Consider the following 288,358-nt stretch of genomic DNA (forward strand, 5'->3'; position numbering starts at 1 on the left):
GATACCATCTCCAGCTCCGTTCTCAGGGGAGAGAGAGAAACTTTTGGCTTCATGCAAGGAAAGCAGCAGAAGTCTTTCTTTCTCCCCACTCCACCAGAAATGAGTCTTTGCCGGTGCAGCCTCTTGGAGCAGGATGCCTTGCAGGTTCCCAAAGACTCATTTCTGGTGGAGTTTGCGGGAGAGAAAGACTTTGCTGCTTTCCTGCGTGCAGCCAAAAGCAGAAGAAGAGGAAAGATGCAGCCCGGCGGCCAGGCCAGGCGCATGGGGTGAGTGGAGCAAGTTCCCTCCCTTTGCCCCTTCCCTCCCCCTCACTACCTCATGTTGTTCGTGTAATGCGATGCAAGCCTTGTGTTCCCATGGGCCATGTGGATGGCACAGCCTTGTGTTCCCACGCAGCCTGGATTAATTACTTTGAGGGGTGCTTTGGGGTGCTATTTCTCTGTCGACCACCAACAATTTCTCATGGACCACCAGTGGTCCCCGACCCATGGTTGGCGACCACTGCTTTAAATGGTTCCTTTCAGTTCTATGATTAAATGCACACCTCTTTCTTATTTATATAGACAAGAGTCTCCCTATTGTTCAGGATCTAAAAATTGAGATCTTAAAGAGAGAATCTATTCTGGAAGCTTTTACTCACTGAGCCACACCAGTCATAATTCATGCTCCCTTATGAAATCCTCTTGGCAGAGAAGTCTTTTTAGGGCCTATTTTATTTTTGGATTTAGGGCAAGTTATTTTTGTATTCTCGAGCTCTTAGTCTGGGAGAACAAAGTAGACGAGAACATATGCATAAACACTTGTACTTCTGTTATATTTTTAGACTTCTTGTGATTCATGCTATAAGCTTGATTACTTTTAGTTTGTTCCTGATTTCATTTTGTTGTTCTAAAATTGGACTTCCACTGGTTTTTACAATTTTGTTATGCATCACATTAAGCACAGGAGAAAAACAAATCAGTATAAAATCTGATAAACTAATATACCCATCAAGGTTGAAAGAGTTTTTAAATGCCTGTTAATTTTTAAATAGTTATCTGGACTAAACGTAGGAAATGGCCCATAAAAAGTTTATTCAACACTTTTCTTGAAAAGCACCTCTCAAAACTATCTACTCACTTGATACCAAATAGATCAATTTAGTGAGATTGGCTTGTTGGCCAGCTGTGATCTCAATTCTTTCCCTTTTATCGCCCCCCACCCCCTCCGACCCTAACCAGAAGGCACTGAATTCTAGTCTTGCCTTAGACACAAAGCGGATGACTTTGGGCCAGTCACTTTCTCTCACCCCTAGGAAGCAGGCAATGACAAACCACTTAACAAAACAAAGAAAACTGAAGAAACTACTTGGATAAGCAGTGAAACATTTCAAAAGAAAAAAAGTCCAATTGCCATGACTCAACTCCCATGTGCTTTGGAAAATCTTACAGAGAACCTGCAGGGCAGTGGTGGAATTCAATTTTTTTTTTTTACTACTGGTTCTGTGTGCGTGGCTTGGTGGGTGTGGCTTGGTGGGCATGGCAGGGAAGGTTACTGCAAAATCCCATTCCCTCCCCACTCCACTAACCTGCTTTCCAGCTCCGTTCTCCTGTCCAGGGCAACAAAGAAGACCCAGCCAATCAGCTGGGACTCAGGAGGCAGAGAATAGATGGGGGCGGGGCCAGTCAGAAGTGGTATTTCCGTTTCTCTGAACTACTCAAAATTTCTGCTACCAGTTCTCCAGAACAGGGCAGAACCTGCTGAATACCACCTCTGCTGCAGGGGTTAATTTAGGCCAGAGTTCCCCAACCTTTCTGGCTTGGCGACCCAGAGGGAGGGAGGGGCAGGTGCCATTATGCATGCATGCACATGCACGAATGGGGCTGCGCATGTGACACAAATGGGACGAGCACACTCGTGATGCAAACCTAGGTTGCGGCGTGTGTGCCACTCTGGGGCGATGCTAGTGTCCACACAATGTTGGCAGCAAAACTAGAGCGAGTGGGCATATGTGCATGTGTACAAATGCATGGGTACTGGCCAGTCACTCATGTGGCCCGGTGGCCAATAGGCCAAGGCCGGTAATGGGCTGCAGCCCACAGGTTGGGGACCCCTGGTTTAGGCAGTCCACCAATGATGTTGACTGAAAGGCGTGCACACATACACAAAAGAAGGCAGAAACAACTACTGAGGTTTTACATTGTAACATTATGTATGCTGCATTTTTGTAAGCAGCCTAATATTTCTGTCAAGAGAATCTAGCATTTTCCAGGTGAAAACAGAGTGGTTTTACTGCCTAGTCTTGAAAACCATGACGGAACACTTTTTTATAGCTCTTATCATGGATGTTTTAAGCTTTTCTGGGCATCTGCTTCCATGTTTGGGCAAGAGATTATAAGCAAAACTCATCCTTCATTCCACTTAGTTGCCTTAACATTTATTGATTATGGATTAACCTAACTTTGAAATTAACACTGCTTAGCAATGTGTAGCATGACTTTGTAACAAAGCTTACAGGTGATGAAGTATTTTTAAGAGACAGAAAATTTCTGGCTAAGCTGCAATTTCTACCAGCACTTACTATTTAGATAGGCTGTTGAGAATTATGCGCCAACAATATCTGAATATTTCTATGAACCAAAAGGTTTATATCTGATAAGTCATTTGCATTATTTCTCTAAGATTAACCGCCTCTCTGGAGAAAAAGCTAAGGTGATGTTGTCAAAACATATCTATGTTGTGATTTGGACTGTCATATTCTGCCTTCTATAATGAGAAATTAGCTTCTGTGCTTCACAATCAAAAACAAAAAAAAAGAAAGAGAAGAACAAGAGGAAAAGGTCAAACACTCATTTATAAATAGCATAGAGGAGAATGAGAAACCCTCACAATGTTTTGATCTGGGAGAAAATCCTCAAGGACGTAAAATTGTTTTTTATGGGTTAATAATTTAGAAGAAGAAAAATATTATGCAAATGATATGACAAACGGAGTGTGAAAAATATGACTAATTATGTGTATAAAATGGGAAATAATATTGCAGTTACTGAAGCTGGCACTTGTATAGTAGGAATGTTGCCCAAATAGTAAACACTGTTGTCTGATTTTGTACTCAGTTTTATTAATATTAGGGAAAGAAACACAAAAAGCATAAGGCAATGTCATTATTAGTGACATCTCAAATGTCTATGAAGATTCTCAGTCATTTAAAGGTGCTTTTCAAAAGGCAACAGGACTTTTTGGGTGAAAAATGAAATATTTTCAAGGAAAAAACCCAAGAAAGCGTAGTTACCTTTGGAAAAGCACCTCTGAGGTAACATCTTAAATGCCATATAGTTGCATATGCTTTTAAGAATCCCAAAACTTGTGACATCTTCTTCGAATGTTTAACTATACAAATAATCATCACTAGGCAGTGGTAGCACTAGCAAAATTCCCATTTGTATTAGTCTTGCAAGAATTTTCAAAAGCTTTGTGGAAACAAACACAAGGTGGCAGTACTGTTTTTCTCTTTATTGGTGCTCTTCAAATGTATAGTTCAGCTCTCATCATCCTCAGTTAGCATGGCCATGTTGTATTGGAAGACATTATGGAAACAGCCTGCATTGTCTTTTTGGCCAAAAAGAGGTGATGAATTAATTCATCTGGAAACTTAACGCTATTGAGGAGTAACTGAAGAAGTACTGCCGGCCATGGATTTCGGGTACAGTATTAATTTGGACCAATGGCAAACAACATGGGAAAGAAATAAAAAGGTTACCATGGCCACTGCATATAAGGAAAATTTGCTCAAAATGTTTTATCGATGGCATCTTCCACCAGCCAGATTGGCCAAGATGTATAAAAGCCAGACCTCAAATTGTTGGAAATTCTTAATAGAATGGGGAATGTATTACCATGCATGGTGGTGCTGCAAAAAAGTGCAGAAGGGGGAAGTGGCTGGAGGAAATGTTGGGTTTTAAATTAGATCATCTACCAGAATGCTTTCTATTAGGAATTATGTCAAAAAACCCCCACAAAGATGAGCTTTATTTGATTATACACATTATTACTGCAGCAAAGATAGCATTTGCCCAAAACTGGAAAGAGACAGACATACCAAGTGAAGAAGTAATAAACAAAATCTTGATATGTGCTGAAATGGACAAGCTAACTTTAGAAATGAAAAACAAAGATGAGTCGGCATATTACACAATTTGGGATAGATTCTATCACTGGTGGGAGCAGAGAGGAAGGTCTTAAGTTGGGAAAGGAGTTGCTGAGAGGATAAATGATTGGATGAGATGAAAAGAGGACGAATAATGTTGGAAATAATGTTGGAAATGTAATATGTGATCCCATACATACGAGCCCAGAAAACAAATGTATATATGTATATATTTGAATAATTGTATATAGGAAAATTTATATACCGGTATATGCGATACTGACCAAAAGTTATGTCAAACCAACTTCACTATGCTCAATGTTTTTAATTGTTTTGTTCAATAAAATATTTTTTTAAAAAAAAGAAGTACTGCCAAATTAAACAGAATCAGTTTTTGAAAAACTCAGTTTCAACTGCCCTTCGGTCCTGACAAAAATTGAGCAGTGCTAATCCAAGATTAAGATGACCTGGTTATGTTAGCAATCCATAGCTGGATATGTAGTACTACTGTAATATTAATGCAGTAAAAATAGTTGTTGGGAGGTGGGGAAGAAAGGACTGGAATTTTATGCACTTTCTCACTCTTCCTCTGTATGACAATATTTACAATACTTTTCAAATGCATTGTGTTACTTTTAATATTCAGGGATTTCTTTACAGGTTTGGTTGTTGTTTTGCATTTTGACTTTCTCCTTTCTGACTCACCTGAATGTCCTTTGATATACTCATTTAGCTACTTACATTGAAAAAAAGAAAATAACATGCTTGTGACATTTAGTAATTTCAACAGCTTTGTCAAATTGTCCTTTCTGATCTCTGGCCTACCCTTTCCAAATGAAGTATTAGATGTCTCTCTCTGATCCTGCTTGACCACTGAGTTCTCAACTGCAGATTCCTTCTCCAACTATACCTGGATTCACAAAGACAACCCCCTCCCATAGTACAAATACAACTCTAGCAATGTCTAACAATCAACCAACACTTCCTTCATTATGCAGAAGCTCTGAAGTTCTCTAGAAGAAATCTTGAAAGTTCATACATTCACTTGTGCATTCTTGTCTGTCCTAATCAAGGCCTTAAAGATCAATGGTGTGTGTTTACTTTTCACTGAATTACTTTGGGTGTTCCAATTTCTCGGACGGAGGGGAGAGGATGGGACAATCCTCTAGACTCCAATGCTCAGGAAAATAGTCTCTTTTGCAGCATTGATGAAACACTGTATCAACTCTCACTTGTCAAAGCCTTTGGTCTTTGGTGGAAGTAGGGCTTTTTCATTAAGGCCTTGGGGAATTCTGAGGAAACTTTTTATTCAGAGGAGAATGTAACATTAAAATACCTTCATCAGAATGTCTCATCTCTACTTAAGATTGCTTAATTTTTTTACCAAGAACTTTGCATTCAACAAGGGAATATTCTATCTCTTATTTTTCATCCAACTTCTAACAAATTATGAGTCCTACACTTCGCAAATACTAGCCTCCAAAAGAGTTCATAAGTCACAATTACATGTTCACTGTTTGCAATTCTTTTGATCCAAAATCTTAAAAAAAGTTGTGCTGAGTTGCATAAAGCTGAATCACATACTAGACTGCAAGATGAATTATTCAATTAGTTTTATTTCAACATACAAGGTTTCAGAATGTTACAAAACACTGTTAGCTCTTTTTTTGTAGAAACTGCAGAATTAAGGTGATAATTTAAAACAATCAGCAATATAAGAACTCTTAGATCAACAAGAGCTATATCACGAAAGATGAACAAGCTAGAATAAAGACTGCAAAAGTGTGATGGTGGCTCATCACTCCACAAACGTTCTTGGACATTTTGTTCATGAATCATCTTCAGGATTAGGACCTATTAAATTAATCTCACATTTTGACAACAGGATAGGGAAATGTCTCAAGTGGCATCTGTAACAAATCTAGACAAAAATCGAATAGGTTGATGTAATCCTGGCCTCTATCTTTCTACTCACAATTTTGAAAATTCCTACTAAAGTAAATTGATAGAAAATGCTTACAAGATACCAACTGTGGCTATGTACTCAGATGCAGCCTAATTATTCAGATTAAGCAGAACCTAGTTGAAATAAGCAGTTCCTCACTTCTAAAAGGACATCAAGCAATCATTTTTATGATGAGTACTTACTCAAAGTAGATGCCCTTTAAAATCCAAGTTTAGCTACCTTTTTTAATGATCTCCTCTTCAAAACTATGTTGGTTTGTTTTTGAAGCTGTTTCGTTATTGAAAAGAGCACTATTTCCTAAAACAAAAGCTTCTATAAGAAGAAAGCAACAGGTGGCAAAAAGCAGGGCATGCTCGAAATCATAAAATTTTCTATTTCAGAAATAGTACGCGGTGTGTGTGATCCAATTGGAAGACTCTTCCTTAGAGCGTTTGGCCGAGCTGTGGGAAGTAAAAATAGACTTGTACGCTTCTGATTTCTCCCCACTGGCTACAGAGGACCTCTTCACAGGTTCTGTTGCACCTTTGATGCTTTTTTCAGAGAAAGATGGTGCTTTTTCACTGACTGCCATAGAACAGAGGACAAAGAAAATAAGGAACATGGGTTCTCTATTGATAAAGTAGCATGTACATACAAATAAACAATATATTCCTTACTAAACAGTCATACCCCAAATTTTAGGTTGCTTGAAAGTATTAGTTTCCCTAATTTTTAACTTTTGTATCTAAATATTATTTTAAGAACAGAATAACTTTTTATCCAAAAGATTTGATAAAGATACATAATAATCATCATCTGTATAATTATCTAAATGTGGATACAATATACTTTTCACATAAATATTTACATCTCAAAAGTTTAGTCCTCTGAGGCATAACAGGGAATCTTTCAGGTATTGCTAACTTAAAGACAACACAGCAGTCAATTAGATCTGCCAAGAACAAAATTCAAGCAAGCTGCTTAGCATAGTTGCATATTTCACTTTCAATTTTTACTTAAGATGGAAGCCTGGTTAGTTTCCGTAAGTTTAAAACTCAACACTTAACCGTGATTAACAGCAATAGGGAAAGTACTCTCAATAAGAAAGGAACTTAATTCTGTAAACTCTGATCTTTCAGTTTATGGAAGTGAAGAGGACACTTGGCTGCAACAGCTTCACCTAGTACTACTGAATGGAGGATTTATAAATTAGGTTTGAAAATGTTACACAAACCTGTACTCTTGCAGAAGGCAATGCTTCTCTTTTCTCCAGTTTGCGTAATATCTTTTGCAGTATTTACTTGAGATGGACTCTGTGAATCTGTATAATGGTAAAAAAGGTAAAACGGTGCAGCATGGATTAGTTCTATTATTGAAACTCTTTTTTTCAATTATATTACTTTGTGACTGACACAGGAAGACAAGTCTCCATCAGGCTATTCTTGAGAAGCAACAACTGACTGAATTTTGAAAGAAAAGAGGAAAAAGTAGGAGGACTGTCAATGTTTGCCTACTTTTTTTTTTTTTTTTTCAGAATGAGGACATTTGTGTTAAGTTTTAACGGCATAAACTTTGTACCTACTTTTTTCCAATCTCATCACTTGGTGTTCAACTATCATGTTTTACCAAGTACATTACACCTAGCACTAATAAATCGGAAAAAATGGGAAATCTAAAGACATAAATGTTTGTGCAACTTGATAATCTTTGTGGTAACCTTGGTTAAACTTCTTTGGCATAACCATGTGTAACAACCTTCTGATTAATTTATGATTCAACGTACTCTGAAAAGCCAAAAAAAACCAGTTAATTCAATAAGAAGATTCTGCAGACTCACTCAATATATAGTTTTCATACAATAAAAGAGCTCACAATCCTTGCAATAAACAACAGAATAAAAATATACATTTTATTTATTTTGATTTATAAGACCTTTAATCTTTTTTCTGCATTAATAACCGAACCCAACGTAAACAACTCACCTTCAGCGGCTTCCGATTTCACAATGGTCTCTACTGCTTTAGATTTCTTAGACTTCTGAAACAAAAGAAACAAAGCAGAAACGATTTAAGAAGCTCAGCGACTAGCAAAATCCAAAGATACATATGATAACTACGAATATTCTTGACTGGGATGTGCTTTACACATTCATTCATCCTTGCTTTTGACTTCCAAAACTACACAATCTACTCATCTAAAGGCAAGGCTATATATTTCTAAGTCCATTTTTATTTTATAATGTTGAAAGGCAAGTATATAAGTATGTACTGGGAAAAAATTATGAAGCAAACGTGCTTGTCCTAAGAGAAAATTTGTATTCTGAATCCAGATGTATTGTCAATATGCACTTCTGGCAGATATTCCAGTAAGGCCGAGGTGCCAAAATGGCCTGCGGGATGCTTAGATCTGGCCCTGGAAACAGCGAAGGACCAGCCCACGGTGTCTCTGCCAGAGAAAATGGAACTTGGACCTCAGCGTGCCCTCTCAAGCTCTGTTTTTGCTGGCAGAGGATTGCAGGAGGCTGTCGCAGCTGGAAATGGAACTTGGGAGCCCGTTTTTGCTGGCAGAGGGTTCATGTCACCATAGGTGCCCTCAACATGAGTGACACCAAGCTGGCCAAGCCCACCCTGGCCTCCCAAGGTCAAACACAACCCTGATGTAGCCCTCAATGAAATTGATTTGACACCCCAGTAAGTAAGGCGTTCATAGGTCTAATGAGCAAAGCCAGCATGAAAACTATGCAGTCGACTTCGTTTTCTGGACCAAAGAAGGGAAGTTGCTATATTTGAGTTTGGAAATCAATTGTCTCTTATATGAGGTTTAGGTTGTCGGAGTTTTCAAAAAAGAAGACAACTACTAAAAAAAACCAAGTGTACCATAGCAATGCATCGAAAGTACACACAGAAATATGTCAAGCAAATTTAATTTCAAGAGATGGATGTTTGTATAATCTGTCATCCACTAGATGGCATACTATCGTTTCATTCTAGAGAAATAAATTAAGAGAAGATGGCTTTTGGTTTTTTAAAACCCTTTTCTCACTCCTGAGTAGGTCGATAATTGACCTTAAAAGGTATTATTGATTGAACTCAGTGTGATCACTAAGCACCTTAGAGCATCTTGAAACCTTAACAAGATTCTATAACAGATATAACAGATAATCAAAGTTGGAAGGGACCTTGTAACAAGGTAATCTAGTCCAACCCCCCGCCCAAGTGGGAGACCCTACACCATTTCTGACAAATGGCAGTCCAATCTCTTCTTGAAGGGTTCAAGTGATGGCGCTCCCACAACTTCCGAGGGCAAGCAGTTCCATTGGTTGATTGTTCTCACTGTCAGAAAGTTTCTCCTTATTTCCAGGTTAAATTTCTCCTTGTTCAGCTTCCATCCATTATTCCTTGTCTGGCCTACAGGTGCTTTAGAAAATAGCTTGACCCCTTCCTCTCTGTGGCAGCTCCTCAAATATTGGAACACTGCTATCACTGTCTCCCCTGGTCCTTCTCTTCACTAACTAGATTCTAAACAAATTTGTATTTTGAAATAAGACAAAACAATTATTTGGTGGAGTGGGTCAACTGCAAAATCTACTGGAAGACTAGTCTTACCAGTCCATTCCCAAAATTCAACATCTATTTTTCTTTTAAGTTTGGACATTCATATTTTTGTTTCCTCTCCTTGATGGTCTTCAAACTTAGGGTAATGAAACATAATGCCTATCTAATGACCTACAGGTCGTTACATAAGTAGTGTGCTGAAGTTTTGAGTGTTTTTTTTTTTAAGAGGTGTGTGTTTTTTTGAGATGCGTGAAAAGACCCGTAGTAGAGTGAGTCAGTATTATAGTGAATGAACTGCCTGCAATTTGGCAGTTCAAATCTCACCAGGCTCACGGTTAACTTAGCCTTCCATCCTCCAAGGTGGGTAAAATGGGCGTTGGTTCTTACCTGATACGCCCCTTCTCGGCGAGCCGCGAGGAGCATCCAGAGACTGGGATGTGCTTCTGAGTCCTCTTCTTGCAGGCTGAGCTTTAGATGAGGAAACGCTCCGCCCCTCACGTGGTATCGCGCAGCGTCTCCCCAGTTTTTGCGATAACGAGAAGAGGAGGTTATTAATTCTTTCTAATCTACTATTGGCTCCTTGGCTGAAGCAAGAGTCCCCACCAGACGGAGAAATTAGGGTGGGGCTGGATGCTCCTCGCGGCTCGCCGAGAAGGGGCGTATCAGGTAGAACCAACGCCCATTCTCCCTCGAGCCGCTCGGAGCATCCAGAGACTGGGACATACCAAAGCTGGGCTGTCCTACGGGTGGGACTCCGTCTGGCCCGAAGGCCCCTCCGGATCACTGATGATCCTCTGTAAGACCCGTCGGCCAAAAGAGGCCTCCGCTGAGGCGTACGTATCTATTTTATAATGTCTGATAAACGGGGACGGAGAGGTCCAGGTGGCTGCCCGACAAATGTCAGCGATGGGGGCTTGCGTGGCCCAGGCCGCCGAGGTGGCTGCACTTCTGGTGGAATGGGCGGTTATTCCACCCGGAGCGGGCAGGGAATGGGAAAAGTAGTACCTCGCAATGGTGGCCCTGATGCAGCGACTGATGGTTGAAGGAGAAACCCTAAGCCCCAGTGACCTGGGTTGAAAGGATAGGAAGAGGGATTCCGACTTTCTCATGGATTGAGTGCGCTTAATATATATACGCAAGGCCCTTCTAACATCTAGGGAGTGCCAGAGGACCCCCTGCCCCTGGAGGGCCTAGGGCAAAAGTTTGGTAGAACCAGATCCTGTGACCTATGGAAGGGAGAGTTGACTTTTGGTAGGAAGGTGGGGCCGGGACGAAGGACCACTCGGTCTGCATGGAACACGCATAGATCGCTCCTGACTGACAGAGCTGCTAATTCCGAAACTCGACGAGCAGAAGTAATAGCTACTAGAAAAACTACCATAAAGGTGAGAAACTGAAGGGATGAATCCCTCAAAGACTCGAGCGGGGAGCGAGTAAGATAAACGAGGACCTTGATGAGGTCCCATGTGGGGAACCTGTGAACAGTGGGAGGGCACAGGTTGGTGGCGCCCTAAGGAAAGATCTAATTCGGGGGTGATGAGAAAGGGAACCGTAGTTATCACAGGAGACCACGGTCGAGAGGGCAGAAAATTGTAGTCTCAGGGTGTTAGGTGCGAGCCCTTGCGAAGGCCTTCCTGAAGAATTCTAGGATCTGAGCCACAGAAAGAGAGAGGGGATCAATCTGAGACCCGCTACACCACTGCAGAACCCCTTCCAAGTGGCATCATAAATTCGTGTAGTGGAAGGTCGCCTGGCGTAAAATAGTGTCGATGACTTGACTGAGGGCTTCTCACTAGTCAGGCGGATCCGCTCAACCTCCAGACGGCTAACTGGAGCCATGAGGCTCCGGATGCAGAAGGGCCCCTGAGAGAGGGGACCCAATCCGGGGATCCTCCATGGGGCGTTACCGATAAAAAGCGGAGGTCCGCAAACCACGGACGCCTGGGCCAATAGGGAGCCACCAGGAGAAGGTCTGCCCTCTCCTGAATGAGTTTCTGTGTTACTCTGGGAACTAACGGGAGCGGAGGGGAGGCATATAGGAGCCCTGGGGGCCATGGGCAACGCATGGCGTTGTGATTCTCCGACCGGTGAGACGGATACCGGGAGAAGAACCGTGGAAGCTGAGTGTTGGACGGAGAGCGAAAGGGTCCACCACCGGAAGGCCGAATATTCTGGACGCTTCCTCGAATAGGGATGGATGGAGACGCCATTCTGCCTGGACCACCGTGGCCCTGCTCAGCCAGTCCGCCTGAGTATTGTCTACTCCGGAGATGTGTTCGGCTTTTAGAGATAGGAGGTTGGATTCTGTCCAGCGGCAAAGGCGCTCGGCTTCCCTCATTAGCTGGATGGACTGGGTGCCCCCTTGCCTGTTGATATGGGCATTGGCCGTGGCGTTGTCCGTGAGCGAGAACGTGATGTTTGCGGATCTGAGGAAAAACTGCACAGGGCCAGATGGACAGCGTGAAGCTCTAGCCAATTGATACTGCACCTCTGCTCGGTCGGCGACCATTTGCCCTGTGCCGAGAGCGAGTCGAGATGAGCGCCTCAACCGGACAGGCTTGCGTCCGTAGTGACGGAGAGTCATTGAGGTACCGCGAAGAGGTGGCCTCTGTTGATGGCGGGATTGGTCCACCAGAGAAGAAACGAGAGGACCCTTGGAGGGACCCTGATTCTGGCCTTGAGTTGCTTCTTCCGGATCGTTGGAGCAGGAGCAGGAGCCACTGGAGGATCTACTGAGTAGACGGGCCCAGGGAATAATAGAGATGGGTGACACCATTTTGCCCAACAATTCAGAGAAGTCCAGCAAGGCCACCCTCCTTGAGCGGCTGCTCTGTTTGACCAGGGCTTGAATGCTAAGGAACCTCTCCGGAGAGAGGAAAACTCTTTGAGAAACGGAATAAATTATGGCACCCAAGAGGTTGATTCGGGTGGAAGGGGTAAGTTGGCTCTTTGCCAATTGACTAGAAACCCGTGTGCCCATAAGGCGAGAGGGTGACCCTGGTATCCCTGACTGCCTGGGATTTGGACGGGGATAGAATAAGGATAACGTCCAAGTAGCAGTGGAGCGGACGGGAGCGCTCCTGAGATGAGCCGCCAGGGCCGCCGGGACCTTGGTGAAGGTCCGGGGGCCAATGCCAGTCCAAAGGGTAGGGCCACGTATTGATAGTGAAGGCTATTATGACAGAACCTGGGGAATTTGAATGGGAGGGCCCTGATTGGAATATGGAGGAATGCCTCCGAAAGATCTATGGAAGATAACCAGTCTCCCCGCCTGGAGCCTAAAAGAATAGATTGCAAGGAGTGCATATTGAACCTACGCTGGATAAGGTGACGGTTGAGCCATTTCAAGTCCAGGATGACTCTCCAACCCCAGAGTGCTTGGGCACCCCAAAGAGATGGGAGTAAAAGCCCTTTTCTCTCTGATTCGGAGGGACAGGTTGCATGGCCTGGATGTCAAGAAGATGATGGATGGCTGCATCCATTGGTGCACGTTGGAGGGATCCCTTGAGGAGGGGGATGGGATGAAGTAATCAGGGGGCGGACCTGAACTCCAGGCGAGACCAAACCTGATTGTGTCCCTAACCCATGCATCGGATGTGGATATGTCCCATTGGGCAGCGAAGTGGCTGAGCGGCCGCCAATGGGGAGGGAGGAAGAAGCTCCACCTTCTGCGGTAGGGCCTTCCTCCCGATCCCGAAAAAGAGTCTCTTGTAGCTGCCACCGCGTCTGGTCCTGTCGCCCGGGACCGGCGGTCCTGGGATCGGAAGGAAGGGGGTCTAGGGTATCTGGGCGGGAAGGGGGTATCTTACTGCTGTCCTGGTGTGCTCTGAGATTGGAAGCGGGGACGTGTTCCTTGAGCTGACGTAGCCAGCGGATAGAGGACCTTGTGAAAAAGGAGCGGCCATAGCTGATTTAATGGCCCAGGCGTCATTATAGGTGGGCCCTGCGCAGCACCAACTCCGCCCGCATGTCATCAGGTTTCAAGGCCTCTAGGGCCTCACAAGGGGTAGAGGAGAAAACCAGACCCACAATGGGGTCATCAAGTTCCGGAATGTTCAGAAGGCTAGATAGTGCCGAATCGAGATTAAGGAATCTCTTGTCTTGGCTAGAGGGTGTAGGAGGGGTCCCTGTGGAGGTGAGTTGCTTCGCTACCGGATCCACGAAGATGGAAGGGGAAGGGATGACCTCAGCTTCCACCACTGGTTGGGTGAAAATGGAGTCCTCCGGGCCCTCTGGGACGGGGGGAAGGTTTGCAGGGGACTGGGGAAGAAGGCCAGAGACATACTTGGCCTTAAGGAGGAGGGACTTGAACATGTGCGGCTTGAACAGCCCCCAAAAGTGGGTTGGTCGGGGAAGTGCCCTCGTCCTCCGACATCTCCCCTTCATGATGTCAGCCTCTAAGAGGGTTTCACTGTAGCGGGAGGATCCCATCTGGGAGTCCTCTTCCTCTTCCCTGAAATCCCCAAAGTCCCCTTCCTCCTCCACCTGGGCCCCAACCGGAGGAGGGCTGTCCCTCTGAGAGAGTACCTGATCAACCGGGGGACCGGTTGTGGAAGGAGATCTGATGGATAAAGAGTCGTGCTCGGAGGCTCATGGAGAGAAGACTGATCTGGTCATGTGTTGTAGTCCTCTGCAATGCTCTGGCGGATGGCTGATTCCATCCAAGCCCTGATGTGAGGCGGAACCTCGGAGGTAGAGGTTCGTCCTGGCGCAGACCAGCAGCAGTGGGTGTAAAAGTGGTTGGAGGAGGAAGTAATGACGGCTCCGGGCGGGACTCCTGAACGCCTGTCAGACTCTTTTTCCAACGCTTTGTGGCGCCTTGAGGCGTCACGTTGGGAGGCCTTGGAAGGTTCCTTGTCCTGTCTAGAGCCCTTAGGTTCCTTGTCCTGCCTGCGCAAGTAGTGGGACTTTGCCTTAGCCTTCAAGGAAGGACGTTTAGAGGGATTGTCGTCTGCCATGTTAGATAATAAATACTAGCAAGGGCGGTTGGCTCGCCCAGATCAGGCCTGGATGAGGCCGGGTGACGATGAAGCTGGCCCGCTCCCCTTTTGGAATTTGTTATGTACGGAGATAACAGAAATATATATACTCTAATTTGTAATTTTTCTTCTCCCTTTATTTATTTTTATGTTTTATACCAGGTGAATATACAGGTTCTACGTATACCTCTATATATCTATGAGAAATATTGGTGTACAAAAAGAATTTTTTTTTTTTTTTTGTATTTGTATTTCACATTAGGTGACAATATGCAATACATTAGCTTCAGGAGCTAAACAGCCCCTGGTTTTAAAAATATCATATATATTATTATTATTATTATTATTATTATTATTATTATTATTATTATTATTATTATTATTATTATTATTATTATTATTTTTTTCAATGTCATTGTAACTTTGAACAGTCACTAAACAAGCTGCTGCAAATCAAGGATAATATGCATTGTAGCCACAGATTTTTCAATGGGATTAAAACCCTCTGTCAGGAATTGAACTCTTGGTGTTTTTTTTTTTTTTGAAATCTATAGAAACAGTAACCGTAACAGGAGAACTGTATCTCAGTACAGGCCAATCAGTCAAATAAACGCCTGAGGCCTAGAGTTGAAGAGGGGCCTCTGGCAGCAGGCCTCCAGACAAGAAAAATAAAACCGGAGGGGGCTGCAACTTCGCCCCGAAGCGGGCTGCGGGAGGCCAACAAGTAATAAAGGAGCGGGCCAGGTGGAAGAGATGGGCAGCTAAGCTTTAACCCAAGGCCTGGAGCTCCAATTCACCGCAGCTAAAGTATTTAAAAATGGCGCCCGACCACGATGCGGAGCCAAAATGGCGGCCGCAAGCTGAACCGTCGGGACGCCGGGACGGAAAAGGAGGGCTTGCTGGTCAGCTCAGCTCCTAGGGCCCTAGGGCGATGACCCTCCCGATCGGCGTTTAGGGTGGGGGGAATCCAGCAATAAAAGAAATGCGTGCCACGAGGCAACGCGGAGAGCAGCGACGCGATCTGATAAGGGTGGGGGGTCGCGCTATCGCGCTGCGAAGCCCACAGCTTCGCCCCAGGGACGGGGAAATTTTTCCCTTAAGTCCAGACCCTTTGCGCAGGAGGAGGAAGGAAAGGCAAACCTTATGAAGACGAAGTTGGAATAGGCAAGAAATAGGCAAGAAATGTACGATCAGCCAAGGAGCTCTCTGAAAACACAGCCTGACTCTTCGAGGCTGAGCAAAGACTGGGGAGACGCTGCGCGATACCACGTGAGGGGCGGAGCGTTTCCTCATCTAAAGCTCAGCCTGCAAGAAGAGGACTCAGAAGCACATCCCAGTCTCTGGATGCTCCGAGCGGCTCGAGGGAGAATGAGGACCCAAATTGTTGGGGGCAAGATGCTGACATTGTAAACCACTTAAGAGAGGGCTGTAAAACACTATAAAGCAGTATATAAGTCTAAGTGCTATTCCTATTGCTAAACAATGCCTCCATCAACACTTTTAGGCTTCAAAACCAGGATATTACATACAGATATACATAATCCATATATGGCTAGGATGTTTTGTTTGGCTGCATAATCCAAGACTTTATGAATTATTACAAGACAAGAGATTAATTCAATGTTTTTTTCATATTTAATATTGAAAATCAATGTGAAACTTCTCCTTTTTTTGATCAATGATAGAATGGACTGAAAACAACAGAAGGGCCTCATAGGGTTAAAAGTTGGCCTAATCAGATGGGGTTATGGACCTTCTGAAAAGAATAGAGCTGGCTACAGACATGGCTTAACTCCATCCATATTCCCCCGCTTTCTCTCCCCACTTTTCATACTATTTGGTCTTATTACATTTTTGGGGGGAAATTCAGAAGCTGGCGACACACAGCTTACTAAAGGTTCTGCCTCTAGATAGAGGTCAAAAATTTTTTTTTTTATGATAATCAACAGCTGTTACATTCTTTACGGACCAAACGTTGGTGAAAATGTAGTCAAGGATCTAACAGGCTGTGAACCTCTATTGGCTGAAATCCAATGAACCGTGTTAAGTGTCTTGAACGGAAGCCGATGTTTTTGGCATGTAAAATTGCTTATTCAAAGGCTATTGAGAAGCCATTTAGACTACGCTTTGGTGTTCTGTGATGAGTTCCACTGGGCACAGCAATGTTATTGGGGAGCAGAAATTATCTGAGTAACGTTTATTATCGTAAAAAACTGAAGTTCCAGGCGGTGATGGGTTTCAAAGTAGGTTACCACCGGTTCAGTGGGCGTGGCTTGGTGGGCACGCTTATCGCAGGCACACACTTTGCGTGCACATACGTGCATGCCAAACACACGCACGTGCTCACACTTTGTATGCACGTGCGTGTGCGCCAAATGTGCACTTTGCGCACGCGCAGAGGCTTTCCGACTCACCTCCTGCAATCCTGCACTCTCCCTGTCGCTTCAAGCAGCTGCCATGAGGGCCATCTGCTGTGCCACGCAAAGCAGCTGCGCTTCAAAAGCAGGGAATAAAGGCGAGTATGGGAGCCTGGGCAGGCGGTCGGGCCCAACTGCAGCTCCTCAGAGAGAACCAGTCTGTTCTTCGCTGAACTTTGGTGCTACCGGTACGCCAAAACCGGTAGAATAACACCACTGGTTCCATTCCCCCCCCCAATTCCTCCAGAACCAAGAACTTCCATGCCAACCCTGTCCTTATTTTATCCCTGTATCTGCATATAACTCCAGAAAATGTATTTAGACCTTACCTTCCCTAATTTACTTTTCAGCTTTCGCTCCTCCATTCTTTTCTTTAGCATCTCTACGTCCTCTTTACTGCCATTAAGGACAATCACATCGTCATCTTGAAAGGGGACCCCACACTTTAATAAGAAAAAAAAAGAAAAAGAGAAAGTGGCTGTTTATGATACAGTACAGTTCCAAACAGAAGCTAAAAAGTAAAAGACATGTTATTCATACTGCAAATATTTTATTAACCCCCCCAAAACCACAAAACCACCTAGATTTAAATGTGTACTTTTATCACAGATCTGTAATTCAGGTGTCTGTTTTCTCTGCCATGATTAATTCGTCAGGCAAGCCACGTAACTTTTTAATCATTTTCATTCATTCAGCAAGGATATTTAACAGGAAATGCCTGTATTCTCCGCCCCTCAAACTTTATTAAAATAAAGCTTTACACATAAAATAAACATAGCGAACATAATTCATCGAACAAAGTCATTGGGGAAAACTGGATCCGCTTAACGACCATGTGATTCACTTAAGTAAGATAAAGGTGCGTTCCTATCAGACTTCTCCCAAAGAACTTTGGCAGACTTCCATGGGACTATTTATAACTGGTTGAGACTCATTACGGGCTGTGAATGATGATAATTCACAGCCATTGAACTAAAATAAAAGGGTTTTAGATTTAACGTGTGTTTGTTGGTGTGTCAGGAAGTCTTGGTCAGAACAATAAACTCAACATTCAGGAGGGTTTGGCTGATTTGAACATTATGCCCTATCCAACAAAATGTAATTCAGTGGTGAGAAAATAAGATCCTACATATAGGCAAGAAAAACCAAATGCAGAAATATACTGTAGAATGGTTCAATAGTAGCAACTGTGAGAGGGATCTAGGTGTCCTAGTAGGCCACCACTTAAGTACAAGCCAGCGGTGTGCTGCAGCTGCCCAAACAACTAATGCATCAACAGAGGGATAGTTTCAAGATCACATGAAGTATACTGGACCCTAGAAAGAATGCAGAGAAGAGCAACACAGTTGATAACGGGTCCTGAGACTAAACCTACAATGAACGAAGGAAGTCAAATATACACGTCTCAGGATAATGTTACAGGATCCAATCTGAGCTGGTCACCAGGACCAGGGGTTTAATCTTCTGAACTTTCGGACTCGAGCTGAAGCCCAAACTCATTCTCTCTACCAGAATGTGTATTAGTATTCATTAAACAGCACATTCAGAGCTGTGGCTTGTGGCCTTCCATTACTTGATTTACTGTGTCCTTAAATTCTGTTTTTCCTGTTACAGCATATCCGTCTTGCTATACAATTGTGGTTGTGGTCTATGTGCAGCAAACTGTTACAGTAAATTTAAGGTTTTTATATCAGAATACGGGAAGCAAAGTGCTGGAGATACGCTGAAGGACAAAAGTACTGATGAGTTTCTGGTATAATCTTCATCTGAAAAGAAGAAACACCAAATATAAAACAATCCCTCCAACCAGCAACCAACCCACAAAAAGAGATCTGGGAAGAATAAACAGACAAATAAACTGCTTCCATTACTGTAACTTCATCAGATTTAATAGAATTGTCCCATCTTAAAAGTCTTGGGAAAAATATCTGGTCTTTGTTTTGAGGAATATACAGTAGTAAAAATACTGATATCGATGGAAGCGATATCAAGAAACACTGAGGTTCATGCAAAGAAGAGCTATGGCTTCCGTCTACAAGTAAACATAACTCACTCAGTGTCAGACCTGCCTCAACTTGAGTCTCTAAGAAAGAACAATCCTCAACTCCATTTATTGAGAAAAGATATCGTATATTAGGGGTCAAATGAAGCACAATTAAGACAAAGCCAAAACTGAAATCCCCAAGTGTAACTTTCCCCATTTCTTCCTCATAGGTTCTTCCCCTTGCTTGCCCCCATTGTCCAGTCAAATTCAAAGAACATGTTTTTGGAAAGGTCACTAGATTTGGTATGCAGCCATGTTCCGTTCTCAGCCATTTGACCCTGAAGCCTTTCGTTTCCCTTGAAGCCTCCTCCCTTTTATCTAGCCTCCCATGAGTTCATGGTAGCCGATACTGAATGACTGGAAAGTGCAAGCATGAGGTGGAAGCTGACGCTTAGGTTCGGTATCTAAATTATATTTGGAATGTCAAAAAAATAGAGAGAGTAAGAGCCAAAAGGCTTTAACCAAAGACAACCCCATTAAGAAAATAAAAGCCAACAGCTCCTTTGCTATTTTCACCTGTTTTGTTCTCACTAGGAACTGGTTTCTATTTCATCCATGGGCAACATTTTGGAAATACTTGAATGCCTGCAGTAGCTGAAAGACTGAGAACTAGTGTACTTCTGTGGAGAGCCAAGGAAAAGACAATGATGGAGGAGATCAAATAACCCATTATGGAGTTTGTGCTCATCTTTCTGAGCTTACTTTTACAATATCCCTTTTTGATTGCCTATGCAGTGAGTATTCTTCCAGTGTAACATGGTCTGATGTAACAGGAAGCTAGTGCAAGAGAACTTTGAAGTCCGGTAAGCTTATTTCCTCTTATTGTTAATGACGGTCTTGGGGTAACTTTTTCTCAGCGAGATTCCTAGTGAAATTATCTCTATGTTGTTATGGAGTAAGCATGCTGCTTCATTTGTTTTATCACAGAGCAATAGTTGGGACGGAGGACAGAGCTCACACAGAATCCCACTAGAAGACCTTTTATTTATTTGATATCCGTAAAATGTGTTTTTCTGGGCCCGGATGAGGGATACGATACCAATGGTAGAATCCTAGAACAGGCAGTAGATACCAGTGGCACAGAACAGACAAAAACCTGGGGGAAACATGGATGCATATTGGCCCTTAAGAAACATAGTTTCTCCCATGGGAGACTTATTCAGATTCAGTGCATCTTGCACATATTTCGGTTGTACAATTTGTTCCCCTTGAGGATTTTGCTTGGTGACATTACGAGGTGCTGAGAAAAGAGAAGGATGCAGGGACTGAGTGATTTATACAGATCTGCAGAGCAACCATAATGGGAAGTAGATAAGCTTGCCAAGTGCTGTGCATTCGCCACTGAGAGTAACAAGTGCATGGCTATTGGGTAGAGGCTGTATATCTTTTTGTTTATTGTTTTCAGTTTACTAGGTGGTGTATCTTAAAAAGCTGTTGCTAGCTAGGGAGAACAGTAGAAGAAACACCCTTCAGTCTCTGCATTTGAAAGCTTTGTACATCTATCTCCACTGGTCATTTTGAAGGATTCTAGGATTAAATGATCAACTGGACTGATCAGGTAAGGCTCAAAATGTCGTGTTTGGGATTGAGCTGTAAAGATATGGTATGTCAAAATGAGGCAGGAAACAAATATGCCAACTCTGTAAACTGTTTAGAGGCGGCTGAAGGGCACTATGAAGCAGCATAAAAGTCTAAGTGCTATTGCTATTCAGTTTTTCTCATTCATTTAAACATGCACAGTTTTACATTAATTGTTACTCTATGTCAGTGTCATTTTCTCAAGCTCATTGCTATATGGATACCATTAGTGTAGCACTTTACCCAGCTGGGAATGCAAAACTAGATTATTCTTTCAATAAAACCCTGTGTTTAACAATAATCTTAGATCATCAAGTCCTGATGCCACTAAACCTGAATAGGTCTTTGTTCTTGAATGTACATTCTCACTTAGGCAGCTTATCAAATAGGAACCAGCTAACAAAATACTTTGATAACATCTAATCTTCTTTAAAGAAAATGGTGATATCTTGGCTTGTAACAAGAAAACGAACTGAAAAACTGTTGAGCTACTATTCAGGTTTAGTGGCATCAGGACTTAATGATCTAAGATTATTGTTAAACACAGGGTTTTATTGAGAGAATAATCTAGTTTTGCATTCCCAGCTGGGTAAAGTGCTACACTAATGGTATCCGTATAGCAATGAGCTTGAGAAAATGACACTGACATAGAGTAACAACTAATGTAAAACTGTGCATGTTTAAAGGTTAGAAAACTACTACTGCCAGGCAGGTTTCTTCAAATCTTTTTGAACTGCTTCACATGAATTACAATCTGCTTCTCTCTTCTGAAAATCTACAATTTTCAAGACTTCTTTTTCAGATTCTGATTATTTAAAAAATGTACATAAATGTTTTCTCTTAAATATGCATGATTTTTAAAATATTTTATATACATACAGACATTACCCTAAATCACATCATCAAGCCTATGAAAGGAATCTAAATAAATTCCTAACTAAAGCCACAACATTTTTCCTTATGATGGATGGATGGAAGGAAGGAAGGAAGAGAGGAAGGAAGGGAGGGAGGGAGGTAAAGGAGAAAGAAAAAAAGAAAACAAAAAAGAAAGATGGAGAGAGCGAGAACAGGAAGAAAGTCAGAGCCTCTCACTCATACTGTAGAAATAACAGTTCAACGGATTATGTATCATGAAGTTGTGCTTGACTGGTAGTAACCACAGATGTTCTTTTATGATAATTTGTCCCAAATCTGGTCTTTCAGATCTTCCAATGGTGCACACTCGCCACCTCTGAAACTAAGTCCACTCACCTTTCTGCTTTTTTGTCTTGTTCTTCTCTCTCTTTTCATCTTTCCCAGCATTTATTTGCTTTCTTGACAGTCCACATTCTCCAACACAAAAGTTCATCAATATTCTTCCCATCCTAATTTTTCAAAGTCCAACTTTGAATTCCAAAGACTAACACAGGGAATACCACAATTTGCATGATTCTGCTCTTTGTAGACCTCCATGGAAATATACCTAAAATTCCTAAATATTATCCTGTTACAATTGCCAGTGCAAATCACCAGAATGTCAGTAAATGGAATTTGCTTTAAAAAGTTTGGGAATCCAGGAAGAGCATATTATCAGAAGCATACTTCAGAAATTCTACTCAAGTATTTTAATTTATCTTTTTCTGGAGTGAAAAACAAAACAAAACAATTTTTATGAGTCAGGTTTCCTTTCCTTTTTGATTTTTTATAATCAGAACTGGAGCTTCATAGATTGGTGGTTGTTTTGAAATAAAACTAAAATATGTTGCAATAATGCTACACAAATCAGATCTCTTATTACTCTGCCTACAAGAAATCAAACGAAAACATAACGGTTTTAGATAAGAGTTGGCCAACATTCATTTGTACTTTGCATAAGAGGGAGGAGGGAGCTTACTTTCCAATTCTCTGTTCTGAAATATACCAGGTTTTGTAATCTCACAGTTACTGAAACTTTCTAAAAAGGAATAAGGCCATGTCAGAAAGAAGACAGAAACATTTTGAAAAATGGGTGAAGTTAATGATCAGTTGTGATAGTTCTCTATCAAATCTAATGATGTTATTCACATTATTCATATCTATTATATACTGTACTTAATACATAAATATACTGTATTAAGTACAGTATAATTACAATTGAAACTTGTAAAAGTTTCATTACTTATTATCCCTGGTAAGCCAAGCACTTAGCAGTGCATAATTGTTCTTGGTTTTATGTTTGCCATTCTGTGCTGTTATTATTGTTATACAAATTACGCAATTGTTGATACTTTTATATTGAAAAATGAAAGATTGTTTAATGCGATGGCCAATTATTTTGCCAAGCAAAATCCTTTTCATTTTGGCTGAAGTTCATTCATCAGCTTTGAAAGGCAGTCTCTATGTGACTCCTTATCAACAAAGGTTCATCGTGTTTGCAAGCTGCAGACAATTCCATCAAAAATGCTGCCAGAGTGTCCTTAAATGGAAGCTTATCTGTAGTTTGCTCCAATACAAGTAGTTTTTGACTTATAACTGGTTGTTTAACAACTAACAGCTGCGGTGGCGCAGTGGTTACAATGCAGCATTGTAGGACAACTCACTGCCGACTGCCAGCAGTTCGATCCTGATCTGCTCAAAATTGACTCAGCCTTCCACCCTTCTGAGGATGGTAAAATGAGGAGCCAGATTGTTGGAGGCAATATGCTGACTCTGTAAACCACTTAGGAGAGGGCTGTAAAGTACTATGAAGTGATATATAAGTCTAAGTGCTTGGCTTCACTGGTTGCCAAGTGCCTCACAGTTTCGTGATTGCCATTTTCAATCTTCTCTGCTCCTCAGAAAGTTAATGAGGAAGCTGGCAGGGAAGGTTGCAAGCTGCTGCTGCTGCCTGCCAAAAAGGACTCCCTCTCTGGGGCCTATCTGAAAGAGGAAAGGGAAAATGGACAGGGTGCAGAAACAGAGCAGAGTTTGCAAAGATTCGGGCACCATACCCACTGCCTGATGGAGAAGTTTCCTTCCACAGAAGGACGGATCAGGCAAGAAGGAAGTGATTTGCTGTGTCCAGGACTTCCATTTAGGAATCACCATAATATGTTCCATGGGAAGTCTATCGGGCTGGGGAAGGATTGGGAAACTGGCTTTTGGGGAAACCTGGTTTTCCAGGTTTAAAAATGTCTTTGCCATCAAAGAAATGTCTAAAAAAGCAATTTTCGAACTCAAATAGTCCAAAGGTACTTTTCCAAGAGGCTGAAGCTTCTTGGATGAGAAGCGAAGCATCTTTGAAGAAAAATCAGAAAGTCCAGTTGCCTCTTGAACAAAGCACCTTTGGCACAACCATGACCTGGGTGACGGAGAATCTCCATAGGCATTTGGAACTCAAATGTTACCTAATGTGACAGCAAGATGCAGGAGCAATCCAACCAAATTAATTCATTAAAAAAATGCATTGAAACCAGGTTGCCTCCGACAAAAGCTACAAGTTGTAAAATAGTTTGGATTGTGTAAAACTAGTATATTAAAATTGCATGTAGCACACAGGCAGTTAACTGCCCATTTTCAGCAAAACAAAACAGCATTTCATGAATGAAGGCAAATTATATGTGTCCCAGGATAATGTTGCAATCTGGGTCAGTCATCGGGACCTGAGATTAATTCAACGTTCTTCCACATTTACTACTGTAAATTACCATGAAACTTGTCCTTCTTTTGACCAGTTATAGAATGTAGGATCCAATCTGGGTTGGTTACCAGGACCAGAGGTTTTAGTCTTCTGAGCTTTTGGACTCATGCTGGACATCATCCTCAGGGAACTTCTCTCACCAGAATGTGAGAAAGAAGTTACCAGAGGATAGGAGCCATCATTTAGTCAAAGGTAAAATAATCTTCTTATTTGGGGATATAATGCTTCTTCTTTTACTTCTCGAGGGATGCCAGCATTTTCCAAAATGGCACACAAGCGAAGTTCAATGGGGAAACCAGATTCTCTTGGCAACTAATGTTACTAATTTAACAACTGCAATGATTCACTTAACACATGTGGCAAGAAAAGTCGTAATATGGGACAAACTCACTTAACAAATGTTTCACTGAGCAACATGAACTTTCAGGCTCAGTTGTGATCATTAAGTGATAGCAATTCTGGCACTCTCAGCTGCCCCTGATAAATGAGGACCTCGTGTGGCTGCAACGTCTGACTTCCTCTCAGGTTCCGCCTCTTGACTTTGCTATTGACCTCACCCCTTTCCTAAGAGGTCTGTAGGGGACGTGCATAAGCGCACCAACGTGCCTACCGTCCCTGTCCTATTGTTTCTCTTATTCTTTTATTTTTCTTATATGTACCCATTTCATGTATTCACAACTATGTATACACTTATACTTATTATCTTGTAAACAATTGGCAAATCAAATAAATAAAATAAAATAAATAAAGCTGGCATAGAATCATGATTTAGGGCTCGCTGCAAGCCAGATGCTGAGCGCCTGGATTGCAATCGTTGGGATGTTGCAATGGCCAGACTTCTGAGGACTGGTTAGAACTCATTCAGTGCCATTGTAAGCTTGAACTGTTGCTGAACAAGTGATTGAGGACAGTCTGTAAATGATTCAGAGGGCAGAGTCTGTAATCAAAAAGACAAATGTCCTGGTTCCTGAAAGATGGCATTCTTTAATTGACAGGACTCCCTTTACTAGATCTAATAAGATGAGTAGGGCTTTATAGATCAATGGTGCTCAAAAAATTGGGTGCCGGTTTCGTGGAGAGGTTTTTCCGTGGACCAGAGGGGGCGTGGTTTCATCTGTAGCCTGCATCCCACGGATGGGGCTTCCCTTGTTTGCACGACCCGTTTCTGGCATGCGGGGCTGTGGGTTGAGGAACCTTGTAATAAATGACAACCTTAAATTGCACTTGGAAATCTGCTAGGAAGCAGAGCAGCTTGTAAAATAAAGGTATAACATGGGCAAATCGGGAATTGGTCATAATTATACGAATTTTTTCGCAGCTAAAAAGTGAAAAGATAATACAAGACTATTTCCCTGCACAATGTCTCCTATTCGCTACTAAAAGCCTAAAGACTGAAATAAGCCTATTTATAATCAACAGCACAGTACTATCTACAAATCTTGTTTTCCCAAAGCTGGTTTGCTTCCTTAAAAGGTCATCAGAATGACAGTGCAGGAAAAAAATCCAGGAAAAAAAAATCAGGTTTTAATATTATTATTTGAATTGTTATTTTTGCTGGATGTCCACACAAGGAACCTAAGTGGTTAAAGAAATTCATCACAAAATACTCACATTTCATGTTAACAATTAACTTCTTTCATGTGACTGAAACCACTTTATAAAATGGACAAGCTTAAAGGCTGAACTTGCCTGAAGGGCAATGGATCCTAAGAACACATTTCTTAAGTTTGGCTCCAAACCATCTCTCTTTCCAATACTGGGTGAGTGTAAACTTTCTGAATTTTTAAGAATTCTTTTAAAATTTGAACCAGCTGTAACATTACTAGAAGTTATACGGTATGGTCATTTACTTTGGCAATAAGCCCCACTGAACTCAAAAGAACTTACGGCTGATAATTGCACTCAAAACCGGTATATATTCAGATTCAATCATTCTCTACTTAATTGTAGTCCAAAACATTTTGCTGAGTATAAGTGCTTTCAAAGTGTTCCTACTTAGAAAAAATATATTAAATAGAAGAAATGTGTTCAACCAAATTATAATTTTACTGTCTACAATCTATATCTTTGAGAAGAACGGCTGGTCTGTAAATTCCTCTCCTTTTAAGCTCTTCAAAATAAGGAACTCCTCTAAGTTGATAGATCAAATGTTTTAAATACAATTTTTATGATAATTTATATTGAGAGTGATTGAAAGTGTGTGGACCCTTCCCAACAACTAAATGGTTAACCTTCCTAAAGGTCTTGGCTCCTAATTTCAATTTTTATGACAGGGAGATTTAAATAATAAGCAAACGTATATTATATTGGTGGTCATCACTTCTGTTGAAGAACTTGGCAATTCTTATATATCTTTTGTATCAAATAATTTTCTTTACACCAATGATTTCTTTTAAACAATATAAACATTTTCATTTGCTCCAGAATTCACTAATTCAGCTCAACAATTATAGAACAGTGAAAGTATTGTTGCTTGTAACACCGGTCTCACAATCAAATTCTGTTTGGAAAATTGTTCACTGTACACAAAGAAGCTCCTTGACTCTCAACTGGGCCATCTTTTTGTATGTTCTACAATATGTGTTAAATCTCAATTTACATATTTTATACAAAGTATTATGCATATATAATGGTAATACTCAATCCAAAACTGATTATGTACCTTATAAGGAAACTATAAATATATAGTTATGATGATTTTTTTCCTATTAAGTTATTATCAATTCATGGACTTGCTCTGTATTGCATTTTCAGATTTTTTTTTATTTAATCCAGTACTGTTTGTCCTGATTAGCAAAAGCTTTCCAAAATCCTCCTGAAAAATTATGTAACAGTATTGTTTATCTGATACCCTAAGAAGCGGTGGATGCAGTCTGTGATTTTCTGCATAAATCCATGCTTCACCATTGACCTTTTAAAAGTATTTTTTTAAAAAATATTTATTTGCATCCCACTTTTATTATTTTTACAAATCACTCAAGGCAACATACAGATCTAACACCTTCCACCTCGTATTTTCCTACAATAGCAGTCCTGTAAGGTAGGTTGGGCTGAGAGAGTGACTGGCCCAAAGTCACCCAGCTGGCTTTTATGGCTAAGGTAGGACTTTTTCTCCTTAGATGCAATTCCTTAATGCAATCCCTGATAGTTAAGACTGAAGGAAATTAGCACTTTGTTGGATTAAATAAAAGGTTGCTTCTCTGAGAAATCCTGTCAGCTGTTGGACTGTGCCGATTTAATGCAAAATTATGGCAGGCAATTTGTTTGGATGAAGCTTTTAAAATGCTCAGTTCTTTATCCATTGTCCACATATCAATTTGTCCATATGAATAGATGCAGGAAACATATCTCATTCTGGCATATATTGAAGGATGCCTTAGTTGACATCCTTCCTAAAGGATGGGCTTTAAACTCAACCATCATCCCAGTCAAGGCCACGTTGGCTGTGAATAATGAATATTTAGGACCAATACAGCTGGAAAACACTAGCTATTCAAACACAATTAGATCTTCTAGCACATCTTTCTGCAAAAGAATTAATCTTTTTGTTTTTAAAACACCTCTCACCCCCCCACCACACACACAGTGGCTTATTATCAACAATTGTTGGGCAGAAAAGAGGTTATGAAACTAAATAGTAAGCAGAGAAATCCCAGGATTAACCACTAGAATCAGACAAAACTAGTTGGGCCTTCATCAAATTAAAAAAAAAAAAAAGACTCAGCAAGTGCTCCTCTATTACATACAACGTTGGCATTCCATACATTGCAGGGATATCTGAAAAGCCCAGGAGGATTTTCAACCAACACAGCATACAACGTGTCCACTTCAAACCCAAGAATGCACTAAGGCAGAAGTTTGTCTATCCCAAGGATATAACACCCAGACAAAAACCGAGCAGTGTGATACAGGCAATACAATGCAGTGAGAAGACATGTGCAGATCTGGTCATTGGCGAAACAAAACTACTTCTATTTCACAAGCATGTGGCACAATATAGGAGATCAAACCCATCAGGACAAGATTCAGCGGTCCATCTCCATTTGAAAGACAAAGGTCACCCTTTTGAAGGCAGCAAAGTCCACATTTTGGATAGAGAGGACCATTGGTTTGAAAGGGAGGCAAAAGAATCCATCTATGTTAGGATTGAGCAACCCTCCCTCAACCGAGGGAAAGGAATAAGACACCATCTATCTCCAGTCTACAACAAAGCCCTTGCAGCAATTCCAAGAAGATTCCACAACCAGCTGCATTCTGATTCAGGTGACCCTGAGGGTACGGATAAAACCGCAACTGGGCTCAGTAGCTCTCAGAGAGAGTGCTAATGACCAGATGACTGCAAAGAAATACAATCCTTCCATCTCTCCTGCCCCACCATCCAGTCTCAACTGTCAGTACCTATCCTTCCATTTCCACACCATCAGAACTGCTGAAGCTTCTTGGATAAGAAGCAAAATGTTTTCTTTCTTCTTCCTCAAGGGAAAAAAATACTCCAGGTGCCTTTTTTGGGGGGTGGGATGGGGGGAGCACCTTTGAGACAACTATGAGCTGGATGACTGAGAATCTCCAAAGACATTGGTTGGGCAGTTAAGACTACTGAATTATTGTTATGACGAAAATCCCTAAAAACAGAGCTCCATTGCTATTACAGTTTATTATAATTGAACCCCACTCTTATATTATTGGATAGACAAGATATCCTATGTAGTTATTAAGTTTTGACCAATCATTTTCCTCCTTCTCTGTTTGAATATTGTATAAAAGGCTAAGTTGACAAGCAGTGAACGTACATCTTTATTGCTGCAGTAACAAACAAGTTGGCTTGGATTTCTCTTGTCCTGCATGTAATTTGGAGCCCCTCATGATGGATCCTCCTAGTTATACTAGTTTTATGGCCAACACATAAAACTTCAAGAATATTATTTATTTTATTTATTAAATTTGTTTGTCACCCATGTCACCAAGAGGTGACTCTGCCTTAACGTAACATTGCCTTAAAAACTAGGCAAACCTTCTGCAATTTACTTTTGGGGCTATTACTAATGGAATACTAATAAAGGTGTTCTCATTTCCACTTCTAAAATGGTGAAGACTGTCCAGTATTATTGATTGGCAAAACTCCAGGGATGTAATTCATTTAACAACCGCAGTGATCGCTAAATAGCACACCCCAAAAAAGTAATAAAACCACCACCTTAACAATCATCCTGCTTAGGTGCAAAAAATGATGGCCGTAAATTGAGGATTACCTATAAATGTTTTCCTTGGCCTTAAGCCATTTGTCAGGGATGGTGTAGGGTCTCCTGCTTGGGCGGAGGGTTGAGCTGGACTAGATGACCTACAAGGTCCCTTCCAACTCTGTTAATCTATCTATCTAGTCTGTGCCCCACCAAACTGTGTCCTTAATTGCATTGATTATTCTCTCTCTCTACATTACCTGCTTTATTTTCTATTTTTAGCTTTTCATTAAAAAAAAAACACCTGTCCCCTTTAAGCTACCAAACTGATGAAGGGTTGGTAGTCATACAGAGGATTTACAAAGGCATGTGGGGGGAAAAAATAAGACATTAATTCACATTTCTGAGTTGTACAGATTCCTTAATGATGAAAGTGCACAGTACATATTCAAGAGGTTCCACATAGCTTGGAGGATATTCGCTCAGGAGCTGTGACACATCTTAATAGAAGCCTGGCACTCTGACAAATCAGCCATCAACAGACACATAGACATTAGCAACATCTACAGACGATGCAAGAGAGACTATCACCTAGCCCAAAAAGTAACAAAAAGACCCAAACACCTCTCCACCAGCAATCAGCACCCAGATCAGCATAGATGAACTCCAAGGTTAACATCAGACCAACAACCAAGTAAACAAAACTGCCAAAGAAGCCAACAGCGAACAACCCAACCAAAGAATCTCCAAGACCGTCCCCACCAACACTGACAGGCAAGAGACCGGAATATAAACCAACAGCAAACTGCACTCCTTACTAGCACTGATGATGTTACCTTGTTAGGGTAATGAAACGTCTGCAAAAAAGCAAGCAAGCTCAGAGAGAACCAAAGACCCTTCATGTCAACCCTGAACTACAAATATTCTCCTTTACTGGTACATCTTAACAATTCAAACTGTTTCTCTTCACTCTTTAAAACTAAAGATTATAAATGGGCGTGAAGCACAGCATTTGCTGTCCCTTTCATGCTCTTATCTCCCCAGTGACAGGCAATGACATCAACTGGCAATGAGGTGGATTGCAGTCCTCCTACAGAGATATTTTTTTAAATTATTCGCTGTCACAGAGCCATTTCCAGTAATTCTTCCTCACCCCCCACTCTCCCACCCCCCTTTCAGTTCCTAACCCTCATTACAGTGTAAACAACGTCCATTATATTAATCTATTCTTGGCTGTGTTAGTCATTTTGCACCAGGCGGCATTTCAAGAGTGTGATTCTGCTTTCCTGAGAAATGTCTGCATTCACCTTCCAAATGTTGCGTCCTCCCCCACCCCCCCTTTTTTTCCGTCTTCACATGACCGAAAGGCTGGTGAGAGAGCAGAGCGTTTGCTGATTCAATGGATACTTACAGCTTGTCCTATTAAGAAGATGCTGTGTTGATGTTTACATACTAAGCCTAACTCCTATGAGCCTCCAGGCAAGCATAATTCTATTGGGAACTGATTTTCCTGATGTTTTTTCTTCGACCTACAGAAGCAGCAACGCCAAAGAACGCCGTGGCTGAATAAAAAAAAAAATGGGATCAGGCTAAGCAGCAGAATGAGTGCAACCTTCATCTAGCCCTCCAGCACTGCGAACTCGGGAACAGGAAATTTTTCCGACTTGAAAGCCCAGGTCTTAGCAGTAAGGACAATGAACCACATTCTGTATATTACTGTAGTATTAATATTATTATTTTTATTACTGTACTTGTCAAATGGGAGCATGTTGTTCTTGACATGCAAGGTTGAAAAAGGTGATTTTGACTACAATGAAGCTTTGAGATTTAGGAGCGTGTGGGGTGGGCAGGCAGACACATCAATGCATGCACAAAATCATTAAGACAGGTAGATTATAAGATGTTTTTGCTACTATATGTCACATCATGAGATTAAAAAAAATCATTCCAGTTAAGAAGATAAGGACATGCATATAATGATTTAGACATCATATGCGAGCATAATCAACAGGGCGGTTGAATGTTTGTTATAGCAGGAAAAATCAATACAAGATAATTGTTGGTTTGAATCTCAGTATTTCAACAAGCTGTCCCTTTCCTTGCCTCTTTTTCCCTTCCTAGGGTTGCATATACTTAGCATCTAAGAATTCAAGGATGAAGACTTTATTCCTGAACGCTAAAGAAACATACTGCTATACTGAGGCACTTCTAATATTTCAACAAAGCCACACTTGTGGAAAAACATATTCAGAAAGGTAAAAATATGCAACCGTATTCCTCCACCCCCTAAAACTGTTCAGAAAGCCTCTTTAAACAGCAGTGCAAGGCAACGCAGTGTTGCTAAGGTCGCAATTCCTTCCAAGCAGAATAAATATGAACTGCATTCAAGACCACTTCCTATTTTATACGATGCGCTTGAAAACAAAACTAATTCAGGCAATTCAAGGAAAAACAAAACAACTTATGGTTTAGATTTCATTATAATGATGATGGTAAAAACTTCAGTCTTTTCTGATGTCTCCCCATAAAATCAACAGTAAAAAACATACTAGATCCAATTCTGGTTATGCTTCAAATATATTTTTGAAATCCATAACAAGGTTTCTATCTAATCCAAAAGATTATCAACTAGCTGTATGAAAGATCAGTTTATCTCTATTCATGTCAGTGAAAGAGAGAACGATCCCATGATCAAAACCACAAGAGGTAAAAGCAGATTAACTGTTAAAGCAGAGTTAAGCCAGTCTTCAAGAACACCTGCATTTGTAATATGAAACCTTTAATACCAATGAAGTATTTTTTTTTCTTTCAAATTGAATGAAGCATCACTGAACTTCATTTAAATTAAATGATTAAAATGCTGTTTCCCCCCCTAACCTTTCCTAGGTAGAACAGTTTCAGGGAACTGTGGCCAGAAGAAAACTCCAGAGAACATTTGGAGCTCCAGAAAACACCTGGAAAGCCAAAGATGAACCTACTTGAGATAGCAAAATCAGGGTTTCTAGTTTGCATTGTGGTTTGCATTTTCATCTTTGGTGTTTTCTATCTACGGAATACAATCTTCAAGGCAGATAAGGAAAAACTCATCCCAAAAGATTGTGGCTTTTATCCAGATGAACTCTGCTCAGCCCTTTTTGATGGGAAAGAAGTTGCTTTTCAAATTGGCCAGCTGTGCCAGGAGGCTTTAGGGGGAAAAGAAATGTCTACCTGCATACAAATACAGTGCAACTGTTCTACGCTGCAGAAGAAACTCCACTTCATCACAAGGCCACTGTCAGAAGAAGAAAGGAACTTTTCTTTGGCATACATCGTCACCATTCACAAGGAACTGGACATGTTTATAAAATTACTTAGAGCCATTTACATGCCTCAGAATGTTTACTGTATACATATTGATGAGAAATCATCAAAGGATTTTAAGCAAGCTGTCCAAACCTTGGTCAACTGCTTTGAAAACATTTTTATTGCTTCAAAGAGGGAAAAAGTTGTCTATGCAGGATTTTCCAGGTTGCAAGCAGATATCAACTGCATGAAGGACTTGATCCATTTAAATAATCAATGGAATTATGTTATTAATCTCTGCGGTCAGGATTATCCCATCAAAACAAACAAGGAACTTATACACTATATTAAAAGTAAATGGAATGGTAAAAATATCACCCCGGGAATTGTTCAACCCCCTCATATAAAACACAGAACTGATTTTAGTTATCAAGAATGTGTACTTTCAGGAAAATCATATGTCTATCAAACCAAAAATGTGAAAAGTGAACCACCCCACAATTTGACTATATATTTTGGGACTGCGTACTATGTACTCACAAGAAAATTTGTAGAGTTTACACTGACTGATGAACGTGCAAAAGATTTGCTTGAATGGTCAAGGGACACCTACAGTCCAGACGAACATTACTGGGTCACCCTGAATCATATACCAGGTAAGCAGAATTATAGAATTGTCTACTGTGCATTGTTCAACAAAGATTGCATATCAGACAAGCCATAATTCTTTGCATCCCCCTTTCAGAAATATTTCTTTACCAGATTCTCAAGGCCTTCAACAATGATACTCTAATGTACTCCCTTCACTGGAAAACTGGGATATATTCAGATGTGCATTTGCTGAAAAACTAGACCATGCACTATATAGCAACGTTCATCATCAGCAGAGAAAATGTTTTATGGCATTTTTGTATTTATTACATTACAGATGAACAGAGTTGGAAGGGACTTTGTAGGTCATCTAGTTCAACCCTCACCCAAGTAGCAGACCCTACACTAGTGGTTCCCAAAGTAGGTGGTACTGCCCCCTAGGGGGCGGTGGGATGCCTTGGGGGGCGCTAAGAGGCAAGGGGGCCAGCAGGGGGGGCGCTAAGAGGAAGCAGGGGGCGCTGGAGGTGGGCCCTTCACAGGGCACAATTCAGGGGTGAGAAAAAATCCCCCTGCCGCCACATTCGAGGCGAGGTTCCACAGGATCACACCACTGACTTGCATGCTCTGGTGCAAAGGGCTCAATGGAGTAAGCCTGCGGGGCCTGCCACCTCCATGTTCGGGGCGAGGTCCCGCAGGTCCACCCCATTGAGCCCCTTGCACCAGAGGTACCTGCCCAAGCAAGTCCGAATGGAGCGGTGCACGAAGTCAACGGGATGAGCCTGAGAGAGGGAAACAGAGAGGAAAGAGAGAGAGAGAGAAGAGAGAGAGAAGGAAGAAGAAAAGAGAAAAGGGAAAGAAAAGGGGGGGATGGAAGGAAGGGACAGAAAGAAAAAGAAATAAAGAAGGAGGGAGGGAGGGAGGAGAAAGATAATGAAATATCTATTCTAGTCCAATGACCTGCTGCAGCAGAGTTAGAAGGGAGTGTGTGTTCTCCTTGTAATTTACCAATACATTTTGGTTTTACCTTCTTCAGAATTGGCACTGTAATACATTGGGGAAAAGTAATTTTTTAGGGTGGAAGTCTGGTCCAGTGGATCCTGTTTAAACCCTCAACAAAATGTGAGAGCTTCCTGATAGTCTTGGCCATGTTTCGTCCACAAAACCTTTAATTAATAGAAGCCAAAGATGTTTCAATGTGTTGGCAAAGATGCTGGCAAAGATGTTTCAGTGTGGAAAAGGGCCTCTAAACTAGGCCTCATTTCAATCTAATGCATCTGGTCTCTGTCTCTCTCTCTCCCTCTCTCCCCCTCCATCCCTCCCTCTTTCTTTGTCCCTTTTTCTTTCTTTCCCTTTTCTCTTTCTTTTCTTCCTTCTCTCTTTCTCTCTTTTCTCTCTCTTTCCCTCTCCCAGGCTCACCCCATTGATTTGGTGCACTGCTCCACTCAGACTTGCTTGGGCAGGTCCCTCCAGTGCAGCGGGCTCAATGGGGTGGACCTGCGGGGCTGGCACCTAGAACGCAGCAGTTCCGGCATGTTTGAAAAGTAGAGCAAAGCCAGAGGTCGGTAATTTTTGCTGCAAAGAATCTCAAAAGCTTCTGGGCTGTGCACAAGAAGGGACACACATGTCAGTGCAATTCAGCAACATAAAATAAAGAAATACAAATAAAACAAATCAACAAGAATTGGCAAAGCATCGTTGATAACTATTCACTACTAGAATCTAATCAGAGATGCTTTGCCGATTCTAGTCCAATGACCTGCTCCAGCAGGGTAGGAAAGGAGTGTGTGTATATGTGCGTGCATGGCTATCAAAACTCCAAAAACAGGTCAAGTAGTTCTGGGGAGGCCAGTCATAAATTAGAACACTTGCTAAGCAACAGGCCATTAAGTGAGGACCATTTGTATTTGGTTTGCCAGTCACCAAACCATGCCCACCCAGTCACGTAACCAGCAAGCCAGTCGCGTGACCAGCAAGCCACACCCACCCAGTCATGTTACCAGCAAACCACACCCTCAAATTAGACCACGCCCACAGAAATTTGAATCCCGCCCCTGAGTGACAGACATTGAGTTGATTGTTCTCACTGTCAGAAAGTTTCTCCTTATTTCCAGGTTAAATCTCTCCTTGTTCAGTTTCTATCCATTGTTCCTTGTCTGGCCTACAGGCGCTTTAGAAAATAGCTTGACCCCTTCCTCTCTGTGGCAGCCCCTCAATTTATGTCATATACATTTTAATACTTTTTATGTCGTAATTTTTTAAAATAAAATTTGCCAAATTTTGATTCTAACGGGAGTCATGGGTCTCAGATTTTGGACCAATTCTATAAGTTAGCCCATTTGAGGTACTTTAATTCAAAATTGTTGCCCTATGATGCATTGTTTTGCCCACTCAAAGATTACAGGAATGAGAGGTTTTAGTAATATATTGATAGATGTAATCTAAGGAGACTCTTTTGGAAACCATTAACCAAATTCCAAAATCTATTTTCAGTCTGCCTTTTAGACTTATAAAATAACAAATTCACATTACATCATGAATTGGAGGGCTTTTCCTTGACCTGTGAGCTAAGAGGAGCGGGGGGTAAAGAAAAAAAACAACAATAAAACAAATTAAAATAAAAAAGAAAGTGAGATTTCACATTGTTTCAATCCCAATGGTTTAAATTATATAATCGTTTAAAAAATCAGAAGACACTAACAGCTTTCTTTCTTTAATTACCTATCCATGTAGTTCAATTTGTATGGCTACCCATCTTATCAAAGCTATTCTACATGCCTCACAAGAAACAAATGCATAAGTAAAATGATGTTAAAACACGAGAAGAAATCCTGTAAGAACAGCAGAGATAAAAAATAAAGTTCACAACCACCTGGGCTGCATCTTACTTCCTGACTCCTAGTCCTAGGAAAGTTTTTCAGTCTTTGAAGGTGAAATACAACCCATTTGGTTATTGATATACTTGCTATCAACCATGACGTTATATGTTCCAGACTTTTCTTGGCAAATAATACATTCCCACCGAGTTTCACCCACATTTGGCAGTTTGAGAAACATATGATCTGTCACCCAAATATCATGTTGACATATCTAAAAATTAAACAGGTTCTGCAGTGGTGAGATTCAAAATTTTTACTACCAGTTCTGTGGGCGTGGCTTGGTGGCTGTGGCTTGGCTTGGTGGCCGTGGTAGGGGAAAGTTACTGCAAAATCCCCATTCCCTCCTCACCCCGCTAACCTGCTTTCCAGCTCTGTTCTCCTGTGCAGGGCAACAAAAGAAGACCCAGCCATTCAGCTGGGACTTGGGAGGCAAAAAATAGATGGAGGCGGGGCCAGTCAGAAGTGGTATTTGCCAGTTCTCCAAACTACTCAAAATTTCTGCGACCGCTTCAGAACCTGCTGAATACCACCTCTGAGGTTTTGACCAGGTTCTGACCAGTTGTGACTCAGAAGCATACAGTAAGCAGTACTTGTTTTAGAATGAGAGAACTTGCTCCAGGTGTGGTTCTGTAGACTGAGTTTGGGAAAGTGGGATGGAAATCCTCCCGTATCTGCAGTTAGGTCTAGGATTTTTCATCTCCTACCCTTGGCCGTGCCTGCTTCTCCGCCAGCGTTCCTCCTTGGGCGATTCTCCTCTGACTTTTGTCCTCAGCTGACACGCCCCTACCCATTTGCGAGCAGTGGGTTTCCAAAAAAATTTCCTACCAGTTCGGTGTGAGCGCACGCTTTGAGAGTAGTTGCAGCTCTTAAGTGAGTCAAACAGTCGCTAAGTGGATCTGGCTTCCCCGAATCTCCATTGCACAGCGAAACAGCTGTTCAGTGAGTTTTCACCCACTTTACGACGAGTAGTAGTGGGTGAAAGTAGTGGGTGAAACGGAGACTCGGGGAAGACAGATCCACTTAGCGACTGTGTGACTCAATTAAAAGAGCTGCAACTACTTACTTAACAACGGTGGCAAGACTGGTCATAAAATGGGTGAAAGTTCACTCAACAGCTGTCTCGCTTTGCAACGGAGATTTGGGAAGCCAGATCCACTTAGCGACTGTGTGATTGACTTAGCGACCGTTCAAGTTACAACAGCACTGGCAAAAGGACTTATGACTGTTTTTCACATTTAATGACCATTGCAGCATCCCCGTGGTCAGATGACCCAAATTCAGACGCTCGGCAACTGACTCATTCTTATGACAGCCTGTTTCCCAGAGTCATGCGATCCCCCTTTGTGACCTGACCAACGAAGTCCATGGGGAAGCCGGATTCACTTAACAACCATGTGACTTACTTAAGAGATGCAACTACTCACTTAACAATGCTCTTGCTTAGCAACCAAAATTTTGGGTTCAATTGTGGTCGTAAGTTGAGGACTATCTTTGCCTTCCTCTGCATGGCAGCCTTGCCTAGTAAACTCCTTCCCTTTTCTGGGAATTTTTCCTCTTGTGTTAGAGGCACTAAAATAACCAAGATGATATAAGGTCTCCTGCTGCAGCAGGGGGTTGTACTAGATGACCTCCGAGGTTCCTTCCAGCCCTGGATTGCTGTGCTGTTTCAAAGCATCCTCTGAAGCTGTGTCTAGTGCCAGGGTTTGTGGTCCTTCCTCCCTCTCCTTTTTCTCTCCCTCCCTCCCTTAGTCCGTCCGTCCGTCCGTCCATCTATATCTCATTCACTTTCCCTACCCTTCCCTCTTCCTCCCTTCCCTCTCTTTCGTTTTCTTTCTTTCTCCCTTCCCACCCTCTTTCTTTTTTCTTTCTCTTTCTTTCTTGTCTCCCTTCCCTCTCTTCCTTCCTTTCTCTCTTCCCACCCTCTTTCTTTCTTTTTTCTTTCTTTCTTTCTTGTCTCCCTTCCCTCTCTTCTTTCCTTTCTCCTTCCCACCCTTTTCTTTTTCTTTCTCTTTCCCTCCATTCCCTCCTTCCTTTCTCCCTTCCCACCCTTTCTTCTTTCTTTCTTTCTTTTTTCTTTCTTTCTTTCTTTCTTTCTTTCTTTCTTCTTTCTTTCTTTCTTTCTTTCTTTTCCTTTCTTTCTTTCTTTCTTTCTTTCTTTTTCTTTCTTTTCTTTCTTTCTTTCTTTTCTTCTTGTCTCCCTTCCTCTCTTCCTTCCTTCCTTTCTCCCTTTCCACCTTCTTTCGTTCTTTTTCTTTCTCTCTTCTTTATTTTCTTTCTTGTTTCCCTTCCCCCCCCTCTCTCTTTTTCTCTCTTTCTGCCCCTTCCCTTTGGATGAAGGCTGGCATACTTACCGCCCCTCCTGCTCTTCCCTCCCTGTTCTTTATCAGGGAGGCACAATCAGGTACAGGGGAGCTTCCACCCCCTCCTGTTCCTTCTCCTAACAAGCATTTGGTTTTCCTAAAGCCATTTGGCTGCAGCCCTTCCCCCAAACCCCAATTGGCAGCTAGCCAATTGGTTGGCAGCTAACTGTTCTAAGGCGTGGAAAAACCCAGGATGAACCCTCCCTCTGAGAATTGGCTATGCCGAAGCTCGTGGGAGACAGGAGCTGTGGCCCTTTGCCCAGGGTGAATGGGTGAGGGCATGTCAGCCGAGGAGAAAAATCAGAGGAGAATCACGGGAGGAGGAATGCTGGTGGAGAAGCAGGCACGGCCAAGGGCAGGAGATGAAAAGCCCCATTCAGTCTGCAATCTCTGAAATTCTCAATGATTGGCTTACTATCCAGACTGAAGAAATTACACAGCTAGCAGTACTCATCTGCACTGCGTGTCGAGTTCCTTCTTTTTTTCTTCCAAAGAACACCCCCTAGAAAGTAATTAGTTTATTTATTTATTTGTTTATTTATTTATTTATTTTTGTCAATTGCTTACAAGATAATAGGTATAAGTAAAAACATAGTTATGAATACATGGATACATATAAGAAAAATAAAAAATATATAAAAGAAACAATAGGACAGGGACGGTAGGCACGTTGGTGCACTTATGCACGCCCCCTACAGACCTCTTAGGAAAGGGGTGAGGTCAATAGTAGACAGTCTAAGGTTAAAGTTTTTGGGGTTTGGGGAAAAAACCACAGAGTCAGGTAGAGTATTCCAGACATTGACCACTCTATTGCTGAAGTCGTATTTCCTGAAATTAAGTTTACTGAGATTAACCTTGAGTTTGTATCTATTGTTTGCTCTTGTGTTGTTATGGTTGAAGCTGAAGTATTCATTGACAGGTAGGACGTTGCAATGTATGATTTTGTATACTATACTTAGATTGGACCGAAGGCGGCGTAGTTCTAGGTTGTCTAGGTCTAGAATTTCGAGTCTGGTGGCATAAGGTATTCTGCAACGAGTAGAGGAGTGGAGAACTCTTCTTATGAAATATTTCTGGACTTTCTCAACTGTGTTAATATCAGATACGTAATGTGGGTTCCAGACTGATGAGCTGTATTCGAGTATTGGTCTAGCAAATGTTTTGTATGCTCTAGTTATTAGTGTAATACCAGAGAAAAAGCTACGTAAGATTAGGTTAACAACTCTTAATGCCTTTTTGGCTATGTAGTTATAGTGGGCTCTAAAACCTAGGTCATTAAAGATGAGTACTCCAAGATCCTTGACAGAGTTTGGATTATCAACAAGGTCTTGACTATTCAGCCTGTATTTTATTTCCTGATTTTTTTTGCCAATATGTAGGACAGAGCATTTATTTGTTGAGATTTGAAGTTGCCATTTGTTTGACCATTCTGATACACAGTCAAGGTCTTTTTGAAGGGTAGCAGTATTGTCTGTGGTGTTGAATAGTTTTATATCATCAGCGAAGAGAACGCAGTTGTTTTTGATATGATCACAGAGGTCATTTATGTAGAGTATGAAGAGAGTTGATCCTAGAACACTGCCTTGGGGTACACCACTTTTGACAGGTACAGAATTTGATAGGATGCTCCCAATTTTGATCATTTGTTGTCTGTTTGACAGGAATGCTTCTATCCAGTTATGCAGGTGTCCAGAGATACCGTAAGATTTTAGTTTTGGGAGTAGTTTGCCGTGTACCACTGAATCAAAGGCTTTACAGAAGTCTATGTAGATTGTGTCTATTGCTTTGCCCTGATTGACTTGTGTAGTCCATATGTTTTTGCAGTGTAAGAGTTGCAGATTACATGATAGTTTTTTCCTGAAACCAAATTGTTTATTAGAGAGTAGGTTGTTTGTCTCTAAGTGGAGGATGATGGATTGGTTAATAATTGATTCCATGACTTTACAGGTGATGCAGCATAAGGAGATTGGTCTGTAATTGGTCTGTCTCCCTTTTTGAAGATGAGGATGACCGTGGCTAGTGACCATAATTTTGGCAAGGAGCTGGTCTTGAAAGATTTTTCAAAGATTATGCTTAGAGGTTTGACTATGGCAATGGATAGCTTTTTTAAGAAGTAGGCACATATTCCATCCCGACCAATAGATAGAGATGGTTTTAGGTTGCGTAGTGTTTTTATAATATAAGGCATTAGCTCTGCCCTGAAGCAGTTTCCCCAAAGGCAGGTATCATCAAATCCTTGCGGATTGAATCTCTAATGAGAATTTACACATGTATTCTTATTTTAAAATAGAAAGTGTACTTTTATTCCAAATCAAGGGTTATACCAGCTTTGATTGATGTGCCAAGGACTTCCAAAATGTAGAGGGGACCAGAGCAATTTAAATTTCACTGATATTGATTTTGTGCTAAAGGATAAGAAAAAATGCAATTTTGTAGTAACTTTTGATGGGGACTTCACTCAAAATTTTTTAGAGGCTTCAAGCAATACTAGAAGAGTATTTCATACATCCAAAGCATAAATCTGTTTTTCAAAATGCAAAACGTGTATAACAAACCTTTCCAAGGTTGGTATTTCTAAATTTCATACCTAAATGAATCATGATTAACTTGTCCCACTTACTCCAATAAATGTATCTAAATCCATATCTAAATTCCCTTGGTTGTACAGATGCTCCTGGTGCTACACTAAACACAACTTGGCAAGGAAATATACGAGCAATCAAGTGGAAAGATCAAGAAGGACAAGTGCACAATGGCTGCAAAGGTAATGACTGAACATGACACAATCCTAGTTCATGAACCACTGAGAAGTCATCACTTGTCAGGTGCTCAAATATGCATAACGTTCTGGTCACAAAATCCTACTGAAGCAATGCTAAGAAAACTACTGTGTTAGACTACACTAGATGACTCAACAAACTGCAATACAGAATAATCCTAATTGTGAATTTAATTACGATGTGGGGCACAAAGAATTGGCACCTAGAGACATATCCAATACATATAATTGGTTGAGTTTTATCCAATTAGTAAAATTTTGTGGCTTCCTTTAAAAAAAAACCCCAGCTTTATTCTTCCCAACTTCTTTCAAAGGAAACAAAAATGTAGATCTTTCCTTCTTATTTCCCCATTTCATACACATATGCATGTGTGTCCATGTCACATGTGGACTTATCTGTGATCAAAAGCAAAATTAGGGTAAAAAGTAACTAATCTTTTTAGGTTATTATGTTCAAGGGCCGTTCTTTTCCCTTCTCCTTCCCCTAATTCTCCATCTATAATTCCTACAGCATATTTCATTTGCTGAATAATATCCAGCCTGGCATTATCAATTTACAGTGCAATTCTCTTTTGTAGGACATTATGTCAGAGGTATTTGCATCTATGGACTTGGAGACTTGGAGTGGATTATTAAGTCTCCTAATTTATTTGCCAACAAATTTGAGCCAGCAACATACCCACTAGTCATGGATTGTCTAGAAAGGCATTACAGAACAAAGTTGCTCCAGGAAGCTGAAGTTCCTGTGGAAGCACACTGGCGTTTGGAAGAATAAGACTGCTCTCTGCACATCTGGACTAACGGTGATCTCTATGGAGGGCAAAGCAGAACCAAAGACATGCTACATTTCAAAATGTATGTTCCAAAGGGGGATACTACATCATAAGTATTTAGCATCTTGGACCTAAGAACAGAAAGGAAAATTCTGAACATGAAGATTCAATATGCACAGCTCTAGTGTCTTTACAAACATTAACTTCTCTGGACCTGTTTTTTTTCCTCTTTCTCCTAAACAATTGCTCTGAAACATATAATTGGTGCATATTGTCTTACATACTTAAGACAATAGTTTTCAGTCCCTGTTTAACAACTGCTGGCAGTTATGAAGATGATGTAAAAATAATTTTATGACCAATTCTTGCATTTACAACTTTGGCAAGTTTGTAAAGCGAAGAAAAACTGCAGTAAAATGATAATCACAATGACAATTTATTTAATGACTGCTGCTTTGATTAACAACTGAGTTGTGGTCAACAAAAAAGGACTAAGAAATACCTGTATTCTCTTTTGCGTACATCTCTTTCTAACAGAATGCTTGCTCCTTTAAATGGACTGTTTAAAAGTAGCCTCCTGACTTAAGTCTAGACCACACCTTCTGAAGTTAAAGGTACCTAAATGAATCATGATTAACTTGTCCCACTTACTCCAATAAGTGTATCTAAATCCATATCTAAATATAATTCATACATTATTTATCCTTCTTTAACATTTTTCTACATGAAGCTTTATGTAAAATTTAACTAATATATTGCTGAATAAAGTCATAAAATTAATCAAAAATTTCTGTCATTTGATAATACTGTTCTTCCATCCAATCCAAACTAATAAACTTTATGTAAAACCAAAGAAAAACCTAGCATGCACACACACATACACATGTGTGTGCGCGTGTATGAAAAAATAAATATAATTCAGGATCCCATATATCTTAATTCAGTTAGAAAAGAAAATTAAGTAAAATAAATTAAGAAGACAAAAATAAAAGTCTATGTGGCACTGAGCTAAATCTGTATGTCCTAAATTGAAAATTCATACACAGAACAGTATTAATGAAAATGTGCTGAATATTATTAATTTACCATTTGAGTTCCTCTACAGGAGACTGAAATAAAATGTCTGAAAATATTTATGACCTTATGTCCAGAAACTGTTCAAACTTATGATGATACTGAATGAGGGCACTTAGGACCTGTGCCCAATGTTATTGCAAGCCCCCATGGACACAGGACCAAAGTTTGCTTGCTTGGCAGCCTGCCAGCACTTACGATTGGCCACAGAGATGTTGCAACTCCTCCCAACTGCCTATCTCTATCCCTCCCAGCTCCATCCTTAAATGTCAGGCAAGTCCCAATAGCACAGCACAAAACAGCCACACTGCCCAGGAGACTTCAGTGGTGCAAATCAATCATTTTCACTCACGAAACTCCAAAGGCCTTGGAAGCTCCAGCCTAGCCGCTTTCACTGCCCTGTCCTGCAGTCATCAAGTTGAGTCAGTCACCTGGTGAGCTGCTTAATGAGTGCAATGACCTATGACGAAAATCTCAGGCTCAATTGTGGTTAAGTTAATGACTACCCATACCCCAAAGTTAGATAGCTACTAGCTTAACCAACAACAAACAATCTACCAACATATTCCATATTCCAACACATAACTGTTTCATTCCAAAAGATGATGGGAATATGAAAAAACACTCCGTATCATGGTTTACATTTGCTTCTGTGTCAGTACTTTTTACAAATTTGATCTTTTTTAGAAAAGAGGCCCTATAGAAAGCCCATAAGTCAAATAAAACTCACACAAAAAAATAATTTATTCTCAATGAAGGCGTGGCATTTTCCCTACACTTGTAAAGGAAAATTCTTTGCAGATTTTTTAAGTAGATGAGCTCAACCTTTAATGCTGTCTGTCTCTGATTTGTCTCACAAAGACTCAGCCATTTAGATATACACAGGTTTTGTTAAGTAAGGCGCCACTGGGCTGGTTTGTATCTTAACAGTGAAGGGCAAAATATTTCTCTTTTCCCAGGAAGGCAGAAGATGGATGTAACAGCTCTAATGTGATTTGGTTACATCGGTAAAATGGAACCCATAAAACTTTGTCACTATAACATTTTGGAAATTAGGAGCACTAAAGTCAGAGAGCAATCTGATTTGCACTTTAAAAACTCTGTAGTTGTACTTGAGCCCAACTTGTCTTTTGTTCATTTCCAAGCACAATAAAACTTGTGGGGTTGGATTCATAGCAATAGCAATAGCAATAGTACTTAGACTTATATACGGCTTTACAATGCTTTACAGCCCTCATTTTACCCACCTCAGAAGGATGGAAGGCTGAGTCAACCTTGAGCTGGTGAGATTTGAACTGCCAAATTGCAGGCGGCCAGCAGTCAGCAGAAGTAGCCTGTGGTACTGCTTTCTAACCACTGTGCCACTGTGGCTCTAACTAATCTAAAGTGTCCAGATAGGATACCCGAAAGTCTGCTTCCTTCTCTACAGGTACTTATTGCAATTTCTGAAAAGAGGCTTTATTTTAATTCTAGAAAAGTTGGGTTTGGCTCCTCTCCACTGAATTATTTAAGGGAGGAAAAAAATGCAAAAGTTTCACAAAGATTGTAATGGCTTCAGATGGATTTGATCCATATACACAATCATCTCACTATTCCCTTCCAAAATATGTAATGTTATGGAAAGCAAGAAAAAAAAAAGACTAAGGGGTGTTTTGCAAAGGGAATTAAAGGCATTGACTGGAGTTAAGAAAAGAAAATCTAATAGTATACACCAACACCATTCACTATACTCCATAGCAATAGCAATAGCACTTAAGACTTATATACTGCTTCACAGTGCTTTGCTGCTAAGTGGTTTACAGAGTCAGAGTATTGCCCCCAACTATCTGGGTCCTCATTTTACCGACCTCGTAAGGATGGAGGGCTGAGTCAACCCTGAGTCGGTCAGGATCAAACTTCTGGCAGTGGGCAGAATTAGCTTGCAATACTGCATTTTAACCATGGCACCACCACAGCTCTATAACTTTTTATCTTTGCAAACCATTCCATCTTCTATCTATACAGTATTTCATACATTGCCTTTAAACTTTGAACTTCTCACTCTAAAGTTCTCATTAACTCCTTACAGTCATGCCTTTCTGCTTCTTTTCAGCCTATTTCTCCTCCTTTCCCAAGGGAAAGAAGAGAATGAGCCAACATGATGAAATAGTCTATGTACTATGATTGGCAGAACCCAGGTTCTGGTCTTCTTCTGCTACAGCTGCTCAGTGGACAGTCAATTTCTTACTCCAAACTACCTCACAGATGTATTCTTGTAGCAAAAAAACAAAAACCAAACCCACTATGGAACTTCTTTGTACTTCTGAAGAAAGGGAGAATAAATACAAGTTGAAAGGATACTAGGTATATGCATTGCCTTGGGTTGCTTATAAAGTAATACAGGTGGGATAAAAATAAAATAAACTAATTAACTAAATAATATTTACTTTATCGTTCAACCCTCATTCATTCCCTCTGTATGAGTAAATACATCAGTATGTTTATTTATATTGGCCACTGATTTTAATAATCACTCCACATTTATTCTTGAAGTCACAGAAAATAAACCACTGATATTGATGATGATAAAGATGATGATTAGTGTATGATGTTGTTACAGTAGCCAGGAGACCACAATGCTATTGCAGAGCAGTAGTTTGGCTTGCCAAGGTACCACCCCTGTTATAGGAAACGTTTGCACCCTTCCCAAAGTGTGCCACAGAAGGGCAAGCTGGCTTTGCACCAGACTGAAACACCCAGTGATTCTTCCTGCAGCATCACCCAAGGACCCCTCCCTTCCCAGAGCTGCCCCGCAAGTGGGCACCGCAACCGGGAAAGTCCAGAGATGTCAAGAATCTGACTGCCTGGGGACTTCCGGTTTGTCGGCCGCGAGCGGCAGGGAATTGCGAGCTGCGCGATCCCTGCCGCGCTAGCCGTTTTGGGGCTCCGACCCAGCCGGGTGGGAGCTAGGCTGCCCTGCAGGGGCAGCTGAAGGTAGGGGATCCGGAGAAGGGACTGGGGTGTTGCAGACCCCTCCCTGGCCGGCAGAACCCCCTTTTCCCAGGACGGTGCAGCGGCGGTCCGTAATGGCCGCCACAAAGCTGGCAGCCGGGTAAGAATGCGCAGGAGGAAGTGGAGAAAGTGATTGAGAGGAGAAAGTTTTTCTTGGCTCCTAGGACTCTAAGACATATTTAATAAAATTCCTGAAAAGTATGACTTTCTGAATAATACCTGCCAGAAGAGGAAAAAGCGGCTGCTTGAAGGTGCTGAAAGGATAGCTTTCCCTCTTTTCCTACGGAATAAATAACTGGATATTAAGAAACCTATTTTTTAGGTGGAAATTGGTTTTAAGCGATGAGTGGGAAGAGAGAGGATTAAAAGAAAATATTTGTATGCTAAGATTTTGTTGGAGCAGATGCCTTAAGGATTTGAAGACTAGAATATATTGTAATAAGATTTTAAACAGATTTGGACTTTCTTTCTCTTTGATTGATATTACCCCAGAAGGAGAAAGTGAGAACTCTGCCTTGGTTTGGACTGATTGATAATTTTGGGACTGTTTTATCTTTTTTATTTTCTTTTGAATATTCTGGTTGTTGTAAGAAGAAAGAAGGAGAAAAGAAAAGAAAAGATTTATAATGGCTCTTTCTGTTGAGGAACTAAGAAAAGAATATGAACAAGCAAAAAAAATGGTAAAGATGGTGTGGAAGAAGCTTTCCTTTTCTTAGAAATGGCGCTTACTAATTATCAACAAAAATTACAACAGATGAAGACAGCAGAGGAACAAGAAAGAAAGGAAGGAGCCATCTTTAATGAATCTCAGAATTTGATCCAGAAAAAGGAAGAGAGAAAGAAAAGAAAAGAAGAGAAAAGAAGAAAACTAAAGGACTTAAGGACTTAAGATCTAAAAAAACATTTAAGAAAGGGAAAAATAAAGTGCAAAACCAATATGATGATTGTAAACAAAGGGAAAAGAAATACGACAGAGAAGGGAAGCCGGTAAGGCAGAGGCTAGAAGAAGGGGGGTAGAAAGGTTTGTTGGGAGAAGAAAGAAAGGGAAAAGGTGGAGAAAAGCTACAATGTTTTGAAATTAAATGGAAAAAGGAATTTTTATGGATAATGGATAAAGTATAATTTTTTTTTTAAAAAAGATTTTGCAAGGTACATAAGATGAGATGGTAGTATTGCAATGGTTTAAGAGTTGATAAGAGATTAAAATGTTAAAATGTTTAAAAATGATTGGCTTTAAAACTTAATAATAGGAGAGGTTTAGAATATTGTTTTAATTAAAGAGTTTAATAAAATTATGGTATTGATGTTATTATAAAATTTTTATTATAGTATTTTTTTTAATATTTGGATTTATTGTCTAATTATGCACTTAATTGTGTTGGATGTATTAGTTAGATAGAATGTACCAAGCAAAATCTGATTGGGTATTAGATATTATTTTAAATATTAATTTGATTAACTTAGGGGGAGATAGAAAGGCATCATACTCTGATTAATGATTTCAGGAGAAACTGATTTTCTTTTTTTCATAAGGGATGAGACAAAGGGATGATAAAAAATGGACAAAAGATACAAATATAATGAGTTAAACTAAGATGATTAATTAAGGTAGAATTAAGAAGTGTGAAATATGTGGAGAAGTTAATATAGAAGGTTTAGAATGGTAAATAAAATAAGTAATGATATGTAAGATGAGCATGAATATAATTGAAGTCCAGGAAGAGAGAGACACCTGGGTCCAAGTTACTTTCCCAAAAGATTTTTTTTTATGTTTTGTGTGTTGTGTGTATATGTCTTTTAGGGGGAGAATTGGTAAAAACTTGTAGAAATATAGAATGAGAATAATGGTAACTAAGTCAGAAAGAATCAGATGAAATAATAATAATGATATTGAATAAGAGTAAAGAGAAGTAAAGGGAAATTGAATAAGAGGTTTTGGTATATTATATGGAAATGGTTTAAAACAGAATCATAATTTATCTGACTTGTTAAATTTACAATGGAAAAAGGTTTAAACATGTAATGAATAATGATAATTTGTGTGTTTTAAAAATTAATAAAACTTGTTTTAAAAAAAAAAAAAAAAAGAATCTGACTGCCTGTACGGAGCACCAGCTTGTCACTCCATTGAAGTGGTACTTATTTTATCTACTTGCATACAATATGCTTTCTAACTGTAAAGCAGGCTGAAGCTGAGATGAGTGATGGGAACTCATTCACCACACAACGCCATGGCTCGAACCGCCAGAGCTGAGACCATCTGAGCACACAATAGACACAAACTCAAAGTTAAGCGCACCAAAATTGAATGTAGGAAATAAGACTTCAGCAACAGAGTGGTCAATGTCTGGAATACTCTACCTGACTCTGTGGTTTCTTCCCCAAATCCCAAAACTTTAACCTTAGACTGTCTACTGTTGACCTCACCCCATTCCTAAGAGATCTGTTAGGGGCGTGCATAAGCGCACCAACATGCCTACCATCCCTGTCCTAATGTTCCCCTTTATTCATATCTCCCTTATCATTAAGCCACTGAGATACTATTGCCCATCCCAGATTTAGACCAATTCTTAATCAAAGCAATACAGCTATTAAAGCAGTATCAACCAGATGAAGAAAGGAAAATGTGGCCTGTTTTTTACACTCAGGCTGAAATGGATGGAGAGGCGTTCAATTGAATCAAATTCTTCTTTCTTTCCTTCCTTTATTTATGTTGAAGGAAGGATGTCATTTTGTAATTCAACAGATGTTTCTTCTTGCCAAGCATTGAAGAATTGTCCTTTATTCTTCATACTTGCCACATTGTGTACCGGTAATGAGGCGTATCCTACTTTTATAGCTGGACATAGCATTATATATTTTCAATGAAATTCATTCACTGCTTGAAAATATCTCGTTACAAGAAAGATGTGGAGGGCCTTGCCAGCAAAAGAGTTCATCGAGAAGTTGATGAAACCTTCCATTTCAGTTACCTCTGGCTTAAGTCAAAAGGCCATTAATTATTAAACATTTTCCTACAGCTATGAGTATTTTCTTCAGCAGCTGTGCTTATTTTAAATAATCTCTAACCTTCTATTGGTCATTTGTTCCATTATTTATGTGAGAAACTAAGCCCAAAAAAAAACCTTAAAAGGAAAGTAGTTATTGTTTTTCAAGCATAAACCATCTATTTCCTCCCACCCTGGAATTGTAGACATAATTTAGAAGGATTTCCTTCCTTGAAAAACAATGGATGGCAATGATTTATCCACTAGGTTTATGTTACACAAACTGGCTGAAAGCTGATATTGCAATGGAGAACTCTTCTGAAGTATAACAGTAATTTTGAAGTCATTTTCATATAAATATACCATAAAATATCAGCAATGCTTTTGACATCACTGTAGTTTTCAAGAAAATACAAATGATACACATGACTCCTCTTGAGAGGGATCATGAAAAAGAATAGATAAGGGACTTCCGGTTTGAGCCTCTTTGTGGACAACCGAAACCGTGATCGTGCGCAGTTTCAATCTGTGCTCGCCGCTGGAGCGCCCCGAGCCGGCTGGTTTCGGGGCTAAGCTACCCCGTAGAGGTGGTGAAGAGGGGGGAGACTGCCAGCAGGGTTGAGGAGAGAGCCGCATCTCTCCTCTTCAGCTGGCCATTACTCCCTTTCCCGAAGGCGGTTGCAGTGGTGGTCAGAAATGGCCATCTCAAAGAAGAACTCGACCGGAAAAGAATGTGCAGGAGGAAGATAAGAAGAGAAAGTTTTGGTTGACCAGGTTAAACTGCAAAAGCAACAACTAAGGTACCCTGGAATTTAAACTAAAAAAAAAGTAACATTGTTCCCAAAGAAGACTTTGAAGCAGCGAAGGAGAGAGAAAAGGGAAAGGATTTGGTTTTTCTTCTTCTCTCCCTTTCCCTATACTGACAGCTAAGAGATTTATATAAGAAATTGGAAAAAAATCCACTTTGACATCAATAGGCATTTAAGCTGAAAATAAAATGTCAAAGAGATAATAAAGATTTCTGGATACTTAAAAGCTTTTAAAAGCAGGAAAGGAGAGAAAAAGAATAAAAGGGCAGAAAAAAGGGAGGAGACTGGAAAAAAGGGAGGAGACTGCCTGGAATTAAAAGGAATCTAAAGTAAAACCTCAACAAGACTTCTAAAAGATACATTTTAACTGAAACTTGGCAACAAAGTAGTAGAACCCCAGGAAGAGAAAGTGAAAAAAAGAAGCATGAAGAAACAGCTTGGGAGTATTTGGATTATTTGTTGATCTCTGGATTTTTGGTTATTGCATTTGAATGACTAAAATCAATCGGGTGGTTGTTTAAAAGTGTTTAAAATGGCACTACTTTTAGATGAACTGAAAATGGAACTTAAAAAGTACAAAGAAGATGCACAAGAAGGGAGAGGTTATTTTGGCTTCGTATTTCAATTCTTAGAAATGGAGATCTGGAACTATGAGAAGCAACAAGAAATGCCTGCAGAACAAGAAGACTGGGACAAAGAAGAAGCCACCTTTAATGAACAAGTAATTTTATGTGGGGGGAAGGAAAGGGGGAAAGAGAATGAAAAGTTTAAGATTTGAAAAAAGAACCAAGAAAAGGAAGAATAGTTTGAAAAATAAGTATAATATTAGAAAGCAACAGAAGATGGGAACACAGAAGAGAGAATTAGAAGTAGAGAGACAAGGGGGTAAAAAGGGGAGGGAGAAGAAGAGAGGGAAGAAGGAAAGGAAAAGAAGTTATAAAGGACAGAAACAAGATATGGAGAAACAAGGCCTATTTAGAGATAATGGGTGAAAATTTAATTGAAAAAGGGATTCTGCAAAAGTACATAAGATAGTATTGTTACATTAGAAATAGAAATAATTTTAGAAAATATGAAACAATGTATGATTAAAATGATGGATAAAATAGTTATTGTAATCTAGTGAAATGTTTGTTAATAAATAAATGAAATAAAATGAATGAGAGAATTGAAGTAGGAAAGGATGGAAACATTTTAATTATTTAATGCTTTATAAAATATAAGGGAAGAGAAATGGGGGAAAAAAATTAATTACGGAAAACTTATAAGTGTTCCCAAGGAAGTATGATATTTAATTGAAAAGAAATGTTAAAGATGTTAAGACTTTAATGAATATTAATGATAGAACTGAATTGGAATGGAATGAGTGTTTTAATTACATATATTTATAATCACTTTTTAAGAATATAGTGTGTATTTTAAGAATGTACCAAGTAGAATTCGATTGGAAGTTATGTATTATATTGACTGTTATAACCTCAAGGTATATATTGAAGCTTAAATAAGAGTTGAATGGATAAAATTAAAAGATATAAAGGTGTCATACTCCAATTAGTAACTACAGGAGAAAATTTGTTTCATGAGAAAAGAAATTATGAAATTGAAACAGGACAGACAAAAGTATAAATATAATGATTTGAATTGAGATAATTAAAATAAAATTGAGAAAATTAAGAGAGGCAAAAAACTATGTAGAAAATGTAAAACAGTAATAAGATATGGAATAGAACATAAAAGTGAGCATGAAATTGAGTTTGTGTCTGTATGAAGAAGTGTAACCCGGGACCATGCTATTTTCAAAAAAGATGTTTTATTTGTATTATGTTTTTTGTGTGTGTGTGAAAACCAAAATAAAATTTTCAAAAAAAAAAAGAAAAGAAAAGAAAAAGGATAAGGAAATAAAACAAACAGAACCCTTAGAGGAACAGAGAAATATTATCAGGATGAGGGGCACTGTTTATTTTCCTTTTCCAAAGCAAATGGTTGTGCTTTTAAATTAGCAATTTCTAAGGGCAAAGTGTATTTTAAAAATCATTAGTACCTTTCGGTATGCCTAATAACTTCTCTGGGTAAAGTTCAACAATTAAGTTAGAGATGTTGAGTTACTTTCAAACTAACAATGGTTTCCAAGATAAACCCTGATTACCAATTCTCCTCCCACTGCCTAAATTGGAATTCAGTAACTATATTTATCCTTAAATTACTAGGGGAGAGGAATGGTAGACGATACAATTAATCCCCAGGACTTTTCGTATATAACATTTACTCTACTATTTACTCAAATCAAAGTAAGTTGATTGCATAAATTAGAGTTCAACAACTATATTTATCCTTAGGAAAGGAATGAGCAGATGATACAATTAATTCTCAGGATATATTGCATACAATAATACAGTTTTCTAAAATTTTCTCAAATCAAAGTAAGTTGATTTAGGTTAAAAATTGTGAAGAACAATAATGTAGCTTGTTTTATTTGATTTACTTATCAAATTTATATTGTTCCTTTGACAGAAAAGAATTTGCACCAATTAATATTTGATATGTTGTATATCAACATTACTATTATCTACCAATAGACAGTTTGGTGTTACAATGGGCGCATTGACCACAGTGGACTGAAATTTAATGGAAATTTACCTCCAAAATATACATAGAGCATTGGGTTGCCTATTCCTGCTACACAGGCATTTGCTTCTGATCAAATAGAAACCAGTCATGTTTACAGAACATCACTGACATAAATAGAATATTTAGAACATTTCCGTTTGTATTCTCTGTATAAGAAACATGGCAAAGAACTTCTACTTGCAAAGCAAAGCTGAGTTGATTTAGGGCTCCTTGCCCTCAGTAAACCCAGCTGGACAGACTATAATTTTGCCTTTGCTAAACAAGCACCCAGTTCATACGAAGAAGTAAAATTCAGAATGAAGATTTTTGAATATTTGAAATGTGTACACACCATTCTGCACAGAAGTCTAGAGGTGAAACTCTATTTTAGGGGGAAAAAACTTCTGTACTGTATCAGAACTTATTAGCTGTACAGGAATGAATCTTTGCTGCCTGTAATACAGTAATATTAATCTATCATTCTACTATTAAAAGTGGCACGTCACAGTCACCATGCCTGAAATTTTTCATATGTCAACACTCCTCATTTAAAGTTTGACGAAGATTCTTGTTTGTTCTGTTGGAAGGGCTGTAGAATAGCATCTCAAATACTTTTTGATAAAATGTTTTATATAGAATGTAGAATGAACAGAGGCAATACATGGACCATATGAAGAGTAAGTAAGGAACAAACTAATATCAATTACGAGAAGATGTTATTTATAAATGTTTATGAACAGACAGCTCAGTTATTTATATTCATTTATGAAAGACATTTCTGTAAGACATGTCATTGCTTCCCCTAAGATATAAGATGAGACTGGACAACATTTGTCTGAAATGGTATAGGGTCTCATATTTGAGCAGGGGGTTGGATTAGAAGACCTCCAAGGTCCCTTCCAATTCTGTTATTGTGTTAAGAAAACTCAACACAAACCATCACAAGATTAATATTATGCAATTCATTAGAACCTCTCTAAATCATGCAGGTTTTTAACAAGGAAAACAATTTACTGGATATTTTAAGTCTAGATTTTTTTTAAGGTTAATAATAAAACTGGAAGCTGGCACAGTTGTTTTAGCAGATGTATTTTAAAATGCAGAGGCCTGGATCCTGCTCAGCAACCTGGTTGTTGCATTTTGTACCCAAACAAACAAAAACATTGCCCCAAATATCACATGAAACATGCATCCAACATAAACATCATAAAATACAACATATAAAATTCAAACAAAAATTGGGAAATAGAAAAGAAATGAAAACACAAAGCAAGATAGCATCACATATAAACTTAAGAAAAAGTCCTCTAAAATAATACAGTGTTTAATATTTTCCGGAAAGCTAACAGGGCAGGGGCACATGATGGTCCAAAACAGCAGCATTCTCACTTAAAAGCTATACTTTTTCACTTCAGGACCCTCAAACTTCTTACAATATGGTTATATTAGTTGCTTTTTTAAATAGGTTATGCTGATGCTAATTGAGGCAAATGGCCCTGAAGATATCCTACTACTTACCGTGTTTCTCACAAAATAAGGCCGGGCCTTATATTTTTTTTGACCCCCCCAAAAACGGCTAGGCTGTCTTTTCGGGGGGGGGGACTTAATTTCCTCCCCCACCTAGGGAGGCCCATACGCACGTACCTCGCCATGAGGCCGCTTCTATCGGCCGACGAAAGCTCCTCGAAGGCAGAGTCTCCAGCCGCTTCAGGGCGAGGCGTGGCTGCCCGTGTCCCCTCGCCATTAGGCAGTCTCTTTCGGACGATGGAAGCTCCCCAAGTGCAGTCACCAGCCACTTCGATAGGCCGGCAGAAGCGGCCTCGGGGTGAGTGCACACATTTTGGGGGCGGGGCTTAATTTCACCTCATGCCTAGAAATCATGCTGGGCCTTCCTATTGGTGGAGGCCATATTGTTGGAGAAACACGGTATCTTTGGACAGTTGCAGCCAGGCCTCTCACACCCCAACACCTGCCTTGCCAGCTCTCTTCTTCTGCGGCCACTTGCCATTGCTTGCCTGTGTCATCCCCGGCCTCCGTTTCGCTGTCACAGGCCCTTCAAGAAAGGCCTCTGCCACCGAGAAACAAGGTCCAGATTGACGTGTGCATCAACCCTGGCCTCCGTTTCGCCATCAGAGGCTCTTCAGGAAAGGCCTCTGACAGCGAAATAGAGGCCGGGGCGACACACACATCAATCCAGACCTCATTTCTGGATTGCAGAGGCCTTTCCTGAAGACGTCTGATAGCGAAACAAGGCGGGGGGTGATGCGCACGTCAACCCGAAGCCTGTTTCTCGGCTGCAGAAGCCTTTCCTGAAGGCCTCTGGCAGCAAAATGGAGGGTAGGGACAATGCGTGTAAGTGGTGACAAGCGGCCACAGAATAAGTGGGCTGGCAACGGGGTCCTGCTGGGTGGGGTTGTCGATGCCGCCGCCGCAAGGTGAGTCAGTGGAAGACATCCCCTGAAAATAAGACCTACTACCTTTTCTGGTGGCAAATATGTGTGTGTGTGTGTGTATGTGTGCGTGTATGTATGTGTGTGTGTATGTATGTATGTAAGTAATTAGGATTGGAATCAAAGTAGGGCAGCACCTCCAACCTCCAGCTCACAGAGACAACTCAAGGGGCATTGTTGATGGTATGAAAGATTCCAAAATATCTCACAGGATCAACATTGTGCTTTCTTTCTTTCTTTCTTTCTTTCTTTCTTTCTTTCTTTCTTTCTTTCTTTCTTTCTTTCTTTCTTTCTTTCTTTCTCTTTCTTTCTTTCTTTCTTTCTTTCTTTCTTTCTTTCTTTCTTTCTTTCTTTCTTTCTTTCTTTCTTTCTTTCTTCCTTCCTTCCTTCCTTCCTTCCTTCCTTCCTTCCTTCCTTTCCTTTCCTTCCTTTCCTTTCCTTTCCTTTCCTTTCCTTTCCTTTGCTTTTTTCTTTCTCCTTTACCTCCCTCCCTTCCTCCCTTCCTTTCTTTATGCGGGATAACAGCCATGAAGCAACCAAGACTGATATATTCCCCAAATCGTCAGGCTGGAAAACTCCTGCTTGATGCCTCACTTGGCATCAATTAAGGAACATTTGTATGATTAGGCTGGAGAGGCGGGGGCCCATGGAACAATGATATGATTCAGATTCAATAGAGATGATGATAAAAAAAATACAATGGAGATCCAAGGCAAACAATACAAGCTGAGTGGAACAACTTAATATGAATGTGTCAGAACAGTGCTAAATTGTGTGAGCCCGAGGTTCTTTAGTCCACATCCTTAGTGTAACTAGAGGTGATAAATAAATCAAGAGCACTTAATGATCCTCAAATAATCTCAAGTGCCGGATTTTTTCAATGCAGCTTTCAACTAGTGTCAGTAAGTAAAGTCAACGTCTAACTAAAATCTAAAGGATGCATGATTTTAAAATAAAATAAAATAAAACTTAACCTTGAGACTAAAGAGATTGGAGATACAGCCTATAAATACTGGTAGCCCTCAACTTACGACCACAATTGGGTTCAAAGGTACTTTTTTCAAGAGGCAACTGGACTTTCTGGTTTTTCTTTTCTTGGATGCTTCTCATCCAAGAAGCTTCTTCAACTCTGACTGGATGGTGGGGAATGGAAGGACAATTGTTACTGGGACAATTGGGCCCCAAATTTCTGATGTTAAGTGAGATATTTGTTAAGTGAATTTTGGCCCGCTTTATGACCTTTCTTGTCACGCTTAAGTGAATCGCTGCAGTAGCTACATTAGTAACATGGTTGTAAAGTGAATCTTAACTTCTCCTCTTGACTTTGCTCCTCAGAAGATCGCGAAAGGTGAGCACATGACCCCAGGACACTGCAATAGTTCTAAATATGTGTTCTGACCCAAATCCTTTTCCAACAAGACAAACAATAACCAAAGGGAACATAAACCTTTTAATGAGTCTTACGAATCCCCAGTTAAAAGGCTGCTGCAAACTAATTAGGTTTGGCACAAACCTTGCCAAAACTGTACAAGACTGCCAAGAATCACAGATAAGAAATATTTCACAACACAAGAATCTTCAAATACCAACTTAAAATACTGTAATGTCCAGGAGGTTGAGTTTCAAAACGTCTTTGCTTCCTGCAAAGAACATTCGCTTCACAGCTGGCTTTTATCTTCTTGAAGGAGGGGCTATTACCTTGCAGCCTTACTCCCGAGTCGCCTGTGCTGTTGCAGCTGCTCTTTCCTGCGAGCAATCCTACGAGCACGCGCACTTGGCACAGGCTCCTCAGGAACTTCCTCATCACTGCTGCCAGCCCCCACTCCCTAATGGTCCTGGCCCCTCATCTGAGTCTTCGCTCTCCTCAGTTGTCCGCACCTGCTGCCGGCTAACCACAACAATATGAGTCGAATGCCAAGCATCTGAATTCTGATCAACGTGACTACGGGGATTCCACAATGGTAGGAAATATGAGAAATGGTCCTAAGTCACATTTTTCAGTATCGTTGTAACTTTGGTCATTAAATGAACTGTTGTAAGTCGAGGACTACTTGTATTATATATCATACCTAAGAAATGAAGTATATCTAAAGTGCGTGTACCTCACTGTGGTGTGGCTTTTTTTTCTTTTCTTAACAAGTTCAGATTGGGCTGAGTAAATGTCTTTAAAGATTTCAAAGAGAGAGCACACTTGGGGAATAGTGCTAATTGCTAATAAAAACAAACAAACAAACATTAACTACCAGAAACATAGCAACCAACTCCTATAGGACACATTTGTCTCACAAATGTGTCAGCAGTCTTACTTTTGTAGATAACTAGTGGTTTGTTTTCATTTTAACAGAGCAAAAAAAAAAATCCCTCATGAAATTACAAAATTATTATTTTGATTTATTAATGAGTGTATTTGACACCTTTGTTTGCATTCCTCTGAATCAAAGAAAGCCTGTTCTTTGCCAGGCCAACCAGGAAACATTCTCTCTACCTAAATACAGGATCAAATCAAAGAATCAGAGGCCTAGAAGGGACCTTGGAGGTCTTCTAGTCCAAATTCCTCCCTTTCTGAGGCAGGCTCAAGTTCAAAAAATTCCATGAAATTCTAAAAAACTGAGGATACTCAACTTGGGCTTTGTCTAATTGCAAACGTGTGTCTGTCCTGCATGGTGTAAACCATTGGGTAATGAGAAACCCACTTTTGTTACTTATTCAATAACCCATTTTGAAATATACATGGTTTACTGTGATGTGTAAATCAGGATTTTTGTTTCAGTTAACTAAGTTCTGAGCTTTTTGAAAAGAGTTTTTGGGATAACTGTATTGAACTACACAACTGTTGTTGTTTTTTAAGTTATCTACTGGCAAGAGAAAATAAATTAAAATAATTAAATTAAGCGGGCCCACCTCAGAATTTCTATCTGAAGCCCACAATTACATTATGAATTATTAATAATAGGCTGTTTTAAGTCTGAAAGAAGAGCATATGTTTGTTAATTTGAAATTTTCATTTTAAAACAATTTACAATAAATCTACTGCCAATTGAATATACTGTAGTTGACTTGCTTAGGATAAGACTGGTTTCAACTTACGCCTTCTTCATAAGGTAGTTGTAAATAGCATGGCCTTGAAAATACTTTGGCTCAAAGGTGTGCAAATGCCCGATAATGTGAAGGTATATATTAAAGCACACAGTGAATGTCATGTAAAGTATGGCTTCAGAAATGTATATTTCCCCAGGCTCAACTGATCACATCCCAGTACACTGCAGAATGTATTAATCTTTAACACTGTTATCTCTGTGGCACATTATCTTCAGCTTCTTTGCTTTTGCTTATCAACTTTTGACTTTGAGATGTTGGATTCAAAGAAACAGGGAGATAGGGAAACTTTTGTTTGCTCTATCTTATCTCATCCTCCCTTCCTCACATCCAGTAGGCAAGCCTACATTACAGGGCCTTGGGGTGAAAGTGATATAGTCACAGTGCCTTCAAATGAACCAATATTTATTTACATGCTGCTGTATTAGTCAGGCAGTATCTCAATTAAGGGAAAACTTTAGTTTGGAGAGTTAGGAACGAATCAACTCATATTTATTCACAATGACACAACTGGTTTGCCAGCATCCATCCTTCCGAGGTGGGTAAAATGAGGACACAGATTGTTGGGGACAATATGCTGACTCTGTAAACCACTTAGAGAGGGCTGTAAAGTGATAAATAAGTCTTATTGCTATATCTTAATGACTAAACTACTAAACAATTTAAAATCTGCTTTAAGAGATTTTTATATGTCCTTGTCTGACCATAAGGCTTCATAAAATTTTAAATATCTAGGTTTTTTTTTCCCCCTCAATAAAGTCAAGCTGGTGCACATAATTCTCATTTTAACCTTAAACACTGTAAAATGAGAATATTAATTCTGCTTTTTAGGCTGCTTTTACTGTCTATTCCTTCAGTTTGTTTTGAAATAGATTTTTATGTGAAAATTATCATTTGAAATGAATAATCTGTGAGGATGTTTCAGTACCAAACATTACTGCAAGATTTCATAAAATGAGATGAAATACATGAAAATGTAAACAAACACTAGGAAGTTTACAGCAGAAGACAGCATGTCCTGCATATTTGTTGGAATTCAGAAATGTTTGGACATTTTTCCCACACTTAGTGAAAACACAGATATATCTAAAAGAAGACAAGACTCCCAATGTAACTTAGTATGCATTCTGTTTAACGAAATCCAGAAAGATGAATTAGCTAATCAGTCCTCTGCCTATTGAGGACATACCTAATTTCCAGAGGGACACCTAAACCCTAGATCAGGGGTGTCAAATTCAGGGCCTGTGGGCCGGATGTGTCACATGCTGGCCACGCCCACCTGCATTTTAGCGAAGGGAGGAAAAAATCACGATACGTCTGTGAATTTGACAGGCCTGCCCTAGATGAACCGGTACAGAAGGGGAAAAAAGTTCCTATGAACTTTTTTAGATACAGTTTTGTTTTTGAGAAGAGAAGCTGCCAAGTTGCCAAAATGTTGTAGTACCATAGCAAATTTCCTTAGTTCTCAACAGACCCTGCTGCCAAGCAAGAAGAAGCTGAAGGGAAAGGCCTGGAAAGATCAAGAGTGAGGTTACGAAAAAAAAAGAAGAAACCTACAGTTAATAGATACCTGACAGAACAGCGGTAGTGATGGAGGCAATTTATTAATACTAATAAGGGCTGCTAATTAATTAATTAGCACTATCAGGGCTGCTTTGGTAGCCTTTTACATACTAATCTTTGACTTACAACCAGTCATTTAGCGACTGCTCAAAGTTACGATGGACCTCTCTGGGAATACTTAAAAGCCTGATTCCAAAGTTCTTCCCCCCGTGGTCATGTGATCACACATTGGGTGCTAAGCACCTGGCTAACATTTATGGGCATTTGCAACATCCCATGTTACATTTTAGAATTTTGCCAAAAACTGGCATTTACTTCCGGTTTTCAGCAAAAGTAGACTATAGAAAATCCATTGATACGCTTAATGACCATAGCACTTGCTTAATGCCGCCCGCCCCCCAATAATCTGGGTCCTCATTTTACCAACCTCAGAAGGATGGAAAGCTGAGTCGACCTCGAGCCCCATTAGCATCGAACTCCAGACTGTGGGCCGAGTTAGCTGCAATACTGCATACTAACCTGTTCTGTCTCACCTTTCTTCTTTCCAAAAAGATGAAAGAGAACAAACTCATACAAACACAGGCAGGCAGGCTGGCTTGGACTTCACAGAGTTAATTCTTTGGAACTGATAATGTCCTTGGCATTCCAACATGCTCTAAGTCCGAACTGATAACAAGTAAAAAGCTACTTACAGAAAATTACAAGGCAGACCACAAAACTCATTCACAAAGAAAACCTGAAGTAAGATCAAACAGGCATGATATTCCCCTCTGAAAAAAAATCGGGGCCGGCCAAAAGAGACCCCGCGCCATGAGCCAAGAAATTGCACACACAACACCAACGCTACACACCCTTCCTTTCCAGCCGGTCACGTGTGGATCAGCTCCAGAGCTGGGCAGCCGCTTCCTGGGGGCGGGGCCGAGGCCGCCGCCCGGGAGCGCCCGCTGCTTTCCTCGCCAGGGCCGGGCGGTGGCGTGTTGCACGGAGAGACGGATGGTCCGTGGCTGCCCAGCTCCCTTTCCTGCCGCTCAGCGGCTTCCGCTTGCACCGCCCAGGCTCCGCTCAGGTGTCCGGCTGGGGCTGTCAGGAGTTGCTACCGCCGGCGCGGCTCACAGCGACTCCAGTCCCGCATTGCCTTGGGAAGGGAAAGGCAAAACCGGAGCTGCTGCGCCTGGAGCCTCCGGTGCCGCTGCTGCTGTTGCAAAGCGCCGCTGCGGCTCTTCCTTTTTGCCTTTCCCTTCCCGAGGCAACGCGGGACTGGAGCCGCGCCGGTGGTAGAAACTCCTGACTCAGGGGGCCTCCAAGGGGAGGGGAAGGAGGAGAAGAAGGGGGGGGCATTTCCAAAAAAATCGGAATTCCGATTTTAATCGGAAGAATATCATGTCTGATCAAACTTTGTCCCGTACAAAGTTCCAGCCGACAACACACCCACTTTTATCCCCTGTGGGGTGTGGCTCAATGACTCAGCTCATACTCTGACCCTCCCACTCACATTTCTCCCTACGACGCTGCTTAGGATCAAGCCAACATTCATCCTCTTGACTCCCTGTCAGGGGCTGCTCCGATATGCCTTCCTCCTGATTAATCTCAGGCTGTTCCTCTCGGTTGTCTGATGAAACCTGAGGCATTATCAGGGAGAAAGGCATTGCCAGAGAGGAAGGTCCTGGGGAGGAAGGCATTCCCAGTTCCTCCTCCTCGTCTTCCAAGTCCCCTTCCTCTAACAGCACAGGCTCGGGAATCGGAGCCACAACACTAACCATTGCACCTCCAGGGTCCTTGATAGTTGTTTTTATATTACATTTCATAAATTCTTATGCAAGATCGTTTCGTAAGCTGCGTTGAGAGCCTCAAGGGCTATAAAATAGATATCAACTTTTTAATTTAAAAAATCTATTGCCCTAATAAAGTTTCTCTGTCACAATATTTCTTCTCTGAAATGAAGTTTCGACTGGGATCGACAATCGGTTGATTAAGAAATCAAAGGTAACACAAGCTGTAAAAATTCAGAAATACTAGTACTAAAAACAAAGAGTTCTACCAATATCCAGATGTTTCAAATTTGGTCCCTCCCCAGCAACCCTAATCTAAAACAGCAACCACACACACTATATTTAATCTTTTTTTTCTACCCCGCGGGAGACGCAATCAAATAATTTGTTAAACCTTTTCTCTTCCAAACAGGATAGTAACAAGCTTGAGCAGACCATCCCTTCTGCACATACCCCCTTGCATAAATCCAAGGCAAGTGATTAAAGATAAGGTTCTTTCAATGGTTCAAGGGAGCTTGTTATTAGGGCACCAAGATAATTGTGGGGGGAATGGGGAAAGAACAGAGAGAGAAAATATTTGCCTTTACTCCATATGTACAATATACAGATTAACTTTAAGATCAACTTCAGACCAACAATCAAGTAAGAAATACTCCAATCAAGAAACTGCCAAAGAGCCATCAGTAAATAGGCCAACCAAAGAATCTCCAAGACCGATCCCCACCCACACAGACAGGCAAGTCACCAGAATGTAAACTGACAGCAAACAGTACTACTTACTAGCACTGATGATGTTATCTAGTTAGGGTAATGAAAGGTCTGCAAGAAAACAAACAAGCTCAGAGAGCACCAAGGACTCCTCCTTTCAACCCTGAGCTATAAACATCCTCCTTTATTGGTACACTATACTTACTCTGTATCTGCAATCATCAACATACAGTACAAGAATGATGTGTATCCAAATGCTACAGTGAAGGTGCAAAAATATAGCCTAGGGCTATTTATAGCTTGACAACATCCTTTTGATGGCTCCAAGAGTTTCTTCTGCAGAATGTGTAAGTCTGATGTTTTCAGTCTTTTTCTCTTTTTCAGTTACGGTGGAAAATGAGTGCCAAAGGCTAGGGAAATGCTTAATGTGAGCATTTCATCCCTACAATACCCCAACAAAACAACACCAAACCTGCCTTTACTCACTTTTGAAGTACCAATTTGGTACTTTGTTATGTCACACAAAGTGTCAAAGTTACAGGAGTGCTACATCCCTTTGCTGCAGGGTCAGCTGTTCCTATTAAGTATTGCATCTAGCCATGCATCCATCACTGTCTTCCTTCTCGTTTTTTCCCCAGGGAAAACAACTGTCCAAAAGCTCTACAAGACATGTCCATCAGCATGCCCACCAAAGCATGGCCTTACTATGAAGAAGCTGTCTACTCATGTATTAGAACAAATCTCAAAAGGGAAAGCCACAGTTTCATGGAAAGCCTTTCTATTTTAGCTATTTGCCTCATCTCAGGATAACAGAATATTGAAAAAAGCCCTCTCTAAATTACTTAATCAAGGGCAGGGAAGCACTAGACTGATAACATTGCATAAGAGGAAACTAAAGAAATTGCAGAGCTCGGTAATTTTATACATATATACTCTATACACATTTATTTTTAGCAATTCTTTCACTAGAATTTGAGTCTGGATATTGATGTCTGACAAGCCACTCTCTTCTTTCAGATCTAATTTTCTTTTAAAATGTAGGCATTGATCAGAATTTGAAAAGAAAGTCAACCTTCTGCAACACACAAAATGATCACTGCAAATGCAATTAATGATACAAAGAACACTCATAATCTCTATTTCCAAGAAATATTTTAAGATGATAATACAGTAATTAATACAACAATGTCTGTCACTTTGATTTCTTTCTCTCAATCATCTACCAATCAAATGGCCTCAGCGAAGAGTTCAACTGCAAGGATGTTTAAACTTGTTTTGTGAAGGATCAGGAGAAATAAAGATGAGAACTGCTATAGCTAAAGCAACCATGTCAAAACCCTGCATTTGTTGTAAGCCCCCCCCCCCCCCCCCCCCCCCCCCCCCCCCCCCCCCCCCCCCCCCCCCCCCCCCCCCCCCCCCCCCCCCCCCCCCCCCCCCCCCCCCCCCCCCCCCCCCCCCCCCCCTATGTAATGATTTGTTTGTTGTTGTTTTAATAAAACTTGTTTTTAAAAACTTTTAAAAAAACCCTGCATTTGTTGCAGTAGTAAAAAGAAAACAAATTTAGAAACCACACTATTGGGTGCTCTGTTCATTTTAAATGTGGTCAACCACAGAATTTATGTTACTATGAATAACTAGAACCATGAAAAGCCAAAGATGTCCATATTGCAAAGTTATTTAGTGGGTTGGTTATGGAATACAAAAGTGGTTTACAGCATAGACTTTATTGTCAGGTGCAAGCAACCAGATCCACACATGCAAAGTTTAAGCTGATACTTCAATAGTTCAAAACATTCTCAAAGATCCCTCTCATTCCGGCACCCTTTTTTTGAACTATTACCATCTGGCAGATGGTACAGGATAATAAAAACAAGGACAAATAGGCTGAAAAACAGCTTCTATCCCAGGTCAGTAACTCTATAGAATTCTACTGTATACTGCAATTTTAATGCAATATCAGGGGTTTTCAATTCAATGTATAGAATGTGAAGGATGTGTGTTTGTGTTTATTTTCAGTCATAATGTACACTGAAGATGGTATTTGATTTCATTGTACGAGGTGCAATGACAATAAAGTAAACTAAACTAAACTAAACTACTTCACTATATGTCTGTTACACAGAAATATCTCCAGTCTGCTTGCTTTTTCTTGGGAATAAACTGATAAAGACTCTTTGGAGCTGGAGATGGGAGTGGTTAGTCCTGGACCTCTTGTGGTTGCACAATGATTTAAGGCTAACCTTTCATTTGAGTCCTCCTGCCTGCTTACCTGGACATTTCCTGAAACACGAAAGAACTAAAACTTCAAAGACCTGTGGAATCAAAGTGGCACTAGATCTATAGCAACCATTCATATTACCAAAAAAAAAAAAACTGGATTTGGGGGAATTCTGAGAACTTCAGAATGAAGAACAGAGTAATTTTGTCAGCAGAGTTCCTGAAAGAATAGGGCTGCATAAACAAAACTGAAAAAAACAAAACAAGAAAACAAAATCCTAGTTCTAGAGACAGATGTCAATTTGGCTAAAAGTAAAAAGCTTTGGCTTGAATGAATTTTTATTGGCTGCCAAGACAAAAAAAACAAAGATTCCCACTGAATAAACAACCAATATTCTTTTTTCAATAACTAGATGCATCCAAAATCAAAGCAAGGTGGTGAGGATAAGTATTTCCTTAATTCACAACTGCAATCTAGTTAGCTAATATAACTTTGAGAGCCTTATTAAAATCCACAGGATTTAAGATAAAGGAATGCAGGACAAAGTTATCCTAGAAGAATGTGTGTGTGTGTGTGTGTGTGTGAGAGAGAGAGAGAGAGAGAGAGAGTGCAATTGGGGTCAGGGCAAGGAGGTAACGTACCTTGTGACAAGTTTCCGTTTTAATTTCCTTGAGAGCACGTTCAGAAAATACACACCCACAGTTACGTAGGAAGCAAAAGCTGAGAAAAAACAAAGGAAAAGAGATTTAAGTAAACTGAACACATAGCTCTTGGTCCAGCTAAAGCAACTCTGATTAGAACAGCAATCCTATATAGATCGTCCTTGACTTATGACCATAATTGAGTCCAAAATTTCTGTTCATAAGCAAGACATTTGTTAAAAGTGAGTTTTGCTCCATTTTACAACCTTGCTTGCCAGTTGTTTAGTGAATCACTGCAGCTGTTAAGTTAGCAACACGGCTGTTAAGTCAATCTGGCTTCCCCATTGACTTTGCTTGTCAGAAGGTTGCAAAAGGCAATAATCACTTGACCCTGAGACATGGCAACCGCCCTGAGTCAGTTGCCAAGCATCTGAATTTTGATCACGTGACCGTGGGGAAGTTCATAAGTAAATTTTTTCAGTCCCATTGTAATTTTGAATGGTCATTAAATGAACCGTTGTAAGTCGAGGACTATCTATATATTTTAAGCTAGTAATGAGACCTACAGAATTCATGTATACTTATTTCTGTGAAACCATATATAGGATCCTGCTGTAATCAATATACTATTCGTTTCAAAGATATCCTAGTTGCACTGTTTGCACACTCGTTAGGAATTAAATCTCTTTGCAAGGCCAGATTTTCTGGCTAGCAACAATTTGCAGATGGAGCAGGGAAGTCGCATCCTGTTGCAGCAAAAAAAATTTCCAGAGCTTACTGAAAAGACAAAACAAGGGAATATTACTCCCACGCTCCATTTGAGATTTTAACTTGGTGCAGACATAATGTAAGTAATGCTAATATTCTTACCAGATAAAGTTTCTGGGAAATCAAATACACAGCACTATTTTAAAAAATATTTTCAACTAGCTTAATCAACTAATTGTTTTTGAAATATATGGCTTTTGATGCATGATCAGCTCGGGAACTTCTACTTTCCATTTGTCTTCAGCAAAATAGTATTTTATATGTTTGTGGCAAAACTGCCAATTGATCATTCTTTATTTCCTGGAACACCTGTGTAGTTAACATTGAATATGTGGTAATATGAACATTTTAAGAAAAAAACATTGCAAGACTATAATATTTGCTATTACATTTCAGTAAACTAATAAACTAATATTTCCATCAACATGGATGTTTCTTAGTTTTAACATTTTCTTCGCCAATTGTTAAAATATTGGGATATAGATAGATCAACATTTCAGACCTAAAACTGTAAGTCATCCTTGGATGAGATTCACAAGCATTCATCATTAAGTTTGACTTCTTCAATAATACAAAAGTAAGAATTTTGGTAATCAATGCATATGTATTTTCAAAAAAAAATATCCTATTGAATATATTGAGAGCTAATTGTAATGCAACAAGTTTCAAGGCTGCTGTAAACATCCTACGGTAAATACTAATGACTGCATAATCATATGTTATCCTTGGCTTATGTTGAAGGGAAAAGTGGGGTTAACAAGGATCTGAATGAAATAAGGGAGAACCAAGAATTTTCCAGGATCTAACAGTAAAACCAGTGAGAATTGTACTTACTGCCGCACATTTTTATTTCTGAAACAGTGTATTCAAAAGAAATTGGGAATCTGGCAGTTTCTTAGGTTTGTGAAAACAGAAAAGATGCAGGAAGGGGGGGGAAATGTAAGATCACCTTCAGTGTGTATTTTCTGTCTTGTTTGGAGTTTCTGTTTTGTATCTACATTACTTTTTCATTTTAACACACAACTGTATGACTGTGGATAATCAATTTCATAATTTATACTATTGATAATAAATTACTTGCATTTGCCTGGAAGCCATTTGATGTTACATTACAGAGTTTTTTTTTAAAAAACAACGCTCCAGGGAGTTCAAAAGAGACTAAAGACAAAAGATGAATAGAAGAAGAGAGTTCACTCAAGTACAGCCAATTTTCCAGTTTGAATAGAGTTTTGTTCCTTCACTAGCAGTTCCAAAAATGTTTTTTTAATATAAATTCTTAATTAAAAAATAATCCAATAAAAACTTGAAACTCCTGTCACGGGATACTGCAAATATGGTCTTCATTGCTGTGACATACTGAGTAATAAATCTGCCTGAGTAAATATGCTTGTATGTGGGTTTCAGACTGGCTGATGTGCTGCTTCTCCAACCCTCCAATCACAGCACAAATAATTCTAACCTGTTCAAAACTATTTTAAAAAATCACATGCTAAATAAGAGCATGAACAAACCCATTAGCTCAGGGGTGGGCAAACTATGGCCCGCGGGCCACATCTGGCCCGTTGGTCTGTCCAATCCGGCCCGCCCCTGAAAAAAAATCGCTGGGCGTGGCGTATTGCCCTGTGCTGCGTGGCCCCCAAAGCTGCAAAACAGTACGGAGCGCTCTCGGGGTAGGAAAGAAAAGAACTTTGCAAAGGCCTCGGCTGGGAGTTCGAAATCACCTTCGAGTGCAACCTCTCCGAAGGTGAGTCCCCACCAATCCCCCTTTTTTTTCCGGGGCTTCCAGGCTTAAACTTTGCAAAGGCAAAGTTTGCAGGCTGGAGCGTCTTCCCGCCGAGGAGCGGGAAGGGTTCCGCCCGGCGGGCGGGCTGCTTAAACTTTGCTCGGGCGGCACTTTAAAAGCCTGCTCCCAGCACCCGAGCAACTTCCCAGAAACTTTTGGCTTCCTTTTTCCTCGTGGGCGCTCGCGCCTGGCCCTGAGCTGCGCGGCGGAGGGGAAACCCGGAGCGCTGCCGGGTCACCTTCTCCAAGCAGCCCGCCCGCCCGCCGGGCGGAACCCTTCCCGCTCCTCGGCGGGAAGACGCTCCCGCCTGCAAACTTTGCCTGTGCAAAGTTTAAGCCTGGAAGCCCCGAAACCCGAGCAACTTCCCAGCAACTTGCGGCTTCCTTTTTCCTCGCGGTGCTCGCGCCTGGCCCCAAGCGGCGCGACAGAGGGGAAGCCCGGCAGGCGGGCTGCTTGGAGGAGGCTCTGGGCTTCCCCTCCGCCAGGCGCGAGGGCGGGCTGCTTAAACTTTGCTCGGGCGGCACTTTATAAGCCTGCTCCCAGCACCCGAGCAACTTCCCAGCAACTTTCGGCTTCCTTTTAACTCGCGGGCGCTCGCGCCTGGCCCCGAGCTGCATGGCAGAGGGGAAGCCTGGCGGGCAGGCGGGCTGCTTGGAGGAGGCGACCCGGCAGTGCTCCAGCAGCAGCAACAGGCAGTTCCGCCCAGGCTCCGCTCAGGTGTCTGGCTGGGGCTGTCAGGAGTTGATACCGCCGGCGCAGCTCCAGTCCCGCATTGCCTTGGGAAGGAAAAGGCAAAACCAGGAGCCACTGAGCCTGAGCCTCCGGTGCCGCTGCTCCCGTTGCAAAGCACCGCCGCGCTCTTCCTTTTTGCCTTTCCTTCCCGAGGCAACACGGGACTGGAGCCACGCGGAGCCGCCGGCGGTAGCAACTCCTGACTCAGGGGAAGGAGGAGAAGAGGGGGGAAGGGGGGCGATTCCCAAAAATCTTGTGCTGACCCGGCCCGTCTGTCAAATTTTAAAAGTCAATGCGGCCCCTGAGCCAAAAAGTTTGCCCACCCCTGCATTAGCTCCATCTAATTTAAGATGCGATTTTAATCACATTGGTTAGGAAACAAGTATGGATTTAACATATAAAAACATTTTAGGACTAAATATTCAGCTGAGTTCTGTCTGAATATGGGTGTTTTTTAAAAAGAACTTTTCCCTCATTTGCTCAATATCATCAAAGGTTTCTTAGCCAAATAATTTTGTATAGCATGAATGGGGAAAAAATGGCCAGAAGCCATCACAGAAGAGCAAATAATGTAATATAATTGGACTTTTTAACATTCATGAAGTCTTGTCAGATTTCAATAATCTGCTGGTTGGCCTGAAGTCCCAATGGGGGAGTTCTACTGTGGAGGTGGTGCTAGATAGACCACAAATTCCACCTCCCTTCCTGCTCCCCACTTGCCCACCTTTTTTATTAGTCATATTGATATATTTTCTTTGTTGTCTTTTTATTTTATTGTTCTATTATTTTACTTTCACTTTGCTTAACCTTCCTTTTTATGCCCTTGTTTGTTACTGTTGTAAGCTGCCTAGAAAAGCCCCATAGTGAGATAGCTGGCAAATAAATTTAATAAGATGAAGAAGAACAAATACAATAACTATGGCAAAAGAAAGCAAAGACGGTACCAATCCCACTGGGCCCCTTGGGTGCAGTATCAAAACAACTGGAGCATCACATGAACACCATCAGCACTGACAAATTCACCACCCGTCAATTGCAAAAGGCAGCCTTACTCGGAACAGCTTACATCCTACAATGGTATCTGTAACACCGTCAAATATCCACTTGTCTATCCCAGGTCTTTGGGAAGGACTCGACAGGTGGATAAAAATGCCAAGTCCAGTTTGAACATCTGGATGACCATGTGGTGAACCATAGTAATCTCACCCCCCAAGACCTCACATGTGAACCATCTCATAGATGAACATCTAAATCTCTTGCGATGTAGAGAAGATGTGCAAGATATTATGAGTGACAGTGTTGAGGCTAGATAATGGTTTGTTCCAGGCACCATAGTTCAGATGCATAAATATGCCAACAGATGAAGGTGATGGCTGAGAAGGATAGGAAGATCTTCTGCTACCATTGGACCTGTTGTGCTATTAAGCTATTAAGGACTTTGTCAGCAGTAGTGATGAAAGCTTGAATGTGCAGAGCATCCAGAATATTATTTATTAATCAAATTCATATAGCCATCCACTTCACCAAAAACAACTCTGGGTGGCGCACAATTGGATAAAAATCACAAATATCAAAACAAATATTAAAAAATATAAACATCTAAGATTAAAAAATTATCTCATTAATAAATAGTGTAAAAAACAAATATACAATCCCCCTATATGAAAAGCGGATAAAAATAGCCACTTCAGTAATTGAGTCATCTGAGCATATCTCCCATTTCCTGTTCCATAAGGCGGTCACAAGAGAAGACATGTCCCCTGAGATCCTCCCAAATGTAGGCTCTTACTTGATCATACACACAGCATGCCTCTTCTGCCAGATCTAATGGAGCGGGCTGAAATAATTGGAGAGGTGGTCCCTGCCATGAAGAACTTTAAAAGTCAAAACCAGCACCTTAGCTGGACCTGAAAGCAAACTGGCAACCAACGTAGCTCTTGCAGCAGCAGTGTAATGTGCTCAGTTGTAAGAGTGCACGCAATTGCCATGGTGCTGCATTTTGTACTAGCTGAACCCTTGGGCTAGTCTCCAAGGCAACCCCATGAAGTAAATGTAGTCCAATCTGGAGGTGACTAAGGCGTGAGTGACTGTAAACAGAGTCTGCCAATCCAGGAATGGCACAGAAGAAGGAACTGTACAAAGGCTTTCCTAGCTATGACTGCCACCTGCTTATTGAACTGGAGTCGAGCCAAATAGTTAAAGAACAGCATTGTGAGGAGCAAACTTCCAGGTGCTTCTGATAACCTTTAAAATGGACCAGGAATAAGAAACCTTGGTATGTTAGAGACAGATATGACTGACCATAGTATGAGGTCCGTTATTTGGTGGCATCAAATGATGTTGAGTGATAGCATGTTTGCCTGGATCAGCTGCTAGGACCTAGGGCAATGGTGAAGCAAATGTTCCACTGGCACTGATGACAGCAGCTGTTACTTACTGCTTGGTGATGGCAACAATCAAGATACACTGGCCTTGGTGTTCCAAATAAAGAGTGACTGGATGTTGCTAAACAGCAGCAGTAAGTAGTAGGCAGTATCTGAATATCTGAGCACTGGCTTGAATCCTGTACCTGCAATGGAATCAATCATCCTTGACAACAATTGCAGTACCTTGCCTCTCTCATATTTTATCAAGACTGCAAGCAAGCGAACAATTGGCTATTTAGTGCAATCACTGACATTTTTTGTTGTTGTATACATCAGAGGAATCTTTACCTGACAGAATTAGAATGTTCAATTATTGTTTGAAAATATCATGATGGATGTTTTCTGGATTGAAACAGAGATGGAGAAGCAATTGTGTCCCTCTCAAATCACGCCACTGTATAGAGCAGGGGTCTCCAACCTTGGCACCTTTAAGACTGGTGGACTTCAACTCCCAGAATTCTCCAGCCAGCAGACCAGGGGTCTGCCAGCAAAGCTGGCTGAGGAATTCTGAGAGTTGAAGTCCACCAGTCTTAAAGGTGCCAAGGTTGGAGACCCCTGGTGTAGAGAGTCCTTGGTGCCTTTCTGAGTTTGGTTGTTTGTTTGTCTCTTTTAGTCATGATTCCATGCATCATTCAAACAAATTTTACCAAAGATTTATACATAAGTAATTTCATATTAACAGTTTTATTCTTTGTTTTTCCTAATGGTATCTGACATGGAATATTGTTTTTCACAGGGATATTATTTTCACTGAGCTATTTATTACTACCTCATCAAACTTGGTGTCACATATAATTATAATTGTTTGCATTGTACATATTACTTCGATACAACAGTTTTTATAATGTTAGCATTCAATAACATTTTATATCTTCTATTTTCATAGTTCGGAAACAGAACAAGCAATCTTTTTATGAAAATGGCCACACTTAAAAAAAGGCAGCAAAGCATATTATTTATAACCTAATTAAAATGGAAACACTTACCGATGCCTTCCATTCATTTCCAATCCAACTACAGGGCAAATAAAACGTGCACTTTGGATGTCAGCATATTTATCTCCTTTTGTATTACCCTTGTCACCAGTCCAAGCTGGATTGTCTGAGAGATTCAATTCCATGACATTCTGCAAGAAATGAACCATACTTTATGTAACTTGATTTGACACTATGATAAAGGAAGCATCACCTAAATTGGAAGACAACAGTAGTGTATGAAAAATTCAAATATTCTAGAAGGAAATATGTTTGGTCATAGGGTGTAGATGAAAGCAGGAAGTTTCTGGCAACATCAAACTTCATAGAAAGCATTCTATATTCCTGATGATGTGCTATGCTTCACTGATGTTAGGAGCAGAATAGAATAGAAATGGGATAGGAATAGGGATAGAATAGAATAGAATTCTTTATTGGCCAAGTGTGATTGGACACACAAGGAATTTGTCTTCTGTGCATAAGTTCCCAGTGTACATAAAAGATGTAAGTGATGAATCATGAATATACAGGTGAAACTCAAAAAGTTAGAATATCATGCAAAAGTTTTCATGAGCTGTAAGCCATAATCATCTCAATTATAACACATCAAAGCTTGAACTATCTTGCTTTGCAAGTAATGAGTCTATCTCATATATTAGTTTCACCTTTTAAGTTGCATTACTGAAATAAATGAACTTTTGCACAATATTCTAATTTTTTGAGTTTCACCTATATAGCCATCATAAATACATTCATCATTAATCATAAGATACAACACTTTGTGATAGTCATAGGATCCTAAATAATCAATCAAAATCATACTAGGAAACTAAATAGAACAATATAAATCGTAAGATACAAGGAACAAGGTTATAGTCATAATATAGCAGATATTTAATAGGAAGGATGAGAATAATAATAGTACAGCTTTTAGTATCACCTTGTCTTTCAGTGAGTTAAGAAAGGGATAATAGAATTGTTTCTGATTTCAGACCAAGTTTGAAGTTTAAGACAATATCTGTGGGAGGCAGAAAGTTTCTGGTGATAAAATCATTTTTCTTATACGACACCAATGGACCTTTATGTTTAAAAGGGTCTGATTCTGGAAAAAACCATGAGGGAAGGAGAAAAAGCAGTCTTGATAGGGAGAATTATGATAAGCATTTAAGCAAAAGAAGCAACAAGGAGGCAGTATAGGTAAAAAGAAGCAGTCTAACAGCATATATTTATGTTACAGAAGCAAAAAAGAAAAACACGTTGGTGTTTGCTTTTAGAAGAAAATGCATCTCACATATCCCCAGGTTTTTTTAAAAAAACATACTGCATAAATACAATGCTTCAAAGTTTCATTAATATCGAGGAAGTTTATGTCAAGAAAATAAAGATAAATTTTGTGACTCTCTGTTTAACTTGTGTACTATAATCATTATCATGTATTTTAACGTTGTTAACATACCTTAATACTCTTGATATGGGATGCAGCCTCCAGAAGGACTTTATCAGAAGATTTATCCAGCAAAAATTCAATGACTGCATCTTTGTTGTAAAGCCTGTAGCAGAAAATATATTGTGAAAAATAGGCTAACTTTCTTAAACTTATTCAAAACATGTGACACTTTGTCTGAAAAATAATTTAAAGTGTAATCTTACCTGCCAAGTTCACAAGCTACTATAGGTCTGCTTAACTTTTCTTGACTTAGAGTGCAATAGTACCATTGGGCTACTAATTCTGCATTTTTGTCAACCTGGGGAATATAACAAAGTATATACAATTTTAGAAAAAGAAACAATAGTTAAATCCAAAATCTTTGTACTTACTTTGCATGCAATTTTTTTTTACCTATTTGGATTTGCATAGCTATCCTATACATGGAGAAATTACAGTTGGTCAGCTAAGCTATATATATTCTCCTCTATTGGAAGGCTAAGTATCACAAACTAAATATTACTACATGCCATGATCAAACTAGTTGTAATATTTTCTTAGACAGTCCAAGACTATACTGGTTTTTTTAATTGCAGTTTCACATCACACTAGTTACTTTCAGGACACTATATTTCTACTTTATAGATGTAAAATGATTTGTTTTTATTTTATTATCAAATGTTTATACCTCCTTTTTCCTTGCGCCCTGGGCAGCAAGGAATACAGAGCAATAAAACTGTAATAAAAATAAAACAAAACAAACGACACAAACTGAGCGACAACCAGCAAACCCCTCTACCCAAAAAGGGACTTCAATCACCCTCACAAAAATGACGAAACCACAGAAGAGCCCACAACATAATGTGTTTATTTCACCATGCTTATTCACCACTCAAGTCAAAACTGGATCTAGCTGTCGACACAATGTCAAGTATATGCCCATCTGGATATTTCTAATGTTGAAGAGCAAGTTACAATCCCACATTTTGAGTTGTGGAAAAGCCTTACGCCATTTCAACGTTTATTTTGACAAGGTCTTTTTCTAATCTTGTGGACAACCTCCACTTGCCATTTTAATCATACCGATTCCTAGCTGCCTCAGATAACAGATAATCAGAGTTGGAAGGGACCTTGTAGGCCGAAGCAGGAGACCCTACACCATTTCTGGCAGTCCAATCTCTTCTTGAAAGTCTCAAGTGACATTTCCCACAACTTCTGAGGGCAAGCTGTTCCATGGTTGATTGTTCTCAACAGTAAAGCATCTTTACTCTTGAAATTACTTTTCCCATAAGCAGGTTAACATTATGAAATTCGATGGAACTCCTGTCTGCTGTAGAGGTAGTCCTTGATTTATAACCACAATTGAGCTCAACATTTCTGTTGCTAAGTGAGAAATTTATTAAGTGAGTTTTGTCCCATTTTACAACCTTTCTTGCCACAGTTGTTAAATTGGTAACCCAGTTATTAAGTGAATGTAAGCCCTCCCATTGAGTTTCCTTGTGAGAAGGTCACCAACATGACCCTGGGACACAGCAACGGTCATAAATATCAATCAGTTGCCAAGCTCCTGAATTTTAATCCCATGATCATGGGGAAACTGCTAAACGTCCCTGTGAAAAACGGTCATAAGTCACATTTTTCACTGCCGCTGTAACATCATAACGGTCACTAAATGAACTGTTGTAGGACTACTTGTTCTTGCAAAAAGGACCCAAAACGCAGGTAGTGGATCTAGGTGGGCCACCATTTCCCTGTTCCAGAACGGAATACACCAGCCGGAACTCCCCTTTCTGACCCCGGCCTCACCTTCTCCACCTTACGAGGGCCCTTCACCAGTTCGTGCCGTTTTGGGATGGTTCCTCCATCGCAACCCATTTCGCCTCCAACTGGCTTTCTGGAAGTTCCGGGTTGCCAGGCAGAAAAGACTTTTCCGGTCAGGTGACACGAGCACTTCCGGCGCAGACCGGCGAAATAGAGGGCAAGGTGTGATGACGTATATAGTGATGTCATTCGGGTAACCTAGTACGAAGCGGCTTCCCAAGGCGGAAGTGTCTCCTTAGCGCTGTTTTCGCGCTAGTGACTGAGACTCGAATTCGGCAACTGCACGTTACCTCTAGGGCGGCGTTTCTCAACCTTGACCGCTGGAAGAGGCTTCAAGCCTGGCTGCGGAATTCTGGGAGTTGTAGTCCAAACATCTTCAAGTGGCCAAGATTGAGAAACGCTGCCCTATAGCCCTCCGCTCGCTCAGCCGGTAGGTGGAGTTCAGGAATCAGCATTTGGTGCGAATTGACTAACTAGGTTTTGTGACTGAGTCAGTATGGGGGGTGGGGGGTGGGGGCAATGATGTGAAACTAAGATTCTGATCCCAGCCACAAGTTACTGGGCAGATTTCACCGAATAACAGAGTTGGAAGGGACCTTGAAGGTCATCTAGTCCAACCCCGCCCAAGCAGGAGACTCTACGATTTCTGACAAATGGCAGTCCAGTCTCTTCTTGAAAGCTTCCAGTGACAAATGGCTGTCCAATTTTTCTTTCAAATCTCCATTGTTGGAACACCTCTAACTTTTGAAGGCAAGCTGTCCCACTGATCAATTGTTCTAACTGTCATGAAATTTCTCTTTTTTTCTAGGTTAGTTCTCTCCTTGATTAGCTTCCATCTGTTGCTTCTTGTTCTGCCTTCAGGTGGGATTCACAGTGGAGGAATAAAATAAGGGGGATCTGGTGGTAAGATGGGAATTGCTTGATGAATTTAAACTTCTGTGTACATTTCTATGATCTGTAAAGTCAAACTTCACAAATAACAAAATATTTGATTTCTGGCGCTCAGGGTTTGGAGTTCTTGGTGCTGAGCTTGGTTGTTTTCTTAAAGATGTTTTTATTCCCCAACTAGGCAACATCATCAGTACCAATGAAAGTGGGTTTTGTCCTTGTTTATATAGCAGTAGCACTTAGACATATACCTAGTTTGCCTTGCCAATGTTGGTGGGAGCATGGTTTTCTTTATACCCCAATCAAGTCTTCCAATATTTGAGGGGCTGCCACAGGGAGGAAGGGGTCAAGCTATTTTCTAAAGCTCCTGTAGGCCAGACAAGGAATAATGGATGGAAACTGAACAAGGAGAGATTTAACCTGGAAACAAGGAGAAACTTTCTGACAGTGAGAACAATCAACCAATGGAACAGCTGGCCCTCCGAAGTTTTGGGAGCGCCATCAGTTGAGACTTTTGAGAAGAGATTGGACTGCCATTTGTCAGAAATGGTGTAGGGTCTCCCGCTTGGGCGGGGGGTTGGACTAGATGACTTCCAAGGTCCCTTCCAACTCTGATTATCTGTATCTGTAGAAACTGCAAAAAAGCCATTAGTATACAGCCCAACCAAAGAATCTCTAAACCTCACCCACCCAGACAGGCAAGACACCAGAATATATTATAAATTGACAGCAAACAGCACTCCTTACTGTATGATGATGTTACCTAGTTAGGATAATGAAATGTCTTCAAGAAAACAAGCAAGCTCAGAGCACCAAGAACCTCTCATTTCAACCCTGAGCTACAAATATTCTTCTTTATTGGTTTTCTTTTTGGTGGTTCCTTGATTAGGATATTAGATGATTCTTTCGTTGTTTGTGTGGTGTTCATCCTTGCTTAGCTGAATATGGGAATGTGTTCTAGTCTTTTTGATTCTATGTTTTGTTTTATTTACCCATTTGAATAGTATGTAAATGTGCTTATCTCTATTGAGACTACTTTGTCTGCATACCAAGCTTCCTAGAATTCCCTGGCATTTTTGAATTGAGACTGTTGTTGCACAACAAAAGATGCATCTTTAATACTTTGTGTTTATATTTACACAATGTGTTTGCATAAGGGCAGGTCATGACAACGGACACAGTCATATAACAGTAAGTTCTGTTAGTGTAACCTTGGTAATATTTCTTGTATGTTAGTTTATTCAGCATAGGCCACTTTATTTGTGATTCAGTGTATTATATAAAGCCAGAAAGTAGGTTAATTCAGTAACCTGATAAAATAGGTCTTTCTATTTTCTTTCTATTTTCTTCTCCCTTTCTTCTTTTTCTCTCTTTCATTTATGTATGTGTTGTTGGTTTGTTTTAATTGTAAAATCAATAAAATTTATTTTAAAAAAAAAGGAATAGACATTTCATACTCAGAATATTCTGTGATGGAATATTTTTTACAATTATGTGTTTAACCATTTCCAAGAAATTGTTTTTGTTATTAGGACTGAATATATAATAGAATATATACTTGTCCCTTGTATGCTTCACCTCATCTCTGTTTTTTTTTAAGTATATCTGATCTGTATCTCATTCCTGAAGTTGGACACCATAATGAGAAGGGGCTAACCATGATAATGATTCTGATCTTGGGCTAAGCAACCTTACATGCACAAGGAATGATTAATTGTATCTAGTACCTTATTTTTACATGTATACATACGCACAGACTCACTACACATGAGGCAGTCCCTTGTTGGTTGTAAGAGTCTGGAAGATTCCCTTTTACTTGTTGTCTGTTACTTTTCCTTTTTTTAAATCTCTCATTGTGTGATCACACAGAATGATGTCTTTTCTCCTATTTGTGAACTGTTTGTGAAATAGTTCCAGTTTGAACTGTAAGTAAAATGCATGTTTGTTGATATGAAGATAGTGTAATTCTTTAAAAAGAGTAATTATCTCAAGAAGGAAATGAAAAGGAAGAGAAATTAAAATAAATAATAGAGCTGAGACCAATCAGTCAAGACTGTTGAATAATTTCTATTCTTTACCATGCTTTTTGCTGGATAAATAATTCATACCATTACACCTGAAACCATGGTTAATCACGGTAGCATTTGCACCATCTTAAAGAGTCCATCAGAGTTTGTCCTACCAAGTGAATGGTTGCAAGAATGGCTAGTAGCCTGAGCACTATTGGAACAGTTCATAACAAGCCCTCTGAATAGCCCTAATCTTGTCATATCAATTTACTGTCAGGTTTTTATTAAACGTATATATACTCACCACATCTCTATGGCGTAGAATGCTACAGTACAGTTATCTTCAAGCAGACAGACACGCATGCTTTGTAATAATAAAAATCCTAACATGTCTAAAAATCCGACACAGTATGCCTCAACAGAATACACAATTTAAATGGAATTGTATAAACTGAACCTTGACCCCAAGCTACCTGTGTTCAAGACTGATGTCTGTATGATTGTTGAGGATAAATGTCAAGTTGGTACAAAGAGAAGCTTCTGCTCAGAAAATCTTTATATCAGGATTCTCGACAATGGGGAAAATTTAATCATGTTTAAATATTGAGAGAAGACACTTTTGCATGCCTCTCGCTGGACATTGGCTGGAGTTGTATTAAGAGAAACAGAGAGGAGAGTTGGCATGTATCCCTACACCACCACCACCCCCAACATGGATATACTTTATCCCATCCAAGCATTACGTCTAAATTTGTCTTTTGAATTGTTTCAGTGCTCCTTCATTCCATCGTATCTCGAAATTGCTGTGTGAATTGAGATAATTCATCGGCTTGATCCTGAAGTTCTTTAACTGCCTCAGGATTTGGATATTTCATTGCGGCATTTTTGGTTGCAATTGCCAGGTTTTTCAGCAAGCCACAAAATGTACTGCTGCCTCGCAAGACATCATTCCGGTTGGTCTTTTCAAGGGCTTCCTGACACAAGGTGTCCACCAACTTTTGACCTATCATAATGATTAGCTTGCTCTTGGTGATGAAGATTTCAGGAGTCCGATTATCACTAAGGGTTTTGTGGAAAACGCCAATAGCTTTCTGGACAGCTCCAAAATACAGTCTGGAGAGGCTGGAGAGTATCATTCTGTTATCTGGATCTTGTTTGCTGAGAGTCCTTTCTTTCATTGTAGGTGGAGAACTCTAGAGAGAGAATGAAAACAAGAAAAAATGAGAGTTCCTACTATAAATGTTGTGTGGCTTTTTTCTGGAAATCCTTTCAGTGGTTGTGCTGGCTGTGGGAAGATCTTTTACTTAAGGGCATCAAGATGAGAAAGGCTGTTTAAAATGCTTCCTCTCATCAGAAATATAAAGTACATGGAAATGCTGCAATTAAGAAGGTAGAAAAATGCCTTAGTGATAAGGCTCTTTGTCCAACTAGTCCAGTGTGTTGGCAGCAGCTCTCCAAAATGTCAAGGAACTATCCCTTGCTTGTGTGGGAAGAAAATTCAGGTCCAGTTCCAAGCCAGGAGAAAGGCACTGGAGACAAAATGGAGGCCGGAGGCTGATTGGAAAGAGTGTCCATTTATTGATGAAGCACAACCACATTGGTTTGTGCTTCTGGGCAGCTGACAAAATGGAGTTGAAAGTGGGTAGCTTTTATATCTTCTTTTGGGCTTTGCACTTGAGCTTCCTGTTCCTGTGCAAGAATATGTATTCTATTGGCTGTCATCAGATTCCCAAGGGGCCATGTAGGGGTTATGTAGGGGTCATAGCTGACTCTAAAGCAGGGCTGTCAAACTCACGCCCCATGGGCCAGATATGTCATGCCATGCCCATGCCCAGTTTAGCAAAGGGGAAAAAAGTCCTGATACATCACGTGATGCCGCTGTGGAAACCTGAGTTAACATCCCTGCTGTATACAAATCCTAGGTATTTGAGCTAAGTTTGATTGAAGTTTGGACTGCTCTGAGGGTGATGCAATGAAGGGGCTTGTGTTCTGAAAGGGTGTTGGGTAATTCCTATTGTGGCTTAATGGCTTTTGTCCTGTTTTGGCTCTTGGGTGAGGGTATTTGCTTATTTATAGAGCTATCTAGATACTGGTCTTCTTTCAATAAGTTCTTTATCTCTTAAGTGCTGATATCTGCTGTGGGCTATTAAGGAAAGTGGGGTTTGCTTTCTGCCTCTAAAAACATGTATCTCCATTTCTCCCTTTGGGAAATATAATATTCCTCAAACTATTTCATTCTTCTAAGGGAGGGTGGCTTCCCATACTTAAGTTTTTATTAAGTCTCTGTTGATGGAACATAGAAGCTTCTGCGTGCATAATGTGTGTTTTAACATAAAGATTATTTCCACAGTCTTTCCTTAAACCATGTAAAGCACATCTGATTGATTTCTTGCAGACCTCAGAATGTTGGGATTATTGAGATAAGAACACAAGGCACTGCAGATCTCAAAGCAGCCCAAATTTCCCTCATTTCTTTGCCATCCAAAAAGAGAATGACACCATCTGATAGAACCCTTCAATAGGCATATTTCTATCACTTGTAATGCACGGTTATTTAACGTTTGCAAAAGTAAAAATAAAGCTCTATCTGTAACGGAATGAAGCTATCTGATTCCCTTTCTGTGCTTCCTCTAATTGCAGAATCCCATTGAGAGCTTAATAAAATCAGTTTTACAGCCAGGGACTTTTCTCACCATCTGTAACTATAATTTTGCTATGTTTGTAATGATCTGTTCCCAGGCTGATAAGGATTCAAGAGATGGCTGGGAAAGGTGCCTGTGTGTTCTTAAGTTGTCTGGGAAATGGGCCAGCAGCCTGCTGATACAGTGAAGTTGTGAGTGAAAGAAACTAAAGAAGACTCTGCACTAGCAAGATGAAAGAGAAATTTAAGTTCTAACATTAAAGTAATCCAGTTGTTGGAATTTCTGTAATGGTATCCCTTTCTCAATAAATCTCAATAAAAAAGAATTTGGTGGAAATCTTTATTTTTAGCTACCAGAAGCCAGAGAGAAACTGTGGATGAAGTTTTGTATGTGTGATAACCTTGTTTACAACATGTAGACTTCTGAACTGGAATCCCTTGTAAGGGTATTTCTACACTGGCTCCAATTCAGCTCTGCTGAAGCAATCTTCCCTATGCAGTCTCCCATGCCACTCAAAAGGGAGAGGAAAAAACTGGAAAGCCTGACTGATCTTGCAAATAGGAAGGGGGAAATGGACAAAACTGCCAAATTTTTGTTTGGATACGTCCAAGTTTTTCCATTAAAGAGATGCATAAAGAGATTTACTGGAGCTCAGGAATTCCAAGAAGGGATAGAAGTGAAAATGGCCTCCACTATGGATCACTTACAAGGTTTATAGAGCTTCACTTACAGACTACCAGTGTTTTGCCATTAGGGTTACACCACAGCTGAGTGAAAATAAGTTGGTTCAGTTGCTAAATTCAACCAGCAATGTAGAATCAGAGATCCTGTGTTGCTTTGGTCATACTCTCCTAAGTAGGACACTCCAGTATAGGTGGCTAAAATTCTGTTGCCGTTTAACTCAGCTGTTACTGGCCTTAACCCAGTGAGAATGCTGGTTTGAGCATGGGTGACATAGAATATATTATCAGAACACATTGATGTACAATATTGCATTCTATACTATTCAAAAACAAACAGCAGCATGACAAATGCTACACGAAGCAGCCTCTATGTGGTTGAATTCAGATAGTTATCACACTATAGGCTGAGTGCATAAAGCAATTAGTCGTTCCAGATGACTGTGGTGGGTTTAAAGGATTTTCAAAGTTTTTTTACCATTCTTTTCCCAAATCAATGAGGGCCAAATGACAGGCTGTAATCCTGTACAGTGCCTATTCAAAAGTAAGTACCAGTGAGCTCAATGAACAATTAGGAATACAAATAAACATGTCCACTGGCAGGTAGCTAATACGTCTTTTTGAAACAAAAATCTAATTTCCAAATTCTAGGTAATGATTAAATACTAATAATTTCACTGTTACAATATATGTTACCTTTAATTTAAATTCTTCATTTGTCTTTGTCTTGGACATTGGCTGTGTTTGTTCAATTTCTAATGGTTTCTGCAAAAGGGAAGACAGCTTTAAGACTCAAAAAATGAAAGGTTGGTCATCCTTAAACAGATAAAGATTATGGGTTATGATCCAAAACATTGGAAATGCTGCCCACTTCCTTTCCTAAGATTAGTCAGGTAAATTTTTAATTACTATGGTTTGTTTTCAAGAACCTCAACAGTTTTTAGGGGGGAAACCCTGATATTTTCTGTGCATTTAAGAGTGACGAAATTCTCTGTCAACAAGGAAGTGACCCTAAGAAAATTTATGCAATTTCTTTGGCTGGGTTTCCCAACTACTCAGCTTCATCACCCTCCACCGTCCCCTGCAGATTGGCTTTTCCATTCCCAAAGGGGCCTTGGAACTCTGGCAGATGGTGGGGTGGAAAAGAAGAGAAGCTATCCATGCTACTCTGGGTCCCACTCCAATTTGTTTTCAGGACACCTCAAGTAGCAAAGGCAACATTCATCTTAGTCATCAAGTCTATTGCTTCTCTGAGATTATGTTCCCAGTAGGACATCTAGAGCAGGGGTGGGATTCAACTGGTGTTACTACCGGTTCGGTACTTAAGTTTTGCGTGTAATATAACAAAAACTGTGCCTCCTGGACAGCTGATAAGTGTTGTGCGCGGGTGCGCAGCATTTGAAAAAAGCCTTTTGTACTGATTTTTCAGCCTCAGCTGTGCCACGCAAAGCAGCTGAGGTTGAAAAAGCAGGAAATAAAGGTCAGGTAAGAGCCCGGACAGGTGGGTGGGCCAAACAGCAGCAGACACAGAACTGGTTCAGTGTCGGCTGCTCTTCAGAGCTACCAATTCTACAGAGCCGGGCAGAACCGGTAGCATTCCACCCCTGATCTAGACACTGGTATTTGTGCAACTGTTGGTGTACTTGCATGGTCTTTGGCAATGCTTTAGAAGAGCCAAAATCAACATGTTGAGTTGAATCCATAAACAATCCACATGTCAAGATAAGAACTGCTTTGCTTCTATCAAATCTTAATGCTTTTCAGATTGGCAATGAACTGGTGGGAGGGAAGGGGGAAATGAAATGCCGAGAATGTATGCAGAGCTCATGAGAGCATGGAAACCATCAAGGTCACCACTGCAAGTGTTGGAGAAAAAGATGGACTGTTCCCATAACAAATGGACGTCTCATAATTGGACAACATGATCACCCAGGGCTAGGGAGAATGTCTTTAACTAGGCAAACATTTGCACAGGAAAAACCAGAGCTGGTTTTGTTTCTTCAGTACCAATTTGGTGTATCCAATAAAGTTTTACTTTTGGGAATGCAAAGCTCCCAAGAGTGTTTCCTTATTTTGGGTTCATTAATTGGACAGTTGACACCACGTACTACTGCAGCTGAAGAAACACTGCTAAAAATCAACTGTAAAGCTCAGCTATACAACAAATTTTCCCGAACAATTTATTGGCCTTCCAAGCTATTGGTGTGGCCATGCTCAAACTGAGTACTTTCATAGTCTCAGAATACACAGAAGGGCTGCAGGCAGATAAGCAATCTGTAATTGTCCTAGGCACTTAACCAGGTCCCATTACCATTACCTATTGCATTACTCCATCCCTAGCCATTGCAAGTGTATGGATTCAGCCACATTTTTTGTACCTTCAAGTTAATGCTGACTCCTGCCAAATGCCTGGACAAGTCCTTGCAGTTTTCTTGGCAAGGTTTTCAGAAGTGGCCTACTATTACCTCCTTCCTGGGGTCGAGAAAGTGATTGGCCCAAGGTCACCCAGCTGGCTTTCTGCCTAAGGCAGGACTAGAACTCATGATCTCTCAGCTTCTAGTCTAGTGCCTTAACCTCTATACCAAACTGGGTCTCGACCACATATTAATTACATTAAAATATTGTTATTTGTATAGTAATTCCAACCACACCAACCTGTAGATGAGTAGAGCACTCTTCAGGAACAGAAATACTTGTCTCTGTTGAATAGAGACCATTTTCTTTTGCTTTGTCCAAACTACTTATTAGGACAGAATTATTTTCTCCTTGCTTTTCATGACCAAATTTCTTCATTTTAAGCTCTACACCAGCTTTAGAATCCTTGCTATTTTTATCTTTGCAGCTCTTTTTGAAAAGTAGCTTCCCGTTAGCTATAATAATAGATGAAAATCTCTTAATGTCATCAGGAATGGTACGAGCCACCATAACAAACTGATCCAGATCATCTGGGTTATTCTGAGGTTTCTTAATAGCTAGAATCTCAAGTGACCACTTGCATTTGTTTAAGGCGTCTCTGGTTTGTACCAGAATCTGAAAGGAATCTGAGAGAACATTCAGCTGTTTTTTAATTCTTGCCTGAAGTTTACTGTCGGATCCCAAAACTGCATTTCTTTCGATTGTTTGAGCAAATTTCAAAAACTCTCCCAAAGAGACCTTTATGTGATCGATTGCTCGGTGGATTTCCTCAATGTTTCCTTCTAAATATTCTGGGTATCGCCACTTACTGCTCACAAAAATCATTAGACTTGCAACGGAACTGGATACGCCGTGCTGCAGTTTAGTCAGGGTGTCTATAGCCAACTCAAGCTCCATAGTTGTCTCTTTTATGAGTTCTTCTGAAAATGTTGATGAAATTGAAGATGAAAAGGACTCAGTAGAAGAACTTGACAGTGTGGATATGGTGCTGGTCCTGCTATTTTCACTTGAAACAGACAGTCTATCTTGGTCCACATTGCATTCTGTGGATGATGGCAGAGGGATAATGTATGGGTTCTCTCCCATATTATAATTATGTTCTTTCTGTTGTGCCAAAGCAACAGGTATTCCTTTTGGAATGTCATAATGAGTCAATTTCTGGCTCTCCTTTTCAATCTTGGTAGACAAAACATTGGAAGGAACATCATAGTTGCTTGCTGGACGGTGCACAAACGTATCGCGGGTGGATGGTACGTCATAAAGAGGAAGCTCCGGGCAAGTTAATTTCCTATGTATAGGTGGAATATTATATGATTTTGGATCTACTGATTTCCCTTTATTATTTATTGCAGATATTTTTGGGGTATCAGAATTGAACCTGCTTTGTGGTATATCATAAAGTGCATGACTCTGTGGGGCATGATTCTGAGAAGTTTGTATTAATTTGGCTTTGTCTTGTGCCACAGGTACATCGTAGATCCATTCTGATTTCCAAAGATTTGGTAACGTTTTATAATGCTTTTCTGCAGAATTAGCAATGGGTTTAGTTGACGGTGTTGGGATGACATATACCTGGAGAGATGAACAAAGAACAATAGATTACTACTACTACTTCGTTTCTGTTCTCTTCTTCTCTAATATTTATATTCACATATATAGTAGAATAAAAAAATGGCACACTAATAATAAACCGACACATAAGAAATGTATAATACCTCAAGTATAGATAGCCCTCGACTTATGGCCACAATTGAATCCCAAATTTATGTTGCTAAGTAAGCCATTTGTTAAGTGAATTTGCCCCATTTTATGACATCTCTTGCCCGGTTGTTAAGAGAACCACTGCAGTTTTTAAGTTAGTAACACAATTGTTAAGGGAATCTGGCTTTCCCATTGACTTCGCTCATTAGAAGGTCGCAAAAGTTGATTACATGACTCTGGGACACTGCAACCATCAGAAATACGAGTCAGTGCCCAAGTGACTGAATTTTGATCACGTGACATACAGATAATGCAATGGTCCTAAGTGTAAAAAATAGTCATACACCACTTTTTTCAATGCTGTTGTAACTTCAAATGGTCACTAAATGAATTGTAAGTCGAGGAGTTCCTGTAATCCTAAATTGGAGCAATTAGTAGTAGTGTTCTCCCTCTTTGTTCATTGTGTGGAGGATCTCCCTGTACCAACCTCTACGTGATAGATTTGAACTCAAGAGAGAATTCTTGACTGCCAAAGTTTCTGTAACCTATATCCCATTATTTCACTTAAAAGTATGGTCAGGATTTTGACTTCTTCCAGGTCCATCCTGCTTACGGAGAACTAATAGGTATATCTTGTAGTTCCTGGTCAACAGCTAAGAATAGAGAAGTGCCAACCAATCATTGCTGAGTTATTGGCAAGTAAATGCTTCCTGCTCTTGACCTCTCAGTTTTGCACCTAAACATACCCATCCTAAAAAGTAACTACGGTGGATTGTTTCTACATAGCATGAAAACATTACTCCATTGCATTCAGATTGCCCTATTCTGGAATGGTTGCTTTTTGTTACTCAGGCATTACAGGGTTAGATTGCTTGTTCAAGTATTCCCTTAGATGGCATCACAAATCTCAATAGAATTTAAGATTTTCACTCTTGCAGGAAACAAACATTCCTTGTTGAAGATTTCATAGGGAAGAGAATTGTAGGATGTTAAACACTGAGTTGTGTGTTTATATGATCAGTGCGGAGTTAAGTTAATCAAATCTGCATCACTTCCTGGAAGAGCCCAAAGTCCAAAGAAAGTCCATATGCCATAATGTGTTTGCTTGTCTTTAAGATGAGAGGAGACTTCAAGTTTTGTTTTGAGAAAAACTGTTTTTTTATCTTTTGTGTTATTGATGTTACACTTCACTTCTACAACCACAGTTGATGCTGTGATCAACGGGCACTAGGAAATGTTTGGATTTCCCAGGCTTGATATAAATCTAAGCTTACACCCCAGAGTTTTGCAATTCAGATTTTAACTTCTTGCCCCTACTCCAAACTCTACCCCTTCAGAATTTGAAGAGCTACATTTATTATATAGATCTAAGTTCCCCATAGATGCCACAATATGCCACTTTAACAATTAACAGAGCTTTACATATCTCTATGACTCAGAACAACATGTTTATTTAAATATGATCAAACTTACATCTTCCACTGCAGAGTCTTGCCATGGGCAAGATCTTGGCTTTTCAGGGTTTGATGGGATATCGTAAAGTTGCTGCACCTTTTCTGGGCACCATTCCATGAAAGGAAATGTTCTGGAGTCCTTTCTAGAAGACAGTGGAGTGGCAGGGTCCTAATGAAAGAGTTCAAAAAAAAAAATGTTACCACTAGCCATTTATTTATATGTTTCCTTTAGCTGCTAAACAAAAGTTTCTTTGATTTGGCTCTCATTGGCATTCTTAGATGAATGCTGGGCCAAAGGAACGAGAGCATGGATAGCTACGTCACCTACAAGAGTTTTCTCCAGCCTGACCTCTTCTTGATGGGTGAGTTTGCACATCTATCAGATCTAACCAGAGTTGAAAGCATCAAGTGATGAAAGATGATCCTATGTGGGACTTTTCCAAGCAAGTTAAGTTGGAACAGGATTTAGCAATCAAAGTATGAAGTTGACGTTCACCAGGTAGTAACATAGGACAACTGGGGAGGTCAGAACTCAAGCAAGGGCTAATAATTGTGGCATTGATTTATTTCTATTTCACTTAACTATATTGCTTTGGGTTACTATGGAAACCTAAAATGGAAACCACTGTCATCAAATACAGTCAGAGCAGAAAGGCTGGCATAGAGGGACTAACCAGGGGCTACTGCCTTAGATACCACTTAAGCCTGGAAATAGCTTATTAGGGACTACTAAACTGTAGCTTAGAAGGTTAAACGAAGATTTAGTTTAGTGTTTACTTAAAATTTGGAATCAGAAATAAACAACACAGTGAAAGATTGGCAGGTGGTGATTTGGCTCAATAATCTTGTTATACTGTACTTCACATTCCATGGTGGGTGGGTGGTGGGTTTTGTAGTTTAGTGAGCAACTCTGGAATTGTGTGAAAAGCATCATTGTGAAGCATCTTTGTTCTAAAGTTAAGTAAAATCCATCTCTTACTACAGTATATTTCAGGAAATCTTTAGGAGATTAAAAGTTTTCCCATTCTTAACTTAAAGAATGTGTACCAAAGACTCTGAATTCAGATATGCATGTCCAGTTGTGGACTGGCACGTTTCAAGTTCCTCAATGTTCATCCTTTTGGAACTAAACATAAATGTGCTAACATACAAAAAATACCCGGATAAAAGCTAAATAGAGGTCTAAGCACATCTTAAGAAAAGAGCCCTGAGGCTTGCATGGCTCCTTAGTATATGACCGTCTTCTCTAACTTTGTCCCTTCCAGATACATGAACTGTACCTGTGTCATCTCCATTCATAATATAGGCTGGAGAAGGCTACTTAAAGATAAAAGGAGCTCTGTCACAGTGCACTGAAAGGATATGGGCACTAGATGGCAGAATATCTTTTTTTTAAAAAAGAACCTTGAAGATTTAGATCCAAACAGATTTTGTAAGTAAAGTGTTCAAACTCTAAAAACAAAATACACAACTTTAAGAAGCTTGTCCAAAATTAGCTGAAATGTTTATTTATTTATTTATTTATTTTATTTATTTGATTTGCCAATTGTTTACAAGATAATAAGTATAAGTGTATACATAGTTGTGAATACATGAAATGGGTACATATAAGAAAAATAAAAGAATAAGAGAAACAATAGGACAGGGACGGTAGGCACGTTGGTGCGCTTATGCACGCCCCTACAGACCTCTTAGGAAAGGGGTGAGGTCAATAGTAGACAGTCTAAGGTTAAAGTTTTTGGGGTTTGGGGAAGAAACTACAGAGTCGGGTAGAGTATTCCAGACATTGACCACTCTATTGCTGAAGTCATATTTCCTGCAATCAAGTTTGGTGCGGTTTACTTTGAGTTTGTATCTATTGTGTGCTCTTGTGTTGTTATGGTTGAAGCTGAAGTATTCATTGACAGGTAGGACATTGCAATGTATGATTTTATATACCATGCTTAAGTCAGACCAAAACGGCGTAATTCAAGGTTTTCTAGTTCTAGAATTTCAAGTCTGGTGGCATAAGGTATTCTACAACGAGTAGAAGAGTGGAGAACTCTTCTTGTGAAATATGTAACATGTAACATGTTAACACCGTGCTTCCCCGAAATAAGACCCTGTCTTTTTTTTGTGTGACAGAAAACAAGGCACCAGGTCTTATTTTCGGGGGATATCATCCACTGAGTAACCTCACTTGTGCACGTCGCCCCCAGCCTCCTTTTCGCTGTCAGAGGCTTTCAGGAACTTCTCTGCAGCCGGCACGGCTTTCCTGAAGGCCTCTGCAGCCGATAACAGAGCTCCAAATCGATCTGGAGCTTTGTTATCAGATACAGAGGCCTTCAGGAAAGCCTTGCCAGCCTAAGTGATATTAATTAAGAAAGTTGAAAGTGTAACTATGACTATGTATAAATATTGTAATCTGGAATCACGCTGCTCACATGAAGAGATGTGTAAAAAAATAAAAACACTTTGGGGGGGGGAAAAGAAAGCCTTGCCAGCCTTGCCAGCTGCAGAAGAAATGGGCTGGCAAGGCAGGCGTCAGGTATGAGAGGCCTGACTACAACTGTTCAAAGGTAAGTAATAGGGTAGATCTACCCCTCATCCCCACCTTAGCTTAATTTTTACCTGTGCACTCTGGAGTGGGTGAGGTCTTAATTAGGGCTTATTTTGGGGGGTAGGGCACACATGTAAAAATCAAGCTAGGACTTACTTTCAGGGCAGGTTGTATTTTCAGAGAAACAGGGTATGTTACAGCACCAAAGATATCACAGGTTGTCATGAATAGGCATCCATGATCAAAACATATAAAAACGGTTCCAGGAATTGGGTATGGCCATTCTAGAGAAAAGAATGACTAGAGGGTGACATGATAGCATAATTCCAGTATTGAAGGGGTTGCCACAACGAAAAGGGGCTCAACTTATTTTCCAAAGCAAGAAGGCAAGAGAAGAAATAATGGATGGAAACTAAATCAAGGAGAGAAGCAACCTGGAATTAAGGAGAAACTTCCTAAAAGTGAGGTAAATAACCAGTGGAACAGCTTGCCTTCAGAAGTTGTGGGTACTTCATCACTGGAGGTTTTTAAGAAATGCCTGGACAGCCACCTATCTGAAATGATATAGCCCAGGGTCTCCTGCTTGAACAGGGGGTTGGACAGGAATAGAGGTGTGAAACTCGCCGCATCACGTTGCCGTCATGTGACATTTTGCAACATTTCCCCTTCACAGAGCTATGGTGGGTGTGACCTATGCATGATGCATCCGGCCCGTGGGCTGCCAGTTTGACACCCCAGACTAGAAGACCCCAAGGTCTCTTCCAGTTCTATTCTGATTGATGAATTGATCAGGCTACTCGTCCATAATATGTATCAGCTATTGTGGAGAGGCAGGAGTCTGTAAATTGTCATAAAGGCAGCAGTCTGTTAAATCCTGTAGCGTCATTTCCTTGTACTTGCTAGGGAACGGTGCTAGATATGCTTACACAATTTAGAAAGGACATATTCCAGTAAAAACAGGGTTGAGGTAGCAACCTACAGACAACCCAGGAAACAATTACACAGTAAGTTTTGATTTCATGATTCTCATCTAAGAGTTTCAGCAATATTGAGCAAAACAATAGTTCAGACTAAAGAAGTAAGCAAGGAACAGGCTCGCATACTTTGGGGAATAGCAATAGCACTTAGACTTATATACCGCTTTGTAGTGCTTTACAGCACTCTCTGAGCAGTTTATAGAGTCAGCATATGGCTCCCAACAATCTGGGAGAAAAAATCTAGCTGCCAAGGCTCTTGATCTGAAGTTTTCCAGATGTTCAACATGGCATAGCTAGAGAAGAATCCCTGTGTCATTAGTATGAAGAAGCTTAACACTTAAACTGTGTCTAAATTGAATGGGAGGCTCTCAGGTCTGTATGCTAAACTAATAAAACAACTCAATAAAAGGAAATAGGAAACTCTTGATACAGCCCTCTCTAATTGGTTTACAAAGCATATTTCTCCCAAAAATCTGGGTCCTCATTTTATCGACCTCAGAAGGATGGAAGGATGAGTCAACCTTGAGCCAGTGAGGATGGTGTAAGGCAGCCTTTATAGTGGCAGCAATAATGGTAGGGCTGAAGTGGTGCAGTTGCCTACAGGTGCAGCTCATGAGAATGTATCTGCTGAAAAAAACTCCACATTGGCGACAGGAAGGGCATCCAGCCAGTAAACACTCAGCTCCATTCAGCTGCCCAGACTTCATAATCTCGCAAGGGATTATGGGGGTCATTAAAAGAAGATGAATAAAACTAGGGCTGAAGTGAAAACCTGGGGCCTCTACTTCAGGCTCAGCCTTAGCAATGTTGCCAAGTGCCACTGTTCAGGATAGCCTAGATAGGGGGGACAGATAGAGAATTTTTTTTTTTTTTGGTTTTGTGTGTGTGTGAGAGAGAGAGAGAGAGAGAGAGAGAGAGAGTGAGAGAGAGAGAGAGGGAGAGAGAGGGAGAGAGAAAGAAAATGTGTCTCTGTGTGTGTGAGTGTGTGTGTGTGTCTGTCTGTCTGTCTCTCTCTCTCTCCTTGTGTGTGTGTTTGAGAGAGAGAGAGAGAATGTGTCTGTGTGTGTGTGAGAGAGGGGAGGGAATGTGTGTGTGTGAGTGAGTGAGAGAGAGAGAGAGAGAGAGAGAGAGAGAGAGAATGTGTCTCTCTCTGTGTGTGAGTGTGTGTGTGTGTGTGTCTGTCTATCTGTCTGTCTCTCTCTCCTTGTGTGTGTGTGTGTTTGAGAGAGAGAGAGAGAATGTGTCTGTGTGTGTGTGAGAGAGAGAGAGAGGGGAATGTGTCTGTGTGTGTGTGTGTGTGTGTGTGTGTGTGTGTGGAGAGAGAGAGAGAGAGAGAGAGAGAGAGAGAGAGAGAGAGAGAATGTGTCTGTCTGTGTGGGTGGGTGGGGGTGGGGAGATGCCAGCATGCCAGCAGAGTCAAGTTAGGAATTTTCCAAATTTTGACACGCTGAGCTCAAAAAAGATTGCCATCCAGTTATAGAATAAATATAAATCGAAACCTACCCATTTTTTCAGATTTCCTCCATTTTCTTTTCTGATAAGTGACTTTAATACAACCTTGCCAGTCAACCATCTGCTTGCCACGTCCACCATCATGCTCACCTGAGTCAAGAGGGATCCAGAATTCTGGGATGTTGGAATGTCGTAGACGTCATTTCTTTTCTCCAGAGCTGATGCCCATGCAGCTCTTGGAAGAGTGAAGAGGTGCTTGGGAGAAGAAGGGGGAAATTATGAAATCAAAATGACACCAATATTACCTGTGGACATATTATGAGATGTTGTTCATTCAAGTGATGCTGGATCAGTATTTGTTAACCAGTTAGTAAAAAGTTGTTTCTCCTACGGACAGCTATTAACCTTGAAAAATATGTGTTGTTTGCTCATGAAATTGCTGTTGATTTTTTAACTAACCTATTAATTGCTGGTGGATAAAACTAAGGACACACAAAGGAAGCAAAACATCCTTTGTGATTATTGAATAGTGCTCAAATTAGAGAATTCAATCTAGTGAAAAAATACCAATAATTTATGCTGCTTCATTTTGTCTGATCAGTCAAGGAAACTAGATAAACCTGAGATTTGTTTTACAATTAGGTTTGTTATTGACGGCTAAAGTTTGCTAGCTGTTTAGAACAAAAAACATAAAATCAATTTAAACTTTGTTAAAATTCAAATGATCAACAATTAAAGTCTCTATAAAATGATGCGTTGGAGTATTTTAAAAGGGTGGCTAATGGATCATTTTTATTAACTTTTGACCACAATTCAGCCCAGAATTTCTGTTGCTAAGTGGGATAATTATTAAGTGAGCTTTGCCCCATTTTGTGAACTTTCTTGCCACAGATATCAAGTGAATCAATGCAGTTGTTCAGTTAGTAACACACACACACACACACACACACACACATATATGTATGTATGTATATAGTTTGTGTGTGTGTGTGTGTTTAGTGATCTAAGTGCTAGAACCCACTGTAACTACATAGCCAAAAAGGCATTAAGAGTTATTAACCTAATCCTGCATACCTTTTTCTCCGGTAATATGGCACTACTAACTACAGCATACAAAACATTTGCTAGACCAATACTTGAATACAGTTCATCAGTCTGGAACCTGCATTACATATCGGATATTAATACAGTTGAGAAAGTCCGGAAATATTTCATGAGTAGAGTTCTCCACTCCTCTACTCGTAGCAGAATACCTGATGCCACCAGACTTGAAATTTTAGACCTCGACAACCTAGAACTATGACGCCTTCGGTCCAATCTAAGTGTATTACATAAAATTGTCTACTGCAATGTCCTACCAGTCAATGACTATTTCAGCTTCAACCACAATAATACAAGAGCACACAGATACAAATTCAAGGTAAACCACACCAAACTTGATTGAAGGAAATATGACTTCAGCAACAGAGTGGTCAATGTCTGGAATACTCTACCTGACTCTGTGGTTTCTTCCCCAAACCCCAAAAACTTTAACCTTAGACTGTCTACTATTGACTTCACCCCTTTCCTAAGAGGTTAACCATAAGCGCACCCAAGTGCCTACCATCCCTGTCCTATTGTTTCATTTTATTCGTATCCATTTCATGTATTCATAACCATGTTCATACATATACCTGTTATTTAATATTTGCTTGACAAATAAAATAAATAACATAAATAAAAAATAAAATGTGGCTTCTCCCATTGACTTGGCTTATCAGAAGGTCGCAAAAGGGGATCATATGACCTCAGGATGCTGCAACAGACAGAAATATGAATCAGTTGCCAAGCATCTGAATTTTGGTCATGTCACCATGGGGATGCTGCAATGGTCATAACTGTGGAAAACGATCATAAAGTGCAGCTTTCCAATACCACTGTAATTTTGAATGATCACTAAAGGAACTATTGTAAGTTGAGATCTACCTGTACACCAGATTTCTTAAATGACCTTTAGTAGGGTAGACATTCATAGAGAAAAAGGCATTCCTTTAACTAAGTGACATAAATAACCACTCATAGCCATCTTCCATGTTCAAAGTACAGTAGATCCATGCTTACTTGTGTAACTGTAGAAGTGCAGGTTTTACAATGAAAAAGACACAATTCCCAATTGAGTAAAGGTAAAAGTAAATGTATTCTGAGTGCAGTCGTTTCCAACTCTAGGGTGCGGTGCTATTTTTATTTGCAGGATCTAGCATGGTCCAAAGACATTTTCTGTGGACATCAGAGGTGGTATTCAGCAGGTTCTGACCAGTTCTGGAGAACCGGTAGCGGAAATTTTGAGTAGTTTGGAGAACTGGCAAATACCACCTCTGACTGGCCCCACCTCCATCAATTCTCTGCCTCCCAAGTCCCAACTGATTGGCTGTGTCTTCTTTTATTGCCCTGCACAGGAGAACGGAGCTGGAAATCAGGTTAGTGGGGTGGGGAGGGAATGGGGATTTTACAGTATATCCTTCCCCCAGGAGTGGGGAGGGATTGGAGATTTTGCAATATCCTTCCCCTGCCACGCCTACCAAGCCACGCCCACCAAATCACACCACACCTACCAAGCTATGCCCACAAAACCAGTAGTCAATTTTTTTGAATCCCACCACTGGTGGACATGTGGCCAGCATGACTATATGCCGAGGCACATGGAACACTGTTACCTTCCTACCGAAATGGTACCTATTTATCTACTTGCAATTTGCATGCTTTCGAACTGCTAGATGGGCAGGAGCTGGGGCAAGTAACAGAAATAGATACTCATTAAAACGAATCTTTAGTCACTTTACCAATCTTTTTTAATTACAAAAAAAAGGAAAGGAAGGAGAAATACAAATTTCTTGATTTTAAGTGTGCTCTTCCTTCTGCCCCATTCCAAATTAAAATTGAATGTGGGGAGATATTGAAGATCTGAAACGTATTGTTGTTTGAGGATAACAATATCTATATAATTCAGTAATGCAGGAAAACCACAATAATCAGCCAAAAAAACCCTATCATGATGAAGATGGGAGAGGCAGTGACAAGAGAAATGATATAAAAGTTGCAACACCGAGGAAAGAACCTTGGTCTAGACTAGCCTATCATTCATTTCATGAATGAACAGAGAGGTTTAAACCAAGATCTCCTTGAACCTATTCTAGTACTCTAACGAGTGTACCACTTTGGTATTAAATACTAGTGACTCTTCAAAGCTAGATTTTGAATAATTCTCAGATACTCCTCTTAAAATTTTGATTGGGCTAAGAAATCTGATTTAAACACATGCAAAGTTTACAATACACACTAGCACTTGCATTTCTTTCATCGCATATAAAAACAGATGCGAAGAAGATATAAAACATTTCATGCAAGGGTCTGAAGAACAGATTAGATGTACAGATGTTAATTTTACAGGTGTTTAGTGGCTAAATTATAAAGAAGTGAATGGGTTTTTTGAGGGTGGGGGGGAAGCACTGTGTTGTGAATTATCTGCTGTTTAGTAAAAAATTTCAAAGAAGAAACACCAAGGATTGAGGCATATGCCAAATGTCATTTTAGACTCTAAAAGAGATGGATAGCAGTCTGGTTAGTTGTCAGCAACAGCTGATGCTACTACAGCTGACTCTGTGTGAGTCTGGCCCACTGCTCTATTTCTGTTCCTGCACTAGCCAGGCATTTCACCACATGTGTTATTTAAGCATATGTGTTGTGGTGAAGAATTACCACAGGACATTTGTTCTCTGTGGAAACAACTGCAGTCATAAACCAGATGTAGCCTGAGAAAACTTTATGTTCACAAAATTAACATTGAAAGCTTGGTGGTTGTTGTGTTTTTAAAACAACTTCTCTCACAGAACTGATAAAGCTAGTTATAATTACCATACTTTATCAGCCTTGTCAAGTGCTTAAGATTATGGACTTATCAGATCAGCCCATAAAGGCCACCTAGCCTGCCATTCTACTTCCAATAGCGATTCAAGTAAAGAATACTTGAAAGCCAGGCTGATGACATTGTCACTCGAGGGTACCTGATTGCAAGATGGGTGGTATACTACTATTACTACTACTACTACTACTACTACTACTAATAATAATAATAATAATAATAATAATAATAATAATAATAACTACAATAATAAATTAATTATTATATATAAGCTTATATCCTCCAATGCTACCTTAACAATTCCTAGGTCCTTAATTAGGACTCGAGCTGTTGAGCTACCAACCAGCCCCAAAGGCTGTGAATCTCACCAAAGATTAACCACCATAATAAATAAAAAAATTAAAAATTGTTAGGGCATTTCTTTTGTTCTTGGTTTGGGGTTTCCTGGTGTTCTTAAGAAATTTTTCATTGCAACTCTCATATTGCCCAGAAAGTATATGGAGTTTATGGAAATTATATTCCAAAACATCTGGAAGAAATTGGGTTACATAATTCTGTGCTTTTTTTTAAACTCCCCAATAACTCATAGCAGAGGGTACTCCAATTTCTGAATGTAGATATTAAATATTGGGCTCCCTTGATTTGAATTTCACAAAGATACTATCTAATATGTGAGGTGCTTCCTTTGTTATTGTAAATTATTGCAAGAATTGTTATTATTGTAAACCAGTTGTCCCCAATTTGGCTTCTCCCTCTAGATTGAGCCTACCCCAGTTGGGAGGAGGGTTCAAGCAGACAATTAATCTGGATTCATGATGTAAACACAAGAAGTAAGGTCTGGCACACGCACACACTGACACATACCCTCATGCATTGGAGCCTTATCTAGGTGAAAGCTGCCAGTCTGTGAAGATTCCTGTAATATAGGTAGATAATAATAAAGTAGCTAGTTTGAACCCTACATTTGTGGGTCTGGCTATTTGCACCTGGCACCCAGACAACTACCGTAGTATGTCAGCCTTACTGACTAGGAATTTGGGAAAAACTAGTCCAAACAAAATTTGAAGAGTTCCAGGTTTTCAAGGGCGTTCCAAACTTATTGACTATAATTTTTACTGAATGCTACAGCAAATATTACTGATGTAACACAGAAACTGATTGCATTCTATTTATACTAACTTTAACCAGCTAAATTTATATTTAAATGTATATTAAATTTATATTAATAATTTTGTTTTTATTTTCCATTATATCTAACTTCATTCACGCAACATTTTATTAATTTCTACAATTGATTCAACGATCATTAATTTTTGAAAAAACCCACCAATTTTCTGTAAAGTAGCTCAAAAAAAAATCAATGATCCATTGGAAATTATGAAGTAGTCTATCAGTGAACTGCAATTTCTGTATATAAGTAGATTGTTTATCTATCTAACATAGCCTTCTTCAAATTGGTGTCCTGTGGATATGTGGGAGCACAACTTCTTAGTCCTCCAAACTTCATGGGCAATGACAGTTAAAATTCAATATTTTTATTCCAAGCAGAGAGAAATAAATCTCTATGTCTTTGTGTATTCTTATAAACTAATGGGAAACAGCTGGATAGTTAATGGAAAAGGAAGATTTAATCTATTTCCTCCTACCTTTATTACATTTTCCATTTGACAGTTAGCATGCACCTTTACCTGATTTGATGAAGTCTCAGTCTTTTCACTGAGCACCTTGGCAGCCAGAGCTGGTCCTTGGTACTCTTCTTGTGTTGACAACAATGAAGTAGAAGATGAAGATGAAGGTGGATTGATCCAACCATCCATTTTTTCATAGACAGATAATGGCACAGAGGTTCCATGTACTGAAGGAACCTGGTAGGTAGTCCAAGGGTCGGTTGGCAGTCCTTGAAAATCTTGCTCAACGGAAGGAACCTGTGATGAAGTAAGAAGCTGGAGGCGATTGGCTGGTGCCAAGCCCTGCTTCCCATGAAGTGAACATTTCCACCAACCTTCACTCCCAAGGAGATTCTGTTCAACAACTATAAGGATGTCTCCTTTGCGAAAAGCCAGCTCATCTGGACACTCAGCTTTGTTGTCATATAAAGCCTTGGCCAAGGTATTCTGAAGAAAAACAAATTAAAAGTAAGGGAAGTTTCTTCTTCTCATAATTACTGCATTTATATTTAAGTCACAGTAAAGGTTTAAATGATACAGGGTTCAATTCCATATTGTTCTGGAAGTCCCCTATGCCCCATGATTTACTTAAAATTTAATCAACTAGCTTACATAAATTTTGGAGTTTCAAACCTGATAATTATCATTCTTACTCAATCGCAGATACAAGGCTGATGGAGATGCTCTCACAAGTAAATGATCTTCTGTTACAAAAAAAACACGTAGGCCTTTCTGTTTTAAAAGTACAATAATGTCAATATTGTAATGTGTTTAAATAAATCTGTAGTACACACTGAGCCTGCACAACACATGTGATGTGTGTGATCTATCAGATTTGGCCTGATCCACAAAGTTTTTTTTCAGTTGTGTTTTCTACTCCTATTTTTAAGAGGTAACTTCAAAGTATATGGAGATGTGAATATACATAAAAATGAATAGGCAATATCTTCATAAATCCTTAGGGATAATTTTGCATTATCCCATATATAAATGTTTAAATCTAACTTTGTAAGAGATGCTCTAAAACAGGGGTGTCAAACTCAAGGCCCATGGGCTGCATCCGGCCCACTGGGTGCTTAGATCTGGCATGTGTGGCCACCCTGGAAACAGTGAAGGACTAGCCCGTGGTGCCTCTGCCAATGAAAATGGAGCTTGGGAGGGCCGTGCACAGCCCTCCCAAGATGTGTTTTCGCTGGCAGAGGGTTACAGGAGGCCATTGCAGCCGAAAACAGAGATTGGGAGCCCATTTTTGCTGGCTGAGTGTTCTGGCCACCACAGGCTCCCCCAACATGAGTGATGTCGAGCTGGCCATGCCCACCCTGGCCACACACCCCAACCCCCCAAAGTCAAACACAACCCTGATGCGGCCTTCAGTGAAATCAAATTTGATACCCCTGCTCTAAAACCACATGTTTTCAGAGCCTTTGCGGCTTGCCAAATCTTGAGGCATATGCACAATACCAGTTTGTAGAAGTGGTTCTTTTAACTCAGTATTCTCTAGTTGCCTGCATAAATGAGGAAATTTTTTCTTGGTTGGTTTCATATTGTCCATAAATACCTTGTCTTTCTTTTTAGGTGGGACCTTTTGAGAAGACCATGCCATTCAAAATAAAAGTTACTATGGCAATAAAAGAAACACAGGAAATGGAGACATTACCATCTAACATATCTGAAACTCATGTGGGAACCCCCAAATTTGATATAGATCAGACTCCCAGAAAGAAAGAAAAATCTTAAGCTGTGAGAAATAGAATTTGTAAGAGATAAAATTCATCAACCATATATAGATGTGAGAAATGAGTAATGGGAAATTACTATCATAGAATGTGAATGCCAATACATAACCTTTATTAGGTACTAAACTTAGTATTAAAATATACCAATGGGTAAACCAGTCAGCCTTCATACCTTTTCCACAAGGCTATTATGTCTTACCATTCTTAGGAAGTTTTCATGTGTATGTGTGATGACAACTCTAAGAAATGACTCAGGTGTGCAAGGTTACAGCTAGATGAACAAGTTACACCTTACTCGTTTTTTCTAGAAATGTATGTATTCCTTGATTTAGAGAAAAACCTGTTCACTAGTTTTCAGTGTAATGAAAGAAATTTTATTTCTGAAATTGGTACAGTGTTGGTAGTGCAACCCTTACTTAGTTACCTCAGTTGTCAAAGAGCCCTCATTTTCACTGAAAAGTTCTCTCTTGGTTTTCACCAGCTTTTTCCACTTTCATTGAATTCTATCAGAAGAGATCACGAAGTTGCTCCTCCTCTGGGATTTTTTTTTTCAAAAGAAAAATATGGACATCTAGAAAGGCTTTAGAACAAGGGTCTTCAAACTTGGCAAGTTTAAGACTTGTGGACTTCAACTCCCAGAATTCCTGGGCTAAGATGACTGGAGGAGGAATTCTGGGAGTTAAAGTCCACAAGTCTTAAAGCTATCAAGTTTGAAAACCCTTGCTTTAGAAAAACAGAAAATATAAAACAGAAAAAAAATGATGTGTATAGCAGGTGGAAAGCATTCCATCTCTGATGTTTGGTGTATAACAATTAAGTTAGATGTAATATTTCCTTGGGTTCTTCCTAGAAGATATTGTATTTTTATGTGTCATATCTGGTTGTCATTGAGAAAACTATCAATAGGAGTCTACAACAACTTGATGGCACTTAGTCAATTTCATGTCTTGTTTTTGAAGGAATGCATATGCATATCCCTTCTTTGCTTTTCAGATAGAGAGGATAGCTCCAGGCTTCTTAACTGGGTGATTGAGAACTTCAGCAATGGAAAGATTACAAAGGACCAACCAGCCAAGTTTGTTTTCTGTTGGAGACATCTTGCAATCTTGGTGGGCTATTGTAGAGCTAGAATGTCACCCTTGAGAAACAGTTGGAGAAATGTCCTTCCCCTGGAGAAATTCAAAGAAAGCTTCCAGCCAACCTTTTCCTCTCCACAAATTTGGGAGAAAATTTCAGATCTGCTACCTCCAGATTTTCTTTAGTCTGTGCTGTCCAAATGACAAAGCTGCCATAGACAGCAGGTGCTGATGGATGAGTCCCTTAAGCCAGCCAGCTGCTCTTAGGTTTTGGTGGGATTAAATAAGATTTAATTAGCAGACCGACTGGCTTCTATCAACAATAAAGAGAAGAAGATGGTCATCTTGCTATTGGCTTCAAACTGGGCCAGCTTAACCTATGAGTTATTTTTATTTTCAATTGGCAATGAAATCTACAATAACATAGTGGAAGATGTTGACACAAGCAATAAAGTCAAGGCTTTTTAATTTGGGATCTACTGTGGCAGCTCATGGCTGAAGGAATCACTGTTGATCTCTTTGGGAGCTGCATTTGGAATGGAAAGAATACACTCTGTAGTTCACAATACTCAATGAAACTTTGAACCAATCTGATCAGCTCTGTATAATTATAAACCTAGGTCTGACTTCCCAACCTGAACTACTCATTGAGTTACCATGAAGATGATCTGACTTCGTTTCCCATCTTAAGCTTCAGATGTCTTTACTTAACAATATGAGCACCTGCTCTCAAATAAGATATGAACATGTACTAACCAGAATCATTGACTGGTGAAATGTGCTGTTTGCCACAAGTACTTATTAAAAATGTAAAAGCAACTTCAAAGACTGGTCAAGTTTATTTCATTTCCTCATCAAGTTTACTAAGTATTATTTCTTCCTAATCACAATATTTTCAAGAGCCATTACATCCATATCTTCATGGGCTTTGAAAATTGAGGACGGAAATTCAAAATTTGGGGATCTCAAGCTTTCACCCATCCTTCCAGTTTATGGGCAAAAAAGAATGGGTGGAAAGCAGAATTCATGAAAAGATTTGAGTTCTTGCTCCATTATCAGCTTTTAATACGTCCTGACGGGAGAAGGACTGCAAAGAAAATGTCTAGCATAAGCATCTTGACTTAGAGTAGCAGGGCTTCAAATTGAATCTCATGGGGATTGGAGATGAAGATCCTAAAGTAACAACTTCAAACCAAAATTTGATCATTGTAAGAGGAAGTGAGAGTGTTGCTAAGTGGGAGCCTAATAACTTAATGAAAAATCAGGAAGATCATTGACTCATAAAGTTCATGGCCTTGGCTGTCCATACATTAATGCAGAGCTGAAGGGGGAAAAAGATGCACTTTAACTTTTAAGAAAGAATGCAAATATGCATTTATAGATGTAAGAGAGAGTTGATGGATATCGTAACTGAAAATTTATTAATAAGAATGGAAGCGATAGAAAGATAGCAATGGCATTATATATTAAAATATCTGCACCTATTAGGGTGCACCGAATCTGGTGTTATTGTTAACAAAATTAGATGTTTATTAAATGTTTTAGATGTTTATAGCCCAAGGTTTTGGGGGGCTTTCTGTAACTCTGAACTTAGAATAACTTTGTCACTTTAAATGTACAGTAATCGGCATACATTAAAATGAAATTTCATTGCATACAGCCCTCAAAGGTCACCATCTCTTAATATACACTACATAAACACGACAAAATAAATATGCATATATCTACACACCCACATATGTTATATGACACGGAGAAACAACACAGTCTAGTTCAGATGTATACATGTACATGGCAAGAAAAGCGAATCTTGCAAGTTTACCAGACGGACGCCATAAGGGAACAAAGCTGTTCCAGAATCTGGTAGTCCTGCTAGAAATACTTGAAAACCTCCTCCCAGAGCAGCAGAAACAGACCATAAAGTGGATGTGTGGGGTCTCTAACAATGCTTCGAGCTCTAAGAAAAGGATGAACAATTTTTGTTTAAGTAGATTAACAAGGACAGATGTACATTTATCCAACCAATCCTGACTTGAGGCTACTGGTGCCTTCTCATTCTGATATTTTTTTTCCAAGACATGCGGTTAGGTTTGAACAGAGTGTTCACAAGAATGGCAGAAACATGCTTTAAGCCCTGAGAAAGAGGATAGTATCAGGAAGAGATTCAAGCTGGCTCCTCTCTCACTCACTGTGGAGCAGGGCAGGGCGAGGCTGCTCTAAAATACAAAATGAAAGTACTGTTATTGTAGCTATCTCAATAAAGGAGGGGTGTCAAACTCAAGGACTGTGGGCCGGATCTGGACCATAGGGCTGTCCTGGAAAATATAAGGAACCAGCCCACTACCCAATGTGGCTTCAGCCCGGTCTACCAAGTGCAAAGAAAATGTCTAGCATAAGCATCTTGACTTAGAGTAGCAGGGCTTCAAATTGAATCTCATGGGAATTGGAGATGAAGATCCTAAAATAACAAACCAAAATTTGATCATTGTAAGAGGAAGTGAGAGTGTTGCTAAGTGGGAGCCTAATAACTTACTTAATGAAAAATCAGGAAGATCACTGACTCATAAAGTTCATGGCCTTGGCTGTCCATGCATTAATGCAGAACTGAAGGGGGAAAAAGATGCACTTTAACTTTTAAGAAAGAATGCAAATATGCATTTATAGATGTAAGAGAGAGTTGATGGATATCGTAACTGAAAATTTATTAATAAGAATGGAAGCGATAGAAGGATAGTAATGGTACTATATATTAAAATATCTGCACCTATTTGGGTGCACCTAATGTGGTGTTATTGTTAACAAAATTAGATGTTTATTAAGCCAGCCCAAGGTTTTGGGGGGCTTTCTGTAACCTTGAACTTAGAATAACTTTATTGTCACTTTAAATGTACAGTAATCGGCATACATTAAAATGAAATTTCATTGCATACAGCTCTCAAAGGTCATCATCTCTTAATATACACTACATAAACACGACAAAATAAATATGCATATATCTACACACCCACATATATTATATAACACGGAGAAACAAGGGAACAAAGCTGTTCCAGAATCTGGTAGTCCTGCTAGAAATACTTGAAAACCTCCTCCCAGAGCAGCAGAAACAGACCATAAGGTGGATGTGTGGGGTCTCTAACAATGCTTCGAGCTCTAAGAAAAGGATGAACTTAATTTTTGTTTAAGTAGATTAACAAGGACAGGTGTACATTTATCCAACCAATCCTGACCTGTGCCTTCTTATTCTGATATTTTTTTCTCCAAAACATGCGATTAGGTTTGAACAGAGTGTTCACAAGAATGGCAGAAACATGCTTTAAGCCCTGAGAAAGAGGATAGTATCAGGAAGAGATTCAAGCTGGCTCCTCTCTCACTCACTGTGGAGCAGGGCAGGGCGAGGCTGCGCTAAAATACAAAGTGAAAGTTCTGTTATTGTAGCCTATCTCAATAAAGGAGGGGTGTCAAACTCAAGGACCGAGGGCCGGATCTGGACCATAGGGCTGTCCTGGAAAATATAAGGAGCTGGCCCATGTCACTTTGGCCTGGTCTACCCAATGTGGCTTCAGCCTGGTCTACCCAGTGCAAAGAGGAAACATGTCAGCAGTTTGGGGAGTGGTATCAAGCTTGCCATGCCCACCCAGTCAGCCACGCCCAGTGAGTGGTGACAAGCTGCCCTTACCCACCCAGTTGGCCACCCCCCACCCTCCTGAGATCAACTACAGCCCTGATGCGTCCCTCAACGAAATTGAGTTTGACACCCTTGAAATAAAGTATAGTTGTGGACTTCTTAATTGGTATCTTGCTCTGGTCTATCTTCTAAGGCTGACACAGGCTGAAAAAACAGGAGCTAGGAGACAAAGGCCATGGCAGGCAGCCTTTCCAATTCAATCAACAACAAAACCAGGCACTTCGAATAAACATCATGGAAACACATATTCCAGTTTCAAAAATAAGGGTGTGCATCTGTGAAAAACAGCCTGCTTTGCTTGGAGTTTCCTTCAGTTTTCACTGGTTTGATAATAGCTTTTTGTGACTTACACTTTGACAGCCTCCTCTGGTGATATGGCTGAGCAAAACCTGCATCTTGATTTCCAGTCTACTTGATTCTTTTCCCATAAAGGAAATTGTTGCACATAATTTGCCTGTCTACCTGCAAAGGATTGTCCAACGTAATCCATGCGAGTATTCCACCAGGATTAGAACTGCATGCCTTCTTGAACTATTTGCCCTTTAGATATCTGTGGCAGAGGGTCATGACAATAGCATCAGTCCTAAAAGCAGTTCAAAGGGATACAACAGGACCTCAGGGCTCATCCAAATATTGTCCGCTCTCTTTTCCCCACAGAAGAATTAACAGGATATAAAGCATGGTATGACTTCTCAGAGGTTTGCTGAGGACAACTGGTTAGAGAATGTGGTATTGCTAGAACTTTTTATTGTTCCTGGGCCAAAGCCTAAGACAATAAAACATGTGAAAAGACTGAATATTGATGCAGAGAAGCAGAACATTGGAAGCAATGAAGCACTGCAGAGCTGCAACCAACCAGTTAATTGCACAACAATCAAAGCATTGGATTCATCATCCCCACCCACCAAATTGATTCCTTCATGGTACAGAATCAAGGACTGAACACTTGGTATCCCATCTGCTATCTCTATTCTGTAAGTTCTCAACTTAAAACCAAAAGCGGGATCAACATTTCTATTGCTAAACAAGGTTGTTAAGGGTGGGGGTCACACTCAGTTTTAAAACCATTTTTGCCCTGGTGGTTAAAACAAATCACTGCAATTGTTAAGTGACTCCTACTTTTGTTAAGTGAAACTGGTTTCCTCCATTGACTTTGTTTGTTGGAAACCAGAACGTTAGGCTGACATATTGATCACATGATCACATGAAGCCAGGACCCCGCATGCCATTTGCCAAGCGACCAAATTTTGATCATGTGACCATGGGAATATTGCCACAGACACTAGTGTGAGGGCTGTAATTTCAAACAGTAACTAAATGAGTGGTTGTAAATCAAGGACTACTGTAATGTTACACAGTATGCATAAAAGAGTTCAGGCTGTAGTATCCAAAAGCCGTTCCGTCTGGGACAGTCCAAGCTAACTATCCACAGTATGGTGTCCAGTGTTTATGGGAAACTCTGTGGCTTTTGATAAAGGGTGGGGGGTGAATGTAAATAATGCAGATTCTTGCCTGTAGTTCATCTCTTAGAAGAGAATATTTGCAGTTCAGTACGCTGTGCACTGATAGTGTCGTGTCCGGCGCAGGAAGGAAGCTCGGAGTCAGTGACTGGTTTCAGCTCTTTATTGTGCTCCGGTTACAGCTTAAGCTTGGAAGGAGAAGTGGCGGCTTTTTATTTCCAAGCCGCGGCGGCCGGGGCCAATGGCACCGCTGAATCTCCCGCGCTTGGTTCCACCAATCGCGGGAGATTCTTAACGGCCAATCCGTGCGGCTCGCTCGACCAATCCGGTCGCCGCGCACTTTACTTAGTCAATCGCGGTGCGGGGTTTACGAGTATGTTAATTGACTGTACAGAACAGATAGCATTACCTAGTTTGGTAATGAAAGTTCTGCAAGAAAATCACCAACCTTGGAAAGCACCAAGAACCCCAGAGTTCATCTCTTCTTTGTACCTCCCTCCCCTTTTTTGTCCACATTTGTCCTCCTTTTTGCCAGTTAACTATTTTTTTATGCTTGCTGATATTTAAGATATAAACATCAAGTTATATTTTTTTGCCAGCTCAGCTGAGTGGCATGTCTGCTTGCTCTGATCTGTGTGCTGCATATAAACTAAACCGGAAATTACTACCTACTTGCTCTTCCAATATTGCAGAATAGGAATGCCTGTCTTAGCGATTCTTAGCGGTTTGCAACCATTCTTAACTGCTTCCTTTACTGCTTCCTGGGGCAGTGAGATGGATGAGAGAGCTTGCTATAGATATAGGAGCTGCTGACTATGGCATCGTCTTTATGCCAATGTCTCCATCCAAAATAAGAAAGTCTGTGCATATTAGGGCTGAATTCTAGGACTTTCTAAGAAAAATGTAGGGGAGCTTTCTACTAAACCAGTATTTAAATGAGATTAAAGCACCATGCAAGTTCTGTTGAGATAAGTAGCTTGCATCAGAAGCATACGGCTTATATTTTATCATCACATTTGCTGAACAGGAACAGCTGCTCTAGTGAATTAAGAGAAGAAATGCATTTGCCATCTCAGATTGTATCACTGTCCTGTTGTTGATAACATCCATTTCGTCTGCTGAGATGGCCCAGAAACAATGAGCTCCTTCTTCTCCCTGCTTGATCATCCTCTCCCTTTGCCTGTTGTAACAGCTGCCAGAGATGGACAACAAGCCTGTTGCCTCGTGGAACAATTATTTTAAACAAATTGAGATGTCCCAACAAATATGTCAGCCTAACGTTCTATTTTTCCAATTCAAAAAAAAAAAAAAAAAAAGAGCCTTGATCTTCTATCCAAATAGCTCAATTGCTTTCTGACTAACCCTCCATGCACATTGCACTGCGGAAATGAAAAGGTACATTTTTAATGTAAGAATTAATTTTTTACAAGGGTCAGGTGTTGCGTGAAGATATGACATTCTCTGGTTATTTGGATGGGTAATGAAATGTCTGCCAATGAAAAATCAATCTTAGAGAATTTCTACAACCCCGCATGCCAATCCTGAGCTACATACAGAGGAGATAAGATAACTTTTATGGTCATTTTTTTTTTTACTGTGAGCACACTGGCCACATTAAAAATGAAATTCCGGTGCCAACTCTCAAGAGAAAGTATATATCTGCCCAAACACATATGTAACACACTTCTACACATGCTATATACATACATAAATATATACCTGCACCATACATATGGAATAGGATAGGATAGGATAGGATAGGATAGGATAGGATAGGATAGGATAGGATAGGATAGGACAGGACAGGATAGGACAGGACAGAATAGAATAGAATTCTTTATTGGCCAAGTCTGATTGGACATGGAAGGAATTTGTCTTTGGTGCATATGCTCTCAGTGTACATAAAGGAAAATAAAATACATTCATCAAGAATTATAAGATGCAACACTTAGTGATAGTCACAGATTACTAATAAGCAATCAAGTCATACCAGGAAAGAAATAAAACAATATAAATTATAAAGATACAAGCAACATGGTTATAGTGATAAGTGGGAAGAAATAGGTACTAAGAAGGATGAGAGGAATATTGATAATACAGTCTTAGTAAATAAGTTGACAGTTTGTGGGAATTAGTTGTTTAACAGAGTGATTGCATTTGGATAAAACTGTCCTTAGGTCTAGTTGTTCTGGTGTGCAGTGCCCTATAGCGTCATTTTGAGGGTAGAAGTTGAAACAATTTATGTCCAGGATGTGAGGGGTCCGTAGATATTTTCCCAGCCCTCTTTTTGACTCATGCAGTATACACTCCTCAATGGAAGGCAGGTTGGTAACAAAGTTTTTTTTTTCTGCAGTCCTAATTATCCTTTGAAGTCTGTGTCTGTCCTGTTGGGCTGCCGAACCAAACCAGACAGTTATAGAGATGCAGATGACAGACTCAATAATTCCTCTGTAGAACTGTATCAGCAGCTCCTTGGGCAGTTTGAGCTTTCTGAGTTGGCGCAGAAAGAAACTTCTTTGTTGTGCTCTCTTGATGACATTTTTGATGTTAGGTGTCCAATTTAGGTCTTGAGATATGATAGAGCCTAGAAATTTGAAGGTCTCTACTGTTGATATGGTGTTGTCTAGTATTGTAAGAGATGGTTGTATAGGAGGGGTTCTCCTGAAATCTACCACTATTTCTACAGTTTTGAGTGTACATACATACATACACACACACACACACACACACACACATATCTGTCCATTTTGAATATGTAGTGGAAAGAGGAAAATTTGAGAATTCACAAGGTTGACGCTACATGGAACAAAACCGAATCTGGATGTTCTACTTTGGATACCATGAAGCCTCCTCCCAGAAGGTAACAAGGAAAACAGGTTATGAAAAGGATGTGCAGTGTCCCAGACAATCCTGTGGACTCTGCTGAAGCATCACTTATATGCCATGTCCTGGACAGAAGGAAGTGAACTGCCAATTTCCTTTTCTGCCATCCTCACCACTCTTCACCGCCTTCACTGTCTGAAACAGTAATGCTTCCAAGCCAGACAGTAATGCAATATGACAGAATGCTCTCGATTGTCCCTCTATAGTAGAGGTGTCAAACTTGACGGAGTTGCAGGCCAGATCATGACGTATCATGACTTTTTTGCCTTTGCAGAGCCAGGGCGGCTGTGGCCTGTGTGGGTCATATCCAGCCTGTGGGCCACCAGTTTGACAGGCCTGCTCTATAGAAAATGGTAAGGACAGGGGAAGGAAGATGAATTTTTCTCATGCAATGCATAAAATTCAGGTGTTTTCTTTCACTTTCCTGTATTTTCTCTCTCTCTTTTTTTGTCTAAATGATCCTGTATCCTGTAAACATTTTCTTTAATAAAAAAAAATAACTAAAAGGTGTTTTTTTTACAGAGATCAGTGTTTCAGCATTTTTACTAAAGTTCTGAAAAGCTGTATTCAGTTATACTCACTGGAGTGTATAAAAACAATTTGGAGAAGCAGATGCCAAAACAGAATGGACATTTTATAAAAGGTTTTACATAGGAAGGACAGACTTAAGACCTTGTTCCAGATATGCTCTCAAGAGAAGTTAATAGCACCAGATCTCCGCAAGGCCAAATCATTACGCTGCCTGAAAAGACATTCAAGTTGGCTTTTCTCCCATTCCCCTTTCCATAAAATGAAACAAAAGAAAACACTGTGACAATTATACAGACCCCTCAACCACACCAATGACACTTGCAATCCAGAGATAGGACACACTGAAGGCATCTTTACTACCTTCTCATTTTTCCAGATATTGCTTGTTTCCATCTCTTGTGACAACCAGTTCATTTTACCTAACAGGTCTGGGATGAGTCATCTATTTCTGCCAGAGCATAATCAATTTTCCCCTCATGCTCAGACTTCCTATCCAACACCAGCCTATTATCTTATGAAAATATAACTTCCTCCCTGTTGCCAGAGAGTTCAGTTTTTAGAATCTGCAAAAAACAGACCCATCGCTGAGTCCTGCAGGGTAAAAACAAAACTAGACTTATTAAGCTGTAAACCCGCTAGCTTATTGTGGTTGAATTCCTCTCTACCTGCAATGAATCCTGAATAGTTGATGCTTTGACTACCTACAAGGTTTCAACAACTGTAAGCATGGAAGGCAGAAGATTTGCCTTTTGAGCCATCATCCCCATCGACTGGCTGGGGAATTCTTCAAGTTGCCAAGGTTGAGAAACACTGCTGTGGACATTGGCATATTATTACCTTCTCCAATTCTCTCTCCGGCCAATTGCCGCCAGAAAATGCATTTGTGCTTACAGCTATTTAAAATAAATATGAAAGCCAACGTACATTCAAATGCTACAGAAAGCATTTAGATTCCACAGAAATATAGTGTCCTCTCAGCTTACTTTCTTTTTGGTAAATGACGCAACATGCATGCATACAGCTTGAATATGGATACATATTCATATGTACAGAATACAGCTGAAAATATAGATACTTGTCACTAAACATTTTATTTGTTCTTCCTGTGGAATCCAGCATGAGAGTTTTCTTGCCTGAGGATTTAGTTAGAGAGAAAGTTATTGCTTGGATGACTTTCTGGCATTTTACTCTTGGTCAGCTTTTCTACGGTTCTCTCAAACCCGTAGAAATCATGTTCATTGAATGAGTATTTCAAGAGTCTTCAAAAGTATCAAGGCAGAATTTGCTGCTTCAAGAGTGGTTGGGAGACCCACCAACTAAGATCACTTTAAATTAAATCAAATCATATGAAATGAAGAATTAAATGAAGGATTTATTTATTTAGCGTATGGCATGTGTTAGCCAGGGATTACTGAGGTGGCTGGCTGCCTCTGTGAAAGGAATTTTTTCAGGTGGTGTTATTTTTACCCACAGGACACCTGAATGCCAGTAGGCAATCAGGGGAAGCTCCTTTCTTGTCCCTCCATGGTTTATTCACTCATGGGAATCGAGCCGCCGAGCTGCCAGCCTCAGCGATGCGCAGGCCTAGCATCTTACCATGTGAGCCACTGCGGCCCCCTAAATGAAGGAAACTTCATAGCATATGCTGGAAAATGTTAAGTGCTGCTTTTGCTGTTCTCTTGATAAATCATTATTAAGATTCCTCCTCTAATAACCCTGGGAAAGGACTCAAACCGAGTCTATAAGAAAATATTTTAATAAAATATTCCATCAAGATAAAAGTAACAGGTTGTAATGACCTACTGGAGCCTTAAGACAGATGTCTATTGGATTCTCTTCTCAGAAATAATTAAGCATTAATGTTCTTTTTCTAAAATCTTCATAAAATGACACAAGGAGTCTTTTCCCTTCCCTTCCTTTCCCTTCCCTTTCTGAAGTATCAATTAATCTAAGGGGTGGATTGATAGAGTCATGTTCAGAAGTAGCCAGGGCAACAAGGTACAAGTACAACTGACTGCTTGAAAAGCTTGAAAGGTGACTGACGCCTTCATCCTGAGCATCTACTCATATCCATCCAAGCCTACTTTACCACACGGGAGATTAGTGAGGGTGACAGTGGTTTTTCTCACTGGCGAATGTTGATTGGGAAGAGAAGCAAAACCAGAAGGAACTACCAATGGCTGTCCTTAAATTACCCCCACAACAAAGCTGTAAGGGTCGAGTCAAAAGTCTGTAGAGATTCTCAGTCATCCGGGTCATGGTTGTCCCAAAGGTGCTTTTTCACGAGGCAACTGGACTTCCTTGTTTTTTCTTTGAAGGCATTTCACTTCTCATCTAAGAAGCTTTTTCAGCTCTGACAGGATAGTGGGGAATGGGAGGATTGATATTCCTTGCAGGCAGCTGGTCATTTGCATCCTTTTAGAGGGTTGTTGAAGCACCTCCAAGTGTCTACAAGGAATATAAATCCTTCCATTCCCCACTATCCTGCTGAAGAAGTTTCTTGGATGAGAAGCGAAACATCTTCAAAAGAAAAAAAAAAGAAAGAAAGTCCAGTTGCCTCCTTGTGGGAATAACTCTGACTCCAGTATTGAGTAATGATTAATCTAAGACCTTATACATACATGTCTGCCTAAAGGTCACCTAGATAAAACAAGGAAATTAAAAGTAAACACCAGAAACAATCATGCAGCTCAGACAATTGTAAATAATTTTGTGTATTATGTTTAATTATTATCCACAATGTGAATGCTTACTATGTGTAAAATTCTCAATAAAAAGGGAGCACTAGAAATTGCTCTAGACTCCCATCCCGAGTTCACTCGCTTGTGTCTCATCCTTTCCATGGGAGTCCACCACAAGTGGTGACCCCGACGTGATCCACTGCAGGTGGTACGTGTCCGGACCTCTGTGTTTCCTCGCCTGGAATAGGTAAAGTACGTACTTAACTATTGCTGGACAATAGGATTTTTTTCAGGGAGCATGGGGGGAAAACTCTCTCAGCCACAGGAACGGCATGTTAGTGAGCTGCTGAGGTTAGTCAGGACAAACCTCTTTTTCTTTAAACCCTCTGGGGGGGAGCAAATAGTTCTTTCAAAAGATAAAGTGAAAGAGCTGCTGCAAGAGATCTGGCGGCAGTGTCCCTACTATCCAGAGAAGGGATCTTTAAAGTTAGACACATGGAGGAGAATTGGAACTATCCTTCATGAAGAGCCACGGGCAACAGCTAAAATTTTGATATATTGGAAGGTTGTTATGACTGCTTTAGAAATCCAGCAACAGCCTCTTTTAAAAACTTTAGTTGAACCTCCTCCTTATGAAGTGTTGCACTCCCCAATTTCAAAATTGGAATATGCCTTATCAACCCCAACAGCGCTTACGCCTGTAGAGGAGAAAATCCAATCACAAACGGGGAAAGTTCAAGCAATGATGCATTCAGGCTTTCAATGAAGGGAAATTAGAGCCTGATGAGATTACCCAGATGAATTTGTTTCCAGTTAATAGACAAATAAATGCTCAAGGCAATATGGAAATTGAATGGATTCCGATTCCTTTAGCTGTTCTTAGAGAAATTAAAAAAGCAGTTAAAGATTATGGTATTCAAAGTCCTTTTACAAAGGGGCTTCTGACAAGTTTGGCTACCTCACGCATGATTCCTAGTGACTGGAAAGATTTAATGAGAATGATATTGAGTTCTACTCAGTATGTGGTCTTTGACTCAGAATACCAAAGAGAAGCTATCACTAGGGGAAGGAATTCAGGGGGGCTGTATACGCCAGACCAAATCTATGGGGCAGGTTTGTTTGAATCCACTGCTGATCAAGCTGCTAATTTGCCTGATCACGTATTACCAGTGGTTATGGCAGCTGTCCTTGGGGCATTGTCCCACATCCAGAATGTGGGAACCCCAGCACAGTCTTTTTCTCAAATTAAGCAAACAGCATCTGAGTCTTATAATGATTTTGTGGAAAGGCTGCAATTGGCTATTACCAGACAAATATCTAATGAAGAAGCAGCAAAGGAACTTTTGCTGAAATTGGCAGTTGAAAATGCAAACGCTGACTGCAAGCGTATTTTACAGCCTTTGGTGGCTAGAGGTGAGATTACTCTGGCTGATCTGTTAAAGGCATGTGCAGTGGTGGGTTCTCAGGCTTACAACATGGAGACTTTGGCTATGGCATTACAAAAAGGGATGAAACCTACAGGGAATTGTTTTAATTGTGGGAAGCCTGGCCATTTTAAAGCTCAGTGCCATGCCCCTGGGGGGGGAATGGCATTTAACAAAAACAAAATTAAGGACATCCGCCCGAAATCAGTCTGTCCAAAATGCAAAAAAGGGTTTCATTGGGCAAATCAATGTCGCTCTGATCAGAACCAAAATCCGGGAAACTAAATTTGGGGCGTGCAGCTAGCCCCGCTCCTAAGGCTGTCACAAAAGCATCGCCTGCAATTACTGGGAATGCAGGTTTGAGTTTAAAAATGCTGAATTCAATTGATGTGACCTTTCCTAATCAAGTGTACATTGAGGACACTCATTTGCATGAGCCACTGCCAGAAAAAACAGTGGGATTAGTACTTCCCAGGTCTTCTGCATCAGAAAAAGGGTTTTTTGTTATTCCAGGAGTTATTGATCAGGATTATAAAGGGGTTATTAAGGTACAATTATACACTGATACTCCTACATCATTAATGGCCGGTGAATCTATTACCCAGTTATTATTGCTTCCATACATTCCTATGAATCCTTTAATTGGGATCCCACGAACTGGAGGTTTTGGATCCACTGAAATGACCAGTTCTCCAGTTGCTGCAGAATTGCTAGCGCTGACAAAAAATTTGACTACAGATCAACCAAAAATGACAATTGAAATTCAAGAAAAATCATTTTCTGGCCTTATAGATTCCGGAGCAGATGTCTCTGTGATACGCCAAAAGGAATGGCCAAATGAATGGGCGCTTGAGGACTCTCCAGCTGTTCGTGGAGTGGGTGGTATGCAGTTTGCAAGAAGTAGTGTACATTGGTTGAAGGCATTGCATAGAGAAACTGGTGAGACTGCAAGGATTCAACCTCTTGTGTTGCCCTTGCATATAAACTTGTGGGGTAGAGATTTGCTATCACAATTTCGCACAAAAATTGTTATTGGATAATGGAAAAATTGCAATTGTTAACCTCTCAGCCAGTCTAGATTGATCAATGGCCACTTCCAAAGGACACTCCTTCACATAAAAACAAAAACGGGGGAAGTGGATGGATATGGCTTGCCTTACATACAAAACATTCTTAATATTACATTATATACTTAAAATTTTCTAAACATGACAGCTGCTACGGCAGCCAGAAGGCATTTTGCTTCCTCCCCTTCTGCAGGTACGCCAAGACCGAAAGTTCGGTATAGGAGACTACCAGATCCAACGTGGAGAGGACCTGTCCCGCTGACAACTTGGGGCAGAGGATACGCTGCTGTTGAAGATGAGGGGACAGTTGTTTGGGTTCCTGCTCACTGTGTTCGTCCTTATCATCAGCCAAAGGGGCAAAGGGATGGATTTGGGGGAATGGAAAAGAAACACGTTGATCCAGGACATGGGGAAGCTAGCAAACCTTCATAATAAAACTGATTGTTGGATATGTATGCACATGCCAACTCACAAAACATCAGGGCTTCCAATGGTTGCAGTACCTCTGGCTGAAGGTGACTGGTATAAGGGACAATGCTATGGTTGTTCAGGGATGTGGTCTAACAGTTGGACTATAAGTAACATAAATACCTTGCACCTTGGAAGCCGAATCCAAGAGGTGGCAGGTATCTGTTGGACCCACAATGAGACAGTAGAAAATATGACTTACTTGGGAACATATCCGTTTTGCAACAAAACAATTGTTATTAGCAATGGAAGTCGGTTTTATTCTAATGATATGAAAACTAAAAATCTCACTTACTTTGTACATAACATTTCTCGATATGATATCACATCTTTGATCAATGAAAATAGGTGTCCATATATTCCTGCCACATGTTGTCCCACCACGAGAGAAAACCAGTTGTACAAATGTGCGAATGGGAAATACGCACCACCATCCACTTATTTGGCTATGTTAATGCAGTCCTTTGCAAAATTAATCTATGCTGAACCAAATACGATTGGTCATCTCCTGGGAGCAAATCTATGGTTGCTGTGTGGACGGATGGCCTATGATCGCATGCCAGCACGATGGAAAGGAGTCTGCACCTTTGGGAAAGTAATCCCATCTCATTTCATTCAAAAATCTTTGGGGACTGCTCATATCTGCAATGCGCATTCCGCAACGGAAGTAAACTCTGTTTTGACTCATGACTACTGGACACAAATATCAAGGGGAGTTATTCCTCCTTTAGGAGTCATGATGAACTATAGAGATTTACATCGTTTAAACAATTGGACAATTACTATGTTTAATGAAACCATTAAAACTCTAAAGCTGCTTGAAGAAGAGCAAGGAAAAATCCTTGACTTTGTCCTGCAAACCAGATATGCGGTGGACACTATTTTGGCAGCGCAAGGGGGAGTTTGCACTGTGATTCATACGCATTGTTGCATGTATATCTCTGATTTTTCTCCAAACATTACAGCTACTATACAGCATATGGAACAAACCCTGAATGAGAATCCATTACAATCGGAGGACGAGGGACTGGACGTGTGGTCTGCACTTTGGTCCTGGTTTCCAGATGGTTCATGGATTCATCATTTAATTGTTGGAGTGATATTGCTTTTTATACTTTCTCTTTGTGTATGCTGTTGTATCCAATGTCTCCCTGGACTTTTAGGAATGTGTCGGGTGAAGCCTACGGAAGGAGAGCTGTTGTTGCAGATGGCGAAAAGCTACCGAGGCATCCGCGATCATCAAAAAACTAAAACAGGGGAGATGTGGGAATAACATCACTCCAGTATTGAGTAATGATTAATCTAAGACCTTATACATACATGTCTGCCTAAAGGTCACCTAGATAAAACAAGGAAATTAAAAGTAAACACCAGAAACAATCATGCAGCTCAGACAATTGTAAATAATTCTGTGTATTATGTTTAATTATTATCCACAATGTGAATGCTTACTATGTGTAAAATTCTCAATAAAAAGGGAGCACTAGAAATTGCTCTAGACTCCCATCCCGAGTTCACTCGCTTGTGTCTCATCCTTTCCATGGGAGTCCACCACACCTCCTGAAAAAGCAACTTTGGGACAATGATAGGGTCACTCACAAGCCTTATTACCAGAGGTGTCAAAGACTACAAAGTCCAGCTGGTGGTTGTGAGAGTGCAATTGGAACTCCATCTGTTTTTAAATGTATTGATTGCGCTGATGCGGACACCAATGACCTTTTTTTTTTACTGCATCCTGAGGACATCCCTGCTCATTCTGGGATAGATTAGAACTTGGTGGCTGGAGAAGTAGAAATTGCACAGATTTTCTATTGAATGAAGGCAAGCAGGAATGCCCACCAATATGGCTAGGAGAAAAAGTCCAAAACTGATGTTCGCGGGTCATGATATATGGAAAAATGTATACCAGGCAATGCTTTTGTGCTTTGGTTAGAAGAACATTAATGGGAGCACAGAGGTGTTTTTACCACATTATCAGCAAAGCTTTTTTGTGGTGTACAGCAATCACACCTGTAAAGGAAATGGCAATGTTGTTGCATTCTGGAAAGGAAGACTTGGTTTCACAACCTACCTGTGGAACACAAACATCTTCTGCATTGTCATTCTATTAATAAGAATGGCAAGTTAAGGCCTTTTTTCTTCCTTCCTCTCCCTAACCCCATTTCCTATTCCGCTTGATAAAATGACTCATAAGAGGGTGACCAGAAAGAAGGAAGGCAAGAACAAGAAATAGGTTCATCCTTTGGAGTACAGATCTTCTGCAACAGACTGATTCAGCTGTGGAACACAATTAAGATGCAACTTCAGCAATGTCATCTGTTTGGCAAAAGTTATTTAAAACCCACTTTTCTTTTCTGGTTTAAGCAGGATTAAGTCTGCTAATGCATGAATGGGGGCTAATTTCTGGGCTATATAGTAGACTTGAAAATCAAAGAAAAATTCCAGAGGAAGATCATTCCATAATGCTCTCAAGAAAATTGTATGGATGTGTTTACCTAGTCACAAAGAGTTGAGCCAAACTTAAGGGTGTGTTTTGTCTTTCTTTATTCCCCTCCCCTTAGAAACAGGCAATAGACCATAAGATGGGCTCCTATGGGCTCTCACCAGTATTCTTAATGTCCCCAGGCTTTGACCAAGCAAAGCAAATAATAATCAATAGAATGAAGGACATGGAGTTCCAAGAAGAACTAAATAGGTTGGCTCGCCACAGCAGGGATAGAATCAAACAGGGAGTGTGGGAATCAGCAAGATATCTAAATGATCTGATCTTCCCAAAACAAAGGATAGCATTCTTCAGAGCCAGATTTAATATTCTCCCATCAGCACTCCTTCAGGGCAGGTATAACAAAACACCAATAGCAGAACGGGTATGTATATGTGGTAAAGGAGAAGTTGAAGATATCTCACATGTTTTATTGTACTGTGAGTTATACAGAGTTTATAGGTCATTGTATATTCTCCCCTTACTAGAGAGATTGCCAGGGAGGGCAGACAATTTTTATGTAGACTTTCTCCTCCAGGATTCAAACCCAGCTATTATGTGTGCAGTGGCAAAATTCTGTGCTGCTGCAATGTCTACTAGAAAAATATTGGTTACAGAATTATAGCTGTCAATTTGTGACAATTTTGGGAAATAGAACAATCTTTGGAAAATGATATTTACACACATACTTATTGACTCTCCACTCATATAAACCAGGGAGTGCCCCTAACTGTATTTTCTTAACAGATGTTTTTTTACCCACTATTAATGTATTATGATGTGTCAGTATATATATATATATATATATATATATATATATATATATGTATATGTATATGTATATGTATATGTATATGTATATGTATATGTATATGTATATGTATATGTATATGTATATGTATATGTATATGTATATGTATATGTATATGTATGTGTGTATGTGTGTATGTGTGTATGTATATGTATATGTATATGTATATGTATATTGTAAATAGTGATGTCTATTGCTGGTCTAAGACTGTAATAAAGTTATATTCTATTCTTCTTCTATTCTTGTCTTTCTTTATTCACAGGCTATATATCTATTGATATATTCCTTACTTACTTCCTCCCCCCTCCATCCCAAAAAATGGAAATTGACTTTGCAAAATTATAAATTAGGTCTTTAACCTCATCAACTGAAAGATGGTTTTATTTGTTATTTTGTATGTTATAAAAATCTTTTTTAAAAAACTTTTAGTTATTTAAAAGGTCCAATCAAATGGCTTTTTAAATGTTTCAAAGTATATAAAATACAACTGAACACAGATAGAATACTCTAACTTTACAGGTATATTTAATATAATGAACAGTTCTTATAAACTATTTAGTTATTAATGTATTCTATTAGTAAGTACAATAAATTTCAAAATCATGCAGGAAATTGTGAACTTTTTTGCCTGTTATCATTGATTTTATCTACTATAATAATATAAAATCAGAAACAGGGCAGAATTGGAACAAAAAATTCATGCATATAAATCCTTTGGCTAGAATTATTACATCTAATTCCAAACATTTGAAATTTGAGTTTTCCAAAGAATTTTGAGTAGTCTAGGTTCAATGCTGAAGGAAAGCCACTATGAGCCAGCAATGTGCAGCAGCAGCAGCTAAAAAAGCCAATCCTGGGTTGTATAAACAGAGGCATAGTATCAAGACCCTGTGAAGTATTAGCACTGTTTTACAAACTCTAGTAAGACCAGGGGTGGGCTGCTACTGGTTTTCCCCGTTTTGGGTGAACTGGTAGATAACTAGTAGCTAATTTTATGGCTGGTTCAGCAAACCAGCAAATCCCACCCCTGGCTGGGCCTGCCCCTCCCAGGAGTCCCCACGTGGCCCATTTTGGATCCCAGGTAAGTACAGGACCTGTGCAGAGGCTCAGGGGGGGCAAAAAACAGGCTTCCCAGAGGCTCTGGAAGGCCAGAAATGGGCCTCCCTCCAGATGGCCTCTGGAGTCTGGGAAAGCCATTTTTGCCCTTCCAGAGGCTCAAGAAAAGCCTCTGGAGCCCCGGGAGGGCAAAAAACCGGGCCTCTCAGAAGTTTGGGAAGACCAGAAATGGACCTGTTTCCGGCCTCCGGAGGGCCTCCGGAAGGTGGGGAGGGTGGAAACTAAACAAAGAGAGAAACGACCTGGAATTGAGGAGAAACTTCCTAACAGTGAGGACAATTAACCAGTGGAACAGCTTTGCCTTCAGACATTGTGAGTTCTTCATCACTGGAGGTTTTTAAGAAGAGACTGGACGGTCACTTGTCTGAACTGGTATAGGTCCTCCTGCTTGAGCAGGGGGCTGGACTAGAAGACCTCCAAGGTCTCTTCCAGATTCTATTCTATTCTATTCTATTCTATTCTATTCTATTCTATTCTATTCTATTCTATTCTATTCTATTCTATTCCATTCCATTCCATTCCATTCCATTCCATTCTACTTGTCCAGTGGTACCTTTTCAGATTGAGAAGCTTCAGAATGAACCAAAAACATGCATACAAACCAGTCATGGTAGCATCTTCTAGCAGTTCCAGTAACAAAGTTAGTAGAACAGGTACATTAAAGCATGACTCTTACTAATAACGTATCATATAACGCTTTAGAGTCATCCAGCCATTGCTGATCCAAAATAACAATAACGAGAATAGATTTTCTGTCACCTCAAGAATACACTGGATGAAGCTGCTATGGTCATTGGAGAGAAATGACCATCAATGAGAAATTAATTTAGAACGTAGATATTTTATATCAGTTTAAAAACCTGTGTTGCGTAAGGAGAAAATAGGATTAGGGCAGGGGTGGGATGCAAATCTTTTTACTACTGGTTCCGTGGGCATGGCTCGGTGGGCATGGCCATGTGACTGGGTGGGTATGGCTTTTTTTGCAGCACCCCCACACACACTCCTTTTTTTGCCTCCTGGGCCTCAGGGAAACCTCTTAGGAGGCCATTTTTGCTCCCAGGAGGCTTCCTTGAGGCCCAGGAGGCCGCATCACCCACCTCCCCCCATGCTCTATTTTTTTTTTTGCCTCCTGGGCCTCAGGGAAGCCTCCTGGTCAAAGCAGTAAGACAGTAAGGGGGATCCCAGCACAGCTGATTGTAGGAACAGCTGATTGTCGGGAGAAAAAAAAAGAAATACCAGTTCAGCCGAACTGGTAGCTGTTTTTTTACTACCAGTTCAACTGAACAGTAACATTTTTTACTACTGGTTCGGCCGAATGGTAACATTTCTTACTACCGGTTTGCCCAAACTGGGCCGAACCAGTCGAATACCACCACTGGATTAGGGAACATGAAGAGCAGATTTCAGAACATAACGAAGAAAAATGGAGCTCAAAGATTAAAGAAAACAATTTCTGATAATTCCATACTATTTGGGGCCAATAAATATAGTATGTCCTTGAGTACTTCAGATCATTACAGAGACAGCTGGTGAGAGCTGGTGATTCCTACTTCAGCCTGGCGTTTGTGTGTGTGTGTGTGTGTGTGTGTGTGTGTGTGTGTGCATGCCCTATGTCAGCTTTCCAAGTATTGACCCCATTTCAAATTAGAACTTCGAGGCAGAGTCTCAAAGAATTTTTTTTTTAATTTAAGAGACATCATCTTGGCATTAACTAGTGGAAAGCCAACTCTGAATTTTCCCGGGATTTCCACCCCCAAAAAATCAAGTTTTCCACTTTTCCCCAAAACAATGAGTCCCATTATCCAATCCTGGCACTGACTCAGTTGCCTGGTAACTCTTTCCCCCACCTCCAGCCAGCTGGCAGTTGGAATGTCCTTGAGCGAGGAATGAACTGGTTTGTTCCACTAAACAAATCCCTCCCTTCGAACATTTTTAATCAGAAAGCCTTCTTATCAGAGCACAAGGCATGTGAAATAATTCAAGTGGTAAACAACCCCCACAACACAAAACAAGGTGTTAGCTTAGACAATTTAAAAGGACCTTTTTTAAAAAAAAAAGACGGTGGGAAACCATACAACAATTCAACCAGAAGTGTGAACTAGCATGATGTTAAGAATGTAGAGAGGGGGTTTTATTTAATCTGAAAGTCTTCTAACATTCCAAACGTTTATTTAATGGTTATGATCTCAGAAAGTTTGACAAACCCTGGTAAATTTGTTAGGTTATGTCCTCCATTACTACCTACTCCAATGACTGTGTTGACTTGGAACAGGGGAAACAAGAGGTGGAAGGACATTGGCAATGGGGGCAGCAAATTTCATACCAAAATAATTTCTGAAGAATGGATGAACAACAGTACAACTCACTCCCAAAGAAAATCCCTAAATCTAATTGCACCAAATAAAAACAGTATCTTAAATGCTTATTATGGCTTATTATGAGTTTCCTGAAAAGTTTAGGAGTGACGTAATAGCAGTGTTTCAATATCTCAGGAGCTGCCACAAAGAAGAGGGAGCCAAGCTATTCTCCAAAGCACCTGAAGGCAGGACAAGAAGCAATGGGTGGAAACTAATCAAGCAGAGAAGCAACCTAGAATGGACAATTAGAATACTTAATCAGTGAAATGACTTGTCTCCAGAACTTGTAGGTGCTCCAGCACTGGAGGTTTTTAAGAAAAGATTGAACAACCATTTGTCTGAAAAGGTGTAGGGTCTTTTGCTTGAGCATGGCCACTAGAAGACCTCCAAGGTCCCTTCCAACTCTTTATTCTGTTATTCTGATTAATACTTAAAGATGATTGCTGTGTTTTGTACCTTCCTTTCTTACACATTTAGGTCCACAACTTCTCATGTAATCTTTTAAAAAGCAGTAAAAATAATAAAGTATTTTTCAAATGCCTAAAATTAAAAAAGAAAACATAACTAGTGTGGCTCTGAGATCTAAAAATATTCTTCCAACAGAGGTAAGATTTTGCTTAGTTGACCAATTCAGAATGAGAATTTAGTGTAACTTCCTTAATTTTTCCCCCCTGAAATAATAGTTGAAATATTCATTCAGCAAAAAGAGATTAGAGATAGGTCTCCTTGCTACTGTAATTAATACAATGTTTACAGGATTACTGTTAAAGTGACTGAATGCATCTTTTTGCCAAAAGAATTGGATGTAATGGGCTAATTTGAGAAAACTAAATGGATTAGTATTAGAATAACAATGCTAATTAGATATTTTGTGAAATGCAACTCTATCTTGCCATCAAGATCTTATTTTGAAATACATATTGGGCTTTATTAAAAAAAATGACTAAAGAGTATTCTACACCCATTTGTTTTAGCTTTAGTGAGGAATCTAATCTCCTCCAATGTCACCAAAAAGAGAAGAGTATTACTATTAATTGAACGTAAAGCTTCGCAATAAAAGAAATTTCTCTTTCAATAGTGGAATTCAGATTAATACCATAGAATCAATTAGTGACCTGCATATCCGATCAGGGACTCTTTGTTCCTTCTGGGAAAGGGTGCAGATTTGTTTGAATTGTATAAAACACATGAGACTATATTTGCCTAGGAATATATCACTGTTTGCTGAATTAAATATGCCTCCATGCATAAATAATATCATAGAGGATATATATCTGTGGCTAAAATTACCTTGGAGTGCTGTGGAGGCAATATAAATAAAATGAATAACAGTATCTAGAACTGATTTGTATTTTAATATGAATTCTGGTGTTACTAGAAATTTTATGCAAGCAAATTGCTGAGAAAATGTTTGTGGCAATCAAGGTTCCTTGACATTCTTTGCCAAACTGTGGTTTTAATCTATCAGATTTTCAACTTTATGACTGGAATGTTAGCATCCATATTTTTGTGGAATGGGAGTTTTTGTGAGTATCATTCTCTTTGGGCTTATTTACAGAACCATTGTCTGACCTCTTCCTGGGGTCAGCTTATAGGGGTTGCCTTTCTCAGACTTGAAAGCTGCTAGATATATTTGCACATTAATAGACTAGGAGACAAATTCTGAATTGAGCACAAATGAGAAATTGTAGTTGTAAATTAATGAAAATTTGGAGAAAGTGGGGAAAATATTTATTGGGAGTTCTGTGTCAGCAAAACCAGTTATTATACTTTGAATTAACTGATTTATAATGCCCAGTTTAAGGCTTTTGAGAGGATGTGTTCTGAATATGAATCATCTGCTGAACAGTATATACAATGAAATTATGTACTGATCAAACAATATGTCTTGGATCTTTTGGCAAGTTTCAGAGACACCCCAAATTTAAGACATGTTATGCTTGAAGTAAAACCAACACTGAAATTTTACACCATTTTTTTTTACACCAAACCAAAACAGGATGAAGGTTAATATTGGTAATACAAAATGTGAAGTGAGGTACTGGAATATCCAGTTTTGAAAAAAAGCAACTTATCTAAATTTTAAGGAATGGAAGATATACATCTTATGATTTAGAGTTAAAGTTAATTCAACAAAAAATCTTCTTCTGTATTTATTGGATTTATCAAAGATTGCTTTTAAAAAGTTGGACATCAGATTTCCTGCATTGGTATATTGCAAAAATAATTGAGGGAATATGGATTTAGTCATATCCTCCAATGGATCTTTTTTGGCTTTTGTTTGGCTTCCAATGATTACATGCCAATGTAACTTAAAAAGAGCAAAAAGATACAGTAATAATGAGAGATGCAAATATGATTATTTATCCCCTTAAATTATGGGACGCAAGATTTTATGAAGAACTCTTGTCTCTCCCAAACATGGGAATCAATAAGAATTACTCTATAAAGATTGGGGAAAAATTCCTCTTGAGGTTGAGTAGATTGAAGAGAGGTGTTCCTATCAATTTTTGAAATGCTTTTATATTGAGAAAATGAGATGATAAAGCAATGTTTTCCTATCATCTGATTTAATAATATGGTATAAGAATCAAGGTAGCTTTATAGTAATATTATACAGAACCTTTCCTCCCCCTTCACTTTCAGTTCATTTCAACTGCTGTTAGGTATTTCTTCACTGATGGCATAATCACACTGGTATCATTTATCCCTGTTATGTAGCTGTATTTCATCAATTAAAAATGACATTTGGGATTGGTGCATTCTGCATAGAATCTATTTTATTTTTACAAGAGGGCAAATGAACAGCAGCCTTCTGCCCCACTTCCCGATACATAAGCTTGTTCCCTTTACAATGACTTCCAGAGAAAAGGTAGAGAACAATGGAAAACATTTATACTTCAACAATATTCACATCCACTAATAAGAGCATGCATTTAAGACAACTTCAAATGAGATCTCCCTTTCCCCTATACCGCTTATTCAGATTAACCCATCCAACAGATCAGACCTCCAGGTAAGGTGCACATGGAAGAATTGTTCTAGTGGTATAAATGTTGAGTCAGTTGATTACACTTATATGACTATCAATGAATATTTTCGGGAAGGCTTATCAATTCAATCAAGCAAAGCAAAAGGTGAAAAGTATAAAATACCGTAAGGAAAAACACTAAAGAATAAAAAAATGCAATCTAAATGGGTTCTTTTAATCCATGCTCTTTATATCAAAATAAATGCGTGTACACCCAAACGCGCATGTACCATCATAAACCTACAGATCGTCTCTAATGAATAAATAAAATAAATGCTTTTTAATAAAACACATCCAGAGCTGCAAGAAATGCCCAATACTCACATTGACTCTCATCTTGCTTGTATTACTTTGCACCACTGTCTCCCATCACTTCAAAGTCCATACTGAAACCTGCTTCCAGCAGTTTCTGCTGCAAGGCAGTGGAGCCAGGCACACCATTTAAAAGTCTTCTGGCGAGCCTCAGCTGTTTAATTCTGCCCTCCGTTTGCAGCACCGATAAGTCACTTATTTAATTATTTATTTTTCCTGAGTGAAATGAACAGCCTTCCTTGGGGTGGGCGGAGGGAGGAAGGATTGCGGGGTGGTGGTGGTGTGTCCAAATCACATCACCCACTGAAATTCTCCCCCCAGGATTGCAACCGGCTTGCAGTTTTCTTTCATGCAGATGAAGGTCTCGCCAGGAGGTGCTTGGGGTCTCCAACATGGGAGGCTCCCACTCTAAGGCTCCGTAAGGGGGGGGAGGTTCTAAAAGCCACACAGAAAGGCAGAACATGGTTAGGGAACAGGGTCTTGGAGCCGTACTTCAGAGCAGCTTTTCTAACACTGCAGTCAAAGTTGCTGGTTTTCTGGTGGGTGTTTTTACTGCTTTTTTTCCCCCCAGCGCTGCTGCCCCAGGAGTTCCCATTCAAATTCCAAGTAGAGGCTGAATCTTTAAACAGGGCAGGGAGGTGGGGTGGAGAGAGAATATATATCAAAAGGAACAAAGCCATGACAGAGCCATTAAAAAAAAAAATACTTTTGCTGAGCCCTGCCTATTCAAATGGGCCATCTGTCCTGGGTTGGCATCTGATATGTAAATCACTTTAAAAAAAAAAAAAGGAAAGAAAGAACCTCAGCCACATCATGTGGGCTGGAGGGACTTTCATAGAAGAACTGGAAAGTCCTTTCATGATATCACCCATTTTCAAAAAAAGGACTGTCTGGGCAAGGAAAAAAGATCTCTCCTATGTAGGTTCCAAGCTATGGATGACGATGATGATCCATGATGATGATAATGATGATGAGATGTTATTCATTCAGTCGTGTCCGACTCTTGGTGATTTTATGGGCCAGGTCTTTCCACATTTTCTGATCTTGCACTATTTCTTTGAAGCTGTGGAATGAACCTTCAAAGGTGGGCATTTGGGGCTCCCTTCTCCTGGTATTCGGGAAAAATTCCAAAACCACATCTCTTTCTCTTTTATTAATTGATATAATATTTTCTTGATACTGATTTTGCATTTTAAAACATTTGTACGGCTCCCTAGCTAGAATAATGTGACTCTGGTTGGCATATAACATCTTTAGAATAGAATGGAATGGAATGGAATAGAATAGAATAGAATAGAATAGAATAGAATAGAATAGAATAGAATAGAATGGAATGGAATGGAATGGAATGGAATGGAATGGAATGGAATGGAATGGAATGGAATGGAATAGAATAGAATAACAGAGTTGGAAGGGGCTTTGGAGGTCTTCTAGTCCAACCCCCTGCCTAGGCAGGAAACGCTATACCACTTCAGACAAATGGTTATCTAACATCTTTTTAAAAACTTCCAGTGTTGGAACATTCACAACTTCTTGAGGCAAGTTGTTCCACTGATTAATTGTTCAAACTGTCAGGAAATTTCTCCTCAGTTCTAGGTTGCTTCTCTCCTTGATTAGTTTCCACCCATTTCTTCTTGTCCTGCCCTCAGGTGCTTTGGAGAATAGTTTGACTCCCTCTTCTTTGTGGCAGCCCCTGAGATATTGGAACGCTGCTATCATGTCTCCCCTAGTCCTTCTTTTCATTAAACTAGACATACCCAGTTCCAGCAACCATTCTTCATATGTTTTCGCCTCCAGTCCTCTAATAATCTTTGTTGCTCTTCTCTGAACTCTTTCTAGAGTCTCAACATCTTTTTAACATCGTGCGACCAAAACCGAATGCAGTATTCCAATTGTGGCCTTACCAAGGCATTATAAAGTGGTATTTACACTTCATGTAATGTTGATGTAATGATGTAAATTGATGTAATATTTTCTTGATACTGATTTTTCCTTTTAAAAAAATTGTATGGCTCCCTAACTAGAATAGTGTGACTCTGGTTGGCATATAACCTCTTTGGTTTCTTGACTTAAAGGACCCAAAACCTACAACCATTTGGTCTTGGTAGAGTTGAGCCATGTCCTGTTCTTCCTCATCTAGTTCTCCACAGCTTCCAGACTGTCATGCCCCTGTTGGAATCTGATTCCAAGGGGGAGGACTAGCAGCTGACAGGGAGTGGGAGTGTGGCTCCATTGGCTGTGGAAGAAACTGGGGAAGGGCACAGTCTGGCTGGGCAGAGCAGGAGAGAGGTAGAGCAAGACAGAGGGAATTCAGAGGAAGATCCAGGCCCACCCCGACTTCATCCTAGGACATGCAGGGAGGAACAGAGAATGGAGCAATGTGAGTTGCATGGCTTATGGGGGAGGGAAGGGCCCTGATTCCCTTCATTAGCTGCAGCTGGGAACACAGTGTTTAAAAAGGGAGTTTGCACACAGCAACTTGTTGAAAGCAAATTGTGACTTATCTTTTATGGTCGAGGCTTATCTGGGTTCCTGGTGTCTTCCCAACTGTGTGTGTTTTGTTGGCCTTTGAATTCTGCAATTCATTATCCTGCCGTGTCCAGTTAATTGTTGCAGCGTGGTTTGTGTGGATTTTTATTTACAGTTTATATGTACTAAGTTTTCAGACTGAATTTCTTCCACTTAAAGACTGTTCTGGGGAGAATTTTTTTCTCCAGTTGAAGGTAACTGGACATTGGGGGCAAAGTTGGAGGTATTAAAGGGACTTTTCTTATGTGACTGTGTTGCCTTTGTGCCTCACCTCGGGTCATCATACAGACATTGGACAGAACCATGACAGCCTCACTTGGTCACAAGAGCTAGAGAGATATAATTGAGCATCATCAGCATACCCTACCTTAGCAGCTTCATATAGATGTTAAAAATAATCTAGGAGAAGTTAAAGAAGGGGTCTATGGTTGGACAGCTTTTCACTACCACAACTGACTAGAACTGGTCTAGAGGAAGGAGGAGAACCACCAGAACTAACACTATGTCTTTCTCTCCCAAACCCATGAGTCCATTTTCTGAACTCACTCAGCCTGCAAAGATACCATACTTGATGGAATGGAAGGCCACCAAGAGATTAAGAAGATCCACAATGGATGCATTGCCTTCATCTCGAATCTGTCTCCTCCAGCACAAAACAATGAAAAACCATCCCTTCTTATGGTTTCTGGCATTTTGCCTGTTGTGCATCTTTCCATCATGAAATTAGCAGGAATCTATTTTCAGTGGGAGTAGGCCATTGCCGTATCTTTCTTTCCTTTGGAAGAAAGACAGGGTTTGGGCAAAGTGGAGGTGTTCTGGCTAGCCCTCTTGCCCATGGACAAGAGAAGGCTTTAGGAACAGTAGAAAAAAAAATGTTGTTGAAAGTCTGCATGCTAGATTCCTTGACTCTTTGGACCAGGTTAAGTTTACAGGTGAAAGTTTCCCCATTCCAGGAACAAAATGGTTCCAGAACAGGGAATGGCTGACAGCAGAATAATTACAGGTCACACATGTGTCTAGAAGAGTAGTGCTTTAGAACAGGGGTCTCCAATACCTGGGCACTCACGAGCTGTTCGGAACCGGGCTGTGGAAGTGCTGGGCAAGTGTGCAGGCACACATGCGAATCCCCACTTCAGTGGGCAGGTGCATGCCCACTGCTTGTGCAAATGGAGCTGTGTGCGTGCGTGCATGTGCTTGCCTGACACTTGTGTGGAACCATTCCCTGCCCCATTCACATTTTCAAAGAACCCGATTTCCGCTACAAAAGAACCCCCAACCCCGCTTTTTCCAAGAAAGATATCAGCTAAGCTTAAAATGTTTGCAATGTTTAATTCCTATCCTTTCAAATTCAAGAAATGTGATTCTGTACTTTGTGTCTTGCAAATCTACTCTAGAGGACTATTGTGATGATGAGAACAAGCAAATTGTCCGTGTGTACCATCTTGAACTACCAAAGTAAAAATGTAGCAGAAGTAATAGTGAGGACTTGCAGCTCAAAATAACATAGGTAGCTTAATGTTTCAGTTTGGTCTAGTGCAGGGGATGTCAAACTCAAGGCCTGGGGGCTGGATCCAGCCCATGAGGTGCTTAGATCTGGCCTGAAGGACCAACCCGTGGTGCCTCTGCCACTGAAAGCAGAGCCCAGGAGGGCCTCCATAGGCTCCCCCGACACAAGTAACATCAAGCTGGCTATACCCACCCTGACCACACCCATCCCAGCCCTCCCCCAAGGTCAAACAATCCTGCCTTAGCCCCTTGGGTGACTTTGGGCTCTCTCTCTCTTAGCCCAACTTACCTCACAGCAGTGGTGGTATCCTACTGGTTCAGACCGGTTCTGCTGAACCAATAGTAAAACAAAGCCTCCCACCATCAGCTGGAGGAGGAAAAAAAAAGCCTCCAACAATCAGCTGAGAGGACCAAGAAGAGGAAAGCGCAGGACCGGCCCTTCCGCCCACCCTCTGTGCTTTTATCTTCTTTATCCTCTCATCCGATTGGCGCTGCAGGCCTCAGCTGGTGTGGGGAACGCTGTGTTTGCATGTTAGGTATGCGTGCACGTGAGCATGATCGCCAAACTGGTACTGGAACAGGTATCCTATCGCTGCCTCACAAGGTTGTTGTGGGGAAATGAGGAGAAGAAAGGACTGTGAGTTATGTTGACTGCCCTGAAAATAATAAAAGCAGGGTCAAAAAAAAAAAAAAACCTAAAAAAATATTGGAGTGCCAACATAATCAGCTTTCTGGGAAATCACAAATAAGAGCAGATAGAAACCCAGAACTGGAAAAGGAGGTTCAAGCCAGCTTTGAATAAGCTAAGTTCCTGCGCTTCAAATGAGGAAACCATACCGAGCTCTCATACTGGAAAAAGGCGACAAAAGAGGAAACATTGTAAAAGCACATAGACTATTGAAAGTGATACACAGTTGTTACATATATTTTGTATGGCTGATTCCCAAAATAAAATACTAAACAAATAAAAACGAGAAGTCTTCAAGGAAACCTTCGGAGTAGATGTAGCAGGAACTACTGTTGAATGGAAATAAAGAGAATCCTATCGTGTCTGATATGCGAACAAATATAGGTTCTGCAGTTTAGTGACTTAATAGGCATGAAGGACTAAACCCAGGTAAGGTTTAGGTTAAGGTTGTACAGATTGGTTGTGTGCATACAGATAGTCCTTTACTTACAACCATAATGGAGCCTGCCCTTTATGATTGTAAGTCGTGATGGTCGTAAAAGCAGGTCACCACATGATGGATCCAATTTTATGACCTTTTTTGCAGTGGTTGTTAAGGGAACCACCATGGTTGTTAAGTGAATTCATGATCGTTAAGGAAACCCATTGCTTGCTATAGGGCAAACTGGTTTCCAGAAAAAAACAAAAAACATAAATCATGATGGTATGATTTACATGCAAATGGCTGTGAATGTGGACCAGCTGCTGAGCAGCCAAACTGTGGTTATTTGATTATGGGGGGGCAACAGTTAGTAAGCACCTTTTGTGGAATCTGTTGCAGGGATGGGATTCTACCTGATCAGACCAGTTCTATAGAACTGGTTGTTATGATTCTGCCCAGATCGGAGCACTGGCAAATCGCACCACTGGCCCCGCTCCTCCCTTCCCCGCTTACTCACTCCAAACTTGCCTGCTAAGTTGCTATTTTTCCTTCCACCCCCAACCATCAGCTGTTTTGCTGTGCCAGGAGATTTAGATTACCTAGATAGCAGGAAATAGTTGGATTTCTTGCTTTTTAGCTAATCTAAAAGCAGAGCTGAACCTTCCTTAGGAGTGAAGTTTCTATTTTTCAGTGCAGACTCAGGTAGCAGACTGCAGAAAGATAGATCTCTAACTGAATCTGTGATTCTGTGAGCAACTCAATCTGCTTGCCTGCTTTGCCTGATTTTGGGTAAAAGTTGCTCTTTTTTATAGAAAATTCAATATTTACATACATGGTGTGTTGTGAGTTAATTTTTTGTTAACAAATTTTATGAGTTTGCTTGCAAGCAAATTTTATGTGACACACTCAGGTAGCAGATTGCAGAAAAATAGATCTCTAAGTGAATCTGTGACTCTGTGAACAACTCAATCTGCCTGCCTGCTTTGCCTTATTTTGGGTAAAAGTTGCTCTTTTTTAATAAAAAAAACCTCATTATTTACACATACAAGCCATGCCCAGCCGGTCACATGACCACCAAGCCACACCCAGTCAACAAGCCATGCCCACCCAGTCACATGACCACCAAGCCACACCCAAAAATTAGGCCATGCCCACAGAACCGGTTGTTCAGACATCTGAATCCCACCCCCGGTCTGTTGTAACCAGTCGTAAGTCCAAGACTACCTGTCATTATTCAGCTATAAAATCCATCATATTTTTTTTCTTTTTCCGACCCTATAATCCTTTAATTTGGGTTCAATCAGGGTGACTGAATAGAGCAGAGTGTTTACTGGCTGGGTGCCCTCCCTGATGCCTATGTGGAGTTCACAGCAGATATTTTCTCTTTGCATCCTGATAGAGAAATATCTGCTGCTGCCTAGGATTGAACTCTCAACCTTCCAAGTGGGAGGCGAGCGTCTCCATCATTAGATCACCACACCACTCCATACATCATATAGGTTTACTTATGACAAATCAGCCTCCCCAGTTAGAAAAAAATATTTTAACAACTTACATACCTTGGCATCTCAGAAGAGCTTTTTCTAGAGCTAGATTTGAACAACTGGACTCCATGGTAAGACAAGGGAGGTTTCATGGAGTCCCAATTGGAGGAAGATTGTCCATCTGTGGAGCTCCAATCGCTGAAAACACTGGACACATTCTTGTTGACTGCACATTGTACTCTGCAGAAAGGGCCATTTATTTAGGCCCGTAATTTAAAAACTAAAAAATATTGGGAGGTATCTGGGAGAAATAATCTTACTTAATGCAGGGAACAAAACTGCCCATCTTCAATAAGACCACAGTCTTCATTTCAAAGTGTTTTTTTGCATTTCCAAGGTCATCTCAAAGAGGACAGAATACCATGATCAGATTGGAGTTAACCACAGGGGTGACAATCTGTTATGAAGTTTTGTTTTACCTATTTTCATTTTTGTATCAGTTTTGTATATTTAATACAGTCAGTTGACTTAATTAGTAGTTTTCTTCTACCATATTTTACCTTCTACTACCGTGTTTCTCATATAATAAGGCCGGGTCTTATTTTTTTTTGATCCCCAAAAAAATGGCTAGGTCGTCTTTTTGGGGGTGACTTAAATCCGCCCCCCTTGCATCTTCGGGCGGGCAGGCGGCGACAGCTTGGATGTTGACCTCGGCGTTGGTGGGGCACTTTGTATCGGGGTCAACTCAGGCAGCACCATATCTGGGTGTGCAACAAAAGTACTTCCTAACGGCAAGCACCCCCACCATTCCCCACCATTTCACATGTTTTAATATAGGCCTTAATTTGGGGGGAGGGGCTTAATTTCATTTCATGCCTATAAAACATGCTGGGACTTTCTATTGGGGGAGGCCGTATTGTTGGAGAAACAGGGTATTTTATCTTGTATTATATTTTTTATTCTGCAGCTATTTTATCCAACTTCATTGGATTTTATCTCATTTTATTGTATTTCACTGTGGCTGATGTCTCAGGTTTCATATGGTCAATTGATTAATCAATCAAGTATATCATATCATATCATGGCTTACTAGATACATACTGTATTAAGGTTTACTGCCAGGAAAGTGGTTATAGGACTGCAGTCTTAAGCACCTAACACACTGTTCCTATTCTTTTCCCACAACAGCTGATCAGAAAAATATTGGACAGGTCACAAAAGTTGAAGAGGTATAAAACAAGCACCTTATTGTTACTAAGAGTTTTTCTGTCTCTAATACTGGACATAATATATAGGTATCGTCACATGAGTAGGAGCAATTGATATTTTTACAGTATGCTATACTGGACAACCCTGTTACTAGTTAGATCTTCCTTTGGAAAAAAAGTGGTGTAGTCTGATATAGGAGGCTTGGTGGCTCAGTAGTTAAGACGCTGAGCTTGTCAGCTGGAAAGCCAGCAGCCCAGGTATGAAAACCAAGTGCCACACGACAGGGTAAACTCCTGTCCTTGCTCCAGCTCCTGCCAACCTAGCGGTTCGAAAGCATGCAAATGCAAGTAGATAGAACATTAAATTTTAAGCTGATCATATTTTTTTTACTTCAATGCTGGACAGTCTTATGATCAATACTTGTATATATCATACACCGAAAGACAATTGTAGTGTCAACTTCGAATTGAACCTGGCAGAAGCCATTTTTTTATTCCTCATTTGCCACACAGATGGGGGAGGGGGAAAGAGGATGAAATACGTTGCTAGACAAAACACAGAACTTTCTGGTGGGAACCAAGGTAATCTCTACAGGTGGTGGATAGAGACAGGGAGGAGTGCCTGGAGAGCGCGTAAATTAACCTAATTGGTCAACATGACCTGTAACTTTTAGGGAGAAACTTATTTCCTATTTTAATTATACTGAAACCACAGAAAACATTTAGAGTTGGTTTTCCATTTGATTGTGCTGATATGATGTACCCAATAAAGAAGTTCTTAGAAGAAGGCCTCAGCCTCAGAGTTTTGATTTGCTTGGGTTCATTAGTCAGGATCATGACACGTAGTGGGAAATGAACTTCAATAATAAATCAATATTTACCTACCTAAACAAATAAACAGGATGACCATGAGCAGGCAAAAAAACCCAGGGAGAATGGGAGAAAAGTCCAATTTCCTGCTGGACTCCCCAATGACTTTACTTGTGGAAAGCTATGTAATGGAAGATATGACTGATCTTGGGGAAAAGGGAAAAGAGATGCTGTCTAGGAAACAATCAGGCAAGAGAGGGAAAAGCCTGCAGTTGCATCAGGGAAAGAAACTTAGGAAGGGCCCATCCTAATGGAGTCAGGAGTTAAAAATGGAGGTGGGAAGTTTGTGGTTTCAGACTTGCAAGATTCTTTTAACATAGCCTTACAATAAAGTAGAATTAGTTCATCTTGTTGTGTTAGTTGTCTGGGATACTGGGTGGATGAAGAAATTGGTAGGGAGCTACCATTAACTGAGCTATTGATTGGTTGACAGGTTGAGCTTTTATACCATGTAATAACACCTAGTCATATCTACCCCAGTCATTATAATATAAAACCATGGTTAGAAATCATGCACAAACTAGCCTCAGTTTCAGGAAATCCAACTGGATGCAGGAGTTCTATAGTTAGACAAGAGATCCAACACCAAGCTCTAACAAAACAAAAAGCTGATTTAGAAATTACTCCCGTATCAACCTTTGGATTCTAGCAATAGGTAATTCTGGTCATTTGTGTGAAATCCAACTCCTCAAAAGTCCTTTTCTTCTGCTGGGTATGCCCCAAAGTGTTTTGCCACACTCTGGTTTCATCAGGCAAGCGTCCTTCGGTCAAGTGGACTCATGAAATGTGATTTTGGAGAGTGTTACCTCTAGCAATGGCTCTGTGGTTAAAGACGCTGAACTTGTCAGCTGGACAACTGACAATCTGAGTTTCAGATCTGGGCGCTGCACAATGGGGTGAGCTTCCTTTCCTTGTCCCAGCTCCTGCCCACCTAGCAGTTTGAAAGCATGCAACTGTGAGTAGATGAATAGGTACCACTTTGGTGGGAAGATAACAGTGTTCCGTGTGCCTTTGGCATATAGCCATGCCTGCCACATGACCACTGATAAAGTCTTTGAACAATGCTGTCTCTCTCAGCTAAGAAACAGAGGTGAGCACCATGCCCTAGAGTCGGATATGATTGGACAGGGAAACATTTGCCTCCAGCTTAAGACTTGATGAAGCCATGTCTCCTAAAACATCTAAATCAACATACAGTAGGATGGTGAGACTTAATTTATCTTCTGAGGATAACCTCCAAAATAAAAACATATCATCAGCTTAGAAGCATCTACATCATCCATTTAAAACATCCATACCAAACAAAACAAAACAATATCATCCTTTTCTTAACCATTCAAAAGTACATAGTTATATCCTGTGCCCAGTTCAGGCCATAATTTTATCATTATTAAGTTTTTAGTTCTCCATTGGTTCTTCAATAATAATTTAGATTTTTCCAAAATAGCCTTATAATGTTTATAGTGCAAGCCTGTAAATAAGCATAGGAGTGCTATAGAAGAATTTTAGTGTCTGTGGATTTATAGATAAACCACTCTAATTATGTCCAACAAAACTTATTGAAAGTTTAAGTTCCCTTAAACTGTTGTCATATAGACACGCTTCTCTAGAATTAAGTCCCAGTGATCTCTATGATTTTTTGGATATCTGTAGAAGACTGGAACACTACCTCTCTTAGCTCACGTTTCAAAGATTTCTGCTATCAAAATCCCCCTGAATTTACCTTTGCAAATGTACCGAATCCAATGTTTCTATCCATAGTTGTAAGACATACCACTTCCTGAATCATCATCAATCATCAAAGCAGGACAGCAGAGTTTTGCAAGAAGGCTGAAGTCAGAAGTGTTTTGAGAAAAAGGATCTGAAATCATATCCCTCTAACGTCGTCCCGGTTGGGGGAATTTCTATCTCTTTCAGCTAAGTTGAACACCATCAGTGGAAGACGATCCAAACAGAGGTGGGAGTCTAATTTTAAAATGAGTTGAATTCTCATGACTGATTGCAGCTTTATTTCAAATAACCACACACAGGAAAAAAAACTTTTTTGCTTTGCTTCATCTTCCTGTAGTTCCTATTTTAGACAAGTAGGAAGAACTGTAAGGCTTGCTAGCTGTAAACATATTGCACGAAGCGGTTTGTTTGCTTTCCTAGTGGGAATAATGCTTTTAAGAACCATCAAGATGAAATGTCATTGATATTTCCGATCCAACTCTGAAATTATCCAAAGCTGTATTAAGACTTGAAAGATGGAGTTTAAGATTTCATGCTTTGGATTTAAAAAGGGCTGTTAGAGGCAGGGGATTAGGATTGTGTAAAATGTAACACCATCATCATGATTATGTCTACGCACAGGAAAATCCTAGTGCAATTCAATGGAATCAGTTTTCTCGGAAAAAAGGCATCTTATCTTACCAAACTTGTTTTTATTTCAAAAATGCCTATGCACCCTTCAAGTCAAAACTTTCACCGAGTGCCTAAAATAAATTTAAAAATTAACATATAAACAATAAAAAATAAAAGAAAGCTTTTTTCTCAAAACATGCAGGTAAAATCAACACATGTTAAGACTCAGAATGGTGGAAAGAACCATTTTGTTCTGGAAAGACAATAATGCCAGACACACCTCACTTCAGATGAGGGGTTAATTATTCAGGAAACCTCAGCAGTGGAAGCTGTTTGGAGCATGTCTCCGAGATCTTTTGGAAATATGTAAGAATGTACCGTATTGAAAGAGACATTCCTTCAGATCCTTTAGACCAGAGTTTTTCCACACTTGTTGAAGATGTGTGGACTTCAACTTCCCCATGCTGGGTGGGGGATTTAGAGGTGAAGTCCACAGGTATTAAAAGTTGCCATGCTTGGCAAAAGCTTTAGATATTAAGACTGTAGAAGCAAAAAGTTCACCAAAGACTTGGTTCCAGTGAAAGAACCTATGTGGTTAAGGAGTTGGGCAAGGATGGGGGAGGCATAGGTTCAAGTCCCTGTTCAGCCACGGTAACTCATTGGATGACTTTGATTCAGTCCAAACTTCTCTGAAGGTTTGTTATAGAACTGAAGTGAAGGTCCAGTATAATAAGCTTCTAGAACAGAGTTTCTTAACCTCAGCAACTTGAAGTTGTGTGGACCTCAGCTTCCAAAATTGAATGGGGAGCTGGCTGGGGAATTTGGGAAGCTGAAATGTTTTTGAGGTTGCCAAACACTGCTTTAGTGAAAATGTTGAGCATAAGAAAAATGTCTTTGATGGAGATATATAAGATCAAGGAGAAGGAGATAAAGCTTACTTGAAGTCCATAAAGACAGATAACATTCAGAAGTAGATCAGACAGATGCCTCACTAATTTACTGAACCAGAAGAAATACAATACTGTAAGAAGCTAATTTATGAAACTATAAATAGGACACAGACTTAAAAAATTCTGTTACTATAGCCCATCTCAATAAAAGTAGTTTTAGTCTACCTGTGGAGTTGATTTCTTGCTCTACTCTACTGGACAGAAATCGAGATATAAATCTAGCAAATAAAAATGTATGCTTCCTTCTGTATTTTATACTAACTGAAGCTGTTGAATTGTCATTAAGGGCAACCCCATGCAGAATGCATTGCAGTAATCTAAATGGTACATTACCAGGCCCCGGGGAGGCTATTTTTAAGTAAGACTGCTTGTAAAAAGCTTTTGGTATGAGAAAAAACACATGTGTTTTAATGACAGAGATAAAATCATAGAGTAAAAGAGATGGAAGGAAACTTGAAAGTTTTTTAGTCCAACTCACTGCTTTAGCAGGAGACTCCATACCATCCTAGACAAATGGTTGTCCAATCTCCTTTTGAAAACCTCCAATAGTAGAGCACCCACAACTTGCAGAGGCAAGCTGTTCCATTGACAAGAAATTTCTCCTTAATTCTAGGTTGGAGATCTCTGCAATAATCTTCCACCCATTATTTCTTGGCTTGCCTTCAGATGCTTAGGAGAATAGATCGACCCACTCTTCTGTGATAACCCCATAAGTATTGGAAGCTGCTATCATGTCCCCCCCCGGTCCTTCTCTTTGCTAGACTAGACATACCTAGTTCCTGCAAACATTCTTCATATGCTTTAGCCTCCAGTCCCCTGATCAACTTTGTTGTTCTTCTCTGCACTCTTCCTAGAGTCTCAACATCTTTTTTGCAACATGATGACCTGAACTGGACACAGTATTTTAAGTGTCTTACTAGTCTTACTAGTGTAGTATAAAACAGTACTAGAGTATTAATTTGACCCTTTAGAACGAGCACAACCTTTCCCAAGGACAGAATGATAAGTTATCTGATCTGATAAATCATCTATTAATACTTCTTTTGTCCTCCCCGAACTGTGCTTCAATTCTATGACACAGGAACTCAGCCATATTACAACAGTCCACCTCTATGGAGTTTTCTCAATAAGCATTGTCAGTAAATCCACTAATCCCATCCAAATGTGCCAAGGACTGCAGCACTTGGCAATTGTTTTTGCATTATCCACCTCAGACTACAAAGTCATCCTCTACCACCAGGGCATTCTCATCGAGACAAGGCCAAGAGTGGGTGATCAATCAAGAAGAACTTCAAGCCAATTCCCACAGGCTCCATCAAATCTTCCCCCTTCTGGCAAGTTCCCCTCCAAATATTCTGTAAAGCTCACAGTTCTCCCAGGGCAGCTGATCCCTCTGTCTCACACTTGGGCTTGAATGATAGAAATGGAGGGTGTGATTGTGTATCACTTTTGTTTAATTATTAATCACATTTTTAACTTTCCCCACCTCTTCAGCTCAATCTGTGGCTTATTTTTCCCTAGGCTTTTTTTCTTCTTCAGTCTCCACATCTGTTGGGTACACACTGAAAATAAGAGTGAGCAGGTAAAGGGAAAGCAAATCAGCTACAGATGGTCCCCTCCTCATCTTTAATGTATACCCAACAGGGGCACTTAGAGCTGTCATCTAGGGCTGTTTCTGGAACAAAGGGGTGTTTAGAAATGACTTCTGATCCATGGATTTGTCTCTTCTGCTTTACTCCCTTCCTTGGTGGTGATTTAAATATTATTTCCTGATTGCTCCTCACTCTGAGTTGCCTAGTCAGATTTCTGGGAACAGCCAATTCCAGGCCCTGTGGCCCTGGAATAAGGTACCCTTAAAAGGGCATGTTTGCACACCATTGCCATTGCTCAGACCCTTGTTTCTATGTCCAATTTAGAATACTCTCCAACAGGGGGGAAAAAAGCATTTAGAACAGGGGTGTCAAACTGGCAGCCTGCGGGCCAGCTGCATCGTGCACAAGCTTCGCCCATCCCAGCTCTGCAAAGGGGAATCGCAATACAATGTGACATCACATGACGTGATCAAGTGACACCCGTGATCTAGCAGGTATTGCTTCTCCTTGTTGCAGTATTCATACATTAATTTAATCCTGATTTATTCAACACTTTCCCTGGTTTTCATGAAATGATGAAATACAAATTAACCGCACGTTTGAACTAAGTTAAAATAGGGCTGGCTTGTGATTCAGATGTCATGCAAACACAGCCATCTGAAGGCAGGCAATCAGGACCTTCAACTCCCCTTAGAACTAGGCAGCAGTCCTTAGGATGTGACAGTTTTAACCCCAAGTATGAGAATTGTAACCCCAAATATTCATAGGCCTGACAGTCCCTTCCTCTTTCTGAATTGTTTACACAACATTCAACGGGTTTACTTCCTGTTAGAAAGAAGTCTATTGTAGTGCTTCTCAGGAATAAAATTACTTTTGTCAAGACAGTTTTAAAAGCAAGAGGTTGGGAAGTTGAGAATGGTATTGGTGGTTTCACTGCCCATTTTCAAATTTGTTATTTTGCACTAAGCCAACTGTATAATTTAGCACCTTCTGTGAACTTAGCCATTGTGGTTTATAAAATGTGTTTATTGTTGAAATCTAATTGCATCTTACTAAACTATGTCCTAGTATACTATTGAGCAAAATTTCATACCATACAAATATTTCTCAATGGATACAAATGCCTTATTGCAGCCTATTCACCCATTTATGGTGCCCGAACAGCTTATCTATAAATGGAGATGAAGATGGATATGTTTAATAGGTTTTTAATTATCCATACTGTTTTTCCTAGCATATCATTCATTTCAAGTCTTAGAAGAGATTAAATTCCAATTTGCAGTTTGTCCATTATGTATTGTTTAGTGATGAAATTTCACCTACAAACCAATCTTAGCTCAGAGAAGGCACGTGATTAACCAGAACTTCTTAGATGTATTTTGTAGTCATAATATGTGTTCCTTATTTGGGATTATGACGTAGAAACAGGAAATGGTTAATTCTGAGAAAACAAAGGCACGCTGTTATAAGAATCAGTTTTAATAAGAGAACTGTAGGCTAGTAGATGTAAATCATCTAAAGAGTAACAAACATTAAAGTATAGTATAAAATTACATGTCAGGACTAGGCAATTATATCCAAGGAAATAAAGATTATTAAATGTTTTGTTAAAAACACAAAAACAAAAGACCAACTTTAAGTAGTAAAAATGGGCAGACTTGTACACTTAAGAAAAAAAATAGGTTTATGGATTCTTTTTTTAAAAAAAATATAAGACCACAACTTTAAAAAATTCCCTTAAGGTAGAGCTTGTTTCTTTCTTACAGGTGATTCATTTTCAAACTTTTTAAATAAATCATAATAAAAACAGACTTATCTGTAAAAGAAAATGGAATAAAATTTGAGCAAGCATTTCAGAACTGCTGTTTTAATCTGTGGTTGATCTTCGGTACCAAAATCGAGCTCTATAGTCATCACTGCAAGTCATGAATCCAGGATTTGTAGGTGAATGGACAATGCAGCGAACAATGCTATTATGCCCCAAGGAAAGAAGATTTCTTCGCTCCGCCGTTCGTGAATCCCAGCAGCAAAGGCTAATGGTCCTTTCATCGGGAAGGAGCACATAGTCTTCGGTGTGATTAAAAACAGCCTGTGTCCTATGAACTTGGCGTCCACTCAGGCCAGCTCCTGCAGGTTTAACAGCATATTATATACAATTAATTATATGGTATTCACAAATGCCATCCTCTGCTGGATGGATTCAATATTTTTAAGTATTAAAGCCTAACAATAAGAATGTCAAATCACCTAAAATAAACAACAACATATTCATTAGTAAGGTTAGCAAGCATGTTCACAGAAAAGAAAATCCTCAGTGTTTCCTGACGTCCAGACTAGTTCATATTCTTCGGTGCAGGTGTATATGCTCCTCCAAATTCATAGTACTTACAAATAGGACTTCATTTCTCATATGACCATCACTGAATCCAGAAGCTAAACAGGATCAGGCCTGGATGGTACCTGATTGGAAGACTTTTCTAAATACTAAAGCTGTAGGCCAGACTGGGAGATTGACATAATAATCCAGAAAGCAATGGTAAGCCACTTATCTATTGCTGCCATGAAAACTATCTTGGCATATCCATGAAGGCATCAGCAGTCAAGCTCAATTTAATCTTTCAAACCTTCTCCTGAGTGTAAAAGAATGCAAATTTCCTGTATTATAAACATTTTATCACAAACAATGGAGAACTGCTATAATTCCAAGTCAGCTGTTATTCCAAGACTGAAATGAAACAAGGCTATTGGAGGTATAGTTTAACTCCCCAAAGAAGTTAATACAAAAGGAATATCATACTGACTTAGCTTTTGAAAAATAGCCAGAATTTGGCTTTTGTTTTTAACTGATTAAGGAAATTGGTATTGTTAAGGGAAGATTATATGCTACTTTTCATCTATATCTGATTTTGTTTTAAAAAGAAAAAACTGGATTGCTTTCTGTGCAAAAAACCCCCCCTGTGAAATCCATGAATATATACGAGATGGGAAAGAGAACAATATATATTTCCCAAATATTCAATTTTGTAAGGCATATACAAAAATATTAGCACCTATTTATAGACTATGCTGCTGTAATTTTTTCCCGTAGGATTCTTAATATAATAGTTTAATATATAAATATTCAAAAACATTTCTAGTTTATATCAGTAAAACAACGAACTAACATGTAATTTTATCATTCAACTTTAATCCATGTTTAATTAAATAAGGCTTAGTTCATTGAATTAGACCTAAGAGCAGGATTAGACTTAAATGAACTAATTACAAAAAATGGAGAGACAACACACAACATATAGTTTTGTTTACTCAGTGGTCGACTTCATTACAATAGAGTATGGCATCAGTCCTTAAATTTCTATTAACAACTTTCAATATTCCAGAGAACTAAAAGAGCCAAAATATGCTTCTTTGAATTTAAACACTACCAATGTTACATATATGAGTCATTTATCAGATGGCTTTATAAATCTAAATAAAAATAATCACTATATATGGAACCTATAGATTTTTAGACCATATGGATATACATTATGTTCTAATTACTAATGCATACAAAGAAATTTTCTGGGGTGGGGAGTAGTGGTTTCCACTCAACTCATGACAATGTATACTGGGATGGCCTTAAGCCCAGTTTAGCCTTAGTGAGAGTGGGTTTAGAATGGGGTAGTGTCGTGTTTGTTATGCATCTTCTGTTAGGCAGCTGGCTTGTCTGGATCTATGGCAAATAGAGCATGTATAATAAAGGAAGTTCTTCAGTTTTATTTGTTAAAAGAAGTATAGCAACACCCAACAATTCAGCATGTCAACTCTTTGCTGCACCCTGCTGGCTTGATATATTATAAACTGAAATTTGAAATGGTAAGATAATCTCAAAAGATGGATCTGTTTAAATGACTTCTGATTATTCTTTCAAGAGTTTTACATTTTTAAAAAATATTTCACAATGAAGGTGAAGGGAAAAAAAGCATTGAGCAGAGCAATGCCAAGCTTACATTTTGTATTGCATTTAATGACAAACTATGAAAAAGCAACCTCGTTTTAATATCAAGTATTATTTGAAGCATATGTGTTAATGCATGAACCTATCCGGGATTTTTTCTTAAAAATATTTGCCCTCGAGGGAAATAGTAATTCAGAAATACAAAGTACACTCCTGGAAGGTTTGCAAATTTTCCCAATCTCCTAATTAATTTATGGTTTACTTCAGGGGTGTCAAACTGGATTTCGAGGGCCGGATCAGCATTGTAGTTCTCCTCTGCAGGCCAGCGGCAGGGGTGGGGCGGATGCTTCCTGCAGCATCCTGCTGGCCGAAAACAGGCCGTGTTGCCCATTTTTGGGCTGTTTTCCAGCCTGTTTTCCGGCTGGCAGAGTGCTGCAGGAAGCCATGGAGGGTGAAAATGAGGCACGGGGGTGGGTGGGCCATTTTAGCCACCAGAGGCATCGTGGGCCGGTCCCTTGATATTTCTAGGCTGGGCCCATGGGCCAGATTTAAGCACCGTGAGGCCGGGATCCAACCCGTGGGCCTTGAGTTTGACACCCCTGGTTTACTTAATACATTATTGTACTTATGTATATATAATAGCATTAACTCATACAATTCTAGAACAGGAAAAAATGTTTGAAGTCATTTATAAAATACTTTCTAGACTACATTGTTCAGTTACTTAGAATAAACAAAGAAAATTTCAGTGCACTACTGAATTTTTTTTCTGATGTAAAACAAAATGCTCCAGATTCACAAAATAACTTAATTTTACACTTATCGGGCAAGTGAAAAATTGTGATTACCGAACAAGGCTTGTATTGTGCATTGCTAAAATCCAGGTATGTCCACACAACTACTTACAGGATTCATGACAAAAGTCAAACCAGAGAAAGTCAGATTATATTGTTCAGGAATGTTTTCACCCACCTGTATATTTGACTAGTGTCCTTCCTGTTGATATCTCCCACAGTTTAGCCACAGAATCCTTTCCACTTGAAAGTATGTACTTGGAGTTCTTAGAGAAAATGGCAGAACAAACTTCAGCACCATCATGTGCCTTCTCAAAAGTGGTGATACAACGATTTGAAACTCCATCCCACAATTTGATGCATCCATCTTTGCTGCCTGTTACATACATGTTAGCACTTGCATTGTAATTAACAGAGCATATAGCATCTGTATGTTGATCTTGAGGATTGCAGGATACAAAGCACTGGAAAGTATTTACATCATAGAGCCGCAGGGTAGGATGCTGTGTCCCAACAAGTATGAAATCCCCAGAAGGATGGAAAGATATAGAGCGCAGCATTTCTGCTTCCTGTTTAATTGGAAATTCAAAAATTAACATTAGAGTGCACTATCCTACAACTGTAATATATCTAAATATCAAACCATTATGCTAATAGATATATCTATTTTAAAATGAATTCATATCTAGAGAAGGACATTGCTATCTGAAGAAGTCAAACATAATATAAGATAGAATACAAGTACGCATTTGATAGAGATTTGTGGGGGGGAAAGGAGGGGGGAGAGAATCTTATTTTTCTCTTTAAAAATGCATGATTATTATTTTTAAAAAAATCTTTTTTAAGGTTCTAAACAAAAGGATACTGATTATAGAAAACAGACATTTTCCCACCAAGCAGCTTGGATGGTAATGATAAGCTTTCAATAGAAAAAAAGTTTGAGAGAAAAACATTAACATAGTCTTTGCCAATTATCTCATTTTCTTTCATTAATTTTCAATGTTCCAAGTATTAAAATAAATTACAGTTTAGAACTTGTTATCATGCTTGACCCAACATTTAAGAACTAAAAAAAACTGTCTGGAAAGCTGCATTATTAAGCATGATTTATGTCCTTCTACCTAAAAATTATATGCAGTATCACCAGCAAGACAAATCTTTTTTAAGTTTCTTATGATGATATTTCTTAGAAATGTATGATTAGAGAACCTGACCTGAATATATTTGAAAGCTCTCTTGGCAGATGGTTTTGAGTAGTCAAACAATTTAAGAGTGTAGTCTCTTGATCCAGATGCAAGGATTTGTTCAGTTGGATGAAAAGCTAAACAGGTGACCTCATCTACATGGTCGTAAAGAGTCCTAATAACTGGATGGTTCTCCATGTTCTGCTGAGCTGTTTCATTCATCATAACCTGTAAAAATTAAAAGTACAGCATTTAAATATATGAAATAAAATATCTGTAAACACACAAGTAATTTGCTTTGCAGAGAGTTTAAAAAACAACAGCAACATAGTGGATCAGCATTTTTTCACAGAGCCTAACAATTATTTAAAGTAAGCTGTTACAAACCTGTTATAGAAAAAGAAATTGAAACATACGTTTAAACTCTCACATGGCAGATTGTAAAATCTTGGCAGCCCACCTACTACCATTGTGCAAATGGTTTATATGCTAAATAATACAAAATACGATTATTTCACACATTCAGAAATGCACTTTGTCTAAAATGCATTTCAATAAAACACATAGGGTTTGTTTTCCTTAAGAAATTATTTTTGGGGAGATTTTCTCTGTTATTCCCAGAGCATAAGCTATAATATTTATCAAATTAATCTTGACACATCCATTCAGCTTTTTTGACAGTGTTATTCAGGCATTTTATTATTGCTTTCTTCCAGGGTATCTTTCAATTTTCCAGTCAAGTCAACAGTCCTGGAATTCCCAGATCTAAATACCATTATGGCCAATTCTGCCTAGATTCTGAAATCAGCCAAAAGCTATTAGATGCTACCATTTGGGTAAGTTCAGAGCATATTTTAAGTAATTTCAAAACAAGCTTTGTAAATCAAAATTCTCCAAAAAATGTTGGACAAAGAATTTTCGGTGATAAACAAAACTGGATGGCAATAAGGTGAAAGGAACAAGGGAATGGATAAGAAATAAGACTCTGTTTATACATTACCAAAAGGATTAAAATTCAGAAAGCGAACAGAGGTGAGCTCCTTCCTACCCACCCCCAGCAAAAGTGACTCTCTAAACAAAGACAATCCACAACCACATTCACAATTATTTGTACCTCCTGCGATAGTTTTTATATAAACTTATAGACTTTTTCACTGAATTCTAAGGAAAATGTGTATTTTTAAATTAAATAACTGGAGCCTGAATTCTGAAGAACAGTCTCTCCATGTAGAACTTACTTTCTCTTTATGAGAACAGCAGATAATCAAATAAGAGATGAAGCAACAATATGGATTGATACTATTTCAATATTTACCTCAATGGGCATAGCACTTTTTGCTAACATTCTTTCGGTATCAAGTATTTTTATCGATGCATCAGCGGATCCTGTAGCAATTAACTGTCCATCTCTGCTGTACGTAGCTACACGACATGGTCCTTTGTGAGATGTGACATAACATGTCTCATATTCAGATGCTTCTGGGGACATAGTCTGTACATCTGCATCAAACTCCAAGTCAATTCCTGTTCCAGGAGCTACTGTATCAGAGCGTCCAATTGCATACTGAACTGCACTATCGTCATTTTCCATTCCTGGAGGAGAGAACACACCAAACCTTTTTTAAAAAAAAAAATATAAATCGAAGTTGATTCAATAATGTACCACATATGGCTGTACAAGAAGCAAATGCAGTTTTAGGCTGCATCAAAATAACTGTAGATTACAAATTACAGAAAGTTTATAAAATACATAGTAAGTATAAAGTTAATGCATAGAATTTTAATGTCTATAGACAAGCTGATTACAGAATGCTTATCAAATAAAAATGATTTGCCTCCCAGCATTGATTTGATTCAAACATAAAGCTAAGTCTTGCTTTAGAATATACCAGCACAATGTGCTTTGTGTGCTCTTTCCTTCCCACAAGTCAATTACTTTCTTCTCTTTACTGTACAAATCACGGCATGTCATTCATTTCCATGCAAATCAACATTTTAAACCAATAAAAGAGGAAAGTCTGGGAATGTGCCAAACAGTAGGAAAAAGGAAGGTACCTTTATAGTGATATCAATGTATAGTTTTGAACACTATAGCTAGACAGCTCGACTGGCAACCATTTAAAGTCAGAAGGCTATTAACACCTCAGAAAAAGCTCCAAAAGTCAATTAGAATTACACCATTACTGGACAATTGACTGGAATATTGCTCAACTTTATTTTAGAAGGCAGAACCAAAGATTTGCTTCAGTCCAGTGCCCTGGGTGTTTGACAGTGCCAATCTTTTGCTTAAATTAATGGTGGGTTTTAGGATTCCTGGCTGCTTTGGGTTTTAACTTTTTGCATTGCTTTTGTTTTGTCTATTTTATTGTAAGCTGCCCAGAATCACATGAGATAGTGGATTAGTCAGTCAATCAATCAAGTAAGCAAGCTAGCTGTTCAGATTCATATGAATGCAAAGTGTATATACAGAACCATTGGGAAAAACCTTAAGCAGCTGCATCTTTTTCTGACACCTACAAGTGAATTACATTTTGCTCTTTGGCTCCAAATCTCTGCACAGCCATGACGTTTAATTAATGGTATGTGGGAGAGGCCATATTAAAACAATGGCTTTCAGTGTGGAAGTAACTATAACCAAATTTAGGATCACATAAAATGATATTACTGTAACTTTTTTGTTTACTGATGTTTCAACTTACCTAGTTTAATAAGATGCAACAGTTGTTCGGAGGGTGCACAGACAGACTGTGGCTTTACTTCATTTATCAGACCATTAGCAATATTGATATATCCATCATATAACAGCTGACTAATAATAAGCCTGTAAAGTTGTTGCCGGTCTTTAAGGCTTACTTTTGGTCTATACATTGTGAACAAGGGTTGCCTTCCAGGTGTCTAGAGCAAAAATAAAATTATTTACATGTGTGACAAAATGAAGAAGAAAAAAAAGACCCACCTTTTCTGTTTTTCAGGAAAAAATATATCTCCAAACAGAATGATAAAGTACCGTATTTGCCGGCGTATAAGACGACTTTTTTGCCCTGAAAAACATGCCTCCAAGTGGGGGGCGTCTTATACGCCGGGAGGACTCCGACTCCCACTTCGAGCTTGAGTTGCAGCCGGGAGGGAGGCTGGGGGAGCGGTGTGTGTGTGTGTGTGTGTGTGTGTGTGGCGGGTGTCACTGCCACGCGCTGCGCAACCTTTCCCCTCTTCCTTCCTTAGCGGTGTGGGGAGGAGAGGATTCGAAGATCCTCACGTGCGGCGTACTTTTCTTTTTTTTTTTCTTTTTGCACGCAGGTTTTGCATGCGGGCGGCTGTAGGTTAAGGATGGGGGAGCCCCGGGTGGGTTATCAGGTTTTACGGTGCTTCCAACATGTGCGAACGGTGGGAGAGCGGAGAAGAGAGCGAGCGAGCGCCCGCTGTGTGAAATCCCGCCGTCAAAGCAACACTGGGGGAGGCAGGGTATAAATTTACCAGGTTAATGTAGCAATGGTGATTAATGCTCAGAACATTGTTTGCGGGTATTGGGGTGTGTGTGTGTGTGTGGTGGTGGTGAGGAGAGGTTGTCCTTTGAATGCGGAAAAGTAGGTGTGACCTTGTGTAGGAAAATAAAGAGATCCTTTTAGCGTGTTTGGCTTCTTTGCCTCCCTCGTTCGTTTTGACGTGGAGATAATGGCCTTCGGGCGGAGGGGAAGAAAACGGTAGCTGGATCATTTCAAATTTCACTGACTCTCCTGCCTCACTTCAATATGTCTGAGCGACTCCAGATATTGGAAGACTTTTTGAATGAAAGTGTTACCTCCATATTTTTTTTAAAGAGGGCCACTTGGGGAAAAAAAAAAGATTCTAAGGAATTCCTTGTTTCTTGATTAAAGAGAAGGCATTGAATATACTGTTCCTTGGCAGCCTTTTCAGTGTCCGGGTTTTTGGTGTGTGTGTGTGTGTGTGTGTGTGAGAGAGAGAGAGAGAGAGAGAGAGATCAGCTGTATTGAGAAGAGAATGTTTCCTGTGTTCTCATTTTATTTACAACATATTTTACGCTTAATGGTAAGCAATGAAAAATATTTTTAAAACTCATTTCTAAACTCCATAGCTATTTGCATATTCTTGGTTCAAAATTGGATTAGCTCATTTCAAAATTGTCCAAAGCAGAAAAGTGCGTCAAAAAAAAAAAAAAAGTGCAAAAGTGGAAGGTGTGTGGAAGAGGGGTAGTCTTATACGGCGAGTATATAACAAACTCTATATTTTGAGTGGAAATGTTGGGGGTCGTCTTATACGCCCAGTCGTCTTATACGCCGGCAAATACGGTACATATAAAAATACTTTTATATGAACAATTATAAAATATATGAGTAATGATAGAACATTACAAAGGAAAAGGAAAGATTGATTTTTCTAATCAGAGAGGAGTTAAGACTGCAACCACAAAACTCTCCTCCCTTTTTTCACACATCAGGTACTGAAGACAAGACAGATTTCTATAAATGATTCAAGCAGGGGAACTTACCTAGTGTAGAAAATGCAGTAGGCCTTTAGGCAACCTTACCTACAAGCTATTTGCACTCAAGTCTAATAATAAACTGATATTTATTTTTTTAAATTGGACACAGTGGCAGGAAAAAGATGCTTGGATATAAGAATTATATTAATAAGAACTCTTTAAAAAGAATTTACATAGTTAAAACTATCTCCCAGCACCTACTTTACAGTATTTAGAAACCTCTTTGACAATTAAATAAAGGATAGAGAAGGAATTATTTGTAAAACATACCATTAATGTCCCAAAGATGCCTTTTTTCCCCTCAAGAGGCAACTGGACTTTCTAGTTTTTCTTTGAAGATGTTTTGCTTTTCATCCAGAAACTTCTTCCACTCTGACTGGATGGTGGGGAATGGAAGGATTTTTACTCTTTGCAGGCAACTGGACATTTGCATTCTTTTAGCGGGTCGTTAAGGTCACATGGTTTATCTGTGTTATCTATCACCTGAGTGGTGCAAATTGGTATGCAGCCTTCTTGGATCAGTTGAAAGGACTGTATTGTAGATTGAAGATAGATAAGCTCATTTCCCTCCCCCTCTGTTGGGAGGGCTGTTCAATTTTGACATAGATGGCCTCTTTAACCCCTCTTTCAAACCAGGGATCCTCTCTGTCCAAATATGAACTTTGTTGTCTTCAAAAGCCCACTCCCTGTGTCTTTTAAATGCAGATAGATTGCTGAATCTAGTCCTGATGTGTTTGTTCTCCATGTTGTGCCATGCATTTCTGAAGTGATTGTTTTGTTTCTCCAGTGTACAGATCTGCACATGGCTCACTGCATTGTATTGCATATATATATATACACCACGTTGCTTAGTTTCTGCCTGGGTGTTTTATCCTTGGGGTGGACAAACTTCTGTCTTAGTGTATTCTTGGGTTTGAAGTGTGCACAGTCCAGGAAGACTTGACTATTTTCCTTAACATCTTCCAGTGGGAATTTGATGTATCTGTACAAAGAGTTGATATGTTTGTACCAAGATACATCAAATTCCCATGGGAAGATGTTAAGGAAAATAGTCTAGCCTTCCTGGACTGTGCAGTACACATTAAGGAAGACAGAAGCCTTAACAATGAAGTTTACAGAAAACCCACTAACACAGATCAATATTTACATTTTGATTCCCACCACCCACTGGAGCACAAAATGGGAGTCGTCAGTCCCTTACATCACCAAGCTGAAGGCCTGCCTACCAGCAAAGGTGGGAAAGAAAAAGAATGTAAACACATCAAGGAAACTCAAAGAAAGTGTGGCTATCCCAAGTTGGGCCTTTATCAAATCTCAAAAAAAAAAAAAAAAAAAACACCCTACAGGAACTTCTCTGTAACAGACAATGACGAGAACAATAAAGGAAACAACATTGTCATTCCATATGTTGCGGGCATATCGGAAAAGCTCAGGAAGATCTTCAGTTAACATAATATACATACACATTTCAAACCCAAGAATACACTAAGGCAGAAGCTTGTCCATCCCAAGGATAAAAACACCCAGACAGAAACTGAGCAACGTGTTATATGCAGTAAAATGCAATGAGTCATGTGCAAGTCTGTACATTGGGGAAATGAAAAAACCACTTCATAAATGGTTTGGACAACATGGAGAACAAACACACCAGGACTAGATTCAGCAGTCCATCTGCATTTAAAAGACATAGGCTACTCTTTTGAAGACAACGAAGTCCATATTTTGGACAGTTGGTTTGAAAGCTGGGTTAAAAAGGCCATGAACAGCCCTCTCTCAACAGTTCCAAGAAGGACATCAATTTGCACCACTCAGGTGACTCTGACAACACAGATAAACCTCCAAGTAACCTTAATGATCCGCTAAAAGAATGCAAATGTCCAGTTATCTGCAAAGAGTATAAATCCTTCCATTTCCCACCATCCAGTCAGAGCTGGAGAAGTTTCTAGGATGAGAAGCAAAATGTCTTCAAAGAAAAACCAGAAAGTCCAGTTGCCTCTTGAAAAAAAAAAGCACCTTTGGGACAACCATGACCTGGATGACCAAGAATCTCCATAAACATATACCATTAATGTAACAGCAGGAAGTAGATACTACATATTGTCTAAAAACAAGGCAATATATTTGTTTAAGTCCTTGTTCCAAGATGTAATACTAGTCACTTCTTAAAATGGATTCTAACAATTGAACTAAAGAACCAGAGCAGCTATATGGAAAGTTCAGAGATGGAATGTCTTAGTTTATGGCTTGCTAGGCTAAACCAAGAGTCTTCAAACTTGGCAAGTTTAAGACTTGTGGACTTCAACTCCCAGAATTCCTGAGCTAACATGACTAGAGGAGGAATTCTGGGAGTTGTAAGTCCACAAGTCTAAAAGCTGTCAAGCTTGAAGACCCCTGGGCTAAACTATATTACTGATTTTGTGGTTTGGTTACTGTATTATTATAATATGCTAAATTTGGTTCGCTTTTGGAGTGTTAGTATGCTATGATAATCCAGACAGTGGATTGTTGTTAATTTCTCATTCAGTGTGCTGTGTGAAGAGTCAACAGGGTTGAGTCTATAATCGGTATTTAATAAACTATGGGGTTAGCCTGTTGTGCAAATACATTTTACGCCAGCACTCAATGTTAACTTTTGTTGTGGAATTTTTGCCAAAGAAAGGAGCACAATGTAGAGGAAAAATTGCCAAACTTTATTCAACAATCGATCACTGGGTGCCTGATTTGCAAGAAAGAGGAACACTGAACAATAGAATGACAGAGATTCTTATACATTTTGGGATTCAAAGGCGAAAAATCCATGAGATTTTATTAATGTTTTTGAGGGAGTGAGATCCAACAGCTGATAGGGGAAAAGTTTTTCTACTGTAAAAGTCACACCTCTGTGACAAATGGAATTTTGAGAGAGTCAGGTGCTCATGCTTAATTATGAGATTATTATGATTATTGATGAACCTTTCTGGAAAAATGAAAACTTCTTTTCAAATGCAAGTGAGGGAAACAGGAATAGCAGAGATAAAAAGTTTGTAACAGGAGAGGCAGAGGGGGGACAGAAAGAAAAAAAGGTGGCAGGGAAAGCCTGAAGAGCTTGTAACTTTATTATTTTTCTGTCACACTTTCTACAACCTGCAAAAACAGCCACTATCATTACTTTATAATTTAGCGTATTTTGTAACTCTGAGGAATTCAATTATTTCAGAAAATTAAGATTAGAACTAGAGAAGTTTGGTGTGCTGAGTTAGTGCCTGAATACTGGTTACACATATCCACATAGCAAAGGCTGCACACAGTTCTCATGAACTGTACAGGTAGTCTTTGATTTACAATCACAAATGAGCCCAACATTTTGGTTGTTAAGTCAGGCTTTTGTTAAGTGAGTTTTGCCCCATTTTATGACCTTTCTTGCCACAGTTGTTAAGGAAATGGCCGCCGTTGATAAATTAGTAACATGATTGTTGAAGTGAATCTGGCTTCCCCACTGATTAAGTTGTAGTGGTGCAGGGGTTAGAATGCCGCATTAATGGCTAATCCTGCTGACTCCTGCTGATGGCCAGCAGTTCGATTTTCACTAGCTCAAGGTTGATTCATCCTTCCTAGGCCGTTAAAAGGAGGACCCAGATTGTTGGGGGCAATAAGCTGACTCTGTAAACTGTATATAAGCCTAAGGGCTATTGCTATTTTGCTTGTCAGAAGATTGCAAAAGGTGTTCACATGACTTTAGGACACAGCAACTGCCATAAGTACCAGTCAGTTGCCAAGCATCTGAGTTTTGATCCCATGATCACGAGGATGTTACAAAGGTCGTAAGTTTTAAAAAACACACACGATCATGTCACTTTTTTTGGCCCCGTTGTAACTTTGAATGGTCACTGAACCAACTATTGCAAATGGAGGACTACCTGTATAGCCTAATCTATACAACTGCCTAGTAATTAAATCATGGCCTAGATAAGTAATATACGGCAAGGGTGGGTGGAGTTCACTTTAGGCAGGATCGGAGATCTTTCGATCAAAATCTTTTTTCGTCTTTTTGTTATTTTAGGATCTGCCCTTATCGCAGCACCCAAACTATTCCACTCCTTCTGGTCCCATCGCGCTCCACCTTCCTTCAGAGCGACGGTTTTAATAGCCACGGGGATAGGACAAGAGGCTTATCCGTCGTAGGAGAGGCACCACCTTCTCCCGCCTTCCATGTGCGAGAAAACGAATGGCTGACGCGGGAACTATCGGATCCGACACTTACGAGCCCGTCCTTCGTCCGCGATCGATCTCCGCTCAGAACGGCTGCCGGGGGCCCCACGGCTTCAAGGGGCGACTGGGCGGGCAGGTGAAGCGGAGCGGGCGGCGGCGGCGGCTGCAGGGGGGGCGGCGGTTGCGGCGGCGGTAGCAGCAGTCTGGCCCGAGGACCGCTCCGTCGAACAGGCTGCTGCATCGAAACCCCGCACATCGATTGAAGCCGCGGCTGGAAAGGAGGCAAAAGCAATCAATCCCCCAACAAGGGCCAGAGATCGCCTTACGTAAAATACGCAACGTGCCGATTCTTGAAATAAAAAGAGCCCGGCAGAACTTGGGATTTTCTTTGCTGAAACGGAGCCCGGCATCCCAGAAGGCAAGGGAGCCAAACAGGAGGGCTTCCTTGTGGCCTGTCGAAAACGATACCCTAACCCTTTGCTCTGGCTTTTTTTTTTTTTTTTAAGAGCAACTAAGCCCGTGAGAAGTGTTTTAACTGGCAGAAACTTAACGTTTCTGTATCGCTTCCTTGCGCCTGGAAAAATTCTTTAAATTTCTGTTCCAGTGACAAGATTTGACCAAAAAACAAAACAGCAACAACAACAACAAAAAAATCCCCTAGCAATCCTGTTAAATATTGAGGAGCAGCATCCAAAAGAAGGGGGAAAATGTTGGATCCAGGATTTTTACCTGGATTGAATTCAATGCACTGTCTGCACAATATAAACACAAGTTCAAAATTTTAGGCACAACTGAGTCCAAACTGTCAAGGTTTGAGGTGGATTTCATATAAAAAAAATAATGGTGTGTGCTTGGACAACCTGTTCCCTAGTAAAAGGATATGTCAAACAATTATTTCCTTTTCAGTTCAAGATTTTTAATTCAGGACTTGAAACTTGAAATCTATCATAATACAATAAAATTTGCCATGCACTGTTGTATATTTTGCTCAGTGAGTTTGTATGCCAAAAACCAGAGCCATGTTGCTTGAAGAGGGCAGCTACATAAATTATATAAATATCATTGTACAGGTCTTTAAGCCAACAATATGTATTGTATACACGGGAGGTTTTATTTCCAGCAGGAATGCTGGAAATTGTCTGTCCAATACATCTGATAGGCACCAGCTTTGGACTTACTATACTTTATGAAATACTATGATTCTGTGTAATATTTATAATGTACAATGAAAGGTAAAGGGTGAGGAATAAATTCCATCCTCTTAAATAAGGCACTAATCCAATCAGTTTAATTTGAATTTGAGAGAAAAATGAAAACTTAAGTCTAGCTGTGAATCCTCAATTCTCTACCTATTTAAATGTAGATAAATTCAAGCAAGTCACTCCAGAGGTTTGCAGTCTTGGAAAATTTCAGGGATGTGCATGGATTAGGCTTTATATTCATTATACGGCTTCTGTTAAACAGCACACTTTTCAGTATAATTTGCTGAAAAAGAGAAGATCCTATTAGAAACATGACTTGCTGAAAGCTTTTCAGAGGTTATCTGTAGAATAACAATAAGGGAATATATGAGCCTTTGGTTTGACCATTGACCTACTCTGTGGTGGCCCCTTTTTTATGCAACACCATTCCCCCTAAGATATTGTTGGCCCCCACCCTGTTGGTTTTATGAAAAGTGCTAAAAAAAAACCCATGGTTTTTCAGCAGACCTGGGGACCAAGAATGGAGACGAAGTGAATCAAGTGGCTGATTTGATTGTGTTGTTGCTGCCATGGGAATGGGATGTTTTTATTTTTAAATGGGCATTTATTATATGGTAGATTTTTAGAATTGTGTACGCTTCCTGGAGCTGCCTATGTGTGAACTGGGTAGCTATATAAATTTGTTTTAGAAATAAATCTAGCAGTCTTTTTCTTACATTCAATCTTCAGTATCTTATTTGATATTTATGGTATTTACACATCAGCATGCCCCATTACACTAATCCAAGAGAACAATGCTACTTACATCGGCTTCAAGAAATGGTAATCTCATTGGCCGCAGTTCACCAGTGGGTGAGCCCATGCCAGTCATACTCCATGGAAGCTGCCGCCTGTCACATGGCGGAGTGATACGACGACTTGACATTCTTTCTGAGAGAATAATATATCACACAATATTCACACTTCTGAAATTTGTCCCTTACTGTCCTCATAAATGAGCACATCAATCTACACTTTCAATATGTTGCCATTACAGAGCATAAGGACTGGAGAATCTTTTTTGTTTTTGTTAAGTTTATGGGTACTTCTTTTAAAAATTGTTTTAGAGTATAGTGAAAAACTGCTAACTTGATATGATAAAACAATGGCAATATTCACTGTACTGGAGGCACTTATTTTGGAAAATCCAACATAGTTCAATTTTCCCCTCTCTTTTTGCTTTCAGAGGGAAAGTTCCTCACTAGCAAAGTGTCTCTTGCTTGTCTCAGAAATTATACAATTCCACTGTGTGTTAATATTCAAATAAACAGGAAAAATTCTTCATGCATACCCTTCTTATTCCTTAACTTGTAAGGCTGGCCTTAACACTGGTGACAAAGCATAAAATTGCAGTCTTTAAGCCCACCGGCTCTTTGTATTGTTCCTGTGAGGCATATGGAGGAAAAACACATAGGATTATAAAATGCAGAACAATCACAAGCATCTTTTTTAAAACAAAAAAATTGCAGCGTGTTATAAAGTGTCACACTGCACCCTTCTACCTTTATTCTTGCTGCATTTTGGGGAGATCACACAGTGAGCACAAATGTCCTCTGACAATTGCAAAACTGGTGACAAATTCCAAAACGGACCTTCAGCAACGCTCATGCGTTGATCTCATCCATCCATGGCTTGTTTGGCTCTCCTTGTGCTCAAAGGCAGCCCATATTTTTTATTAAGTAGTTAGAAATAACGCAAACCTACTGCTTTTCTGTCTATAATTAAAGGTCTGCACCAGACTAATGATATCGATCCATTATACACACCCAACCTGTCCTAATCATGGCTGTGTCAATGGCTGATATGTAACCCGCAGCAGCTCTCAAGAGTGTCCACTCATGTAAAGGAACTGCCTCATTCAAACTTTGCGGCAGGGGCTTTCGTCTAAAAGTGTGTCCGAGAGCGGGCAGGTAAGCAGCCTTCAGCCCTCTTCAGCCACGGCTTGACTGCAGCTGCAGAGGCGCCGCCGTCAGAAGCCGGCTGCCGTTGCTTGAGAAACTACGCAATTTGCGTTGAGGAAAAGCGAGGCCGAACGCCCCCCGGCGGAGCCGTGACAAACTTAACGCATGCGCCTGCTTCGGTAATTAGCGCAGTGTACGCCTCTAACTTAAAAATGCCCGATACGCTCCTTCTCCCCACCACCGCCTTTCTAAGCAGCTAAAGCGATAGCGAGCTTGCTTGGAAATGGGAACCGGTGTCCTCACTCAGCTCAAACGGTTAGGAAGGGGCGGGTGTTGTTGACGGAGTTAGCCAATGAGCGATCGAGAGTCTTGAAGTGAAGGGGAAAGACTCGCCAATCGGAACGCGCAGGCGGTTTAAAGGGCGTTGAAGGTAGGCGGGCGGGCATTTGAATTCAAACGGCGGTGGAACCTGCCAGACGGACTGCGGAGGTGAGCGGGCCGTCAAAGAAGGGCGAACTGGTGGATGGCGGGGCTGCGGAGGGTGCCTTGTAAGTGCTGGTGGGGAGAAGCTTTTTCCTAAGCGCTCGAGCCCACCCGTTCGGTAGCTTCCATGAGTTTTCTCATAAAATAGGTGTAATGGCCGAGGAGGATGGTAGTTGTATTCTAACCGGTATAGGGACTAGTATTTTGGAACATCGTGGGATGTAGGCATTTCGTTATTAAACCATTACAAGGTGAAAAATATGGCGAGGATTGGGTCATGTCCTAAATCAGTCCTATAAATGACTTGCCAATGATAAAAAGTTGCTTCCGTTGGAATAAGTATCATTTCAATTCCTTTAAAATGTTACCTGAGACTTGGTTTTCGTTTTTCTGGCCTGACCTTTAGCCTTACCTGCTTTTAACTCTAAAGGCAGGGAAGCTAATCCTTATTTAAATTTTCTTGGGAGTTGCTTTAAAAAAAAAGAAAAAAGAACCAGCACTGCAAAGGAGGGAATAATAAGGAAATAGGCTGCTAATGCATGTTTTTATATAAATAAAAATATCTCTTTGGAAAAACAATGGATTCTAATGCCTATGTTAGTGCAACAGGCTCTTCAGACAAACAGGCTCTTCAGACAAACTGTTTTATCAAAGCATTGTTAGTTTTCTAAGAATTCCTCTGAAGTCTTTGTGGAACCCAGAGGTATTCTTGGGGGGTGGGATGCAGAGGTGGTGTTCAGCAGATTCTGACCAGTTCTGGAGAACCAGTAGCAGAAATTTTGAGTAGTTCGGAAAACAGGCAAATGCAACCTCTGACTGGAGATTTTACAGTATCCTTCTCCTGCCATGCCCACAGAAGTAGTAAAAAAAAGTAGTAAAAAAAATGGAACCCCACCACTGGTGGGATGGTGTTTTATTTTGCAGCAAATTTCCTTTTAAAAAATGCTGAGTTCCAACTGAGAGTCAACTGGTACCATATCGTGGTTCCATGATTTAAAATATCTGTGAGACAGACAAGATGGCTTTTCTGAAAAGTATATTTAATAAAAGTTATGAAACTATTCATCCAGACAAACCAACATGAGCTGAGTTTTTCATGTGTTTTTCAAAACTTTGGTAATTTTATGTCCCTTCATCTAAATGAAATGATACTTTCTTCTTGTTCCAGAAGAAAATCTAAACATTTATGACAGGTATATACATTGCCATGAATAAGCATCTGCCTTCGTAGCTTTCAGAGAGAGCACAATTATAAAGCTTTTTTAAACTGTTCAGTTTATGCTATTGAAATGCTTTTATAACTCTAAGAAATAAACTGCATTTCTTTGCCTGTTTGATGTATATTGTACTGTGCATCACATAAATTAATGTGTTCTTCCTTAAATTAATGTGTTAATTTTTCCAAGGGTTTATTAATATGAATAGGTTGAAAATATTGAAGTGACAGTTTCAAATAGCGTGATGGAATATGAGAGACAAAACATTTTAGTTACGTTATACATGACAAATGCCTGGATTTTTTGTTCCCCAATATAGTAATGGACAAAACGAGTAAAGAAAACCAGAATGGACACCTACAGAACAGTAAGGTAAAGTGACCCTTTGTGTGTATTAGTGTAATTCTTGCCATTTTAGATTTCACCATTGCACTGCCCCTCGCAGTCGTGTAATCACAATTTGGACACTTTTCAATGAACTTGAATTTACAGTCCATTGCAGCATCCAGTATTCAAGTGATTGCCATTGGTTAAGTTGGATTTGCACTTATGACCATATTATTCACTTACTGACCACATCATTTGCTTAATTATCACAGAAGCTGGACTTACAACCTTCATAAAAATGATTGTAAAATCTGGTCTTGTGACATGGTCTGACCCCAATGATTTATGACCGAAATTCTGTTCATAATTGTAGTTGTGAGTTGAGTAGTAAAATTTTGCTATTTTAAACTATGAACTTCCAAAACTATAGGGCAAAACCAGTGCCCTATAACCTATATATATAAAAGTGAAATACCACTCACGCATCATCATAAAATCTCCAGAACGTAAAGCCTACAAACTTGAAATTTGACACGTATGTTCCTCTTGGCTTCTAGTTGCTCACTAAGAGAGGATTTTTCAAAATGACCATCAGAGCATTAGTATTTTGTATATTTTTATTAACATGCTCTGATGCTAAGGAGTTCTCCCCCTCCCCACTGGATAATAAATCTGTTCCAAATGCAAAACACAAGCAGAGGAGAGGAGTTTCAGTTTTAGTTTCACAGCAGCAACCAGTTTTAGTACAGAACAGTTGAGCTAAGCCACGCCCAGGCTCCTTGCTGTCTCCTTGCTCACACAGCAAATACTGTTTCAGTTTCCAAACAGCCCTCGACTCCCTCACACACTGACAGGACAATAGATGAATAATTAGAAATGGATGGATGCTGGTAGACAGAATTCCCCCTCTCCCCTTCTATTTTCCTCCCCCAAAACTAAGCCCGATCACATAGTTTCGTAGCGAAGCACGGGTATCAAACTACTGGTTTTATGTTGGAAAACTGAATCCTAAGAAATGTTGCAACTTCTGTGTTTTCTTAGGTGCCTAAAATTGTTCAAAGCTGTGTATTTTTTAAAAAAAATCAGGTAGATGGTCCAAAGCGGATTCCGATGACTCAGAATCGGGCACTGAGGACTGGAATTCAATCACAGCGTGTTCTTTCTGCTTCAAATGTGCCCCAGAGAGTGCCTATTCAGTCTCAGGCACAGAAACCTGCTGTTACCCATCCAAAATGTTCCAACTACACAAGTCAGCAGCGACCAACATCTGCAGTTCAACCAATATCTAGGAACTCCGGTCCAAATAAACCTGGTATAATCTCTCAGCAGCCTTCTGCATCTGGTAAGTGCTACTGTTTCACTTATTTTTAACTTTATAACAGCAAGTACTCCTGTTCAAGCTATTTCTAATCATCATCATCTGAAAAATCTATTGATGGTTACAATACATGTAGTCCTTGAGTTAAGACCACTAATTCAGTGACTGTTAGTAGTTGAATGAAGGAACTTGTAATTGGTCACTGAAATTACTGAAATTACTGACATTGCAATGTCCTCATGGTCACGTAATCACTATTTATGCACTTGGTGACATATTTCAGATTACAACCGATTTCCAAGCACTCTACAATCATGGGATCTCCTTTGGAATCTTTCCTGATAGCTTCCTTAGAAAGCCAATGGGGAAGCCAGCGTGGAAGATCACAGCTTACTGGGATAAGGCTCTGCCCATGCAGTTCCCCAGGTCTTCTGCACTTGTGCCATACTGGCCACAGACACCCTTCCTGAGCTGCACAGTGCCTCTAGACATCTTGCATCCCACTCTCTTTATCACCTGACAGCAGCCACTTGCCTGTCAATCAGCCCGGGACTTATAACTTCCTGCTGGCTTTCCCAGTGACTGGTTCATGGAAGCCAACAGGAAGTTGCCTCACGTAAAGACTGGCACTCATTTAATTACAGCAACTGGGTCTTCAAGGATTCACTTTGCTAAGCAATGAGATTGTATTTACAACTATATCACTTAGCAATGAAAATTCCAGTCCCAATTGTCCTAAATCTAGGACTATCTATATACGACAAAGAACAAAAAGAGAAGCTTTAAAACAGTATTGGAAAATATAGGGAATTGCTATATGCATTCAAATGAAAATCTACAAAAATTTGACTGATTAGTATGAGTTGGTGCAGGTAGTCCTCAATTTATGATTTTGCTTAGCGACCTTTTCAGGTTACAGCATTGCTGCCAAATATCTGGTCCTCACACTTAAAACTGTTGCAGGGTCCCTGCAGTCATGTATTCAAAATCTGGGGAGCAGCATATATTTACAATGTTTGCAGTGATCCCTGGATACTGCACCTGATCAAAATTTGCAACCTTTCCAGCTGGCTTCCAACAAAGTCAATGGGGAAAGTTGTAGTTGCTTGATGACCATATGATTCACTTAACAAACACAATACAAGTAGTCCTGGACTTACAACAGTTTGCTTAGTGACTATTCAAAGTTACAACAACACTGAAAAAAGTGACTTGTGACCATTTTTCAGACTTATGACTGTTGCAGCATTCCATGGTCATGTGATTTACATTCAGATGCTTGACAACTGACTCAGATTTATGACGGTTTGCAGTGTACCGGGGTCATGGGATCACTTTTTGCAACCTTTTGAGAAGCAAAGGCAATGGGGAAGCCAGATTCCCTTGACAACTAGGTTACTAATTTAACAATTGCAGTGATTCACTTAACAACTGTGGCAAGAAAGTAAAATCGGGCAAAACTCACTTAACAAATTTCTCACTTTGCAACATGAATGTTGGGCTCAATTGTGGTCATAAGTTGATCACCTGTATTTAAATGTTTAACTATGAAGTTAGGTAGTCTTAAAACAAACTGCATTCTCTTTACTAAATATTTGTAAATACACAGAAATATGAATAATGCTATCTCGGTAATGTATCTACTCATGTTGCAATATTGATTCATTTTAAAATGTTGATATTTGTCTGAAAAATCATTAGTTAAAAGATTCTTAAAACTGCACGGATCGTGAAAACTGAATCTATGTAAGATCTTTGCATAAGTGTTGAATGGAAGGTTAGAGATGGCTTCTTGGATTACTTAGGGAATTAATATTCCTCCTGTTGGTGCTGAAAACTTCTTCCAAAGTGTCAAAATTTTGGCTATGAGCACATTTGAAATTGGCATTTTCTTATTTAGAGGCAGAAAATGTTACAACCCTTATCCATAAGAGACATAAATACTAAAAGGGGAACAACTTATTCAGAAAAAGTAATACACCTCAAGTACATCCATATGTAATAAGATCCTATCTAGTCTTTCTCATCCAATGGTAGCCTTGGACACACACAGATTATTTAATGCAGGGGTCCTATATTTTAAATATAGAGTACTTCCTTCATATATCTAGAGCCGATGGAATATCTTAAATATGACTGGTGTGCTAGCAAGAAACCCTTAATTCTAAATAATTAAGGGTTTCTTGCTAGCCTGCCAGTCATATTTAAAATATTCCATCTGCTCTAGATATTCATCCACAGCCATTTTGATTATGTATGATATTACATAATTTCTAAAGATAAGTAGAATAGAGATAAAATTGCCAGGCAAGAGTGTTAATTTAAAAGTGTTAATCCTTACATAAAGTGCGTGTGTGTGTATGAGATAGCAACAACTAAGTGATTTTCAGTGTCTTTGGTCACAAGATTTGCTTATCAACTATATTTCTAGAATGGTTTGCTGTGGCTAAACACAAAGAGATCATACATCTTTAATTTCTGTATCATCTATAAAGTATGAACGCCCCCAAACCTGCCACTGAGAGGAACAATTTAAATAAACTGCTCAATTTTTTCAACGTCAGAGCTTGCTTTAGAAAATTTAACTTTCCTATGCATAGGAAAAAAGCCTGAAACTGAAGATGTATCAGCTGCATCAACTGAGGCAAAAGGAGCTTCCGATTCAAAAAGTGAGAGCAAAGGGGCATCAAAAAGTGAAACTAAAAGGTAAGTTCTTATTTTGTTTCTGTGGGTGGATATATACAAAGGTATGCACACTTCTTACTGGGAAATTCAGATGGATCCAAGTCTGTTAGCCTTATGTAAAGGATTGAAGATCTAGCTGTTTCCCCAGACATTTTAGTTAGATGGTTAGATGAGCTCTACTCTTGTTAATGTGTATAAGTTTTTTTCTTGTCAGTGGGGTGGTTATCCTTGGGCACCTGTGATTTTATGTGATTTTTGTGTTATTTTTTCAAGTCGGAACATTTGCACACACATAGACATTTACGTAAATGCAGTCTTACCTAAAATGGTTTTTGAAGAGAGCATTTTCTTCTGTATTCCTCAGGAAGCTAAGTGCTTTTACCTATCCTACTGTGTCTCTAACCTATCCCCACAAAAAGTTTGTTCTTTATAAGGATGTCCTGTACAAATTGCAAGTTTTGAGGAGAGAACAAAGTGTTCTTATTTCATATTCTAATCCTTTTTTAAAAAACATAGAAAACAGTGGTTCCTTGAAGACTTTGAAATTGGCCGCCCTTTGGGAAAAGGAAAATTTGGAAATGTATACCTGGCTCGAGAGAAACGGAGCAAATTCATTTTGGCACTGAAGGTCTTGTTTAAAGCACAGTTGGAAAAAGCAGGTGTAGAACATCAGCTGCGGCGAGAAGTAGAAATACAGTCTCATCTTCGGTAAGGTTGAATAAAAATACAGAGGGGTAGTCTGGAGGCCATATACAGCAAACAAGGCTTACACTGCCAAAATAGGACAGTAAAAGAGTAAACATTTAGTAGTACAATTATTATTCAGAATTAAAGGTAAAGTGAGAGGGGGAGACCTCTGGGAAGGGATTCTAATTCTCTGCTTTCTCTTACCTATACAGAGATGGCTTCGGAGGGAGGTTTTTGATACATTTATCAGGTTTTGAAGGTAGAAATAAAATAAAGGCCTTTAGGAAGCCAACTGCTTTCATTTCTAGACCAACTCAAAGGCTCTAACTCAACCTGCAAGGTGGCCATTTCTGGCCAATGGAGAAGGAGATGAGAATAGCTAGTATTCCAGAGGCATTCCAGAGGTTTCTAGTCTTGTCAAAACTTTTTGAAATACTGTAGCTGGAAAAACATGACCCAACTTTTTTTTGGAACACATTGAACAGCTTGCTTGGCTTCAACCTGTTTATCACTTGTATATAAAAAAGAGGGAGTTATAGACGTGTTTAGCTTATTAAGAGCAACGTTCTTGTTTCAAAATCCATATGCCTCTTTTGTAGGCATCCCAATATTCTCCGGCTGTATGGTTATTTCCATGATGCAACAAGAGTGTACTTAATTTTGGAACATGCACCTCGTGGAGAAGTCTACAAAGAACTTCAGAAGCTTACAAAGTTTGATGAGCAACGAACAGCTACTGTACGGTTTGCAAATGGCAATGCATGCTTTTTGTATGAAATACTATGGCTATTTCCCCCAACCCCTCTTTGGAAATGGATGCTCTATTATGGTTATTCCTCTAGCAATTTGAATATGAAAATACTGAATAGCTTTGGTTTAAGAGATAAGTTTTTTAAAAACAATCAAGTAGGTAGAAAAGTTCATAGCTTCTCCCTCTGAAGCAGATCACCACTAAGAGGCCAAGTGGGATAATTTCACTGAAGCTGTTTTGTAAATGAAGGGAAATATATACACTGCTCAAAAAAATAAAGGGAACACAAAAATAAGACATCCTAGATCTGAATGAATGAAATATTAAATACTTTGTTCATTACATAGTTGAATATGCTGACGACAAAATCACACAAAAATTATCAGTGGAAATCAAATTTAGCAACCCATGGAGGTCTGGATTTGGAGTTATACTCAAAATTAAAGTGGAAAAAAAACACTACAGGCTGATCCAACTTTGATGTAATGTCCTTAAAACAAGTCAAAATGAGGCTCAGTAGTGTGTGTGGCCTCCACGTGCCTATATGACCTCCCTACAATGCCTGGGCATGCTCCTGATGAGGTGGCGGATGGTCTCCTGAGGGATCTCCTCCCACACCTGGACTAAAGCATCCCCCAACTCCTGGACAGTCTGTGGTGCAACGTGGCATTGGTGGATGGAGCGAGACATGATGTCCCAGATGTGCTCAATGGGATTCAGGTCTGGGGAATGGGCGGGCCAGTCCATAGCATCAATGCCTTCGTCTTGCAGGAACTGCTGACCCTCCAGACACATGAGGTCTAGTATTGTCGTGCTTTTGGAGGAACCCAGGGCCAGCATATGGTCTCACAAGGGGTCTGAGGATCTCATCTCGGTACCTAATGGCAGTCAGGCTACCTCTGGTGAGCACATGGAGGGCTGTGCGGCCCCCTAAAGAAATGCCATCCCACACCATTACTGACCCACTGCCAAACCGGTCATGCTGGAGGATGTTGCAGGCAGCAGAACGTTCTCCACGGCATCTCCAGACCCTGTCACGTCTGTCACATGTGCTCAGTGTGAACCTGCTTTCATCTGTGAAGAGCACAGGGCGCCAGTGGCGAATTTGCCAATCTTGGTGTTCTCTGGCAAATGCCAAACGTTCTGCACGGTGTTGGGCTATAAGCACAACCCCCACCTGTGGACGTCAGGCCCTCATACCACCCTCATAGAATCTGTTTCTGACCATTTGAGCAGCTACATGCACATTTGTGGCCCGCTGGAGGTCATTTTGCAGAGCTCTGGCAGTGCTCCTCCTGTCCCTCCTTGCACAAAGGAGGAGGTAGCGGTCCTGATGCTGGGTTGTTGCCCTTCTACGGCCTCCTCCACGTCTCCTGATGTACTGGCCTGTCTCTTGGTAGCGCCTCCATGCTCTGGACACTACGCTGACAGACACAGCAAACCTTGCCACAGCTCACATTGATGTGCCATCTTGGATGAGCTGCACTTCCTGAGCCACGTGTGGGTTGTAGACTCCGTCTCATGCTACCACTAGAGTGAAAGCACCGCCAGCATTCAAAAGTGACCAAACCGTCAGCCGGAAAGCATAGGAACTGAGAAGTGGTCTGTGGTCACCACCTGCAGAACCATTCCTTTATTGGGGATGTCTTGCTAACTGCCTATGCTTTCCACCTGTTGTCTATTCCATTTGTGAAATTGATTGTCAATCAGTGTTGCTACCTAAGTGGACAGTTTGATTTCACAGAAGTGTGATTGACTTGGAGTTACATTGTGTTGTTTAAGTGTTCCTTTTATTTTTTTGAGCAGTGTATTTCTCAGGATAAGGTTGCAGGATCCAATCCAAATCTGTCACTGGGAGCAGGATTTATTCTTCCAAGCTTTTGGACTCATGCTGGAGCCCATCCTCAGGGAACTTCTCTCTCAACAGAATGTGTGCCTGTTTTGTTTAAAACTTCTGAAATTAACAGGGAAAATAAGTTAAACGTGCTAAGCTCTTTCATAGAAAAGAATGGAAGTTCACAATAAAATGACTGTTGTATTTAAATTACAATGAATTCATCTGGTACCCTGTAAGTGTTTTGGGTTAGAAGTCGATTACCAATGGCTGTGGATTCAAGATTTTTGTGCCATATTGTATTTTTTTTCCTGACTTAAATGATATCTAGGCAACTTTACAGGCTCATTCTTGAGCTGATTTAATTTGACCTCTGCATTTCCAATTAATTGGCAATCCTGTTGTTGCTTTCAGTGCAAACCTCACTATCTTCATGTAATGTTGGGAATACTATGTTTCTGTTGCAAATTTTTCAACTGGTCATCTGATTTGTATATGCAAAGGGAGTACTGCTTTTCTTGTCCCTTTATGGCATGGTTAGGGTTTTTTTCTTAGTGAAAGACCTTTCACATAGGGTTTCTAAAAATGTATTTGTTTTTAAAATGGAAAGTGGAAATATAGCTTTGGAGACTTGGCATTTTTTGAAAGTCTCTTAAAAATTAGCAAAAGAAAAAAAGAGTAAGACAAGTTCTTCTACAAAGAACTTGAGTTAAGTGGCAATGAGTGGAGGAATGGATTAATGCTAATTTGAGAAGGATGTTGACCAATTTTCATTAGCTTAAGGGAGAACAGATGTTACGCTTTCAGAAACTGCTTGTCAAAGATTCCAGAAGTGCATTCCAGATGTACATGCATCTTAGTCATTGATAGAACATTCAGCATTGGAGAGGTCTTCAATGTACCTTCTATGGTCTCATCAAATTTTGTTTAATGTGCAAATACCTGCTTGCCAGAAAAGTACAAAATAAGTACATTAATTTATTTTTAGTCTTTTGGGACAAGGTTGCAAGCATTTTATGTGATGAAGGCCAATAGTTATGTAGTAAGCATGAGAAACCACAGTAATTTTTGGAGTAAGTTTGGAGCAACTTTGAATTAAAGCAAACTTCTGTAATTAAACCAACGCAGGCAGAGCCTTCCTGAAATTATGGTGACATTTCAGGTACCTGACTACTAAGAGGATGGTGACATCCACAATGATTAAGGGAAACTTTACATTTCATAGTAGAGACCTGCTGATTAACCCAATAATGTAGTACTTTTCCTGTTCTTTTTGGTAGTTATTTTTATTATTGTCTTATCATTGTGGCTATAGTAGTATAAGAATAAATGCTCATTGGCCATATCAGCTTCAATTGCATTAATTGAAATTGGTAAACCATATTTGCAAATGTTGGTTTCTTCTACAGTATGTGACTGAACTCGCAGATGCATTGTTATATTGTCATTCAAAAAGAGTAATTCATAGGGATATCAAACCTGAAAATCTGTTGCTGGGATCAAATGGAGAGCTCAAGATTGCTGACTTTGGATGGTCTGTGCATGCCCCATCTTCTAGGTAGGGGACTCTTTAATATTCAAGTTTGAGAGTAGAATTGCCTTAGAATTATTTGAATATACAATGTACTTTTCTAGAAGTAGTAAAATTTACCAAAATAGCTAAATCTTTCTGATTCTTTCAGTTGAGGATAGAACTCTTAACTGAAAATCTGTTTAAAGTAGGGTTCGTACTATAATGCTGGCAACCATGTTTTCCAGATGAATACCAAAGTAAATTGGCAAGAGTCAGTTTGGTGTCGTGGTTAAGGCATCAGAGTAGAAATCAGGAAACCGAGTTCTATTCCTGCCTTAAGCATGAAAACTAGCAGGGTGATTTGGGTCACTTATTTTCAGCCAAACTCACAAGGTGATTGTTGTGGGAAAAGTAGGAGGAATGAGTATGAACATTCACTGCCTTGAGTTACTTATAAAAATAATAAAGGGGTAAAAATATTTGAAAAATATAATTTCCATTCCTATGCCATTCTGTTCCTTTTGCAATTGAAATTCAGTGGCTATAAAATTTCAGAGTTGTTACTGTGTGGAACATCTCAGAATGTATATTTTTGAAATATTGAGTGTCTCTGGTCACCTGATATTTAGATGAAATATAACCATCTAAAGAAAATCATGTGATAATTGCATATATAAAAAAGTGGAACATTTTAACTCAGAATTCAAACCAAAATATCACACCAACATTCCTAGCTAGTTATGAAGGATAAATCAACAGCAAGATAGTTATGAATGCAATAAACAAGATAATACTGATAAGATCCTGAAGGTAGATGGGAAATGAGGTCCAATAAAAAGGAAGTCAGGATTATATGTAGAGAAGTGTGAGCAGTGAAGGGCTTCATGTTCTACAAAACAACTTTGAATTTGAATCTGAGAAAGGAATGGCTTCTTGTGACATTCAAAAATATCAAGCACTTTGGAATAGAGATAGCAGAAAGATTTAGGATTAGGTAACATTCATAAAATGTCTTAAAACATGGTATTAATAAGCAGAGTAGCTTATTATTAGTATTAATAGCATCCATTGTGGCTTTTAGATAAATAACATGGTTTGCTGACTGATCTATACTTTGCTATCCTAGGAGATCAACAATATGTGGCACCCTTGATTACTTACCTCCTGAAATGATTGAAGGGAGGACACATGATGAAACGGTAGACCTGTGGAGTCTTGGTGTCTTATGTTATGAATTTTTAGTAGGAAAGCCTCCTTTTGAAGCAGAAACTTATCAGGATACATATAGAGCCATTTCCAGGGTAAGTTGAATTTATCTAGCTCTGTGTATCCTATATTTTTGTTTTCTTGTAATCCATTACTCACTCTATATAGAGAAGTAACCTTTGAGATTTTGAGAAGCCCAAAACTGCCTTAACAATTCCCTGATGTTATTCAGGCATTAGAATTTTATTTACTTACCAAGCATATTAGTACCTTTTTGTCAGCTGGCAAATTCAGGTTCAGTTCCTGCACTAGTAACAATTGTTTGGATGGTGTCTTACATTGATATGCTACTGCCAAACTAAACGTTTTTTCCACCTGGATTCTACAATGGGAAGAAGTGAATGCAGTGCTTTGTGTGTAACTGTAATGTTCTTTGGTTTAAAGGTGGAGTACAGATTTCCTCCTTTTGTAACAGAGGGAGCTCGGGATCTGATTTCAAAGCTCTTGAAGCATGACCCAAAGCAGAGATTACCACTGGAACATGTGCTTAAACATCCATGGGTTACATCAAACTCTACTAAATCTCCCAAGCGTAACATGGTGGAAACCACTGTTGCTAATACTACTCAGTCATAGCATAATAAGTATTGCTGACTGCATTTCCCAAGAAGCAGGGATGGCAACAATTGGAAGACAGCTGATATAGGAAGCATACAATTGGTCTCAAACAGAAGTCAGTTTCCTGCACAACGAACCTCTTATCAACACAATGAAGTCTGAGCTGCAGTTTTCACAGGCATGCCGCAATGCTTGTAGTTCCTCCATTCAAAGCAGTTTGAATATTTGGAACACATACTTGAACTCTTTGTGCATGTGATTCAAAGCTGCTGGGGCACATCTTGTTCCGAACTTTCTCAGACCCATAGCTCCTATTCTGTTGATCCTCCTTGTTGCTTGATAGCCACATGAAATTGTTGGAATGGTGCAATAACACCCTAAGGTTATATAACCTGTGCAGTGATGTGACATGGATGGCGTCTGTTTCTGTATGAGCTACTGGTACAGTCATTGTCCTGTCTTCAGTTAGGAAATTCTTTAAAGTCTAAACAATAACCCAGTACTTTCAGACATACTGTTTTTGGATACCTAACTGCTTTATTTAGTGGCCAGAGATATTCTGTTTGTAAGATATCCTTGATAGTGAGCAATTATTCAATGTAAGTTCTCACAATTACTTTTGATCATCAATTTTTAAATAATGTATTTGTTTAAGCACTAGTAAAATTATTACAAAATCATGATGATTCTGCAGCACTTTTACTTGCATCTAATGGTACTTCACTTTTAGAATTCACAATTATACAAATGTATAACACATTTTATCTCAAGCTACCTGTATAGTTCAGATAAGCAGAATGATGCTTGATCCTGAAAATACAAAGCCCTCTTTTGGCATGTAGTGGTTCCAGGCAATTCTCAAAGTTATCCTGCTATTATGATGAAAATTGGCGTCAGGATTGCTGAATCCTGAATCCTATTGCAGTCATAAAGTGTACTTTTGTATGACAGCATCATTTTGTGATGGCAATCCCAGCATGTCCCCAGGGCTGTGTGGGTTATTAAGCAGGGAGATGTAGGAATGTGTGATTTTTGTAGCTTCTGGAAGCTTCTTCTGACTATAATGGTTACAAATCGAGAGCAGATTTTGCAGTAGGAAATATATAAATAGGCACAATACCATTTAAAGAATCAAACAAACATTCCACATCAAAGCATACCAAACTCAAGAAAAATGGTGAATTCTAGCTTCTAACTGCCCCCTCCCGTATTCTCAAATTGACCACTTGCCTGCCCTATTACGTTTGCTAATACTATTATCCACTGTCATTAAATTACTCAACCATTTCACAGTTTGGAAATCCCCCCCTCCCCATTGCCTGTAAACTATTATGGGCAGCAAGTGTCTGATCCAGGTACTCCTTGACTTAACAACTGGTCACTTAGTGTTTGAAGTCACTACAGGCCCTGAAAAAGGGACTTAAGACTCAAATCTTCTTCTTCTCTTCTTTTTCTTCAGCGTTTGTCTCGCCTGGCGAGTCCGCTAATGTCCTTGAGTACTGCTTCCACGCCTCTCTGTCTGCCTCTCTGTCTTAAGACTCAAATTCAAAGTTCTGATATGCCCTACCCCCTGCAGTCACATAACTATGTTTTTGGCACTCAGCAACATTTTTACTGCTGTCTGCAACATTTTGAAGTTACGTAACTGATTTACTATGTTTTTTTCTGAAAACAGCATTTCCAGTTTCCAGGGGGAAAAACAATGGGTTCATTTAACATCTGCAGCATTTGCTCAATGGTGCCTGTAAAAAAAAGGTTGAAAAATCAAGTTGGGTTACGTGATAACCTGCTTTAGAACCATCACGACTTATAACCAAAATCGTGCGGGCTCAATTATGGTGGTAAGTCAAGGGCTACCTTTAGCTCATGTCATCTAAAAACTAGTTACTACAATGCTATCTTTTGAAATACAAGAAATGTAACTCCTTAGGATCGAGTACCATACTTACATATTTGTTTCTAATCTCGTTTAAATTTGCTTTAACTTATTTACAAAATCCCTATATGTGAAAGGAAACAAAATTTAGTGGTATAATGCTTAATCTGCATCCTAAATTCAATCAACTGATTTAAAATGAGTTTGTAGAAGGCTTAGAATCAGAACTGAAAGGACATTTAGTCTACACAGTTTACAGCTTTATTTGGTTCAGAAATCAAAATATGCTTGAAAGCATCCCAGAAAAAGGAAACCTGAAATTGGTTTCATTGTCAAATTGTTCTTAGGAAGTGTTTCTAGTCCTCAACGTGAACCTCCACCATGGGACAATTCTGAATAGGCCCATTGTTTAAAAAGTCTTCCTGCTCCATACAGATAACAGGCTCTAGTGGTGTGATCTGACATGTTTATCAGCGTACTCAATCCATAATTCTTCAGGGCCTCAGTAAGCAAGCAATGTAGCTGAGCAACATAGCAGTCTTTTCGAAGTAGTTGCTGACTTAAGACAAAGCACATTCCCATCCTTTCGAAGAAAGATCGGGAGGATTGCAAACAGACAAGCCAGAGTGCATTAGCTATCGAATGTTTCTAAGAAGAAACGATGGGGTATCCTTTTCTAATTCCAGGGAATCATTTCATGGGTTTGGAGCTGGAGGCTTGAAAATTCCTATCTTCCGAAAATAGCGAACAAGAAAGGGCACCGAGACTACGGTGATGCTGATCCGGACAGGAGCAAACAGTTTGTGAATAGCATAGGCCAATACAAAAGTGCTTGTTCCAGCGGCTAGTTTGGATCGCACAAGGGCTTCATCAAATCCCAGCTTGAAGAGAATAGTGGTCATGTCCACTCCGCTAAAAGGGAGAAGAGGGAGAAACAGACAATATATTAATAGTATGAAAGTGGTGTTTTTTTTTTTTTTTACAAAAGAACTTTATACAGCAGCAGTCGCTAACTGGTGGGCTGCAGCCCACTGGTGGGCCGTGAGAAAATTTTGGTGGGCCGCAGAGAAATCTCACCCCCAGAGCACCCCCACAAAGCAATTAATCCAGGCTGTGCAGAAACACAAGGCTGTTCAGACCACATGGCCCACGGGAACCCTCCCCGCCCACTCATTCCTTACCCGGCAAACTTGTCTGCTAAGTTGCTATTTTTCCTTTTTCCGACCATCATCTGTTCTGCTGTGCCGGGAGATTTAGATTAGCTAGAAAGCAGGAAATGGTTGGATTTCTTGCTTTCTAGCTAGTCTTTAGATCTTCAGTTCAGCACAGCCGAACCTCCCTTCGGACTGAAGGTTTGCTTGCAAGCAAGTTCAGTGCAGACTCACGGCAAGCAAATTTGAGAGACTGAGCTAGCTGATGGCAGATAGATAGATCACTGAATGATTCTGTGAGCAACTCAATCTGCCTGCTTTGCCTGATTTTGGGTAAAAATTGCTCTTTTTTATAAAAAAAATCAATATTTACATGCATGGTGTGTTGTGAGTTAATTTTATTAGTTTGCTTGCAAGCAAATTTTATTTCATTGAGCTAGCAGATAGATCTCTGAATGAATCTATTATTCTGTGAGCAACTCAATCTGCCTGTTTTGCCTTTTTTAAATTCAAAAAAAAACAATTTAAATAAAAAAAAATTTAATTAAAAAATTCAATATTTATATAAATATTTATAATATTTACATAATAAGCCATGCCCAGCCAGTCACATGACCACCAAACTACACCCACAAATTAGGCCACACTCACAGAACCTGTTAGTGGTCCCTGGGATCTAAAATTATGAGTTTGATGGTCCCTGAGGTCCAAAAGGTTGGTGACCCCTGTTATACAGGTACTATTCAACAACCATTTGCTTAGTGATTGTTCAAAGTTTACAATGAAATTTGAAAAAAGTGACTTACAAGTGGTACTTGCACTTATGACTGCAACCCACGGTCCTATAATTAAAATTTGGATACTTGGCAACCGGGCACGTATTTACAAAGATTGCAGCATTCTGGGATCATGTGATCACCATTTACGACCTTCCTGGCTGGCTTCGACCAGCAAAGTCAATGGATTCACTTAATGACTCTGATTCACTCAACTGCAGTAATTCTAACAACCATGGCAAAAGAGATCATAAAATCAGGCATGACTCTCTGTACAACCACTTTGCTTAGCAACAAATAATTCCAATCCCAATTGTGGTTGTAAAGGAAATCTTGGCTGTGTTCCTGTTCAAGTTCATCCAATCTGAAACACTTTGTAGATATTGGAGAAAACAAAGTATTTAGTGTATCCCTCGGGCCTGGAGAAGCCTATTCCATAGATCAGATGACATTAGATAAGCCAGAGTGAGCCTTGCCTTTATTTTCATGTACCTACTTGGGGAAAATAGGAGAAATAAGTCTGCTCTATCTGTGATTGAATTGTAGAATTTGATGTCCTGGTTTGTTAAATAACTTGAATGAGAAGAAAACTGGTGCTGTGGAGTAGGGTTGTGCCATGTTTCAAAGAGCTGACCTAGCCACTCAGTCTATCTAGAAGTGTTTCTCAATATTCGCAACTGGGGCATTCTGGGAATTGTAGTCCACACATCTTAAAGTTTCTGAGATTGGAAAATACTCCTCTCTAGAGCCTCTTGTGCGTCACCTACCAGACCAAGGCAAGGGCTGCAGAGGTAAGTATTGTGTTTGCAGTCTTTATTATCATTAGTAATTTGAATTTATTAGCTACCCAACTTCAATGGTCCTTGCCAAAGGCATAAGTTGAATGATTTTGGTATGAGCTACCATAAAGGGATTCCTGGATGGACAAAACTGGTTTGGGTTAAAAGACCTCCAAATTGGGTGGTTCTAGCTTGTGCTAGAGGCCATACAAAGGCTGTCCAATCTGGTAGCGGTCAGGGATGGAAGAGACAATGGGATTCTCAATAGCCCAAAGTAATTTAGATAAATGTAAAGGTTCCCCTCGCACATACATGCTAATCGTTTCCGGCTCTAGGAGGTGGTGCTCATCTCCATTACAAAGCCAAAGAGTCAGCACTGTCCAAAGACGTCTCTGTGGTCATGTGGCCGGTATGACTAAATGCCAAAGGCGCACGGAACATTGTTACCTTCCCACCAAAGTGGTCCCTAATTTTCTACTTGCATTTTTACATGCTTTTGAACTGCTAGGTTGGCAGAAGCTGGGACAAGTAATGGGAGCTCACTCCATTACGCAGTGCTAGGGATTCGAACCGCCAAACTGCCGACCTTTCTGATTGACAAGCTCAGCATCTTAGCCACTGAGCCACCGCGTCCCTGGCAAAGTAATTAGGAGCTGCCCAAATTCCAGCAGGCCTAAATAACTGACCCTTTTTCACAGTTATAACTTTTGTAGCATCCCCATGGCCATGTGATCAAAATTCAGATGTTTGGCAACTGGTTCATATTTATGACCATTGCTGTGTTCCAAGGTCACGTGATCCTTTTTGCGACCTTCTGATAAGCGAAGTCAATGGGGAAGCCAGATTCACTTAACAACTGGGTTACTAACTTATCAGCTGCAGTGATTCGCTTAACAACTGTGGCAAGAAATGTTGTAAGATGAGGCAAAACTCACTTAACAAATATCTTGCTTAACAACAGAAATTTCGGGCTCAATTGTGGTCATAAGTTGAGGATGACCTGTATACTGATGATAAATTCAGCTTAGCAGTTTTTAAATGAAAAAAAAAAAAGACTTCTCATTTTCATTTTGTAAATGCGGGAAGATCAGAAAGGGAGAACATGCAAATCTGATTTACAGTATAGTGGTCAAACTTCTAATGCACCCATAACAGCAACAATAATAATAATGCTTACCTTGACACAACCAGATAAAACATTCCCAGAGATACCAAAGAAATCCCAATATGAAATGTTACTCCAACAGCTCCGTATTCCTTAAAAATTTTCTTCAACTGATGAGATTTATTTGGTTTCTTCCCATTTTCCTGGTTGGGATCTGTGAGATTTTCTGGAGACGTACCTGTAGTCTGAATATTGGAGGTAAGTAAGAGAGAGAGAAGGCTGATTGTTATTACCATGCAAATAAGCCACTTTGTTTCTAGAGTAACACTTATTTTAGAACATGTTTATTTCATCATTTGGATCCTGTAATTTATGGTGCAGTTTATTCAAACATTGTATTACAAACCGCTGGCATGTAACAGTTGGCCCTTACCCTGCCTATGGCATTCTTCTGTTTGTCATTATATTGGCAGTTAAAACTCAACTGACATAAATGGTCATTATTTATCAGCACCTATCCCCAAATATCAACCAGCATTAGAAATGGTCCTGATTTACAGTGATTGCCTTGTTTAGCAACTGTTTGCAGTTACAAGGGTTATGAAAAAGTAACTTGACAACTACTTTGGTTACTGACCAAGTTGCCAGTCCCCATTATGGTCGCTAAATGAGATCTACCTGTATTTGGGATCAGTGGCTAAAAGTGGGGATATATTTCTCCTATTTCTTCCCCTTGGTTAAGGATGCTCTAAAGTCCATTTGAGAGGTAACATTTTAACATGATGGGAAAATTCCACCAATTGGGGAACAGTGACCTTCAGAAAGATTGCTGTGAAAGGATACAAATAGAGATTTAAGGTCATAGAAAGGAATACTTTATGCCTACTCCAATTGAGGACTTTAATGAGTTGTTGGTGTTCCTCATTTCCCAAACTCATTGATCGCCAGTTTAATTAATTTTTGTGTTGACTTGAAGTTAACTTGTTTTATTCTATTTTTATGATTTTGTAACTCATCTGTAACATCATCTTTATCTTACAAAAGGTTGGCTTCTGCAAGAAGTCCTTGACTTACGATCACAATTAAGCCCAAAATTTATGTTGCAAAGTGAAACATTGTTAAGTGAGTTTTGCTCCATTTTATGCCTTTTCTGGCCAAAGCTGTTAAGTGAATCACTGCAATTGTTAAATTACATAACATAAATGGACATAAACTGTTTCAACTCCTACCCTCAAAACACTATAGAGCACTGCACACCAGAACTAGACACAAGAACAGTTTTTTCCTGAATGCCAACACTCTGCTAAACAAATAATTTCCTCAACACTGTCCAACTATTTACAAATTCTGCACTACTATTACTATTAACCTTCTCATCACTCCTTATCACCCATTCCCTCCCACTTGTGACTGTATGACTGTAACTTTGTCACTTGTATCCTTACAATTTATATAGACTGTTTCCTAGTATGATTTGATTGCTTATTGTACCCTATGACTATCATTAACTGATGTACCTTATGATTCTTGACTCTTGGCAAATGTATCTTTTCTTTCTATGTATACTGAGAGCATTTGCACCAAGACAATTTCCTTGTGTGTCCAATCACACTTGGCCAATAAAGAATTCTATTCTATTCTATTCTATTCTATTCTATTCTATTCTATTCTATTCTATTCTATTCTATTCTATTCTATTCTTTCTATTCTATTCTATTCTATTTCTATTTCTATTTCTATTTCTATTTCTATTTATTTCTATTTCTATTCTATTCTAAACCTGGTTATTAAGTGAATCTAGTTTCCCCATTGACTTTGCTTGTTGGAATGTCACAAAAGTTGATTACATGACCCCGGGACTCTGCAGACGTCATAAATATGGGTCAGGGACCAAGCATCTAAATTTTGATCACATAACCATGGGAATGCTGCAACAGTCGTCAGTGTGAAAAGCAATCATAAGTCACTTTTTTCAGTGCTGTTGTCATTAAACTGTTGTTGAGGACTAACTATATATGTGAGTGTACTGTATGTACCTTTGTAAATGTATTTCCTCTGCATGTACATGTAAAGCACCAAAATAGTGGAATATTAGAATGCAGGATTCCAGGCTTCTTTCCTGATTATTCAAGAGCTGATTGCAAGTAGACATCTAAGAAGACTCGAGTCTTAGGTCTAGATCAAAACAGTGTCTCCCCCCAAAGATTCTGCAAATCCTAGGAGAAGAAAGGGATTTCAGTACTGTTGCAGGCAATGTGCACAGTAATGCTTTTCACCACTTAAGAGGATGCTGATGTAAAATAACTCATCTGGGAACAAAGCTTTTGCTTTCCTGCTCCTGCTGCGTAATACGGTATGTAGGCTCGTAACAAAACATGGCAGATTGCGGAAAGGAAATGGTTGGCGATTGCTTGCTGACAACACTCTTTGCTAGGCCGGCTGAAGAAATAATACGTTACACGGATTTTACAACAGCTCGCTGGGGTCAGAGAGACAGCAAAGATAGCATTCATCCCAGCTTTTAAATGAGAAGTTTGCAAATCACCCAAGCTGCTGTTTTAACATTGACACTGAGTCAAGTACTCTGGGAGCCTACAGATTTGAATAAATTCCCCCAAAGGTGATGCCTACTTTGCAAAATCAATTAAATGAACTCAATAGTAAATATTGTGTGTGTGTGTTTTAGGAAATGGGAGAAGCATGGAAGAGCAAAGAGGAATCTGGGAAAACAGGAAATCTAGCAGACCTGGTGATTATCGTCCTCCAATAGTTCCTCCAAAGATTTCAATTTTTTTTAAAAAAAAGCTTAGGAGAGAGATTTGAGCCATTATCATGGATAGTAAGGAAATATGTTTTAAAGAAATATTTTAAATGTGTTACACAGCAGGTTTGAAAACTATTGTTTTGCATTACTTATTTTAATACTGTATTTTAAAGTATTTTTAAAATCCTGATATTCATATGCTATAAAACGTGATGTTCAGGGGTTGCATGGACCTTTTAAAATTATAATCATTTATTTAAAAAATGGTTGCACAGTAATATACACCTCAGTCTTTCTTATCTTCACATCACAACTGAAGCTTCACAAATTTCCCAGCTACAGCAGCCAAGCATCACACTGACTGGAAACGTGAAAATTAAAGCCTCACATATATGGAGGGCAGTGAATTGGAAAAAGCTGTTAGACCTGCCTGATTGGCACAACTTACAATCCATAAAAGAAGTCAGCTAAGCAGAAGAAGTGATAGGCATAACTCTCTTTTAATGATGCATAAAGATAGGTCCCCCTCTGTGCTACGTAAGTGGCTGCAGACACGGATAACCTGAGACCATCAGAAAGCTTTGGTATACAGAAAGCAATTGAATGTGGACTTTTCTTGATATTTCTTTGACAAGAAAATTCACTGTTGTGCTGCAGGAAATAGTAACATAAACAGTTACACTGGTGTGTTTCTAATTAAGATCAGCACAGGATCACTGACTCATTTTCCACATCACAATAGATTGTAAGTTTAACTTTAGTGCATTTTATTTTATTTGTAAGATTTTTATCACACCTTTATTACTTTATTTGTAACTCAAGGCGGTGAACATATCTAATGCTTCTTCCTCCTCTTTTTCCCCCACAACAACCCTGTGAGGTGGGTTGGACTGAGAGACAGTGACTGACCCAAAGTCACCCAACTAGCTTTTATGCCTAAGGCAGGACTAGAACTCCTGGTTTCTAGACCAGCACCTTAACCACTACACCAAAATAGCTGCTATTTTGCTATTATCCCATGTTCAGGCACAGTGTCATAGACCTCTGAACATCATTTTTTATTCCTTCTTTTTTTGAAAGTTTTATTTGGGTTTTCACAAAAACAAAATACAAATAAAACATCTTTTTTGAAAATAGCATGGTCCCAGGTTATCACTTCTTCATACAGACACCAAACTCAATTTCATGCTCATATTTATATTCTATCCCATATCTTATTACTGTTTTATATTTTCTACATAGTTTTCCCCTCTTTTAATTTTCTCAACTTTATTTTAATTATCTCATCTCAATCAAATCATTATATTTATACTTTTGTCTGTCCTGTTTCAATTTCATATTATCTTTTCTTATTAAACAAATTTTTCCTGTAGTTACCAATTGGAGTATGACACCTTTATATCTTTTAATTTTATCCATTCAAACTCTTATTTAAGCTTCAATGTATACCTTTAAGATTATAGCATTCAATATAATACATAACTTCCAATCAAATTCTGCTTGGTACATTCTTAAAATACACACTATATTCTTTATAAATATATATATATATATATATATATATATATATATATATATATATATATATATATTGAATAAATGTATATTATATATATGTATATGTATATGTATGTAAAGCACACATTCCATTCCAATTCAATTCTATCATTAATATTCATTAAAATCTTAAAATATTTAACATTTCTTTTCAATTAAATATCATACTTCCTTGGGAATACTTATATACTTTCCATAGTTAATTCTTTTTTTTTCCATATTTCTCACTTATATTTTTATAAATCATTACTAATAATTAAAAATGTTCCCATTTAATTCTCTCAATCATTTTAATTCATTTATTTATTACCAAACATTCAACTACATTACAGTAAATATTTTATCCATCATTTTAATCATATTTTCTAAAATTATTTCTGTTTATAATGTAACAATGCTATTTTATGTACCTTTGCAGAATCCCTATTGCAATTAAATTTTCACCCATTATCTCTAAACAAGCTTATGGTTACAATCCTTATATCTTTTCCCAGTTTCTCCATTTCTTGTTTCTGTCTTTTACAACTTCTTTTCCTTGCCTTCTTCCCCCTCTTCTTCTCCCTCCCTTTTACCCCCTCGTTTCTCTACTTCTAACTCTCATCTGTAATCCCCTCTTCTGTTACTTTCTAATATTATACTTATCATTCAAATTATTATTATTCTTTTTGGTTGTTTTTTCTAGTCTTAAACCTTTCACTCTCTTTCCCCCCTTTTCTTTTTTCCCCCCACTTAAAATTATTTGATCATTAAAGATGGCTTTTTCTTTGTCCCAATCTTCTTGTTCTGTAAGTGTTTCTTGTTGTTTCTCATAGTTCCAGATCTCCATTTCTAAGAATTGAAATACGAAGCCAAAAGAACCTCTCCCTTCTTGTGCATCTTTTTTCCATTTTTTAAGTTCCATTTTCAGTTCTTCTAAGAGTGATACCATTTTAAAGACTTTTAAACAACCACCCAGTTAATTTTAGTCATCCAGATACAAAAACCAAAAACCACCAAGTAATCCAAATAATCAAAGGCTGTTTCTTTCTGCTTCTTTTTTCCACTTTCTCTTCCTGGGGTTCTATTATTTTGTTACCAAGTTTCAATTAAGATGTATCTTTGAGGAATCTTGTTGAAATTTCACTGTAAGCTCCTTTTGATTGCAGTTCCATTCCTTAGTTCCAGGCAGTCTCCTCCATTTTTTCAGATCCTGCCCTTTTATTCTTTTTTTTCTCCTTTCCTGCTTTTAAAAACTTTTAAATATCCAGAAATCTTTATTATCCCTTTGACTTTTATTTTCAGCTTAGATGCCTATTAATGTCAAAGTGGATTTTTTTTTTTCAATTTCTTGCTTAAGTCTCTTAGCTGTCAGTATAAGGAAGGGAAGAAAAAAAACCTCAATCCTTTCCCTTCTCTTTCTCTCTTTCGCAGCTTCAAAATCTTCTTTGGAAACAATGTTATTAAATTTAAATTCCAGGGTACCTTATTTGTTGCTTTTGCTGTTTGACCCGGCCAACCAAAACTTTCTCTTCTTATCTTCCTCCTGCACATTATTTTCTGGTCGAGTTCTTCTTTGTGGTGGCCATTTCTGACCACCGCTACAACCGCCTTCGGGAAAGGGAGTAATGGCCAGCTGGGGAGGAGAGATGCGGCTCTCCTCAACCCTGCAGGCAGTCTCCCCCTTCTTTACCACCTCTACGGGGTGGCTTAGCCCCGAAACCAGCCGGCTCAGGGCGCTCCAGCGGCGAGCACGGATCAAAGCCTCGTAGAGACGAGGTTTCGGTCTGTCGCCGAAGAAGCTCAAACCGGAAGCCCGTCATTTTTCATTCCTTTATTCAGTTCATAGGCTGTCAGATTCCCAATGACTCTGGGCACCTTACAATTACAAATAAATAATATAACAAGCCCCCCCCCCAAAAAAAAACCCCATATAAACAAAGAAAACCTATTCAGCAGAAGTTCTAACTTCACTCAGCCCCACACTGGGAAAATAGACCAATCTTTAATAGCTTCTGAAAGTTTTTAGGATGGAAGCCATCCAGAATTAGACAGCTTCCATCAGTTTGTGGGGTCAGGATTATAATTAAAATGTTCAGAAGTTATGGTTTGCACACCCATAGAATGGCTTGCAAATTGTTTTTAAAAGTTGTAGTTTTTTTTTTAATTTTATAGGTTTTTAAAAACAAGCATAACCAAACAAAACATAAAAACATCAAGCTATCTTCCATATGTGTACATACAGTGTGCCGGTTGGTTTACAAATTGTTTTGTGCTTCCATTTCGTAGTCTTCAATTACAATTACATTACATATAATCTCATATTGTCAATCAAAAATCAAATACCTTAGTATCATTATTAATCAATCATTTGACTATACTATTATTCATTCATGTTTTACAAGATAACCATAATTTACTTAGTTTATTTTATAACAGTTCATATTATCACCCCAAATCTATCCTAAAATCATTTTGTAGATATAATAAGAAAGAAGTACATATATTTATTATTTTCTAAAAGTCTACATATTTCATTACTGTACTTTATTGTCTAACCATTGATAGAAAAGATCCCAAATTTTATAAAATTGTTTATCCTCTTGTTCTCTAATTTCAAATGTCAATCTACTCATTTCAGCACATTCCAATATTTTCTTAATGATTTCCTCCTGTGATGGTATTTTCTCATTTTTCCAGTTTTTAGCAAATACAATCCTAGCTGCTGTTAATACATTTGCAATCAGGTATTTCAAGTCTTTACTATATATTTCAGGTAAAATTCCCAATAAAAATATCTCTGGTTTCAAGTCTATATGTTTTTTGTCATTTTTTCCAACCACATGTGGATTTTAGTCCAGTATTTTTTAACATCTGCACAAGTCCACCACATATAGTATTATGAGCCAGGTGTCTGATGACATTTCCAACATTTTTTGGATTTATTCTTGAACATTCTTGCTATTCTTGTCAGGGGGAAATGCCACCTGTAAAACATCTTATACAATTTTTCTTTGTATGCTGTTGACATTGTCATTTTATAATTTTGAGACCACAATTTTTGCCATTTCTCCAAATCAATCCCATATCCAAAATTCTTCCCCCAAGCAATCATAGTTTCTTTAACTTGTTCTTCTTCTAGTTTAATTTCTAATAGATATCCATACAATTTTTTAATCACCTTTTCATCAATACCTGTCAAAATCTTATCTAAGTCAGTCAGTTTATCATAGAAACCTTCTGTTTTTGAATCTTTATCATACCTTGAATGTATTTGCGCATATGAAAACCAATTCATCTTTATACCTTGTTCCTCTAGTTTTTGCATAGATTTAAGTTCACCCTTTTCATTCAATATTTCACCATATGTTTGTTCCTTTTTGTGTATTATAGGATACGAAAATGCTTCAATAGTCGATAACCAGACTGGAATTTTCAAATAACATTGTCTTTTAATCTTCTCCCAGTTTAACCACAGAGACTCCCATATATAATGTCTTCTAAAATACCCCTGTGTTTTAGTTCCTTTGTACCATAAAAAAGCATGCCACCCCAACAACAAATCATCTCCTTCTAATGTCAACAATCTAGTATTTCTTAGTGTTATCCATTCCTTAACCCACATCAGATTTGTAGCTTGGTAGTACAATTCCCAATTAGGCAAACCAAATCCTCCTCTAATTCTAGCATCTTGCAAAAGTTTTAACTTTATTCTCGCTTTCTTACCTTGCCATATATATTTCAACACAATTTTATTTAAATCTTCAAAGTAGTCTTTCCCAAGCCTAATTGGAATTGTTTGAAACAAATATAAAATTCTGGGTAATATATTCATCTTGATTGTTGAAATTCTCCCTATTAGTAACAGTTGTAAGTTTTCCCATTTCGCCAAATCTAGTGCTATCTGCTGTTTAAGTTTAATATAATTATTCTCTTTTAATGTACTACATCTTGCTGTCAAATATATCCCCAAGTACTTGATCTTATTCGTGACCTGAATTTTCAATAGGTCTGCCAGTTCTTCCTTTTGTCTTGATAGCATATTCTTTGTAAAAATCTTTGTCTTTATCTTTATTTATTTTCAAACCAGCCACCTTTCCATATGTCTCTATCTTTTCTATCAATTTTGATGCTGTTTCTAAAGGGTCTTCTAAAATGAAAACCAGATCATCCGCAAATGCTTGCATCTTAAATTCTTCCTTTTTGATTTTTATTCCTTTTATATTCTTTTCATCTCTAATATTTCTGTTTAACACTTCCAAAGTTAACACAAACAACAAAGGTGATAGTGGGCACCCTTGTCTTGTTCCTTTTCTTATATTAATAGAGTCTGTCAGTTCTCCCTCTATCATTACCTTTGCCATTTGCTTATAGTATATAGCTTCTATTGCGTGAATAAATTTTCTAGCAAAACCCATCTGTTCCAACAGTAATAACATAAATCGCCAATTCACATTATCAAATGCTTCTGTGCATCTAGAAATATCAGAGCCATTTGTTTTTCAGGATGTGCCTCGTAGTATTCCAAGGTGTCCAAGATTACTCTCATATTGTCTTTAATTTGTCTCTTTGGCAGAAATCCATTTTGATCAGGATGGATAAAATTATTTAAATATTTTTTAAGTCTTTCTGCCAATATTGAAGCAAAGATTTTGTAATCTACATTTAGTAGAGAAATGGGTCTATAGTTCTTAATTTGTAATGGGTCGGCCTCCTCTTTTGGAATAAGTATAATATAGGCTTCTGACCATGATTTAGGTATCTTCTTCTTTAACATAACTTCATTCATAACTTCTAGCAATGGAAGATTCAACGATTCTTGTAATGTTTTATAAAATTCTGCCGGAAGTCCATCTGGGCCTGGTGCCTTTCCATTATTTTGCTTCTTGAGTGCTTCAATTAACTCCATCATCGTTATATTGCTTTCTAACATTGTTTCAATCTCTTTAGGTATCTGGGGTAACTTAGCATTCTGTAAGTACTGCCTAACTCTTTCTTCATCAATATTCTCTTGCATATATAATTTCCCATAGAAGTCTTGAATGATTTCCTTCTTCTCTTTGCTACCATGGCAAACTTGGCCTTGGTCATCTATTAATTGCAATATTTTCCTTGATTCTTTCTCCTTTCTCAATTTGTATGCTAACCATCTACCTGGTTTGTTTGCATCTTCAAAGTAGTTCTGTTTAGCACCTCTAATTTTCTGTGCTAATTCTTCTTTTTCTATTTGACCCATTTTGTGTTTAATTATATCCATTTTTAGCTTGATGTCCTTTTTCTGTGGCATTTTCTCTTTTTCAAGTCTTTTATGCTCATCCTCTAGGGCCTTAGAGGCTAGTCTTTTTGTAATATTTCTTTTCCTTGTATAGTCTATTATCAAGCCTCTAACATATGCCTTCATTGTATCCCATACATTCTGAATTGATGTATCTTCTTTTTTGTCTTCTCTAAACAAAAATGCCAATTCTTTTTCCATCCACTGTGTGAAGTCTTTCCCCTTTAAAATAGAATTATTTAACGTCCATCTAGATCTTCTTTTTTGTCCTTTCCATTTAATTGTCATTGGATTGTGATCTGCCTAAGTACTTGTTTCAATATTTATTTCTTGAAGGTTAGATATTAATTCTGTTGACATCCATATCATATCTATTCTGGACCATGATAAGTGTCTATTTGAATAGAAGGTGTATTGTTTAGTTTTAGCATTTCTTTCTCTCCATGTATCTTTTAAGTTTATTTCATCTACCATTTAAAAAAAAAAGATTTAGGGAGAGTCTTTCCGTTTGCTTTATTGTTTTCTGTGCTGTATAGTCCAATTTATTGTCTACAATTCCATTAAAATCTCCCATAACTATATTAGCATAGTCCAGTTCAATTATTTTCATATGTAATTTTTTGTAGAATTCTTCTTGTTTGTCATTTGGAGCATAAATTGCAATCAGGAGTGTTTTCATATTATTGTCCATTATTTCCACCATTAGTATTCTTCCATCATCATCGGTATAGATCAATTTTGCTGGGGTGGTCTCTTTAATATATAAAACCACTCCTCTTTTCTTACATTGGGTCAAGGAAGCAAATATTTTCCCTAATTTTGGCTGTACCAACAATTGTTCATATTGGTTTTTAATATGTACTTCTTGTAGACAAATTATATCAAATTTTAATTTCTCTAATTTATGAAAGGTTTTCCTTCTTTTAACGGCTGAGTTAAGTCCATTTATATTAATTGTAATCAATTTTTTCTCTTCCATGGTTATATTTTATAGTTAGGTTTAGCAGCTCTCGTAGATCTTAGTTCACGTTGTTCTTTGGCTTCCACCTTTCCACCTACTGCACCTTCTTCTTTTTCAGTCACCATTTGGCAGTCCTCTTGGAATTCAATTAGTGAGATCTCTTTTTCTGCCTCTTCCTCTTTCCTTCCAAAAAATTCTGTATAAAATAATTCCGCTTTCTCAATTGAGTCAATTCTATGTCTCTGTTCTTGCCATGTGAACATTAAACCTTCTGGAATCAGCCATCTATAATTCACCTCTTTTTTAAGTAGCATTTTAGTCAGGAATCGGTATTCTCTTCTCTTCTCATCTCTCTCACTCTTCTGGGTATTTCTTTCAAGACCACAATCTCCTTGTCTTTGTATTTCAATGTTTTCTCTTTTGCCACTTGCAATATTTGCATTTTAATGGCTTTCTTTGTAAATCTAATGTGAACTTCTCTTGGTAAGCTATTTCTCATCACATATCTTGTGAAGACTCGATAAACCTCATCTATTCCATCCATCATCTTCTCTTGAGTTATTTCCAAAGCTTCAGCCAGTATTTCTATCATTATCATTATCTCAGCTAGGTTTTGTCCTTTTTTCTCGGAAAAGCTCAGTCTCTTTGATAGCTGTGACTTTCTGAAAAGCTCGGGCAAAGATGCCCCGGCCTGGTAGTTGTTCGACCTCCGCGTCCTGGTTCTGGAATCTAAGATAGAATTCTGATCTATCCATCTCCCATCTCAACATACCACTTTTATTTTGTTCAACCACCATTAATCTATTACCAATATCTCCAATCTTCTTGTCTCTTTGTTTATCTTCTTCAATTTTTTGGAATCTCTCATCATACTTCAACATCATTTGTTGGATGTTCTCCACTTTTTCATCGGTTTTCCCTGTTCTTTGTTCAATGTTCTCTGTTCTTTGTTCAATGTTCTCTGTTCTTTGTTCAATGTTCTCTGTTCTTTGTTCGATGTTCTCTGTTCTTTGTTCGATGTTCTCTATTCTCTTTTCAATATTCTCTTGCTTGAATATTTTGAATTCCTTGCATAATCATCTGCAGAGTCACTTTTTCTTGTTCTTTTTCTTGCTTTAACATTGTCTGTATTGAACGTTGTCCTCCAGATGTGGAGAGGAAGAAGTAGAAGTTGAAGAACCAGGAGCTGTAAATTTCCTTCTCATTTTAAGCAATTCAAAATCTTCTTCTAAACTTTAATCCAATTGTGAAGTAGCCAATTATAGTTCAAAATAAAAATAGTAGAAAAAAAAGCCCAATAATAATAATAAAAAAGGGGGGGGAAAAGGGAGGACAAAATTTCTTCAGGTTCTTGTATACCTTAATCCAATCAATAGTTAGATAAAGAAAAAGACTTAAGAAAAAAAGAAAGAAAAAAAAGGAAAAGGAAAAATTCTTCAGGTCCTTCAACACCTTAATCCAATTGAAAAGTCTCAAATAGAAAAAAGTGTATAAGAATAAACCAGAAAGGTAGATGAAAAACAAAAATACCAGGAAAGGAAAAAAAAGGCTTTTAAGGCTTTCCCTTTAAAATAAAAAGAGATTGCACTTCCAAAAAAAGAAAGAAAAGTTGTAGATTTTTGATATGGAACAATATTGTCCTTTAAATCATCTGTCAATTGACTACTTGCTGAGAGGCATTTCTGGTCTCTGAAATTCTCTCTCATGTAATCTAATTTGTAAAATAGCACAACTGATGAGAACTAAATTGCACTTTTATCATTCTACTAGCTCAATACCTGTGCTTCACTATGAAAGTATGTGATCAGGCTTAGTTTTGGGGGAGGAAAATAAGGGGGGAAAATTGTGCCTCTGCCTACCAGCATCCATCGGTATTCATCTGGCTAGTGTCCTTTCAGTTTGTGAGAGAGTTGAGGGCTGTTTGGAAACTGAAACATGGAAACTGAAACAGTATTTGCTGTGTGAGCAAGGACACAGCAAGGAGCCTGGGCGTGGCTTAGCACAACTGTTCTGTACTAAAGCTGGTTGCTCCTGTGAAACTGAAACTCCTCTGATTGTGTTTTGTATTTGGAACAGATTTCTTTTCAGGTGGGGAGGGGGAGTAGAACTCCTTAGCATCAGAGCATGTTAATAATGATATACAAAATACTAATGCTCCGATGGTCATCTCGAAAAATCCTTTCTTAGTGAACACCTAGAAGCCAAGAGGAACATCATGTGCCATAAGTTAAATCACCAGATTCCTCTTTAATCCTTTCTTCAATATATTTGATTTTCTTTTTTCTTTTTTTGCATGACATAACCCCAATACAAAAGTTGTGATTTTAAGCTATGGAAAGCTCAGTCTTGAGCTCTTCCAAAATAGATCGATTTTTTTCATCAGGCAATCTAGGGCAGGGGTCTCCAACCTTCAACTCCCAGAATTCCTGAGCTAACATCACTGGAGGAGGAATTCTGGGAGTTCAAGTACACAAGTCTTAAAGCTGTCATGCTTGAAGACCCCTGCTGTAAACTCTTAGCAGCTAACGTAGATTCTCTCCATGTCCCTTTCCAGTGGTGAGAAGGGGGACAGAACAGTGGTAGAGTTAGTCTCCTTGAATTTTCTCAATGTCTTAGATGACTCCAATTTTCTGCATTATATCAGGCAGGAGAAAGACAATAGTCCAGCTGGAGATATGCTTACTACTTTGGGGTGAATGTTTTTCAAAAGTAGATATTCCTCATTGTAACAACTTTGCAGAAATATTTTTTTTTTTACTGTTTGCTTCCAGATTAGATTCTGAAGGTTCTCCAGACAAGGCCACCCTTTAGGTATTCAAAGGTCCTAAATCAGTGACTTGTGTAACACAAGCCCAGAAGAGGAAAGGTCAGAGCAAGGCAAACAGCCTGTAACATTGCTAGCCAAAAGGCAGCTCAGTGCTTTGGGGAAGAGGTTGTAATTCAGTGGCAGAGAATACCTATACTTTCTAGAGCAGTGATGGAGAAACTATATATGACATTTTGGATGACAAGCCAGCATTTCTCAATACCCAATAATTATTCTCAAAAGCGTGACTTGTTCTTGCACATCTGTCCCAAAGGTGCTTTTTCAAGAGGCAACTGGACTTTCTGGCTTTCCTTTGAAGACTGTCATGCCCCTGGTGGAGACTGACTCTGTTTTGGGATTTGTTATATTTCTGATATACTCTGGGTCATCACAAAGACATTTCGTTTCTCAGCTTCTTCGGCTCTAGCTGGATGGTGGGGAATGAAAAAGCACCTTTGAGACAACGATGACCTGGATGGCTGAGAATCTCCATAGACATTGTTCTTGCACAATTTTCAGAGTCTCTGAAGGCTGCGTGAAAATGGACATGCTCTGGAAGTCGCACAAGAATGGGGCATGTTTTTTTCTGGTTTTTGGAGGCTACAGAGGCCATGGGAGAGCATTCTCCCAAGACCTTGTCCGACCCAGAGCAGCCTCAAGTAGGCTGCAGGAGCCTGTCAACAGAGAGAACATTATCTGAAGGTAAGCAGTGTGTGGTAGATCCTGGGGAGTGCCAGCCTGCAGGGGCAATCACGCCATTCCCCAAGACTCACATGTCTTGGGGAATGTGTGAGGTGGCCATTTTGGAAGAGCAGTGGTGGTGCTAAAGCTGAGGTCAAGTTCTAGGCCTCTACTACAGGCCCAGCCTCGTTGCTGCCGCCAAATGCTGCTTCTCCTCGGGGTGTCTTAGATGGGGTGTGTGTGTAGAGAATTGTTTCTCTTTTGTTCAGGTTTTGTGTGCATGTCATGCTAGCAGAATCAAATTTGGGCACTTTCTGAATTTTTGGCATGTCAAGCCAAAAGATTTGCCACCACTGTTTCAGAGCCAGAACTTAAGGTAGCTTGCACAGCAATTCCTCCTCCAATTTAGTCTGTGACTGGGCTCAGTGAGTTTCAATGGCTGAGAGTTGTTTTGAATGGAGTCTCTTCCATCCTAGGCCTGAGCTACTACAGCATACTGTACTGCCTCTCTGTTGGGATACACAAGGTCTCAGGTTCAAGAGGTGGTTTTCTAGAGCTGAAAGGATAAGAAAATGGTGCCGAGGGTAACCTTGGCCCAAGATTCTGAAAAAAGGAAAAGGCTGAGCAAAGTGAGTTCCTTTCTATAAGTTCACATTTCTTACAAGAGAAGCCAAACAGCTAAAAAAACCCTCTCTCATGTAAAATAGATCTCTGACCAACTTTATTTAACCAATCCCTGGATATCTCCAGAAGGTAAATACCAGCTCTGCTTCTTCCATTGCTTCTTATGCATAAAGGGATTTAAATTAATTAAATTGAATCTGACTTTTTCATAATAGTGCTCAGAAAGGCTGGCATTAAGATACACAAAAATAGTAAATTACAATTAAAGCCCAGGAGTTACTCCAGTCTTCTAATATTGCTTTATTGAATTTTTATGTTGTCAAATCCATTTAGATTTCAGCATTAGCTGAAAAAGCCAAAACTATTTGAATAAAAACATTTTCCTCCAAGTTTTGGAGCTCCTTTCTTATTATTTCTGTGGTGCTAGATTGATTTATTATGTCTGTTGTAAACCACCTTGGATATCATTTCAACAGAAAAGCAGGTACTTAAAAAAAAATCAAACTGGTTGCATCCCATAGTATTCTTAACCTGGTTTCTGAATTACTCCATCTGTGTTTACCCAATCCAATGAATTATAAACTCAGTGGGTTGATTGGTACGTACAGCATGTTTCCAAAATGCAAATCAAAGTTATTACCAAAGTAGCTTATGGTGTTACTGCAAATCACTTTTCTAAATCTTTATCCACTTGCTTAAACATGCTGTATGTAAAGTAAGACAGAAGGTATTTGTTGTTCTTTCTGGAACATACATATTTGTAAGATGACTGCAAAAATTAAGCCAACACAAAAGTCTTATTGTGTGGCAATTTTGACAACCTGGCCCCACACTGATAATTGTGGCCTATAAACCTAAATACATAACATGATGATGGAATTGTAATTCTATCTCTTTCTGGCAGGCACTAGATAATAAAAATTGGTGTAAAGTGTGAGTTCAAGGCAGATAAGTGACAACTGCTCCTTCCCCCCCTCTAATCTCACTCTTTTATCTGTAGCATGCACACAAGACTCTCCCAAAGGATAGCTGAGCAGATTAGGGAGACACAGAGAATTCTTCAGTTCAAACCTGCTAAATATTATTAAAGAGAAGGGGAGTTAAGTGCTAAAGCACGTTTTACAAGCGTCCAAATCTAACTTTTTTTTAAAAAAAAAGTTGTTTAGAAACCTGCTGTCCAATATTTTCTGAAGGTGCTCAGAAAAAAATCTTCCTGTTTCACCTCCTGGGCAATTTTCGTCAATGGAACATTATTATTAATATATTATTATCCCTTATTATTATGAAATCACAAGACACGCCAACCAATTGTTGTGAGTGAACTCACAAGACACGCCAACCAATTGTTGACACTTAAGTCAGTCCAAGTCCCAACGGGGTAGACACCCCGATCCCCGAACTACACAGGCCACCTACGGACCACTCTCCGGTCTTAAAAAGTGGCCGCTTCACTCGTACCGGGCGAAGGCAGCAGTGTGGGTCACCTGATCTCTAGCCCTAATGCACCGCCGGGACCCCTTTCTGCCAATCCAAGAGCGCATTCCCACGCACACGCGCGGCCCCGTCATTCACCCACTTTGGGAGGTGCGAGGTTACCGCGGGGTCCGCCGCGGCTCTCCTCTCCGCTCTTCGCTCCGTCGCTCTTCGCTGCACGCCGGCCTACCTCGGGGCGCAGCCGTTTGGGATCCACCGCCGACGTTTCCAGCTGACTGTACGGGCGGCGCAGCGGCTCGCTTCCAACAGCCGCCGCCAGGAGCGCAAAGTGAGCGGGGTGCCCCACCAGCAGCCCCGATTCCCGCAAGAAGCGGCGCAGGAGCCGGGGGCCGGTTCTCTGGTGCCCTCGGCCGGGAAGCGGACTCTCCACTGCCCAGCTGAGCTGTGCCTGGCCTGGCAGGAACCCCGGCGCAGCGCCGCCGGCCCCAACTGCCCCCGATCGGCTGCCCCCGCCAGTGCCAGCTGCTTGGTTCAAAGCAACGCGCCCGCCGATCGTCTGGAAAGCTCCCCTGGGCAAAAACGGGGCCAGGGCGCAAGGCTGGCCTAGCCAACGCATGGCAGCCAGAGGTGTTGACCCGGCGCAGCCTTCCCTGCGCGGCGCTTCTGCAGCGAGGAAGGCGGCACCTCGGCCCCGAGAGAGAGAAGGGAAACAGCCACCCACGGCCCTCCCTCCTTAAAGGGCCAGCGGCTTCCCGGACGGATTTCGCCTCCCAAAGCAATCCACCACCAAGGAGACGCCGGCTTTCTGGCTTGGTTCTTGCTCTTTTCTCCGCTGCTTGCCGGCCGCGTTCGCACCTCGGGCTCTTTACCCGAAAGGGGTTGGCTCGATTTTTGCCTTGGCGAACTGGGTGAACGCAGCTAATGGATGATAGCAAAGCTTGGAAGCCCATCCTCCTTCGGTATTTATTACGAACTCCATTAAGCAAATCCTGGCTGATCATAATAAGGGGACAAGCGTGTTTCTTTTCCTCCCCTGAAAGGGTGTGAATCTAAAAACCCCAAAAATTTTGATAAAAAAAAAGAACTAAACAAAATAAAAAATAAATGAAAAAAACTAAACACCCATACCCCAAACCAAAAAAAAAAAAAAAAAAAAACCAACAAACACCTCCCAACCCCCCCCCCCAAAAAAAAAAAAAAATAAAAAAAAACAAAAAAAAAAAAAAAACTTCCCACCACTCCTCCCCACCCATCACACAACATAATCTAATTATATTTAAAATTAAAAAAAAAAAAAAAAAAAAAAAAAAAAAAAAAAAAAAAAAAAAAAAAAAAAAAAAAAAAAAATGTCCCAGTTCAGAGGAGAGAGCCTTGTGCATTTGGGGGACCCTGAGAAATTCCAGGGTCAACACAACCCCGGGAGCAATTGACAAGTTTACTGCTACTTGCACCTCGCTATCTATTCATCTGTTTTATGAACACACAAACCATAAATATTCCCAAGAAGTTAATCACTAGTTCAAGGAATAGTGTTTCATTTCTTACATGATATCTGACATTTGATAACGCTGACCACAACTGACCATTGGAAATGGTTGACAGATTTCTGTTTATTTCGAGGCCCTTCCTTCCTTCCTTCCTTCCTTCCTTCCTTCCTTCCTACCTACCTACCTTCCTACCTACCTACCTACCTATCTGGCCCTCACTCCATCCTGTGGCTATCCTTTCAATATCTGATCAAGTTTGGATTGTTTGGTGGCAATACAAGAAATTAAAATAGTAACTCTTTGAATGCCAGCAGCCAAAGAAAGTTATCTGGCCAGGTGAAGATAATATGACCATGAAGCTTCCCCCCTCCTAGCCCTATATATTAAAAACATAAATAATTCACTGTAGATTGGATTGTATTCCTATGGGCAGTCCCAAACCTAGGGCAGTCTGGGGTGGAGGGTAGACCTCTCCTGGACTTCAGACTATGGGATGACACCCAGTGGTGGGATTCAATTTTTTTTTTTACTACCCGTTCTGTGGGTGTGGCTTGGTGGGCGTGGCAGGGGAAGGTTACTGCAAAATCCCATTCCGTCCCCACCCCACTAACCTACTTTCCAGCTCCGTTCTCCTGCGCAGGGCAACAAAAGAAGACCCAGCCGATCAGCTGGGACTCAGGAGGCAGAGAATAGATGGGGGCGGGGCAGTCAGAGGTGGTATTTTTCCGTTTCTCCGAACTACTCAAGATTTCCACTACCAATTTTCCAGAACAGGTCAGAACCTGCTGAATACCGCCTCTGTTCTAGGCACTATATAGATAATACACAGAATTATACACATAGATAAGTGTGCTGTTACTATGAATGGTTGCCAAATGAATGTTTGTAAGTTGACTACCTTTATCATGTTTTGGACCAAGGAGAGGGTGAGGACCTCAATAAAGTTTCTGTTTTTTATCATAAGGCTGACCCTAAGTGTTGGAGCTTCAAGGAGCTCCACTGCCTTGCTTGATGTTGAGACTCTAGAAAAAGTACAGAGAAGAGCAACCAGAATGATTATGGGACTGGAGACTAAAACATACGAAGAACAGTTACAGGAACTGGGCATGGCTAGTCTAGTAAAGAGAAGGACCAGGGGAGACATGATAGCGGTCTTCCAATATTTGATGGGCTACCGCAGAGAGGAAGGGGTCAAGCTATATTCTAAAGTACCTGTAGGCCAGACAAGGAATAATGGATGGAAACTGAACAAGGAGAGATTTAACCTGGAAATAAGGAGAAACTTTCTGACAGTGAGAACAATCAACCAATGGAACAGCTTGCCCTTGGAGGTTGTGGGAGCGCCATCACTTGAGACTTTCAAGAAGAGATTGGACTGCCATTTGTCAGAAATGGTGTAGGGTCTCCCGCTTGGGCGGGGGGTTGGACTAGATGACCTACAAGGTCCCTTCCAACTCTGATTATCTGTTATCTGTTATCTGCTTAACAACAGCAGTTCCAGTTGTGTCATGAGTTCAGAACTACCTGTGTGGTTAATGTCTACGGAGATTCTCAGTCATCTCTAGGTCATTGTTGTCCCAAAGATGCTTTTTCAAGAGGCAATTGGTCTTTGATTTTCTTTGAAGATGTTTTGCTTCTCATCCAAGAAGCTTCTGCAGCTGAGCCGAAGAAGCCTCTTGGATGAGAAGCGAAACCAGTGGTGGGATTCAAAAACTTTTACCACCGGTTCGGTGGGTGTGGCTTGGTGGGCAGGCTTTGTGTGCATGCGCACACTTTGCGTGCACCCACGTGCCAAACACGCAATTTGCGCAGGCGCAGAGGTGTTCCAAATCACCTCCTGGAAGCCTGCACTCTCCCAGTCGCTTCAGCAGCCGCCGCGCGGCACTTTTCTGTGCCATGCAAAGCAGCTGCGCTTCAAAAGCAGAAGATAAAGGTGAATATGGGAGCCCGGCGGGTGGGCCCAACAGCAGAGTGGCAGAGAGAACCGGTTTGGTCTCTGCTGCTCATCACCGCTACCGGCTCGGCCGAACCGGGCCGAACCAGTAGCATACCACCACTGAGCGAAACCTTCAAAGGAAAACAAGAAAGTCTAGTCGCCTCTTGAGAAAGCACCTTTTGGATATGCTTATTCAAAGACATGCTTATTCGGCATGCCTGAAGAACATGGGCTTCTTAAAACCCATGGAAATCTTTCTATATGTGGTGAGATCATGAACTTCTTCCTGTAATTCTACTCAGGTTATGTATGAATATATACTGCACTATCGTTATATATATACTGCACTATCGTTTGGTCTCTGATTACTTACTCTTTCTTAGAGTACCAGGCATCTTTACTTAAAAAAAAAAGTGTTAATCTACAAGGCTTCCCTACTGCTTCAGATTATAATAGGGTTACAGTGTTCAGGACAGTCATTTGTCCAGCCAATATGGCCAAACATATGATATCTGTATGCTTTTGGCACATTAAGAGTATAAATGCATCCCAGAACAGAGATTTCCTGAAGAGGGGCTTCAAGGAAGCTTTATATTCATTAAATGGGAAGTTGAGAGCACTGAATGAAGGCTTTGTGCTTTGGGTGTAATTCTAGCTTTCAAAATCCAGATTCTTTATAAAGAACACGGAAGAGTTCCAAATACGGTTTCACTGCTTGCATCCTCTACATTTTATTTGTTAAAAGACTTCTCATTCATACATATTCCCCCAACTTAATGTGCCTCATTAATAGGCATGATTTCACAGTAATCATGCCCTAGTTTCCAAATTTAGAGCATTATGTAATTGATGAAAAAGCTACAGTTGTGACGTTGTTTTTTTTTTCATTTACTAGTGGTTGATGGAGTTTTGCCTGGCTGTAGGATATCTAAACTCACTGCATTGGAACAAGTGAGCATGTTGTGTGATAACAAACATGCTGAGTGCATAGATCCTTTTGGCTTTAAATATTGCTGGCAAATGTGTATAAAACAAAGACATCTCATTGCTGTGTATACAGTTGCAGATGCTTAATAACGTAGATAAATGCTGCAAATGTTTATCCCAGCCACAAACTGAGCCATTTATAAGTTACATCTACAGCTGAGATATATCTGAGTCAGAGGTAGTATTCAGCAGGTTCTGATCAGTTCTGGAGAACTGGTAGCGGAAATTTTGAGTAGTTCGGAGAACCGGCAAATACCATCTCTGACTGGCCCTGCCCCCATCTATTCTCTGCCTCCCGAGTCCCAGCTGATTGGCTGGGTCTTCTTTTGTTGCCCTGCACAGGAGAATGGAGCTGGAAAGCAGGTTAGTGGGGTGGGGAGGATATGGGGATTTTGCAGTAACCTTCCCCCAGGAGTGGGGAGGGAATGGAGATTTTATAGTAACCTTCCCCTGCCTCGCCCACCAAGCCACGCCCACCAAGCCATGCCCACCAAGCCACACCACGCCCACCAAGCCACACCATGCCACGCCACGTCCACAGAACCTGTAGTAAACATTTTTGAATCCCACTGCTGATCTGAGTAGTCAGTCTTTTAATATCCCCTAATGGCATTTGAAATCCATTGGGTAAAATGTTAGAATTGGGGTAGAGCTATAACATTTACAGTAGACTCACATATTATGCTAACCTAAGCCATAGGGTTATGTTTCATTTTGAAGCAATGTGCAGTGTGGAACCAGTTATTGTAGTCCTTAAAATGATTTATGAGTTACTAGGAGATATAAACTTGCCAAAAAAAGGATGAAACAAACCAGGGCCAAATACAATATGGAGGGAAAAAAACACAAAAATTAAATTTGTCTTAAGACTGATGCAACTGTTTTTGGAAAATAGTTGCTAATTATATAAATACCTTGCCTCTCACAGGCAAAATACAGGTACTCTTCAACTTACAACCGGTTGCATAATAGACCCCCAAAAGGCTATTTGTGACCTGGATTTTAATTCCCAATGACTGGGACTTCCTATGATCACATGACAGCGTTTGGGATGCTTGGGAACTGTCCTGCATTTATTGTTTTTTTGTAGCAATCCACAGTCACGTGACCAGAATTTATGATAGTTTTGCTGAACTTCAAGCGTTTAATTCTGCTTTCTGGCAAAACCTGCCCTATAGCAAACAATGAGTTTGTTTAACAACATCAATATTTGCTTAATGACCATAGGATTTTTTTAATTGTCCCAGAAATTTTTAGGGAAATTTGCCTTTTCCTTCATAATGACTAGCGCAAAAAAAAAAAAGGTTGTAAAAATTGGGCACAGTTATGTGATCACTTTATGACCATCATGACTTACGACCAAAATTGTGGACTCAACTCGGGTGTTTAGAAACTACCTGTAAAAAGCTTTAAAGGAGTCCCTTTAAAATAATTGTAGGAATCTTCTCAAAATTGTCAGTAAGGTAAAGGTAAAGGTTCCCCTCGCACATATGTGCTAGTCATTTCCAGCTCTAGGGGGCGGTACTCATCTCTGTTACAAAGCCGAAGAGCCAGTGCTGTCCGAAGACGTCTCCATGGTCATGTGGCCGGCATGACTAAATGCCGAAGGCGCACGGAACACTGTTATCTTCCCACCAAAGTGGTCCCTATTTTTCTACTTGCATTTTTTACATGGTTTCAAACTGCTATGTTTGGCAGAAGCTGGGACAAATAATGGGAGCTCACTCCATTATGTGGCGCAGGGATTCGAACCACTGAACTGCTGACCTTTCTGATCGACAAGCTCAGCATCTTAGCCACTGAGCCACCGCGTCCCTAAAAGTTGTCAGTATTTTATGCTAATTTTGAGCTGGTCTCTGTGTGTGCCTTAAGCCTTGGTTTTCAAATTCCTTTGTGCAAGCAGGCATATATAATCAAGGTTCCTAATGAATTCGTTTTCTAACAACAACCCACAAAACCAACGTTTTATGTCACAACATTTTAAAAAGCATTTCACAGAAGCTTGGTCTCACACCTCCTCAACAGCTGAAATACTTGCAGAACAAGATGCTCAGGTTACTTCTACCAGATACCGAAAAGAAAACTGCACCTCATTAAGCGACAGAGAGCAATATCTTACTCTTCAATGAGGCGGCTAAAACCATACATATTTAATTTATCTTTAGTTTTTGATGTGGCTGCCTTGTGTCCAAAGACTGTCTCAGACTTGTAAAGCATTTAATGGGCTTAGTGCAACCATTCCCAGAGAGAAACATGGAATTTAAAGTTCATAGTGTTAAATGTTGTAGCTGACTGGTGAATATTCATTAAGGCATAATCTGTGGGGCATGCCTCAATCAGTTTTGAAGCTCTGTGCAGCAATTGCCACGAGACATTTGCTGGCTCTATTATTCAGGCTCAACTTCAGTATTGATAGGAAACAATGATTTCACAGAGGTTTCTCTTAGCTTTTGTTGAAATGTGAGCGGTATGCATGGTCACCCATCATCATCATCATCATCATCTCTTTTATTCATTAAATATGAAACTCAGTCAACTGAACATTTAAAAATGTATCACAAATACCAGTGACTGGTGCTAATGGTTGATACGGGTTGCTGCCATCATCCTAGGTATCAACGAAGTACCTTCTTAAAATATACAATGTTCTGAGTAGCACATTTCCGCTGGTATTATTGCAGGAAGCTGCAATTTCTTGATGTGTTTTGTAAAATTCTTGGACATGGTACCAATGACAATGGGTTACATGTTTCATTCAAAGGTGATATTCAGCAGGTTCTGACCAGTTCTGGAGAACAAGTAGCGGAAATTTTGAGTAGTTCGGAGAACCGGCAAATACCACCTCTGCCTGACCCCTCCCCCATCTATTCTCTGCCTCCCAAGTCCCAGTTGATTGGCTGGGTCTTCTTTTGTTGCCCTGCACAGGAGAACAGAGCTGGAAAGCTGGTTAGTGGGGTGGGGAGGGAATGGTGATATCTCTGGCTGGCCATTTTCCTTAGCAATATGTAGTGCTTTTCAGCTGTCCGGGCGGCACAGCTTAAGGTTTTTTACATGGGTGTGCAGCAAAACATAGTCACTGAACCAGTAGTAACACTGGTTGAATCCCACCCCATGGGCAGTTTCCATTGCATTTTTAACTCAAGGGCTATCTGTATTCTGTAACTCTTATTACAGCCCCCAATTCTTTGCGAGCCAGAACTTCCTTCTTTGCCAGAGCTGTGGAACCAGCCAAGGGACTACATGGCCTGAAGCACAGCAGGCTTTGAAAAGTTCAGGATGGAAAAGATGTCCTAGCCCTCTTATACATTTAAAAAATAAATAAACTATAAAATTTACCTGGTCTCAGTTTCTTTCAGAATAATGAGAACCATTACTGTCCATAATAATTATTTTCATATTTGTAGCACCATGAATAAATTAGGACATCATTTTTCATTATTATTATTTTTTAAGATGATGTATATTTTCCTTTTCATTGACGTGCCAATTAGCACCCTAAACTACACTCTGTCAAGAGTGTTCTGGTAATTCTACTAGACATATACTGGTAAAAATTGCCAGTTTTGTTTCTAATGTTTTCTCAGAAATATGTTGCATTCAGTACAGTTGCTCCAAAGAACAAATCCAGGACTACGTGTGTGTGCGTGTGTGTGTGTGTGTGTGTGTGTATCAGTGAGAAACTGATTGAAGAAGGGAAGTTAGGGAGAAATGAATTACATTAAAGGAATCAAAGCAGAAGACAGGTGGTTGCAGGAAAAGTATAAAACTCAATAGGCAGTGTATCTTATTATATTTTCAGCTGGCATTTCAGCAAAGAAAACTGGATGAAAAATTGATGGGAGCTTCGGGTCACCTTCAAAGCCTTCAGACCAGCAATATAAATAACTGAGAAATCACCTGAAGATGAACCAAAAACTTGTTTCAAGGTGCATCTGAGATGATTCCACAGCTCAATTAAAAAAAAATAGTTGCCAGAATGGTTGCAATGAAACCACAATTCCTAGGGTTTTATTTAATTGATTTGATTTGTCAATCATTTACAAGATGATAGATACCTAAGAATAAGCATGAGTATGAATACAGGAAATAGGTACAAATAAATGGGGACAATAGGACAGGGACGGTAGGCACGATTGTGCACTTATGCATGCCCCTTACAGACCTCTTAGGAATGGGGTGAGGTCAATAGTGGATAGTTTGAGGTTAAAGGAGTTGGGGTTGGAGGATGTAACAACAGAGTCAAGTAGTGCATTCCAGGCATTGACCACTCTGTTGCTGGAGCAAGGCTATCTGAAGGGGGTGGGTCAAAAGTGTCAAAGGGGATGTATGGCCATGTGACAGAAGTCCCCATCTCATTTTACAAGTGTGGTGGATATGACATGCCTAAGAAAAGGGTGGGGCTTTTTTGGCGCCCTCTGTGGGGTAAAACAAGAAGTTGCAATTCCAGCATATGTAGAAGAATCCAAAACGGGAAACATCATAATCTTCCTTGCATTACAATCACAATTGAGACCAGAATTTGCCAAGCACCCCAATTTTTATCACATGGCCACGTGAATGCAGTGATAGTTGTAAGGGCAAGGACTGATTGTAACTCACTTAATTTTTTTCAGTGCCATTGTACTGGATGGTGGCTAAACAAATGAAGAAGTGAGGAAAATTGTCAGGGATGATTCACACCCTGGTCAGCACTTCTTCACTCTCCTACCATTGGGTAGGAGATATAGAAGCATAGCCAGCCGCACCAACTGGCTGAAGAACAGTTTCTACCCGTGGGCTGTCAGACTTCTGAATGGAAAATATGATAGACTTGCAGGGCCGGTGCATTGTGCAACAAGGTCACATAGTGTAATAAGATTGGGTCTGGGTTAGGGACTTCTGTCCTCACTGTGAGTTGTGTTGGGGGTGGGGATGCACGAAGGGAGACTCAGCCAATCTCATTGTACACATGTTGTACTCTGACAATAAAGGTAATAGTGATTGTAAGTCAAGAACTACCTGTATTAAAAATGCAGTTATTGTTGAACAGGTAGGTATCATTCTAGTCCTCACTCATCTAACAAGGCAAATGCAGGTTGGGATATGCTTTTAATTACTTTTAGTTTAGAAATGTGAAAGCAGGGCGGATCAAATCAAAACAAGGTCTTCCCAGGAAGAGATGCAAAACAATTCTTGGATGGAACTGTTTATTTTGTACATTTTCTCAATTGGGAGAAGAACACCAACATCTGTCCTTCCCCAATTCTCATCTCTCATTTTCAGAAACCTAACATCTGAAGCAAGATGTTAACAAAATAATGTATGTCATTGAGATTTGTTCATCTTGATGTCTTTTATTCCTAGCGTTCTTTTTAGTTAAAATTCTTTGTATATGCCATTTTTTTTAGTAAAAAATTGCTTTCATTCTACTAGTCTCGCTAGAAAAATATAGTTACTTTCATTTTCTGATTTGGTTTGTGCTGGTTGATTACCATAATAAAGATTGATGTTGACAATCAAAGTAGCTAATCCTTCCTTATCTTTCTGAGATTTAGAAATATATCATCTTTGGGTTCTCATTGCTTGATTATCTTCTTTTTATAATCCGAGGCAGAAAACTAATCAGGCTGGAGGAATTCTGGTGAGTCACACACAATGCGTACCTGGCCTAAAGATGCAAAACTGGGACTATCTAATTGCTTTTCATTATTGCTCTTTCAAAGCTGAAATGTTGTCATCTTATTCATCCCTGGGTTTCTAGTAATTACCTGGCCCCATACATCTGTTAACAGAAATGCAAATTAGTATTCATACTGCCTCCGTATAATTGGCACTAGGGTTGACAGGCTTAATTCACACATGCGTATCTCTCTCCAATTCTTTCTTAGAGCATAGAATATGCAAAAATATACAATAATAAAGTAAAATAATTGATTTGTTTCTGGAATTGTGGGGCTGGGAGGAAGTAAATGGTAGTCTTCACAGCTTGGTGCCTTGCAGAAGTTAAAAGGGTGCGGTTCCAATCGCAGCCAACAGATGGCAGGACAGCCTCTTATTTAGGCAAACAATTGACAGCTGGAAAAATTAGCAGTACAGTACTGGTTGCTTAGTTTTGAACAAAAACCCTGTTCAGTTCTGCAAATTGTGCAAACAGATTAGAGGATTTAAAATAATAATTTGTCTTTGTGTTACAAATATATGCCAGAAGACATTCAGTTAGTCAAAGGCAATTTTAGTTCTAAAAATCAAGGGCCACAGTGAAAAATGAATCTAAAATTAAATATAGACTAAACTAATGATAACAGATAGAACAATCAGCCTTAAAACTTATAAAGAAGGTATTGAAGTAGTTGATGTCTTCAGCCTTTTAGGATCAACCATTAGTAGTAAAGGAACAAGCAGTGAGGAAATATGCTGTAGACTAGCATTGGAAAAGATATTCAAGGTGCCTACCTTACAAGATAAGATTTGGGCAAGCCATGGTATCCCCTGTGATGCTCTATGGTAGTGAGTGTTGGACTTTGAAGAAGCAAAATTGGAAAGAGTATTGAGACATTTGAAGCGTGATGTTGGGAAACACTATGGACTATCAAGAAAACAAACTGAGTCAAACAAATGAACCCACAGTTCTCATTCAACGCACAAATGGCTGGGCTCAAATTATCCTACTTTCGACACATTGTGCAAAGACCCAAATCTGTGGAAAGGACTCTAATGCTGGGAAAAGTGAAAGGAAAGAGAACAAGAGGATGTCTGACAGCAACCTTAATAGCCTCCGCAGCAATGAGTGACCATTGGGAGGCTTGAAAGAACAGGTTAGGGATACATCATCAATCAATGGCAATCAACAATTCCTGTTCCACTCAGGAAGACTCCCCTAAAGGCTTTTCAAACAATCAAAATAGAGCTGGAAGGGACCTTGGAAGTCTTCTATTCCAGGGGTCCCCAACCACGGTCCGCGGACCGGTACCGGTCCATGGAACAAGTCCTACCGGGCCACTGGTTGCTGGGCGCCGCCATCTTTTTTGATGAAAAGTGCTTCCGGTGAGCTTTTCCGAGTAGAAAGCTCACCGGAAGCACTTTTTCATCAAAAAGATGGCGGCCTGCTCGATGAGCTTTTCCGGGTAGAAAGCCATTTCTACCCGGAAAAGCTCACGAAGCGTAGCGACCATCTTTTTGATGAAAAAGTGCTTCCGGTGAGGTCACCGGAAGCACTTTTTCATCAAAAAGATGGCGGCGCCCAGCTGATGCCGGTACCGGTGCGCGGCCGCGGCGCCAGCTAATGCCGGTACCGGGCCGCGGCATAAAAAAGGTTGGGGATCACTGTTCTATTCCAACCCCTTGGTCAAGTAGGAGACCCTATACCATTTCAGACAAGTGACTGTCCAGTCTTTTCTTAACCTCCAGTGATGAAGCACCTACAACTTCCGATGGCAAGCTCATCCACTGGTTAATTGTCCTCACTGTTCGGAAGTTTCTCCTTAATTCCAGGTTGCATCTCTCCTTGATTAATTTCCATATATTGTTTCTTGTCCTGCCTACAGATGCTTTGTTAAATAAGTTGACCCCCTCCTCTTTGTGACAACCTCTCAAATACTGGAATACTGCTATCATGTCACCCCTAGTCCTTTTTTCTAGACCCAAATCTCGCAACTGTTCTTCATATATTTTAGTCTCTAGCCCTTTAATAATCTTTTGTTCTTCTTTGTACTTTTTCCAAAATCTCAACATCTTTTTTGAAATGTGGTGATCAAAACTGTATGCAGTATTCCAGGTGTGGCCTTACTATGGCTTTATAAAGCGGTACTAATATTTCAAGTGATTCTGATTCTATGCCTCTGCTTATACAACCAAGGATTGTATTAGTTTTTTTTTTTTGGGCTGCTGCCATACACTGCTGGCTCATATTTAAGTGATTGTCCACGAGGACTCCAAGGTCCCTCTCACAGTTACTGTTTTTGAGCCAGGTTTCACCTAATTTTGTGCCAAGCCATATATATAGATTTGGGGGAGCATATGATTAGATTCCAATATTCATTTAGAAGCAGTAGTTCAGGGAAATAGTTTACAGTAGATATTTAGTCCCATTCTTGTGGAAGTTTGGAGTCAAGGGTAGCATGTCAACCATATTCTGTGATTGCCTCAAATTAAAAAAAGTTTCCCGAAGATTTTTTTTAGAGAAATACTTCTTCAAATGTTCATATTTGCAAATTTGGATGTTCAGTTTTTGTCCAGATAAGAATAAATACCCATAGATTGGTTCTAGGATGCTTGAAATAAGCAGGGGGAGCAGGGAAGCTACAGTGTGATGGAGAACTCTGTAAATTAGCAGTGAATAACTGGCAGCCAAATGCTATTTTTAAAGGGCAATAATACTACACTTTCTGAAAGATTTCCATTCTCATTTCCATCTTTAATCTAAGTTTCCCAAGTATGTCAGAAAGTAGTGACCTCACCATGAGTTGGCCACATGTGATGTGATGTTCTGGATATTTGGGAGCTCAGTGCAGCCCTTAACCAGAGGTGGTATTTAGCAGGTACTGACCAGTCCTGGAGAAGCAGTAGCAGATATTTTAAGTAGTTCAGAGAACCTGCAAATACTACCTCTGACTGGCCCCACCCCCATCTATTCTCTGCCTCCCAGCTGATCAGCTGGGTCTTCTTTTGTTATCCTGCACAGGAGAATGGAGCTGCAAAACAGGTTAGTGGGATGGGGAGGGAATGGGGATTTTGCAGTAACCTTTTCCCAGGAGTGGGAAGGGAATGGAGATTTTACAGTATCCTTCCCCTGCCACACCCACCAAGGCACACCACGCCCACCAGAACTGGTAGTAAAAATTTTTGAATCCCACCACTACCCTTAACTCATCAGAAATTACTCAGTCTTGTTAATACTGTTATCATCTGGGAACAAGAAACAGTAAAACTAGGGAATCTGAACATTTTTCAAGTATCCTGAGAAAGAAAACATTCAGGAATTTTGGAAGAAACATTTTGGTATGGTATTGTTTAAATCTGATATGATTGTTCAACTTCAGACCCCCCATTTTGGATCTTTATGTAACTTACATATCCAAGTAATGGTTTTATAATTGCAATAGTCCCAAGATAGGAGCTCTAGGAAGAAAAAAAAACACGAACTTATCTCGATTTTCCTCATCTTTCCAGTTCAGTGCTGAGCCTTATAGGCACATAATGAGTAAATGCGGCCTTCATTATTCACAGGCACAGCTTCTTATTTACAGCTGTATATGTCCCTCACCTTGGGAACTCTGAGTCAAAGCTCTAGAAGAACAGAATTTGTAAAAATTATTACCCAAGGTGGGAAGATGGCTAGAAGGGCCCATGAGGGCAGATTTTCTTTTTCTTTTCAAAAAGACACACTCTAAAGTTTAAATATAAAAAAAATACCTGCATTTTTATTTGCTGCTTGCTTTAATACACAATACAATGGGATACTGGAAGAAGAGATTATTTGTTCTATAGTAAGAGAAGAGTTACCAAAATTGTTTATACTTGTGATTTTTAATATATTTATTTCCTTGATTCTCCTTTTCTTTTTCTATTTTTCCTTTTCTGCACTTTTTGTTTAAGTTCCTTTTTTTAGTTTGTATTAGTTTTCATGCTTCATGTAATTTTTAATGAAACCATTATTAAAACAAAAATCTCAAATTCTTGTGAGTTTTTGTGATTGGAGAGAATACTGATTGTTAAAAAATTAAACACACCTATATTGCTTTTTAAGGGATGTGGTGGCTCAGTCGCTAAGATGCTGAGTTTGTCGATCAGAAAGGTTGGCAGCCGGTGGCTCAAATCCCTAGTGCTGTGTAACGGAGTGAGCTCCTGTTACTTGTCCCAGCTTCTGCCAACCTAGCAGTTCGAAAGCATGTAAAAATGGCAAGTAGAAAAATAGGGACCACTTTGGTGAGAAGGTAACAGCATTCCATGTGCCTTCAGTGTTTAGTCTTGCCGGCCACAGTGCTGGCTCTTCGGCTTTGTAACGGAGATGAGCACTGCCCCCTAGAGCTGGAAATGACTAGCATGTGTGTGTGAAGGGAAACTTTACCTTTACTATATTACTTTTTAAGAAATTTTCAGATTCCATTGATACCATCTGAGGACAGGCCATCCCTGCCCTGATGCCCCCAAATACTGTATTGCTAATGTGACAGTCCTTGAAAAGTTTTGCTGAGCAGCTTAAATTAAAAAAAAAAACTCATCCAAAAAATGAAAGAGAGAGGAAGCAGAAATACATAATAAATGAGGATGGAAGCGTACCCAAGAATCATAAAATAAAATGAAATAACACCAGCAATTCAAATGTTAGAGTTAACCTTCAGCTGGGATGGATAATAAAATTGTGATTCACTAACACATAACAAATTCCCTTGAAATGGTAGAGAGGAACAAAACTGAAGAAGAATGCTGTAAAAAATTAATAGTGCGCTGTCTCAGTTTTGAAGGAAACATGACGAAAATTTCAAAATTAAAAGAGGAGGCTTGTGAAAGTAGGTGCACTTCAGGTCCCATTAATCAAACATTGTCATCTTGAGGATGATGAGATCTGCCTTCTTTGTCACAGCTTTTGCTGTCTGGAACACCATTTCCCAGAAGATATGCACAACGCTTGGTCTGTGAAGGTTGTGGAAGTCTTTTAAGACCTAGTTTTGTTTCCAAGCCTGAGACTAGAGAGTTGGTGGACCCTTGTTGAGTCTTTCTCACATGCCAATGAGTTTGTTGTAGACTGGACAGGCATAAGGTTTTTATGTTCAGTTGTGCTTATGTATTGAATATACCTGTCCAGACTCTCTTAGATTTGGGTGGACCTAACAATTGCAATAAATCAATAAACAATACAAATAGAAGCACTTTCAATGGAAGAAAGGAGGGATCAAGAAAGAAAGAAAGATAAAGGAAGGAAGGAAGGAAGGAAGGAAGGAAGGAAAAGAAAGAAAGATGAAGGAAGGAAAAGAAAGAAAGATAAAGGAAGGAAGGTAAAGAAAGAAGGAAGGAAGGAAAGAAAGAAAAGAAATACAACATTGTTTCCTTTTGATACCTCTGCTCTGTGAACTCCAATGGCTCTCGGTTGGCTTCCAGATGCAATTCAATAGAATAATAATAGAATAATAATACAGTTGGAAGGGACCTTGGAGGTCATCTAGTCCAACTGCCTGCTCAAGCAGGAGACCCTATACTATTTCAGACAAATGGCTGTCCAGTCTCTATTTGAAAACCTTTAGTGATTGAAAAACAGTCCACCTGTCTGCAAGGAGTATGTATGCTGGGTGTCACATTATTTGCACAGTGTCTCTCCCCAATTGTTTTTATTCTACCATTGGGCCTGATGAGAGAGTCATGCTCAGGGGTGGGATTCAAATTTTTTAACTACCGGTTCTGTGGGCGTGGCTTAGTTGGTGGGCATGGTTTGGTGGTCATGTGACTGGCTGGGCGTGGCCAATTCAATACCACTCACATCAAGGCACCCATCTCCTCGCCTGGCATCTCATGACTGTGGGGATGCTGCAACAGTCGTAAGTGTGAAAAATGGTCATAAGTCACTTTTTTCAGTGCCACTGTAACTTTGAATGGTCACTCCACACAAGCAAAGTACCAGCAAAGGAAGGGGAAAAAACTCCAGAGACGTTCCTGAGACAGGAAGTCTAGTCCTGCCAAGAATGTAATAAGGGGTTAAGAGGCAGTTTCTTTAAGCAACACCAGAATGTTTCCTTCCTGCCTTCCTTACAGGATTAGGCCAGTAATTTCTTCTAACAACCGGTCCTCTGAACTGCTTACAATGTTAACAACCAGTTCTAGCAAATAGGTGCGAACTGGTAGAATCCCACCCCTGCCCTCTGCCTAGTGGTTTTTTTGGAAACTAACAACTTGGCTGTGTTCTTGGGCAGGGGATCAGGAAGCTATGTGGCATCTATGAAGTGTCATAATTTTATTGTAGATGAAGTTACTTTAGTTGCCATTGTTTGCTTTGATGTTTATTTTGATCTGTGATTTTATATGTTGTTAGGCATCCAGAGTCCCTATGGCTACATAGGTAGCCATATTGAATCAAATGTATTTATTTATTTGTTAAATTTCTACATTGCCCATCTCATCATAATAAAACCAGACGTGGTATTCAGCAGGTTCTGACCAGTTCTGGAGAACCGGTAGCAGAAATTTTGAGTAGTTTGGAGAACCAACAAATACTACCTCTGACTTGAGATTTTACAGTCTCCTTCTGATGCCACACCCACCAAGCCACGCCCACAGAACCGGTGGCAAAAAAATTTGAATCCCACCACTGAATAAAACCACATAAACACACGCACAGATTAAAAACAGAGTAAAGGATAAGCTAAAATGTACAAGTAAGAATAAAAATAAAAGTTCAAAGTTCAGAAGCTAAAAGGTTAGCAGGGCACCAGAAGTGCCTTCAAGCCACCAACCATTCCCAAGTGTGCATCGTGCTCTTAGATCTCCAGGCACATTGACAAAGCCAGGTCTGAACACTCCTCTGGAAAAGCAGCAGAGTTAGGGATTGTCTCACCTTTAAGGGTAGGATGTCCCAATGAGCAGGCAGAATAGCACAGCAGGCCCTCTTCCTGGATCCTGCCAATCAAAATACCTTGATCAATGGAATCACAACATATCTTCCCTGTTGGACTGGGATGGGTAGAAGTAATTGGGACAAGACCAGGGCAGTGGTGGTATTCTACCGGTTTGGCCCGATTCTGCCGGTTCCTTCTGACGGTCTGCTGTTGGGCCCACCCGCCCGCCTGGGCTCCCATACTGACCTTTATTCCCTGCTTTTGAAGCGCACCTGCTTTGCACGGCATATCAGATTGCCGCATGGTGAAGCGAGAGGGAGAGTGCAGGATTGCAGGAGGCAAGTCGGAAAGCCTCTGTGCCTGCGCAAAGTGCACGTTTGACACATGTGCGTGCACAAAGTGTGTGAACATGTGCAAAGCGTGCCCAACAAGCCACACCCACTGAACGGGTGGTAAAAATATTTGAAACACACCACTGGACCAGGGTTGTCAAACTCGATTTCAATGAGGGCTGCATCAGGATTGTGTTTGACTTTTGGAGGGGGGATGGGGGTGTGGACAGGTCAAGATCACTTGTGTTGGGGGTTCCTGTGGCAACCTGAGTGCTCTGCCAATGAAAATGGGCTCCTGAGCTCTGTTTTTGGCCGCAATAGCTTCCTGCAACCCTCTGCCAGTGAAAAAGGAGCTGAGGAGGGCCACATGCGGCCCTTCTGAGCTCCATTTTCACTGGCAGAGGCCCCATTGGCCAGTCCTTTGCTGTTTCCTGGTCAACCCCACAGGCCTGATCTAAGCACCCTATGGGCTGGCCTTGAATTTGACACCCCTGGACAAGATGGTTCCTCATGTATTCTGGTCTCATGTAGATGACTAACACCTGAACTGGATCTGGAAGCAAAATGGCATACAGAGCAGCTCAGGTAGCAGAGGTACGACATGTGCCATTTTAGGGCACCCAAAACAGTTCACACTGCTGCTTCATTCCAGACACTCTTCAAGGGAAGCCCTATGTACATTGCAGTAGACCAAAGTAATGAAATAAATAAGACTGTGAAGCTATTTTCTATTTCTTGAAAGAAAGAAAGAAATATAAGGTAAATAAACATTTACATAAATATTTTTAAAACCCAACCATAGGTATAAAAACCTATTTTTAAAGGCAAAAAAATCCAAAGGAAAAGAATCTAAATCACTAGGAATAAGATTTATAATGTTTTCCTTTTTTTAAAAAAGTTCCAAAACAAAACAAACAAAGAAACCAAAACCTTTGGGACTTGAAGAACACTTCCATATATATGATTCAGCGAAATGAATGTAATAACATTTTGGCAATTACACAGTTAGATTCAGACCTTTGTATGACCTTTGCAAGAAGGTTGAAGCAGCCCTAGGGTATTTCTAGTTTTTGAAGTCCTTAGCCATAATGAAAATAAAATCTGACAATAGATAAAAAGCTGACTGGAGCATAAATGTTTTAAGTTAAAAATCTGCTCCAGAATAAAAGAAAGGGAAGAAAATAAAAAGCTAGTCTGGTAGGGCAATCAGAAAAATGAAGATTTAGTGAAAACAAAAATGTACCTTTTTTATAAATATGGGTTTATCTTTTGAATCTGAAGCCCTTGTTTCATTCTGTTCTTTTTGAATAGGGTTTATGAAGAACTGTTTCAGGAACTGGGCATGGATAGTCTAGTGAAGAGAAGGACCAGGGGAGACTTGGTAGCAGTGTTCCAATATTTGAGGGGCTGCCACAGAGAGGAAGGGGTCAAGCTATTCTCCAAAGCACCCAAAGGCCAGACAAGGAATAATGGATGGAAACTGATCAAAGAGAGATCCAACCTAGAAATAAGGAGAAATATTCTGACAGTGAGAACAATCAATCAACGGAATAGCTTGCCTTCAGAAGTTGTGGGTGCTCCATCACTGGAAGCTTTTAAGAAAAGATTGGAGAGCCACTTGTCAGGAATAGTATAGGGCAGGGGTGTCAAACTAGCATCGTCACAGAATTGACATGTGACGTATCATGACTTTTCCCCCTCTTTGCTAAACTGGGCATGGGCGTGGCCAACACGTGATGCACCCGGCCCATGGGCTGTGAGTTTGATACCCCTGGTATAGGATCTCCTGCTTGAGCAGGGGGTTGGATTAGATGACATCTAAGCTCCTTTTCAAACATCATTCTGTTTATTCCACAGTGAGTGCAATAAGTAAGCTATGCTGAGCCATTGTACTAGAGCTGCAGAGCCCACCCTTCTGTTAGCATCCATACCTGTCAGATCTACGATATTCATCTTTCTGCTCCTGAATCCCCATTAGGATGAAGGGATGAACTTTTGAGTCTAAAAAATTGTCAGTTTGCAGCTGACAAATGTCTTGGGAATCTGCTGGAACTGCAAACGCCAAAGGAGAATTATTCACTGCAGTACTGTGGCATATTCAATTACAGGACTGCTGCTACCGCATGTCCCTGGCTCCATGTCCTCCCCATCAGAAAATGTTCTCCAGCATGGCTGGAACAGCAGTATAAGTAATCCTCAACTTATAACCATTTCTTTAGTGACCAAAGTTACAACAGCACTGAAAAATAATACTTTATAAATCATTTTTCACATTTGGTACCATTTTAGATCACCATGGTCGCATGATCAACATTCAGATGTGAATTAAAGTAAATATATGTGGCCCAGGATAATGTTGCAGGATGCAGTTTGTCAGTCACTGGGTTTTCCCCCCTCTTCTCTTTCTTCTCTCTCTCTCCGTCTCTACTTCCCACTCTCCCTCGCCTTCTCTACCTCCCTCTCTCCCTCTCCTTCTCTCTGCCCTCCCCTCTCCAGAATACATGTACTGGGAAGTTCTACATGTTGTATTTATATGGTGCCTGGCTGTATGTAGTTTTTAGTTATTAATTATGGGGTGGGTGGGTGGCTAGCTATGATGTCACTGATTGTTGCTTCCTTGTGCTGGTCTGCCATCCTTCTTGGCCCCTAAGTACCTGATAAGCTGATGGTGAGTCAGCACTGACTGAATAATCAACAAGAAGCCATTTCTCAGGTTTCAATCATTTCAATCAGAAAAATGATTGAAGCCTGGGAAACAGGCCCCTTGTCAATCAACAGGAGTGCTGATTTACCATCAGGTACTTGGGAGCCGAAGAAAACAACAGTCAATGACTTAATAGCCAGTCATCAACAACTAAAAGCTACACACAAGCAGGTACCATATAAATGCACAGGTAGAGTAGCCCAGTGCACATATTTTGAAAGCTTGAAAGAATATACTTTGGTCCCAATGATTGACTCATAATTGGATCCTGCAAAATTCAGATACTTGGCAATCGGCGTGCATTTATGACAGATTCAGTGTCTTGAAATTGTGTGATCATCTTTTGCAAACTTCTGACAAGTAAAGTCAACAGGGAAGCCATTTAAATAATCATGTTACTAACTAAACAAGTGCAATGATACTCTTAACAACTGTGGCAAGAAGAATGATCATAGAGTGCGGCGAAACTCACTTAATATCTTGTATGGAATGGAAATTTTACGCTCGATTATGGTTGTAAATTGAGGACTACCTGTACTGTTTATATGCCCATGTCTTGTATTACTGTCCTTGCATGATGAAGCTGCAGCAGAGAAAAAGCATTGATCTAACGGGACTTAAAGATCCTTAACTGGATTTTGGGCTGGGCTTTTAGCTTTGTAGATCATATGCAGGTTATTGCTATTTTCAATCAGGTGAAGTACTGATTGTACTCACAAGGATGCTTATGGAAGATTCAGCAAGAAACCTCATATATTCTTGAACTATTTCTAGGAAAGAACAAATGTTCTTGTGTCTCCAGGCTGCCCTCAGTATATGAACATTATGATTCCTTGTACTCTTCTTTTTATGACTTCCCTCATAAAATAATATGCCGTTCTTCACTTGGGACAATATATGGTAGTTAAATTGTTAGCCTAGACCAGGGGTCTTCAAACTTGACAGTTTAAGACTTGTGGACTTCAACTCCCAGAATTCCTCCTCCAGTCATGTTAGCTCAGGAATTCTGGGAGTTGAAGTCCACAAGTCTTAAACTTGCCAAGTTTGAAGACCCTTGGCCTAGACTTTATATGCTTATACCATGTCTTTATGATTGATATCACTTACGGATGCTGAAATATCTGTTATACTTCAAGAGGTTTGTGTTGGAGGTGCCTGAGGTTGTTTAAGGAAACCCATTGTACCAAAATCACAGTTGCAACTGTGGTCACATGACCATGGGATGCTGCAAATGAACATAAAACACATGACCACCAGGTGTGCATCTGGAACTTCAAAGCTGGGTCAAAGTAGCATTGGGGAGGACTACCTGTTGTGTCCCTGACTAGCTAAGTCTTCAACCTGGTCTGCATTTTGAGCGGGACCACCGACGGTTCCCATTGGTTGGTGCCGTTTGACAACAGACTATATAAGGGGCTGTCAAACAGCATCAACCGGCTTCGGCTCCAGCCAGCTGCCACCCCCGACTCAGCCGCCGTTACCGTTCCTGCTGCCGCCACGGTTTCCCGAGCTGCCGCCTCTGCCGCCGCTGCGGCCTCTGTTGCTGCCGCCCTCGCTCAGGCCGCCTCTGCCGCCGCTCGGCCTCCGCTGCTGCGGCCTCCCGTGCCGGCCGCCTCTGCCGCCGCTGCGGCCTCCGCTGCTGCGGCCTCCGCTGCTACCAGCTCTTCCGCCTCCGCCTCCGCCTCGCGGCCTCCGCCGTCACGGCCTCCGCTGCAGCCGCCCCGTCTGGGCCGCCGCCGCCTCTTCTGCCGCTGAGGCCTTCCGCCGCCGCCGCGTGGCCTCTTCCGCTGCCGCCGCTGCGCTCTCTTCCGCTGCCGCGCGGCCTCCGCTGCAGCCGCCCCGTCTGGGACAACGCCACCTCTTCTGCCGCTGAGGCCTTCCACGCCGCCCGCGCGCCTCTTCCGCCGCCGCTGCGGCCTCCGCTGCAGCCGCCCCGTCTGGGACGCCGCCGCCTCTTCTGCCGCTGAGGCCTTCCGCCGCGCGCCTCTTCCTCTTCCGCCGCCGCCACGCGGCCTCTTCCGCCTCTTCCGCCGCCGCCACGCGCCTCCGCCCGCCGCCGCCCGCCTCCGCTGCAGTCGCCCGTCTAGGACGCCGCTGCCTCTTCTGCCGCTGAGGCCTTCCGCCGCGGCCTCCGCTGGCAGCCACCGCTGTTTCGCCACTGCTGCCTCTTCCGCTGCTGCCGCCTCCGCCGCCGCCTCCGCGCGACCTCCGCTGCAGTCACCTCCCGTCCCGGCCGTCGCCGCCGCTGCCGCCTCCGCCGCCGCCGCCGACAGCCCGAGCGCCTCCTCGACTCCCACCGGCTGCCGAGCGACGGGCCACTGCCGGTGCTGCTGGCGCTGCTCCTCTATACGCCGGTGGGGCTGTGCCTGCTGCCGGTGCAGCTCTTTGTGGGCCTGCTGCGATTCAGCTCCTGGCCCTTCACCATTGTGGACTCGGTGCAGCCATTGGCTCTGCAGGTCTGCAGCCCCTTCGTGGCTTTGAGCATGGCTGGCGTTGTTTCCTGGTTCACTGAGCTGTTTGAGACTTTTCTTCATTTCTCTCACGTTTGTTAAATAAAATTCTCTCTGCCCCCCCCTTCCCAGTGACTCTGGGGGATGGATCCTGTATTTAGGGGGTGGTGGGTGTCAGGAGCTGAACAAGGAGGTGCGCACCCACCATTACAGTCCTTCCATGCACCCACCTCTAGGGTCTTTCCCACCTGGGCTTGTATCCCTTGACAGTAGCACTACACTCCCCAAGGGGGGGCGAAAGCTAGGTAGGTGGGAGGTTGGATGTTCTTGTCCCAAGGGGGCCAGGAGAGCACAACGTGCCTGCTCCCTTTTTCGGCCTTAGGCTTTGTTTAGGCCTTGTTCTTCATAGTCAACCCCCTAGCTCACCAGAGTCATCAGACATGTTGCCTCCAGCCTTAGGTTTCAGGGACCTCTGCCCTACCCCATGCAGGCAGTCACCAGACATGTTATTCACCATCTTATCTGGTTCCCCTTCTCAGGCTCCTACCTTGCAACAGGTGGGGTGCCATTTTTTGGAAGCCAAGTGGATAGGTGCGCAAAGCAGCTACTAGTTCAATTTCCTTATTTGTACCATTGCATTCCCAAAGGGCTGGGCAGCGCATGCCCTTAGCTAGGGGAAAGGTGTGTTGTGTCCCTGACTAGCTAAGTCTTCAACCTGGTCCGCATTTTGAGCGGGACTACCGACGGTTCCCATTGGTTGGTGCCGTTTGACAGCAGACTATATAAGGGGCTGTCAAACGGCATCAACCGGCTCTGGCTCCAGCCAGCTGGCTGCCAGCCCAGCTGGGCAGCCACGATAATCTGTTAGTGCTTCAAATAAAGAAACATTATTCTTCAGCTCCTGTGTCTGCCTGGTGTGTCCTTCAACCAAAACACAACACTACCTGTATAACATGTGTGGAAGGCACCATGCTTCCTGTTGCTATGCTTCAATGGTAGGTGGATTCCTAACTGTCCATCCATCCATTCTGCTGCCCATTTCATGGGATGTTAGGTAAGCAAGAAAAAGCAGAGCTGTTCTGTTCTGAATGCACCAATCTATTTTGAATTGGGCAACCTCATCTTCATGTGCTACACTAATACACCAGAGATTAATGTACCAGGAAAATGCCTTGATGTCCCTGCATGAAGGAGAATTATTCACAATGTCAGTCAATAATATGATGTGATCTAGGTTTTTGAGCAGCCCAGCTAAGCTTTGAATTTAGAAAGTGTCAGAATGTGGATGAGAGCTCTTGTAAAATGTAATATGATATGTAAAGATACATTATATATTATATGTCCTGTTGGAAGATCTGAAATATCACGTTAAGGACAGATCATCATGGAGAAACATATCGGTGGATGCTATGAGTCAACAACAACTTGATGGCAAATCAATCAATTAAAAAAAAAAAAGCAACACTACAGATAATGTCTGAAAAATGTAACTGAGTTGACAGCTTAAAAACAACCACCCAGGGAAGCTTCAGATAACTTGGGATAAGGAGGATCCACTGTCTGTAGAAGATGAAAGTTTTACCACTTGCTCCCCCCTCCTTCCAGTGACAGTAAAATAACCATTCATTCTCCTGTTGCCATAGATACCATTCTGAAAGGTCGTTAGAGAGGAGTATTAAGAAACAATAATAAGGGACATTGGTAAGATCATGGGTGACAGTGAATTGTTCTCCAGGAAAAAATCAACCTAGGACTAAGGAGAAATGTTATGACAGAACAATTAATCCATGGAATGATTTGTTCCAGAAGTTGGGACTGGGCTCCAACACTGGAAGTTTTTAAGAAGAGATTGGACAACCATTAGTGTGAAATGGTATAGGTGTTCCTGCCTGAGCAGAGAGTTGGACTAGGTCCCTTCCAACTCTGTTATTCTGTTATTCTGATCATTCCCTTAGCTTGCCCAGTTCTCAAAACATAGCATACAATCCCTTTGGATAAGAATCTGGCTCCTTAAGTAAAATATTTATATGGCTTACATCATCACTACTCTCTTCAGCTTTTCTCTCTTTATAGTTTTATTTTTACTGCAAACCAGAATAATAATTCCTTGATTAGAGGTAATAGTAAGTTTGAGCAATCAATCCACACTGCCACTAATTCTCAAAGCAGAGCGGTGTGCATGGACAGAGGTGAGCAACATTCGACTTGTTTGTAATCAATGTCATTTACTTTAACTGCAGTGAATAGATTGTATCCCTTTATTAGAAAAGAAGCCTTGTATTCCAAAGACATGGCCCTTCTTTGATTTTTATACAAGGCAAGATCCTTAATAGTCCCATTTAGAATCATAATTAAGTGACTTGTACATGTGTGTAAAAAATATGTTGTTCAAACAGTCCAAACCATGATAAGGCTGCTATGAAACATTTTTTAACCCACAAGCAAAGTTTTCTTTGTAGTGAACGCAAACACTTCAGAAACTGTTGCTTTCCCTTTGTCTAGAACAGTGATTGCAAACCTTTTGGGCACTCAGTGCCCAAAGCATGTGTGTGCGCGCATACCCAAAATGAAAGGTGTGGTCCCATATGCATGTGCATGCCCCATGCATGCATGCCCCTATGCATGCATGCCCCCACACATGCGCCCCACCCGCCGCACATGTGTAGCAGAGACCTGAAGGCCAGCTGGCCGGTGGGAGGTGCATGTGCATGCACGGTGGAGCTGAGCTGGGACAACGGCATTCATGCCCATAGAGAGGGCTTTGTATGCCACCTGTGGCACACATGCCATAGGTTTGCCACCACTGGTCTAGGACCTTAACAATCATGTGCCATACATTTGGAAAATAAATTTGTACCTTGAGGAGTGACTGATTCATTCCCCAATTCTGTGCAAATATGGCCCACTGTTTTAGGCTAGAAGGTCCTGTTTTCAATTCTGAGAAAGTTTCATGGTTCCAACACTAAATGGTCCAGCAATGTATTAAAGTTGTCCAAATAGTCTTTCATCTGAAGTGAGTCAGGATCTCTGGTGGTGTATTCTCAGTATTGGTGGCAGTATTGGCAGGAGAGGCTTTAGACCAGGGCAGGGGTGGGATTTAAATTTTTAACAACTGGTTCTATGGGCGTGGCTTAGGTGGTAGGCATGGCTTGGTGGTCATGTGACTGGGTGGACATGGCTTGGTGGTCATGTTATTAGCTGGGTGTGGCCAACTCAATATCACTCACATCGAGGCATGCATATCCTTACCTGGCCTCTCATGACTGTGGGGATGCTGCAACAGTCGTAAGTGTGAAAAATGGTCATAAGTCATTTTTTTCAGTGCCATTGTAACTTTAAATGGTCACTCCACACAAGCAAAGTACCAAAAAAGGAGGGGGAAAAAAACTCCAGAGAAGTTCCTGAAACAGGAAGTCTAGTCCTGCCAAGAATGTAATAAGGGTTAATGGAGAGGCAGTTTCTGTAAGCAACACCAGAATGTTTCCTTCTTGCCTTCCTTACAGGATTAGGCCAGTAATTTCTTCTAACAACTGGTTCTCCGAACTACTTAGAATGTTAACAACCGGTTCTAGAGAATAGGTGTGAACTGGTAGAATCCCACCCCTGGACCAGGGTATCCAACCTTGGCAATTTTAAAACTTGTGGATTTCAACTCCTGGCTGACTGGGTAATTTTGGGAGCTGAAGACCATAAGTTTTAAAGTTGCCAAGGTTGGACAACCCTGCTGAAAAGTGATGAGTAGTCCTAGTAGATGAAAGCTGGAGGTGGCTAATGGAATAAATAGTCCTATTTCATTCAGAGTATAAGTAGAGGAGTCTTGAGTTTGTTTAGATTAGTGGAAACTTAGGCAGAAGGAGCAGGCTTGGGTTGAGTTACCAAGAATGTAGTGCTCTTCTTTATTTGTTTGATTTCCTTATCTGCCCAGTGACTCTATTGAAAGACATTGGACCACAAATACAAGTAGAATAGCTATTTTCCATGTTACCATAAGAAATTTCTATCTTCACTGAGCTGGTATACTGATCTCTTTCTCTTTCTTTTATTTTGAATATATTGTTATTCTTAGCGTTCTTCGCTAGTCTCATCTCATTCTGGGTTTTTGTGTTCCTGAAACCAGTTCCATGGTTCTGAAGAACAAAAAAATCTCTACTGGTCTTTTCAATAGATGATAGAGCAACATGCAGAAATGCCAATGAGCAGGAAACTGAAATGCCCTTTGGTCATTGATATCTGCTTGGGCAAGAACTCTTAATGGACTTGAACTGTGCTGTATGGATAAATTAACTGACATCTTTTGGATGAGCCTGGAAATGATGGGAAAATGGTTGGTAAGTCTCAGCCTTATTGAGTTTCTGGGCTCTGACAGTTTTTGCTTTCTCAATTTCTTTCTCTCTTTGAGAAAAGCTGAGAAGGAAATGCCTCTGAGTGAACATAATGCAATAATTTCCTTTGTATAAATGCATAGACTAGGTAGGAGAACAAACTGTAAGACATTCCAGGGCGTCAAACAAGAGACTGATTTTCTTTGAAAGAGAGAATTCTAGATTTTCAGTGGATCATTGAAAAAGGTTGCTTCATTTCCTAATATATAAAGCATAAGGGGAGGAAGGCACTGACATATTATGTGCCATCCAATTGGTGTCAACTGTCAGCAGCCACACAGATTTTCCCCATGGTGATCTGTCCCTAATATGATCTTTCAGTTCTTCCAACAGTGCAGAAATCACCACTCTAAGTGGAGAAATCTCTTCCTGTCTTGATGGACTGCACTGGAAGCTGGCCATTTATCACAGTGGACAAATGGAAGTGTTGCTGGGAATAACATATTTGTTTCCAAGCTGTGTGTTTTCTGGTTGTCGTGATTCCTGCCTCACTCTGGATCGTGCCTTGGAAATGCTGGCCTTTTCTTGCCTCATGAGCTCTCTTGTGTGTGAATTTAACTTTGCCTGGTGGATATAAGTTTGTCTGATGGAGTTGTTTAGTTTGAGAAATTTTCAAGTGCTTTGTGGACTCTTTGGCTATTGCTCTGTGGACTAACCTTGATCTGCTCATGGCTGGACTTAATTGGGACAGTTCTGGGTTTTTGGTGAATGGAATTGTTGGGTAATATTAATAAACTCATTAAACCACAGTTATGTGTATGTATGAGTGAGCAGGACAGCTAATGATGTTTGGGTAATGAAAGATCTGCTAGAAAAAAACCAAGCTCAGGGAGCACCAAAAACCTCTTAGTGAGAACTTGGGCTTGATTTGTTCAATATCCAGTTTGTGTTTTATTGACTGTCATGGTCTTCTCAGAAGTCTTCTTTAATACCAAATTTTAAAACCATCAATACTCTATTCTGCTTCTTCAAAGTTCAATTTCAGTCCATAAAGTGTCATGGGGAATATCATGCTTGCATGATTCTGGACTTTTTAGATATAGACATATCATAGCAATTGCACTTAGATTTATATACTGTTTCACAGTGCTTTGCAGCCCTCTCTAAAGGGTTTACAGAGTCAGCATATTGCCCCCAACAATCTGGGTCTTCATTTTACCAATCTCGGAAGGATGGAAGGCTGAGTCAACCTTGAGCCAGTGGCCTTGAACTGCTGAACTGCTGGCAGTCAGCAGAAGTAGCCTGCAGTACTGCGTTCTAATCCCTGTGCCATCACAGCAGAATACCTTTTGTAAGGCCTTCATGGCTACTCAAGTTCTAGCTTGTGATGTATTTCTTGCCTGCTTTTTTCTTTCCTGTTGCTAAAAAGAAAAAAGAAAGTTGGGAGAAATGCCAGAACAGAGTCACTATGCTTATACATCTCACAATGCTTCTACATATGAATCAGTATATGAATTTACCAAGTGAATAAATAATCAATATTGAGGAGGGAACAATCCTAAATGAAAAGATTGGTGCTGGTTAGTTAGCAAGAATGGTTTCCCCTGCGTGGATGCGAAGGGGAAGAACAATCCATCAAGTCTTGTTATGGCCGCATTGTCATCCAGAGAGATTTTTGAAGTTGATCAGAATATCTTAGAAGTCAATAGCTTAGGCTGCAGTTCAGGATTGCCCAGCAACAGGTAAACGTGGATGCTTCACTGAACAAATAAAATAGACTTGTTTGGATAAAGTTTTTTGCAAGTTTCTTAAAACTTCTTTCATATACAAATAGTATGTTTTTTACATACTATTCATACTGCGGTACAAAGTGATTCCCCAGTAGGGGTGGGATGCAAATTTTTTAACTACTGGTTCTGTGGGTATGGATAGGTGGGGGTGGCTAAGTGGGTGTGGCCAAGTGGTCATGTCCCTGGGTGGGCGTGTTTTTTTTTCTTTGACTATTGGGCCTCAGGAAAGCTTCCTGGGAGCAAAAATGGGATGGGTGTGTGTGCTGCGCAGCCCCCCACCCCCCACATCCTGTTTTTGCTCCCAGGAGGCTTCCCTGAGGCCCAGTAGGCAAAAATAAATATATATATATATATTGCCTACTGGGCCCCAAGGAAGCCTTCTGGGAGCAAAAACAGGGCAGGGGGTGCTATTTCCCCACACCCCATTTTTGCTTCCAGGAGGCTTCCCTGAGGCCTAATAGGGAAAAAATAAAAATAAATTATTTTTTTTGCCTCCTGGGCCTCAGGGAAGCCTACTGAGCAAAGCAGTACAACAGTGAGGGTGGGGATCAGCTGTGCCATGCAATTTAGATTAGCTAGAAAACAAGGAATCAAATAACTTCCTGTTTTCTAGCTAATCTAAACCACGTTGCGCAGCTGATCTTCAGAAAACAGCTGATCAGTGGGGAAAAAAAAAAGGAATGAAAGCAAACTGGTTCACTTCCACCTGATCTTTGGAACTACTGGTTCACCTGAACCAGACTGAACAGGTAGAATCCCACCCCTGTTCCCCAGGTGTTATTTATTAATTTTAGCTGAGAAAAGTAAAACTGTTTTGGGACTGGGGAGCAATGGGGAGGATACAGATAATCTTCAGCTTACAACCATTCATTCATCAATCAGTGACTAAATTAGTAGATCAGCAAAATACTGTGGACATAGTATATTTAGATTTCAGCAAGGCATTCGACAAAGTAGACTACAACCTACTTCATAGTAAGCTAGAAAAAAGTGGAATAGATAGCACCACCACTAGATGGACTTGCAACTGGCTGGCAAACCGTACTCAACGAGTAGTCCTTAATGGGTCTAAGTCTACACGGAGGGAAGTAAGCAGTGGGGTGCCACAAGGTTCCTTCTTAGGCCCAGTACTCTTCAATATCTTCATTAACGACTTATATGAGGGAATCTACCAAGGGGAACTTACCAAATTTGCAGATGATACTAAGCTGGCAGGAATAGCTAACACCCAAGAAGATAGGCTCAAGATCCACATGGATCTCGACAGACTAGAACACTGGGCCATATCTAACAAAATGAAATTCAATGTAGAGAAAAGTAAAGTCCTACACTTAGGCAAGAAAACCAAAGTACACATATAGATTGGGTGAAATCAGGCTCAATAGCAGTAACTGCAAGAGGGACCTTGGAGTCTTAGTGGACAACCAGCTAAATATGAGCCAGCAGTGTGCAGCAGCAGCCAAAAAGGCTAATGCAATCCTAAGTTGTATTAACAGAGGGATAAAATCAAGATCAAGGGAAGAAGTACAATCATTTGAAGTTGTGATGGCAATGAATGGTAGTTATGACAGGTGTTTTTGTGATTCCCTTCCCAGTGGTGCCTCCTACACATTCCTACACACTCTCACTTTATAACCCCATCACTTAGCAATGGAAATTTAGGTCTAAATTGCCATTGTGTGTTGAAGGCTACCTGGACTGCAGAATTTTATTTGAGAAAGTTGTAAATGTTCCATCAACTTTTGTACTGTAGGTAGAACGTTTTGTGTGGGTGCAAAGATAACATTCTTGATGAGTTGTGTGCATTCATCTGCACTATTGTCACATTTTGTCCTGGCAAGTAAAATCAATTACTTATGAAGGATGATAATAAGAACATAAAAAAATATAACATTGTCAAAATGGGAGAATACTAATTTAAATGTTTTCTTTCCTTCTATTCTTGCATTATTCTTTGCTTTGTTACATTATTTTTTCCTGTTTGTAAGGTTTATTTGAGTAATTCATTTCTACATTGCCACAATCAAAACAACTCTTGATGGCTTACACAGAAGACCTCCAAATCACAGAAGACCTCCAAATCAAAGCATTCATGAATAAAGATAAAAACAACAAGAATACAACACCACAGAAATAAAACTGTAGAAAATACAAAAGAAATCAAGATAAAGGCAGAGATGATGTTTTCAAATTAAAGTTCTACAGATCAGCTTGCTCTTCAAAAGCTTCAAATGTTTCTAAAACGTCAACAGAAAAGCAGTGCTATCTTGTTTTGATCCCCTAAAACAGAGGTGTCAACCTTGTGTCATCACAGCGTTGTCATGTGATGTATCACGACTTCGGGAAACCTAGCATTGGCATGGGACTTGAGTTTGACAGCTCTGCCCTAAAGCCTCCTTAAAAGTATAGGATTAGCAGCAGTTTTTTCCTGGTTGAGTCAGGCCAATACTGATTATAGTGCTCAATCCTGCAACTGAACCATAAAATACTTCATACATCAAAACAGCACCTTAATTAGAGTTGGAAACCAGTGAGCAACCAATACTATGTCCACAAAATCAATATAGTATTCTTCCAATGCCAGGAAATTGGAAGTATGAAGGTTGATGCAATTTGAAACAACTATAGTTTTTGAATGCTTCTTAAGGGCAATTCCAAGAAGAGCACATTATGGTAATCTGTATCAGGTCCCAAGAATCAAGATCAATATATGGAGTTACTTCTGAGTAGTTTTCCTTTATTGGTCTTCTCCTATAGTGCAGAAAAGAAGAACAAAGATGATTAGGGGACTGGAGGCTAAAACATATAAAGAATGGTTGCTGGAATTGGGTATGTTTAATTTAATGGAAAGGACTAGGGGTGATATGATAGCAGCATTTCAATATCTTATGGGTTGCCAAAAAGAAGAGGGAGTCAACCTATTTTTCCAAAGCATCTGAAGGCAGGTCAAGAAGCAATGGATAGAAACTAATCAAGGAGGGAAGCAACCTGGAATTAAGGAGAAATGTGTGGGTGCTCTAACACTGGACATTTTGAAGAAGACATTAGATAATCATTTGTCTGAAAAGGTATAGAGTTTCCTGGACCAGAAGACCTCCAATATCCCTTCCAACTCTGTTATTCTGTTATTCTTTAGACAAAAGCTTGCCAGACTAAAGCAACTATCTGCATAACTATAGATATAAAGCCATTTTAACCTTCTTCCTGCTGACCAAACTTTCAAAACTCTGTTGCCTCTTTGACCTCTGGAAAACAGCCCTTCTTTCCTGGAAATCCAGACGTCATTCTGCCACAATCTGTCTGGCTAATGATACGAGCATGAATTAATGTTGCCAAGTTCTCCTGATTCCTGCCCTAGGTAATGCCACAACTGGCACATCAGCTGCAACTGAGCACAGGCTCCCTGGAATCAGCATCTATTTGCTTATCTCACAGGAGTCCTGTGAGTCCTGAAGAATCCCCAAGTCACAATATTGTTCCTTGATGTCCAGGACAGGACATCACGGTATAACTTTGACATTGACAGAAGACAATAACAACTCCAACTTGCCAGAGTTCAATGTCAGTCTATTTCCTTCCATTCAAACCGTGACAACCTCCAAGCGCTACGAAAGCGTATCCATAAAAAATTCTCCACAGCCTGGGATAGCGATGTGCAATAGGATATCATTGACAAATTCTGCAGCTTTGTGTTGTGATATCAGCTTGTACAAAAAAAGGAGTCACTTCCATCATGACAGCATAATGTTGTTTCTGTCATTTTAACAAAACAACTTTGGATTTTGTGGACACACATTCAATGCTCTAGTCTAGCCTGTTCAAAATCACTCCAAACTGCATTTCTGTCCAAACTGATTATGCCTGCTTTACTAAATCAAACTCATCTATTTATTTATTCATATATTCTTGTTTTACTTCAGGGAAACCAGATTTTACAATAAAGCTCTAATTTTTTAAAATACAAATCTCTGTTACCTGTACTCAGACTCCTATAAAATTAAATTGATCAGCAGCATTTTGTCAGTTTTACAAAAACATGTAGAGAAAAAAAAAACCTTGGATCTCTACTTGGAACAATTTCTTCCCTCTCAGTAGATGCTGAATTAGAATGTGATACATATGTAGGCTAGAGGAAAGTGAGGGACTCAGGTCTCCTGATATTTCCTTTCATTTCCAAACCTTCTGGGGGGGTTGCTCACCCCAGCTTGAAAACTCCGCATAAAAACAAGATTGCATTCAAATCCTTGAATTCCCCCCTAAGGATTTAAAGATTGTACAAACAGGTTAAAATGTAACGTGTGTTAGGGTCCTCTCACTTAATGTTAGTGCCTTTTGCCATGTTTGATAGAGTTTCTAAGACCTGAATGTTATAATCATAATAAAATCAGTATATGAATTTATCTCTCTGAGCTTGGTTATTTTCTTTAGCATTTCATTACCCAACTACGTAATATCTTCAATGCTAAAAAGGAGTAAGGTTTGCTCTCATTTTATATATAGGGATTTGCCCTGACTATTAGGAAAAGTATTGTTTTCTTCTTGGTAGTTCCTTGATTAGGCTGTTTTTTATTCTTATTTTTTTTTTGTCTAAGTTTGTGGTTTCTTAATTGGGATATTGTTTACTGCTTGGTTGTTGGTTGATATTCATCCTGGTTTTATCCCTGCTTATTCGGGAGTTGATTGCTAGTGAGGAGGTGTTTTGATCTTCTTGTTTCCCTTTTAGCTTTTTGATTGTCTCTTTTGAATGGTACATAAATATCGTTTATCTCTATGTGCATGTTGATGGCTGATTTGTCTGACTGCCAGAGCTTCCTCACAGGGACTAGCTGCTCACGGTTTCTCAACTGAAACCATGTTGAGTCTATGTGTTGTGAGATTAAGGAGTTTTCATCATGTCTATTACTGACTGCTAGTTGGTTTTATGGATGTGCTCTGAGAGTCTAGAATAGATTAATGGAAATTGTCACTCTGAAAAAATCAGAAAAACCCTTCTTGTGGGGAAACAATGGCAAAAGAGCAGTAAATTTCCATCTCCTGCTTGAAAATGCTCAGAGGTATCTGCTTCACCACTATCAGAAACAAAATGCTGGTCTAAGATGGCCTTTGGCTTAATCCAACAGCCGATTTATTCATATATTCTTATCACACTCTGAGAGGTTGATCCATGGCTTTCAACTTACAGAATCATCTTTCTCCTCTCATTTCTGCCCAGTCAGAAATGTTGGCCAAGTCAGTTTGATGTAGACCCCATCTATAAAACCTGTACAATAATGTCATCTTATTGGTGGCTGAATCAACAAAGAACTGATACCAACCAAAGATAATTCTTTTGCACTGTAGCACATATGGTGCAAGTATTTTCCTTGCCTACTTGGGCAAAGGGACCTAATGCTGTATGTTGATAATGCAGGAAAACTGTTTATGAAACCAAGCACAAGAACAAAAAATGGCATATAAATAACCCCCTTCCCTCCCTCTTAACCCAGGACTATCCAGCACAACATCCGCTGGTAAATTGCCAATTAGTCTTGTTGACCAAAAGCCATATTGAGATGAGATGACTTTAAAATGCTAAATTGCAATTGATTATCCACTCTGAACACAGGCAGATTCATTATTATTTATTGATGAAGCTTCTTACTATTGCATTCAATAAAATACACAGAAAAACAAGAAAGCCAAATAAAGAAACCAGCAGCAAAACATTATATAGTACATTATCTTTACTATCAGAGGTGGTATTCAGCAGGTTCTGACTAGTTCTGGAGAACCGGTAGCGGAAATTTTGAGTAGTTCAGAGAACCAGCAAATACCACCTCTGACTGGAGATTTTACAGTATCCTTCCCCTGCCACGCCCACCAAGCCACGCCCACAGAACCGGTAGTAAAAATGTTTGAATCCCACCACTGTTTACCATGTTCATTATTCTCCTCCACATGGCTTTCTCAATAGGTTCCTTTCTACCAGCTGTACCTCCTCCTCTTCCTCCTTTCTGACCATGAGAACTAATTCTGCAGCAAAGTGGAAGCAGAAGTGAGTTGATCAACTGAAACAAAACTTTTATTTAAGATAATTGTTTGTATTTTTATAGATTGAGAGGTCTTTCCTCATATTCTTCTGCCTGCCTTTATTTTCAGCAACTTATCAAAATTCTGCTCTGTAAGTCAGATCTTCCCCCCCAAAAGTTACAGTTTACATATTTCCAGGAAGTTCAGTCCCTTTGCTATCCCCCTCATCTCAGTTGTCAATTGGCATTCATTTTTTTTTAAAAAATCCATTCAATTGTATATGATTGTCAGAGACAATCTGAACAAGCCCTTGCAGTTTTCCTACCAGAAGTGTTTTGCCATTATCTTCTTCCTAGAGTTGAGAGTTGTCCAAGGTCATCCAGCTGGCTTTGTGCCTAGGGCGGGACTAAAACTCATAATCTCCCAGTTTCTAGCCTGATGCCTTAACCGCTACACCACAGTGGCTCTCCAGCATTTCTTAAGAATGAGCATATTCAATCTGCATTAAACTGTTCAGTGCTTATAACCTCTCTTGAGATGTGAGGGGTAATAATGGTGGTGATGGTGGTATTCTCCTAAATATATTTTGTACTTCTACAGACCTTGGATTCCCCACCCCAGAACTACTAATACCTTTTATAAGAATGGTTCCAGAAATGAACAATTCAACAATTTGTAACTTCTGAAGTATTGGGTGTGATCTTTCCAGCCTCTCTCAAAATTGCCAGTTTGAATTTTTAATGTGATGGAACCATAATTACCTCCCATGCATTTCATATTAACTGCTGTTAATTTGACTTGTCTTCAGTTACATTTCCATTTCATTAAGCTGAATTTGGTTTTGGTCCTTAGCCAACCCAGTTCTTTATTCTGCTTCTTTTTTGTAATAGAGCCACTGATCCCTATAGTCGAGCATTTCTGGTTTCAGTGATTTCTATTGTATTCTTCCACTGAAACCCTTTCTACATAGTTAGGTCAAAGACTGTTGAATAAATCTCATATGTGAAAATGTCAATGTTTTTTTCTTACCAAGAAGGACTTAATTTTCCATTATTTTCTTCCAGGATGTTGCTTGTTTTCAAATTTCCACTGTAGCATATATCATTTTTCAAAGACAGTAAAAAAAATTAGAAAAAGCAATATTCTGTTTTTAAGAGAACAATGGCCACTTCTAGCATTCCAACAAACAGGGGAATAACCCAAGAGCACTCACTACATGAAGAAGAAAGAAGCTCATATGAGTCATGGTGGCACAGTGCTTAGAATGCATTACTGCAGGCTATTGCTGACTGCCAGCTGCCAGCAGTTCAACAGTTCGAGTCTCACTGGCTCAAGCTTGACTCATCCTTTCATCCTTCCAAGGTTGGTAAAATGAGAACCCAGATTGTTGGGGAAAATATGTTGACTCTGTAAACCACTGTGAAGTGGTATATAAGTCTAAGTGCTATTGCTATTGGCCTTGATGGGAGAAAGTCCATCCACTTTCCCCCTTACACTTCATCCCATGGAGTTTTCCTCAGAACGAAAGCAGCATCTATGGGCATCACTCAAATGATTTTCATGGATACTTTGACAACTGAAGTTCTACACATACATAAACTAATTACTCATATACCCAGCAGGCTTTAACCTGAGAGAAGCAACTCTGTGAAAGTTTCTGAAATTTTAGCAGGATTGGGACATACAGACTGTTCCACAAACCAAAACAAGTCTGCTAGAATGTTAGATGGAAAATCAGGTGCTGCCCTATCTTGATTTTGCAAAGTGATGATTTTGCACTAGATGGTATTTTGCAGGAAAATGCCTACAATTAGACGAGAACAGATGCTCCAGGATTTATCACATGACATAGCAATGATGTGAATTGTCCTTTCATTTGGGACAGGTCCTTCTTGCTGGAGGTTTTCAAGCTGAATATAGATCCAGTATTACTCTGGATTTCCTAAAGCAGGGGGTTAAGACATCTAGCTGAGTTCCATGTGACTTTAACATATGCTTTCTAAAGTCTTCTTATAAAAATAAAATCTCATTTAATATGAGAGTAAGTTGGGTTGACAACTGTCATGTACACTAGTACAAATTTTACACAGGCAAAGAACCATCAAATGGCAGCTGGTACTGAGCAGTTCTAACAAGGACTGCAATTATATTCAAAAAGGATCTACAATACATTTGAAGTGAGTAAATTTGCAGCTGCCTTGCCTCATTTATAGAATCCATTAAGCAACATTTTATCATAAGTTGTGCATTGTGCATAAAACAAAATTCTCTTTGGTTCTGAAATTGCAGTAATGGTTATTTGTCATTATCTGGGAAACAAACACCATATAAAAGCCAACTAATTATGGACAGCATGATTTTATTTTTACTCTTCCACCCATCATCATACATGGGACAAGAAGATGTTGCACAATTGTAGATTCTTGTATGAAACTTACAGGCTCAAATTCTACCCTCTGTAATAGTGGTGAACATCTGTAGCTCAGGTATAGGATGAGGGTGAAGGTTCATTCTCCATACTTGTGGGTTGGTTTCTGAACATTTCATTACCAGGCTAGGTAACATCTGCAGAGCAGTTTAGGAAGTGTCAGTGTCAGTGCTCTGTTTATAAGGATTTTAGATGTGGATGTGTCAAGTGAAGGTCTTGTGATGGGTGACCTGTGAGTCATCAGTGAGAGTTTTGTGATGGGTCTTGTGAATTGCTGGTAGGGGGGTTGTGTGGGTTCATTGAGTTGTCGGTACTGTCTCTGGTTGGCTCTGATTTGGATTCTTTTTTTTAAAATACATTTTTTATTTTTTATTTCTACAAACATCATTGTGTGAACAGTGTGGTTCCAGGTTATATTACGTTTTAACAACAAATATGACAATAGTTTCATATTGATACTATTAGCTTTCTTATCTAGTTTGATATTAATACATATTATCAATTTTTAACATCCAATATTCCCATGTATTATTTTATGTTAATCTCTATATGCTTAACATCGCTTTTGTTGTAACTATTATATAAATTATCATATTTGCAATGTTTAACAAATGTATAATATAATTCAACTAATCACTCATAAATTCATATTAATTTATATTACCCATTTGTCCCCTTTTTGTTTTTAATTATGCCATCTTTATGTTTTTTAAAAAAACAAAGTCCCTTTCTAATCTCATTATAATACACACATCATAATTTCCATTCTATTTTCATTTAACAAATTGTACAATTCTACTAATAATATAATCACTTTTATCTGTTACCATATACTATATTTATTTTCTATCTGTCAGATTCCATATGTCATTTCTTTCCCTCCCATACAATATTATGTATATTATAAATTTATGTATATTACATTTAACAGTTATATAACTTACATAATAATTGTATAATAAGATCTTAGTTTCATGCTTCTTACAATTACCATATTAAATCATTGCTTGTTACAGTTTACAATTTGATTGATTTGGATTCTGAGGGGTTTGTAGGCTGGTTGTAGGTCAATGTGTCCATTGCTGGAATTGCTTGTAGAGTGCCAGACTTCGATGAACTCATGAATGTGGTGAGTGGTAGCATGGCTGATGATTTTTGTATTTCTCCAATGAAACTGGTACTGTTTGGCATCATTGTGGATAAAGATTAAGGATTTGGGATCATGGCAAGACTCCCACTGATGTCTCATACCTGTCCCATCACAAGATCCTCACTCGACACAACCATACCTGAAGCACTTATAAATATTTCAACCTCTTCGAGGGTACCCCCTTCTACAATTTTTTTTGCCCACACTATTAAATCAGAAACTGAAACCTCCATCTAATGGACAATTTGGAAGGAAGGGTCTATTTCCATTAAATCAAACAGTATACTACTATTGCCGGTTTAATAATTATTATGGTTTGCTACATAAGCAAATGTGTAGACTGGATTTGGCATTTTTATCCACCTAACAGAGTCCTTCCCAAGGAGCCAGGATAGACAGATGGTTACTTGATGGTGTTAAAGGTAATGCCCCAGGATGTAAGCTGTTCCAAATAAAGCTGCCTTTTGCAATTGACTGGTGAGGATTTTATTAATGCTACTGGTATCCATGTAGAGCTGCAGATATTTTGTGGTTGCATCCAGGCCCCTTATAATTGCTTGTATTATCTTTGCTTTCTTTTACTTTGTTTGCTCTATTTTTATTTGCAGGTCTTTGTATTTTGATTTTCTCCAGTCCTTTTTCTCCTCCAAATACTGCCACGTCCACTATCCAGAATATTTTGTCTTTATTATCAACAATTGTTAAGTCTGAGGTGTAAGGTCAGTTTGAAATGCTTGTCTGTTTGAATTCAGAAGACCCAGAGCACTTTAGGTTCTTCATTTTTCTATTCCTTTGTCTATTTTGTGGTCCTACCAGTTCTTGCTTGCAGGCAAGTGGTATTTCTTGCAGATTTTCCAAAGTTGCTACTCTGCCATGCCTTTGCTTGTAGTCAGTCTTGTGGCATCTTCTCACTAGGCAGTCCACATTTGCTGTCTGTTGCTGTCTTCTTAATTCTGGCTTTGTAGGCATAAAATTTCTGGCGGCGTGGGGATTGCCAGCACTGTCATGCTGCTTTCAGACAACCATACTAAATCATTGCAGTAGATCTACCTTAACTACTAGATATCAATGAAAAGTCAACCTTTTCTGTATCTCTTTGCTATTTAATGATTGTCTGAGTTTTAGCAACTTAACTATGATAGATGTTGAATGGAGGGAAAAGAATATGTATAAGCTCTATGCAGTTACTTTAAAGTGGAAGCAAACTTTACTAGTTATTTCTGAGAAACATATAAATACAAAGACAACTATATCAGAAAAAAATGCCCCCCCCCCCATGATTAAAATGTATCTTTTAGGATCAAATAAATGAAACACAAGGATGAATTTTTTTTCAGACTACCAGGTTCGGAGGTAGAGCAAACACCTGCCAGTCACAGCTATATAGTCCAAAATTGTCAGTCCTCATTTTCTTTAAAGAAGATACTGTATTTGAAATCTTGCTTTGTCCTGGAAGGCAAGTGTATTCTCATTTTACATCAGAAAGTTTTTATTTGGCTCATCCACTAAAAAACACAATTAGCATATGAACAAAGAGAGATAGCAGTGAAAGCCTTACATATCTTTCTCTCTCTCATCTCCTATCTTTCTCTCTGTCTATCTATCTATCTATCTATCTATCTATCTATCTATCTATCTATCTATCTATCTATCTATCTATCTATCTATCTATCTATCTATCTATCTAACTATCTATCAATCAATCCATCCATCAATCCATCCATCCATCATCTAACTAATCTCAGTCCTTAAAATCACCTCTAATATATTGAGCTCATGAAATCTTAGATTTAATGCATAGAGTTTAAACCAAGTGCTACTTTACCGAGATCTTGTAATCAGGCAATAGCTATTGTCTGTAGAATACTTTACAGTATTTGAAGGCATGCTATTCCATTTGATAGCAAAAATTGCTAAAATTGAGGAACTGCCAATCAAAAGAAAGGACAAGTGATTGCTGAGCGCCTACTGCCAGGAACACTAAGTGTTTTCCAAGCCACCATTCTGTTCAAATAAGGAGTCATTTACATTGGATTACTACATCTATGGAAAATGAGTAAGATGGTTGTAATAGTTGCAGTTGAGAGCGATCATTGGAGGGTGGTTGGGTAAGGGAAGCATTTTAAAGCAGTTTCAGCTCTGTTCTGTTTTTTTTCATGAGATGTTCCATTTCCTACTTATCATTTTATCTGCTTTGTTGTTTGAATGAACCCTCTCCCAGAGCAGGTTCGGGGCTGAATACACACCTTTCATTTCTTGTCTTATCCAATGCTTCTTATTTCTGAAAGCTTCAACATGTAGCCCTTAATGGTGGGTAGCTTTGGCTTGGTTAATCAAAGGGATAGCTTGGTTAAGTGTGGTGTAACACACCAGGAGATGGTTAAAGGCTATAGTGATAATGAATAATTTTGCAAAATAATTGATTTTGGAAGAATTAATTTGGAAGGGAGCTTCTTCATAGAAATAGATCGTAACCTTTCAAACATAAAACAGAGACATCAAGGAGCTAAAGCTGTCATGTTCCTAGGTTAGAGCTACCAAATCTAAAAAACAAACCTCCAGATTATTAGTAAATTTCATGAAGTGATAAAAGAAAAAATAGTTCTTTGCTGTCATCTAGTGATTGTCTGGATTTTTGCAATTCAGATCTGATAGCCTATGTCAGTGATCCCCAACCTTTTTTATGCCGTGGCCCGGTACCGGCATCAGCTGGGCGCCACGGCCCGGTACCGGCATCAACTGGGCACCGCCATCTTTTTTGATGAAAAAGTGCTTCCGGTGACCTCACCAGAAGCACTTTTTCATCAAAAGATGGCGGCGCCAGCGCTCGGTGAGCTTTTCGGTAGAAATGGCTTTCTACCCGGAAAAGCTCACCGAAGCACTGGCACCGCCATCTTTTTGATGAAAAGTGCTTCCGGTGAGCTTTCTACCCGAAAAGCTCACCGGAAGCGCTGGCGCCGCCATCTTTTTGATGAAAAAGTGCTTCCGGTGAGCTTTCTACCCGGAAAAGCTCACCGGAGCGCAAGCGCCGCCATCTTTTTGATGAAAAAGTGCTTCCGGTGAGCTTTCTACCTGGAAAAGCTCACCGGAAGCACTTTTTTATCAAAAAAAGATGGCGGCGCCCAGCAACCAGCGGCCCGGTAAGACTTGTTCCGCGGACCGGTACTGGTCCGCGGACCGGTGGTTGGGGACCCCTGGCCTATGTTATCCAGCACATTTTGCAACACTTGACTTGTATTATTAAATTTTGCCCAAAGTGGTTTAAAATTAGAATTCTAATTCCAAATTAGAATGTGTTGAACGCATGGAGATTTATCATGATTATAGATGCATGGAACTGGTGTTACAGATTTGAACTTTGGGATCTTATGCAGTAATGAAAAACACTAGGAGACAAACAGGACACAGAGTCCCTTTCATCCTACAGTACATAAGCTGTATCATTTACTATTGCTTTAGTGTTACACTCCCTTACTTGCACACGTGCATATAAATTCATGTTCAGCTGTTTTGGCCAACCAATGCATATAGATCTACGGCAGGCCTGTCAAACTGGTTCGGTATGTCATGCACAGGCCACACCCATCCCGGCTCTGCAAAGGAAAAAAAAAATCACAATATATCATGATACATCCTGAGTTTGACACTCCTAAGCTACAAGATGCTCTGTAGATAACAGTTGCAAATATGGATTATGGAATTCCAAACAAATATCTGTCTAGCCTTCCTTCTACCCTTTGCTAGTCTTTTTATCCATCATGTGTCTCTTCACGTTGTCCTTTTGTTGACCATTAGAATAATCTTTTGGTCCTTTTGTTCCATTACTTCCAGTGTTTTAATCCCTGGAACATTTATTTATTTTATTTTATTTATTTGTCAATCATAAGATAATAGGTAGAAGTATAAATATGAGTAAGAACACACCGCTGAGTCAGGCCCATGATTATCCACATGCATGCATAGATTGACTTGCTCTGCTACACCCTGGTCAAGTTAGCTATGGGAAATAGGTACGAATAAATGGGGACAATAGGACAAGGATGGTAGGCACGATGGTGCACTTATGCACACCCCTTACAGACCTGATAGGAATGGGATGAGGTCAATAGTGGTTAGTTAGGTTAAAGAGTAGCGGGTAGGTCGCGGGTGCATTACGCACGCGTTACCGCCACTTTTGGTACCGGTGAGCTTCGGGTAAGTTCACGGAACGCTCATCAATGCGGCTACCGGAGCTTCCCCGAGCCTTCTACCAAAAAAGTTTGAGGTTAAAGGAGTGGGGTTTAGAGGATGTAACAACAGAGTCAGATAGTGCATTCTACTCTGTTGCTGAAGTTGTACTTTCTGCAATTGAGTTTGAAGTGGTTTACATTGAGTTTGTATTTGTTGTGTGTTCCTTTCCTCGAAACCTTTTTGGCTTTATGACAAAAGGTATAGCACATTCACAAATTCATACACACTAAGAACACTCATAATGGTAAAATTGCTTTGAGGCAATCTTGTTAACTATTACAAGGATTATTATTTCTGATTATTATTATTATTGAGATTATGCAAGGAATACCAATTAGAAATATCAGGTGGTAAAAAAAATATGCAACAATTTCCTAAATGCTACTTCAAAGTTTTAAAAGATGATGGTGAAACATCTTTATGTATCAGTTGTTGCTATTTTTCTTTAGGTAACCAATAACTGTAAACAATAACGTGTGTTTCTTATCAGGGTAAATGCTACCGATACAACAAACCTGTTCTATCTGCTAGTCAAACATTTATGATCCTAGTAAAATAATGTCTCACTATAGGAATGAAGCCATTTGTACTGAAATGTGAGGCTATATTACTCTGTGATGTTACTCTGTGATGTACTCTGTGGTGGCTTATCCTTAATAAATTTTCCATTCTTTGTTTGAGTCTTATTTCGAACGTAAGTCATATTTCATGTGCCAGTCACTATGAATACAGAACCATTATATACTGTAAGAAGTTATTGTTTCCATTTAAATCTAAAAAAAACATTTGCAATAAGGCCCCCATTTAGAGCCCCCATCTCCCCAAAAAACAGAATGCCAACATTTCTTTATGACAGTCTTTGAAAAATGGAAAGCAAACAACAAAAGTCATAAATTATCATAGCTTCAGTGTTATTTGCTGCCCATCTTGCCATATGGCTACTACCGCTACCCCTGTCCAGTTCCTTAGGACCAACAGGACCACACTGTTCCTAGATCACTTAATAAGTTTTGGTCACCACGATGTAAAACAGATGTTGAGATTCTAAAAAGAGTGCAGAGAAGAGCAACAAAGATGATTAGGGGACTGGAGGCTAAAACATATAAAGAACAGTTGCAGGAACTGGGTATGTCTAGTTTGATGAAGAGAAGGACTAGGGGTGACATGATAGCAGTGTTCCAATATCTCAGGAGCTTCCACAAAGAAGAGGGAGTCAAGCTATTCTCCAAAGTACCTGAGGGTAGGACAAGAAGCAATGGGTGGAAACTAATCAAGGAGAGAAGCAACCTAGAACTATGAAGAAATTTCCTGACAGTGAGAACAATTAATCAGTGGAACAATTTGCCTCCAGAGTTGTAAATGCTCCAACACTGGAAGTTTTTAAGAGAGTGATAACCATTTGTCTGAAGTGGTGTAGGGTTTCCTGCCTAAGCAGGGGGTTGGACTAGAAACAGCTTTTCTGGCTGAGGAACTCTGGGAGTTGAAGTCCACAAGTCTTAAAGTTGCCAAGGTTGGAGACCCCTGGACTAGAAGACCTCCAAGGTGCCTTCCAACTCTGTTAGTCTAATCTATTCTATTCTATACAGAGTAAGACCAATGGTGGGATTCAAAAGTTCCCACCACCGGTTCTGTGGGTGTGGCTTGGTGGGCATGGCTGCAGGAATGGGATCACGCAACTCATGTGATCATGCACATGCGCGCCAAACGCACACTTTGTGCACATGTTAAAACAGTAACAACTAAGTTACTGTGCCTCTCAGCTGTTTAGCACAGCAATCCACTCTGCCGTGCCAAACATCTGAAAGGTTAAAAAGGACCTAGGAGCAGGGGTGCGTGGGTGGGCCCAACTGCAGAGCATTGGAAAGACCGGTTCTCTGCCAGCTCATCTTTGGAACTACCGGTATGCCAGAACTGGGCCAAACCGGTAGAATACCACCAGGCATCTCACAAGGACTTGTACCATGCTTGGAATCCAACTGGGAATGAATTTGAGTGATTTTATCCAACAAGTATTCAACAAATTCCACTGTGTGGCTCTGGAGATGATTGTACGAGCCTCCCACCCAGCCCAAGAGGGACTGAATGATTCAGATCTTGACCAGCAGGTGAAACTCTGCAGAAGCAATAAGAGTGGAGAAATAATTGTGTTTTGCTGCTCTTATCACGGTGAGATAGGCCTTAATAGTGGCTCTTGGTGTTTGTTTTTCTCCAATGATGCTCTAGGCATCTCTTAATCCCTTTCAGAGCCTGCAGCTTCTCCATGAAGTATGATGGATCAAGAGAGACTGCATAGATGTGATTCTGCTCAAACCCTCAGCCACCTGTGATTCTAGGCTGTTGCCAAGATTTCAATAGAACCATGAAGCAAATCCTCTGGGATATCCTCCAGTTCCTCTGGAATCCATTTGGGAACCATCAGTCTTTGAGGGCAGACCAATTGAATGGGTCCATCCTCCCTGCAGAAGGGGAAAGCATAAAAGGCTCTCAGGCTACACCAGGGTGTGATGTGTGACCATGACAGGGGAGAAAGATAGTGTTAGATTCCCCACCAGATCATGCTGGCATTGGTCTGAGAAGAACATAATATCTGGCACGTTGACCACTGTCCAAAGTCAGACCAGAAGTGGCATTCAGCAGGTTCTGACCAGTTTGGAGAACCAGCAAATACCACCTCTGACTGGCCCTGCCCCATCTATTCACTGCCTCCTGAGTCCCAGCTGAAGGGCTGGGTCTTCTTTTGTTGCCCTGCACAGGAGAATGGAGCAGGAAAGCAGGTTAGCGACATGAGGAGGGAATGGAAATTTTAAAGTATCCTTCCTCTGCCAAGCCCACAAGTCACACCCACCAAGCCATGCCATGCCCACCAAGCCCAGTAATAAACATTTTTGAATCCCACCGCTGAGTCAGACCCATGATTATCCACATGCATGCGTAGATTGACTTGCTCTGCTACACCCTGGTCAAGTTAGCTATGGGAAGTATAATTGTGATGAGATAGGAGGCGAACAAATTTAATAAATAATAATAACTGCCCCACCAAACCAAGGGACTTCTGGGAATCAGTTTCACACAACTGAAAGTGTCCAAGGTTGAAAAATACTGCTTCAACCCTGACCTATCCCCATTCCTGTCGCTTTGATCATTTGTCCCCCTGTCCACATGTAATGCAAAATATAAAATATTATCCTATTTTACCCATGCTTTTGATGTTAGGGATATCGCTTCACATTTGTTGTTATGAGCTCTAGAATCAAAAGTTAAGCCAGAATTTCATTCAGCAGAAAAATGGCCTGTCCATGAATTCTGCAGAAAAACATCAGCATTTCAAATTGGAAGATCAGTTTTCGTGCACTGCAGGAAAGATAACAATAGGAAACACACATATACTCAGCAGCTGAATACAAGTGAGAGCATGAGACAACGGAGATCCATAGCTGATTTTGAAATGTGCTAAGACCCCATGCTGAAGTGTTCTACACTACTACAAACAACACACCAAAAGCAAGAAGTTGCTTGTTGGAGAGAAAAGGAAAAATGGGTATAAAGATTGGAATAATTCTTTGCAGCTTCTAGCTAATGAAGAGGAAACATGAAATGCATTCAATGAACTAATTCTGAGTTGGGATTGGAATGCCTGTCCTAGTGTGCAAAATATAAATTTCATTTAAACAAACATTAATATTCATGCCAAATTCAAAAAGTGAGGTGAATATTAATTGACTGTTTCTCTTATACCTTTATAATTCGTGCACTGGGGGTACTTTGGGTTGAGCAGTGTTTTAATATCCCAATCTTTCTGAATCTACTTTAAATTCATATGAGATTGAAATGGGTCTTCTAGTCAATTTCCTACAGATACCAAGGTATTATAAGGACAAATATTTACACATTTAAGGGTCTAGGAAACTGTCAGCCATAGACCAATATCTGAACCAGCAGCTGTTCAATATTTGTTTGCCAGGAATTACTTCTATGTCTCTTCCTGCTCTTTACAACCTACCGTAACAGAAAAACAGAGTTGGAAGGGACCTTTGAGGTCCTTTAATCCAATCTCCTGCTCAAACAGGACACTTATACCATTTCAGGCAAATGTCTGTCCAATCTCTTCTTACTCATAACTTGATGTGAGGGATTGTGGGGGAACCTAGGAAATAAATGGAAGGGACAATAGACCTAAATGTTGATGTGTTAGTGGGCAAATCAGTTGGTAGATTATTCCATAAATAGCAATGTAGTTCAGGTGACAAAAAAAATCTGGGAATACATGTTTCAAAGTCTTCAAAGATATTTTACCTTAATTTACTTGCTATAGAAGAAAGTAGGTTTAGTTTAGTTTAGTTTAGTTTAGTTTATTGTCATTGCACCTCGTACAACGAAATCAAACACCATCTTCAGTGCCATGAAAATAAACACAAACACACATCCTTCATACTCCACACATTGAACTGGAAACCCCAACACCACACTAACACTGTAGAATTCAACAGAACTACTCCCTGGGATAGAAACTGTTTTTCAGCCTGTTTGTCCTTGTTTTTATTATTCTGTACAGTCTGCCAGATGGTAATAGTTAAAAAAAAAGGGTGCCCAGAATGAGATGGATCTTTGAGAATGTTTTGAACTTTCTTAAGGCAATGGGAGCTATAAAGCTCTTCCGAAGAGGGGAGAGGGCAACCAATGATCTTCTGGGCAATGACATTTACCCTCTGGAGTGCTTTCCTATCTGCCACTGTGCAATTGGCAAACCATACAGAGGTGCAGTATGTTAAAATGCTCTCTATGGTGCAGCGGTAGAAGGTCACCAGCAGTTTCTCATTCACTTGTTGTTTTCTGAGAAGTCTCAGGTAGTATAATCTCTGCTGGGCCCTTTTGACCAGGGCTGCAATGTGGGCACCCCAGGTCCCCAGGTCAAGTCCTCTTTTATGGTAACACCCAGAAACTTAGAACTGGCCACTTGCTCCACTTGGTCTCCATTGATAAGCAAGAGCTGGATGTCTGATCTGTTCCTTCTACAGTCCACTATAAGCTCCTTGGTCTCATTGGTATTGAAGTAATTCCTCTTACAGTTTTCAGCTCCTTTAGGGGAAATTCCAGCCATGTTGGCCTCATTGGACAAAAGTGTTTCATGATTCAGCGTCTTGGACTAACCCAGCCTCGTCTGTTTGTCAATGTTTCAATATATTATAAATCTAGGAAATAGGCTAGGCTGATGTTTCTCAACCTTGGGAAGTTTATGCTGTGTGGATTTCAACTTTCTCAATTCTTTAGTCAGCATTGAGGGAATTGTGGGAGTTGAAGTCCACACAACTTAGTGCTGACAAGTTTGAGAAACTCTGGGTTAATTCATTAGGGAATAGGTTAGGTGTGTAACTGAGATATTTTTATGTGCTGTGTTGTAACAGAAGAGGAAAACTGTAGAATAACAGATTAATAGAGTTGGAAGAGACCTTGGAGGTCTCCTAGTCCAACCACTTGCCTAGGCAGGAAACTCTATACCAGTGGTGGCTAACCTTTTTGGGCTCCTGTGCCCAGAAGGCAAGGTGTACGGACCCCCACCTGCACATGTTCGCACGATTCCCCCCACTGCCGCCCCCTTACCTGCACTGCACATGTGCGCTCCTCCCAGCTGATTTTTGGCCCGTTTGAGGCCTTTTTTGGCCTCCCAGAGGCTTGAGGGAAGCCTCTGCAGCTTTTGGAGGCTGAAAAACTGGCCCATTTCATCACTGCAGAAGCTTCCCTCGAGCCTCTGGGAGGCCTAAAAAGGCCTCAGATGGGCTGAAAATCAGTTGGGAGGCACACACATGTGCAGTGCAGGTAAGTTTGGCTGGGGCTCGCATTCCTGCACAAATGGCTCTGTGTGCCACCTGTGGCACACATGCCATAGGTTCACCATCATGACCCTATACCATTTCAGACAAATGGTTGTCCAATCACTTCTTAAAAACTTCCAGTGGTTGGAGGCAAGTTGTTCCATTGATTCATTGTTCTAACTGCCAGGAAATTTCTCCTTAGTTCTAAGTTGCTTCTCTTCTGGATTAGTTTCCACCCATTGCGTCTTGTCCTGCCTTCAGGAGCTTTGGAGAATAGCTTGACTCCGTCTTCTTTGTGGCAGCCCCTGAGATATTGGAACACTGCTATCATGTCTCTCCTAGTCCTTCTTTTCATCAAACTAGACATACCCAATTCCTGCAACCGTTCTTCATATGTTTTAGCCTCCAGTCCCCTAATCATTTTTGTTGCTCTTCTCTGCACTCTTTTTAGAACCTCAATATCTGTTTTACATCATGAGCAAAACTTACTAAGTGATCTAGGAACATTTCATTAAAATAGGCAGCCTAAAATGTCTGTTGCTAAGCAAGACAGTTTATAAGTGAGTTTGGAGTCATTTTACAACCTTTCTTGCCACAGTTGTCAAGAGGATCACTGCAGTTGTTAAATTAGTAACAGAGTTGTTGAGTGAATCTGGCTTCCCCCCTTTAATTTGCTTGTGAGAAGGTCTCAGAAGGGAATCAAATGACCCCAGGGCACTGCAGTCATCATAAATATGAGTCAGTGCCCAGCATCTGACATTTGTTCATGTGATCATGGAGGCGCTGTAACAGTCGTACATGTGGGAAAGTGGCCATAAGTCACTTTTTTTCAGTGCTGTTGTAACTTTGAATGGTCACTATGTGAGCTGTTGTAAGTCAAGGACTACCTGTAGTTGGAACCCTCTGGTTCCATGATCTCGATTTGGGTGCTTGGCAACCAGCTTGCAATTACGATGTCGATGTGTCCTACAGTCCCATGATCACCATTTGCAACCATTGCTGCCAGCTTTGGTTGAGCGAAATCAACGAGGAAGCAGGCAAGAGGTTGCAAATGGCAACCCCCTGTCGGCCTTGGAAGCCATGTTTTACTTGGAAGCTTTGAGGCTGCCACATTTAGTGCATGGGAATTTGGGAGGGGGGATTTCACAGAGAGGTGGAAGATTTGACACAACAACATTCTTTCTTAGAAAATCAAGGACCACATACTGCGAGATCTGCTTAACAACTGCAAACAGAAGTGCTGGATCTGGCATCACTGGCACAGCCACATGACTTCACACGTTTCCACGGCTTCCCTTAGTGATGGAAATTCCAGTCCTAATTGCTGTCGTTAACAGAGGACTATTATATGCATAGAAATAAGTGATAAATATTGTATTGTGGCTAGCGATTCTTTCTTTCCAAGCGTCTAGTTCAGGGGTGTCAAATTCAAGGCCTGCGGGTTGGATCCAGCCTATGGGGTCCTTAGATCTGGCCTGTGGAGCCGACCTGGAAACAGCAAAGGACCAGCCCATGGTGCCTCTGCCAGTGAAAACGGAGCTCAGGAAGGCTGCATGTGGCCCTACCGAGCTCTGTTTCTGCTGGCAGAGGGTTGCAGGAGGCTGTCGCACCAGAAAATGGAGCTTGGGAGCCCATTTTCACTGGCAGAGCCCTCAGGCTAATTTAGGCGCCAACACAAGTGATGTCGAGCTGGCACAACCATCCCCCCTCCCGGGGTCAAAGGCAACCCTGATGCGCCCCTCAATGAAATCGAGTTTGACACTCCTGGTCTAGTTCCTCTCTGTGCACTGTTTTGCTGGGAGAAAAGAGTAATATTTAAATCCCACAAGCCTTATGTGCATGGTCCCATTTAATATGTCTGATTGGGCTTTTCTCAGTAGCAGCTCTATTGAAAACAGGAAGATTTTTTTCCCCCACCTGGTACCTTTCAGACCTAGAAGCTGGCCTAGAATCTAAAGAACAGTTTCCTGGGAGTGCTTAAGAGTAGTTTCCATTGCATTGACAAAGAAAGAAACCATTAATCCTCCATTCTTTGTGCAGTCTGCCCAATGGTCCTCTTTTTTTTTTGCCATCAGTTTGTTTCTATGTTTCTCTTCCTGCTCTCTGATCCCATTAGTTCATATTAAACAATGGTTTTAATGCATAGAAGTAATTTGGGCTTCAATGATGCTTCAGAATTTTGCAACAAGACTTTCATCTCCAAGTCATCCATCTTCATTCATGCTGTTTTCAAATGGAATAATTGTTGAAGATTACAAAGAGGTTTTACAAAACCGAAACTAAATATAGATATTTCAAGGGCTAATGTGGCTGTAATTGGGTTCACTCTGGAAGGATTCAATGATTACACTACTTTCTACCCTAGAACACAAGAAAGTCTTTTTAGTCACTAATCCATCCATTAATGTCTTATAAAACAGAGAACACTTGGTAGGTAATTTCAGGGCCATTTTATTCAAGACATTATTACTTCTTCATCAGGGCCGTTTCATAGAACATTAAATGCAATTAATTCAAAGTCACGACAAAGGCAAATAGAAGTGACAACCAGAAAAAGTTAAGACCCTGATGCACAACACCACACTAAGTAGACAACAGTCAAGAGTACAGAAACTTTTAAGTGACATATGGTGTTCAAATACGTTATTCTCCTATGTAGAATTTTCTTGAGTGCTTTTTCCAGCCAGGACACAGTGATTAAATCTGAAATACTTTGTGTCAAAGGAAGTGCTGTAGAACTCAGCCATTCTAGCCTGTGAACCTTTGAAACAACCAAATTTACACTTATTAGCATGAACACCACACATTTTTATCCTCAACTAAAGGAATTTATAAGTCTTCTAGGATATACATATACTTCAGAGTGGTGAACAACAATTAAAACATATGGAAAATTAAACCAATTTAAAAGAATAGTAAAAGTAAGCAGATACAATAGCTAGCTATATTAGTTGTAGAATGCTTTTAGATTTTTTTTACCATATATTTTACACTATTCTACTTTATTTTGGTTATCACAGTAATTACTTACAGGCTGTTTTCCAGAGAAACATGGCATACAAAAAACTGAATAGAATGCTCTGTTCTAGAACTTAATTGAGTAATGTTTCTGTAAAAGACCACTAGACAACTATCAGTGATCTTCCCTGCAAACATATGTATATTATGTATATGTATATATAACATATACAGTGGTGCTCTCTGACCTTGGCTGTTTTCTTATAGATGTTTCATTACCAAACTAGGTAACATTATCAGTGCACCATCTGCAAGAAAACAATCAAGCTCAGAGCATACCAAGGACCCCACAGTCCAACGCTGAACTACACATATTCTCTTCAAAATCATATACAGATTAACTTTAAAGTCCTTTGTAAGTCACGGTACGTATGATTACCAATATTATCCCAAAATCCGTTTATTTGAATTAACCAGTTGGACTGATCCAATATGCTAAGCTGTAAGAACAACAAACCACATTTAGACTTAGCATGTTGAATGAAATGGTGACATGTTTGAAAAGTATAACAGTTAGTTTTCAAAATTAATGAAAACTATAAAACAAATGTAAGGTATTTCCAGTTGATGTTCTGATTGTTCCAGAGACATTCTTGTTAAATAGATAAATGGTGATGATAATAACCAAGTGCACACATCACACAAAGCCATTCATCTGCATGATCTTCAGAAACTTGGATTCAATTCTCCACATTGGCTTTGCTGGTGAGGCATTATCGGAGTTGAAGTCCACATGGAGATGGCTATCCTTAGGCCCTGGTTTTCTTAACAGAGGTTTCTTGTGAACTTACCTTAAATCAATATAGCATAGTTCCCCAAAGACGATAACACAGTGTGTGATATCAAAACAAAACTCACTTTATACAATCTGTGAACCCACTCTACCTATATGTCTGAGATCTGGAGATCCCTCTGGATACATTCATTACTATAGATCATCTTTTCCTAACCTGGTAATCTCAGATGGGCTGGATAACATCTCTCATCCTCAAGCAATAATGAGAAAAACCATAAGTTATAACAGAATAACAGAGTTGGAAGGGACTTTGGAGGGCTTCTAGTCCAAATCCCTGCTAAGTCAGGTAATTTTATAACCATGGTTATAAATGGTTTCAAATGAAGAAAATCCAGAAGACAAAGGAACTCGGACTGGAGAAAGCATGAAACACCCACACCCACACGCCCCTCTCTGCCTTTCTCCTTCGCAGGCTTCCGGCGGGAATTATGAAATACCCGGCCCCATAATCCACAGCCCCAACCCGGCAGGCTCCTTCCAGTTGAATGCTGAGCCCGGAGAGAAGCAAGGACTGAGCTACGTGCGCGTCTCATTCCTCCCGCCCTCTGAGAACAAAATCAAAACGCTCCGTTGAGAGCTCGAACTTCGTGTCGAAACTATTCTGCCGCCAAATTTTCTTGCTTCTAACGAAAAAGCTGCTTTAGATAAAGCAGAACGATGCTGGCGACGGGCGCTTAAAATAATCATGAATGAAGCGGTTTGCCGGTGAATAAAAACAATGATTAAAGTGCGGTCCTAAACAGAAGGTCGTCTGATTTCAGGCAGATTTAAAAGCCAAATAAAGGGCAGCGCTCCTTCTAAATGCCGAAGAGCTTATTCGTAGATAAGAACAGGTTTCAACACTTGGAGTTGCAGCTTTATAAAAATCAATCAATCGTCAATGAATCAAATCATTTGTATGGAGAACGGCAAGTTTTCTGTGTCAGACTCACACTCACCTTCTACAGTTTTAGCTAATTATGTAGAGTTCGCTGAGAAGAGTTTTCCAAGCTTATGTTATGTGTGGTGCATCTGTTGAACATCTTCCTCTTGTATCACACTAAATAGTCCTGCTGAATATTCAAAATATGGAACTTCCTTTAAGTGCAATAAGGGTACGTTTTTCTGTTCCTTCCCAGTATTTCTGAGTTTAGTGTTCTTTTTCTTACCACTGCCAATAGTGCCAGACATTTCTGTTGGTGAAAGGCAACAGGAAGAAGAAGGGAGAAGGGGGAAAAAAAAGAAAGTACCTTCTCCCAGTTTTTCTTCCTTTCCTGGATCACTGCTAGCAACTGGTAATTGGAAAAAGGTATTTAGAGTTTTTGCTTCGGCGTTTAACCATTTTATGTCTTCCCCAATATTACACTTTCCGCACTGGTCAGACTGCAGCTGTGTTCACTTCAAGCAGTCATCACCTGGAAGGTGTGAAGGTGAGTGTAGGGTTGAGTTTAGAGCATGCACTGCCCTGTGCTTATGCTGTAACAGCCACAAGCAATTTCCTTGAAGGTCTTTCTCATCTCCAGACTCCGGAAAGCATATATAAGAGGATCAATGACCGAGTTGCACATGATAAGAACCAGGTAGGTGTTGAAGTGAGAAGTGTAGCAAAGGCAGTGTGGGTTGGTGGGGCAAGAAATGATGAGGATAAGATGGAGGAAAAAGGGTGCCCAGCAGATGATGAAGACACCCAACAGAATAGTAATCGTGACTGCCCCTTTCATGCAGGTGCGTTGGTGGGGGGGCCTATCCACCGGGAGGGCTGCAATGCGCTTGACATGTAAGCGTGCAAACAGGAACATGTGAATATAAAGCAAGGCCATGAAGAAGAGCATGGTGAAGAACATGGTGATGAGGCAGACAATGACCGTTTTGCTCTCATAGTAGGCAATGAACATGATGCCGCAAAAGATGCAAGTGGTCCAGATGATCCCAATCAGCATCAGAGCCTTCCTCACAGTCATGATGCTGTGGTACCGGAGCGCATAGAGAATGGTAATGTACCTGTCAACTGCTATGATCAAAAGGTTGCAGATGGAGGCAATCAAAGAGATACAGATCATGGAGTCAAAAACGTTGTCCATGTTCTGGACGAAGCGGTCATCGATGGTTAAGTAGCCACCACTCAGGATGGCAATCATGAGGGTCTCCAAGGCATTGGACATCCCCATTAGTATGTCTGCCACAGCCAGGCTACAGAGAAAGAAGTACATGGGTGAATGCAGGTTGCCATTCTTGATCACTGCAAGGATCACCAGGACGTTCTCAAGAAGGCTGATGATTCCAAGTAACAAAAACACCTCAGCTTTGATGAAGACTTGCTCACAGAACTCATGACCTCCTCTGCTGCCAAAAACTGAGTGGTTGACTTCTTCAGTGGCATTAAACAAGATGGGCTGAAACTTCAGAACCCAGGGTGCTGTGGAGTTCATCGTGAAGAGCAGAAACTCAGGTTTACATGCATTTATGGGGAAAATCCTTTAAAAGATAAAATGTAATGTATCCTTTATTCAATGAGATCAGTTGTAAAAAGAAAAGAAAACATAGAAAAAAATCCTTATCTGATGCAGACTTCTGAATCCATCAATCCAAAGAAGTTAGTTCCTTTGGTGCCAGTAGAATCTGAGCAAACAGCAAATGCAGGAATTTGAGGAGACATCTCTTTAAAGAAGGGAAAAGTGGCAATTTGAGAGTCCCTTTCCAAAGAACCCTCTTGTGGATTTAATACGGCTGGCTTTGCAATCTGCTACTTTGTCTTGGGACCCCCAGTTCAGCCAGGACAGATCTTGTAGCTTCATCGATAAGGATAGAGCAGGAATTGGAGACAGAAAGATAGATAGGCTTGCATTGGATTTTATACTTTCCATCTAGAGAAAACACTCCTATTTAATCATCTGTGACTCACAACCACTCAAAAGCAACTTCTGCCTTGACGGATGGTTACCATCGCAGACTGCATAATCCTCATTGCTCTCCAATTCAACACTACTTAGTGCCCTCTAGAGATAAGAGAGAGAATATGTGTACAATTTTTTTTTTTTTTTAAGCCCTGTAGGAATCTGTTACACACAGAAAAAAAAAAAAAAAAAGAATATAAACGAGGGCAGGTGGCAAATATATAATTAACAGAGAAACCTCATCTACTTTATAGGTGATAGTTGTCAGATGGGAACACTCTGAGAGGTTGCCCGATGTTCTAGATAAAATTGCAGCTGCCTTCATTACACAAGCACATTTGAGCAATCACTACCAGCTTGGTCATTGATATGCTAAACAAAATACTTCACTTCCTGATACTGCAAATTGTATTTTCTTTAGCCCTGTAATTTTTCTAGCATCATTCTCCAATTTCATCCCCCCACCCAGCTCTCTTGTGCTCTGCTCTTGACTGAATACATGTATTCAGTCAAGGCCATTTGGTGCTTCAGATCTGCCTTAATCATATATTTCCTTGGATGCATCATAATTGATGCTGTTTTATGTTGATTATTGTCTGTGGAATGATGGTTTAGGCCCTACATTTTGAAAAAAACTGATCCGAAGGCTTTGGGAGGAAAAAAAGCTCACCTTCTAATATATACAGCAACGATACTTTTGAAAGACATCAGCAAAGCCATTGGTATTTATTTACTTCAGTACCAAAATATTGACACCAACAAGAATATTATTGTAATTAGATTTATTACAGCCACTCACTCCAAAAGAAGGATGGTTGGATGTTTTATAGCATCCAATATAAAATTTAAAACAATGAAAACAAACCAACAAAGCATAATTTAATAAAAGGATCACAGGACAAAAACAGCCATAATAATAATTTTAAAAATATGACAGGCTCATTGACACATTAACTGGCCTAGGAACAGAAGAAAAATCTTCTAGAACATAGACATCTTCTAGAACAGGGGTATCAAACTCATGTCATCATGGTGGAGTCACGTGACATATTAGGAATTTCCCCCCCTTCGCTAAACCAGGCATGGACATGGCCAGCACGTACAGTAACTCATAAACCACAAACACACACAGAAAATAATAATTGTTCCTTCCCCAAGAATTAAAGGAAGATAAGAGAATGTATCAAAGATGAGTGTTAGGATGAGGCTGAGGTGAACATTTGTAACTGTTGGATATGCTATAGCAGGGGTCCTCAAGCTTGGCAACTTTAAGACTTGTGGACTTCAACTCCCAGAATTCCTCAGCCAGCATAGCTGGCTGAGGAATTCTGGGAGTTGAAGTCCACAAGTCTTAAAGTTGCCAAGTTTGGAGACCTCTGTGCTATAGGGAAGATATATACCACTAAGTACAGTATATACTATATAACTTTATATACTAACTTATACTACTATACAAATTTATATACTGTATTATATATCTTCTTGCAAAACTTGATGAACTGTAGAAATAAAAGACGTACAAAATACAGTTGGTAGCATGATTGCTGAGATGAAAGCACAGCTCTTTCACGTGAGAGGCACATAAAAAGGCACAGGGCTGACATTTTGACTTTTTGGATCCCCTGTGGATTCCCTTAAGCTGAATATCAGAAAAGAGAGAGGCACCAAAATCTTACTTGTAAATGAGAATGACTTGGAAACAAACAAACAAAAAATGTAATCCAGCGTGTCTGAATTGCCCTAGGCTTTGATGAACACCATTTGATTTAGTCTTTTAATTCAATGTACCTAGACGGTCTTCTGGCCAAAATAGACTTAATGAACTCTAGCTAAGAAAGAGGCAATTACAGGCAACAACTATATAAAAATCTCTTGAGACTAATTCATGTCTAGAAGCATATCTTTTTGGCCATTAATTTTTACAGTCATTTCATTTATCCTCCATATAGCCTTGATTTGGGTTGGTTTGCATTTGACTTTGGGGCTGACTTATTGATTAGTTTTCTCCCATTTGGTCATGAGTAACTGTGGGGAAAATTATATCATTATGTTTTGCTGCTCCCAACTATGCCTTAGGACCAAATACCACAGAGCATGGGACATCTTAGATGCTTTGTTACCAATCTAGGTAACCTCATCAGGTCATGAGAGAGTGAAGTTTGCTGATTGTTTATACATAGCAATAGCACTTAGATTTATATACCGCTTCATAGTGCTTTACAGCCCTCTCTAAGTGGTTTTACAGAGTCAGCATATTTACTCCCAACAATCTGACCTTAGAAGGATGGAAGGCTGAGTCAACCTTGAACCTTGATATAGCTTGGTTGGGAGCTGGTTTTTCCTTGATTGTGTCTTGATGGAAATGTTTCTTCCCTGATTATTGTCTGATGCTGGTTCCTGCTTTATTTGCAATGCCTCAAATTAGAATAGTACTCAAGATGGGATTTCATCAATGCAGAATGAAATAAAACTATGACACTTTCTGTTTTGGACATTCAGTTTCTTGTTCTGTATTAATATTCAGCATATGATCTACAAATCCAGCAATCTTGTCCCATGCTCTATTACCTAGCCTATGAAATTTCTCAAGAGGAAAAAAAAAACTGAATAGGTCACTAGTGCATTTTATTCACTGGCCATGACTTTATGTATCATAGACAGTGATAGGATTCAATTTTTTTTTACTACTGGTTCTATGGGCGTGGCTTGGTGGGCGTGACAGGGGAAGGATACTGTAAAATCTCCAGTCAGAGGTGGTATTGGCCGGTTCTCCAAACTACTCAAAATTTCCGCTACCAGTTCTCCAGAACTGGTCAGAACCTGCTGAATACCACCTCTGATTGTAGATATATAAGTAGTCCTCTGCTTACAACCACAATTGGGACTGGGATTTGGGTCACTAAGTAATGTGGTCATTAAGTGAGTAATCATGTTACCAGATCCAATTTATGACCATTTTTTTACCACAGTCATTATGAAAATCACCACAGTCTTTGAGCATATCGCATGGTTGTTAAGTGAATCATGTAGTCGTTAAGCAAATCTGTCTTCCCCAATTGAATTTGCTTGTTGGAAGCTGGCTGGGAAGGTTGCAGATTTGATCACACCACTGCAAGACTCTGCAACCATTGTAAATGTAAGCCAGTTGCCAAGCACCCAAACTGCAATCATGTGACCATGGGGTTTGGTATCGCAATTGCAAATTCAAGAATGGGCTGTAAGTCAAGCATTACTATATAGGTGTAAAATTTAAAGTTAAAATCCCTGATCAGTCATAAATCAAACATAGCTTTGTAATCACAAGGTTAGATTGTGATAATTAAGCTAATTAATATGGATCTTCTCTTTCCATTTCTAATTTAAGAGCCATGGTGGTACAGTGGTTAGAATGCAGTACTGCAAGCAACTTCTCCTGACTGCTGTCTGCCTGCAATTTGGCAGATCCAATCTCACCAGGCTCAAGGCTGACTCAGCCTTATATCCTTCTGAGGTTGATAAAATGAGGACCCAGATTGTTGGGGCCAATAGGCTTACTCTGTAAATCACTTAGAGAGGGCTGTAGAGCACTGTGAAGCATTATATGTCTAAATGCTGTTGCAATGCTATAATTAGTTTTTCCCTTTCATGCATTACTTTCAATTTATACCATAAAGGTTGATGTCTGAATCACCCATGTTTGTGCAATAATTCAATCTTTCCTTCCCCGTAAGCCACACAGCCCACATTGCTCTCTTCTCCGTTCCTCCCTGCGTGCCCTAGGATGAAGAAGGGGTGAGCCTGGGTCTTCCTCTGAACTCCTTTCCCTTGTTCTACCTCTTTCCTGCTCTGCCCAGCCAGACTTTGCCCTTCCTCAGTTTCTTCCACAGCCAACGGAGCCACAGTCCCACTCCCTGTCAGCTGTTTGTCTTCCTCTTTGGATTCAGACTCCAACAGGGGCATGACAGTTGCCAGGCCAATACCTTCCAAGCACAATGCTGTACCAGAAAATACTTGGCAAGGAGTCACGAACAAATCTTCACTCTAATTAAATGAACTAATTGTCTCCTGCAAACACCACTCCCCTTTCACTCCTCGTTATTCCCTATTTGAGGGGCCATTCACCGTCTATCTGTGTCTTTACTTCCGAGTCGATCCTTGTTCCTTAACTGTTCCCTTCTCCTGGCAGCTCTGTGCATGCACACATTGGGAACAGGCTCCAGCTGTTCTTCTGCCCCACTGATGTCCAACTCCAAAGGCAGCTGATAACTCTTGGATGGCCCTGGCCCCATCTCTGCCTCCGACGCAGAGTACTTGTCAGAGCTTTCCCCAGACTTCAGGACTGGCCCATGTTCCTCCCCAATCTCCTCACTGTCTGAGTCTGCTGTGCTGGTGGGCCACAACACTATCCCCGGGTTAGTGAAGGGAGAAAAAGTCATGACACGTCACATGACAACAACATGATGATGTGAGTTTGACACCCCTGGAATACAACCTAATAAAAGGAAATGGCATGGAAGGAAAAAAGATCAAGCAATCCTATGGAGAAAAGCAAGAAGGGCGAAAAGCTTATAAAAGACAAATGTCTCCTCAAGCCAGTAAGATAACTGCAAATCTTAAATAACAGAATGAATAGAGGCCGATGGAGAATCTTAAAAAAGCCATCATCCAGTCCTTAAGCCAGTTATTATGCTATGAAGAACAACTGATAGATGTACACAAGGTAGAATGCTTCCCATCTGCAGATAGTCACTGCTTGTAGTTGAATCCTGCTGACATTTGGGCAGCCTACAGTCTCCAGCCTGCTCTTTAAAATGAAATCCTTTCTGAGCACTTTTTAATCTTCCCCATTCCTGTTTTCAACTCTGAAGAAGTCATCCCACTTCGAACTCAGTTCAGCCAAGAGGGTACTGGCACTTTAAGATATAAATGTAAGATTCCCCACTCAGATCAACAGAGTCTCTGCTAGGGACAAAAACTAAGCAAACAACTTGCACAATCCACAGCAATAATGAATCTCTAGAGGAATGCTTGATTAACTCTTTTAGTCAAATAATAAATTAATAAAATAATAGCCCCCCACCCAGGAGTGGGAATTCAATTCTTTTAAAGAACTGGTTCTGTGGGCGTGGCTTAGTTGGTGGGCGTGGCTTGGTGGTCATGTGACTGGGTGGACATGGCTTTGTGGACATGGCTGGGCGTGCCCAACTCAATATCACTCACATTGAGGCACACATCTCCTCGCCTGGCCTCTCATGACTGTGGGGATGCTGCAACAGTCGTTAGTGTGAAAAATGGTCATAAGTCACTTTTTTCAGTGCCACTGTAACTTTGAATGGTCACTCCACACAAGCAAAGTACCAGCAAAGGAGGGGAAAAAAACTCCAGAGAAGTTCCTGAGAGAGGATGTCTAGTCCTGCCAAGAATGTAATAAGGGTTAACGGAGAGGCAGTTTCTGTAAGCAACACCAGAATGTTTCCTTCCTGCCTTCCTTACAGGATTAGGCCAGTAATTTCTTCTAACAACTGGTTCTCCGAACTGCTTAGAATGTTAACAACCAGTTCTAGAGAATAGGTGCGAACTGGTAGAATCCCACCCCTGCCCCCACCCCTCATCCTGGTGACAACACATCACACCAGCCATTTAATGGGCTCCATCCCATGTTTCTGCTATACAGATAAATTCTATATAATTTTCAATACATCATTTTTTGTAACTTTACATAATCAACCATGCCGTACAAAGCATGTGCAAAAATAGAAGGTCAAACATGAGGCAAACCCAGAAAAAGAGGGAGAGACAAATAAAAATCACATTACAACAACATCAATTAATAATGGCTGAGGCCACCAGACAAGCAAGAACCAGAACTTTGTATCTTCCCTGACACTGAAAAAGATAAAATAGGAAATATAGTCATATCACACTTTACTTGCATTTTAGATACCACTGTATCCCATTTTTGTAATGCTAGATGTTATCACATTTTACACAATTTTGGTACTACTTTTAGATAACCTAGACATAGATTATTCCTTTTGGACTTCCCTCATGGATTCTAGTCAGATTGTTTTAGAAATGTATTTCACCTTTGTGTTTTTATTTGCTATCCCTTTAGATTTATAAGTGCTTACAGAATACTTAAGTACACTGTTTATTATACTGGCCTAATAAACTGATTGAAACTGAAATGTATCTTTGATTCCTGAGTAGTTAAACTGCTCTTAAACTGCTAGCTTTTTTATTCTTGGATCAACACTAGTGAAAGAAGCATTGCATTTTCTTGCTATCTTCTAGTTTTGACCGTTCTTCTAGGGACAGAAAATAGAATGTTTCATCAGAGTTACTGCTGGTGTAACATACAGAACAAATCAAACAGTGCCGTCTAGTGACCATAGACATACATAAACATTAGCTAAACTCCAAAAAAGTAAAATAAATAAAAAGGAATTATTAAATATGGAACATATTTCTATTTAAACATCAGGGATGATATCTGGTTGCTTAAAAAAAAATCTATAGTCTTAATAGCTTTTGAAAAACATGGTTTTGCTGCAAAAAATGCATTTATCTTCTGTTTAATATTTTCAGTTCTCAATCCCTAACAAAATAATTCCACAGGGATTCTCAAAAAGTGACCAGATGGAACCACAAGTCTTATGTATCCCTTTAGTGCTGCTGAGAGAAATCAGGGAACAGTCTTCAGTATTAGCCAATGTATCACAGGGAACTTCCATAGGAAATTGGCAGTGCTTTCCTATATGTAGGTGAGAGACATGGTGGCTCAGTGGTTTATTGATGCCAAGATGGTCTTTCCTCAAATGGTTCAAGTCCTAACACTGCATGGTGGGTGAGTTCCTGTCATTCACTTCAGCTTCAGCCTACCTAGCAGTTCAAAATCATGTTCTAGGCGAGTAGATAAATAGGTACCACTTCGATGGGAAGATGAACTGGCACTTTGTGTAGATGTGTTAAAATCCTGCAGGCACTGAACCTTCCCTGTTGCGATGCCCATTTGCGAGGCAGCTTTGGTGGAAGAAGAGAGTCTTGGCTGATGCTGTAGAAAAAAGCCAATCATTTTTCTTTCTGCTCAGTCTTCTGTGACACACCTTGGGAAATGTATGAATGTATATCAAATAGAGCTAGTAAACAGGCAGCCAAACTACTACTCTGCATTAGCATTGTGGTCTCCTGGCTAATGTAACAACACTATACACTAAATAAATAAAAAAAACTTTATGTACATGTAGTACATGGCTTTTTGGCCAATGCTTGTAAATGAAAGATCAAAGTCAAAAATCAATTAAGTTTTTATATTTTCAAACAAAATGAGTGCAGCAGGCTTGCTATTTCTTCAATGAAATCTTTCTTTACAGAGTGATTACATCCATTTTTCCTTAGAAATAAGTCTTGATGACTTCAATGCAGTTTGCACCTAAGTTATTTACCCAAGTTTGCAGCCTCATCATGGACTCATGAAATTAAACATGCTAATGTGCTTCTGGGAAATTGAAGCATAAGACAAGTTATCATGCCTCACTTTTAAAGAAGAAAAGGCAGACATACTAAATTCACTCTATTCTTACTGTTCTGCTGAAAAGTTATTTATTTTTCTTCTTGCTATGTTGATTTTTTTTTTTAAAAAAAGGAAAGTCAAGTTAGCAGGTCTCATACAGGGAAGTTGAGGAGTCTTCCAATTATCCAAGTTACAGGAACACCAAGGTTGTGTTGAATATTGCATTTTTTTTCTAATTTTTTCTTTCTTTTCTTTTCTTTTCTTTCCTTCTTCTTTCCTTTTCTTTCGTTCAATTGTGTATGTATTGTTGGTTGGTTTTAATTGCAAAAACTAATAAATTATATTTAAAAAAAAAAAAGAATATTGCATTCCACTATGTGCTTGTCTTTCCAATGCATTCTGCTTTTTTATGTTTCAGTGAAATTCAGAGTGAAAATCCTTTGAAGAAAACACCTGTTGTTGGCTCTTTGGATCAAGAAGCATGAAGCCTATGGAATAGAAAATCAAGTGTATATAAAGCCTTAGGAAGACCACACCTAGAGTACTGCATCCAGTTTTGGTCACTACACTATCAAAAAGATGTAGAGACTCTAGTAAAAGTACAGAGAAGAGCAACCAGGATGATTAGGGGACTGGAGACTAAAACATATGAAGAACGGTTACAGAACTGAGCATGGCTAGTCTAGTGAGGAGAAGGACCAGGGGAGACATGATAGCAGTGTTCCAATATTTGAGGGGCTGCCACAGGAAGGAAGGGGTCAATCTATTTTCTAAAGCACCTGTAGGCAAGACAAGGAATAATGGATGGAAACTAAACAAGGAGAGATTTAACCTGGAAACAAGGAGAAACTTTCTGACAGTGAGAACAATCAACCAATGGAACAGCTTGCCCTCGGAAGTTGTGGGAGCACCATCACTTGAGACTTTCAAGAAGAGATTGGACTGCCATTTGTCAGAAATGGTGTAGGGTCTCCCGCTTGGGCTGGGGGTTGGACTAGATGACCTACAAGGTCCCTTCCAACTCTGATTATCTGTTATCTGTTATATATCAGAAATTCTACTGCCAATATTGCTCTCTGTCTCCTCAATGTGAGCTAAACACTACCATTAAAAGAAATTTGAGAACATTCTATACATAACTTAGAAAACCAAAGCTTTCTATTGCAGTAAAAAAATCAACCTTTAAGAAACAGACTGTAGAACAGCACATTAATACCACATATCCCAAATCTTCCATGTTACTTGGGTTAAGAAGTGCCTTTTCCCTTCTTTCATATTCTGGAAACAATCCATCCTGGATTAGATCAGGCATAGTTTATCAGTTTATCAGTTTATCATTGCTTGTTCATAGAATTCCTGTATTTTTCTTTCCCTCAAATATTATGTATCTGTCCCCTTTTCTTTGGGAAATAACATAGCTCACGTTTCAACACAGAAACTATTTTGAATTCAGAGAACTGGCTTTCTCCAAAGATTAGAAAACCAGTATGGTCTAGTGGTTAAAGCACTAGGATAGACACTGGAAGACTCAGTTCTAGTCCTGCCTTAGGTATAAAACCTATTGGATGTCTTCAGGCCAATCATTCCCTTTGAGCCCAGCCTACCTCACAGAACTGCTGTTGTTCATGCATTGATATGTATAAACAATATAAAATAAAATAAAAACTTGACAAAAAAAAAAGAATTGTTGTGGGGAAATAGAAGGAGGAAGGGGTATTCAATATGTTTGTCACCTTCAGTTGTTTATAAAAAAGCAGTAAAGACACGATATACATTTATTTATTTATTTTTATTTGTCAATTGCTTACAAGATAATAGGTATAAGTAAAAACATAGTTATGAATACATATAAGAAAAATAAAAATATATAAAAGATTAATTAGATATATAATAAATGTGCTAAACAGGATCCTTTTGGACTTAATGCAATTCATTTTAAATATGCCAGCTTTTAAGTGTCTAACTACGACATCACTCCAAGGGGTAATTTACCCACCCTCCTTCCTGGTACACCCAATAAGAAAAGTTCAAAAGTTCAAATAAAAATTTGAAATATTTGATTGTAAATGTATTGACAGCAGCTAGGATTGTATTTGCTAAAAATTGGAAGAGTGAGAAAATACCATCACAGGAAGAAATTATTAAGAAAATATTGGAATGTGCTGAAATGAGTAGATTGACATTTGAAATTAGAGAACAAGAAGATAAACAATTTTATGAAGTTTGGGACCTTTTCTATCAATGGCTAGATAATAAAATATAATAATAGAATATTTAGAATTTTAGGAAACAATGAATACATACTTCTTTTTTTTTCTTTGATACTATCCTTATAAAATTTTATTAAGATAGACTTGGTATGACTTTATGATTTGCTATAAAATAAATTAAGTAAATTATAGTTATCTCGTTAAAGTATGAATTAATAAAATTATAGTCAAATGATTGTTTAATAATATCAGGCTATATAATTGTTGATTGATAATATGAGCTATTATGTAATATAACTACAATGGAGACTATGAAATGGATGCACAAAAAAAAGTGGTAAACCAACCGATACACTGTCTGTAAACTTATGAAGGAAAGATGATGTTTTTATGTTTTATGTGTTTTTGTTTGTTGTTAAAATTAATAAAACTGTTTTCAAAAAAAAAAAAAAGAAAAGAAAAGTTCAAAACTACTTGCTACTTTACTACTTGCCCTAGAAAAACAAGAAGCATACAGTACAGATAGACAGCCAATATCACACAGGAACAGTAATTACTTAACACTCAAGTAAGTCTTTATGTCTGGTGTGAAGCCACCTCACCTCCCCCTGTGGAGCATGCTGGGAAGTGTGCAAGTATGTTCTACAATAGGGCTGGTGCTTGTCAAGCCAAACTACTTCTTTGCAGTAGCATTGTGGTCTCCTGGCTACTGTAATAATGCCATATGCTAATAATAATTATGTTGACATTTTCAATTTACTTTATCAGATGACCATAAGTCCAGAGTGCCCTCACCAGACTCCAAGCCTTATTTATCTGCCATGACCTGTCATAGACATGTCATAATGTATTATATTCTTTGAATGTAGCAGCTTCTTGCTTAAACCACTTCCGTACTGTTCGCAAACTCCTGGCCAATTTTTGCATTTTGCATGATTCGCTCCTGCTTTGCCTACCCATGAATTGTCCTCATAAATTTTATTATTGATTCAAAAGTCTGCATTTAGGGATGCTGATAGTTGTCTAATGGCAGGGGATCACTTTGAATTAATGGAGCTACCAGTCACTGAATCCAGCCCCCCATCTCTTTTATGCAATCAAATGCCAAAAGATTTAATTCCCCCTCATCAGACAATCAATTTAAGGCTAAATTTTCATGAAAGGATTTGAACTGGGGTATTGGAGTGTGTGTGGGGGTGGGTGGGTGGGTGGGGTTAAAGTCTGAGGTGAGTAAAAATTTCAGGTAGTCCACAATTTACAACCGTCAATTTAGCAACCGTTTGAAATTACAATGGTACTGAACAAAGTGACCTCTCATTGGTCCTTACACTTATGACCTCTGCAGCATCCCCAAAGTCATATGATCAGAATTTGGGCCCTTGGCAACGAGCATGCATTTATGACCTTTGCAGAGACCTGGGGGCCATGGGATTCCCATTTGAGCTGAGATGGCGCAGTGGCTAGAATGCAGTATTGCAGGCTAATTCCGCCAACTGCCAGCAGTTCGATTCTCACTAGTTCAAGGTTGACATCCTTCTGAGCTGGGTAAAATGAGGGCCCAGATTGTTGAGCGAAATAAGCTGACTTTGCAAATCGCTTAAGGAGTGTTGTAAAGCCCTGTCAAGCGGTATGTAGGTGTAAGTGCTGTTGCTATTGTTATTGTCATCATCCCAGTCAGCTTCCAACAAGCAAAATCAATAGGAAAAGTCAGTCTTGCTTAATGACACAGATTCACTTGACAATTGCAATGATTTGCTCAAAAGCTGTGGCCAAAAGTTTATAAAATCAGGTGCAACACAATTACCACCTTGCTTAGCAATGGGAATTCTGCTCCCAGTTATGGTCATTAAGTTGTGGACTCCCTTGTAATCTCACACCATCTTGATTCCAATAGTTTTTGATGCCTCCACACTATCCAAACAAAATCACGTTTCCTTCCAGTTCTATCTTCTTTTCTTCCCCTCTAGCATTCCAATATAATTAACAAGATTCCCCCCCCACTTTTCGGCTTTTGTATTGGTGCCTCTGTTTATCTTGTTGGGATATTTTTTTACATTCTGGAGGGGGTGCCAATGCTTTCTCCACAAATTAGTATTTGATGATATTCAAGTGCCCTCTGGCTGTTAATGGCCTCTATGAAAACTCTGTGATTATCCAGGCTGTGCTTGATAGCTTTGCTATTATAGATAGCCCAGAATTTCAAAGTCCCTGCTCCTGGCTTCCAAAATGATCGAAACACTGTGGGCTGTTATTTCTTGTTGATTCACAGGTGTGTGTGTGTGTGTGTGTGTGTGTGTGTGTGTGTGTATGTATATATGTATGTGTGTGTGTGTGTGTGTGTGTGTGTGTATGTATATGTACATGTATACGCTCCATTTTTGGACCTCCTGGGCCTCAGGGAAAGTCTTCCGGGGGGCACTTTTGCTCCCCGGAAGCTTCCCTGGGGCCCAGGAAGGCAAAAAATGGAGTGCACAGCTCTCCCTGCCTTCCCCCCATGTGCCCCCTTTTGCCTCCTGGGCCTCAGGGAAGCCACCTGGGCAAAGCAGTAAGACACCGAGGGGGATCCCAGCACAGCTGATCATTGGGAGGGGAAAGAAAAAGAAAGAAATACCTTAAGGAGTGACTGGGCGGGGAAGAACACAGTCAGCGATGTCGTGCATGTGTGCAATATGGACCGAATGGGTGGGGAGGGGAGGAGTGGCTGGAGAGGGGCAGGGCCAGCCAGAGGCACGATTTGCCAGTTCTCTGAACTGCACAGAATCATAACAACTGGTTCTACAGAACCGGTCTGAACCGGTAGAATACCACCCCTGTGTATATGTATATGTATAGGCATATGCATATGTGTTTCTGTGCACACACACACACACACACACACACACCTTCTAGCATTCTTTTTCTTGGTCCACTCTTCTTATGTTTGGCTGTCAGGCAGTGGTTGGGAACCTGCTTCTTTTCCCACAATGATACAGCCGATCATGATACAGTCCATTGGGCCCACCCAGGCTGTTTGCAGAGAGAAGATAAAAAAGAAAAAGTCAAGATCATGTATTTGATCATGTGGGTGGTAGCATCATTTTTTACTCTAGATAGCCTTGCTTAGCGCCTTCCTGTCCCTGGACTGAAAAACAGATTGCAATCCGCAGAATCATTCCAGGGCAATTCAAAAAGAGAACATAGCTCCATTATTTCATGTTTATCCCTAGCATGATGACTTTAGAAGAAGAAAAAAGCTAGATTTCTGCAGCCCGGACTGAAATCTAGTCAGTTGGTCTAAGCCAGGGGTGTCAAACTTGCGGCGTCACGGTGGCATCATGTGATGTATCGAGACTTTTTTCCACTTCACTAAACTGGGTATGGGTGTGGCCAGTGCATGATGCATCTGGCCGGTGGGCCACGAGTTTGATAGCCCTAGTCCAAGCTTAAACTTGAGAAAGAAAATCCGTGTTAAATTACTAATAGATTGAGTAAAATAACACCCTTGTTCTGGCCCAGTTTGTAATTATTATCATTTTTTGCACAGTCAGCCAGATGTTCAGACTGGGTCTGGCATCTTTGTCTCTCTATTGAGTCCTTACCAAGGGCCTGGTAATTCAAATCTGGATGTTTGACGGTGTTATAGATATCGTTGCAGGATGGAAGCTGTTCCAAATAAAGCCGCTTTCTACAATTGACTGATGACAAATTTGTCAATGCCTATGGTGTTCAAGTGGTGCTCCAGTTGTTTTGGGACTGCACCCAAGGCTATTATTATTATACACAAAAAACAAGTGTACACAACAAATAAGATAACTATGCTGGGTTTCGTATCACAAATCACTAGTCGACCACTTCCCAAGCGTTTAGGACTGCGTGATGTGTCAGCGTAATATGCGAGCAGATCCCAGTAAGGTGGCCTTCTGCAGCTGACCAATGGTGATCTTGTCAGCACCAATTGTTTTTAAGTGCTTGCCTAGGTCTTTAGGCACAGCACCCAGTGTGCCGAGTACCACTGGAACCACCTGCACTGGTTTATGCCAGAGTCTCTGCAGTTCGATTTTCAAGTCCTGATATCTGGTGATTTTTTTTTCAAGTTGTTTCTCGTCGATTCTGCTGTCACCAGGTATGGCAATGTCAATGATCCACACTTTATTTTTCTCCACAATCGTGATATCCAGGGTATTGTGTTCCAAAACTTTGTCAATCTGTATTCGCAAGTCCCACAGTAGTTTTGCATGCTCATTTTCGACCACTTTCTCAGGCTTAGGAACCCACCAGTTCTTTGCTACAGGCATATGGTAGTTGTGACACAGGTTCCAGTGGACCATCTGAGCAACTGTGTTGTGTCATTGTTTGTAGTCAGTCTGAGCAATTATTATTATTATTATTATTATTATTATTATTATTATTATTATTATTATTATTATTATTATTATTGTATCCCCAAGTTGATGTTGGTTCCTAACAACTGCCTGGACAGGTCCTTGCAGTTTTCTTGGAAAGATTTCCTTTGCCTCCTTCCTAGGACTGAGAAAGAATGACTAGCCCAAAGTCACCCACTTGGCTTCATGCCTAAAGTGGGACTAGAATTCATTGCCTCCTAGTTTCTACCCTGTTGCCTTTATCACTGGACTAAACTGATTCTCATTTTGCAGTCAGTCACTATGATATGACTTAAAAAAATATGGCAGATGAGATCCACTAGATGTCTCTGTTCACATTCTGTATTCATCCTCGTAAACTCTGAACATTTAAGAAGTTTTTAAAGAAAAAAATCCCAAACAATGAAATAATTGACTGCATGTTCTCTCTCTCTCTCTCTCTCTCTCTCTCTCTGTGTGTGTGTGTGTGTGTGTCTCTCCCTCCCTTCCTCTTTCTCACTCCTTCTGCAATATCCGAGAGTTGCATTGCAAAGTATTTCTTGTTTTTTTTTAAAAAAAATGGGGCCCAAATCTGGCTGCTTCCAGGAAGGTGGTTTTCCTGACATGTATTTTGAATGTTCACTAAAAGATTTTTTTTAGAAACTAAAAGCTATGATGTATGTTATTATGATAGTTTCCCAAAAAATAGCAAATATGACTGTTTTGGAGCAAAAGTAATGCCTTTAACTGTAATCAATTTTTTATAGTGTATATTGATCAAGCCTATTTCATCAGCCAAATGAAATAAATTCTGTGAGTTTGGCTTTATCAGTCAGTTGTAAGAGATAGGGGAAAGGAGAAAGTGGTGCTAAGAATAGGCAGGACAAAGAAAATAATTTTGGTGGGGATAATAAATAAAATCAAGGTATGTGTCAGTTCTATGCAGCAGAATAAAAGAATTCTGTGTTTCATCAAAGGCAATAATTCTATGATTGCACGAGATTTATAGCTTTATAAAAGGTTTATATTTTTGTCATTTTGTAGTTTGGAGAAAAAAACAAGGGGAAGGGGTATGTGTGCTGCAGGATTGCTTTGGAAATAAGTAAAGAAATTTTTAGTATTAAATAGTTTGTTCAATAATGAAAGATCTCAGGAAATCTTGGTCTCCATTTCAGTAGAGATATTGTGCACACATAGATAGATAGATAGATGATAGATAGATGATAGATAGATAGATAGATAGATAGATAGATAGATAGATAGATAGATGATGGATAGATGATAGATAGTTATATGATGGATAGATAAATGATGGATAGATGATGGATAGTTAGATGATGGATAGATAGATGATGGGTAGATAGATGGTAGACAGATAGATGATTCATAGATTGATAGATGATAGATAGATTATAAAATAGATAGATGATTCATAGATAGATGATAGATATCGATAGATAGAGAGATAGATGATTGATAAATATAGATAGATAGATGATAGAAGATTGATAGATAGATAGATAGATAGATAGATAGATAGATAGATAGATAGATAGATAATAGAGAGTGCAAGAATTTAAATGGCAAGCCAACTCAAACTCAGGGTAGCATCCCGCCCCAAAAATCGAACAATGCAAAACAAAAATATGATTAAAATCAAATAAAACTTCAAATAAATAAAGATGGTGAACACAAAAAATGGTAAACAACTAAATCTACAATTCCTAAAAAAGGAGATCCTCCACAGTCTGCTTCAAAAGCCTGCGAGAGGAACCAGATCTAAACCCTAACCAACTCCTAGGGTTGGGGTCAGCTATATGTTGAGGAAAATATACCAATGGGGGAAAGCCAGTGGTGGGATTCAATGTTTTACTACCGGTTTGGTGGGTGTGGCAGGGGAAGGATACTGTAAAATCTCCAGTCAGAGGTGGTATTTGCCAGTTCTCCGAACTACTCAAATTTTCCGCTACTGGTTCTCCAGAACTGGTCAGAACCTGCTGAATACCATCTCTGGAGAAAACATCACAGCATCACAGCTGAGAAGGCATGTGGGTCTTCCCTGGGTCTCATAAATTGACATTGTCAACTGACAGAAATAGTCCATGGTTGGCTGACTTGAAAACAAACAACAGAGCAAGGAAAGATGATGACAAAATGCACTTGAGTTGACTTTAAGGGTGTTAAGTGTGGCTATGTGTAGGCAGAGGTGGTTTTCAGCAGGTTCTGACCAGTTCTGGAGAACCGGTAGCAGAAATTTTGAGTAGTTCAGAGAACCAGCAAATACCACCTCTGACTGGCCCCGCCCCCCATCTATTCTCTGCCTCCTGAGTCCCAGCTGATCGGCTGGATCTTCTTTTGTTGCCCTGCACAGGAGATCGGAGCTGGAAAGCAGGTTAGTGGGGTGGAGTTGGAATGGGGATTTTGTAGTAACCTTCCCCTGGAGTGGGGTGGGAATGGAGATTTTATAGTATCCTTCCCCCACCAAGCCACCCCCACCAAGCCAAGCCACACCCACAGAACCGGTAGTAAAGTTTTTTGAATCCAACCACAGTGTGTAGGCCACACATGTGGAAAGTGTGATCATAAATGGTCTTACGGGACATCCATATTTAGACAGGAATCATGAGTATAGCTTGATTTACTTTAAAAAGACCTAAAGGTGCTGTCCTTTGGAATATCTTCATGATACTGAGGAAAGAAAACATCGGAAAAAAGCTTTGCTTTTTGGAAACATCAGGGGAACACTGCTTCCTTTCATTCCAGGGTTTGGGTATTCAAGTCAGGTTTCATAATTCTTTTTCCCAGTCTTAAGATGTCAACGCTGCATCCAGTATGCAGAAGTTTGAGCTAAATGCACATATTGCATTTTTGGGTATTTCAACATGTTATGGAAATATGTTTCAGAAGATTTCTGAATTTCTGGTTTCAGAAGATTTCTGAATGGGTAGAACAGGGGTATCAAGCTCAATTTCATTGAGGTCCACATCAGGGTTGTGTTTGACCTGGGCATGGCCAGGATGGGCTTGACATCACTCATGTCAGGGGCACCTGTGGTGGCCCTGGGCAGTGCTGGGGGGAATCCATTGTCTCCAGTGGAGGAAGGTGATACTGGGGAGAAGGCCAAATGATGGCCTCCTGCAACCCTCTGCCAGTGAAAATGGAGCTTGCGGCCCTCCCAAGCTCCATTTTTGCTGGCAGAGGCACCGCAGGCCAGTCCTTTGCTGTTTCCAGGGCAGTCCTGCGGGTCAGATCTAAGCACCCCGTGGGCCGAATCTGACCCAGAGGTGTTGAGTTTGACATCCCTGGGTTAGAGGTTGGAATGTAGAGGTTAGAATGCAGTACGGCTACTTCTGTTGATGCCGACTGCCAGCAGTCGGCAGTTCAATTCTCACTGGTTCATGGTTGATTCAGCTTTCCATCCTTCCAAGGTTGGTAAAATGAGGACCCAGATTGTTGGGGGCCATATGTTGACTCTATAAACTGAAGTGGTATATAAGTCTAAGCACTATTGCTATTACCTGTACATTATCTGAATATGACTGTTGTAACTGGATTGTACCATTTCAGATTGTAGGAGATGCTCATTAATAGAGTGGGTCTTTTCAAAGTAAATAGCTTCCTTTCTTCCAAATTAAGAGGAGAAGAAGAAGATGAACAGGATGTCATGCCCCTGGTGGAGACTGACTCTGAGGAAGAAGAGGAACAGCCAACAGGGAGTGGAAGTGTGGCTCCAGAGGTGGTGGAGGAGGCTGGGGAAGGGCAGAGGCTGGCTGAGCAGTCAGAGGAGGACCCAGGCCCATCCCCTATCCATCCTAGGTCACGCAGGGAGGAAAGGATCAGGGAAAAGTGAGGTCTACTCAAGAGGAGATTACCATGATCCTCCTCATGGGTTGTAGCTATGAGCTCTGTATAAGAATTTGGAACTGCGTGTTCACAGACGCTGGAGTCAAAGTAGTGCTTTCCTTGGATGAGGTTTATCATTGTTGGCGTTCTTCCCATGGACTCTTCACGGTTATCTTCCTGGTATGTGTGATTAATTATCTTGGTTTGCCTTGGAACTCTCATCAATACAGTTCGTTTTTTGTTTCCTTTTGCTTCATTATCTACTTTTTGAATTTAAACCGTGACTAATAAAACAGTGAAGCTAAGTTGAAGGCATTACAAGACCTTGATTTATGTTTTAGTTTTTGTGTTATTTTTGAGACACTACGGGTCATCACACAGGAGAAATCTCTGAAAACAGTGATTCTAACCTTCTGTCCAGGAAGTCAGCTTTCCTTTGGCAGTCTGATTTATAGAAATAAAAATCATGGAACTTCCTCTGCAATCGTAGCTGTACACGCAGCCAACAGTTTACAATCTGAAAAATAGACCAAGGTTTTTGCAGTTTGGAGTCAGAATGTTGTACTGAAGCAATTGAATACAACTGAGTCAGAGGATGGAAGGAATTTTATTTTCATGCTCTTTATTCCTGTAAACATTCCTTAACCTGCCTCTTTATCTCGCCCTGGAGATTCATAGCCGCTAAATGTATTGTTTGCCTCTCCTTTGTGTGCTGCTGTTCAATGCTATAAGCTCTGTTTTATTTGCTGTACTGAGCGTGCCGATCCTTCCTTGTGATATTACCATCCTTGGAAACCCCACAGGTCAATTTACTCCTTTCCAGCATCCCAGCAAGTACCCATTACTTAGGCTGACTCTGGCATTCTGTTGAGCGTGGCATGCATTTGCTTTGCTATACATAAGCTCTTCATCTGGATTTTAGTTAGCTGAGTTTTAATTTTCCTCATTGTGCTGGGAAACAAGATAAAGCCAACCAGCCCCCACTTACTCCTTGAGGACTCTCAATTTTCCTCTCTTCGGCAGTCCTCTCTCTGCACTTGCACTACATAGTAATTGTTAGACAAAATGAATAAGCTAGGCAAAATAAATAAGCCACTTTACCAGAGGAGCAGAAAGGAGTGGGAAAATTTTAAAAAGTAGCTGGTTCAAAACGTGTCTTGGCTACCACTGCGTGCCGGAGTGTCCACAACAACAACATTAAAAAAAAGGGCTGGGCTTTGATTGCATGGTCTTGATGGGCATCTTGACGTTTTTGACCTTCTCCCTGTGGATATCACTCATATATGTGGACATACATGCTGCTACCTACTCTCAATCCTGAAGCGAAGCTGGATGATGCCATCTTGTGGCTTCAGGATTGCCACAAGACAGCGAGGGAGGAAAATACCCATAGTTTTGTTGCCACAAGACAGCGATCGGGATTTTGTAGTCAAAACAAAAAGTTTTCCTGTGGGAACCAAGGAGATTTCAACAGGTGGCGGGAAAGAGGAGATGCAGAGTAACCAAGCAATGGGCCTGTATCTCTATTGGACAATGTGACCGATGACTGGGGGGAAAGGGGGAACATTCACTTTTTAATTAGATGAAAACCATGGGAACTTTCAGAGTCAGTTTTCACCAGTTGTGCCAATACGATGTAACCAGGGGTGGGATTCAAATTTTTTAACAACCTGTTCTGTGGGCGTGGCTTAGTTGGTAGATATGGCTTGGTGGTCATGTTATTGGCTGGGCGTGGCTAACTCAATATCACTCACATCGAGGCACGCATCTCCTCCCCTGGCCTCTCATGACTGTGGGGATGCTGCAACAGTTGTAAGTGTGAAAAATGGCCATAAGTCACTTTTTTCAGTGCCATTGTAACTTTGAATGGTCACTCCACACAAGCAAAATACAAGCAAAGGAAGGGGAAAAAACTCCAGAGAAGTTCCTGAGACAGGAAGTCTAGTCCTGCCAAGAATGTAATAAGGGTTAACGGAGAGGCAGTTTCTGTAAGCAACACCAGAATGTTTCCTTCCTGCCTTCCTTACAGGATTAGGCCAGTAATTTCTTCTAACAACCGGTTCTCTGAACTGCTTAGAATGTTAAGAACCGGTTCCAGCGAATAGGTGCGAACTGGTAGAATCCCTCCCCTGGATGTAACCAATAAATTGTTCTTTGAGGAATTGGCCTGCCTTGGAGTTCTGCTTTCAATGGGTGCGTTACTTGGAATGCTGACACCTACCTTCTTTGACATTCTCAGTGGAAATGTGCTTGTGTGCACATATACAACACACTCTCAGGCATGCATATACAGACAACTGGGAATCGTTGTCAGAAGAATAATTAGGGGTTCCAGCTTGAGTTGCACAGAAATAAATCAAAATGAGATCCAGACAGCTGTGAGAAAGGAAGAAATATTTATTCCTAAAAGAAAAATAGCTAGCTTTTAAGGGCAGGCTGCAGGGAAATGGGGCAAAGCAACAAACTTTAATAGAAGCTTGTCCAGAGTGTCACATGCTGGTTCTAGGTTGTGTGTTTGTGTTTGTGTTTGTGTATGTAGGTATGCTAATTCTTGGGAACATGCAGTTGTCCTGGAAGACATAATTTAATTAACCCTATTTGTGTTTGCAGACTTTATTTTTTTATATGTGGATTAGGTCTGGGTAATTTTTTTTTTTTTGCGGGGGGGTTAAGGAAGTTTTTCCCTGTTTGCAATTTTTACTTGATTAATTTAATTGCAGTTTGACCATCAATTATCTAGTAGAGACACTGATTCCCAGACCATTGTGGATTCTGTTAATATTTTAAGGAGAAGATGGAAACAGTATAAAGTATAAAATATATTTGGATATAAAACTTCTCTCAGTGCTTTCAAAGCACTATGTCTTGCAAATGACATGGCTGCCTTAATGCTTCAAAAAGAGATGCTTTCTTTACACATTGTGAAACACCTGTGGCTTTAATGTAAGGCTGAGCATACGGCGAAGATATTCATGTGGCTGTTGTTTGGATGTTAGTGTTTTGTCTTTTGCTTATATAAGTAGTTCAGCATGGAGGAAGGAAGCTTAGATTTGTCACCCAGGATCTCTCTCTTGTTGATTGTTTTATATTGTTTTATTTATTGTAATTTTAAAATGGTATATAAGATCAGTGGGGTAGATAAAGTAAAAAAGACAGGTAAAAAGGAGGATATATATGTATATATAGAGACTCTTTCAAAGTTTTGAAGAAGCTTCATCTATTTCATTAAATCAGGGGTGTCCAACCTTGGCAACTTTAAGACTTGTGGACTTCAACTCCCAGAGTTCCTCAGCCAGCTGAGGAACTCTGGGAGTTGAAGTCCACAAGTCTTAAAGTTGCCAAGGTTGGACACACCTGCATTAAATGGTATTCTGTATTATATCACAATTTCATGAAAGAGATCTGCTTTCGAGCTATAACAGGCCAGACTTCCTATTGATCTAGAAGTCCCCAAAGGTGCTATTTCAAAAGACAACTGGATTTTGTTTTTCCTTGAAGATATTTTGCTTCTTATCCGAGAAACTTCCTCAGTTCTGTCGGAGGAACTTCTATCCCATGGAGGATAGAAAAATTTATATCCTGGAAATCTGTTTAGAACCCCTGCCCCATTTGAAAGGCATTCATCCCAAAGTTCATAGCTAAATGTCTATGGAGATTCTCAATCATCCAGGTCATGGTTGTCCCAAAGGTGCTTTTTCAAAAGGCAACTGACTGAGAATCTCCATCGAATTTATTGTACATGCAGATAGTAGAGTTTTCAGTCTGGCAAGATTCTGTCTGTAGGTAAAGGTAAAGATTTCCCCTTTCCAGTCACATCTGACTCTAGGAGGTGAGGCTCATCTCCGTTTCTTAGCTGAAGGAGCCAGCATTGTCTGAAGACACTTCCGTGGTTATGTGGCCAGCATGACTATACACCATGGCACACAGAATGTTGTTATCTTCTCACCAAAGTGGTATGTCTATGGAGATTCTCCATCATGGTTGTCCCAAAGATGCTTTTTTCAAGAGAAAACTGGACTTTCTGGTGAAGAAAGTCCAGTTGCCTCTTGACAAAAGCACCTTTGGGATGCCAAAGTGGTGCATATTAATCTACTTGTATTTGCATGCTTTCGAACTGTTAGGTGGGTAGGAGCTGGGACAGATTTTGTTGTCTACACTGCAACTCTTCCTCCTGTGTCCCAAGGCCATTCTCACATACCATAACATGTTCACTGCCAATTGAAACTGAGCAGGAAGAGAGTTTCACATAAGGCAAGACTCATGTACTAAGAATAGTTTTTTTGGGGGGTGAAGGTTGTTAGGAATATGGGTCACCTAACAGCTATTTGGGTTAGAAATATATATAAACCAGGATAAACATTTTAAAATTGTATCTTTAAGAAAATGCAAAACTGTAATTAGGTGTGGTTTCTCAAACGGCCATAAGATGGAACCAGAAACCTGGGTTGTTTGGTCTGAGTCTCAGAAGAGAGTGTAAGAGTATCTTTGTTTCCTTCTGTTGGAAAGTATTGCCCTTGCTCCATTTCTTCTAATTGACTGATATTACTGGATTTAATGTAAGTCTGATACTGAACTGTTTTTGACACTGGAATTTGATATTTGGATTATGCCTGGATTGAAAACTGACTGATTTAACTTGTGAATGACTTTGGATTGCTTATTTTGGACTTTGCTTAAACCTTTCTGGAAGTAAAAACCTACATTTACTGTACAGTATATCTGTGTGCTCTGTGTGTATTATTCAAACACTCCTCTCAAATACGTCTCCCTGTATGCGCTCATTCTCCTAACAGGGAATTACCTCAACAAAGGTACTGCATAACAAACCTTTAGCAGACATGCAACTGAAAAGTGGGCAACCCCACAAGTTCTTAGTCGATGGGCAGGTTCCTTTCGGAGAATGCATTTGTTCCGTTTGCTCAATATGTTGCTTCAATAATAGCAGCCACTGCTTTCACATAGGTATAAGCTTTGTTTCATTATTGCTTGCAGCTTTGATTAATCAATTAATCAAAAGGCAAAAAAAGATTCCCCCTTTTTATAGGTTGGGGGAACAGACAAAAAAAAAAGGCACACAACTTCTCATCCTGTTGTCTCTTTAGAGATAAATTGCCAGAGGGAAATGGGGATAATTTGCTTTTCTTTCTGAGATCTAAGCATACAAAGAATTAGTAGTCACTTAATTAATAATTGTAGTTGTTGAAAGAATGTGAGCCCTAGAGGGGAAGGCAGGTAGAACTCTGTGGCAAAAAAGCAGGTGTTGCTTATGAATAAACAATAATACGAAACCTTAAGGGATGCCGGTGAAGTAAAGCGGAGCTATAGAAAATGCAAAGATGCCAAATGCAACTAAGGATTGTTCATTATGTGTCGTATTTAAATATAGTCCTTGACTTACAATCATAATTTGGAGCAGAGTTTTAGTTGCTAAGCAAAGTGGTTGTTAAAGTAGTAGTGCCTAATTTTACAATCTTTTTTCCCGTGGTTGTTAAAGTGAATCCAACTTGCTCCATTGACTTTGCTTGTTGGGAGCTGGCTGGGAAGGTTGCAAATGGCAATCACATGATCACAGGATGCTGCAACCATCATACATCCCTGCCAGTTAAGAGGCTTAATGGTGGCTTAATGGTGCTAGAGATAGTCTCTGCTCCAGCGAGTTCTAGCACTGTGTGCTGGGTGAGCTCCTGTCACTCACTTCAGCTTCTGCTCTCCTAGCAGTTCTAAAGCATGTTCTTTGCAAGAGAATAGAATAGAATAGAATAGAATAGAATAGAATAGAATAGAATAGAATAGAATAGAATAGAATAGAATAGAATAGAGCTGGAAGGGAACTTGGAGGTCTTCTAGCCAGTGGTGGGATTCATTTTTTTTTTTACTACCGGTTCTGTGGGCATGGCTTGGTGGGCATGGCAGGGGAAGGATACTGTAAAATCTCCATTCCCACCCAACTCCAGGGGAAGGATACTGTAAAATCCTCATTCTCTCCCCATCCCACCTGCTTTCCAGCTCCATTCTCCTGTGCAGGGCAACAAAAGAAGACCCAGCTGATTGGCTGCCAGAATCTGAACCTTCCCGGTTGTGGTGCTTGTTTACAAGGCAGCTCCAGGGCAAGTGTGTGTGTGTGTGTGTGTGTGTGTGTATGTGTGTGTGTGTCCTTGGATGATGCTACAGGAAGAGCTGCTCATCTTTCTTTCTGGTGCAAAGCCAGCCTCTCCCTTCTGGGGTGCACTTGGGAAGCGTGAAGTGTGTCCTACAACAAAGCAGATACATGGGCAAACAATTAATCTCCTGGCTAATGTTACAATGCCTTACGCTAAGAATAATAATAACCTGCCAGTTGCCAAGCACCCCAAATTTGATCATGTGGGGATGCTGCACTGGTTGTAAATGCCAGGACCAGTCTAAGTTACTTTTTTCAATGCTGTTGCAACTTTAATCACTGAACAAACGATTGTAATTTGAGGACTACCAGTAGTAGGTATTAGTGAGGGAGTATTACACAGAATGAAGCTCAAAGATTTTGGCCACCGAATGAGAAGGAAGGACTCACTGGAGAAGAGCCTAATGCTGGGAAAGATTGAGGGCAAAAGAAGAAGGGGATGACAGAGAATGAGGTGGCTGGATGGAGTCACTGAAGCAGTAGGCATGAGCTTAAATGGATGGTAGAGGACAGGAAGGCCTGGAGGAATGTTGTCCATGGGGTTGTAATGGGTTGGACATGACTTTGTGACTAACAACCACAACAACATTATACAGAAATACTTATTATTATTCTAGACAACCTTCCCCATTATAGTAACCTCCAGTTGTGCTGGTTTTATATCTTTCATGCTATAATTGGGGTATGGACTTCTGGAAGTCACCAGTTTTCTAGATGAAGATAGGCCATGTCTTGTAGGAGTGTAGACCACTGATTCACAAATGGGAGATCTCTGTGCAATCCAACTCCCCCCCCAAATATTTACAGAACAAGTGTGGGCTGCTGATGTATTTCTTTTCATTGACATTTGTCCTGTAAAAGCATTTGTTAGTTCTTGATACGTTTGTTTCAGGGCTTTGGCACAATCTGATATCAGAAAAACTTCATGTGCATCCTTTGTCTTCCTTTAGACTGAAACAATGGAAACAAGAGAAGCTGTACGTGATGATTGAATAGGTGAAATAGAGAATTCTTAGAGATACCACACAGCTACTCCATCATCCGTAACTAAGCTAAGAAACACCACACTAAAACTCTCAGAATTTGTCTTATTCTTCGAAAGAAAGTTTGAAAGCAAATTCTCTTTCATTGGATTGAATGAGAATTGTGGGAGGGGAGGAAGAGGAAAATCTGCTGAAGAATATCTGTGCCCTACTACCAGGTTTGTTGTTGTTGTTGTTGTTGTTGTTATTGTTGTTGTTGTTAGCTCAAAGAATGCATCATGTTATGACAGAAATAGATTTCCTGCTTCTGCGAGAGATTTGATTTGATAGTGTCCCAGCTCAACAATTCTGTTTGGAAATGTAGTAGATATGTTTAAACAATGTCACCTTGCATGTCAAACACTTTTTTTATTTTTTGCTCATCTATAAGCAACATCTCTCCAGTTGTTTCAAATAGATCATTTTCATAGACCGGGCTCAAGCACTGCACTAAGTCATCACCTATGGTTTACAAATGAGGATAGCTGCTGTAGATCTGTAGATTATGTAAAGACACAAGATGGTATGCTAAGTTTGGTTTAGAGCATCATACAAACCTAACCACTGTGGCTTGTAAAACACAATTTCTGATTAAATGTTATATATGAATCATTGTAATTTGATTAAACCATAAGTTAGTGCAATGTGGAAACTTATTTATTGGTGCATATGCATAAACCCTAATGCATTCCATCAATCCTACGTTTGTCCTTGAAATACTGTTTGGTTAGGTTTTACAGGGCACTAGTTAAAATGAATGACTTGAAATAATGAGAGACTATTATTTCAAGTTGGAAATAAATATAGTTAAAAAACAAATGTAATTTTGTTTTGGTGTAGACCAGCAATCCCCAACCTTTATGGAACCAGGGATCACTTTTTCCATGTACCAAGGGGTGGTTACTTTTGGGCATTACCTAGATACTGCACATGCACAGATGAAGCATTGCTCGCTTGTGCAGCGCAGTTGCGAACAGGCCATGAACTGGTATCAATTTGTGGCTTGGAGGTTGTGGACCTCTGGTGTGGACAATGTATTTTAGATTCCCCTCCAATATAATTATTATGTTCCCTGTTCTACTTTATTAGCACAGGCCATATTAGTATGTCAGCCAATTTGGTGTAGTTGTTATGGCAGTCCTTCTCTCTATAATGGTGTGTGGGAAAGACCTTGGGAGACTGGCTGAAGAGATATGCCCACAGAATGATCATATAAGAAAGGGCATAGCCTGCAGCTGGATAGTAGGTGAGGCAAGGCTCAGAAAGGACCGCCCTAGTTTCTTGATCTGTAAAAGAGACAGTGGGAGAATTGTACTTTCAGATTTGCAAGACTGATGTCTTGCAGGTCTGATGTAGAGCAGACAGAAAACATGACAAAAATTAATTCTATTTTATTGTAAAGTTACCTTAACAGAATTAGGATACCCCGTCAAGTAAAGCCTTCAAAAAAGATATCCAAAATTAGAAGAAGGCTGCAATCTCAAATTGGTAGGCTAGGGATGCTGCTAGACAGATAGTCACTGATTCAAAGAATATCAGACAAAGAGGGAAGAACTACATTGAGATTCTGTAGACTGATTATTTTTGTATCCTACTATTTAATATGTCTATGGAGATCTCTGTCATCTGAGTTAAAGTTGTCCCAAAGATGCCTTTTCAAGAGGCACCTGGAATTTCTTGTTTTTCTTTGAAGGCGTTTCACTTTTCATCCAAGAAGCTTAAAGAAACAAGAACGTCCAGTTGTCTCTTGAAAAAAAAGCACCTTTGGGACTACCATTTAATACTTAGCCATTTTGCTGTTCTTCAGTCTGATTAAAACCTATTAATGCTAATGGTACTTAAACAGCCTAGTTTTAAGTAGGACTATAACAAAATGAAATTGTGATTACAAAGTTGATTTTTGGGAGCAATTTGGCAACAACTGACTATTCTGCGAAATAATAATTAAAAAGAAGACAAATAGGTCATGTTTGTGTTTTCATTTATTACCAAAGGTAGCAGGTTGGAGTGAGTCACTTATTTATCACAATGACTTTGAATTAACAGAAAAGAGAGAGGAGGGAAGGCAGCAACTACTACGCATCTGTGAGTGTGGTATTTCTCACAAAGGGCATACATTCTTTGAAGACTGAAAATTGGAAGAAATATCCATCTGGTTCAGTTCCAAGCCAGGAGAAAGACACTGGAAACATGGAAACTGATTGGAAAGATGGTTTAATAATGAAGCAGAACCTCCAAGCACATGGGTTCTGGGCAGCTGACCACATGGAGGAGAGAGTGAGGGGTTTTTATACCTTCTCTTGGGCTTTGAACATGAACTTCCTGTTCTGTGCAAGGACATGTATTCTATTGGCTGCTGTAGGGGTCATAGCTGGCTCTGTATGTTGTTGCCCAGGTTTGGTTGAAGTTTGCCAGGGATGGTACAATTGAGATGATGCAATGAAGGAGACTTGTGTTCTGAAAGGGTGTTGGGCAATTCCTATTATGGCTGACGGCTAATCCTACCTTAGTTCAGACCTTGCTGCAGGGATTTTTGCCTATGAATAGAGCTAGCTATCTCTTTATCTCTTAAGTGCTGACATCTGCTAAAGGCTATTAAGACAAGAAGGGAGGGTGCTATCCAAGATCATGTTTCTCCATCTTTCATCTAGGGAAATATAATATTCTGCCTTTTTAATATTTCTCAAACTATTTCATTCTTCTAGGAGAGGGGTGGATGCCAATGGTGGGATTCAGTTTTTTTTTACTACTGGTTCTGTGGGCGTGGCTTGGTGGGCGTGGCAGGGGAAGGATACTGTAAAATCTCCAATCAGAGGTGGTATCTGAACTACTCAAAATTTCTTCTACTGGTTCTCCAGAACTGGTCAGAACCTGCTGAATACCACCTCTGGTGGGTGCTAACTTTCTACAAAAGCAATTAATAAAATGTGAACCAAGCAGTAGAATATAAATGTACTCAAAAAATACTTGGTGGGAAACTTATATTATTGCCTAACTTTAAGTCATTCATTTAATATACATAGTCTTCCTCTGCCAACCTTTTCCAAAATCTGTAAGAGAACCCCCTGTAGAAGGTAGTGACATTATTAGACTATAGGCTATGTCCCTCAGCTATATGGACCTTTAGGATGATGTTGATGCAACCATCCTGGAATTTTTGTGTTGTTGGATAGCCTACACTTAACTAGTTTTACTGCAAAGCCCAAGATATACTTATATGTTGCTGAACATTCAGTTTGCTCTCTCTTTTTTCTTATTCACTTGTCTTGCATGTGAATATGAGAGTACTTCTACACTACAGCATTTTTACCATCATAATTTACTCCTATATTTTTTGAAAGCATTGTGAAGCTGACTTGCAAATCTCCCTCCAAACTTGAAGCACTGAGAACAATATATTGGCAAGACCATTAGATAGCAGCAAAGAGATATTAAAAAATTACAATTCTTTGCTGCCATCTAGTGATCAGTCAGATTTTTGTAGCCCAAATATAGCAGCCCTCAGCTGGAGCAAAGAGCTGGATAAAATAAGCCAACCATTTTCTGCTTCTTATACAGGAAAGTATTATATTTTTCCAGTGTATCATTAGTTAATTATGAATAATGGATACAATTTTAAAGTTTAAATATTATTATTAAACTCAAAACTAAACATGAATATCAGGATTATACAGAAAATCAAGTCAACATAGTATAAAGGCTGATTATATGCTGTTGTAAATTCAGTCCATGTTGCTAAAACTCTGTTCTAATTTAGATATTTAGATGTTATGCAAAACTGAAGTTGAACTGAATTCTGTATAAGACTGATTGTTAAGATAAGTCTTAATGTCAAACATTGAAGTTTCCTCCTAGGACTTAGCCATGTGTCCAATGAAAGGTTCAATCAACCTTTCCAATACAGGTACAGAATATCCTTGCAGCAATTAACATATACAATGCTAACTTAGTGTATTGAAGGTGTCTTGGATATGTTCACTGCCTTGAGTTATTTGTAAAAATAATAAAGGAGGGATAAAAACCAACAAACTAACAAATATATGTCTACCTGGCCTAAGATTAGAGGTGGTATTCAGCAGGTTCTGACAGTTCTGGAGAACTGGTAGTGGAAATTTTGAGTAGTTTGGAGAACTGGCAAATACCACCTCTGATTGGCCCCACCCCATCTATTCTCTGCCTCCTGAGTACCAGCTGATCAGCTGGATCTTCTTTTGTTACCCTGCATAGGAGGACGGAGCTGGAAAGCAGGTTAGTGGGGTGGAGAGGGGATGGGGATTTTGCAGTAACCTTCCCCTGGAGTGGGATGGGAATGCAGATTTTACAGTTGGGGTGGGATTCTACCTGATCAGACTGGTTCTATAGCATCTGTGCAGTTCGGAGAACCAGCAAATCGCAATACTGACTGGCCCCACCATACCATGCCCACTCACTCCTTACCTGGCATGCATGCCATCCAACTTGTCTGCATTGTGCCTTCACCTAATTTTTGGTAACTTGCTATTTTTCCTTTTTTCCCCCCAACCATCAGCTGTTCCGACCATCAGCTGTGCCGGGAGATTTAGATTAGCTAGAAAGCAGGAAGTCATTGGATTTCTTGCTTTCTAGCTAAAGCTGAACCTTCCTTAGGACTGAAGGTTCTATTTTTCAATGCAGACTCAGGTAGCAGATTGCAGAAAGGTAGATCTCTGAGTGAATCTGTGATTCTGTGAGCAACTCAATCTGCCTGCTTGCTTGGCCTGTTTTTAGGTAAAAGTTGCTTTTTTAAAATAAAAAAAATCAATATTTACATACATGGTGTGCTGTGAGATAATTTTGTGAGTTTGCTTGCTAGCAAATTTTATGAGTTTGCTTGCAAGCAAATTTTATGTGACAATCTCAGGCAGCAGATTGCAAAAGGATAAATCTCTGAGTCAATGTGTGATTCTGCAAGCACTCAATCTGCTTGCCTGCTTTGCCTGATTTTGGGTAAAAGTTGCTCTTTTTTTATAAAAAAAAATCAATATTTACACAAGTATTTACAATATTTACATACAAGCCATGTCCAGCCAGTCACATGACCACCGAGCCACGCCCAGTCAGAAAGCCATGCCCACCCAGTCACATGACCACCAAACCACACCCACAAATTAGGCCACGCCCTCAGAATCGGTTAAGAAATTTGAATCCCACCCCTGTTTACAGTATCCTTCCCCTGCCACACCCACCAAGCTATGCCCACAGGACTGGTAGTAAAAAAAAATTGAATCCCTCCACTGCCTAAAATCAAATTTAGCCTGTTTGCATATGTCTGTTTTCCCCAGCTAAGGGCGTAATTTTAAAAACTAGTTTGATGTCAGGTTTGAATTCTAATTTGTTTGCTGTCCTGAGTTGTTATGAATTGGGTACCTTATAAATTAAATGATAAGCAAAATAGTTCTTGTCTTTTCATCTCTCAGAGAAAGTTGGAGTAGCAAATACAATGCATAAGTTAGCCATTCCCACTTTATATAGCTAGTCTTATTTACAATTTTCTCCAATCCAAAGTAGAAGAATACCGTGTTTCTCATATAATAAGGCCGGGTCTTATTTTTTTTTTGAGCCCCGAAAAAATGGCTAGGTTGTCTTTTCGGGGGTGACTTAATTCCCCCCCTTGGATCTTCGGGTGGGCGGCGACAGCTTGGATGTTGACCTTTGCATTGGTGGGGCACTTCGTATTGGGGTCAATGCAAGCAGCACCATATCCGAGTGTGCAACAAAAGTACTTCCTAATGGCAAGCCCCCCCACCATTCCCCCCCCATTTTGCATGTTTTAATATAGGCCTTAATTTGGGGGGAGGGGCTTAATTTCATTTCATGCCTATAAAACATGCTGGGACTTCCTATTGGGGGAGGCCGTATTGTTGGAGAAACAGGGCAAATGGCACATTTGTAGAAAAAAGTGTTTGTGGTTTGAAGCTAAAAAGGGGGAAAAAGAAGCCCATAAATATATACACGACGGATATTGGTAGCATTTGTCTTATTTAAATTCAATTGATCACTTGATATATCAACCCCAAAATGCTTTGGAAAAGACCAGGGGGAAAAGATCAATTGGAGGATAGGATAACTCAAAAGTCTAACAGAATTGATAAGAAGCCCGGGGAATACAATACTGTAAAGTGGTTGATTAAAATAAAGTGAACCATAAAGGAAGGAGGAATTGGCACACAACCTGAACATCAAATGCTACTATCTAGCATTTGAACAATAGTTAAAATCAGCAGGGGATAAATGTACAAAGAAGCCTTGGAAATATATTTAACACATGAGTCATATGAACTGTAATTATTAGGAGGTCTTTTGTCAGCTGTGTTATTTGAGTAGTAGCATGGCAAGACCTACATAATCCTGTTGAGGGTTAAATGTAGGCCCTTCTGCATGGAATGCCCATACTTTAATGCCAAGCAATGCTGTAAAAATCTGTAAAAATGCCTCTTTTCATCGAATTACACCAGGGATGAGGAACAGCTGGCTCAGGAATTCTGGGAGTTGAAATCCACAAGTCATAAAAGGGCCAGTGTTCCCCATTCCTGAATTACACAATGGCACCAGTGGTGGGATTCAAATTTTTTTACTACCGGTTCTGTGGGCGTGGCTTGGCGGGGGTAGCAGGGGAAAGATATTGCAAAATCTCCCCACTCCGGGGAAGGTTACTGCAAAATCCCATTCCTTCCTCACCCCCACTAACCTGCTTTCCATCTCCATTCTCCTGTGCAGGGCAACAAAAGAAGACCCAGCTGATCATCTGGGACTCAGGAGGCAGCGAATAGATGAGGGCGGGGCCAGTCAGAGGTGGTATTTGCCAGTTCTCCGAACTACTCAAAATTTTCGCTACCGGTTCACCAGAACTGGTCAGAACCTGCTGAATACCACCTCTGAATGGCACCTTCATGAAAAAGGTATGTCAGGTCTTGTTTACAATGTCATTCAGCTGCATTTTTAAAAATGGGATTACGGAGTTTAAGTGGTTCAGATTTAGTGCTTGAACAATTATATGATGGTTTCAGTGGAAGAGTAGAATACTACCTGTGGGTGTTCTGAAAAAATTAGTTGATTGTGCAGGCAGAACTTGAAACACACTTTAATTCTGTGACAAAATGAAGGCATTTCTTTGGAAACTGTATTTGCCGGGAGGAGAATCTGAACTCCTCTGGATGTTATCAGTGGCAGAAAGAGATAATTTGGTCTCCTGAAACATCTTGTGTGCTGATTCCTGCTGATGCACTGTTCACAGACTGCTGGTTAAAAGTCATCCAGGTCATTGTGAAACTGAGTTGTTTAAAGCTTTGAAACAAAATCCAAAAAAAAAAGAGCCTATTTTTGTTAGATGTATCTGCTATAAAAGCAGCCAAAGCTCAATTAGAAGTGTCTCCATGGATGTTGGTGGGACTGAATAACGTTTTCACAGGTAGGGTTCCAATTTAGTAATCTTTTCAAGGCATCTGGAGTGCATTGCCAAGGGGAGGTAATAACTGAGAAATACAGCCAAGACTGGAGTACATTAAACAGCCAGGTTTAGTGTGCAGTAATAGGATGTTGACAAAGCAAAAATTCCAGCTCACCGCTGTGGTAGAATTTAACTGGGTTGATTTGGCAACAGTTATCAAAATTAAGTGATGGTATACTTGTATAGCATGTAAGAATTCTTCTTCTTCTTCTTCTTCTTCTTCTTCTTCTTCTTCTTCTTCTTCTTCTTCTTCTTCTTCTTCTTCTTCTTCTTCTTCTTCTTCTTCTTCTTCTTCTTCTTCTTCTTCTTCTTCTTCTTCTTCTTCTTCTTCTTCTTCTTCTTCTTCTTCTTCTTCTTCTTCTTCTCCTTCTCCTCCTCCTCCTCCTCCTCCTCCTCCTCCTCCTCCTCCTCCTCCTCCTCCTCCTCCTCCTCTTCCTCTTCCTCTTCCTCTTCCTCCTCCTAGTATATTCCCGCAGATTCAGGGTCCACTTTTTGCATCATTGAACGCCACTTTGCATGGCCAGCTGCATCTCCGGGGTGCAGGCCCATGGCTTGTATGTCTTTGTTGATAGCGTCCTGCCATCTCTGTTTTGGATGCCCGCGAGGTTGCTGGCCATTGACTTCTAGTTGGTAGGCTGTCTTGGCAATGGTGGAAGGTGCTGCTCTCAGTATCTGTCCATAGCAGTGGAGCCGGCCAAAAGTCTAAATTAATATCTGTTTTCCAATTTCCTAAAAGTTTTCTTTCTTGGGGTAGACACTTTTATTTTTCTTCCTTAGGATACATTAGACTTTTTCTTCAGTTTCTTTTGGTGATTTTTTTTTTTTTTGAGTTTACTTTGTTGTTAGGAGGCATCGTTCTTTCCATTACACATCTTTTAATTATCCAGTGATCTTGCTGGACGGACTTTTTTCCCCCCAAACTCAAAATCCCATGGAAAGATTTCCTATCATCTCTTAGGATCTAAATGAAGTATGACAACGTTACTAATGGGATATTTAATATATCTCCAAAAATAGAAGAAGTTAAAATGAAACACCCACCACATTGAAGGCAACTTCACAAAAATCAAATGCCAAGAGTGCTTGATGGTTCTTTTGTGACCTTTGTCCCTATTTCTGCAGTGTTCATGAGACAGGCAGACTGTAAATATCACTGATAAAGTGTCAGGGGTTCTTCTGAAGCAGGCTTTTTTCCCATGAGCAGTGTTAGATGGCCAATCTAGTTCAGTGGCTTCACTTCATCAAAGTCTTTGGCAGCTAAAGTGCCTGGTCAAACTGAGTAAGACATAATGATCAAACAACTTCTCAGAAATTGCTTGGCATAGGTGTCAGAGGCAAAGACTGAAGCACAGCAAAGAAAATACTGTGTGTATCCAAACCTGCTTCAATAGGTGACAACAGAGCCCGTGGTTTAGAGGTTAATACATCTATCTAATATGTAAGAAGCCCCAGTTCGAATCCCAGGAGGGTATGGTTAGCTGACGAGAGCTAAATAGCTTGAAATAGATCTATACTACATATATTGTTATGGAAATGTTACAGCCTACTCAAAGAAAGCAGTATTTAGCCAACTAGTGCCCCAGCTCCTGCCAATCTAGCAGTTTGAAAGCATGCAAATGCAAGCAGTTAAATAAGTACCATTTGGGAGGGAAGGAACATTACTGCATTCCATACTTTCATGATGGCCACATGATATTGGAAGCATCTCTCAGATAATTGCAAGCTCCCTTAGCATAGAAGTGAAGATGACCACTGCCCCCTTGAGTTGGCCATGATTGGACAGAGGAAACCATTAAACCTCCACTTTAGATGGATAATAGCTGATTCCAAGGATTATTTCACCTGGCAAAACCATGTGCTAGATCAAGAGTATTCAAAACATGAGCTCCACCCCTCAGCCATAACCATCCTTTTCTAAGGAACATTACTAGCAAATGTTTAATGAGAACAAGAGATTCTTGGAACACACAGCAACAGGCAGTCAGATGAAAATGTGATCTTCAAATGATCACCTGCAATTAGATCAGTTCTAAATAGCCTTACCAATGGATTGCTGAAGCTTAATCAGGCAGAGTGTTTTGCCCTTCAGGTTGAAGGAAGCTTTGGTAAATGAACTCCATATAGGAAGCCCATGTTCTGCATGTTCCACTATTATTTGCACTAACTTTGTTACCCTAAAAGAAGACCTGACGTGGTGCCCACATTGCAGTCCTGGTCAAAAGGGCCCAGCAGAGATTACACTACCTGAGACTTCTCAGAAAACAACAACTGAATGAAAAACTTCTGGTGACCTTCTACCGTTGCACCATAGAGAATATTTTAACACCTCTGTATGGTTTGCCAATTGCACAGTGGCAGATAGGAAAGCACTCCAGAGGGTTAATGTCATTGCCCAGAAGATCATTGGTTGCCCTCTCCCCTCTTTGGAAGAGCTTTATAGCTCCCGCTGCCTTAAGAAAGTTGAAAACATTGTCAAAGATCCATCTCATTCTGGGCACCCTTTTTTTGAACTATTACATCTGGCAGACAGTACAGAATAATAAAAACAAGGACAAATAGACTGAAAAACAGCTTCTATCCAGGGGTGGGATTCTATCAGTTTGCACCTATTCGCTAGAACCGGTTGTTAACATTCTAAGTAGTTTGGAGAACCAGTTGTTAGAAGAAATTACTGGCCTGATCCTGTAAGGAAGGCAGGAAGGAAACATTCTGGTATTGCTTACAGAAACTGCCTCTCCGTTAACCCTTATTACGTTCTTGGCAGGACTAGACTTCCTGTCTCAGGAATGTCTCTGGAGTTTCCCCCCCCCTCCTTTGCTGGTACTTTGCTTGTGTGGAGTGACCATTCAAGGGTACAATGGCACTGAAAAAAGTGACTTATGACTGTTTTTCACTTATGACTGTTGCAGCATCCCCACAGTCATGAGAAGCCAGGGGAGGAGATGCGTGCCTCGATGTGAGTGATATTGAGTTGGGCACGCCCAGCCAATAACATGACCACCAAGTCATGTCCACCCAGTCACATGACCACCAAGCCACACCCACCAATTAAGCCACGCCCACAGAACCAGTTGTTTTAAAAAATTGAATCCCACCCCTGCTTCTATCCCAAGGCAGTAGCTCTTTTGAATTCTGCTGTATAGTGAAATGTTGGTGTGGTGTCGGGGGTTTCTGGTTCAATGTGTGAAGGGTGAAGGATGTGTGTTTGTGTTTATTTTCATGATCATGGTCATGATGTGCACTGAAGATGGTGTTTGATTTTGTTGTACGAGATGCAATGACAATAAAGTAAAGTAAAGTAAAATAAAGTAAACTAAACTTATAATGGCTCTCCAGAATTTATTCCCAGTTCTACCTAGAGATACAGAGAGTTGGACACAATGTCTCTACACAAAGAAACATATGATGGACCTATGGCCTTTTCTTATAACAGCTTTAATTTACCTGATATGTGTCCAGATAAACTGTAAATGAGCCTTTGGGGCAATTAAAAGGATAGGTTGAAGGTCAGTGAGGTGAACTGTGGCTTCCTTATGTCTGATGTGACTGAGGGAGAAGCTTCACATGAAAGCTTCACTTGAATGGATCCCTAAGGAGCTCTGTGTTTAACCATCTGCTCAGGGCAAAAATAGGAATAGGAGGACCCTGAACTGACTCCAAAATAATTAGGTGCCACCATTTAACAGCCTGATAATCATTGTTTCAGCACAGGGCTAATTGGATTATCATGTTAATAAGCAGTATGATTATACAGTTCTTACTACTTTGGATAATTTTAATTACTCATTAAAAGGCACAGGACATTATTACCTTGGTAATGAACAGATTCAGTCATATGTCAACAGCTTTCTATATTATTTTATGCATAGTTCATTAAGTAATAAACATTTGTAATTACACAGGGGAACCCTGCAATGGCACTAAAAATGGCAGTGCCAGAAGGTCTGGCATTCTGCAAACAATTATACAGAGTAACGATTTGAGGTGGAGTTAAAATTTACAAAAATAAGGGGCACGGTAGACGCTGTGATGGTTCTGTGAACAATTCCTAAGAGGGAGGGAAGTAGGGAGAAGTCAGGAAGCTACAATTCAGAATAGAATAATCTCAGCTATTCAACACTGGATCTCAAGGATCTATTGTGCGTTTATAATTTTATCCTTAAGGATAAGTTCATTAATAAGGTTCTCCTTTTGTTTCATATTCCATAGCTGCAGTCCTATGAGAGAGAATACAGAGTGCCTGGCCTAAAGTGTCTCAGGCGTTTTCTATGATTGAAGATGGAATTTGTCCAGGGTCTCTCTTGCCATTACCATGACCCAGGTTTCCCAACCATGGTAAATTCAAGGTGTGAACTTCAGTTCCCAGAATACTCAGTAATGAATATGCAGGCTGTGGAATTCTGAGATTTGAAGTCCACATACCTGGAAGTTGTCAAGGTTGGGAAACACTTAATCACTGCATCACCTGTCTCTCACATGTTTTATCTCTTTTGTTATATACCAAATACTGTGAATAAGATTCTTTTCAATCTTTATCTAAAATGACTGGGGAAGAAGTGGTATAAAAAGATCCGTGAGATTTCTGACAATAATGACAGATGGGAGGGTGGGAGGCAAGTCATGTCACAGCTGTTGTGCTTGCCTTTGTGTAAATGAGTCAAATAGCATCACTGGTCCAATTATTCACATGACATCTTTAGGAAAAACAAGGGAATTTATTTTACATGTATAGACAATCCTGGGCTATGTGGAATATGGCATAAGCTAGCTTGTGTCTAGCTGGAGTCTAGCTGGAATGTTTTTTTTTTTTTTTTGTAATTGCCAGTTTTATGAGCAACAGAAAGATGGGGACAGTTTGTACTGTTCTCATCCTTCTATGCAGCCCTTCTCACCCCATCATCCGCTGCCTGCCTGTGGAGAGCTTGTTTTTAAATAGACCATTGCTATAAATTGCATGACATAGAACAGAGTTGTCTTGGGAGCCAAGCACCATAGGAATGTTTTAAGAAATGAAATAAGTAGGTTGGGGGGCATCTGGCTTATCCTCTCTTCCATCCCGGCCAGCTGATTTTTCACACCATGTACAGATGGAATCTGTTTTATGCAGAATAAAAATTGGGGAGAAGATTATTTCAATACAATTGTCACAATAGGCCCGATAGATAGATAGATTTGACATGCAGACAGATAGATAGTGTTGGAAGAAATATCCTTCTGGGTTCAGTTCCAAGTGGGAAAAAAGACACTGGAAACATGGAAGCCGCTTGGAAAGATGGTTTATTGATGAACAGGACCACATGGCTTGGAGATCCTGGCCGAAAAGGGAGCAGATGCTGAGGGTGCCTGGGTTTTATGCCCTCTCTGGGCTTTGAACTTCCTGGGGCACAGGAAGATAATCCTGATTGGTTGCTGTCAGAGGTCATAGCTAGCTTTGTAGGTTGTCTATGTGCTAAATTTGTTTGAAACGTGGTGGGTGGTGCAATGAAGGGCAATTAAATGGCTCTGCCTGAAGGAGGTAGATCTTTGTTATGTAGAATAGACTGACCCAGGCCTTAATGGCCCATTAACAAAGGTGTGGGGTTTGAGTTTCTGCTTTTTTAGTATATCTTAAAATATTTCATTTTTTTCTAGGAGGGGTGGGTTTTAACTTCCAACAATAGATAGAGACAAAGGTTGCCTAATTCCTGAAGCAAGTCTGAGTTTAAAAGAGTAAACTTTTATGCTGAGACAAGGAAAATTCCATGTACTACCAAATAATCTGAATATCACCTGAGCAGTGCAAATGGGTGTGGAGGCTTCTTGGAACTACTGAAAGGACTGTGCTGTAGACTCAGGTAACCCTGAGGACACAAATAAACCTCCAAGTGGCCTCAATCTTCTCTTCTGCATCAAAGGGGGTTTATATGTGCACCCCTTCCCAGCTCACAAATTCTAGATGCTTGTAGCACAGCTTTTTGCAAATATGGGGTGGAAGGCTTTTTTTTTTTTTTTTTTGAAACTACATACCTTTTTTAGTCTGAGAAGGTTTTCAAAAGTTCTTTCACCTAATTTAACTTCTTGACATGCCCAAGAATGGAGTCACTCATTCCTGGCCAGATCATCACAGCTACTCTGTCATTTATAGGATTCCAGTCTCTTTGATCTTGTCCTGCTCTTGTGACCTTTTCTTTGTCCAGTAGAAAGGTTATTAATTGAGATTTCAGGAGCATTTTTGTTTTGTACTACCAAACTGAAAATTCTCATCTTCCTAGTTTTTCCATAGGCTGTAACTTTCCTGACTCTGTGTTTGCAGGTTTTCTGCTTTTCTAATTCCCCAGGAGATTTAATTTTTCCCTCCTTTCTTATGGAACCTCTTTGCACATTCAGTTCAGACCTTGGACTCATAACCCTGTTGGACCCCAGTGAAAGTTTCTTTGTAGGCATTAGTGTTTCTGAGAGTGGGAGTCTAATCTGAGCAATGATCGGTGAAGCAAATGTTACAATAGAAAAGAAAGAAATGTGGTTTTTTTTTTTTTTGCAGAAAATACATGGTAGAGATAGGCAAAACATAGCACCTAGTTTAATTACATCATATGAAAAGACTCAGAAAGAACATACTTTCTACACATGTGCTGAAAGATGGAAGTGGTTTAAGATTAGTAATAATCTTTTCTTAAAAGACATCAGCAAGTAGGCACAAGTAGATATAACAGGAGCAAACAGACCCAAGCAACTAGTTTTAATTTTAAGGTCCGATCTCTATGCTATGCAGAAATATGAATCTGCACTTGAAGATAGTCTTAGCTGAAAGAGAAAACAAGAAGAAATCTGCCATTGGTGCCAGTAGTATTTGGTACTAAGCTTCAAAATGGGAATTCCACAATGGCATCCAGGGCATCTTTATGAGTGAAGACAGAATCATAATAAAGATGGGACACACAGTAGATCCTTAGCATATTACACTGCCCCCTTGTGGTCAGTAATGAGATGAAGCATTCGGGCCACTGAATTCTCACTTCCAACAAAAAAATGAATGGGAGGCAAAATGTAATAACAGGATTACTTTTAAATAATTCAGTTAGTTTGTCACAAAATAAAACTGCTGAATTATTTAGCTCTTGAAAGCCTACCCCAAATGCACAATTTCTTGCAATCACTTCCCAACAGATCGTCAAGTTTAAAATAAAGTAGCGTATATAAAACAGAACAAAACCTCTACTGTACATTGATTCTCCTATCCTTCCTTCCTCCCTCTCCCTCTCCTCCTCTCTGCCAGACACATACATACAATCTCATATATTGAGGAAGTAGCAGGCAAGTACAGAGAGGTGAAATTTATTTATATATTTGATTTTTATCTTGCCTTTATTGTGGTATGTGTGTGTGTGTGTGTGTGTGTATGTATATGTGTGTGTGTATATGTGTATGTGTGTATATATATATATATCCATATATGTTTTCGTAGATTTTCATGGGTACAGGTATGCAGGTCTTGGTGTGTTTGGGTGTTTTCCCGTGTAAGATTGAGAGATACTCTCAATCTTACATGGGAAAAGACCCGAACACACCAAGACCTGCATACACACACACACACACACACACACACACACACACACATATTGGAGAGAGAGAGAGAGAGAGAGGAATTGGTAAAAAAAAACTTTTAATTTCATAAGAATGATGTCTGCAGTTATCTTGATGCCAAGAGTTTGCTAGTTTGCTAATAGAGTTGTAGTTTTTTGCTGGTTATATTGAGATGTGTCTACCTTCCTGGCCTGGGAATCAACTGTGTAATAAGGTTGTTTGTCACTTTTAAGCCATTGATGAAGCTTAAATTGTTTCTCAACAGTTGAAAAGAGACAGCAATGTGCCACTTGAACAAGCATCCTTACCTTCATAGTGGATTCTCATTACACATTCGTGAGGTGTGCAGATTCTGTTGATTTTGCTACTGCTCCAGAAAAACTAGACAATTATTCAAGATGACAGTGGAGTAGAAAAGGCTCCTATTATACAGTACTATGCTAAAGCCTCTTAGAACTATTGTTTGCTTGCAGCCTAGTTTCCTGGTTATCAGGCTTGATCCAGACATATGCCTCTATAAATGTATGGAGATTATTTTTCTGTACCTAGGGGGAAAAATCCATGAGCAGCATGAATACCTGTAAAAAAAAGTAACTCAAATAGACTGTGGCAGCAGCTTTCAATTTTGGGAGTGGAGAGTGATGGACGTGTGTGGAATCTTGAGAATGTTAGTGTAGCAAGAAAATGGCTGCCACAAGGGTTTTGCCCATTCATCAAATGGTTGCCAGGATGAACTTATCTCAAGATCTTCAGTCTTGGATGCAGCACAGTCTGGGGACTGAAAGAAAATGACTGTGAAAGGGATCTTGCTCATTCACAAAATGGACATCTATATGAATTTATGCCACAGATTCCCATTCGCTAGAAGGTAAGCTGGGAGATTTATGTTTGTTATCTTCTGCAGCCTCCAGGATCCCAGGATCAACCCAGCCTTCTCTTTTTGAAATAGATATTTTTTTTACTATTCTTTTACTTTCTGGCTGATATTTTTTTATATAAATACAGCAGCCTATCACCATATTTTAAGAATAAACATAAGATCTGTAAAGAATTGAAGGCATTTTGACTTAGGGCTACAGTTAGGGTCAGAACTTCCATTGTTAAGCAAGGGAATTGTTAAATGAGACATGCATAATTTTTCAACCTTTCTGACACAGATGTTTAGTGAAACACTGTATTTGCAAAGAAATCAGGGAGTCATTAAATGAATCCATTTCACTCATTGGCTTTGCTTGCCAAGTGCCCATATTTTGATCATGTGACTGAATGGATGCTGCAATGGTCGTAAGTGAGAGGACCGATTGTAAGTCATTATTTTCAGTGCTGTTGTAACTTTGAATGGTCACTAAATGAATAGTTGTAAGTTGAGGACTACCTGTAAATCTCAGCTGCAATGGCATTTTGGATACTTCATTTGGATTTTCCACATTAGACTGTTAAGTCTACTTTCATAAACATTTTTGGTGCATATTTCCATAACAAATTAGTCTATGCTGTGGATTAAAGATAGAATACACTTTGTGCATTTAATATGTCACTTACATTTTATTAGAGTACAGACAGAGTTAATATTGAAACTATATCAGGATCTGATCAAAATGCCAGTAAGTGACAGATTAAATGCAGAGAGAGTATTTAATGGACTAAATTGTCTTAATAACAAAGTGGGATTGTATTTTATCTATGTGAGTCACTCACATAGATTGGCATGAATGTTTTTTTCTTGCATCGCCTTGGATCTGAAAGACAATATTTATTAACATTTTTTCACATGGTTTACTTACATGCTGTTGGCTTCATTTGTTGGCTTAAAAAGCTGGTTAATATTAATGATGTTGCTTTGCCAGATTATTTTATGGTAATTTTATTGAGCATTATAATTAGAAAGATAAGAACTTTCTAATAATATAACAAAATAAAGAATAAAAACGAAAAAATAGAAAGTGCAGAAAAGAATACACACACACACACACACACTATTTGTTGCCTGTTTGATAGGAACGTAGTAATCCTCTTATGAAGGGATCTGGAAATGCCGTAAGAGTTTAGTTTTAACAGTAGTTTGTCATGTACCACTGAATCAAAGGCTTTGCAGAAGTCTATGTAAATCTCATCTATTGCTCTCTCTCTCTCTCTCCCTCCCTCCTTCCCTCTCAGATTGTCTTTGCTCTACTTTCCTGATGTGCCTGTGGGGCCAGCGCTTCGAACATGGATGGATGGATGGGGAGAGAGAGAGAGAGACAGACAGACAGACAGACAGACAGACAGGTAGGCAGGCAGGTAGGTAGGCAGGAAGGCAGGCAGGCAAACAGACAGACCTTTTGGATGGATGGATGGACGGACAAATGGATGGACAGACAGACAGAATGTGACAGCGGCGGCACTTTGGGAAAGCGTTGGCAGTGGCTGGGAAAGCGGTGGCAGCGGCTTTTCCCAACGTGCTGCCGCATTCGAGGCACCGGTTCTGGAGCATTACTACAGTCAATGGGTGAATCTGCAGGGCCGGTGCCTCAAATGCCCCCCTGCCGCCTCTTAGTGTCCCCAAGGGGGCCGGCAGAGGGGGGCTAAAAGGCGGCAGGGGGGCATTTGAGGCGCCGGCCGGCCCTGCAGGTTCACCCATTGACTAGCACTGCTAGTTTGACACACCGCCTCCTGCCGCCTCTTAGCGCCCTTCTGCTGGCCCCCTTGGGAATGCTAAGAGGTGGCAGGGGGCATCGAGGTGCCGGCCCTGCAGGTTCACCCATTGACTAGCACTGCTCCAGAGCCGGCACCTCCAATGTGGAAGCGGTGGCATGTTACATGCTGCCACGGCCGCGTTCGGCACGCTGCCCCTGCCACCTCTTAGCGCCCTTCTGCTGGCCCCTTGGAGATGCTAAGAGGTGGCAGGGGGCGCTCGAGGCCCGGCCCTGCAGGTTCACCCATTGACTGTAGCACTGCTCCGGAGCCGGCGCCTCAATGGGTGAAATTGCAGGGCCGGCTGGTGCCTCAAATGCCCCCTGCCACCTCTTAGCGCCTCTGCTGGCCCCTTGGGGACACTAAGAGGTGGCAGGGGACGGTGCATTGAACGCTGCCGCGGCACCACATAATGTGCCACCGCTTCCGCATTGGAGGTGCCAGCCCTGCAGGTTCACCCATTGACTAGCACTGCTCCAGAGCTGGCGCCTCCAATGTGGAAGCGGTGGCATGTTACATGCTGCCACGGCCACGTTCGGCACGCTGCCCCCTGCCGCCTCTTAGCGCCCTTCTGCTGGCCCCCTTGGAGATGCT

The 288,358-nt window shown here is 40.1% G+C and overlaps 7 protein-coding genes and 1 long non-coding RNA gene across 20 annotated transcripts; 3 read left to right on the forward strand and 5 right to left on the reverse strand.

Moving 5' to 3' along the window:
* Positions 1–5,722: 5,722 nt before the first annotated feature.
* RTF2 (replication termination factor 2) lies at positions 5,723–75,258 on the reverse strand. The gene is made up of 9 exons (XM_026664948.2): positions 74,947–75,258; positions 73,365–73,459; positions 73,171–73,264; positions 71,727–71,866; positions 65,032–65,110; positions 17,351–17,464; positions 8,054–8,108; positions 7,306–7,392; positions 5,723–6,656 (listed from the first exon to the last, which is right to left on the reverse strand). Exons 1-9 carry the CDS (start codon positions 75,148–75,150, stop codon positions 6,469–6,471), a joined length of 1,056 nt encoding a protein of 351 aa, XP_026520733.2. The 5' UTR covers positions 75,151–75,258; the 3' UTR covers positions 5,723–6,468.
* LOC113410396 (putative beta-1,3-galactosyl-O-glycosyl-glycoprotein beta-1,6-N-acetylglucosaminyltransferase 7) lies at positions 20,407–46,032 on the forward strand. Of its 7 annotated transcripts, none has more exons than XM_087959261.1 (6): positions 20,498–20,623; positions 30,993–31,142; positions 31,579–31,712; positions 32,344–33,395; positions 41,235–41,330; positions 41,924–42,555. In XM_087959261.1, exons 4-6 carry the CDS (start codon positions 32,426–32,428, stop codon positions 42,118–42,120), a joined length of 1,263 nt encoding a protein of 420 aa, XP_087815387.1. In that variant the 5' UTR covers positions 20,498–20,623; positions 30,993–31,142; positions 31,579–31,712; positions 32,344–32,425; the 3' UTR covers positions 42,121–42,555. The 7 variants fall into 7 exon arrangements, with proteins under 7 accessions (XP_087815385.1, XP_087815387.1, XP_087815386.1 ...); XM_087959260.1 differs by lacking the exon at positions 20,498–20,623 and adding an exon at positions 25,824–26,040; XM_087959262.1 differs by lacking the exon at positions 20,498–20,623 and adding an exon at positions 30,600–30,828.
* A 6-nt stretch (positions 75,259–75,264) lies between the features above and the next one.
* LOC148131088 (uncharacterized) lies at positions 75,265–81,800 on the forward strand. 2 transcript variants are annotated; one of them, XR_015748435.1, is made up of 2 exons: positions 75,265–75,391; positions 76,031–81,800. It is a non-coding gene; the product is annotated as an uncharacterized LOC148131088 (long non-coding RNA). The 2 variants fall into 2 exon arrangements; XR_015748436.1 differs by having other exon boundaries at positions 78,631–81,800.
* On the reverse strand, positions 78,397–135,115 carry CASS4 (Cas scaffold protein family member 4). 3 transcript variants are annotated; one of them, XM_026664949.2, is made up of 7 exons: positions 134,836–135,115; positions 97,305–97,730; positions 91,869–91,973; positions 86,770–86,919; positions 83,836–85,167; positions 81,877–81,945; positions 78,397–79,051 (listed from the first exon to the last, which is right to left on the reverse strand). In XM_026664949.2, exons 1-7 carry the CDS (start codon positions 134,902–134,904, stop codon positions 78,638–78,640), a joined length of 2,565 nt encoding a protein of 854 aa, XP_026520734.2. In that variant the 5' UTR covers positions 134,905–135,115; the 3' UTR covers positions 78,397–78,637. The 3 variants fall into 3 exon arrangements, with proteins under 3 accessions (XP_026520734.2, XP_087815381.1, XP_087815383.1); XM_087959255.1 differs by lacking the exon at positions 134,836–135,115 and adding an exon at positions 124,419–124,866; XM_087959257.1 differs by lacking the exon at positions 81,877–81,945 and having other exon boundaries at positions 134,836–135,076.
* A 4,345-nt stretch (positions 135,116–139,460) lies between these two features.
* Positions 139,461–155,807, reverse strand: CSTF1 (cleavage stimulation factor subunit 1). Its single transcript, XM_026664950.2, has 8 exons — positions 155,612–155,807; positions 154,612–154,736; positions 152,657–152,875; positions 146,615–146,810; positions 145,231–145,508; positions 143,946–144,143; positions 142,910–143,300; positions 139,461–140,124 (listed from the first exon to the last, which is right to left on the reverse strand). Exons 2-8 carry the CDS (start codon positions 154,729–154,731, stop codon positions 139,865–139,867), a joined length of 1,662 nt encoding a protein of 553 aa, XP_026520735.2. The 5' UTR covers positions 154,732–154,736; positions 155,612–155,807; the 3' UTR covers positions 139,461–139,864.
* Positions 155,808–155,931: 124 nt separating this feature from the next.
* On the forward strand, positions 155,932–169,065 carry AURKA (aurora kinase A). 3 transcript variants are annotated; one of them, XM_026664952.2, is made up of 9 exons: positions 155,932–156,235; positions 157,766–157,818; positions 158,860–159,115; positions 161,692–161,797; positions 162,293–162,484; positions 163,063–163,201; positions 166,458–166,606; positions 167,688–167,862; positions 168,212–169,065. In XM_026664952.2, exons 2-9 carry the CDS (start codon positions 157,768–157,770, stop codon positions 168,401–168,403), a joined length of 1,260 nt encoding a protein of 419 aa, XP_026520737.2. In that variant the 5' UTR covers positions 155,932–156,235; positions 157,766–157,767; the 3' UTR covers positions 168,404–169,065. The 3 variants fall into 3 exon arrangements, with proteins under 3 accessions (XP_026520737.2, XP_087815392.1, XP_087815391.1); XM_087959266.1 differs by having other exon boundaries at positions 156,141–156,176; XM_087959265.1 differs by having other exon boundaries at positions 156,211–156,294.
* A 1,444-nt stretch (positions 169,066–170,509) lies between these two features.
* Positions 170,510–191,098, reverse strand: MIMS2 (mitochondrial inner membrane scaffold 2). Of its 2 annotated transcripts, none has more exons than XM_026664953.2 (3): positions 190,293–191,098; positions 174,145–174,317; positions 170,510–171,173 (listed from the first exon to the last, which is right to left on the reverse strand). In XM_026664953.2, the coding sequence occupies exons 1-3, from the start codon at positions 190,764–190,766 to the stop codon at positions 170,957–170,959; spliced, it is 864 nt and encodes a 287-aa protein (XP_026520738.1). In that variant the 5' UTR covers positions 190,767–191,098; the 3' UTR covers positions 170,510–170,956. The 2 variants fall into 2 exon arrangements, with proteins under 2 accessions (XP_026520738.1, XP_026520739.1); XM_026664954.2 differs by having other exon boundaries at positions 190,380–191,014.
* Positions 191,099–243,550: 52,452 nt separating this feature from the next.
* MC3R (melanocortin 3 receptor) lies at positions 243,551–244,531 on the reverse strand. Its single transcript, XM_026664856.2, has one exon. It carries the CDS (start codon positions 244,529–244,531, stop codon positions 243,551–243,553), a length of 981 nt encoding a protein of 326 aa, XP_026520641.2.
* Between the last annotated feature and the right edge of the window lie 43,827 nt (positions 244,532–288,358).

Source organism: Notechis scutatus, chromosome 3, assembly GCF_049901735.1.
Source record: "Notechis scutatus isolate UNSWTSFEM ecotype Mainland chromosome 3, rNotScu1.2, whole genome shotgun sequence".
NCBI lineage: Eukaryota > Metazoa > Chordata > Lepidosauria > Squamata > Elapidae > Notechis > Notechis scutatus.

Bases quoted from the DNA above. Each gene is read 5' to 3' on its own strand.
- LOC113410396 (XM_087959259.1), top strand. From the start codon at position 32,426: ATGAACCTACTTGAGATAGCAAAATCAGGGTTTCTAGTTTGCATTGTG. The intron at 33,396-41,234 runs GTAAGCAGAATT...TTGGTTGTACAG, and splicing joins CACCCTGAATCATATACCAG to ATGCTCCTGGTGCTACACTA. The intron at 41,331-41,923 runs GTAATGACTGAA...TCTCTTTTGTAG, and splicing joins AGTGCACAATGGCTGCAAAG to GACATTATGTCAGAGGTATT.
- RTF2 (XM_026664948.2), bottom strand. From the start codon at position 75,150: ATGACATCACTATATACGTCATCACACCTTGCCCTCTATTTCGCCGGT. The intron at 71,867-73,170 runs GTATGTTAACAA...CATTTCTTGCAG, and splicing joins CCCATATCAAGAGTATTAAG to AATGTCATGGAATTGAATCT. The intron at 6,657-7,305 runs GTTTGTGTAACA...GTTCTATGGCAG, and splicing joins TGCCTTCTGCAAGAGTACAG to TCAGTGAAAAAGCACCATCT.
- CASS4 (XM_026664949.2), bottom strand. From the start codon at position 134,904: ATGATGATTCAGGAAGTGGTATGTCTTACAACTATGGATAGAAACATT. The intron at 97,731-134,835 runs GTAAATTCAGGG...GTTTTTCTTCAG, and splicing joins GATTCGGTACATTTGCAAAG to AATACCTTGGCCAAGGCTTT. The intron at 85,168-86,769 runs GTAAGTTTGATC...TCATCTCTCCAG, and splicing joins AAGACTCTGCAGTGGAAGAT to GTATATGTCATCCCAACACC.
- CSTF1 (XM_026664950.2), bottom strand. From the start codon at position 154,731: ATGTCAAGTCGTCGTATCACTCCGCCATGTGACAGGCGGCAGCTTCCA. The intron at 152,876-154,611 runs GTAAGTAGCATT...CCTCCTTTCCAG, and splicing joins TACCATTTCTTGAAGCCGAT to CCGCGGCTTCAATCGATGTG. The intron at 144,144-145,230 runs GTAAATATTGAA...TAATTTTTACAG, and splicing joins AAAGTGCTATGCCCATTGAG to GTTATGATGAATGAAACAGC.
- AURKA (XM_087959265.1), top strand. From the start codon at position 156,270: ATGGCGGGGCTGCGGAGGGTGCCTT. The intron at 166,607-167,687 runs GTAGGGGACTCT...TTGCTATCCTAG, and splicing joins GTGCATGCCCCATCTTCTAG to GAGATCAACAATATGTGGCA. The intron at 167,863-168,211 runs GTAAGTTGAATT...TTTGGTTTAAAG, and splicing joins CATATAGAGCCATTTCCAGG to GTGGAGTACAGATTTCCTCC.
- MIMS2 (XM_026664953.2), bottom strand. From the start codon at position 190,766: ATGCGTTGGCTAGGCCAGCCTTGCGCCCTGGCCCCGTTTTTGCCCAGG. The intron at 174,318-190,292 runs GTGGGTGAATGA...TCCAATATTCAG, and splicing joins GTAACCTCGCACCTCCCAAA to ACTACAGGTACGTCTCCAGA. The intron at 171,174-174,144 runs GTAAGCATTATT...TCTCCCTTTTAG, and splicing joins TTTTATCTGGTTGTGTCAAG to CGGAGTGGACATGACCACTA.
- MC3R (XM_026664856.2), bottom strand. From the start codon at position 244,531: ATGAACTCCACAGCACCCTGGGTTCTGAAGTTTCAGCCCATCTTGTTT.